The sequence below is a fragment of the Notolabrus celidotus genome, chromosome 22 (genome assembly GCF_009762535.1).
Source record: "Notolabrus celidotus isolate fNotCel1 chromosome 22, fNotCel1.pri, whole genome shotgun sequence".
In the NCBI taxonomy this organism is placed as follows: Eukaryota; Metazoa; Chordata; class Actinopteri; order Labriformes; family Labridae; genus Notolabrus; species Notolabrus celidotus.
In genome coordinates, this window is record NC_048293.1 from 20001033 (window position 1) to 20210134 (window position 209102).

Below are 209102 nucleotides of genomic sequence, written 5' to 3' on the forward strand. Positions count from 1 at the left end.
TGAGTGTGCCGTTTTCTCTTTAGAATAGTTAAACAGTAGAGAGCAACAAAATACCAAATATTGATAGAAAAGCTTTTGGATTTCCACCCAAGTCACCAAATAAAATGTCCCTTTTCAACCCAGATGGCTTTTTTCTCTTTGTTGGACCTTTCTCTTTGTTTTGTTTACTCTCCCAAATATTTTTTAAAGTTGCAGTTGACACTGCCAGCAGGCTGTCCTTCATCCTCAGCTGGGAAATTTCACAAGTCCCCGAGCACTCAGAAGTGTCACAGTAAAAGCCTGATGTAAACAACAAAAGGGGAAGAACAAAAAATGGTAGGGCAGTGGTCAGAACACTTCAAATTCCCTCCGACAACTAGCAGCGGCTGGTTACCAATTACAGCATGGTGTAATGGAGCCCTGTGCACAGACAGCGTGGAGCCCTCAGTGATAAAATATGCATCATCTTCTCACGGCCCATTCTCCCAGACAGCCAGCAGAAGGGTCTGGTAACCTCCATACATCTGTGTGTGACGGAGGCCAGACTCGGTGCCAGAGCCACAACTCTCCAGGGAAATCATTTAGTGGAGAACTTAGGGCCCAGTGGCAGCCTGCTCACCGCTGATAAAGGGGTCATCCCGAGCCTGGGTCCTGTCCTGCACCCTCAACACATCCTTCTTCAAAAACCCATCAGCCGTACGATGATTAACTCAAAGGGGGAAAGATTAAAGGAGAGGAATATTACAAAAGAAGAGAGAAGCAGGAATGTGTGGCGTCTGTAATCACATAAAAATGCCACAGTTTTACTGCCTTTGAAGGCGAAGCAACAGGCCCCTGCTTTGATGTTGGACTTTCCTATTTTATAATATAACTTTTCAGTATTCTCAGTCATGGTTTCACCTATCATCAGCCATTTCTGCCTCTAACAGAGAACATTCATTAATAAGCCTTTCCTGTCAAAGCATGTGATAACATAGGAGAATGTCAATTTTCACTGTTGTTGAAACTAATTAGGCTTTTAACATAATGCCAAAGATAGCCTTCTCCATTCGGTCATTCATTAAGAATGTGTTGCAATTAAGATGATCCATTATGAGCTTAATTATGGCATTAATATTGGCATTCCACGCACTGCAGGGGGATAATACACGGAGCCTCCTCATCATGGGGAACTCACGGTCTAGAGTTTGCCTTGTAACAGCAGGTGTCACACTCCTGTTGAGTCTCATGAAGGTAAAATGTATGGCAAGCTGAATTTATTGAGGAAAGAAACCACAACAGAGTGATTCTGATTCCACGAGCGTATTAAAGAAGACCATAACTGAAAAAAACATATGATGATGATATTATTGATTTATAAATAATTAAATCTAGAGTTTGCAATGCACCCAATTCAAAGGAAAACACTGTTTTCTTCCAATAATTAGTCCACTCAGCTTTTGTTTTTCATGAGTTGCTCTTGATTAGTTTTGTATTTTCTCTGGGTTGTAAACTGTCTTTAATTTCCTGTTTAATTTTGTAGATTTACATTGTGCTTATTTCTTGTTTCTTCCCTTTCTGTACTGAGTTATTCTTATGTCTTTCTTGATTTAATTATTAGTGGTCCATGTCTTGTGTTATAAACCTTGTGTGTATTTCCACTTTTGTTAGTCAAGTTTAATGTGTTTCCTGTTTTATTTTGTAGTTCTTGATCGCTGTGTCTCTGGTTTGACTTCCTTACCTTAGGTGTCTCCCTCCACTTTGAGTACCCTGATTAGCTTCACCTGTGTCCACACCTGTTGCTCGTTACCCAGTGTGTATTTAGTCTCTGTGCTTCCTCCCTTTTCTCTATCTAGTTCCAGTGCTCCTCATGATTTCCCTCTTGTGTTTTCAGTTGGACTTGTTGGATTTAATTTGCTTGGCCTTTAAGTAAGTTTTGTTTTGTTCCATCATTTCGCCTTTTTTGCCTCCCTTGTTAATAATTATTTTTCCTGTGTCCCCCTACTTTGTTCCAACCCAACGTGAGATTGTAATTATCATGAAACTGAATATTTTTTAGTTAGTTATATCCCAACATTTCCAAATGAAACTGATTGATCTTCTCTGCACTGTGACAGAAAAGTCTACTAACACTTCTATTCAAATAAACCATCCTTTGAACACTGCCATGTGTAGCTTTGTGGTTATTTCATGTGTCTTCTTTAGTTTCCTTAATTATCTGTCACACAGTAGCTCTCAGTTCCTCAAATGACCTCTGTTTCTGCTGCATTTTTCTCTTCTTTTCTTTGATGCCGCAGTGAATAAGCTTCAGTTTTAAGAACCTGATTTTTTTTTTTTGTGAATTAATGACTGGACGTGTTCCTCTTGACTCTGAGCACACAGACGTGTTGTGAATATGCACTGTTTTTCTGCTAACAGACTATACATTTCTTTCTCTGACCAATCAGAATTGAGCCATGTAATACTTGACATTTGTATATCAATTTGACCTCAACTCACCTCTATCTGTCTTCTCATTCCCAGACATGAAGCCAAAATACCATCTCAATGTGCAGGCATATTGCACTGGAGGAGCTCAGGCATACGTTAAAGCGATTTGGCTGGTGGAGCTGCAGGAGCTACACCACACCCGTAAAGATCCCTCAGGTGGGTACAGTCTACAGCAGAACAGATTCTTGTGTTGATTTGAAGCAGACACTCATGGCTATGGAAATGTCAGACTCTTGTCTAATCCCTTTTTTCACATGAAACAACTATTTAAAACTAAGCTTCTCTAACAAATGAACACTTCTGTGTTGGTCCTGGGTTCTAATACCTCTTTTCGACCAATGCCAACCGGGTTGTATTTCCGGGCTGGTGCTCGCGCTGGTTTGGAGCTGATTGAACTCGCGAACCAACACGGCACCCGTTTGTTTTTCGTGGCTCGTGGTTCCAGACCAGCAAAGATTTGTAGCTGCTCTGGAACTGGTTTTCCCAGCCGGGAGCCGGTTCACTCACAGTCGAAACACGAGAAACCGGTTCACAATTGAGCGCCGGCTCCGAACCGTCCCTGAAACTGCCTCGGTGGTAGAGGGGTATCTGAAAGCATGTTTGAGGAAACTTCACTTGATGTATATCTTTAGCTTGACCTGTGTTTCATCCTTTATAATGAGGGAGGCAGACTTTCTGACATATACTGCTGTCAGTCACTAGGGAAGCTCTGAAAGTTCTGGCTTCAGTTGTGGTGGTCGGCTCTGTCCGTACAGTTTATGATCTAAGGTATGATTATAAGGAGATTTTCATGATGATCAAGTCAAAAGTCATCACTTGTGACTCAATTAATAACATGCCTTTATCTGCATGGTGAACCCATAAAAGCTGGACACACATAAGGAGCCACTGTTTCTCTTTGATGACCTTGTTTCCAGGTTTATAGATATATGGAAAGTAATTCAGGAGCGTGAAGACATACAATCAATTGAGGCAAAGCAGTTCAACCTTCCTGCAAGGGGAGACGTGAACATTCGAAGGAGAATCAAGATTGCAGAGTGATTAAACAAAGTGCATTTAACTGTATGCAGTCCTATGCTGTCTCCATTCCCCTGCAACCCCCTCAAAAGAATAATGAGCCTTGGTACATTTGTGTATAGCATGCTTTCATTTCAGGAATCACTTCTGTCTACAAGTTTGTTTGGTTTGTTTGCATTGTTCCAGGGAAATAGCCCTGGCAGCAGAAAGAAGGAAAATACATAATTACGAATAAGCAGAGAAATCAGTTTGATAGTTGCTCAGCTCCCCTTTAAAGGAACATTAAAGTTCTCTCAGGAGTGTGTGCAATGAGTGCCCAGCAACTAAACAGCATTTAATGAGAGTGAAATGAGTGTTTTGACTTTCGGAGCAGTTCCGTCTCCAGGGAGGGGACTCTAACAATTTGGACTTGCAAAGGCCCTCAGCTAAAATTCTCAAACTATCAGACACCAGAATTTCCCTCCACTTGAGACACTTGTGGAGTCCACTGTGGTCATTATGTCTGAGAACCATCACATTAACTGTTTGACCCTCATTATAACAGCACACTGTGGTGTTTCTGTTGGGTTGAAAGGTTAAAAAATGACTTGTATTTCCATCCAAAATGAGTCTCTGCAAGTTTTGACCAAAAAAATACAACAATCCATCTCTGAATACTGGGCTACATTTATAAACAACGAAAGTCACTTTAGATGACTTCATGCAGTCAAAGATGTGATGACACAGTTTCATTAAGTCTTGTTTGAAAAGTAGCTTGTGTTAGCTAATGTAAGCAACTTTAATTTTGTTGTGCAACTGGCCTCACTGCCTCAGTTAACAGACTTTGTGAGTCTCATCTCCTGACGCTTTGAGGTTGGATGCTGTGTGATTAGATAGAAACTCGGTACAATCACAAAGAGGAGGTCAGCACACCCGAGTGAAGCTGTTCTTGCATTTATTAAAATGTTTTTATACTTGGGACTAATTATTTGTTCCTTTCATCAGGATTCCAAAGGGTCCCTCTCTATGATGTTGCATCTGTTGAGTTGCTTCATCCTCCACATGCTTTTGAACCAAAAGCTGTGTCTGACAAACAGAGCGCTAGCTGCCTGGTTTAATCACTTTTCTCAGGTCTTGTGGGTGCGGTCTTATAACTGTTGGCTATATTTTTAAGTGTGCCTGTGGGGGCGTAACACATGACTGGGAGGTTACAGGGAGGTTGGGTGTGTTTTATTTTTAAAGCTCTGTGCTCTAAAAACTGTGTCTTGAGTAACGAGTCACTAAGTAACTAACACCACTCTTGTTAGAGGAAGTGTATCTAGTTACTTCTCAAATCCAATAATGGGGTTACAACTACAGCAATCTCAAAGGGCTCTTTACTCATTACTTCATGTCAAATGGCTGACAGCTTTAGATTACTAATTTGAGGTTACCCCTATGTCAGCACTGAAGCATCCTGCAAGAAGGAATATTGTGCACAGTAAACACACACAATGGCAGATAATGATTCAGACGTCAGTTTTCTGTCTCCGAAGCACCTGCATTACTTTTCCCTCCTTGAGATAAAGGCCAAGTATATAATGGTGATTTGTAGTCTATGTGCAGGGGGGAAAACCCTGTTCACTGCCAAGACTAGTAATTGTAATTTCACATAGAACCTAACCAAACAACAGGCTTTTACTAAGCTAGTTTCCCCAGAGACCCAGGTGCAGCTCATGTTAGCTCCACGGACCAAAGAGAGTCACTCCTGTCCATCCAAACATCCTCGGCTTGATTTTAAATCAACACCAGCTCCACAATCTGTGAGCAGGAAGGACTAAACAGACTGATTGTAATGTCAGAACTACCAACACCCCCGATTTGGGTGTGAGTCTCTCTCATTTTAACCCATTCTCCTGCTGTATTTCTGACTTTTAATTTCTACAGATTATCTCTTGATTTCATTTGACATCAATCTAATTGGTCCCTCAACTTCTATGTGGGATTTGTGTCACACCAAATTCAGGAGAACATTTGATGAAAGCACCTCCTTACCTTTCTTTTAGCTGAGGAAACTGACCCATTACATTGTTTAGTGTTGGAGCTGTGAAATGTTATATTAATGTGTGTTCAACACACCATTCAAATGATTTTTTCTGTAATTGAAATAACTGAATACCATGGACTATGTCAGAATGATTAGCTGCTGTGTTTATTGCTTGTTCTGTCATGCTTCCTGAGTTTGTTGCTCAGGTGGAAGAAATCAGTGTGCTCAAAACATCCCTTCCTGATTATTACCTCCAGACAATCTACTCCAGTCAGCTGCTTATATTTACAGAATATACAGCATGCACTGAATGTAGCATTAGTACACTTGAGCATTTCAACCCGTGCTTGTTAAAATAACATCCAATACTGCAATGTGCTCCTGCTTGAGGCAATGGATAATTGAAAATCGGTGGAAGCCAGGTTTTATTCTTCTGTGATTGTTATTTTGCTGGAAGGACATGTTTTAATCCCTTTTTGGTCCAACTGCTGAAGAGGCAAAGTAAAGCTGCATCAAGCTCTGCAGTCATGTATTGAATTTTTTAAACAGAATCAATCGCAATGATGGCGGAAAGAAGAAGAAAAAAGAGCGAGCTCAGGGTGAAAATAAACAGAATTATTTTTCCGGAGTGAAATAAAAACTGCCTGCTGAAAATGGCGTGCAGAATATTTGTGTAGCTCTCGCTTGTCGTTTTCACCACCTTACAGTTTACCAATATTTGACATTCACTTAACTCCATTCTGTGTTATACTGTATATGTTCTTTATATGCCACTGTTGGTATTTATCAGACAACAGGCCAACAACAAAGGTTAACATTTGAGCTTGCATGCAAAAGTTATGGGAACAGTCAATATTTTATAAGCTTTGGATATGCAACAATAATTTAGAAATGGTACATTTTGTGAAAAGGTTTCCTTCTGTTTTTTTCTTTTTTTATGCAGCAAAATAACTTGTTTACTTTCAGACTGTGGACCAGAGAAAAAAAAAATGGAAAAAGTTTCCACTATTGCAGAAGCTAGCAGCCCACAAAGACATGTCTTTTATACAAAAAATAGCTGTGGAATGGATAGAAATATAAATAAAAGCCCCAAGTGGCGATGAACGGGTTGGTGCTCTCATGATGGACCAAATGTAGATCTAGTCACACCAAGATTTGTCAGCACATAAAACAGTGTAATACTGGCATTTACCAGTAGCTGAGGCTATGACTTTCACCAAGATGTCATATGTTAGAATGCTCATGATCATGCATTGATTAAATATTACAAGCTAATTCAAATATGTATATGGAAGTTAATACCCCAGGTTTACTAGGCAGAGCTATCATGACTGAAATGCTCAGTATATGTAGAAGAGTTGTGGATGGGACCTTCATCAAAGCTGGGAAATTTGGAGCAGCTCAGTCATTGCATGTAAAAGTCAGTACAATGTATTCCCCAAAGGGTGGCGCTATGACAACAGTTGAAATATTAGCATATACATATGTTGAGAAGTGGACCTTGATCATGTATTTGAAATTTCAAATAGATTGAACATTGCAAGAAGGAGTTAAAGTAACTTCCTGTTTCATGGCGAGACATTAAAGTTTCAACAACGCTTACAGTCTGAACAATAAAGCTTCATTAAGCTCTGAAGGCTATACCGACAATCTTTAAGTGAATATCTGAAACGGGACGAGATGTAGATCACAGAATTAAACATGTATTTTCCCGTGGCAGCAGGAGGCGCTATGGCAAGAGTCAAGAGAGACTGTTCTCATCACAGTGCGCTTCAGCTAAAATAATTTCAATCCAGACTTGGCCGAGAGAAACGTCTGTAAAGATTTACTCTACGAAATTGAGTATGTTTGATAATCACAAACACATCATGATACAACACAAATGGATAACTTGGATTTGTCTGAACTCACAGGAAGAATAGGGGAATGTTCAAATCTACAAAAGTGTGTTCAGCTTTTGGAATCCCTCATGCTGAGATCTAAAACTGCCAAGCATTAACAATTCAGTTCTGCTGATTTTCTCTGATGTTCCAGGGTACCAGAGTTTGACCAGCACGGATTTGATGCCAACTTAGACAGTGTTTCTACAACATTTTGTTCCAGGGAAAAAGATTGTGTTCTCTACTACTACTTGAAATAAGTAGCAACATAAATATGTAACTTCAATTTAGCACAAACAGAATAATCTACATGAAATATCACGGAAGTTACATACCACAACCATTGTTGACTCCAAAGAATTCATTGGTGACCACTTGTTTTTTCACACTGATACATTCCTGACCTTGATATGTTTGTCTGGCCAGTCAATCAAAACAACACAGTGTGCACAAAAGGCTTTGTTCTGATGGACATTTTCATAATTGAATTGAAGATTTTTGTGTTCCAAGGCCCCTGTTGTTTCACTGACGGAAAGTGTAAACAAGAGAGTGTTTGAATAGAATCTGGCCGTTAGATTTGACTAAGTATTCCAGTCTTTACTCACTGTACCTTTAGGACTTAGAACAGGCGCGGCCAACACATTCTGTTACGCAGTGCAGACTTCAGCTACATGAAAATAATTTTGCTACAGACACCCTTACATAAAGAATCTGCTGTTGTGCATCCTCATAGTGTTCGGCTGTGTTCTCCTCTCATTACTCCTTGTTGTGCATGCATGGAGTAAGGCCTCTTTTGAAACCCAGTGCAGCAGTAGGCTGGAAAATGCAGAGGACAGACCTGACAGGATGTTCCTCTTGGCTGCTTTTTGCCCTGTGTGCCTGGAGCACATATCCTAACCATATTACCCAGGAACTATGTTGATCTCATATCCCAGAGCATAACCAAATCATGGATAGCGAAAATATTGCAAGATTTAGAAGGAATCTGTGTAACCCCAAACATTTCCACATGGCAGCCCAAGCAAGATGCTGAACAAAGCCTCCTTCCATAGGATGCTGGCAGCCCTGTTATGTTGCCATTACCACACACCTTTCCACTTTGTGTGTATAGAGAGTAGTTATACGAGTACGAGGAGTAGAACAAAAGGATGAGGCTGGGAAACACATTACAGCAGATGGCGTGATGAGGCATTTATTTTGGAGTGCACTGGGATAAATAACAGCAGAGAACACGGCTCTTTATTTTCAGCTCCTTGTTCTCGCTCTCATGCATCAACAGCAGCTTCTTTTCCTCCCGGTCCCTCATATTTTCTTTATCACAGAGGCAAGTTATAGCTTTCAAGTCCTCTGACTCATTTTCTAAGATACTCCAGTACTCTTGCAGAACACATCTAAAACTGCTCAAAATTAGGTCCCTCCAGCGCAGCTTGATCCTCACCAAGATCAACCTGTTTTTGACCTGAACAGGGGCTGAACACATAGGGAAAAACAGCTCAAATTTTAAATTTAGCAAAAAAGATATGAGCAGTGCTGTATAACCATATATGACCTTTCCTTGACCTGTGAAACTTTGGAAAATCTTAAACATTCTTAAAGGATAGGTTCATAGATTTTGACTGGGTGACCTTTGCAACAGGATTTAGCTCACTTGAGGCATTCCTCATGTTTATACTGGCCATGGTGAGATCTGCTCTTGCTGGTGGTCCGTGCAAAAATGGCATTTTTCTAATCTGAAGCTTATATAAGGTCAGGAAATCTTCAGAATCCTCCATTTGTTTTACTGTCACAAGTGAGAAGACTTTGACAACTTGGAAATAATAAACTTGGATTATTAAAACGAATGTAAGGAACCTGCAGTTTGTCAATTTTGGATAAACTGGTACCTTTCATTTCTTGTCCTGAACATTTTGAAGTCATGTTATATAGCAGAGAACATGTCATCCTGCTTCCTTTTCACAGTCGAGTGTATCCCTTTTATAGAGATTTTTTTCTGTAGTGAATATGAGCATGTTTCTTCAGTGAGCTGTTTATCACTTTGATTGACACCTACCCTGCAGCAGCAGTTTCAGACAATAAAAATGATCACACAGACATGATCAATCCTGTCAATTAAAGTCTCGTTTACTTTTGGGATCATATTAGCAGTGTCAGTTCGATTTTTCTCAGCCAATCAAAAACTCCTAACAGGAGCCACTTAGACTGCTAAAGACGCATATCATCTAAAGCTAAATTTTGCAATGCTTTTTTGCCCCAAAAGAGGACTACATTTGGTTAGGTCCATTGGAGATGTGATCTCCTGCTAGGAGACTTTATATAACAATACTTTGGGAGTGTGAAATAGGAAATGATTTATTTGTATTTATGATCCCCTCACCTCCCTTGTTTATGTCCCTTTCATTTCAAAAGTCAGTCTAATGTTCTCTGTAGTTTAACACTCCTCTGGAGGGCCACAGCAGAAATCTCTGGGTTCTCATAGTAAACTCATCAGATATTTTGGACCAGACGTTCTCCCGTGTCCACTCTAAATCATAACAGGCCAGTTACAAACTTGAGATGCAAATAGTAGTAGAGCTGGAGAGATGAATAAAAAGATGATAGTAGTGTGAAAGGAATGCTTTCAGCCAATGCATCCCAACCTTTTGCTTTTCACGCAGGTTTTCCTCAAGCGGCAACCAATTTTAAAAATATGAGGCCAATGTGGAAGTGCTAAAAACTGCAGTTCATCAAGGATCTGCTTGAGGCTGGCTCAGGAAGTACTGGAAACCACAACAAAAAATTCAAAAAAGACAATCTTTACAGCAGAAATAACACTCTGACTCGCTTGACAGCGGTTTTGTTGAGTTCAACATTTCCAATATGGTTGCTGCTGTGGACGATAGGCCTCAAAACAGCGCTTCAGAAACAGGTGGGTGACGTCACGATACTACGTCCATTATTTATACAGTATGGTTTTCCTCCATGCAGCCTTAGTCAGCACAAACTCCAGATACCAGAAATCTCATCCCTGCATGGAAATGTTTTCTTATTCATACATTTAAGGAATAGATGTCTGAGATGTCTGTGCACTTCCCTAAAATCGGAGAGACAAATATTCCCCATGCTAGGGCATGAAACAAATTCAAAGTGAGAATGCTGTCAGACACCTGAATAAAGCAGTGGCGCCATCAAGCTGGTGGTGCACTGATTAGAACTAGCATTAGCATAGTTAACGTTTTGGCAGCAGACATTGGGTAGTGTGAAACTGTATGAAAACAGAGATAGAGAAAATACAGATAGAGAGAGGCCTCATGTTAAACGCTCACTGTGATTGTCTAACCTCTTTACTCCAGAGAAGGATTCAGGGTTATGGAAAATGACCATGTAATCAAAGCAAAGCAAACTCAGTGTTACTAATGGATTTTGTCTGTGAAAATCAAGAGCTAAAAGCATGCCAGTGTCTCTTGTTGCAGAGCTGTGCTTACATTACCATTTTTAATCATTGTCTTTATTACATCCAACACCTGACACCCTGTGTCTCTCACCTCTGGAATATTGTGCTGATTTTCTAGGTCCCTGACAGTTTGATATATTCACCCATTGTGTGTTTGAGCTGGAAATGAACGCACTGGTCTATTATTCAATCACTTTTCATGTTTATTATTTCAAGCAGAGAAGTTGCACAATCAATCACACATGAAGGTTGATGAATATATCTTGTGTCCTGACTTTAATGTGGCAGTGCTTGTAGGTCTGGGGGGTGTAACAAATAACTGTCGCAATTCATATCAAAGAGGATTTAATGTAGATGTTGGTTTGATATTGGGTAAAATATATATTCCAATTTAAAACTTTTGCATATTGAGCATAAATGTGACATCAAATAAATGCTAATGCGACTGATGTTGATTTAAGGGCCTGTACTTAATGCTCTTGCAGTTATATGCAAACTGTGCCGGGTATTAAATGATCTTAATAAAACAGAGTGACAGGTGCTGTAAAATAAGATGATAGTTGTTGGAGGATGGAGATGATTCAAACGACGCTGTGTAGGAATGGCTACTGAAACCAAGTTCCTCAGAAACCTGTCCGTGCGTGACTCTACGGGACAGGAAACACAGAGAGTACTGAGAATAATCCACTGAGAGCTGGAGGAAACAGAAAAGCCTCTTCTGAAGCAGCAATTAGTAGCAGCCTGCAGAGTCATATGTCTTCATACAAAGAGTAGCTGACACATGGCTGGAAATATAAATGACGCCCTGTTGCTGAACTTGATGCATAATTCACATTTAACATTACAAGCCTTCCTTTATTTGGCTTTAAAGATTTATGATTTGATTTACAGCTTGAACGACTCGGGAAGTTCCAAGCAGTTTGTTCTTGAACAGGCACGCATGGTATCAACCAGGACTCCCACAAGCAACTTCAGATGACAAATTTGGAAACCTATCACTCTCAAAAATGGACTCATCTGAGCTGCGAATTGAGGATGTTTGTTTGTAAGTAAAGATACAGGTGAACGAATAAAATATTCTGATTCCTCTGAAGATAACCCTGGTAGAACATCCAGGTCTGTAAAAATGATTCAAGTATTTAACATAAATCCTTTCTGCCTGAAACCAAAACCTCAAAACATTCATTATTCAGCTCTGCTGATTTTCCAAGATGTTAGTGTTTTCATGTGAGAACCTCACCTTATGCCTTAAGAAGCCCAATAAAGGTTCCCTTCAAGCTTCAGTCTTGCCAGTTCAGGGTTATGTAGCCAAGTAAGCAATAAATAATATGATAGAAATAATAATATTCAATGTCTGGTTGGACTTAAAAAATAAAGATTGTGAAAATATGGTGGTATGCATCAGAACTTTTCATTCTCGAGCCCTCCATTGACCTCTCAGTGCAGTACCTCCTGTTGTCCCTGGAGGTGGATATGCCAGGAAGAGGTTGAGGGTGATGACCTTGGTGTTCTTGGCATTCAGCCTCAAACCAACCCTGGGACACTCTGTCTCCACTTTAAACAGAAGTTCATGAACTTGTTCCACCTGGTCAGATAGCAAGGTGATGTTGTAGTCCAGGTTTGTTAGAATTACTGCAGGGAATCACCAGATTACCTCTGTATTAGTGAGGCCAAGTTCCAGGTGTAGCCAAGGACTATATGAGGGAGGGTGTCTCTTTGCATCTCTCCTGCCTAGATGTCAAACATCTCACACTTTTGTCTAATTTCTAATAGATGATGTCTTATTAGACTATAAGCAAAATTCACCTGTCCAGAGGGTCCAGAAAATAACTTATTTCATGGTATTGCAAACCAAAAATAAGACCTGAGATGCTTATAATGAGTAAAAAGAATCCTCCAATGCGCTAAGAAAAATGTCCTTGTCAAGTTTCTTGAATTAAGACATATTATTTCAAGAAACTTGACAAGTTATTTTTTCTTACCCCATTGGCAGATCATTTTACTCATTACAAGCATGTGAGGTCTTATTTTTGGCTTGTAATACCTTAAAATAAGATTATCATCTTGACTTGTCAGGCTCATATTAACTATTTTCTCATAGAAAGAAGAGAAAAAACATGCTTATTTTTTAAGTTTATGCAGTGCACAGTTGAGTCACAATCCTTGCACTTGTACCTCTGCTTGCAGAAGGTTTGGAGGAAGACCTTGGTCTTGAGAACTCTCAATGCTACACCCCTGTGTATTGAATGAAATTCCCTTTTTGATATCAATAAAACATGGGACTGTGGTCATGCTGTTCCTTTTCAATTCTTCTATGATCCTCCCCAAGGCCAGGATCTGGGTTACTGTACGAGTGGCCTCCAAAAAGCAATTGGATTTGTATGAGTTATGTTTTGCTCTTTAGCATCCCTTTCAGGATATGTGTGTGATATAACTAGACTAGGAAACATAAATCGTCTTAATAGAAATTAACATTGATTATTGTTTTCATCTGCAGTCAATCCATAAAAATTCAGTCTTGCTTTGATCCATCTGTTGCACCCTTAAGCTGCCTGAAGAATTAATTTACGCTCTCCAAACTGACTTCACTGCACATCAAAACCTTTAGTTACAGAACAGTGCCCACAAGGACTTTACAGGGGTTCCTTAAGTGTCATATTCTGCAGCATTGGGCCACCGACCAAGCTGCCAAAAAGTCCCCGTAAGCCCAGTGTAATGAAACTCATCATTTGGTTTGAGTCATCTAGCTTCATCTGTTTGACAGAATGAGGAGTTCTGGGAAACATTCATGCTTTAAATAAAGAGTCAAAGCACTGTGTTGTAATGGACAATGTGCTCCCAAAGATAATGCATCTTTCAGAAGCTGTGCAAAAGACTTTCTTACTGTCACACTGTCACAGAAGGGCAGTTATTCAGTAACATCTGATCAGGGATTTAACTCAATCCAAAGTCTGCTTCTCCAAACTTTAGACTCCAGCCAACCCAGAGTATAAAGTGTTGGGTACTGCCCTGCACGACATACAGAAATAATTAAATGACATGTAAATGAATACATAAGCAATAACAAAGATTCAATGTGCTGGAATTCCATTAAATGATGCTGTTATGCCGTTGCACACTGAGCTCATTCAGAGGTCAACAAACATCTCGTCCATAGTCGATTAAGAGACGAACATTTGTAGAAACCATCATAGACTCATGAATACTATTAAAGTGGTTTTGTATCATTTGCATAATCAGATCTGCAGTGCTGTGTTGTGTTTTAAATTGTGCAGGTATTCCTTTGACCCGCACAGGATTTGCAAAAATCAAATAAGGCTTCTACAATAGTAATGCAAGCTCTTTTGTCAGGGCAGTATAACCGCATACACACAGCACAGAGGCAAGGACGAGCTACATCAAACCAAAAATTAATAAAACCTGGCTCGCTTCACATGCAGCAGACATAATTAGACATTTTATAGAAATCTTCAGGATTGTGATGCAGCAGTGAAACAAAATAGTCTTAGCAAGGTGAACAGTAAAAGCTCACACAGGAGTGGGTGGCATTATTAAAAGATAGCCAGGCAAAGAATCCCTGAACTCGGCAGTTTCAATGAAAATAACGTTCATTGTGCAATAAGGATGATGGGATTTTAATGTAGCTAGGTATTTGCATATGCCTCCGCTTTCTGCTGACTAATGCACTAATGCTGTATATTTATGAATCTGTGATTGCAGCTATTGGTCCATTATACACAATGCTACACATAATTCTACAGCTCACAACCTCTGCACAACATAGCTTTGAGTTGCTGATGCATCGAAATGAGGTATTTATAATAACTTCTGGACCTGAAGGGTTAACCATCAACTTAAACAAACCTGTCAGGCATTATTCTCAAAGCTCTCCTGACCCATGAGTTCCCTGAAGCTGCTAAACTTTGTCACTTAGCTCCCTCAAAGTGTGATTAATGACACTTGATGAGCAAACATTAGCAGCCTATCAGAGTCCTCGTAGATTCTTTTCCCCTGTAGAGTATGCTGAGAATTAATGAGCACAGGAAAGGAACACAACAAGAGAGAGATGATCGAGATGGAGCCAATTTGCACGTCGATGGTGGCAGGCGCTGCTGTAACGAGGACAAAAACAGACATTGATGAAGAGGTGCAGAGGAACAGGGGGGAGCAGGAAGATGTTGCAATTTCCATGTTTAATTAAAGTGACCCTTGTGTTTGTGATTGGAGGGACAAAAGCCCATACAGCATTTGACAAGCACACACATTGCACATAGTAATTCATGGGTAAGTTGACTAATTGACTGACATATTGATCAGCAAATTAAAGTGTTAAGCAGAAGTAGATGGCTAACACACAGCCCCTGCTGCTCATTATCTCTGCTGCAGGCTGTCTCACTGAGCAAGGGGTCCCATATTCGTTTTGACAGGGGGTTTCAGTGCTCATCTCACATGGTCTGTGCATATCCTGGCAGTGTGTGGCTACCTGCACTCTCATGCTTCAGTAACACAGATAATGGGAGCTTTAGTCTCACCAGATGAGAGGTGGTGTGAGAAAAAAAATGAATTCATGCCCATGCAATCAGGCCTGAATCATCCGTCGGCTGTGTTTATCCAACTTTCACTTCAACAAATCAAGGAAATGTATCCGACGATTTGTAACATGTTTTATCAACAGCATTTATTTCCTGACCCTTCAATTCTCATTTTAAAATCATTAAAGATTGGAAACTTGGAAAGAGTTGCAAATCATCTTTGATGATAATCTCCACCAAAAATCAACGATATCAACACATACCTGTCTTTAAACACAGTCAGTGCAACAGTCCAGATTTCCCATTAATTGGGTCATGCCATCAGACATTATGCAGCAGTGGACAGGGTAGTGGACATTATATCTAAGCCGGGCTGGCCTCTCATCCCGCCTCTCCTCCCTCTCTCCCTGGGGCTATCACACCGTCAGGGGCAGTGCTCGGTCCAGCTGGTGGGGCTGGGTGGTTGTAAGTGCCTTTGGCATTAATCATGCCAAGGTCTGCTGCACATGTTTTTTCCAATCCTGATGAGGGTATTTCTGTCATAGGTAATAAGTGCTCCAGCAGCCAAGGCAAAAGAAATAACAAATTAAAACAAAACTGCTGGGGTGCCTTGGTAGCTTACCCAGTAGAGCATGTACTATGGCACAGCTTTCACCCAGGGAGCCTGGTTTTATTCCAGCTGCCTCTTTTTAGCTTTGTTGTAGAATCCAGTCAAAGATGTTCTACCCTCATGCCAGTGCTTGGATGTGAACAAGCACTGATGGCCATCTCGTGGCACAGCACTGTTTGGCAGTATTTGATCCAGAAAATGTTGACAAAGTTGTATGTAGGTGTCTGGTTAACTTGATACAGCCTACAATGAGCTACCAGCAGAGGCATGTGGACATTAACCTGCAAGGAGGACTGTATGCTGGTGGTGTTAGATATGTTAACATTGAACCACACTGCTAATCAGTTTGACATCGATTACCCACTCACGGCTATACTCTGATATTTAGTCATGATAAACATACATTATGCACAATTCTGACTTTGTTTCTAAGTGTTTTCTTGTCTTTAGACTAGTTGGTTACATGGAATTTCCATTTAAATGACTTGGAAATCAGTCTGCTTGACTGATTCATGGCTGCTCAGATATAGTTGAAGGCCATTTACTCTTGACTTTTCACCCATATACAATCCCCATGTAAGATTGATAAAGCATGCAATCTGCGCCCCCCCTATCTACACCTGGTTAGTTAGTTTTGCTGCGTCATCAAAAACAAGTTTCTTTACATGAGGCTCTACCATTGTGAGAACACAAACACGAGTGACACGGTTGTATGTTCCAGTTGTCAAACATCTTAACATTGTGATCACTTTGATTTCCAATGTTTGTTGCATTGGAAGGGAGATGTGCATTCCTAATGAGATCTACCACAACAATGATCCCCAAATGATCCGATCTGTAGTTTTGAATGATCTCACTGTGGTTCAGTTTTTGGAGAACATTTCTACTATCTCACCATCTTTCAATCATTTTCTCCTCTGCTCCAAAAGACTCTTAAGCCTCTTGAAAGTCCTCCTCACTACTCCTAACAGTATTTTACCTTATCTCTCTGAAGGGCTAAGATGCTTTATGAATAACTTATCTCTACCAGGATCTAGTTTTCACTTTAAGGGGAGATTCTCTGAAAACCTAAGAATTTTCTCAGAATTTAGTCACCAGGAGCGCCTCTTTTTGTAAAAGGATCTTTATGAATACGGCCCCAGGAAGTCTCTCTGCATGATCCTCATTTTGTCTGACATCTGATTTTTTAAAGTCTTATTTTTACTTCTTGGAGAAACAGGGGCATTCTCTGTACACGTTAGCTAACATGCATTAGTTTCTATGGTCACCAAGAAATCATTCATAAGAATAGTACCTTGCAGGTTGTTTAGTCTACACCAGAGTTTTATTTAAAAGAGTTCATATTAGCCTTCATGAATAAAACCTGATGGAGAAACTCTGCAGATTAACACGCATTACCCTATTTTGCCTTCATTGAGAGGATAGGACTGGAGTAGGAGTAGAGTCAGAAACTGGGAGAAAGGGTAGGGAGAACATGCAGCAAAGGGGGGCGGGTTTGAATCGAATCCAGGCAGTCTGCTTCTAGGGTAAACCTCTGTACATGGGGCACATGATTTAACCACGAGGCAAAACTGACGCCCCATGCTTTGCTCTTTTATCACCACATGAAGTAAGTATAACACACATACGAAAGAAGGACCATGTCCCTGAAATCTGAAACCAGCAGCTAATCATCTCTTTCACCTGCAGTGCAACCAGCTGTGCAGGTGTATATAAGCCAACCTAACCCATATTAGTTCTAGACCAAGCGGCAACCTCCGGTCTCAAAATATGAAGCCCATGCGGAAGCGTTATAAACTGCAATTCATCAAGAATCCACTTGAGGCTGGCTGCAGAAACACCGGAAAACCCCATACACATCAATTCAAAAAAGACGATCTTTGCAGCATTAATAAACATGTTTACAGCCTGGTTCAAAAAACAGCTTAGGTCTACGTAATCATTTCTCTATTGGCACACACTGTTTATAACGTGACGGTTCATAAGATATTAAGATTACAAGTTTTTGCCCAAATAAGGACATGACTGACTTGACTGACAGGCTGGAACACATGGCTGTTGGCTGTGAGGCTCAAACACCGTTTGGTTGAGTTCAGCATTTCCAATATGGCTCCCGCCCACGATTGGCTTCAAAACAGCGTTCAGAAACAGATGGGTAACCTCACAGATATCCCGTCCATTATTTATACAGTCTATGTTCTAGAATCCTTTCCTCTCCTCCACCAGAAGCGTGTCAAGATGAGCCCCCACCCTGAGTCTCAAACCCCCAGTTCCTGACAATCCAGACAACCCTCATTCCTCCCTACCTCTTCCTTTGCTTACTTTAAATAACGCTCTCTTAAACCTTACAGTGGTGTGGTCGTGTTGGTGAAATCTAGGTATAAATCTATTGTTTCCCCTCTCTTTATGCCATACCCTGCCTCTAGTGTAGCCTACAGAAAGACCTTGAAACACTTTTGCCTTTTGATAAGTTTTGAGCACATTGCAGAAACAAATTTGTTTAAAGCATAAAGAAAACTCAGCTGGAGCCCTGTGTGTGTTTTTTATGGAGGAAATTAAACTCAAAGGCCGATTGCATAAGCTTGTTCTGCATGAACTCGTGTTTTGTTCAGTCTTTTCCTGCTGTCCGTGAAGCTAAGAAAACCACTCTCCTCTTGCCTTGGTTTCACTGCCTGTTGAACTCTGGAGAGACCTTGTTGTCTGCGTTCATTGTGAAATGTTGAGTCAGTACCATTAATGGAAACAAAGTTATGAGTCAAAGTTTTCAGTGTCTGGCAGACAGTCATTGTCCAGCTGAAGTACACTTCATCTCTTTCTTTTTCCGTCTTCACACATTTTTCAAGTTGTCTACCTTGCCACTAAACTCTGTGGTACATGATGAGCCTGTCAGTGATAACTTCAGTGCTGAGAGTGCTATCAGGAGATGGGAGTATTAAGAATGAAAGACAGCAAAAAAAAAAAAAGGAGAACTGTGGAGAGTGCTGAACTGAGCCAATGTTGTTCAAACTCGTTCAGCTCGGGATCTCACCTCAAATGAGCTCACTGGGGAAAAGGAAAAAAAAAATCTACAACCACCCGTTGGGACTTTTTTTATACTCTTCACTTCACTGGCAGTATCTTTTGGATGCCAAACACACATGACACTTCGATGATGAAGAGAGGGGAGGGGTGAGAGAGAAGCAAAGGGAATCCGGGGAGGACGAGAAATGCTGCTAGAAATCGATCTGAGATGTTTGAAAAAGCAGGGAGATGATTGCATGGAGCAGTGAGGATAAGGAAGGCAAACTAATTGACCTCTGCCCATGCAATCCTGACATGCTGCTTAACCAGAGTTGACAAGCTTGGAAAAGGGGAAGGAGAGTTTGAAGGAGGAAATAGTCGTGAATACCTGAAAATGCACAACTGTTTTGCATAATGCTGCAAGCAGGACCCTATTTTTCTGAAAAACAATGCATAAGTTAGAGGGAATGTGCTTGGCTGTGTCTGTATTTGTGGATTCCAAGCTCAGGTGTGTGGTGGAGTTCTTTTGGTGCCCGGGGGCCTGAGCCACTCTGCAGAAACCAGAAACTCATAAATGAGAGGCTTTGACAAGGCTGGCATTTAATGAAAAACCTTGTGTCTCCACAAACCAGGTTTCTGTTTCCAACACAGGAAACAGTTGCTTTCGTAGTATTGGCTTTGTTGCCTAATCTGTCTGCTTTAGAGTTTTGTTCATTTACAATTTGCAATGACTATACAGTGATGCCAAGGGGTGTCATTTTTCCCTGTAAAAGACAGAACTAGTAGCAAAAGAGAAACACTGCTGCCCGGTCAAAGGACCAAGAAGCACACAGATGGTCATCAGGCCAAATGGTACAATGTGTCTGCCAGGCAGCGAATGTGTCGATGACAAGAAGAGCTGAGTTAAAATGGAGATCAGGGAATCTGCTTTGAATTCCGAACCATCTGGATGCGCTCTGTGGGTTTTCAGCATCCATCAGATGGGAAAGTTTGTGCCTATGATTGATTGGCAAGTATTTCAGATAAGGGCTGCACTGGCATGAAGTGTTGGCTGATGGTGATGAGGCAATCAGGGCTCTCGCCTTGAAGCAGACAGAAAATGCTCTGGCATAATTTAGCTGCTGGACTTACTGAGGGCGAGAAAAAGAGCGTCAGAGGCCAAAAGGTTTGCTCTCTTTAATGACACAAACAGCAGTCCACGAGGAGGGTTTCTGTTGCAATCATACTTCAAGATTACTTTCAGTGACTTTATTTAAAGTCATGCATATGTAGTTCAACACAAACAACAAAAGAAGAGGCTTTTAGATGATCTGGTTTTACCCCAGATACACTGCTGTTCTCATTTAAAAGCTTGATAGTTCTCCAACTGTGGATTAACAGAATCAAAAGACAAATTTGCAAATTTAAAGCACTGCATTTATTACCAGACACTGGCTGGTTTTATAGTTTGAGTGGTTCCCCTGAGGACAATACAAGTTTTTGTAAGCATTGAGACTTACCTTTCTGTGCATGGCATAATTCCTGTCCATTAAATTTCCTTTCCTTTCATGCACACTTCTATATACACACAAATTTTTGTTACACCTCGTGCACATTGCTTCTTACTTATTCACTTCTGTTCTATTTTATGTTTATATGTCTATGTGTGTGTATGTGTTCCTATTGGCGCCTCTTGGTCAGGCCATGTTTGTAAATGATAACTGGTTCTCAAACATTTTACCTGGTAAAATAAAGGTTGAATAAAAGAATATAAAAGAATAAAACATGGAGGATAATTTAATTTTGCTCTCAGTTTATTAAGGGAGCACAAAACTTCACATTGGACATTCATCTGTCTTGGCAGAGAACAAAAGATGAGAGGAAACTAGCAAGGAATGTTAACACACAAAAGGAGCTGAGGGAATGAGACATCGACCAAAGAAAACAGACACAAAGAAACCACAAACTGCAACATGGTATTTGCTTATGTTGTAGGATTGGATGAGGGAAGAAAATGCTAACAGAAAAGTTAAAGAGAAGACCTGCTGTTATTTTCTGTATATGTTAACCCTTTACATGGTTGTCAACCCTTTTGTTTTTCTTTCTCGCATAATGACCCACTCACTATACATTATCCCTCACTTTTACTTTGTCTTCACCCTTTTTGCCTGAAAGTTCTTCCTTTCTCACCCCAGAGGCCACTGACAGACGAGAGACCAGAGGTCTGTGTTGATGTATTATTTAGCTCAGACATGATCATTTCCTGAACCTGGTGAGGTATTTGAGAGGGCTTAATAAGACCAAGATTCTACTCCATGTATTTGGTTCAAAATGTTCAGGGATGTCATGCTTGAGCAGAAGTTCGTGTTCATTTTCCAACTCAGAAAGTCGTTTTTTTCACCTGATTTGTCTGACACATCTAAGACATAATCACCCCTGACCGTCTCCCTCTTTAACTCTCTGCCTTTATCTATAGCAACATATGCATTTGTCAAAGTCTTTCCTGTGGTAGGCATATATATATACGTCTTTATACCATAATCTCATGACTGCTCTAAAGGTTAATGTGTTTAAGATAGAGTCCACTGATTTGTGCAGCACATTAAAGATTTGCAAAACCTATGTATCTATTTTTGCTTTTCTAGTCTTCTCATCAGGCAAACTCTCTTTTTACTTTATTTCTGGTACAGAGTGTGAAAGAGAGATAAATATTCGACTTGACTTTTCTTCTTAAACCTTGACTTAAGGCTTTCAAACTCTAACTGAGGTGTTTCACTTCTCTCAAACTTATAACTGCCAAAACTTTAACCCTTAACATAAATCAGTGTCATCTTAATTGCCTGAACTTAACCATTAATGGCTCAGGGAATTGGATGTATTATTCATGCTATTGTCACACAATTTAATTTGTGGGAGGAACATAAACAACACTGAACCCCATTTGAGTTTGCGCTCATTTAATGGAACTTAATGGGCTGTGTTCAGCCTTTTCACTTGAAAAGATCGTAATTGGGCTCTGCTTTCTGACACGCGGTTTGTGTTTGTGTGAGTGGGTGAAAGAGAAAGGAGAGAGAGAGGGAGAGTTTCTGCAGAATTTAGAAGGTTGTGATGTTTATTTCAGATTCATACACAGCAGGAATACAAAGATCACGCAGAATAAAAAGGTTTTGTGTGTTATTCAAATATTCAAATAGAGGACGTAAAAATAGATTTCTCTACAGATATTTATTCCTCAAAGGGAAGACAACACAACTGAACCAAACAGGATCTGAGGTGTAACTACCCGGTTCTAGGAGAGCTTGAACCTAAATGATAATTTTTCTGGGTTGGAGTCATGCTCTGCATTTAGGTCACTGATGTCTTTGTAGCCAAAACCAGTCCAGTTAATCTGCATGGGCACAGGGGAGAGAAATCCACCAAAAGGAAAAAAGACTGTTACGGCTGTGCACAGGATTTGATTTGGCCTCCCTCTCATGCCGACTGTAGCCCCGATGCCATGCTGCTTTTTATAACTCTGACTTATGTTGAGCCAATGTTCAAATAGCCTTTTTTTGTCAGCGATTCCCGGTGTTTGAGCATTCAGACCTGAGCGGTCACAACACAAGCGTGACTGCTGGGCTGATCTGCAAAGACATCACCTCGTGTCACTGACAGCAACATGTCAGCTTCCACTTTCCCTCCACCTTTTCAAAGTGAGGAACAACAGCGGGGATGGCAGATTTCGTGTGCTTCATGTCCTGTTCTGCCATCATCAGTGTTTCCAGGATGCAGAGCTCGACTGAGAAGAGTAAACGCATGCCTGCCTAACCCATGAAATTTGAAAGTCAAAATGATAGAAACAGAAACAGCTAGATAAGAGCATGTCAGCACAGTAGATGTTCAAATAAACCTCAGAAAGGAGGAAGGAGATGCTGTGGAATTATGTGGGTTGGTATGCATAAAGGGAAGGTTTTGGCAGACAAGGCTGCCTGAATCCTCATTATTAAAAATATACAGTAGGTGCCTTTGGAAACATGATTCTGCAAACTAGGCTGCACCTTGCACAGAATGACAGACAGAACCAAAAGGGGAGAAAAGTGAGGATAAAGAAAGAGAAGAACCAGCAGAGGCAAGCTGGAATTTAATTGGCTGTTTGTTTTTCATCAGTCCCAGAAGAGACAATATTTATGAGTTTGATCTTTGTGCGTTGCTGCAAAGTAACAAGACGGCCAAGTAGAATTTGTCATGCAATGAATGGACTTCTTCTTTACTGCAGTGCCGTGACATTTTGCACACGCTGCAGAGTTTAACTTAAACTCCACATGCTGCTAAGGTTTTGTAAGAGGTGGAAAGAAAGCTTCACTTGTTGCAGCTACAGTGACTGAATCCATCAGAGGAATGCTTGATAATAGCATTTTAGAATCTACGTGGAGAAGTCTGCAAAGTTCTGATCTTAGGGCTGTTCTTTAGAAGAACACAGTATGGTTAGCCACAGTCGTTCTACAAAGATGAACCACTGTCATGCCTAAACTTGCCTCATTTGCATTAGTTTCACTGTATAATGAGCTGAAGGGGCCAGGTGGACACAGAATAAAAAATGTTTTAACAAACCAAATGATGTGAATTAGATTAAGACATCCAAAGATAAGCTTGCATACCGGAATACCCAGACAGATAAACTGTGCTTTGGGATTATTGATACCAGTTTTCAGCGTCTATGTTTGGCTACCTTGACCTTGGGTTAAACACAGTTTGAGAGACGTGGCCGTGAGGAAGAGGTTGCTGCCTCAACCTTTCAATGTAGAGCTGATTATTCATCATCTTGTCCACCTGAAACAGATCAACTGCAGTGTTATTACCATGGATATGTGCTGTTGCTATTTGAATACCAATAAAAAGTCTGAATCATGCTTCTATCTGAGGCGATGGAGAAATGCCATCTGTTTATTCAGGAAACATAATATTTTTTTCATTTGATATGATTAAAATCATAAAGCCTGTGTTTTTGGTGAGAGACATTCACTTGATATTTAAGCCCATTTTCTCATCCATGCAAATGTATTCATGCTCGTCAAGGATCTGAAACAAAGGGTCTGCCTCAAGTCTCCTTATCAGCAGGAGCCTTTGGGCTTTTTTAACTTAAAGTAAGGGTTTACTTTCATTGGTAAGAAACAGAGTATAAAGCAGAGAGAAGAAAGAATTGGCAAATATACTCCCACACATCCTCCCACTTGCACACAAGTACACCTTCAAACGCCCACAAGTGTATATGACGCACGGTTCACTCTCACAGACTTAACTCAATAACACTTGGCCTCGTGAATAGTCCAAACAAAAGTGTTTGAAGATCTCAGCACACAAGACAAAAAGTGAGCATTCTCTTAGTTTGAGAACTGTCGGCATTGGGAGGTGTATTGCCAATAAAACAAATAATGAGAGCAAATGCAAGACATCATCGTTAGAGGCAGACAGGTTGTCTTAAACACCCTACTCCTAGACACAGTAAGCACCACCCAGGAGCATCCAGGTAATCTAGAAAGGTAGTTTTTGATGATGCAACAGCTGTTCTTCACACCTTCCAACAGAAGGGACTCGATGGCAGCCTTGAGGAGGTGCAAAATAGTAATTCTGCACACTCCCACTCAGCCACATCATAAAAGACTTTTCCTCAGGCAACTTTACTGAATTTCCCCCCCTCCTACTTGTCCCTCCAGTGTTGCATAATTCAATGTCCCTATACCTTTTGTACAAACTGGGCATAACTCCAGGCAGGACTCTTGCTTTAAATGCAAGTTCTTTTTTTTTTACATCTGTCTGTCTCACAAAAAGTTTGATTCCTGTTACCTGAGGCGGTGTAAGAGTGAATATGAAGTGCTAAGAAATTAGGCCACACACTGTGAGAGACCAGGCGGAATGAGTCGTACCCTGTGCAGGCTGTAGCCTTCGCTTTGTAGGTTTATATGGAGTCTGCACAGAGAAAGCGTCTTTGTCAGGAGCTTTTACATGAGAATAGTCAATCTGTGAGCCAAAGCTGAGATGAAGCTCTTTTCATCGTCTTTGTTAACTGTTCTTTGGCTAAATCACACCGAACCTCCACAAAGCACCATATCAAATTTTAATCAACACATTTTGACATAAATTGTACAGGATTTTACATTACCTGTTAAAATGTTTTATCGTGCCCCATAAAGATGTGTATACTCTCTGGCTTTGTGCTCATGAGAGATGGTCATCTCCACCTTCCATTATAATAAAAACCAAAAGCATAATGAGCCCCAAGACTGGAGTTTGCATCAGTTTGAATCATAAAAAACGCTGGGGGTAACATACTATCTAGAGAATTCTCTCCTGGACACAACCCCAAAAATAAATCAAAACATGAAAACGTCAAACACTCCATATATTTTCTGAGGAAATGGTTGAAGACCGAAGTAGTTAAAGCAGAATGAGAGATGTCTACGATGGCAGTGGGTCCGTTAAAACATCAATGACTCCCCAGTCTTCAGTGCAGCCTTGAACACTCAGAGACACACAGGCAGCACTGCTGAGTGCAGCCAGAGATCAACACTGAGCTTGTTGCACTCCTGGAGAGCTGGAGGGCAGGTGCGTGCTGTCCTGCTCTCCGTCAGGTGTGATCACACACTTGTATCTTCTACCACAGCCAGCTGGGAGCATGAGAGCACAGCGAGCAGAGGTGAAAAAAACGATAGAGTCTCACAGCGAGGCCTCTCTGTGCTCTGCCTCTCTAAGCCGCTTTGGTCTGCAGCTTTTCACTTTTTCAAAGTGCTGGCTTGCGCCATGGATGCTAAGCTTGCCACTATAGGGCCAGCAGGCAGTCTGTGGAGATATACGTAGTGGGACAGACGGGACTGACTGACAGACAGAGCTGGCAATGAAGAGAATGAGAAAAATAAGATCACAAGTTCCTCTATTAGCCAAGGGGCATCTCTGTGTCTATGAAACACTGAGCACAGCTTACACATACATACAGAATACACATGCTCCTCATCTCCCACAATCCCCTCTGGCAAATCTCCCTAGTGTTCATAATTTGATTTCAGATCCATGCTTCAGTACTCCCCGTGCATTTGGGTGAGGAAAATGAGCAGCAGCTCTTGCCCTTTCTCATGTTCTGTCGGTCCACATCGCTCACATTATCCAAACTTCCCTCCCTGTATCTGTGTTCTCCCCTGATGCTGATGAGACTTAAAAAACAGGCCTATTCTTATTTTGTCTGGGAGCCACTCCGTTCTTCCTCTTTATCTTTCTGTTTGCAGCGTACAAGGCCACGCGCTTACCCTCTTTTCTCAAAGGATTAGACATGCTGAGTGTTGAGGGCCTTTGCATACAAAACGGCTGGGGATAAGGAGGAAGAGCCCTTAATGTGCGCTCCAGGGCACTGATTGGATACCAAGTTTAACAAAAGTCACAGACGAAGAATAGGAGGTCGCTGTTACTGTCAGCTGTGTGGTGACTGAACGAGGTTCAAGGACACTTCAAACCCGAAGGTGTCGAGAACTTTGGTGTTGTTTGTTTTGGCCGCCGTGTGGACAAAGTGTTTATCGTATCTGTTTGTAGATCCTGTAGATGTATGAGTAGTATTCTCTGAGGAAAAGTCACCTGCTGCTTCCTTTAAACTGCTTAACCACTCACTGTGAAACATATCCAATGACAAGATAAATGAAGACTAATTAATCTGCATGGTGTAAACTGCTTTGACCTTTGACTCTGACGGCAGCAGCAGACAAAGAAGTATTCTTGCTGGTTTTCAGGTTTTGTAAATCATACAGCAGCAGCACTATGATATTTCAGACTGACTTCACTATCCTGACTTGAAAATGTTATCACTGATTAGAAAAGGTAATAATGTGTCTGCTTATTGTCTATGATTGGAAGTGCTTCTGCAGTGATGAAAGCACTGTCTCTAAATCAGTCGATGAAGTAAGGGATAATATACAGAGAGCAGGCTGTTACCTGAAGTGGGGGGCCTCGTTGCACTCTCAAGGTGATCCAAACTGCTTAAACAACCAACCCACTTTACACAATCCCACATAAATAATCAGTTTGACAAAAAAAAATGTAACATAAAGATGATTCTCTTGGTTACATTTAGTCATACATCCACAAGAATAGCCCCTCAGTTCCACAGTCGGTAGCGTTTCTGTGGCATCAATCTATTTCTCTCAGTTCATTCGTGGGTCAGATTCATGTTAAACAATTTCGTCCTTCACGTCAGGGTCAGTCCAAACATCAGCGTTTTTCTGTTGGCATTCTGAACTAAGACATAAAATGACCACAGTATCTGATTAAGGTCTTCTGAACTGTTACTTTCAAGCTCAGTTAGAACGTTGTTTTCACTCAAGCGGTCCTTCAACTCTGCCAGAGCTCATACCGTTTTCAGTCTTGTGTGTGCTTCGTGTCTGTCTCCTTCAGTTTGGCTGATATCTCTTTCACTCAGCTCCTCTTGTCTGTTGACATCCCTGTCTTTTCTGCGCTGTTTCCCTCCTCTCCTCTTTTATTTGCTGATAGCTGGTCATCACATCTTAAAGTTTTGTGCTCTGTAAATATAATAAAACTTATATAAAAGATGTTCATGCTGTCACCTACTCAGAATGCTAATGAAAACTGTTCTTGTCAAAGATGATTTGACGGGCTCAGGCTGTCCTTTGCAGCACCTTGCTGTTGATAGTAACACACAGTCGCTGTGAGGCTTTGGCCAATCAGAATCGAATATGTAGCACAGCTGAGTAATCATCTGTCATCGCTCACATTTGAGAGAACATTTCTACTTTTGATGAAGTGATACGCATGAAGTGAATAGGACTACATGAATAACCACAGCACCTGACAGAGTTTGTCTCGACACTGTGAGAGTCTGATGACGTTTTCTCCACTGTTGTCTTTTTTCTACTGTACCTCAGTGAACGTGAAACGTCCCCAACTTCTGTCTGCAAATGATTCGAGGAGAGAGTCATGGCATTGCTGTGATCAGACCAGCATTGCAACAGCCTGTTCTTTAGAGTTGAGGTCTGCCATAGAGCAATACTGAATGCAGAAAATAACCAATCAGAATTAAGTATTGAACATAGCCGTGGTGTAAAATTAGTGAATAAATGTAATGGATTCAGGGACTTGACCGAACCTCAGGATGTAGGCTTCACCTATAAGGCTGCCATTGGTTGCTGATTTCAGATAGTATGGTATCTCCCAGGGTGGTCTCTCATGGGTCATCATGAGCCACTTTGTAGTCCTCAATAATCCATTAATTATTACCAAGTTCTGCTGGAGTTTTTCTCTGTTGTTTCTTAGATACTCAATTTTTGGGAACCACATTGTAATGGATTCAGAGACTAGACTGAACCTCGGGATGTAGGCCTCACCTATTAGCCTGCCATTGGTTGCTGATTTCAGATAATAGTCTCCTCCCCTATTTCTGTGTGTGACCTAGACAGTACAAATGGTAAATGTCATCAAAGATGTAGTCTGTGCAATAGACAACAAACTGGGTCTATAATCTTTATATAGTTCTTCAATATCATTAAACCGATCAGAGTTTTCCTGGTGCTCTGTAAAACATGTGGATGTAGTAGCTGTGTGTAATGTTTTGGTGGAGGGACTAAGTTTTGAATTTGGTTTTGATTGTTGTGTTTCACTCTGCAAGAGATTTTAGAGTGTTGATGAAGTCGTTAACTCTTCTTAGTTGGTGTTTTTGAGATATCAGGCCACAGTTTCTAGTAGACATTTGGGTAAAGAGTGTCTGATATTTTTAAGAGATGTATGAGTAATGGCTTTAAACACATTGAATATTTTATCAAAGCGTTGGGATCTGAAGGTCTGGCAGTGTGAGGCCGTTACAAACAATATGGATTCCTTATTAATCACAGTTCTTGTGAATTGCTCTGGCTGCCATACTCTTTGAGGACCTCAGATGTTTTTAATCAAAATAAAATTGACTGATTGAAGAATTATATTTGATATTTCTAAAAAGATTTTAAAAAGCCCAATTATTCTGATTCAATTTTATTCACCACGTTCACCAAACTGAATTTGTTTTCTATTACAGAGATAACTATTAAGTTGAATGATGTATTGCAAATGCTTTCCTCCAATGAATATTTTTATGAATGCTCAAATCAAACATTCTGACTGTTCAGAAACTTCCGCTGTAATGCTCAAACAGCTGAGTGAGTCCTAAATGCAAACTTTAATCTCATCTATTCTCTTCCATGCCACTGCAACAATGCTGAATCATCCCCAAAAGCCTCCAGCTCTCCTGAGCTCACACAGATCAATCCTGGAGGAGAGGCGGTGGCCTGACAATATCACAGGCAAGATATTGAGATCCTGCACACACTGTTTCATTTCCCCCTACATCTTTACAATGTCACCTGCACAGGATGCCAGAAAATGTGAAAAAGTTATTGCAGTTGCCAGGAGTACTTGCCTCAAGGTGTTGACAGACTACCACCCAGTGGCGTTAACATCCTCAGTAATGAAAGAAAGAGTTTGAGAAAACAATTTAAAAAGCTATTCTCTACAAGAATGAAAACATCCACTCTCCCTGCTGTTTGTAGGGCCAAGAAGAGGGCGGAGGATAGCACTTTAACCCTCTTGAAATTCAACTACAACAAGGCCAGAGACACATGCAAGGCTGCTGTTGAGATTTCCTGCCACCTTTTGACCTCATATGCCGACAGAGATCTGCTCTTTTCCTCCATCTCAGGATGTCAAGATGTCAGTCCACTAGATAGCCGCAGAGCTTTCTTCCTCTCCCTAACGTTCACATATGAATGACTGCCGAGGCAATTACAAGGACAAAAATACTGTAAAGACAGAAGGTGACACTGATGCCTGGTCCCCTGTTGGGAGAATAAGAGCCTCTTGACAAGGACTTTGTTGATTGGTGTGGGGATTGTTTCCTCCAGATTAATACTTCAAAAAGCACTGATGAAGCAAAAGAGTTTAGGAGGAGTTGACCTGTGGCTGCTCACTGCACTCAAAGGCCATCAGTCAGTCCGATATATACCTTGGGGCTGTTATTGACAGTGAATTCACCTTTGAAGGATACACTGAAGTTTAACGGAGCAGGACACAAGACAGTAAATACTCAGTACATTCATTAACATTACACAAAGTGTGCATTTAATGACTTGAATAATGCATCGCATGCATTTTGCATTGACTCATTTTGTGCACGATGTGTGTTTCCAGTCTCCTATATGGAGTAATTAGTCTCAATGCTGACTAAACATTTACTCTATTGTTACCCTGCTCTTTATTTCTGAACGTGTTGGCGCAGGTCGACTTGATGCACTTAGCACTCATTTCGTATTTAAATATTTGAAGTTCCCCGCTGAAGACCCCCTGCTGCTTTCAAACCAGCTGGATTTTTAAGCTACGGGAAGCAACCGCTCCGGTAATGAAAACACGCTTATTCTTCACATGTTTCAGGGTCTAATTTATGTGCATAGAGAGACTGTAAAACTGAGGAATTTAGTACTGCCAGCTTAATCAGTTAATTGAGAGACTCTACAGTGCAGGACATCAATAATGAGAGTTTGAGTTGGATGGATGGAGCGCAGAGACAGCATGAACTGACAGAGACGTTGAACATTTAACATTAAAATCTATTTTTTAGTCCATGTCTGCCCAGTTACATCTGCTCTGACCGGAAATCTGACCAAACTATTAAAAGCTCCAGCACAGATTAAAAACGGTGCTATGTTCAGATTATAAAAGCAGGAAGTAAAAGGAAGAAAACGTCACTAGACTTCACACTCTGATGGACAGTGTTAAAATACCTTAACACGCCATGGTAATGAATCCACGTTTCTCACTAACTGAATAGTGAAAGGAAGAAAAAACTGCCACTACGGCATCAACCCTTCATTTGGTTCCATTCATCCTTGTGTCTGCAGAACGTCATGTAAAACTGAACCAGACTTCAGGCCTGCTGGGATGATTTACTATGACACTACTTTTTTCAAATTCAAAGAGGAAAATCTCTTAGTTTTATTTGAAGGAACATGAACGCAGTATTAATTAGCTATTTAAAAAGCTACACCCAACTTGAATCAACCAATCAGCTTGCTTGGTGCAGGGCTGCAAGTGTTTGTGCTCATAAAAACACATATCTGTTACAAGAGAAGCATTTTAGCAGTGCTTCAGAATTCATCTCTGAATATACAGTACAAACACGCTTAAAAGTGCATATCACAAGACTGCTGGTACAAAGAAAGCACAACTCCTCTCATTCCAAAATGACCCAATAGCTCCATGTAAGCCTGATAATGCTGCTGGGTATGGAATTGACTCACTTGTAAGGTTTCTCCTTGTACATGTGAAGCACTAAAAATACAAGGTCTTATACCTCAATAGAACATAGCATTGAAAACAAGGTTGGCTGTACTTATAAACTGATGTTAGCCTGAACTTATTTTTCCATATTCTTCTATTAATTGATTACATGATAGGATGACATATCAGAAAATAAAACCACTTAGTAAGATTCAATGTGCAAGAACATGTGTCAGTCTGTAGTCCTGGACGCTGGAGTTTTCAAACTAAGACAAGGTCAGCATTGCCGAAAGTCTCAAAAGTTTGGAGTAGCAGTGAATGCCCCTTTTGTTCACCTCCTCGCTGCTCCAAGCCAACCCACGACTTACTTTGTTTGTAGGTTAACTGGCTTACATAAGCTTAAGTGCGAAGTTCAACCAGTGCACATTACATATTTACAAATATGGGGGAGGAAAATTAGACTGTGACATAAGGACAGCCCTACAATGGTGTGTACATTTGCCTCCTCTACAGTACTGCAGTGTGAACACAGAAGGACCTGGAGGATGCAACAATGAATAACAAAGCAAACAAGCTACAGGTGTGAAAGCACTGTCACTGAGGTGTCTTAGTTATGTTGGCTAATGTTTGGATTCTCTTTGTTTCCTGTTGTTTAAACAAAATGGTACTTATTTGGGCGCTGGTGGCCTGGCGGTCTAAATGCCCCTGATACAGAGGCTATAGTCCTTGTTGCAGAGGTCGCCGGTTAGACTTCCGGCCGCGACCATTTGCTGCATGTCTTCCCCCACTCTCTACTCCAACGTTTCCTGTCTCTCTTCAGCTGTAGTATCAATAAAGGCAAAAAGCCCAAAACATAACTTAATTAAAAAAAAGATCCTATAAGAGTTGATGCAACCAATCAGTTTGCTTCACATGCAAAATACACCTTGTTGATTTGCTTGGTGCGTGTTGACTCTTGCATCAGCCACTTGTACCACTTGTGGTTGAAACTTTACAGTACAGTATTAATGAAGTGACGTTTTATGACATACTTGGAGGCGTTGAGAACCCCTCAGTTTCATATATCACTACTTGTGCACATACAGAGTAACTTATGATTAATGAATAAGTAATGAATGAGTCTTCATTGATTGGTGCCTCTTGGAACAACTAATGAAGGCTGCGCTTGTTATTCTGATTGAGAGATACGTACATGGTATCTCCCAGACTAGTCTCTCGTAGCTCATCATGAGCCACTTTGTAGTCCTCAATAATCCATTATTTATTACCAAGTTCAGCTGGATTTTTTTCTCTGCTGTTTCTTAGTTACTCACATTTTTGTGAACCACATTGTCAAGTATTTTGCTGAGTTCCCATAGAGAGTCGGATCTTCAGGGAACCAGGCTTCTTTCTCTTCTATGTTCCTACTACCACAGTGTACCAAGATGTTCTGAGATGTATTTTTGTCTTCTCAGGGACTTCTCCACAAACACTGCTGCCTTTAAAAACATGCAATTTTTGTACATGTCCTCCAAATCAAACCCTCCTGGGTACTGCACCTGTAGTTTTTTTTTTCCTTCCCCTGTATCTTCAGCAGTTGCAGCTGAACACCTGTAACAGCAGTAACTACAGGTTCACATCTGAAGCCAATTGAATTAGCATGAATTAGTAAGCAGCAATTATTGAAGAGATTTTCTGGCAGGGCACCAAATGGTAGCAGCTGGAGTGATATGAGATCTGGAGAGGTAGAGGGATCATGTCCCACGAAGGAGCAGTCTTAAGTTTCACTGTGGCTCATAGATCAGAACACACGTGGTAATGATCAAATCGCTTCTCCTCCCGGCTAATGACATGGAAGTTATGGGCCTAAAAAATGAGATTGCACCATGCTGAATGCTCTTTTTTTGTATGCTATTTCAGATTCTTGACACAATAGTTTCATCATGCCCCACTTTGACCATAAATATGATGTTTATTCAGCCATTCAGAGTGCACCCTGCATATAATTCTCAGGGATATTAAATGGTTCTACAAAAGCTCAAATGAATTACCTCCTTTGTTTGAATGTACAGTGAATTTTTCGCATTCCCATCTGTTTTTTCCTCACAGTTTCTAATTTTCTCTGCTTAATGTGTCATAACAGCTTTCTATTGATTACAGCTTCAACCCCCATGCGTAGTTCACTCCATTTAGCCCAGGTTTAAATAATAGCACTCCTCTATTTATTTCCTCTCTGCTGTTAAAAACGTCAAATTCGAGGGGAGGGGAGGTGCGGGAAAAGCTATTTCTTCTATTTTTACACTCATTGTTGTTCTGTTTGTGTCACATAATCCAATGCTGTGGCCAAATATACTTCCTCTGCACTGTGCCTCATGTACCACTGTTTTGTGTGTGTGTTTGTGTGTTTGTGTGTGTGTTTAAAGATTCTTGGCCCGGTATCTTGTGTGTCAAAAGCTTTAAAGCAGCTGAAGAGATTATAGAGCATGCAGACTTGAGCCTCTCATCTAAACCTCAGGCTGTATTGAGAGAAAGCCTTCAGACAAAGACGCTGCTGTTCTAATGATATATTGACAATGGGACATGTGATACATCCGTAACACACAAAAGCTACACTGAGGCATATGTCCTCCATAATGGACAAATTAACCCCGGCTGAAATGACTTAAATGATTCTTGAGATTAAGCCGCTTTGGGCACTTTTCCCTTGGAGTGAAATCCGGCGCCCTCTGTGGACAAAAAAGGAACCACACTTGCTGCATTGTCAATTTCACAATGCAGCAAGTGTGGTTTACCTTGTGAACACACAGTTTACTTCCAATTCTATATTTATTTTCTAAACACAGCTGTTTATAGGGAAGGTGAGAGTAATATACAGCAACAGTAGTGAGTAGAGATGGGGATTGTTAACTTCTATTATTACGCCACTTTCTTGCTAATCACCTGGTTGTGTTAAATACTTGATTCTGATTGGTCAAACCTATAGACTATAAAAGTCATGGATGTAGTATCTGTGACGTCACCCATCTGTTCCTGAGCGCTGTTTTGAAGCCAATCGTTGGCGGGAGCCATATTTGAAATGCTGAACTCAACCATAGTGTGAGGTAAAGGGGCGGGTTTGAGCCTCCTAGCCAACAGCTATGTGTTCCTGCCTGTCAGTCAAGTCAGTCATGTGGTTTCCGGTGTTTCTGCAGCCAGCCTCAAGCAGATCCTTGATCAATTGCAGTTTATAACAGTAGTGGCATGTGCTTCATATTTTAAGGTTGCCGCTTGGTCAAAACCCCACAATAACAGTGATTAAGTCTGAATAGCAAGAGCAATGGCAGTGACATGAAGATCACATACATCATAACAAATCAATCCGTGAAAAAGGAGTTCTGATCTCTACAACACGAGGGCAGAAAAATCATGCTTTAAAGGGCCAAAGAAAACAAACAAACAAATCGTGGTAAACTAATCGGTCTAATTTGGCCAATTGGATGAAACAGAGGCTCCCATGGCTCTTTGTTTAAGAGCCAATCAGCACTGTCTCTGATAATACATTGGACTCTGGATGAAAGCGTATGTGATAGATCACCTCCCAATGCTTAATCAGACTAATTCCGAAAATGTAACTGTGAGATTCATCATTTCTGTGTGATCAGAGATATCTACGGAGAGTTTCGGTCACTCAGATGAATGAGTGGCCGAATTAACCCACAAAAACTGGTGCAAAGCATCTCCAGCGGTGCCATCACACCACATCCCCAATGACAAATATGAACCACACAGCTGAGTGATGTCACAAATGCTTTCCTTCCCTCCTGCATTGTTCCTCAAAACGAAGGCCACTTATCATTACAAGAAAATGTGTGAGTTACTGAGCCAACAATGAAATTTATGAACATCTCAGAAACAAACATAAATTAACTGAGAATAAAAGCCTTTTCAAAGTGTCACTAAAATGTCCGACTACAGCAGGGGATTTCCACCTTGACCTTTTATTCCGTCTCTTCTCCGGAGCTGCTGCTGACACACAGTCAGCACTCAGACACTGATCCCATTGTTGCATGGCAGAATCTGTGAGCTAGTCTGAGAAGCATTAGACAGCTCCCATTCAAAGTGATATGCATACCAACGATGCATTTTGTAGCTTGTGAAAACTTGTGAGAGCAACTGATTTTTATTGGCCATTCCTGTGGGCACAATTTCCAAGTCATCCAGGCGGTCTCAAACACAGAACTGTAATGAGCTCGTACTGAGCAAATGGAAGGAGGTAATGGCTGTGCAGGCTAGACGGCGTACATTTAAACATCATCCCATTCAATGGGAGATAAATTGTTATATTTATGGAATCTGGAGAGTAATGTTGTTTGTAATTGAGGAACAAAGTGTAAACAAAGGCCCGCACCACTGGCTGGGGTCAGAAGTTTCTAAAACCCGGAAGACATTTCTGATGAATTTCATACGTGTGAAAACAACCGTTAAGTAAAGGAAGCTGGAGGCAACAAAGAACCGTAACTGTGTGATCAAATCTGTGACTCAGTTTTATGAGAGCAGCTCCCTCTTACCCTTGAAGCTACAGCAGTCATTTCAGGAGACACTTTTACCTTCTCTCTGTCTTTAAAAACCCATTGATCTGCTGACCAGCTCCTATAATGCAATTGAAGAAAGAGATTTCCCACACAGCCCAGCTATAATGTTTTTATAATCGTATCTCGTTCTACAGGAGACTTAAATGTGTCTGCGACAGCGTCTCAAGAGATGCAAGACTGAATTATGTCTTTAAACACTGCTGTCACATTAGCTGCAGCCATATTTCTAACACTGATACATCCCCGTCTGTAAGACATGACAATTATGAAGGTAATGTGTTTCTCAGATGGAGAAATATGAGTTCTTATGTCTTGCATGGAAATCACAGATTTTCAGCTTTGCAGGTTTCCTGCGGCAAGCGGCAGATGTTGGAAATTAGCAAATCTGATAGAAATCAGCTCCTGGGTTTTTAGAAAGATTGAAAATTGGAAGTGTAATGGAACCAGATTTAATGGTTACTGTTGCGTATGCTTGGTTATAATGAAAGGCACTTGATTGTAATATACTTGCTGAAAATGTAATTCATTATATATTGCGCCTTGAACCATCACTTGTATAAATCATCCTTTCCCCTTGTCTCACACATCACATCAGGAACGAGAGAGGTTAAACTCGGTTGCTCGTGGGATAAACACAGGTAACTTCTCCTCACAGTGGAGCTCACTCAGCCTCCCTACATGAGGCGCTGCTTGAGTACTCTAAGAAATCTTCAACCCAGTGGCCGTCAAATTAAAGTAGTTCTTCACTGCTCCGAAATGCTATCAGACAGTTGTCAAAATCATCTTTTAGGAGGCATCAAACGACTGGCACTTGGTATCATCTGTGGCTTGGCTGGCAGCAACAATAAAGGGACATTTTATGTTGAAAGAAAACGAGTGCTTTGTCACTCTGTTTGTTTCCATCACTATGTTTTTATTCTCACCTCTCAGCTGCACTGAATGCAAATCACTCAGGACTTCTGAGACGGATTTGTTTACTCTGAATAAGTAAAGGACAACATCTGCGAAGCACGATCATTATAATCTTGGTGCTTCTCCAGTAAACAAGGTTCCTTTCAGATTTATGATCTTTTCAAAGAGCATCACCTGTTTTCTTGTTATCAATGCTAATCAAATATTTAGCATTTGTTTTTACTGCCAATCTTATGTCTAGATCATCTGTAATTTCATTATTTTTAAAATATATGAGCCAGTTTGACTCTGACATTTTATCTAACTGACACTAAAAAGCACTAAAAATACTGCAACTTTCAGTTGTGTTATTTTAATCCATTAGTTTTTATCTTTAAAGAGACGCTGATAGCCTTAATGCACTGTTTATCTTTGCATGTGATGAATCAAAAAATAAACAGGAGCTCTTTAACAGAATTAAAACAGTCAGATAAGTGAACGTGATAACACTGTTGGACACTGATTGGCAGATAGCACCTTACCCTGCTGTACACTGTGAGGGATGAAAGTGTTATTTGTTTGGATGACATTCAGCTTATTGAACCAAAAACTGCCACATAATCAAATCTGACATGTATTTCTGTCATACTGGAGCAGTGGGGTCTAATTCAATCACACTCTTTGTCAACAACACCCATCCCAAACTCAGTGATTGATCCTGGAAACATTTTGAAAACTAACACTTTCCCCTCAAAGACTGCAGCTAAATTAGGACAACTCATATCCAGCGCTTCAACTGGACCTTATGGCTATTTCCTTGAAGAATAAAATTAGGTTTTTACTCTCTTTATGCTGTTTAACTCAGACAAAGCACAGTTACGAGATTATGTATGACTGAGAAAGGCTATAATTGAGGCCCTGATGGCTGAGTGTGAAACCAAGTCAGACTCAGAAATGACTTCCACAGGCTTTTGTGCTCTGGGGAATGTAGCCACAGTGATTGGAAACAAAAGAGGAGCTCCCATTGTCTTTTGCCTGCTGGACAGGAAATTAGGCTGGGCATCAGAATCTGCATGTTGGGATGTTAATTGTGTCTCCTAACAGTCAGTATAAAAACTGATTTTGGGAGGATTAGTGTCCCTGTTACAGATCATATATCCAACCTTTTATTTAATGAGGATTGGCTGCTGTGGCAGGGTTCCCAGGCTGCTCTGAACATGACAGGGTTGCCCAGGCAGCGGGCCAGCAGAGTAATACTGTTTGGTATGGGGACATAGGGAGGGCATGTCTTACCTGGGACATTCCCTTTAATTAAATTGCCACCCTTGGTTCTATCAGAAAACTGCTGTTTATCAGTGTTGTAGAGCTTGTTCTCATACTTAGCGGAGCAGAGAGGTCAAGAGGAAGATGCTGGATGCCAAGACATTCCCCTGAAGTATATGTGCTGCTCTTGCATCACAGCTGGAATATCTTTTCCAGTTGCAATTTGACTCAGAGTTTAAGCTTTTGTTTGATTCTTACTGGACAGTATGCTTACACATACAGTTGCAAGAAAAAGTATGTGAACCCTTTGGAATTACCTGTATTTCTGCATAAATTGGTCATAAAATGTGCTCTGATCTTTATTTAAGGTCCAACAATAGACAAACAGTGTTCTCAACTAGTACTACAAAAAAATTATATGTTTTCATGTTTTTATTGACCACACCGTGTAAACATTCACAATACAAGGTGGAAAAAGTATGAGAACCCCTCGGCTAAGGACTTCTCTAAGAGCTAATTTGAGTCTGAAGTCTGCCCACCTGGTGTCCAGTCAATAAGATGAGATTGGTGGTGTTGGTTAAAGCTGACCTGCGCTATAAAAAACACATACCAGTTTTAAGTTTGCTATTTTCAAGAAGCATTGCCTGATGTGAACCATGCCTCGCGCAAAAGAGCTCTCAGAAGACCTACGCTTAAGAGTTGTTGACTTGCATGAAGCTGGAAAAGGTTACAAAAGTATTTCTAAAAGCCTGGATGTTCATCATCCATGGTAAGACAAATAATCTATAAATGGAGATAGTTCAGCACTGTTGCTACTCTCCCTAGGAGTGGCCGTCCTGTATGGATGACTGTAAGAGCACAGTTCCTGGAAACTTGAGCCAATTTGGAGGTTTTGGGACCCCTTACACAGGACTTCCACCAGATCCGTGTCCGGCCCGTCTCTGATCCGCTGCGGTCCGGCTCCGTGCGGAGCAGGACTGCCAGACAGCTGGAGTCAAGTGACCAAGGTTTTCCAGTGGCAATCACTGAGATTCAAATCAGATTCGGTGCCGTGACAGTGGGAGACGGACCGGTCATGGATCTGGTGGAATTTGGCCTTTAAGCCTCTGAATGAGACACATCAGGCTTCAAACTAACTTAGAGTAGCTGCTCCAGCATGTGGAACAGCAGCTGATGTAATAGGGATAATGCTTTATTCCTCCTTGGGATGGTTTGGAGGAATGATTGGGCAAAACAATCAACTCCTCCACCAATTGGAACTGTGTTTAAGTTGCTAAAGATGTCTTCAAAGATGCATTTAAGTCTCCTTCAAAACAATGATGATAGAGACAAATAACTGGGTTGTGATGGAAACATCTTTGTTGAGTTTCATTACAGGAGATGCTCAAAAATAGTGAGGCTATACTTTAGACCCAGGGTTTCCTGATTGCCAGTCTTGAGATGGAAGCCTGCTGGGCATTTGAATGATTACCCAGCTAAATGTGTTTGGAGCATACACTGTGTGTTAAACTGGAATGTGTTCTTGGATTATATTATCTGGACTTTTGAAGAGAACACATGTTTAACATTATCATTTTATAAAATCAAAGATAACTGACTCGTGCATTGAAGTTTATGATTGCAGAGATTAAAGAAGAGGTCCAAGTCTCATACAAATATGATGGTGTACTTCTATTGGTAATCCTTGGAGTTCATCTCCACACACACATGCAAACACACTCACATTATTTCCCTTGGAGGCCCCACGTGGACTCACTGAAAGTGTGGCCACAGCTGAACTGAGACACCCACCTATCCTGACTGACTGGCCTATTCAATTTAAAGCATTCTGTTTAGTAATGACAGTGGGGAATAAACAAAGGACTGTTTAATCTCAGGCAATAACAGATTTGGATTCCTGAGTTTGTGCACTTGTGCCCCTGGTGTTTTGTGTGTTTGAATCATTTGGAAGCATTTGTTTTCATGCAAGTGTGTGTCCGAGCTTTATAGAGGAAAAATAAACGGCATTCTCTCTAGAGAGCCTCAGAGTGACATCAAAGCCATGCAAATAGAAGTGGTGTGGTGTGTCTGGTATTGATTTGGCCCCACACTGAGGCAGAGGTTTGTGAGCCTCGCTGTGCGTGTGTAGGCGCTGTGTTTTTAAGTTGTGTTTCTGCTTCCCTGTCTTTTTGCAGAGCGGTTAAGGTGAGCGTGTGAATTCATGATGTGCCGCTCAACAGCAGAGCCGAAGCTAACTTAATGATGTTTAAAGGTCAGGCGAGCTGTAGTAAGCATAGTGCAGGGACTTGAGAAACTGCACGCTGCTCGCTGCAGACACAGCATGTTGTTCTGCATGTTGTCCTTCTGACTGTTTCAGTCTTCTCAGGCAAAGAGAACAGCATGCAAATAGTTGTAATCTCTGAAAAGATTTTATATGCTGTAGAGAAATGGGAAATACATGCAAATGAGATGCAACTCATTATGTAGAACCACAAAAAAATGTGTGTGATTCAAACAAAGGTAACATTAAAATGCAATCTGAGTAAATGCTTGGCTGATTTCCAAGGTTGCTGTTCCTCAAACAGACTCAGTCACTGCATATTTGATTAGTGCTCCCAGTGATGTGGTAATATTTATATACAAATCAGTTGTACATTTTTTGATATTGATCGCTGTGGGTGAAAAACATTTTCTTCTTGCCAAAGAATAAAAATGTGGGTGAGACAGAGAGCAAGGTGCTAACTTTGTTGCTGAGCGTCACATTGTTGTTCAGCGGTGTAGAGAGGAAACAATGAGCAGGCGTGATGATTTGATTTTTTGACAGCCTCTTGCTGTGTAGGCGGGAGCGGCTAAGATGAGCAGCCCGTGTGAGTGCGTAGTGGATCTATAAAAGCTTAAGAGACCTCAGGAGCTGGAGTCCAGGGAATCTCATCTATTTTGGACAGTACTTACTCCTGGATTGCTCAAAAAAGGGGGAAAAGGACATCTTTGTTCCTTCTCTGTCTCTGAAGCTTATTTTCTTCTCCGTTTGGGATTCTTAAAATATATCACCCCTTTGTAACACTTGTTCTAAAGATAATTTGACTTTGAAATATCAAACTGAGCAAGTAAATTCAAAACAGGATATCACACTTTGCTGCTATTGTAATGTTAAACCAATATCACTCCCACTGTCAATACCCGCCTGTATGAGGCTTCTCTCATAGCTCAATAGCTCTTTTGGTATTTTGATCAATGTGACCTTTCGAAGAATTCAAACATTTCCACACAGATTAGTAGCAAGGCCGGGTTATTAAATGTGTTATCAGCGCTGGCACAGGTTGAGAACATCCTGTGCATATCCAACGAGGTAGGAAATAATTATTCTTGATAGGATTTATCTTCAATTTCCTCATTTCCTGCTCTGTCTGACTGGAGTGGGGTGAAAAGAACATGGCATGACTTTTGATCTTGCACAACCAGGGAGAATCTCGATGACAAAAAGTGTCATTGGTGAACAAACACTTGACCTTAAATGCACACGCACACCAGAGAGTCACAGGCTGGCATTTAATCTAGAGTGCTCTTATGTGGCACAAGCGGACACATGTGGACAGTGCTTGTAGCTGACAGTGCTGACAGGATGTGACATGGTATTTGCAGCAGATCTGTGCAGGATCCCTGAAGCTAGTGAAATGCAGACACAAAGTCGTATGCATGACTCATACTTGTTCACAGTACCACAGGGGGATGGCTGGTGGAGAGTTAACTGTCCTTAAATGAACATACCACACTGCTGGTCAAGTCACCAGATCAGTTCACTGAACTAACAGGATGAAAAAGAAGCATTGTGATGTGCTGAGAAAGCATGCAATTTTTTTGTTAACGGTGCTAAACTGAAGTCATAACGGTATATTTTAACGAGAGCTGAATTAGCTGCAATTATTTCCAATCCATTCCACTTTATTTATATTGCAGGGTTTAAAAAATAACAATGTTTACCACAGTGAAATAAAAATACATAAAAACACATAAAACACAAAAAAACATCCCACATAAAAGCCTGAATAACACATTAAAAATACAGCAGCTCAAAAAATTCCAATACAAAGAAAGACAGAGACCACACAACTCTTATGCTGAGTTTAAAACCAAGAACAAAAATAACTTTTAAGATGTGATTAAAAAATGGTAAGTTGTTCCACAATTTGGATCCACTGCTGAAAAGGTGCAGTCACTCCTGGTTGTCAACTCAGCCTTATAATGATTACAGTTTAGTTTCTTAACAGTTAACAAAATTGGAAATGGCAATTTTGGAGTCAACATTTGAATAACTGAGAGGGGAACGTCCTATTCGTTATAAAAATCCAAAAAATACATTATCAAAAATCTGAAAATCACCTTTATATTGTAAAGACATGACTTAGATAAGGGTATAAACCATGTGACAATTTCAGCCAATAACATGCCAACTCCTGTATATGAATGATATGACCTTCATGCTCTGTTGAAGGCTGGGAGGGTTTTATGAGCTGAGGTTTTTGAGCATTAGCTTTTATCTTTTAAAAGGATTCCACTGCAGTAATGTGCTTGTCATGCTAAACCAGTTATATAATTCCACTGTTTAACACCTGGAGGTAAAACTTAATATATTATATGTATATAATAATTCCTAACATGATTGTTGTAATTTTTTCTCCAACCTCTTCTATTTGAACAATACTAACAGCAGGGCTGTCGGTGTTTGTGTTTTAATTGCAATGTGAAAAAGGTCTGGCCTTAATTATTCATTGTGGGTTGCTGGTTAGTTTGTCCCTTTTGGCACACCGTAGATAAGCAGCTGCAGTGTATTCCTGCTTCCAGCTGCAGCTGTTATGGAAAATAACAACAGCACTGTGCTTCTGAGTGACACATCTCACTTTAAAGAACTCCCAGATGGCTCAGTTGACAAGTGGAAAGGAATATGCACTTTAAGGAAAACAGAATTCAGATATCACAGAAGTATTTCAAGTTTGAGCTGCAACGAGCTAAGCATACAGGTGTAGCTAATCATAGTAGAACTGCATCAAAAAACTGCACTATTTTATTTTGTGCAAATCACCACAGAGCTGTTGATGCTTTACATGCTTAATATGGACTTTACTGTTTTGGGATGCAAAATAATGGACTTGAAACGTGAATAAAAATACTATTATTGAGGCTGACTGATTTACAATGATCAAAAAATGTATTGTTTGACAGCCCTAATTTACAGTTATACTTTTGTTGACATTGCGGACATTAATGGGACTTTAAGAGGTTAGTTAACATTTAGCTTTCTAAACCAATCACCTGCCAGCTCCTGTATGAGAGTGAAATGGCCTTCACTGACTTCAGATTTGGATATATGAAACCATTTTGAGCATATTTTCATGATCAAGATGAACTCCCAGGTCAAATTTTCATTTATACGTTGCCTCATTTGAATTGCATGCAGCTAGTTTAATGATTGATAGTCACTGCCTGATGCAATTGTGTACAGCAATGTTAAATGTTGTCCTGTTGTGTCTACCTGTGTCTTCTTTAACATTTCCTTATTGTTGTTTCCTGATTGTCGTGCTCTATGCATTTTATGTCCATGGACACTTTCTCAACGACTGTCCTATCATGTCCTTATGTAGCTTTTAGTCAATTTTAATCGTATGGTGCTATTTGTACTTTTCTTTTCTTCTCTTTTTTTGTTTGTTTGTGTTTTGGTTTCTCATCTACCTTCTTATTTTGATTTTGTTTTACTTTTATTTTTTTGTTTTTGCTTAACCTTTTTAACATCTGGCAAGGGACTACAGATGTAAACTAGCATTTTGGCTCACTCTGGCATATTTACAGAAGTGTTAATTAATATGCATGGTTCTTCTGAATAATAAATGAATAAATAAAATAAATAAACTCCCAGGTCAAATTTTGACAGCCTCTGTTTCATGGTACAGAGGCTGAAGTGTAGTCACATAACTGCAATCATTTTTGTTATATTTAAACCAAATCAAGAACAGTTTTCATCACATTGACTTTCGAATCCCTATAGCACATGGTCTCCTCAGCTCTTTACATTCTGTGAATCACAGTGAAACAGTCCAATCATATTTCATGGGAATTTTACCTCCCACACAAGAGCTGCCAGACTTGGCCATACATCATTTTAGATGACTTCCCATTTAGCATTACAGAAGCTGCAAATTTCATTTTCTCAGTTCTGAGATTATGCTGACAGTCACTGAACACAGTGTATCGTGCTGTCTTTTCAAGGTGCACCAGAGCTATCATCCATGCTAGGGCAGCATTTTGTGTGTACTGAGCATTATATTAATCAAGAGTGCCGCTGCATTACACTGCAAGCAGTATCATCAAGTTCCAGCCAGCTCGTTCATTTCTTTTATGTGAGAGATACGAGCCACACTGCGCAAACAGGTAAACAATGAGCAGGCTTAATAAATGATAAAAGTTTAAAGCTGCACTACTCAATATTTTCCATTAGAAATAAATAAAGTGGAAGTGTTAAACAGGGGCAGAGTTTGTTTGCATACACAGGCGTACAAACTTCACAGGGTGATGCCATGCAGTGACTTCAACATATCCATGCTTCTCTTCAGTAAACTGGCTCGACAGACCCTGAAGCTCTATTAGAAGATGATGGGAATCACGTACCTGGTTATGAGTTCACTTTGTTAACTTTCTGTGTTAGGCTGTGAGCACGCTAACGAACGCACGAAGGGGGGCAGAGCAAGACGAGGCCTCATTTAATGCTTCTCCAGCACAAAGAAACAATCCCCGGCTCTCTGCTTCAGTCAGACTGATATAATCGGAGATAATGAAGACTATATTAATGTGGAAAACTCACACTTTAAGGAAATTAAGATAAGAAAGGAATCCTGCAAACAATAATTGTATTAATTCCTAAATTAATATATTGATTTCACCACAGGATTCACTCTCAGTGCCTCCTGTTTTTACACACTACCAAATAAAAACTTAAACCTAAGATGCTGAGCCCTTATCATTCTTCATACAGGTGAACTTAACCTACGTGTTAATTTCCCCTGTACAAAACAGGGAAAATGAGACGAGGGAGACCGGAGGGGGTCACTTGAGGCTCAGATTTTTCTTTCCCCTGTCTCTGTGGTCCCTCTTCTCCCTCTGCATGCTGCAGGAGGAGGCTGGGAGGGTTTTATTAGCACCATTAGCACTCAGGTAGGAGGAGGTGATTAAGAGGGGCAGGCAGTGCAGAGAGACGGTACACACACATTGAGCAGCATGTGGTGAGGAGCGTTGATTTGCTTCCTCCTTATCTGTCTTCCCTCCTTCAAGTGGGTCCTTTTCCCAACATGTTTTAGATTGTTGGGTTTTGGTTCCTTATTCCCTTTTCATTGTGCAGCTGGCCCTGAAACTTTACATATTTTGTTCATTTTAGCTAAGGTCTTCAGTCCCTTTTGCTCCCCTTGTTTTTGAACATTTATTTTTCTGTAAATAAAGCTCATAGCTTTAATCTTTACATCTCATGTGGCGTCTTGTTATACATTACAATACATACATTTCGTCTCCTCTTTTGAGCCTTACTTTCTATTATTATGAGGCCTTAACATTCATGACTAATGGGGTTAAATGAAACTGAATTCAGAGCATGAAGGCTCCTGTGAAGTAGAGCATAGGTTGTAGTAAGTATTTCTGTAACTGCATTGGTTCAACCTGTTATTAAAAATGTGACATTACAGCCCTAAAATCTCTCAAATACATAGCACATCAGCTGACACTGCCTGAGGAGAACATCGACAGGCATTAATTGCAGGAAAGACATCATTTTATAGCTTATTTCAAATCAAAACTCTGAACACCTGACCCAGCTTTCCCTTTTATCTTGCTAACACCCAGATCCTATGCTTTGTTTTGGGACTTATGGCTCAAACTTCACTGTTTTGGTTAAATGCCACCATTTTTATATGTCCAGAAGCAACGAGGAGTTTTTTTCTAGGGAAAAAAAGCTCATTGTTTGCTACTCGCCAAGCACCAAATAGCAAACAGTTAAAATTAGCAACTAGCTGTGAACAGTGAGAAATCGTTTAGCAGCTCAAGAGCGAAATATTTTTCTAATTTGCTGTGAACACAATCACAGATTAAAGTAAATCATTTTACTAACATTGCTGCCTCTCTTGGCCAGGTCACCCTTGTGAAAGAGGTTTGGTCTCAATTGGTCTTTTATCTGGTTAAATAAAGGTTAAAGAAAAAAAGAAAAAAACTTTAAAAAAAAAGAAAACTCTAAGCAGTGAGATCTGTTGTTGCCTCCTTCCTCCTGAACTTTTTATATCAGTGGAAAGCTGCTTGGTTAGACATTATCTTAGTGTTTTTATACAGCTACAGCATTTTGAGACATATGACACATTGCCCTTTATGAAGTCTTTACAAAGAAAAACATATACACATTAAAGAACATTACATTTTTTACCAAGTTTAAGAAATACAGTGCTTGTCATCTGTGTTATCAGCTGCAAAGAAATCTCAGAGCTGTGAAAAACTTCAGAACATTTGATGCCAAATGGCACGGTTTTATTTCATCATGTTAATGATATGATTGTTCCAGCTAGTAAGTTTATTACTCTCCAGACTATAAGGATATCAAATCATTGATAATTTTTATGCAAATCCTTTTTGTCTTAATTCTTAATTTGCATCATAAAAACAGCTACTGGATATGTGTGATGGATTAGAAAACACAATTATTCCCTCTGAAACAGAGAATTAAGCACCGTATTGGATTATAAAATGACCCTGACTGTAAGACAACTCCCCTTTTTCAAGACTAAATCTGTGAAGACCAAATCTTGTTTTTATGAAGAAAATAATTTCAATAAAAAAAATGATTCAACAGACTCATTACAGATAACCAGGTTGTTTCTTGGTCTTAGCACCTTTTAAGTTAATCATGCTTTAAATGAAGAACTTATGGTACTTTTGGTTTGAATACCATAAGAATTACATCACCTACAGTCTATGGGAGGATCGTGGGTCTGTTAATGTTCATACCTCTGAGTCGCTTTTGTGTAACACACTCTCACACACATCTTAAGATGATCTCTTCAGGCTTGCCACCTTCGAAATTACACCTTATTTGTTGGCAGGCTGACAGTCGTTTAATGTCTCTGCTGTATTGACGACAACTTACTTCTTAATTAAGGCATCATAACTCCACCTCAGCTGTTGGATAACTTGTCCTATTTCTGTGCTGCTTCGCGCCTGTCTTCATGTCTCTTCATCTTTCTTCCCCTTGGTGCTGTCATGGTGAGTGATGACTGACCTCAGTCATGAGGGGCACACTCGCTTTGCATATAAGTAAAACCGTCCACTGTTGAAATGCATACTGGCATTTAATTGCTAAACCCCAAATGAAAATAAGATGTTCCCACTTTTTCAGATGAAAATCAAGTACTATTAACTTTGATTACTCGTATGAAGCGGTAATACGTTCACAGTAAGTAACTTGGTTTCCTACTTTCCGTCCTTGTTGATTAGCAGCAGGGAGGATGAGTTTTCATGAGTCAACATTGTTCAAAGCTTTTCCCTGATCTACAAGATGTGTTGCAAAGCCTTTCGGAACAAACCTTTTAAAAAGTGGTTGGATAAATCCTATGTGTCGGCACACTCTAGAGTTAGTTGATGTTTGTTGTTGGATAATTCTACCTAATTAGAGCTTGTCAGACACAGAAACTTCTCTACCTCATTAAGTTGATGTGGTCTTTTAGTGTTGTGAAATGCACAAGAACTAGCACGAGACCACTGCATGGAAGCAGCTCGTATTAAGGCAGAAGTTAGCTGCCTTCAGTTAACTATCTATCCCCAAGTCTACCTTCCGATTGATCCATCAATCCAACTTACAATTCAAATGTCCACAGCTTACATGGAGTCAAATAAGTTCATCCAGCCTGAGGATACTATGATGTAAATACAGGACCTGGATGTGTGGACGAACTGCCTCAGCTGTATTATGAAAATGGAGTTCATACTAAGTCGATCATTGCAGCGGTTCCTGCATGCAGAGTACCCTGACATTACTCTGTTTACATCCAGCCTTCAGATCTCAAGTCCTGCCTCTGGATGGATTGTCAGGAAGCCAGATAGAAATAAGAGAAATACAGCAGGGAGCAATATGACCGCAGTCCTTGACAGACAGAAAGTGATTTATGTTGCTTGTAGCTTGTGGCAAGGAAGAATCACGACAATCTGCTCTATCAGCAATCACTGTGGCAAGATTGCGTGCAAATTGAAATATTAATGGCGGTTTCCGTAATGCATGTAAATGGCTTAATGAAATTATTCTGATAATGATAATCAGTGCATTGTCTCTCTCTGGAGAGGCTAATATACACCCTCTATCTCACACATAAAAAGTGCCTGTTACATTTTTGGGGGCTGTTAGCAGCAGCCATACATCACTAGATTGCACAGCTGTCCTCTGCCGCACCAGTAAATTGATGCTAATGCAATTAGCTCTGTTGCCTTCATCTCAACTCCAGTCCAAATCTACTGGGAACAAGAAGAGGTGTGTGTGTATAAGAGAGTGTGTGTGGGCGGAGAGGAGATCTAGAGGAAAAGAACAGACCTCCGGATCTAATTAGGGAAAAGGCGTTAGCGGGAAATGGGTTCGGAACACAGTCGAACGGCCCATATTTCAGGAGCGTGCTGTAGATTTTCAAAGGCATGAATATTGCAACAGTGAGATCTGTCTTGGCTGTGGTAATCAAAGTAGTCTGCAGTCTTAGAACTGTGTAAATACCATCAGGTGAATATATTGTCACAATCAATGTTACATGCATAGTTTGCATGTTGAGTATTTTTGAGGATGTAGCAGCTCTCCTTCTCTGAAGGATGACACCATTCCTAACCTAAAAATATAAATTATGACAAGCGCATATTTGCATGAAAACTGTTGATTGTCATCACTGTCTTACACATGAAAAGATGTGCATCCTCCATGTTGCTGATACATGACAATGTGTCAGTGGGCTGAGACTGTCGATGCAAACAAAGACTGAAAGCAACAGCTTTGTGTTTGCTGAACACAAAAATATAGAGAATTTGAGAGATGCATTGTCAAAACAGCTGTCAGGGGGTCAGTTTGAATGTAATGAAACATTTGTGTTTCCATTTGAGAGCCAGGGCTAAAGGTTAGCTCTACTATTCTGCCAAAGGCCAGATTTTACGAGCACAAATTTGCCTGCAGTCTGATGCACCATCCGCCATCGAGTGGAAGTGAAATTTTATGATAATGTGATCGACCACTGTGTGATAAAAAAAAAAAGATGAGGAATGTATTTGTGGCTCCCATTTGCTCTGCTGTACATTCCAGTCAATGCTGCAGCGTTTTCCATCCCTGCTGGTGCCACAGAAGTCCAATGATGCTCCATGATATGATCTGAAGTTAGCTTAATTCAATTAAATGCACTATTATGGGCCAGTAATAGTCAACCAGGAAAGCACTCATAAATTAAACAGCCTAATTCATCTCCTCTTTTAGACACACTAAATGTAATTTATTCAAAACATTCATGATAGCAGCAGCCAGCCCCGCCGAACACTAAAGAAATGGCAGATCAGTCATCCAAAATATTAAGCATCCTGGCTGCTTCTGATGGATTTTTTTAACACTTGGTAATTTAATTTCTGACACAAGTTCTCCCCCAAAAACACATCAGTTATGTTTGCAAGCTCACGGTAAGGGTGTCCTTTTTATCAGTATGCCACCTCCTGTTATTTCCCTCCTGTTCAACTGAAAAAAGCAAATCCTTCTCACAAACACATGCACATCCATGAAAAAACTACTCCTCACCCTTATCTCAGAGAACTCTAATTGCCAGCAGAAATCTATTTGAAACATGGGTTACAAAAAATAAATAACACCTGTCATCTTCGCAGACTCCCTCCTCCTCTTCCTCCTCCTTCAGAAAGTGGGGCATCTGTTGAGGTGATGTCTTTATAGTGGAGCTGCGTGTCTGATTAAAATGGATGGCACTCTGTCAGGCACTCCCAGTGTCCTGAGCAAGTTTTTAATTAGTTTACGATAAGAGACCTTTTCCTGCGCTCCCTCTGGTTATTGAGCTAGATCACATCAGCAGCAACAAAAAAGGAGGCAAGTGCATTTGGGAGGATGCCTTCTAGAAGAGTTTCAAAAGGTGTTAGGAGAAAAAAAATAAAAGCCCAGCTGTAGGCCGTGATAAATCTATTATCATGCTGCTGTGAGCCGTGGACAGTCACATTGGGGCTTCGTCTCCCTGTCCTCACCTGCTGTCAAGACTCTAATCCTGACAACAGATGTACTCATTTACTCTCTTTTGTATGTAATATTAGCGGGTCTGCCAAAGTGTTGACACTCTGTTCCATGTTGTCATGTGCGTAATGTGAGGCCACATGAGCTGTGTCATCCCCACGGTGTATCGATCAGTGGACACGCAGGGCTGTGTTTGACCTATCCCACAGCATGATCGCTCCGAGGAGAGCGATATGTGAATGCTTGAATAAATGCAGGTGCGTTTATCCTCTCTGCGTGCGTTTGATAACAGTAATCCACAAAACACAAAGGCCAAAGGAGTAAGCCTGGTTGCTGCCAAATATCAATCCACATAATATTTCAAAGGGACGAGAACTCTGCGTATTTCATGCAAACACTCATCATCATCATCATTAGTGCCAGAATAGATATGGTCAATGTGAGATTGCACTCAATTAAACGATCAACACAACACATTTTAAACTTTTCAAAGCAGCTTCCTTTACTTTACTTTGTAAGATTTGCTCAAAAAATGAAAAGGGCAGCTGCAAGCTCGCCAATTTACCTGCAAGATCAGCCGAAGGAGTCTGGTTGAACCACCTTACATTATTCCCTAAGGTAACACAACTCATCAAAAGCTTCTGTGGACTCTGTGTCCCTAACTAGCTAGCTAATTTTGCACTCTGTTTCATCTGGATACTCAAGTCCTTTTTGAGTTCACAAATCATCAGGCAACCAAGTTATCTTTACCACGACACTGGCAAGACATATTTTTTAGTGACAATTAACCAACCAGTCTTTATCTAAAACTGAATTTGACAAAATAAGCATCTAATTTAGTGCTGAAACTAGAATATTGAACAGTAATTCTCTTAAAGCTAACTAGTTAATGATTTAGGGTTTACAAATGATAGCTATTCTGGTCTGTTGTGGTCAGGTTCTACATAAAACTGTAGAGTCTGAACTTAGGGGTCTAGAATTCAGCATGGGAACTGTTCTCATTTCTGTTTCTAGTATGTATATAGTCAGAGTTGTATTGATCAATCACATTGCAGCAGGCTTTGGTGTATGTTGGAGAAAATAGTCCATGTGGAGAGCAAAAGGAAGTGGAACCCACACCGCTGTCATGACATCCCACCTCCTCTCAGCAGTAAATTGATCGTAGGATTTATTTATCTGAAACGGATGTCTTCAAGCAAGAGCAGCCAACAAAGTGTTTTTAGATTAAAATTTCAACTTGAGCAAACAGTCTGCTTGACACTTTGTGCAGAAGCCCACCAGCGGTTAGATTTCCTGACTTCCTGGGATGTACCAGAAATGATCGGTCCAACTTCCATTCAACAAACAACTATTTTAAAAGCTGTTTTCTTCTCCTCTTGAGAACAGAATAGAAAAGCTTGACTTTTTACTTTTTACAAGCTGGCATCATGATGACGGTAGTTTGGCAAACATAAGATCTAAAATTGTGAGTTAATCACAAGAAAATTGTTCAGTGGGGGGCTCATACCGCTAAAGTAAGCCAGAACAGAGCATCTGTTTAACTGAGACCTCCTGGTACCTGGAACAGATGAACAGGCTCCATTTTGGGGGGCTGAAATGAAATGAGGATTCAAACGCTGTCATTTAAGAAACATGTTATTTCAGCATCTGAACATCTTTGGCATACAGAGAAATTAAAATCTTTGAATGTCCTGCCCTTTCTGTGCCCCCCAAAATCCCAGTTAATAGCCATCACATTAAATATCCTGACATGAAATGAAATCTATCATGGAGTATATTCTGTGTAGCACTTTTTACTTTGCCTGTCCTTCACACACACACCCACACACTGGTAGGAGCGACCTAACATCCAACAGGTCTACCTAATCATTAGGTGCAATTTTGGGCCCAGCGTCTTGCCCAGGGACACTGACGTGTGAACAGGTGCAGCTGGAAATCAAGCCACCAACCCCAAGATTAGTGAACAACCTACTTTCATTACTGAATCTGGATTCAGACATGGATGATATGTCAGCATAACCTATTGAATAGACTTGAGATTAGATTTTCTGGGTTGCAGGATTTCTATGAATACTCTTTACAGGAGCACGATGATATTTATTCCAAAAACTGGAGACAAAGAGGAACTCTTGACCAGTTATTATGGCTCACAGCAGTCAGGGGAGGACTGAACTGATGGAAAGACAAGAGGGGAACTTTCTGGCACTGACATTTCCACACTCAGCAAATCTTGCCTGGGTGAATAAATGTAGAGCCCATAAAGGCAACTCAGCAGGTGCAAGCAAGTCTGCATGATGCTTACAGACTTTCATTGGCTTGCTAGCACTACAGAGGAGCATATAAATGGCTTTAGCTCATCTCTGAGAGGAATATAAACTCTAAGAGTGAGTTTTATACCGCCATAATGAGCGTATGTTCAAGTTTGTCCTTCCATAACTCAAATCTTCTTACACTCTGGGTGTGAGGCCAACTGTGGGAGGAAAAGGAATAACTGATTACTCCGACGTTCAGTGGCCTCTGTTTGATTAACATTCATTAATGTAAAATGTTGAAATATCTATGTGACCTGTGAGTATTTCAGAGAACTGGTCATGCATTGAATGGCGGCACTTAGTCTGCTTTATTTCCCTCTAGCTGAGTGTGAATCATTAGCAAAAGGAAAACACAGTTCATTATGCATGTGATGCCAAAGTGGGGAAGGGTTGTATCATGTTTTGAATTAGTATTTAAGTGTCATGCACATCTGATTATTGATTCCCAAAGGCGTGTGTTCGGTTAATTAGGAAAATATATGTAAATTGGCTTCTGGCAGGCGCACCGTGCTCTGAGGCTTGAAACATTCAGTCTTCTTGTGTCACAGGTGGGGAGATGCATTGGAAGGATTACCAGTCAGACACCCTGGGGGAGAGGTATGGTGTTCGCTGCAGCCCTGCCAATAGCAGTAAATAGTCTCACTCTGCCAGAAAGTCACAGTTGTCTCCTGTTACAGAAACAAATGGCTCCAACAAATGAACGCCTCATGCAACATTTATCTCCCACTTTCATCTCCACATGTCAGCCCCTAAATTCAGCTGCTCAGAAGCTTTAACTCACAGATCACATATTCCCCCACAATTACTGCTCAGGGATTCAGTCCAATTGATACGTAATATTACAACAGGGTAAGGGAACTGTTTTATCCTACAAGTGTTTGACTGAGTGATCTGACATACTAGTAACCCTGTTACTTTTACCTTTTAAGGCATAGCACACACAACTATGTACTCACACCAGTAGGCTTGTATAGACAAATAAAGCAACTTTTATGGGTTGTTTTCATTTGGTACAATTCTCTTATCAGTGACTAATAAAGATACAATTTTGCTTTAATGGCCTGATATACACTACCAGTCAAAAGTTTGGAAACACATTCTCATTCAAGGGTTTGTATTTATTTTAATTATTTGAATACTGTAGATTAATACTGAAGACATAAAAACTATGAAAGAACATATATGGAATTATTTAATTCACAATAAAGTGTCAAACAAAGCAAAATATGTTTTATATTTTAGATTCTGTAAAGTAGCCCCCTTTTTCCTTCATGACAGCTTTGCACACTCTTGGTGTTCTCTCAGTCTGCTTCATGAAGTGGTCTCCTGGAATGGTTTCTAATTAACATGAGCCTTGTCAAGAGTTCATTTGTAGAATGCCTTGCCTTCTTAATGTGTTTGAGACCATCAGTTGTGTTGTTCAGAGGTAGGGTTAGTACAGAATGGATAACCCTATCTGACTACTGTTGTAATCCATATTATGGCAAAACCAGATTATTTCCTAGATGTTGTTTTTTAAGTAATTTTAAGTTATATATATATATATATATTTTGGGGGGGGGGCTGCCTTTATTTGATAGGGTAGCTGGAGAGACAGGAAATGTGGGGAGTAGAGAGTGGGGGAAGACATGCTGCAAATGGTCTAGGCCGGAAGTCAAACAGGCGACCTCTGCAATGGAGACTGTATCTTTTGTATGTGGGGCGCTTAGACCGCTAAAGGCCACCAGCGAACCAATTATTTCATAATTTTTATGTCTTCAGTATTAATCTACAATATTGAAAATAATTCAAATAAATTAAAAAAACATTGAATGAGAAGGTGGGTCCAAATTTTTGACAGGTAGTGTATATCGTTCACTATGTGCACTGCAGCAGTTGTATTTTATTTTGTTTCATTTTATATTGTACTATTTATTTTTTAGGTTCACCAGATTTTTATGTATTTTTCCTATGCATGTATTTTAAATGCACTTCCAACATTTGCCTACACGCCCTTTGAATAGCCTCTTGTGCTGCCTCGCTGCATATTCCAAGCAAAGATAGTGACCTTTACTTCCTGTAGCTACTTGTTGTTGTATAGATTACATATATTTACATTACCAGTTTTGTCTATTAATCATGCACCCATCCTTCATAATTACATATGATCATTCTTCTATAACAGTGGGTGAGTGCTGTGTGAGGAAGCCAGGTTGACATTTACACGTTCAAAGTAATCTATCATGGTTAACTCGATTTCACTGATACATGGTGGCTTTAAATGTGATATGGCTTGTTTACCCTGATCGCAGCCACATGCGTTCAGACCCCATCACCCTGTGAGCCCCTTCTTTATCTTGCTCAAACAGCGATAAAACGACAGAGGAGGAGCTGACTGCCCATTCTCTTTAATGTCTTTAATGCTATTTCCCCGATTTCCTCGTCTTTGTAGCACCATCTTTGAAAGCCCATGATTTTAGTCGATTTCAAACTAAATGCACACTGTCTTTTATTGGCGTCTGGGGTGTGTGGTGATTGCAGCGTTAATGGCTGTTAAACCAGCCATTGTACCACTGCCGTCTGGAGATCTGCAGATAGACAGGTGCTCACAGACTAGCCTGAACATCACCAGCCACTTGCTTATCTGCCTCCTAATTAGGTAAGCAAATGCATTCAGTCTTTTTCTGGAGGCTCTATTCAGTGAAGGGAATTAGTCGTCAGGGCCGCACTTCTGAAGCCAAGGAAGCAATACATATCAATAAACTCCTACTTGGCTTGATTATCAATACAGATGCCATGATATGGTTCCTGTTGGGCTCTCTCTCTCTCGGATGCTCTGTCTTACTTCCAGCCACTGACAGGGAAGTAAAGATTTCTAATGTGTGACACCTCAAGCTGGAAACTGGAGATAAACACTGAAGGTTGGAAAAAAAAAGAGAGAAAAGCCAACTGTTGCTGTAATTGCAGGAGCATCATTTGTCACGCTTAATGATGGAAACTCTCTGGTATCTGGGTCACTGTTTGTTGATTGCACCGTGTGAGAATCCAGCAGATTACTGAAGGAAATGTATTATGTATGTGCAGTATGTATGTCTGTCTGACGATTTATGTGGAATGAGCCCAGAAATACATTTGGAGGTGTAGTTATGTGGGCGGAGTAATGCTTCACAAGAGTTAGCTGAATTCTGCAACACATGCAGTCAGTTTGTTGGATATAATTTGCAATGTGTGTACGATTTTACATGCACCGTCGCACATCTAAGCAGTCTTAGAACCCCACTGGGTATTTACCAGCAATGATTTAGCTCCAGGGAGCAGCAGCAGATATTTCCGTGCTTACAGTGTAACCAGTAGATATCCAGAAAATGGATGATTAATATCCAGAAAAATACACTTTTTGTGTGCCGATCAATCCTTTACAGTCCAGCTAGTATTCTGAGATAAGAAAATGGAGTTGAAGTTAAGAGAAGACATCTTTGTGTATCAAATGGCCAGTGGATTCTGCTATCCACGTGGCTCTTTTTCAGCATTAAACTAAGGCATGGTGAAACGTGTATTCAATGCTACTCAGGACAGAAACAGAAACCGGAACACTTGGGATACCTAATTCTAAACCCATGCACACTGAATTTCTTGGTGAGTATCCTCACAGTATAGATTGTCAGGGTGTGTATTAAAGCTAAAGTCGGTCCACTGTCCTGCTCTGCCCTGCACTCGTCCTCCCCTGAAACTCCTCAAGATGAACCCTTCTGTTTATCTCTACCTCTTTGCTGAGTCACCAGGGAACATGAAGCGATCACGCTGTGCCCCTTGCATATGCATCGCTGTAAGCTTAAGGAACCGATCCCACTGGGGCATGAAATCCCACGACCAAATCCCAGCACAACTCTTCATCCCCCGAAGAAGAACTTGGAGTGTTATTTGGTCAGGGTCATATTAAAACTCAGGGCAAATCACCACTGTTTCTATCTGACAGATGCACCACATTAGTAGAAGAACTCATTTCATGTGACATGGACGGTAGAAGCATCACATGGCATGAGTTTTGATTAAAAATAAAAAAGAATACAGATGTCAGTGTTATTTCACCCAGTTGGTAGTAGCCATGTAAGATTTAAATCTCCAGGTGCCCCCGAGTAAAATCTGAATAATTCTGACAGACATCTGTAATGATGGCAATCATGAAATATCTATTACTAACCCCATGCTCCTAGGTTGGATATTCAATGTTAATGAAGCCCAGTGGGAATATGTCAGAGGGGCAAATGTGCATCGTATGTGCTTTAGCTCTGCAGTAATTGTAATTTCAGCCACGGATTGAATATGGTGCACAGGTACAACCTCTTCAGTGCACTAATTTAAACTGCCAGTGTGGGTCCATGCCTGCATTGCTGTATGAATGATATGCCAGGCTATAATCCCTTTATCAGACCTTTCATCATTCAACGTGCCTCTGTGTCTGTGCCTTCAACAACTCCGCACTGAAGAATTTCATGTGAGAGAACATCCAGACAGAAGGACGGAAATTTGTTCTTGTGCTTATTTCCTGTCCTTCTCTGCATGTTTCCTGCTCTGCCATGACTACTTAGGTATCCACCTTTATTATTGAAAAGAGACATTGTGCCGCCAGAGGACACCATCCAGTACCCTGCAGTCACCCAAGAATTTTCTCACAGAAATGGTCTAATGGAGAGCCAAACCTTCACTGACTGTAATGTGTGGTATGCTCAGGGACACCAGCTGATGAAACCGGTCCATCCAATGGCAACACCATTGGTGTGCATGTACAAAAGCAGCTACAATGATTATTAATGTGAATGTTTGGCCCTCAAAAGTTCTTTGAGACATGAAAGTACCAGCATTTTAAATTTGACATGCTTTCAATGACTATTTGAAATAATCTAGACAAGGTGGAGAGCATTTTACCTAGAAACTATCCGATCTCTTTGCTTGAGACACATTTTTCACAGGATTTAGATTTTTTTTCTCAAATAAGTGGCTGCAATTAGCTGAACTGTAAACAGTGTGTTGCCTACGGAGGATAAAAGTCAAGAAAAAGAAGAATTTCAATAAATAATACAAAAAAATCGTTTTTTTATTTTTGGACTTCAATACCTTAATTTGGAGGACAGAATAGAGAAGGAAACTGAAGAGAGAGAGAGGGGAATGACATGGTGCAAAGGGCCACAGATTGGAATCAAACCCTGGCTTCACAAGCTCTGCATTACAACCTGTAGGCCAAACTAGCATCCCTATGTTAAACAATGTCATAAAGAAAAATAGGTATAAGTAATCTTGCTTGCATTGCATAATTAAATGCACTCAATGAAAAATCTGAGTAATTATTTGACTTTCTGATAGTATTTATAAGTTGAAGAGTTTATAAATTAGCATTTTCCTTTCTTTATTGCATTCCCTGTTCATGTTAGCTTCTATGCTTTGTAATTTAACTTATTTCATTGTGTATTTTGCCTGACGCTTCTTCAGTGACACTCGTTTTCCTTCACTGTGAGACGTTTAGGATGCACACCTTCAGAACATTTCGTCTCCAAACTTCCAAACATTTCTGCTTTTTAAGATTTACTGTTTCAAGGATTAAACAGCCTTGTGGGAGTTGTGCACTCTCTGAGTGCCCTCCAGTTATATTGTCGAGTTTTAGAGCTGTGCTTGATGCACAAACAAGACATCCCGGCTTTTTAAAGGCACACCCCTCCCTCTGATTATCAAGGCTTTAGAACTTAATGGCTCAGTGAGGTTTGCTTGTGCAGTAAAGGCAGCTGTAACCTGAGGACAGTTTGGTTGTGTAAGGGACATCATCTTTATGATCATATTTTCAACCACGGCTGCATGTTATGCTTCGCTTCTTAAATCTTTCCGCCAATATGCTCCTTGTCATAAAGAGGTGTGCCTCCTCACTCCCTTATCATAAAAAACATGGAGACTTTACTGTTATATACTGAAAGCAGATGCTTATTGGATGAAGGGGAGGAAAGATGAAAACACACTGCAGAATCTCCAATCTAACAGACCGTGTTTGTGTAATAACTTTTCAAAATATCTTATTACTTTAATTTAAGCCACATTGACCTGATAAGTCTTGATACATCTTATTTCAAGATATTACCAGCAAGAAAAAACGGTTTAATTGATTATAATGAATAAGAATGAATGATATTGAAGCACACAAGATGTTCTTCCTAAGTTTCTTGAAGCATGATGCCAGGCCATAAAATCTCTCATATTATCTCCCATTACCTGACTCTGTGATATTACGAGCTGTCAAATGATTTGCCTGTTTGTGTCATGAATTCAACAAAATACATCTAACTGTAATCATGTGTAGATATTACTTTGAATTAGCATGTTTGAGATTCTTTTACCTGAGAGAATGACAGATGATGGAAATATGATAGGCAATGTGAGCCCATTTAGTCATTATGAGAATTCCTCTGTATCACTTTTCATGAAGCTTCATCTATGTCAATTTGAAACAACTCAATTATGCATCAAAAGCTGCTGCAAGGAAATACATTACAATATAATATTATGTAAGAAACCTGCACTGAGAGACCATGTTAATAATGAGTAACATATTTGCTGCTGAAGTGTCATGGGAACGACTCTGAATGGGGTAATTGATGTGGTCAAGTGAGTCCAGCCAAATACATTTATTTCTACTGCATATTTAAAGCAACATACGCTTGCAAGAGTATTTTACAGCCAAGAGCAAAGGAAAACAATTGTGGAAGGGGCAGAGCTTCTGAGGTGTTATAGAGTATACATTATGGGATGGAGCAGTTTGAGTACAGACTCTGGCTGCAGCTAAGATAGAGCAAATCCCCCTTGAGCTGCAGCTGTGCCAGAAATGTGTCTGGAGGTGACTGGTTTAATGACCTGGGCATGTCCAGAGGGGTGGCCAGGGGTAGCATGGGTGTCCCCTTGAAATGTGATTGGCTACCCTGGGTGCAACACCAAAATCCCCAACTATTATTGGCTATTTGTCTTCTCAGAGGTGGGACTATTCAGGCTGGGTTGTAGCTGTACTTTTCTTGCCTTGGTACAAATCCATTGTAAAAAAAAAGCTTTGCATACCCATTTCACCAGACAGGTGCATTGGGAAGAAATGAGTCGATCAAACAATTACAGGCAAACTCCTGCACACTGTGTAACTGTCGACAAAACATTCATTGGCAATGTCTCAGTTCCCAAACATTACCCAAAACCTTAACTTTGAGAAAACATTTTCTTTCTGAGTCCTCAAAATCTAAGAAGTTTAGAAGAGTTATATGTTGTCACTCTGTGGTGTTATTGTTTAAAGTTGGTAAATTATACTCAGGACTATAACGTATGTATACTAATGCTATTCATTTAAGTATGTGATTGCATACTTCATGCCACACCTGTATGAGTCACTACCAAGCGGCAACCTCCGGTCTCAAAATGTGAAGCCCACGCGGAAGTGTTACAAACTGCAATTCATCGAGCATCCGCTTGAGACTGGCTGCAGAAACACCGGAAATCACATACACACCAATTCAAAAAAGACGATCTTTTCAGCATTAATAAACATGTTTACAGCTTGGTTAAGAAAAACAGCTTGGGTCTACGTAGCTGGTTGAGTTCAGCATTACCAGTATGGCTCCCGTGGACAATCGGCTTCAAAACAGTGCTCAGGAACAGATGGGTGATGTCACGGATACTACGCCCATTATTTATACAGTCTATGGTCAGTACCCCTATAAAACACGCCCCTGGGTAGGAGAGCCAATCAGGTCATTGTAATTTATCGTCATCTTTATAACTGACAAGATACCAATTAAAAGAGGAAAATGAAGAGGAATAAAAATTGTCCAAGGTTGTGTTTTATTCACCGAGCATTGGAAGATCATAACAAAGCTGTTGAATCTGTCTGTCCACAGTGAGTGTCTGGTGAGGATTATTTTCAGGGTTATATGAGACACCAGGCTAGACAAAAGATCTGGGCAGGGCTACAATCATTATATGAGGATATTAAAAAAGAAATCAACCAGCATCCAACGTGTTTATTCTGTTTCCACAAGGGTGCCTGAGAGACGCAACTCACAGGACGTTTGAGGCTGGAGGCTTGTATTGCTTGAGGCAAACTTTAAACATTGACTACTATTAAACTAAGTATGCAATGAGGGATACACTGTGATACACATCTCAATTCATAACTGAATTTCACAATACATTTCATAAGTACAGAATCTGAACCATAGTTATGTTTCAACACAAGAATAGGAGAGATATGTTCACTTCTACAGGTGTCGTGTAAACATCTCTCAACAGCAAGTGTGGGAGTAGAGACTGACTGACTTGCAGGTGCATGCCATTAGAAGAGCAGTAATAAAATGCATGTCTCTATAATGTACCTAAATGATTAAATAAGCCCCTGTGAGGAACTGTTTCAGGGACTATTCATGCCTTTTTACAACTTCTAAGATGTCATTCGCAATAAATCTCTGGACAGAATTAAAATAGTCTGATTCTGCAGCATATACTCTTAATTACCTTGTCTGACTGTCACCTCCACCCTGACAGAGGTTACAGGTATATCAAATAATGCATAGAAGTAATCAATCTTCTCTTTTGAGGTCTTTTTTTGCTTTTATGGCTAATATATAGGCATCAGCATAAATTCAGTCTGTTTTATTACTGACAAAGAGATCCTCACTGGAGCCTCAACCTCAGGCTTGCAATTGTAAATGCTGCTGCTGCTTGCTAAAGTTTACTTCACTTTTTACACAGGGTTTTGCAAAGGCTAACAGTGGGCTGAGCCTCCCACACAAAACGCTGGCGGATTCTGGAGAGCCAAACAGAACAGAACCACTTTTGTTCTGAGTTCTGGGACCTCCAGTAAATCTTCTGGAAATCATCAAACAGAGGCAGAATAGACTCGGGGCTTACAGCCTCTGTGTGTGATAGAGCAGGGTGTTATCTGTAAAATAATGGAAGGAGGTGTCTGGCTTCTTACATTGGGGATCTCGTGGGAGAACAGAACACACACGCGAAAAGAGCCCTGAGGAACACCACAAGTAGAGGGAACCAATACGGACAGTATTTTTTACACTATTTCTCTTTAGTCATAGTAAGACTTAAAAAAAAAAAAAGGTATCTTCAAACCATTTTAAGAGATACTTCCTTTATTCCTACACTGATTGATCTTGGAGTAGCCTTTAAAGAAACTGAGTCACTTGCTACCAAAGTGAGTCTTTCCTTGATATATAACTTTTTTTAAAGTTATATTTTTGCCTTCATTGGATGGGACAGCTGAAGAGAGACAACATGTCTTGAGTAGAGAGGGAGAGCGGACATGCAGCCAGTGGTCGAGGCCAGGAGTCAAACCAGCAACTCCTGCAACAAAGTCTATAGCCTCTGTATATGGGGCACGTGCTTAAACTGCAATAAGCCAACAGCGCTCAGATTTGTACATTTTAAATGCATCTTCAAATCATTTCTTTTGGATTCTCTTCTGAATGAGCTGAGTTCCACTTGAACATTACTTACGTTTGGGTAGTTTTTTGCTTCATGCATGAGAGCTGATGTTATTTGGAGTCTTACTCTGTTGCTCTACTACATTTGTGTTGCAGAGTGCCCTTTAAAATGTAAGCACTAGAAATTAAAATGCTCAGGTTTAAAAGAGAGTCTCTAAAATGTAGAGCAGTTTGTCTTAGTTGCTACCAGATGAATGGCTTCTCTCCTGCATTCAAGGTTTATTTTACGTATTTATTTACAAATGCCCTGAGCTCGAGAGGGCACACAGATGAATGTGTGTGTGGGAGGATTTTAAAGACCACAGTATGTACTCAACATAATTGGTAAAAGTGTTCCATGAAAGTCCCACAGCGTTTAAAACCACTAAAAATGCTAATGTTATTTTTTTGTTCTGTCAAGCTTCAATCGATTGATTAATTACATATTGTTCCAAACATGCCGTGTCCGACCCTTAACACTCTTTAAGTTATGCGTGTGTATATGTAAATGTGTGATTGTGCATTAAGGCATCCGTGGACACAGTACACTCTGTACTGTGTTCGTCTATCCGCCCAGCTTTAAGAGATGTGTGTATGCGCTGGAGTGTGTGTGTGCCATCATTAGTGTGTGTGTGTCACTGAGCATGTCCTGCCTCTGTCTGAGATCAATTAGACCCGTGTGCCAGCCAGAGGAGGAAACTTTAATTATGCCTGCAGAATACGGCTGAGTGACACAGAGGCTGTCAGCTGTGCCGAGCTGAAGCCTCAGAGGCACGTACTGTATTTAAGGAGACTCTCTGAGCCCATGATACAGCCATTAGGCTCTGCAGCACTCGGGAAGGAGAGGGAGGGAGAGAGGCTGGAGCTGCGGTCGTGATTCAGAGAAGTTTGTGGTCATCAATGGGAACATGTAGTTGATGTCAGATCACTCTTCAGGTTTTAAAAAATCAAACTGAGGAGTGAGGAAAAACAGAATATATTCTAATACATGTAAATCAATACATAAAGCAACAGCTTGCTTCATGGTGACTACACATTAGTATTGACTGCACTCTGATTAGTATAATAGTCCTCATTAAATACTCATTAGCACAGAGTCCCCATTTTCGTTTTGTAAATACCATAGATTGGGAATTTTACAGCAAAGTCATGTACTTTAACTATCCATGCATCAAAACTTCTATTAACCACAAATTAGTGGTTTCACAGTGCTCTATTTTAATTGCTCTGTTTGGAAAGTCTCAATTCAGAGACATTTTTGTGGGATCATTAAAACTGAGAAATAGCTGAAAGTATTTGAAACAAATGTATTCTTCAGGCCATGCTGGTCTTAAGTGTGGAGTAATATGTGTTAAATGATGGTGCAAGTGTGCAGCTGTTGAAAAAAGCCTTTTCTCTTTTGTGTCAGTGTTTACAGATCTGCATCTGCCCCGTTTGGAAGGGAAGGTCTCCCCTGAGAAAGGCAAAATTAGCGAAATAAGGCTTGTCTTATTAACGTGGCTGGATACAAGGTAGACTGAGACGCTGCCAAAAATGCCTGGCAAGCCTTGTTTGTGCAAAGATGTAAAAGCGGACACATAAAGACAAGGCATACATAAATGGCTGGGAAAGTTTTCATTCCACCAGTCTGTTGAGAATTGCAGTGTTTGTGCCTTTTGTTTATGAGGGCCAGGGGGAATAAGGCTAGCTTAGCTTCCCAGATACGCCACCTTGTTTTCTGTCACACACACTCACATAGTGACTGCACACAGCCTGACTCCACAAAAGCAATCTAGGTCATCTTTCATCATCTGGTGCTCCTGCACGGGCTGAGGGATGAGCTCTAAGTTAAGTGGACACAAAGTGTGTGCAGCAGTCAGTGTGGAGAGACTGAAGGAGTGATGTCAAACTAGCAGTTTCTGCTAATGACATAGCATGGCAATGCCACTGCTTGAGATCTTCTGTCCATGTTTAGCATGGAGAAAGAAACACTGCAGGCCGGTTTTCCTTAACACCAGTGTTCTGTTTTTGTGTTGTATTTAATAACCAATCTGCTGGCAGGCTGTGAAAGTTTTGTGAAAAAAGCAGATTCAGTTTGCAAATACTCATGCTGTGCCAGTATTTACCGCTTCCTTGGTCCTGAAATTTTGTGGCAGCAGATTTGTTCAAGTTATTTTGGAAGCTGAAAGTGTTTCTCTTTTATAATCATAACATTATTTTAAACTTTTAATCTTAATTACACTGGAGGAAAATGTTACAGATGGAGCCACTTATCAGGAAGACAAGCAAAAAAAAGAACAAGTATTTCCCAAAATAGAAAAAAGACTTTGAACTTAAGCTGCGTCCGCGACCTCTTAAAGTATTTCCTGTTGTAACCTAAAATTATGAATCTATTAAAAACTGCTCAATCATTCTGGACAGTGTGTTATATTCCTGGCTTTGTACGTGTTTCATCCTCATGTACGGAAATAAGCTAAACACAATCTGTCACCTTGTCACAAAGAAAGCAAAACAATCCGATGATGTGAAAATAAATGAAACATTGACATTCAATTTCACACTGTAAATAAGCTTTTAGGTGTGAGGGAAATCTGCTGGCGTTTACATGCTTTTGATGAAATCGCTGAGACTCACAGTCTCTAACATTTCATTCCAATCGATATGAGAGAATCTGAGAATCTGTGTTAAAATAGCACAACACAATTGTCTTCTTTTTTAATGAGGTCAGTACGAGTAGTGATAAAGGAAAGGAACGGCTTGACTTGTGCAGGTTTGCAACAACATGGCATCTTCAACCTTAAGGTCAAAATATGTATTTTTAGGGCATAACCTAGAAATGCACAATCACACAGGTCAACGGCCTTGGAGACCTTTATTCTGAAAGGTTAATCCAAGTGAGCTTTCTCTGTTGTGTTAAAAATTAGCTTTTCTAAAGGAAACTGGCTAAAGGACTTCGGCACTCACCGCTGCAACACAAGCAGGTTATATTTAAATGCATGCCACAGACCTGTAGCCCCCCTCCCTTCCCTCATGCCCTACATCCTGTATATCCTTTTAATGTTAAACTGTGACCGTCCTCTTTATCTGTGTTATCTGGTATTATTTCTAACATTTTCTGAACTATTCCACTCGACCTATTACATAAATCCACAGTTTTATTTTTGACTGTTGCACCTGCAGTGTGGGCACAGGTGACTGGGCCTCTCTTTGAGGTTTGCTTTAGTCTCCTCGTGTATAAAATCCACTTCAAATGTCGCAAATGTGACAAATTGTTATTTAATGTGATCTGTTCCACAGTTTCAGCTCTTTTTTTAATATCATGGCACACTTTAAAGTCCTTTTTTCCATGAGAGGGTTCCATGATTTGGTCTACAGTGTCTTTGTTATAAGCTACAATTCATGTTGAGCATTACAACATTTTCACAGTTACCACAAGTCTTTCCCACAGACACTTTGAAGCTGCAGCCTGTAAAGTGTCTGTCTGAGAAAGCAGCTTGGCTGTCACACTTGTGCCTTTCAGCTGAATGACAGCTATCGCATGAGCGCTGCTCTCTCCTGAGAGCAAACGGACGAAAGGACAGTGAGTGTGTCTGGGGGGAAATTATTTATTGGGTTTTCTGCGCTATGGTGCCTTATTGATTCAGTATTCACAGGCACATGAAGGCGGGTAGGACTGTACCAAAGCCCGGGCACTTTCTTTCTTGCCTCCCCAGACGCTGTGGCTCCAGCATGTTTTTCTCAAGTTCTGTGCTTCCCTCAGAAAAAGGGAATAACTTTTAAAGGTTAAATGGGGAGACCAAGCAACTGAATACTCTGAGTTGTTATGTCTCATTCCTGATAAAATGTTCTTTCAGCTTTATTGAATTTCAGTTTATTTCTATTTTATAGTTTAAAAGGCTTCTATTACGTCTGCTGTAACATTTACTTGTTTGTTCCTGAACATATTCATATAATTTATTTGAAGTTTTTGGGTCAACGTTAGAGTGTGCATGGGTCAAGGAAGGCTGGCTCTCAACCCTGTTTTGGAATAAAGAGACTCTTTTAATCATTTGTAGGAAAGATGAGTCTGATCTAAAAATTGTGATTGGTGTCTGACAGAGCACACTAACAAATTCTCTTAAGTTATAAAGGCATTGACCTACATAAAGTCTTGTTAAATATATTTCCGCTGGTATTTCTTCATCAACTCCACTGTGGCTGAAATAAACACAGCCATGTAAAAGGCTGCAACTTGGTGGATAACAGGAGCGCGCAGCACCATCAAATTGCTAATTTTATGTTCTAATGAATTCTACAACAATAAACCAAGGCTCCCTGCACCATAACTCACTCCTCTATTTGATCATTTGCCTCAGTCATGGAGTATACAGGCAATGCCTGTCATAGTCATTTAAATCTAATTGTATATGATGAATGCATTTGATTCAGTGCGATGGCTGACCCTGCATGACAACATGAAACAAAGAGGAGGACTCTATCCTATTCATCATGTAAATACTGAACCCTCTCATGAAGGCACCGTGAGGAGTTTCATGTTGTGCTGATTCTGTAACACCTTTTGGATGAAATTTGTGTTTTTCTGGTATGATGACTGCATTTCCCATGAGCACCATCACCCACTGTCATAATGATACAGCTCTTTCCAACACATGAATTTGCTGCAGAAGCAAATACTTTTCTTTGTTCAAGACAAACTTTAGCAGGATGCAGAGTGATGAGGTCATGTATTAATTGGTAAAATCATTAACTGTAATGTAACAAGGACTAAACTTTGTCAACTCTGATATATTATTTATTTGTCAGCTTACAAAAGGTTAGCAGCTGTACCGGTTTAATATTACCTGTCACAGCTGTGGTGTTGTGATGTGTGCTCCGGTCGCCCAATAAAGGCTGATTAGACTTCTGCGTCGAATCGATGGCGTAGCCTACGCCGGGGGTCCGTGTAGTGCCGTACCTATGCAGAGGCCTGCGCACGTAGCTGACGTGCACCTCCTCCAAAATGTAACTACACGTAGGATCGACGCAGACCACAAGCCCTGTGATTGGTCCGCTCGATTGGTCAGCAGCTTGTATTTCCCGCATTTACAGCACTTCCGGGATCCCGGACATCGGCTGCATATCGACCGGGTTTTTCATTTCCTCCTCTCTATTCTTCATGTAATCATGTGTGGATGATAAACAGCAACATGTATCAGCTGTAGATTCAGAGATCGTAGCAGGGCTGGAAGCAGGCAACCAGCTATCAGAGAGTCCGCACTGCCCTCAAGTGTTTCAGCGGAGAACTGCTGCGCGACACGGACACATCGACGCACATGCATGCGTAGGGGAGACGCAGAAGTATAGATCAGCCTTAAGTGCCAATACAACAAAAACATGCACATAATAGAACTCTTTTGTCCTCAAAGAGCAGTGAAGCATTCACACACCCTCATAAACAAAAACTGGTTGAAGAGTTTCTCCGTCTCAAACAATACTTCAACAGAGCACATACGTCTCTTTGCTGATCCTGCTCCGGTATCAGCTATGGGGACAAAACCTTCCGTCAAATAAACTTATCTAAGAAGAAAAAAAAACTCCTGCTTTCTAACTTTCCTCTCACAGCCAAACTTTACCAACAGAGCGCTAAACATAGACACTTTCAGAGTGAGTGCTGAATACCAACTTGGCTTTTCTCACAGAAAATCCAACCGAACACAGGCGCTCACATTCTGTATAAAGAAATAACCAATCTTGTCCCTGATAATCTCATTCACTATGTAGGTCATGAAGAGTGAGAATATTTGAAAAGCCTTTCAAAACTCCTGTCTGCTTTAAAGGGACAGTCTGAGACAAACAGTCTGAGATGAAAAAGGTCAACCAGCCTTCAGCTAATTTTAGCTTAAAAGAAACGGTTTTAGCTAAATGTAGTTAGGCTTATCATCACTGTGTTTATCTAAACAACCAGCTGAGGCTTCTGATCTGTGCAGTCTTTATGCTATGCTAGGCTAATCAGGTGCTTCATTCTCATTGTAAAGATGCAGAAGTGGAACCAATTTCCTCATCTAGAAATCTGAAAAAGAGAAAATGTGACACCTTTTCAAACATTTTGCACAGCTCTGTCAACTAGGTCAACATAAAAGACTTGATTATATAATATTCTATCATTAGACCACATTTTGCAGCGCCAGGGCAGTGTTTCTCCCTAAACCTTTGAACTGACACTTCATCAGAAAGATGCAAGGTACATTTTCCTGCCATGGCAGAGATATGCACTATATATCCGAGGTAAGTTCTTGTTATTCCAAAGTAAATGAACATAAAGAAACTAAGCAGAAAACCAAAAGTAACAGCAGACTGTTGGATCAGTCACTTGGGCTCAGGACTTTCCAACCTCCTTCTTACTGCTATATTTTTCTCTCCTAAACTATTGCAGTTTTTCAAAGAACAAAAAATAATGTACGTGAGAAGCACTGTTTTCCAAGGAGGAGAAGCAAATGTCAGGCAATTAATGGACCTGGAAACTTGTGCTTTTCTCACACACCTACAGTTGTAACTCACTAGTGTATGGGCCTGAGATTGACATACTACCTTTCTCTCAGAAAACACAAAAAAGAGAAAGATGAGAGATGTAGCCTACAATGCTGTTTTTGAAGTTTCACTTTGAAACCGCATGAATAACTCAACATTCAACAAAGCAGCACATTTCTCTTTTTCCACTCTCTTCTTTTCTCAGCCTCAAATCTCAAGCCTCTTACCTTTCATCTCTCTCTTCCTTAGCACCTGTTTATTTGACTATCTGTCTATAGCTCCCTGTTGCGAAGAGACAGTTTTCTTTCCCTGTTCATTGTACGAGACCTCGAGCTGAAGAGAGGGCATGTGAGTTTTGCATTCACATGCATTGTGTATACTTTGAAGCAGCATCAAATGGACCGTTTCATACACCGCTTGAATTATATAGACGGAGGGAAAGAAACGGGGCCAGCTTAGACATGTTTTCACCTGACGTCTGGTTAAATGGAATGACAAACAATTTGTCACATGTGAGAAATGCTGCATCTCAAAGGAGACTTTTAGTTGCCCTGCATATTGTCAGCCTTCATGACATGGTGTGTTGTTTTTTTATTTTAAGAAACAACTTATTTTTGTATTGTGAGTAAAAATCAGAACAAAAGCATTGCTCTGTTTAATGCACTCAGAGGTTTTGTTAATAGACTCTGGTGTGAAAACTGGTGTCGTTTTCTAAAGCTCTGTGTCTTCTGGCTCCAGCTTCTTTGCTGTCAGCATTGAGAGCCTACATAACAAAAAAAAATATTTTTTTAGCTAACCAGTAATTTGTAAGGTTGTGAGGTTGACAACGTTCAATGATCTAGCTGACTAAACAAGCACACCCCTATTCTGAACAAAGCAATTATTAGTATTAAAATTTCAGTATTAAAATAACCATTTGGCACAATTTGGAACCAAGAAAAATCTTGTTTAATATTTAATTTCTTTTTCAAAATTAACAGAGCCTCATTTTAGGTCTATTAGTCATTTTTAACATTTTTAAGCGTAAACCTCGAACCATATGCTCCATAAACTGTGCCCTGTATTCAGTAATCCCCTCTGGTCTAACAGCACAAGTGTCTGCACATAACATGAAGAGTTCTCATAATGTGCATTTTAATAAAAAATCATTTCAATTACTGGAGAAAATGACTCATTTGTACTCAAATTACGACCACTTTTAGGGGCGAAAAGACCCAATGGCAGATGAAACGGTAGCAGTTTAAGCAGTCATTCATCCTGCAGAGATAAGTAACCCTGCCAGATGGAAGACAATGCACGGAGATGTAATTAATCACTGTGTTCCTGTGGGTCAAAGAAGTAAAAAAAAAAAGGGACTGGATTTGCAGTTTTACTACTTAGTGCTAAAAAGGGTCGAGTAAGACGCAGGGTGTGAGGCTGTTACTCATTTAAACGAGGCCGTGAAGTGTTCGAGTCTTCCTGCACATCGATTTCTCATCATTTTGTCCAAGACCTGCGTTGACCAGTTGTGCGCGGTTAAAGATTTTTGCTTTGTGATTCACGATTTTGTACCCATTAGCAGGATTCGGACCCCGGGTTGTTTCCTGTGACGTGGCTTCGTTCCCACTACGCTGATGGAACGAGTGGTGCCGATTTAAACTCTTCCCTGTATTAAACGCCCTGGCACTGCGATGAGATTGGCATTAGAGCGGGAGCCAGAGGACATGCTTAACAGCCCCCTTGAGCCAGTTTATGACCTTTTAGTGATAAGAGGCTTGTCTTGGTGCCCAGCACATTTATGAGTAGAAAGAAAAAGTGCTTTCTAATGTTACCTGGCTTCTGTTTTTTTGCATACTTCATCCCTCCAATAAAGCCTTCATATGCACCAGAGAGGGTCTCTATGTTAATTAAAACATGTCCCGTTTGAACTTTGATCCATTCAACTTAAATGACTATGAAGCCTATGAGATTATTGAAAGTGCTCGATGCCAAGAATAATTGCACAGAAACCACATTAGCGATCTAAAATCAGGCTTACTGGTCTTTAGTTCCCACTGAGGTCAAGTTTAAAAAGGACTTATCCACAGTCCAAGGAATTGCTTTAAATAACTCATCTTAATGTTACAGAACTGTGATGCTGTGAGCCCAATGTCCTTTACCTCTAAATTCACCCTCAGTGTCTTATAGAATGAAACTATCAGTGTGTCATTCAAGGCTAAATATGACATCCCTTTCTCTCCTGTTAGCTCTTGATTAACTCCAATTTCCATCCCTCCAATCATTTTCCCTGCACATGTCCTCTGCCTGATTAGTTATTCACGGCCCTTCATTCTCCTAGAAACGTCCCCTGTAGATCAGGACCCTCAGTCCATTCTTCCTGGAGACATATTGACTCTTTTGATGGTTTTATGCTTCTCTACAAAAATATGCCCCCTTTTTTATTCAAATGAGAGAATCCCGTGGAGACGGCCAGCGTGCGGATCAATGCACAAATCTCAACAATCTCTCCCCGGCTGCACGCGTCAAACACTGCGTCATGGGGAGATTACTCTGTGCTCCAAAGCCTGGTCTTCTTTTTCCTTCAACCTACACAGGCTGTGCGATACATGCTAAAATATCGATCATTACCATTTGGGTTGGTGGCAGGAACCTCGCACCCCGCCTTTGGCTCCTGATCTGCTGGCATCCACAGAGATGAACCAGATGGCAGATACCATAGGGCAGTGAGCTGTGAGACTGAACAGGCATGGCATGCAGTTTACAATGAGCAGTGAAACCTTTCAACGTACCAACTGCTTCACATTAATAAATGCAGAATAAATCATGTCGTATGCCTCCAATTTGCATTTTTAGAATTATAACATAATCATTTTTTATTCTGTGGATGCTGAGGGCATTTAAGTTGAGATTTTCAATTTCTGTGACACCAGATACACAGTCTCATGGCTTAGTCAGTGCAAACATGGTCACCAATAATGGATTTTCAGGAGCATTTGTATTCTGCCATGTGTTTTTTTCCCCTTTGCCTTGAAACTGTTTGTGCAGCTTCCTCTTTTGTACAGAATGAATGAAAGCTCAATACATATTTGAAAGCTGTTCTCTTTTCACTCGGCTTGACCAAACACATCCTTGGTGCGGGGCAAGAGACCAAAACCTCACTGCGCTGACATGTCTTTCTTCAAAATAGAAGCACAGATCTCCACAAAGCCAATACAATCCATCTCTAATGGCTTCCTCCCCTCTGAGGGCCCTGATGTTTAATCAGAGTAAGAGCTAGGTCTCCCTCTCTTCAGCTGGCAGCCGGTATTTTGGCTTCTCTTTTTCATTTGTTTGTTTTTTTCTGCTAACAGCCAGCTGGCATTCATCTGACTGAGTCCTGTTCAATTCCAAAACAACAACTGGGCTGGAGACAAATGAGTCACCGCCACAACTGGTCAATGCCTTCTCTCATTGACCCAAACACAAGGGCAGGGCTAGCTTAATCTCCAATGCCTCATCAAAAGAATCCTCCCGCCCCTCCTACTTTATCATTTTTAAATGAAACATCATCAGGAGTTGGCATGCATGGGTCTATTTGTCTTTATCTCCAGAACAGTCCATCTCGGCTGTCACTGTAGAGCCATCTTGAGCAATGTGCTGTGGGTGATATTTCAGCTCAGCTGCCAAATTTCATCAAAGCACAAACCACATTACAACAATATCCAAAAGTTAAAAGCTAGACGTTCGCTTGGCTCTTTTTACCTCTAAAACAAGGTTTCTATGAATTTTATGGGTGCTCCAAGATTTGTCTTTGTCATGTTTGGCACACTTCTTAAAGGGTTTGCCATAAGTGGTGCCAAGGAGCTCTCCCAAATTCAGTTGTTTACCAGCAGATTCAGCAGCAGATGCAGCATAAATCACTGTGAAAAATCGCTTGTACTTCTATAACAGATCCAGGAGAAAGGAGATCAATCTTATATGAGCAGGCCAGCAAATGTTAGGTGAGTTGACGCAGAAACTACTGAAGCTAGAATTACTGCGTTCTTTAATCCAGTAATGACTAGATACAGTATGATGCAGGGTATGAAAAATGTGCTTTCAGCTTTGTCATTAGAGCACTGCCGGTCTTCAGTCATGAGAGATGAGAGCACTGACAGATGTTAAATAACACACACACTGAAGAAGAAATCGTGGTTGTGTCACTTAGAGATTAGGGGCAACTGGAACTTGAGGTGATTACATGAATTAATATCAGTTGATTCAAAACAGTTGCCGTAATTTTTCAAACATTGACAAAAAAGTGTTTTTTCCCCTGAACTTTTAATGTTATTTCAAGCCACAGGCTCAAGGAATACTTCATTTTTTTGAATGCTTTTTCTACTTCAATTTTGAGAGTTAATGGAAATGATTATAAATTTGGATATGGTATGCACAGAGGAATGAAAAGAGGTACACAAAGGTAACAGAACCCTCCAACAAATTAAAATGCTGCAATTGCTAAGTTAACCTTAAAACATCCACTACTAGTCAAAAGTTTGGAAACACCTTTTCATTCAAGGGTTTGTATTTATTTAAATTATTTGTAGATTAATACCAAAGACATCACAACTATGAAAGAACATATGTGGATTTTTTTAATTAACCAAAAATTGTTAAACAAACTAGAGTATGTTTTATATTTTAGATTCTGTAAAGTAGTCCCCTTTTTCCTTCATGACAGCTTTGCACACTCTTGGTATTCTCTCAGTCTGCTTCATGAAGTGGTCTCCTGGAATGGTTTCTAATTAGCATGAGCCTTGTCAAGAGTTCATTAGTAGAATGACTTGCCTTCTTAATGTGTTTGAGACCATCAGTTGTGTTGTTCAGAGGTAGGGTTAGTACACAATGAATAGCCCTATTTGACTCCTGTTGTAATCCAGATTATGGCAAAACCAGATTATTTCATAGTTTAGATGTCTTCAGTATTAATCTACAATGTTGAAAATAGTTAAAATAAATAAAAACCATTGAATGAGAAGGTGTGTCCAAACTTTTGACTGGTAGTGTATATGTAAAAAATTGATAGTTTATTGGTGGGATAGCCAAACTAGTGGCCAGGATGCTGCTGCATATTTACCCCAAAAAGTTGTCCCTTAAACTGGAGCCAGAAAAGTCTAGCTAACTTTGGATACAGACTGAAAGCAGTTGGTTCTGCTTTGTCTCAAGGTTTCTTCATGTAGTTGTTTTTTTCCCCAACAATAGACGGTGACAGCAACTTTCAATGTTGTTGTAGTCATGATGAGGCTGCCAGAAAAGGAAAATAGGGCTTTCACTGCCCAGCCCTATAAAAGGGGTACAGATAGTGTTGTTTGTAAATAAAATACCGCAAATCCTCAAATATAAACCGTTCTTTGCCTTTACTGCAGGAGGCAATTCAGATTAAGAGGACAACAATCACTCTCAGTCAACTGAAGTTTTCTTACCTAAATGGTTAAATGGCTAAATGGTCTCAGTATTTACTGGGCATAAGAGTATTTTCCAAAATACTAAAACCTTTTTACAACAGAATATCTCTGGTCTGGACAAATATTAATGTTCGCCCTGAATTGATTTTAGAGGGTTTATTTTAAGGACCAATAAATGAACAATTGTACTGTAGTGCTGCAGTAAGTGCATATCTCTAAATATGCTTGAAGTAGCATAAATCATTCAGTAATATGTAAAACTGCATCTCCAGATGAGACTTCCTGACCCTCCATTCCAAATGTGCCTACCATCTTTGAAAGTAAAGCCATGCCCTCTCTCTCAGATCAGAACACATACACATTTCATGGTACCACACAGAAATGTGAGATATTTTCCATCCGCATTTCATCTCCTTTTGGTTGCAAATATGTTTGCTTCTCCAAACTCATTAATGAGCACTCTACAGTAAATATTGCATAGCTGAAAGAGGAAAGGGGAAGACTGCATTCCAAGATCTACATAGAGTCAAGAAGCTCTCCACCTTTATTTGCAGAGGGAAAACACACACACACACGCACTTACTCTCTCTCTAGGTCATTAGCTCGAGCAGGTCTCCCCACCATAGAGGGCCTTTTACTAAATGGGCTGATGCCCTGACCACATGAGCGCTGCTCTGGGACTATGTCGAAGCCGTCACACTACATAGAGCCATGCCATCAGTTCCAAGGCTGAGTCACTGGAGCTAGTCCTTTACGTGACTTGTCATCGCAAAAGGAAGATGGACCCAGTCACTCGTGTCTTTTAACGACGCCCGGTGGTATTTCGACACAGAGAAGACGAAGAGTTGTGAGCAGTATACCGATGCCTCTGTACGAAGCCAAATCTCTCATGTCCCATTTTATTCCTTTGTGATACGTTGGAGCTTGATCCATGTCGCATTATGGTTACAAGATCGGCAATTCAGGATGATAAAGGAGAAACAAAAAAAGACTATGTCCAAGTTCACTTCGTAACCTTTACTTAATCTGTCCTAAAGCCTCTTTTCTTTTCAACACAGCCAGCCTTGAGGCACCTGCATTCACAATCTTTTCTTTGATAGTGCAGTAGCCAAGCATTTTTATAATGAAATGCCTGTAAGGTGACAGATAAGGCCCCTCTCATACTTGTCAGTCAGCGGCTTTGCCCGGTGGAAACTTGAAGCGTGAATCCAGAGTACATGACAGTTGAGTCAGGCTTTTCTTTGGAGCGGCGGGGGAGAATGAAAGATTGAATCATATGTTTCTCAAAGTGCTTGTGTCACCACAGTGAGATTACATATTGGTCCATTCAGTAACCCTGACACCCACTCACCACCAGTATCTGTTATCACTTCATGATGCATTTGGCATTTGCATTCTGACAGTCTTCTGCAGACGAATGCCGAAGAAATAAGTGGAGCTGATTTGAAGTATTTAACCCTTTAATATTATCGTACAACAGGTTAGCTCACTGACTGTAAGTGGCTACTTATCTAAAATAATCTACCCATCTCTGCGTCTGACTAATCACACCTTGTTTGTGTCTAATTTAGGGATGTGCACAAGCAAAAGGCAGAGAACACTAGGAGGATTGTGGACATAATTAGACTGACAAACCACTGCTAGTTCAGCCAATGATTTACTGTGGCACCTTGCTGATGAGCTCTGCTTAAGAGCCTCTGCAGTTGTAAAGCCTCAGCGGTGTCCAGTCTTAGTGGTTTCTTGCATAATGGCATATTCCCTCAAAGTAAGAACACGGTTTTATCTCACAGTCAGTCAAACCTCCACATTCATGATTATCAGAAGTCTGCACTGCAATCGGAAGCAGGACCACCTGGTGTGTGACCCAATCCCCCTCGCTACCTTCATCGCCAGCAGCACTGCTTCACTTTGCACGACCCCATGTTCTTTTTCTACTTAGTGCAACGAGAACAACCACCAAGGTCAGGCTGGAGTAGTAGCACGTAGAGGAAAAGTGTGTGCCTGAGTGTGTAGCAAGAAAATGTATGTGTTAGAAGTAAAGGGTGCTGAGGCCAGAGAAGGGCTTGATTTCATGGACTTGGTGCAAGCATGGCAAGGTCAACATGATGTCGTCCAGCTGGCACTGAGCAAAAAATCAGAGGTGCTGATCTTTTTTTTTTTCCCATGTTGCACTGCTGATGTGGCTGCTAGCTGCTGCATCTCACTGTTCCGGCAGGATCAAACAGGGGGAGGGAGGAGACAGTGTGTTGCCTGGAAGCACCCCAGTGCTCCCTAGTGGACATGCGCACATGAATGAACACGCACACAAACAAACACACGCACGGAAATAAGCGTGTGCACTAAGCTCCTCTGTCACATTCACAGTCAAACACACACACACACACACACACACACACACACACACACACACACACACACACACACACACACCCACACACAAAGTCAAACATTGCCAAGCTTGTGCACATACATACACAACTGAAGTGCTGATGTATGAAGACAACAAGGATGGGAAAAATGCCAGACCTCTCAACTCTGCACAATTCACCCAGAAAGAAGAAAACAGTGCAGCACAGCTTCAATGATCACTTTCTCAGCTCTGATTATAAAATTACAATTTTAATGAGGCTTCTAATCTTGCTTGTGATGGACTGAAATATTCTATTTGCTTACACAGATGCTAGATGCAGGATACTTTATGGTTGAAGGTCAGGGTCACTCGGGTAACAAAAGCCCTCTGACAAGCTCTTGTGTGGACATGGCAAATGGGGAGGAAAAGTGGATTAAAACGACCCTGTAAAAGGTCCTTGAATGTTCTGCAGGAATGAATGAGTCAGAGGCTGCAACACCAAAGGTAGAGAGGCACACATAGAGCAGAAATAAGGAAAAATAACATGTAACAACCCAATGCATTGAGGGATATAAATACCTAGATGTAGCCTAACTATGTTGCTTTGAAATCTTAACGTACTGTTTTCACTTCATTCAAGAAACAAACCTTTTTCTCTGCAAGGTTGTTTCTTTGAAGACCACCACACTACACCAATATATGCAGTAATTGTTTGCTGAAATTGTTTCACCTTGCATGCCGTCACCATGAACAGGTCATCTTGTTACACTGTAAAAAGATGAGGGATGAAATCCAAATTTGTATTCCTGTGTTAAATGCATTTTGGAGAAGTGGCTACATCTACTGTTGAAGTATGAAGCCAATACATGGGTGAAAAAAACTGCTCCTCCTCAAGTGTTTGTATGAAGCTGGCTGCAAGGACTAAGGAATCCCCATTAGGTACAATATTAAAATTCCCTTTTTCAAAGAAGACCACCCAGAACATGTTTAATAGCTAATTTCATTATTTGTAAAAACTGCATGGGGTGTTGTAAGTGTTTACCAGGAGGCTAAAGGCCCACCTCAGCGCCACCTCTTTGCCAGCTTCTAGATTTATCAAAAGTTAGTCAGCGTTGCAGATATGGTGACCACAAACGTTGGGCTCCATAATGCCTCTTTTGAAACAAATGAGTGACATTACTCAGACTATGTCCAGGTTACATACAGAGAATGCTTTACAGAGTTCAAAACAGAACTTAAAATGCAGGTAGAAACATGACAGTAAGCAAAAGAAGATAAGAGACTATACTTATGGGACGGTAGAAGGCAGTAAGACTTGTTTTAAAAAGGACAGTTTTGCAGAGAAGTGTAGGCAGAACTGTCTTGATCTAAGCACCTCAAAGATCATCCCCACATCCTTAGTCAATAACCAGCCTACAGAGAAGGTGGAGTCATACAGATATCTCAGAACAGTAATGAATCACAAACTCACCTTCCAACACAACACTGAAACCATCTTCAGGCAAACAGAAAACTTTGCAGACAACAAGTCCAGCTTCCAGTCCTGATCAACCAATCAAACCAATCATAACCTTCAATTCAACAGCCTGGTTTGGGTCCCTGTCTTACGTTCAGTGCAAACTGCTCAAGAAAATCATAACATTGATCTGTAAAATACTCAGACTGCAGCAGGAAACATTGATGAGCATTTACAACTGCAGGACTGAACTAAAGGACAACAAATAGCCTCAGACAGCAAACACACTTCACAGCCAATACAGCCACCTACCCTGAGGGCAGAGACACAGATCACTCAGGACTAACAGAATCAGGCTAAGCCTTGAGCCCACATCATCCGAGTCACCATCGCTTGATTTATTTATTTAAATAAACCTTTATATTAACACTTTTAACATGATTTATTGCTTATTGATATATTTGTATTGAATGTTTGATAGTATTCCCTACCACTATTGATTTGCTGGATGGGATGTGAACAGAACAGAAACCAGGGATTGCGATAGCCTCAGGTACTCCCTTTGTACTTCAGCCAAAGGTCACATGAAGCTTCAGTGTATTTTTACATGGTAAAAGATGAGGTATCTTTTTATGTTGTTATGTTATGTATTTCTTATGGTCAAGCCATGGTAAAGTGGTTGTCCCGAACAAGTGGGATTGCGAAGAGGTAAGAAAAGTGATTTTGTAGGACAGACTTGAAAAAAATGGAATATGTTCTCCAAGTTCTGAAATCCATCCCCTGAAGTAGAACCAACATGGTTTCAACTGAACAAGAATGTTATAATGGACGCAGGAGAGGCTCAGATGTCCTGCCTTTTTGTACTTTAAGCTCAAAATAAAACCTCTGAATCCTACGGTACGCATTATGCAACTTCAGTCTTTTGTTAGACCTCCCCAATGAAGTGCACACCCACATCTTTCACCCTTTTGTAAAGCAGGCCTTGTGTTAAAAAGTAATCCTTTTGTATTTTTAAACCTGGGCTCTATCTTTACATTATTTTTATGACTTATTTATTTGCATCTGGTCCCAGAGATCACTCTAGACAAAGTCTTTGAAACAGGCTGAAACCTCAGATTTGATCCTCATGATAACTACGGGTACATCCACAAGAATGGGCTTGTTTTTGCCAATGGAGGGTTCAGGGACCTATGCTAAGAAGGGACTTCATTACACTCCAGGAAACTTCTGGTTATCTGGCTTCACTAACCCTGACGAAAGAGATCGTGCTAAGCTGTCCAACAAAGTCTGTTATTGACTTGATAAGATAACCCAGAGTTACCGTGAGTGTTCACATGAACGGGGCAGTGTATGAGCAACATATGAGCAATCACAGAAGTGCAGATCCTCATGTTACAAACTCAGAGCAGATTATGATGTTAGAAAAGTATGAAGGAGTTCAACACATAATCGAGATTAAAATCAAAATGCAGAATAGATAGGAAATGGCAGAAGGGAAAAAAGCTGAGAGCCAACATGCAACTTTTCCATCATAAGGGAGCGAAGATCTGATATGAGGTTTCAATTCAAGTGAATATGTGTGCTTCCACTGGGTCCACTTTGTTATATGTCTGCACCATCTCAACTCCAGCAATCCAGAGCCCTCCCTAGTAGACATGCAAGAACTCTATTTTTGCCGGATGCAGGAGCTCAGTGCATACATTCAGCACAGCGCAGATCAAGCACCGGTTGATTTTCAGAATAAATCACTCCATGTAGATGCTTGATCGTATCCGACGGGCTTGGAGTCAGCAGCTCAAAGGTTTTCAGAGGTCACTGGCGACAACATGTATGAGGAAAAGCTACTAATAGAGGTAGAAAACCATTGATTCTGTAATTACCGTGGGAAATTCAAGGTCTTTTGACTCCAGCTTTCTGGCAGTGCTGCTCCATGCTGCACTCTGAAGTGATTTCTGCAGATATAGACCTTTGTGATACAAGAGCTAGACCCTGAAACAGAAATCCTATTTGAAGAGAACCCCACTCTAACATCTCACAAGAGGTGAGCGTTAGCAGGAAGACGACAGTGAAAGCATGAGTCAGAGCTGGAGAGAAGAATTCGCTGTGCCTGAAAACAGAACGGTGTGTTTAGTGTGTTTGTTGTCAGTGGTAAATAAAAGCACTTTTAATGGACTCTCTAAGCAGGGGAAGTCGCCTGCAGGGATTACATTACAACAATTCCAGTTTGTCTCACATTTGCCGACTAAGGCTGAACAAGTTCACCTTACTTTGCACTGATGAATCATTTAGACCCCAAATTATGTTAAGAGCAGGGCCCAGATTTAAACATTAAGGTTATACTTTTTTAAGACTTTCAAATGTTCATGACAATCCCAAGACCCCTGATGACATTACTACAGTTATTTTCTCTGACAAAGCTCACACAGAGCTGCAGTAATGATCCTTCTTTTAAAAGCTCTTACACGAGGGGGCCTGTTGAGCCCAGTATGTGGAGCATAGCCCCATATGCTGAAGCTATAGTCCTTGCTGCAGTGGCCCCAGGTGTGACTGTGATTCCTCACTCTCTGCATATGTAAAGAAGTCAAAAGGTCAAAGATCATAAAAAAAACTCTTTGATATGTAAAATCAGTGTCATGATCCTTTTATGACTGCTTCTATTAAAGCTTTTAAAGCCATCACTTTGCAAAAACTAGCACCACCATCTTGGTTGTGCCCTGTCTGTATGTTGGAGCTGCTGATGCGGATTGATGGAGCTGCTGATGCTTAACAAAGCTAGCAGAAAACATCTGAAACCAAACAAGTGAAGAGGTGCATAAAACAGTCTCAGTCTCAGAAGTTCAGACTTTATCAAACTTCTCCTCAGTGTGCCTCACTCTGCTCCAGCTGAGAAGATAAGCAGTCTCAGGGCACTGGTAAGTTCAGAACAGCAATGGCCCGATCAGTATTCTGTTCGAGGGATCTCAGCAGCTGAGAAAGTTGCACTTCCATCCCTTGAGCGGGTCAAGACCACTGAGCATGCTGGTGCTCGTGCTCTGATAAGCCACAAACGGCCTCTCGCATGGCACTGCTGCTCTGCCTCTTCATCTCTGTCTGTGCAAGACAACCCTGGCACACACACACACACACACACACACACACACACACACACACACACACACACACACACACACACACACACACACACACACACACACACAGACACCTAGCCATGCCACAGGAATGGCGGGGGTGATAGAATGCAGCCTCCACATGCCAGTGTACTCTGGAAAGGTGAACAGAAAGAGGGGGGGTTTGCAAGGGTAAGGAGGTTCTAGGGATAAGAGGGTTCAGTGAGAAACTGCTCTTCCTCGCTCTTTCATGGTGAATCATATCCTATTAAGTGGGGTTTTGTCCTGTGATGAGGATGCTGCTGGTGCTCCTCAACAATCCCATTACGGATCATAAAGGGAGCTGGGGATGTGGCCTGAGAGCACTCAGGCTGCTCCTCAAAGGCATGCCGGCTTTGTGTGTACGGAGACATGTGCCACATCTGTTAATGTCTTTTTTAACTCCAGGTGAATGTTTGGAGCTCCTCTTCAGACGCTGGGCTGCTGTCTGGCAAGTCCTGCTCAGTGGTTAGCTTCACAGGGACAGGTTTTATTGAGCTGGAATGGGACTTTGGCTTAAGTCTGAAACCCTATTGGTGTGACAACAGAGAACAAAGCTGGAGGAGTGCTTCTCTGGACTGGAAAGACGATGGGTGTTCACTTGAAATTGCTTTCCTCATACTGTCTTTAAACATCCTCCTTTCCTTATTTTCCTTTCTGTTGCCAACACCCCATGAGTCCAGCTTTTAAGAAAACAATGAGCTTTAACAGTTCAATTAAGGACCAACAAAAAACTCCTTTACACAGGACTTCCATCAGATCCTTGTCCAGTCCAGCTGAAGTCATGTGACCAAGGTTTTCCAGCAACAATCACTGAATCAAGGATTATCCTGTTCCTCTCCTCATCCATGTTGTCTTTATGGTCCTCTGAAAACCTCTGACCTGTTGACTCCAGGCCTGTCTCCGCTGAAAATAACATTTTGTTGTCTGAGTTAAGTTAAAAATGATCTGACTATAACACAGAGTGTTTTATTCTGAAAATTAACCAAATATTTTAATTTTGTCTTGGTGCCTGACTTCCTGTCCTGCTCCTTCTGCTCTGTGTATATTGATGCGTCATGCTCCGACGTGCGTATCTGATCCTAGCATTCCCAACTGCCAGACCAGAGATGCAGACGCAGAGTTAACAGATTGACTAGAATAGAAACCTATCAGATCTGGTGCCGTGACGGATCGGAGACAGACCCGACACGGATCTTGCGGAATTTGGCTATTATAGGGGTTCATGTAAATGTGACACTTCCCAAAGCTGATTTAACAATTTATTTTGGACATGTCAGTCAGGAAGTGTAACTATTTTCATTTTTATGAGAAATTTTACTCATTAAGGTTGTAATGAGTAATAATAGCACTTTCCTTTAGTCTTGGCGTCAGCTGTTGGTTAGACTTGTCTACTCTGGTCCTCTTCCAATCTTCACCCTAAAGCACAAGCACTTCACTCTCACAGACTTCTGTGATATCAGGCATGCAGTGCATGAATCCGTAGTGGCTTGAGATGGTATAAAAATGAGGAATGAGATGCATTACAACATCACACGTTGCTTAGAAACAAGATATGCAGTTGGATAATAAGGAAAAAGTCAATTTCTGGTTTGTATGTGTGACTTACATCAAAGGGGTTTTAATGCTGAAGCAAACTATCAAAAAACAATAATGCCAGACATTTTAATGTTTGCAGTCGTCTCATCTCCATCCACTTATTTTGTGTACATGTAAAGGTTCTTTTACTCTATCTTTATGGAATACATCTCTCTCGTTGATGATCATGATCGCTACAGCCTCTCTCGTATTCACCCTGTCCCTTTGCTTTTCAAACACAATGACACACACACACCTGCCTCCTCCTGCTCCTCCTGCTCCACCTGCTCCTCCTGCTCCTCTCCCTGCTCTGCTCTTTCCACCTGTTGCTCATCATAGTTCATACTGCTGTAGCACAGCATGTGGAAGAGAACAGCACTTAACACGTTTCAGTATTTGCAACAAAGAAGCACATTGATCTGAGCTCTTAATGATGGAGTGAAAGTAAGAGTTGTTTAAGGGAAGAGGGAGAAAACATGCTCTGCTGTGAAGGCAGAAAAGGACAGTCATCAATTCACTGTACAGGACAAAGCAAGCCCAACACGGCTAACCCTCTGCAATGAACCATGCATAAAAGCAAGTGTATACTTCTGCATTGAATCTAAACTGTTCCTACATAGAAGCCTTTGCACAAAGCTTGCTTTGCACGTCCTCATAACTGTTACTACTTATTGATGCAACGCAGACTGCAAGCCCTGTGATTGGTCTGCTGGATAGCATCATAACTTCCTGCAGAAGTATTAAACAGGCTTAAGTCCCAAAGGAAAAGTGCAGCAAATATGGACTTGATGAAAGTGTGAGCAGTCACACACTCAGTGATAGTGGGACTGCACTAAACAGGCACATGCATCAAAGGCTGTAGGGTGGGGCATGCATCGTGAGAATTGAGGCCAATTCTGACCCGATGTTTGAGTCGCAGGACTGATTTGAAGTCAGGCCATCTCCCATCATTTGCTGTGCAGTGAACAGAGGGTCACAAGGGCCGATCATGCTCTGATCAGCTGCTCCCGACTGGTTGGATTACATTCTGGCATGTTCTAAATTTTTGGTTGGCTGACTGCACAGTTAAACGGAGTGAAAGCAAGGCGACGAGCCAATTCTGCAACTTAAGGGCTTTTTTACTCATTCCACCAGCGCTAAATGGCACACAACGTCTGAAAGCACCATGGCTACATGCAATGTGATGTGGACAACTGAAATAAAGTTAGATGCTTACTGTGCAGACAAACGGTATGACCATGTGTGCAATCCAATACAACAGCTTAACACAAATTCTACTTCTCCAAAGCTTCTGCATTTTCAGTTTTTGTTGACTCGTCAGAAAGGTGATAACTGTATTTTAGATTTATTGCTGAAATCTTATTCTCTGACTGGGTTGGGGTTTTTTTTCAAAGGAAGCCTTGTGCACAAAGTAAAATTTTTGCTGTCAACAGAAAAACAAAACAACTGAGAAGTCAAAATTCCCTACCCTGGAATCTAAAAAACTACATTTTCAAAAATATCTACATTCTGTTTGTGTGGGCCGGGTGTCAGTCTGTGAATGTGGAGACTGGGGCTCTTTTCGAAACTGCCCACTATACTAGCAGTACTTACTGATTTGGCCAAAATTCAGTATGTAATAAGTGGAAAAAGTGCAAAATCTGCAGTATGCCAAAACTCCCTGGATGTCGTACTGATTCGGGAAAATGTCTCAGTATGCATTGGAGTAGTCTCCCTCACATAGTGTTTCCCACAATGCACAGCGCTAATCTTCGCTTTTCCTTTTTTCTTCTTCTTTGACGGGACAAACTCCATTTTTAGTTGCTGTGAAAATGATTAAATAATAAATAAACCACTTCTTAACTTTTTAAATCATAAGTAATGCTAAAGAAGCAGTTTCTCTATCAGCTTGGTCGTTGTTTACTTCCGCTTTCCAAAACTGGAAAATCCAGTGACGTCTTGCTCATTATACTGTATAACAGATCGAACAGAACAGTCATACTACATACTAAATTCAAACGCAGTATGTAGTAGGCAGTACCTACTGCCTACGACATTCGTAGGTACTATGTAGCAGGCAGTTTTGAAAACAGCCTGGTTTTGGATGTTCATCTCTGAATGTGCTCGTTAAGGCATCGAGCCACACCTGCCTCACCCCTCGAAGGCTAGGCTGCAGTGGGCTTCAAAACGTTATGACTTCCATGCAGTCAGTTTACAGTCATGTACACATGTATGCAACATTACAAAAATACCAGGATGTTCATCTTCATCTGTGTGATTATGCAAGCCAGCAAGCTTTACTTTCTCCATCACCTTTCTAACCATTTGCCCAATGTGCACCGGAAGATTCCTCAAAGTATGAGAAGAGTATGAGAAATAGGATCAGGTTCAAGGCGCAATATTAAGATGAAGTTATGTTTCATAGTTGTATCTATGTGCTCTCTCTACTTAACATCATATGATAGCCTTTAGCTAAAAACCTTATGGCTTCTAGCAGCAGTTACATCGAGTAAGCATTGTTTTTATTGGCACATTACCTTTGTTATTTCCAACGAGGAGACCTTTGTCTTTTCAGACAGGTAAACTGTGTGTCTCTATGGAGAACCAGTATGACGTAAAGAAGATTTTTTTTTAACTATGATTCATACAAAAGTACCCTTTTAGAGCCGCAGCGTATAAACATAGAGCGGGATTGAGCATAATATGTCCTCTTTAAAGTTCAGTGTCTACACTTTTCTGTAACCAGTGAGAACAAGAGATAAATTCAGTGTCTATTTCAATGTTTAAAAATGTTTTAAAATCAGACGCAAACCCTGAATGTGTCAACAGCCTCTCATATCCCTGTTTACTTAGCTCCAACAGTCAGCCGTATGCTATGTTAATTTAAATTCAGATAGAACTCTGGAAGACAAGTTGATTTGAGACCTAAGGCAAATAATTGTTGAGTCTGTTTACTGCTCTCTTTCACTTTCCTTCCTCCCTTTCTGTTTTCCTCTGAGCTGCTGTCAGGAAACAAACACAGATGGTGTGACCTCTTTTAAAGATGACCTTACCCTGTGTGGTGAGATATGCACATCATATATTCATGAGTTCATCTGTTCAAAGGTACAAATATGACTTTATAGATATATAAACAGATCATATAAAGCCAAACAGAATAAACCTTAGTAAAAAAGAATCTCTTTGTGTTTGATATATGATCTATTGTACATATTTCCATCTATATAGAATACACAGCTATACAGGCGTTGAGTGAAATGCTTACCTTTTAATCCACCATTATGATTGATTCTCTTATTTTAAGCAGCTCAAAATGCAGCAGTGAACTTGATCAATACTGAGCTCTGAGCACATGAACAAAAGGGATTTCAAGCAGCAGTTCCTTGTGCAATTATTGTATTCACAAATAATGTATGTGAACTAAACTTTAAAAGATAGGAGCACCATTGAAGAGACGGCCAGTTGGTTTCAATGATTCATATCATGGCGAGGTTGTTTTTTCAGTCTCATACATGAAACCCGGATGAAGATGCTTCTTTTCTTTTATGAAGCAAACAAAATACATCAAAGAACTAAACCTCACTCTATGCAACATCCAGGAAGTGGACTACTTATCAATTATTAACTAAAGCAATACTCTTCACTTCAAAGAATCCAGAGTGTGCAACAGAAGAAGAACAGAAACACCAATACCCCCCCCCCCCCCCAGGAGTGTTACCTTGTGTTGCATGTTGTAGGTTAAGTTCAGGATTGAGTTGCTTCAGCCGCTCAGTCAGAGACTAGGATGTTCCAAATGTTCTTCAATTCATCATTCATCATCATCATTTGATTTTCAGAGAAAAAGAAAAAGCTCACCTAATGAAGAACACAACAAAGACCACTTTCTTATCCCTCCACAATAAAAGCCTGAGTGATAAAAGGATACAAATCACTATAGTATACTTATGTAATACTTTACTCATGCATGATTCTTGGTAATTGAATAGATTAATCAAGTCAGGATGTATCATGAACTCCTGCTGCTTCACACTAACAAATGATCAAGATGTTTGTCTTGTGTGATTAGTTCACATTAAAGGTATTCTACCGTGTCTGTTCTGCTAAATGGCACTAAATTCTACACACTGCTCCTTTAAAGTTCCTGTGAGGTGTTTAACCTGATTAAGAAACAGGAAAAGAATAATACTGATATCCCTATACGACCTATAAAAGCAAATAAGACCATTAGAGACACAGTTTTTCGACTGGAGGAACTTTACCCTGGAACTATGTGCGTTTCGACCGATGGACCCAGGGTCTAAATTTGATTCAGGGGTAGTTAATCTCCCCCATAAAAAGCCCCTGCTTCTGGGGGTAGTACTTTTCAAAGGTCCCAGGACTTTCAAGGGGCAGGGCCTGCAATGCTGAACGTGTCTGAATGGTAGATTAACCGCAGTGTTTTTATTCCGCCCGCCGTCCACAATAACATCACACACATCTGTGATTCACTTGATTTCTCTTTCTTTCATTAGTTTTTATTTGTTCTATCTTTTTTGTATGTGTGTGTACTTTTCAAAAGAAGAAGCTGTGATAAACTTGATTTAGCAGCTTGTAACAGTAGTCTTCTCTTAACCCAACGCAAATGCGTCTCTCCTGGTGTTACGGTTTTAAAAGTGACCCTGTAAACTGGAGACCTTCAGCTGAGCGTAACGGTGTTTGTGGAGTTTACACAGCTGTTGAAACACAGAGAGAGTTCCTGGGAATGCAAACTAGTTTAGTTTTTTGCTTTTACATTCTTTTTTCCTCCATATGTCACTGGCCTGATATGCACAATCTACCCGGGACTTCGGCCTGAGGGCAAAATGCAGACAACAATGGGGGCACAGGAACCTTTTAGTTCCGGGGAAAGTAGTTCTCGGGGCTAAAAGACCCAAGAACTCTTGATCGACATGCACCTACCATCAGTGGCTGTGTTTGAATCTACAGGGCCCTTATAGTTGCATGTTATTCTCGACTCTCTCTTCTTAGTTTCCTTCTAAATCCACCATCCTGTCATTTTCAAATGGCATGAAAAGCCCCGATATTAATCGCTTGACTGTTAAAAGATGACAATAATTCACAGAAACACTATTTATTATGATTGTTAAGTGCTAGAGTATGATATAAGAAGGGCTCTAGACAGCTTCAGTACCTTATATATAAAATAAGTACAACTAAATAACAGAGATCTTGTGATCTACATAAAAGTCCTGCAATAGTGCGCACATGTTTACCAGTGCAGTGAAGTATTTTCACAGCAGAACTTCAGATTAATACAACAGCCTCACTCGTCTATGCTTGGAATATATCTATTTAGACTGTGTCAGGAACTTTTTCGTTCAGCCTTCAAATCTGTAATGAATGGTGTGCAGAGTATTTGGTTTTCTTACCTACATACGACTAAAAAGTACATCTGGTATTTAACTTTCTCACAAGAATACAAGACACAGTTTGCTTACAAAGGTAGAAAGGAGCTAAATTGGGCCTGTGGCATTTCCGTTGGCAAACACATAGTCGTCATCCACGCAGTGTTCTGGGTGTAACTTTCATAAAAGTACGACCACTCGTTCATGCACTTTATTTATTTCTCTCATTATGGAAGTGGATCATCTGAGGGTGTGTGTCCTGCACTTTCAGCTCCTGCACAGAACACATTCCTCTCCCAACATGCTCTGAGCCAAACTCCTGTACACAGGCCTCCTATAAGCATCACCATTAATCAAACAGGCAGCTCGGGGTTTTTTGAGAGAACAAGCAAGTGGCATAAATAACTACAACATCAGGGGAAAGAAGGGGAGAAGCAGAGACAGTGCTGAATAAGAAGAGAGGAGGAAATCACAGCTAAAGTCACCTTGAGTCCAGCTGATTTACAAAACAGTGACACAGGCCTTAACTACAATGAGGGCTATAAATATCCCGTAAGGCATTAGCAGCTGTTTGCTTTGTCAAGGTGTATATCTGTGGCTTACAATTTGGCAAGCTTCACATTTTCATATTTTATTTCAATATGGACAGCCACAAAGAGCTAACAGCTTGTCTTCTGGGGGCAACAGTCCCCTGAACTCTTGTGCTGGAGCTAATGTGAGTGCTGGTGCTCAGGTCATGTGTTTTTGCACCTCAGCCAGACAAACAAATAATTTCCTGTAGGTCAGGAAAATTGGCCCTCTCATTACACTGACAGCAGTCCTGTTGGATTGGAGGATTTTGAGCTGGTTCAGGGGGAAACTCATTAAATAGGCCTTCGTTTTCAACCACCCACACTGGGCATGGTGACACAGAGAACTGCTGTTTTCGTAACCCAGCCATCAGAACAGAGAGTGCTGTGTTGGCAATACTTCATGAAGATGCAGACTTAAAGGCTGATTCATACTTCTGCGCCGACCCAACGCAGCAGGGGCTGACGCAGACATGAGCACCACGTACTTGTGCGTAGATGTGTCCGTGTCATACAGCAATTCTCCGCCAGAACGCTTTAGGGCAGTGTGGTCTCTCTGATAGCCGGTCGCCTGCTTCCAGCCCCGCTACGATCTCTGTTTACTTTTCCACAGAGATTCAGAGCTTGTTATGTTAATCTACAGCTGATACTTGTTGCTGTTTATCATACAGACATGATTACATGAAGAATAGAGAGGAGATTAAATACACAGACAATGTGCGGCCGATGAGCGTGGATCCCGGTTGTGCTGAAAATGCGGGAAATACAATGCCACTGAGCCGACTAATTACGGGGCTTGCTGTCCGCGTTGATTTGACGCATGGTTTCATTTTTGAGGAGGTGTGTGTCAGCTACGTGCGTTGGCTTCTGCGTTGGTACGGGAGCTATGCGTACCTCCGGTGTAGGCTATGCCGTCGATTCAACGCAGAAGTATAAATCAGGCTTAAGATTGCCATTGTGATATAAAAATAAAAAAATACGTTTTTTTGAAAGATTTAAAAAAAATAGGCAAAAGGTAAGATATATAGAGAAATAAAAAAACACCAACACAGTAGATAAAATGTGTATAATACAGAATAAGTGTAAATAAATAGACTTTGAAAATAAATAAACAAATAAAATAACTAAGCTTTGATTTGTTTTCTACTTTTTTAATTATTTTTCAATAAAAATGTATTTGTAGAAAAATAAAAAATATGTGTTCAGCTTTGAGAAACATTTTGTATAATTTCAATCCATAATCATTTTAAACATTTAAACATATTAATACTGAAATTATTTCTGTTTACTAGATAAGAGGGAGAGGGAGGGGTTTAGGCACATCATACCTGTTGTTCCATGATCACTGGATCCAATTCAAATAGCCTTGAAGAAGATATGCTTCCCCTGCAGATATGCTACAGAAACAGTGCAGAGGCTTTCACTTCAACATTCTCAGGGTTGCTAGACTGGAAAACGACTTGAGTAAATATAGGCAAGGAAAAAAAAAATTCTCATTACCTTCAATGCTCAAATGTATCATTAACTATGAATATTTGTTGTGGAAAAGGTGAAAAAGGCTGCTTCATCAGCATGATGTCAGTTATCTGGTTGACATTATACCCTCTCACAGTGGTTAAGGAATTAAAAATTACAATATGGAAATAGTCAATCTTGGTGTTGTTCGGCATTCCTGTTAATTTCAGCGTGTTTCATGACCGGCCAAAAACTCCTCACAGGGGCTTTAAAGATGTATTTTTTGGCATTGGTGTAACTCCCCACCTGAGGGCCCTCATATGAATACTGCATGTGAATGTGTGTGTGTATGTGTGTGTGTATGGAGACTGTACAGAGTGCTAATGATATCAGAGCACTTTTCTTAGTTAGCTCAGTCAAGCAGCACTGACTTCCAAGAAATGCCAAAATGCTTCAAGCTGTTTACATTGCAGAAGCTGTGAATATGTCATAATTCATATTTGTAAAGAGGAATGAATTAACTCTTATCACAGACAAAGACTAGAGAGCTGTGAAATCAAGCCGTGTTAGCAGCTAACACTGGGACACGTGCACTTGATCATGCTCCCTTCAATTCACAGTATCGACCAGATGGACAAGGTCTCGCAGGTCTGCCAGGGAACCACGACACGCCACCGACTCCTCGACTCAATTGATCATAGAAATGCATAAATAATAAAGTGGCATGTCATCCTGACTTGCTATGGATTTTCCCATTAGAGGCTGATTGATACAAGCTTTAAATGTCAAGAGTAGCATTGATTGGCACAAGTTCACGCACTCACTTGTGAGTTCATGGAACTCTTCCTGCGACTCTGCAGATTCCCACCTGGATGGACTAAATGAAAGGTCGCCAGGTGCACTCTCTCATCAAACTGCATTTAGGCTTGAAGTGTCTAACACACTTGGCCACATTAACTCCCGCAGTTAACTGATTCCGCTCCAAATTCACCACACAAATAGCTTAACTCTCTCTTTGTGGAGGTTTCTATGAGCATCTAGAGGACTAAGAACTAAAAAAATCTATCATTCCTTTTTACAGATCCAAAAGTGTTGATTTAAAAAAAAAAAAAATGTGTCTTGTTTTGTGAGTTCGACTCTAAGTTGCTGTTGCTGCAAGTAACTTCAACCATAAGCGGTTGAGCACACACAAGCCCATCATGTTAAAGCTATGGTTGGTAGTCACGGAAAACTAGCATGAATTTGAATGTAGCATTTCCTCTGGACTCCGTCTAACCCCTCCCCCCCTCCCCTCGGAGCTCCTCCAAAACGACACCCCCACTCACATGCACGAGCGCCGCTGATTCGCAACCGTATGATGGTGACGGATTCAAAACCGGTCTTCAGCACACTGTTTGTGTTTTGCACTACGTCAACTCATGTCTCACAACAAACATGAAATGTACGTGCAGGAGGCGGGCAGAACGGCAGAACAGGATTTGATTGGTTTCATAATTTGGCTCCTGACAGCTGGGATTGGTTGGTGTTTTCCCAGGTTTACTCCGGCTAAGAACACATTATGTATTGATTGCCATCGCGACATAAAGATCATTTTAACCAGTATAACAAAAAGTGTATCTAAATCTGACTACCAACCCCAGCTTTAAGCTCAAGTTCATCAGAATACAATACAATTAAATTCAATTATTAATATTGCATCAATTGTCTATAAAGAAAAAAATAAAAGGAAAATATAAAAGCGAGAAGTTAACTTTCTGCTACATATTGGTAACACATACACATGCACACACACACACACACACACACACACAAATTCATTCTCACTCTCAGGGAAACTGCTCTTCTCTTGGGGCTGATAGACAGCAGCTACTTTGTCAGGAGAAAAAGGCGAAGCATTCGGGGACGTGGAAAATTAAAAGAGCATTCATCTCTCTGGTAGAAACCCTTCCGAAAAGGCCACAAGCGATGTGGGGTAAACAAGTGCACAGCATGAAATCTTACTTTATAAATTTACTGTTGACGGTCTTTATGATTCAGAGGGAGTTGCAATATTTGCCTAACAGCTAAAACATCCGCACACAAGGATTCTGCTCTTAAGCCTCTTAAAGAAAATGGCAGACTGCGTATGCTCAATAGAAAATCATGAGAGTGTGTGTTTGCATTTAGGGCAGAGCTGAGGGGCAAACATGGGGAGCGAAGCCCCTAGGCACACAGACGCTGCTCTCTTGCATGATGATGCTGTCTCTTACTTCAATGACATCCAGTTAGGCCCATACATGAAGACTCTGTTTGCTAATGGTGCACTATGACACATTAGCATCTGTAAGAGTTCTGCTGCAGGTATGCCAAGTTAATGAAGCAGGGTCCCTACTTCCTACTGCTTCCAATACTGAGATCATTAAAGGATTCTCTTGCAACCTATTTATGGCACCGCTTGGTGAACATAACAGAGGTTAATAAAGTAGAGGTCAACTGTTTATCGCACCTGCCCAGCACTGTTTTCCCCTTCTCCTACTCTATAATTCATAGTAACATTCCTCATTAATGATCTCCCCCATAGGGCGCGTAAGTATGAATGTACTGTGCAGAGTTTAATGCCTTGATTCCCGTAGGCACGTTTGCCTGATCGTCAAATTATTCCTAGTGCCACGGCTGGTATTTATTTCATGCTAATAGCCTGCATCTTACCCCAGGCTGGAAAAACAAGTGCAGAACACACATTACATAAAAAAAAAGCCAAACACTGGCCAATCAGGGGTGGTGGAAGCTGAGAGCGAGAATGAAGCCTTGAGTTGAGTCATTTAATATGGAGGAGGGAGTGCACAACATTGGCAGAAGGGAGTGTGTGTTATTGGAAGGGATGAGATTGCAGGGACAACAGGTGTGTAATTGTGTGTTAGTGTGGGTGCGAGGTGTTTAGGGTTTGTGTGTGCCTGTGCACAAACAGTGTGTAAACACAGTCTTGCCTTTTAGAAACTCATAATGTAATAACCGCTTATGATAATGACCGCGACTCTGCAAACACACCACACAGTAATCCTGTAGGGAAGAGCGAGCATTCAGTGTGAGTCTTAGAGAGTGAGAGGAGTCCACCTGCAGGGTGTTAGACTGTGTGTGCCTCATGGCGACTGTCACTTTCTTTCTTTTTGAACATTCAGTCAAAGGAAGCAAAAGCTGGGTTTTAGTCCCTGACTTGGAGATAAATAAATAGAAACTGACAACTTGAAGAAACACAGCATGTCACAACTAGAGTCTCCATATTTGTTAAATTTTCACTCTTTTACTCCTTTTTTTTTTTTGTCACTGTGCAATATTGCAAGGCAAACAACCTGCATATGTCTGCCTTTTGTTTAAGTGCTGAATCTCAAGGCGAAGAATAGTTGAATGACGATCACAATAGGATGCACATGAAGCCACAGTAAGTTGATTAATACAGGAGAAAATTAATCAAGCTGTGGCAAGATAGATGAGTCGCTCACTGTGCATGTAATCTAACATTCTTTACAGACCACATCTAGCATGCATTTGCAAAGTAAAGATATATGCAGACAACTGTGAGTCTGTAGTTCCACAACATACAAATACTCCTGTGAGGAACTTTAAGCTTGAGTTGATTTTGGAGCCCCCTGTAGACAAAACCATAACTAGTGTTTTTTTTAACAAAATATCTCTGCCTGCTTTATTTGAAAACTCAAACATAAGACTCAAATGCAATCATTTTCTAGTACTCAGTGACCCACCTTGATTGGCACAGACCCCTGCCAGAAGTTTCAGGCATTAATAAGAACTATATTAAAGTAGTCATCCCTTCTGTAGGTGGTCTCCTTTGCTTTTGGTGGTCATAAATAGCCATTAGTATTAATTCATCATTCACAGCAAGCTTAAAACATCTCACTAGAGCTTTAGTATAAAAAGTGACCTATGATTTTCCAGCCACTACTCCCTGGAGACATAATTCTTAATATCCATTTACTAAATATCTGTTTGCCAACATGGCAAATAAATGCCAAATCACTAAAGAGCAGGCAGCTATCACAGTGCCACACTTTTGACTATTTGACACCTGAGTCATTACCGTGACACCTGAGAAATTGCCTTCCGAGGTTACAGATGTTAAAAGCTCATCATAAGTATGAAGAACATTAATTTTACTGATACCAATAACGTTCAATACTCTCCTGCTGGATAAATAATATGATTAAGTGATTAAATATGTGCTGTCACCAGGCAATCAATCCAATTATACAAGCACCCATTCAGCTGACCTGCTTGTTGATGTGCATTGTGAGTTGGCAGTTGTCAGCCTTCACATAACCAGAAATTAAAAAACAAAACAACAACAGCATAAAGGTTTTTGTGATGGGATTTCATAACCGCTGTAAAGAGAGACTCAATGATGTCTGGTATCATGTTGAAAGTGAGAACACTTTTCTCACAATTTAGAAAAGTCTGTTTCCTAAGATGTGTCTGGCTTTTATCACAACTTTTGACGTGGAAAACAAATCTGACATATAAAGTGGACCGAGATACAGAGAGTGTGCTTTCTCCATAGTTTTTCTCTATTGTTGAAGAAATGATACAGTTATTTGTCCCATCCTTGCTGTAGTCCGATAGAAAGTCACTGTGGTAACTTGGTTTCAATGCTACCCTCCATCATAGATTTCAAAAGAATGGATGCCCTCATTATTTCCCTGCTGAAGCTTCCTCCAGGAAGTCTCTCTGTGCTCCTCTGAGCAGCAGACTTCCTTGATGATTAAAGACATGATCATTTTCTGGGTTATGTGAGGATAATAAATGCAGGGGATATGAAATGACGGAAATGATCATGGGTGTAAGAAACAATGGATGACAGCCTGCTCATTCAAATGAAAGCTGCTCACTTTACACTTGCATGCCCAAAACAAGTGCATATTAGCTCTCATCAAAGGTAGTATGTGAAACGATTTACATGTATTTTTCATCCTTTTGTATTACCGCTGGATGTTGCATAACTTAACAAAGTTTTCCTTGAGATCCTTGTTTGCCATCAACAGACAGTGGACAGAATTTCTTCAGGAACATTATGCGTGGAAAATCCAAGGATGTGACATTTCTTTCTCCTGCTCACTGCACCAACAACAGCACACAATACTACTTAATGTAAACACATGAATTACACACGCTGAAACATGACCTCAAAGAAAGCACGAGAAGTTTTATGTGGCACAAAAAGGAACACCAGTGACTTTCAACATCCCTCCACCTTCATGTGGTTTTACTAGCTTGATTTAGCTTGCTCATTAATCATGAAAAATTGCTTTATTTTGGTCTTAAGTGATGACATTAACTTCCTGATCCATATACTGCCTGGTAAATTGGCTTGCAGTTTTCCAATCACTTTACCAGCTAATGTTACCAAGTAACCAATGACAGCACCATTATCATTGGGCTTTTTAGGTCACCAATGTTATGTTATGAAAATTTGCGTTATGGCTAACTCTGGCATATTTTTATTGATGTAACGCTGAAATGTTAATTAATGTGCACTGTCCCTTTAAATAAATGAATAAAAAACATGGCTACCAAAATAGCCTGATATCTAAGAAAGATGTTAATTAGCTAGCTTGCTTATGTTCTGAATAATGTATTAATAACAAAACTATAATCTTAATCATTATTAAGCCAACATTAAATAATGTAGCTAACAGTTCAAAGCAAAGTTGTAAAACTAACATTTCATTAACTTTTCATGTCTTAGCCAAGTTTGCTCACACCTGTGGAGAGACAACCTTGGGCAACACAATAGTGACAGCAGTCCACTTAACACACACTTGTTTCTTCACATATACATCTACATGGTAGACAATTAAACAAATAAAGCGAAGTAATAACTTAGCAGTTCTGATACATACATTGCAGCCATTATATCTGCAAAATCTGCACTCCATGTTAGAAAGCATCAGCATGATAAGCGCAACAGTTGAGTTTAATTCCCTGCTGAACTCAAGATAGCCTGAAAAGACATTAAGATACTAACATGCCTTCTAAATTAAAACACATCACACGTTTGCTGTGGCTGCTCTCGTGACTGACATAAGGACATATTTTGCGGTCCAGCAACCCTGTCAGAAGGACATCATCATTATGCTGTGCCCTCCAGAGTGTTTATTCTATATCAGTGCAGAACATGAGCGCCTCAGTGATTTCAGTGAGAAAAATTCAGCTTAGGTCTCCTATGGAATATAAACAAACCTCCAAAACTCCAAACCTCCTAAGGAGAATAAACAAACCTCAGCTGTTCTGGGTTAAATGCCTCTCTGAAGAAACAGTGAACACATAAGGTATGCCCATCTATAATAACACATAAAAGAAGACCTCTGTATCAGAGTGAGAGTGCAGGAGTTGTATTCACTGTAGGTAATTTGTTGTGCGTGGTAAACAACAACACTTAAAACGCAACATGAAGCTTGATGGGGTTTTAGAGCTGCATGAGTTTCAGCCTCAACCCAGGCAACGCTGTTAGTTCTGAACCTTTGTTTATCAAGAGCAAGCCTGCCAAGCACAAACAGTGTTAGTCCATTCACACATTTGCACACACTCACAGCATGAAGCTACCCAGTACAACCAGTCTGATCTGCTAGCTCTGATCAGCTACTGGTGTCACTTCATGGTTCAGTAGTTTGCTAGCAGAGCACCTTGTTGGTTGTGATGAGATGAGGGTGCCAGAAACAGTCACTGAATTAACCATTACATCATCCTGTGCTGGCTTCCTACCTGCAAACACTACCAGCTGTGTTGCTGGAGTGCCTGCTGGGAGCTGCCGGGGAGGTCCACTCATCTTCATTCCTTCCACAGTTTCAAGTGTGTAAAACATGTTCGTAACATCCAAAATGCAAACGCATGGAGGCACATAATCTTAACCTACTAGCATTGCATTTGAAATTTTCTCTATAAAAACACTGAAACTAAAACACAGTGAGCAATAGAGAAAGCCAAGGCTTCGGATGTGCTTTCACATTGTTTCTACGTGCACACAGACATGCATGAGGGGCTCTCTCTTACTCTACCAACCTCCTGCCTAGAGGGGCCTCTGCTTTACTTCTGTCTGATAGGTTCCGTTGCATTTTTTCTGGGCCAGCCTCTCTCATCAAAGTGATTAAGCAATTATACTGATTGTGCCGATGCTCAGAAGAACGAGGGAAGGACCCTTGAGTATTGAGTGCTAAAGCTTTCTTGGAGATAACGGCTTAATTTGTGTCTAATCAAAATAAAGCTCGTCCTCTTAAATCTCCAACCCTGTGGCTCGGGAATTAGGAAGGTATCTTTAAGGAGGAACCAATGGAAGAAAAGGCAGCCCTGCTGGGGCCGTTTCCAACTTAAATACTACTGCGTGCAGGCTTCATGCAGCAGAGAGGCATGTTGGGGCCTCATATTCTCTCCGAATTAAATAATAATTACGTTCTTAGAGCTGTTAACGAAAGAAACCTCTGAAGAGGTTGCATACACTCAGCATGGATCCCATACTGGAAATAATCAAAGTGTTTGGGAATTAAATCAACATGCAGTTCGTCTCCCAGCTCTGCTGCGGGCATCAATAATGAAGGAGTCTGGAGAGTGCGCTGGATCACAGCAACAGACTCAAATGCATGGATCCCCAAAGTGGTACACACACACGCGCATACACACGCATACATCAGTCATTATTTCCCCATAAGACTGTTGCAAATACCAGCTTTTCTACTTGTGCTGACATTTCTTTACCCGCTCATTTTACCATGAAAGTCAGTCAGAGAACACGCAGCAGCCCGCTTGTTGAGGCACATTGGATTCTGTATCAAAAATGTATCACAGCAGATCCCAAATCACAACCGTGACGGAGCAACATGAAATAGGCCTGGATGGCGAGTCTGTGCATGTGTGCGTGTGCGCATGTGGGGGTGTGAGGGAACAACATGTGGAGAAGTGAGAGCTATCCACAGGGAGGGAGGAAGAGAGGGAGAAGAACTCACCCCGTGAGGATATCTGGAGGAATAGACGGGGGTCTGCTGCGCGTATAGCAGCGGTGTATCGATCCTCTATCCCGGGTACCTGCGCCTTTTTCTCGGGCATGAGCCGGACCCTGAGGCGGCCCCCCTCTGCGCCTAACCACCACTCCAGAATAGTTGTAAGGTCCATTTCCAGCGTGAGCACCGGGGCCTCCTCGTACACAGACAGCCCCCCACATCCCGTCTTCACTATATCCTCTCCTATTTCCACCACAACTTGGTTTGATTTTCTGCTGGCTTTAGTCAAGCCTAATTTCAGAACTTTGGACAGCGGCCGTTTATGAAAGAAGGGGAGCTGTCCATCTGACATGTTCCTCTGTGCAGAGTCCGAAGCAGACCTTGGGTCCACAAAAGTAGCTATGGTTTTTTGCAAAGGTATGCAGTGCATTTTCAAGTTTGCGCGCACTGTGTAACATCCGCTAAAAGTCTGGCAGTCTCCATTCAGGGGTCTCTTGATGAACTCCGCCAGGTAATAGCGCAACAGAGAAGGGACTGCAAAATCCACAGCTAGGGTTTTCCTCTTGAGTCGGGAGTTTATGGTCTGATTTAAATCTCGTTTGCCCCCCGTTTCCCCGCTGCTGCCGCCGCCGCTGCTGATGTTACTGAAGCCGGCTGTGGGGGGATCCATCCCCGCTGTGGTCCTCGGCGAGGCGCACTGCAGCTCAGCGAAAAATGCCGCAGAACAAACAAGCAAATACAGCATCCTGATGTTCATGATGGAATATTTTGAGCCTTTCGGTTTGGAAGAAGCACCCCCAAATCCCTCTGTTCCCCGCTTCCTCTCTGCTCTTGTCACATACGCAGCGCAAGATCTCAAAGTGCGAATCGATGATCCTGCGGGGTCCTGCGCCTCTTCGCCGGTGCGCACCCGTGGCAAGACGAGGCAAACTGGCGTTTACATTTGTTTGCCACTGACTGTTGCTGCTGGCGGAAAAAGTACCATTCCCCTCTCTCTGTTTCCCACACACGCACACACGTAGACGGACACACACACACACGCGCACAGGCGTTAAAGACAATGCCTTTCAGCGCCGGTGCGAACGCAGCGAGAGGCTCTCCGGGACGCTGATTGATATGCCGGTCGGGTCCGCTCCGGTGGCTTTCAAAGACTCCCTGTCTCTTGGCACAGTTGTGACGGCGGTACAAGTGGTCTCTCTGTCAGCAGCGGGATGCAGCAGCGTCGCTCTCTCCCCCTCACAACTAAATCATGAATTTACAACGAGTTTGGAGCAGCCAGGCATCAATTAAAGTTTAAAATATAATCGTATCTTACAGTCTGGGCTAATTGGAAAGCCCGGCGGCAGTCTCTCAGGTTAATTGTCTACCGAGGATTTCGGTGCTGATTTTGGTCAGATCTGGCAGTTCTGGTCCCTTTTCAGTCATAGCAGCACATGCGGTAAAGTCAGTCACACTACCGTTTGACGTCAATATCAGCCGTTTCCTGCGAACACGACTCCCCTGCGAAAAAACCCTCAGCAGTCAGAGCAGAGCCTCTGCCGTTCCGGACGCGTCTGAAGCGCCCTCAGCGCAGCCGTAATGCTGCTTGTATCTTTATTGAAATGAAAAATGCCAACAGCAACAGCAGCGGCGCAGCTCCACAGTTTGTCATTCGTGTTTTTCTTCTTCAATGAATCACCGAGGATCCGTGCGTCCGGAAATTGGATTGGATTAGTCGCACTCTCCCGGTTATGTGCAAATCAAATAGTTTCAGAGGGAGGCCATTTGAGTTGGAGCCCATTTGGCTTTGTTCTGTCTTATGTGAAGAGGCCAATATGTCCTTAAAACATCAGGGAGCTCTCTCTCTATCCTGTCACTTCATTTGCTGCACAGACTAGCTCCTTAATTGGGAATCAAGGGGTCAGAGTGTTGGGGCAGGAGGGGAAACATGCCAGCACTGCTCTTCCCCATCTAAAAGCTCGCTCTCTCTCTCTCTCTCTCTCTCTCTCTCTCTCTCTCTCTCTCTCTCTCTCTCTCTCTCTCTCTCTCTCTCTCTCTCTCTCCCTCTCTCTGTCCATTAGTTGACCGGATGAGACTCCCGCTAGATGGCGTCAGCTATACTAAAGGTACCTCACTCTCTTCATTTCCAATGACAAATCCATTAATGCTCTAATTGCTTTGGAATTTTTTTACATTGTCTCATTATGGCCTTATCAATAGAGAGGGATAGGGGCATTTTTTCAGTGTTTAAAGGAGAAGTGACATAATCCATAGAAAAGAAAAGTTAGAACATTTGAAAACAGACTAATCAGAATCTCAAATTAAAAATATCCAGGGCAGGAAAGGTAGACATGCTTTCAATATTCTCCTTCTTATTCTCAAAAAGCTCTTAAGATCTTAAAATAAATAAGAACACCAAGTGTTAATGATGGACTACTTGTCATATTTAAGAGATCACTCTGAATCCTTTAACAACAAATCATAGATCCTTGAGGGGTGGGATCTTTTTCATCATTAGTCATATTATTCTTTAGAGTTTCACTGAACTGATTATGTTTTAAACCCTGCAACACAACTTATATATGCTCGTGCACTGATATATCGCTTTAATGGTTTGCAGCTGGTTATGAAAAAGACTCTTAGATATTGTGTGTTTGTGAGCAATAAACATATAAAAGGTCATCAGAGTCAGACGGACATTTCTGTTGTTAATTTAATGCAAAAACAACAACATGGTCAGGGTTAAGTTTTCAGGGAGAGTTATTAAAAGTGTAGAAAAGAGCCTTTTTTTATTTTTACATATCACCATACCAGTTTGATGATCATCATCGTCAACATTTTTATTATCATCATAATAATCAGAATCATCATTGTCACAATCATCACTATCATCACTGTAAAGTTGATTGTATTGTTGTATCATTATCACCACTTTTGTCATCACCATTATCCTTGTTGTCATCAATATTTTCATCATCTTCATCATTGTCATAATTGTCATCATATTCAAAACTCTCATCGTTATCATCATCGTCATTATATTTCTCCTCCTCCTTCTCCTCCCCCTCACTATCATCTTTTTCACCATCTACGTTTCATTATCATCATGATCATCATCATTAACTCTTTCGCCATCATCTTCATTATCATCATCTTACAATTTACTGCTAAGTGAGTTGACTTCTTTACCTTTCATTCTAACATATGCTCACATACGTGTAAATGAAATATGAATATGAGTTTTAAAATATGTTGTTAAATGTTTTGTTGATGAGTGTTGTTCACGCAGAGGTAAAGAAAACACTCTGATTCTCTTTCAATGCAGAGCGTTTCAGTCTTCTTCAGTGTACACACTCTGTGATTGTCACAGCAGTGGCAGGTGTGTGTAATTAGCAGAAATCAAGCACAGTCAGGTAAATAGAAAACAAAGCTAAAGGAATCACTGGATAATCATTGGGGGGAAGGGACGTGTAGTAAATAAATTACAATATGTTACAGCTTGAGCGACGATTTGGATTCCCACCAAACAGGAAGGGATATTTGAGTTTTCTTCTACCACATTAAATGTAAAGAAATGAATCTAGGCAGAGCCAGACTTTTTGACTGCTCTGGCCAAACTGGGGCACTGACTTTGTAGGGGTGGCATTAAGTATGTTAGCACACATGATTAATAGCATTTTTACCCCCTTTTTATACTTTAACTACTAACATGAAAGTATCCAAAAGATGTTTCATTCCTTTGTCTTGTTTTGTTTGCTTTTCCATCATGAAGTAGCACAACAGAGCGGCTACATTTACACCTTATAGCTCAAGCTTTTAATGACTAAATTAAAGGTGCTTGTTCAAAGTTGTAATTTAAAGTACTAACAAAAGGATTATATACTCAATTTAAATGCAAAGAAAGCTGCTTACAGCCTATTAGAACACAGCCCAAAAGTTTATTTGACTCAAGTTTTTACTGACTGGCAAATACCAAATCATTGCTTAAGATTTTGGAGTGGCAATCAGGTGTTAATGCCCCTAAAATCAGTCTGGCATATCCTAATTTTGCAACCAATGAAACACTTTTTTGAAATGTAACATCCTTTTGCCATAAAGTACCAGACCCACCAGCTAGCAAACATTGAATGGTCCTTGTTTTCTTTTTGTTTGATTGCAGTTTAAACTTTGGTTATCCCCAGTTGCCTCTCTAAAGATGGAAAACACCTGTGTGTCTTTACTGCATACTCCGAAGTTGTTCCAAACTAACATCTGAGGCTGTTCTGTGGATGTCAGAACGTGTATCTTATCTCAGTCTTGTTTATATACAGTACTGAATTTGTGAAGTAATCCTATAATCACTGTGATGGCTGTTTTAGTGCTTACAGAGCCAGTGGCTTGCTGATTGGACAACATTAGTCACAGGTGGTTGTGATTAATTATTAACAAGAAGAACTCTGATCAATAGTTGTAGCTCTGCACAACATGACCAGATTCTTCCTCTCTAATAAAGCACCATTAATTGCTGTTTTGTTACAATTGGTGTTTCTTTTTACTGCTTTCTTCCCTCTCAATTGAGAAACAGCTTGTTCTCTTTCTCAGGGGTGAGATGCAATGGTAGGAGGTGAATTATTCGTAAATTTATTATAGATTTTTCAGTGTATTGTGACCACACCACTACTTCTTAATGATAAAACTCTTCTTTAAAGAATCTTTTCATTGTTTCTTTGCTTGTACTTGCTTGGTTCCTTGTTTTGTACCTCAATAAGTAAAAGATGTTTGGGGTTAACTTGGGACAAAGTTGTGTTTCAGTCTGCTCTCACTCTTATGTCTGCAGCTTGGTCAGTAGCTCAACGCTTCAATATGGTGCTTTGGAATTCTTTTAGTGTCTTATCTGAAGAATGATGGCTCGCTGTTTCTAATTGAGGTCAGATGACACATTATGAAGAATGTGAAAGTTCCCTAGACCATGGGACTTTTAAGCATGCTTTCAAATATACTATCATCAGATAGCTTTGCCTACCTTAACTCAAGTTTACCAACTTCCCTGTTGTTGGTAACTTATAAGTGTGATTGATTTTACTTGTTTTATTTGCCTTCTTTTATTCTAGTTAAGTACATACAACTTGTGTTAGGAGAAGTGCTCTTAGGAAAGATTTGATTATTATTATTATTCATCCAGTGAATCCTGATAGATTTTGTGCTAAAGGTTGGTTACATTAGCTTTGAAATATGCATGCATTTAGGTTACTGTAAACAAAACATGTAAACTAGAAAATAATGTCACATATTTTTATTGGAAAAAATATGGATGTTGATCTATTTTTAGGCTTGGCAGAGAAGGTGAGTTTCGAGGCATTATTTGAAGGTGGTGGGAGAAGTGGAATTTTGTACATCCTGGGGGAGAGAGTTCCAGAGGCGGGGGGCCAAGCGGCTGAAGGCTCTCGACCCCATGGTGGTCAAGCGAGCAGGTGGGAGGGTGAGTTGGGTTGAAGAGGAGGACCTGAGACTACAGGTGGGTATTTTGGTATGGGGGAGGTCAATGAGGTCCTGAGGAGCTAGGTTGTTGATGGCCTTGAAAGTGAGAAACAGAATCTTAAAAATGATCTGGTATTTCATGGGAAGCCTTTGGACTTGCTGAAGGACAAGTGTGATGTGGCTGGTGGAGGGGGTTCTGGTGATGAATTTTTGAACCAGTTGAAGTTTATGGATGGAGTTATCTGGTAAACCAAAAAGAAGGGAATTGCGGTAATCTAGGCGGGAGGTGACCAGGGTGTGAACCAAAATGGCAGCACTGTTTGGGGGGAGAGAGACGGACGCAGGCGAGAGATGTTTCGGAGATGGAAGTATGCCGACCGGGTGACATTATTGATGTGGGACTGGAATGACAGGATACTGTCGGGGATGACACCCAGACTCTTAACAGACTCTTTACTTTGCCTGATTCTAAAAAAACTTTCACTGTTTTACTGCATGAAGGCAATATACACTTAGGCAGGGTTGATCTGGAGAATCACAGTACGGATGGCAGTCCAGAGCAGCTGGCGGCTGCCACTTTCTTAATTTTTAAGGTCAACTGTTAAGATAGTTCCACTGGCCTTAGAGGGCGCTTGAACTGCTACACCAATTGACATCATGCAAAGTCATGGTCCCGCAGGTGGAGAATAGAGTGCACTAAATGAGTGTGACCTGTAGCTGGTGTTGCTTTGTCTACCCTGACATGTGGTGGAACACTGGCAGGAACTCAAACCCTGGAGCACACCAATGAAACACTCATTTTCTTTATTCAACACACACTTAACCCATTATCTGAACACCTTATTCAACACTAGTTGTTTATTCATAGTCCGGGAAGGTGAGGAGTCATATACGGTGTGGGAGGGCCAGATCAGGTAGGTCAAAAGTGGGGGAGGAAGTGATGGTGGATCGGTGAAGCATTCAGTACCTCATCTGCAATGCTGTACAGTGTTCCCTTAGCGGCGCCATTCAAATGCATTATATTTCACATCAGTACCCGCTTATGCATTGAGCTAAGGGGAGCCTCGGCGAGCAGAGCTTCGTGTACAGCTAAATGCAGTTTTGATAATTTGGGTGCGAGGGCAAATGAGCTGTGGAAATGCTATAACCACTCACTGAAACAAGACAATACTGGAGTTATTAATAATAGATTTAACACATCGGTAATGTTAGAGAAATTGATTTTTAACTAGCAAAGCCCAAACCAAAGCATTAAAGCTTGAGTTTCATTTTTCACACTAAATTGATCTTGATGAACAGATATTTATGTGATCATTTAAAGCACTGCAGGCTTAAAGAGAGATATGGCTGAGGGGGGTACAGGCTGAGATGAACTGCCTTTAGTTCGCAGTTATAGCTGTATTTGTTAGTAATAGACATGCACTTTAAGAACCGCCAAGGCGAGCTTAATTGCTTTCTGATTGATCACTTTTTTTCTGTCCTCATGGAGTAAAAGGCACAGGTATCCATTATCCGCAATGCCACTAGCTTCAAGCACACTAACCAGCTAAAATGTCCAATTCATATGAACTGTTTGGTAACCAGCTCACAGGTCAGTGTGTGGGAAAAGGTCGGTGTGGGAGTGGTAGTGTGATAAATTACAGACAGATAAGTTCTTACAAAGACCCTTCCCCCTCGAGCACCACTCCTCATTGCGTCCGGTAAACCTCATAAATCAGCAGCTGAGTACCAACAACAGGCGACCCCTTCCAGCCGGCGTCGTCATACCTCTTCTCGGCCTGGACCATCCACTTTCTGCTGGTCTCATCAGCGTCTGGAGGTTGGTCACAGCAGCAGAGATGGATGGTGGAATATGAAAAAAAAAAAAAACCAGCACATTCTTCTTGGGTTGTCAGTCCACCCCTATTCCCCCTCTCACACATGTTCATGGTCATTTTTATCTTTTATGGCTTTCACGCATGCACAACACGTGTTTACAGTGATTGAGGAAGGAGCTGCGGAGTCTCGCGCACCCAGACCATGCATTTTACAATGACACAACGACAGTGCCGCTTCCTTTAGCATTCCCACCTCATGACATTTTTCTCTTAGTTCCATAAATCAAACCCCCAGACCTGCCTAGTTGAAGACAAGAAATAAGGCTTTTGAAGAAAATAGGTTAAAAAACAGAGGCTTTTGCACAGAAAGAGTTCAAGAATGTGTAGAGTTTGCTGCTGACAGCTGTAATAAGAGTTTGGGGCAGTCATCTCTTATTGTGCACACTCACAGGTGCAGGGGGTAAACTTTTGATAAGTGGCAATTCCCTGGGTAGTGGACTTGAAAAATGTCAGCCATTTAGCTCCGGCCCACTGAGCCCTCTGCATGACCAGCACTCACATTAATCATCGCACTGCAGGAGCTTTAGCCAAGTAGTTAGCATGTCACTAGCAATGCTGATGCACAGAAGAGCTTCCCATTTCCCAGAAGCATAACTCTTGGTGTGATCTGGTCGACAAAAACAGATGGAAAAACACAAAGATTTTTTCTTCTTTAACAAAAACCATCACTGACAATTGTTAACTGAACAAATGGCACAAAAGAAAGGACTCTACGTGATTTCCACTCCCAACGTGTGAGTGGTTTAATCTGCCAAATGTAAGATTATACCTTCAAAGATTCCCTAACGGAGAATTAGATGCAGGCAGCTCTGAATAGTGGCTACCGTTTCTTCGACTAATGGCACACATTATTCTCTATAAAGGCTGAGTACATTTTCCAGCTTCTCCTCAGCAAGGTATTGAGAACTGTCATGAGTTTTTAGATTCATGTAAAGTGGATAATCCATAAAAAAAAAAAAAGGTTGCAGGAGTACATGAGGTGTGCGGTGGGCGAAGTTGTATCTTTCATCATGACTCTTGACCTGGCGAGTTCTGCTCTCAGTCTTTTTAGAACAGATTTTGGCTATTTGAAAATGTTCTTTTACTTTAGCAGCGTGTGCTCATGTTTGGCAAGGTACATCTTCTATCCCACACACAAGACAGACAGCTCCTTTGTGAGCTTCTAAACATACGGTGATACATACCTGCAGCTCCCTTGGTTATTTCAAATTACTGTTTAGAACATGTAAAGAGAGTTTTTTCAAGCTTGAATTGCAAACACAGAAATACTGCAAAACAGTACTACTGAGCATGTGCAAACATCCCTCAGACTTCCTTGCTGTTTGAATTTACATACAGAAATTTGAGGAGCAATGAGATAATGTCTTAAACCCTCCAGTCAAAGCCTGCAGGCTGGTGAAGAGGAGGTGGTGGCACTGATGCAGGGCAGTTGCTGCAATGACAGAGTGGAGGCAGAGACCAGAGATCTTGCAGCTCATATAGGCTTGATGAACAGGATGTGTTCGTAAAGTTGAAATTCAGTGCACTTTGAGTTACTGGACTTAATCAACTCCCAGTGTTGCAGGAAGGCATCATTTTTCTTTGGGTTGTCCCTCTTCCTACATCTGGAATCCTCCCTGGTGAACACAGCAATGCATTGAGAGGAGCTCATAACATTTGTCATAAACTTCCCCTTAATCTTATTTTACTGGACAAAGATCAGGGTAACTTTGAAACTAGACCCCATCCCAGTCTTTTGAAATCAATACATCAGTAAAAGCTTGAGAATATTTGACTTCCATCCAGTTTATTTTGTATTTTTCTTCCTTTCTCCTTTTGTCATTTATTCTGTTGTTGTGTTGTCTGGTATACTGCCCCTCTTGTTAAAGTGTTACTGAAACTTCTCCTGTTTGATGCAGGCCTTCTCATTCTGCTTCTTTCTTCTTCTTTTAACCACCAAGCTGTTTTCGCCTCTTTACGTCACAATTACTCGACAGCAGCAATATGGCTCCCGCCGATGATTGGCCTCAAAACAGCGCTTCAGAAACAGATGGGTGACGTCACGGATACTACGTCTATTACTTATACAGTCTATGATATTTAGTAATTGTGTTCGGTTCAACGAGCTGAAAACACTTGACGGATAAAGTTTACTACATTGGATGAATAAAATGTTTCTGATTTTGGAAATGTTCTGGCAGATTTTTGGCAAAAAGTTTAATATTTATACATTCAACATACAAGAAGAAACATTAGCATTCATTTGGAGTTGTGTCTGTGGACTCCAGGTAAATATGAGCTCAATATTCACTCACTTTTATCTCTGTTCTACTCCTGAGTGTGAAGAAAGCTTTGAAATAGTAATTTAAACTTCATCTTGGTGGAAAAATAAGAAACGAATGCCACACGATGTGCAGCAATAAACAACACTGCTCATAAGATGTGGATGCTTTATAATTGTTTTGGGCCAAATTAACTGTGAATGGTGGACGGGGCATCTGGGGAACTCATAGTTATAATACTTGAGTCATTGGAAGGCAGAGTATGAACTTTTGAGAGGTGTTATGATAATTTAGGCTACCTAAAGTTTGAACAGAAGTAGGGACGTAAAGTAAGGATAGAGTTTAAGACACCATTATCAAGCTTCACGAAGCGTATCAGTGTGTCCCTTATCAGATATCTGTGTCTTATATGATTGGATTTCCAAACACTGTTTACAAAATAGATTAACTAAAATTTAAGTGAATACATCTGAGCTTCTGCAGCATCAGTTTTGACCATTTCATCGTAAATCTTTGAGAGTCCCTCAGCTTAATGGAAGTACAGTCCTTAATTGCAGTCGTATAATCCAACTGTTGAATGGCCAGTGACTCATGCTCACAGAAATACATTTAATCAAGTGTTTTACGCTCCCCACGAAGAATAATTTCATTTAAACATCTGAGATTTTTAATCATAAGTTTGCTGCAGTGGCTCTACGTCTGCAGCAACACAATTTCATTAATCTCTCTCATGGCAAATTACTGGATCATTCAATAAATAGATTGCGAATGATATGGCTGAGCTTTTCATCATATCAGCTCCATTCTCCATTTCTTAACACGGACCATCTTCTCCCTTAAGCTCAGGGGAGATGGAGAGGGGGGGACACGAAGCTGGAATACGTTTGTGTTTTCCTTATCACTTTATCCTGTTGGCTGGGCACCTCATAATGAATTCATTGCCTCCCTCCATTCCACTATTTTCAGGGTTTTTATCGAAAACGTTTAAAAATTGACAAGCTGACCACTTCCGAAGAAATCCATCTTTCCCTGAAAATGATTTCTACAACCACAGGCCTCCAAAATAATGAAAAAGATGTAAGTTAAAATGGGAAGCTGCCTAGGTACTCAGACGTTCTCACAAAAACAGTCAACTTCTTCACACACACACACACACACACACACACACACACACACACACATAAACATGCGCAAACAAAACCTTGGGTGCTTATCATCTTGCATGAGATTAGATCTCTACAGTCTTATATACTTAAAGCTTCCAAATGCAGCTTTCATCATGTCATGACTTATCCATCCATCTAGAAAAGCACATTTTCCAAAGGCCTGCTGCAGTACGGTCCTCCCTTTATATCAAGTATGCGTGTAGCCAAGGATCATTCATCAGCTGTCTGGAAACACACACTGCTGATCTGAGGCGCTGCACACGTGAAGCTCACCTGAGTCTCTGAGCTACCAAAGGACAAGTGTTTCCTTTCCTCATTCTTATCCTGCATAAATGAATACCCAAGAAAAAGACTTATCCCAGTGATTCATTACATCAACGTCAGATCCAGTCAATGCATCACTCATCCAGACCAATCAAGGTAGCTGTTGTAGACTCTGCTGGGATTTTGACTGATCATTCAATCGCAGCTATGGATCGGAGGGACAGGCGTAGAAGTCACTGTTAGATATCTCCTCAATTAGTTAACCATCGACCTGCCAGGAGTCTAATGGGCCATTTGCGGTCGACTTCAGCGCCACATCTGATGAATCCCCACTCTGGAAAAGGAGATGGTGCAATCGGGTGGTTGGATGGCGAGTACCGATTCAATCTCCTTCACGGATCAAGCTCCTCAGAGGAAAAGAAAGGGGTGGGAGGAGAGAGGATGCCATCGAGGGCTGTGGGGTTATTTTTCACCTGCGTCTTGTCGATACGACCGGGTGCTGTGCCTCAGGATGTCAGGGTTGGGAATGATGTATTGCTTGAGTGTAGCATGATACAGGGCAGGCCCGGTATTTGACTTGGTGACATACATCACAGGAAAGAGGTTAGAGGTGAATTAATAGTGAATTATATGGTGTCAGGAGAGCAGTGGGTGGGTCAGTGCGGGGGATAAACACAAAAGGCAAGACCAGACAACATTTGCACTTTTGTGTTTCCCTTTGAAAAGCGTAAATCTTGTATCAATGACTCAAGTGTAAAAAAACAACAACCCCAGAACAGGGTGGCATTCGGGGTGAAGCGTGGGGGGAAGCGAGATCCAAAAATAGACTGCAGCATCGCTACTCGCCTGTGTATCTTCAATGCACTGTCTGCTTTGGCTTCTTGGGAGATGCATCAGTATATTTTCCCTCTCTCCCCTTCTTTCGATCTTTCCATCTCACCTTTGTTTTGTGGTAACAGACGTGTATGAGAGATAGGAACATCAATCTGAGCTTCTGTGTAGTATGCATGTACAGTACGAGAGGTTTTATCACTCCCCCTCTGCCAAAAAAACAACTGCAGTAGCACGGCTGCAGGGATATATCACATTTACGGAGCACATTCTAAATGCAGCTACATGCAAAAGAAGGAAAGAGGTGGGCCAGTGTGGGAGTTACTGCATGTGTTGACCATCGTGAGGTGGCAGGAAAGAAATTGCCCTCATTTCAGTATCTTGTTTTCTCCAAATTGCTACTAGTAAAAGCAGATGCGGGCTCCAAATCAACTGGCCTTGAGTCCCAATGCTTCAATTTCTTTCAGGTTTGTTTATTACCATCTTGGCTCCTTCGACTATCTCTGCTTCCCTGCTGTCCTCAATATACCGGCATTTTGTGTGTGTGTGTTTGTGTGTTTGTGTGCTTGCTCTGTACAGTATGTGTTTGGCTAACTGTCCAAACTCTGACCTACATGCGGGAGCTGAGCTGAAAACAGCACAACATATTTGCAATATCACATTTTCTCTAATATATTTTGACTTCTTTTCAGCAAAAATCAAGTAGGAATTTATGACCTGATTTCACAAGTCAACGTAAGAGCCATCAGCCCGTTCATTTCCTGGTATACTTTCACACTTCAACACAGAATTAGTATCCCACATGTACTGTATTTTAAACTGCTTGCTCATATCTCTGTATAAACTTAATGAGCAACAGTGCTGTAACACAAGCCACATATTACCAAAGAGTCAGGAACAGCTGCAGGAATCCTAATTGAAAACCATCTAAATATGTCTCTGCCTGAAGTCTGGAGGAGGGATTGTTCTGACAGGGAGAACCTTTTCCTCCACTTTGCCTGAAGCTGACCACCTGGCTGGCATTTTCCCACCCTTTCGTTTTGTGTGTGTGGGTGTGTGGTCTTGCAAAAAAATATATTTGTATGATATGGCACCACAAATCACAAGTATCTGAATCTGTTCGGACAGTCCAGTCATTATTCACATGATGCACAATCTGTCTACAGCTAAGGTGGATGGAGTCTGATATTGTTATCATGCAGCAGAATCACAGAGAAGGCAGGTTTTTTTATGGATCAATAGAGCATCAAGGAGTGCAAGTGAGGTACAGGTGACAAATTCCACCTATCCGTTTTATATCTATTTTAACAATAACCGTCTCTGAACTGAAGCAAAACCTTCAAATCTTTAGGTCACTTTAGAATCATGTCAAATCACTAGATCTTCCTCACACGATGGGCTGGATGTCTTTGCCATGGAACTGTTGAGTATGTATGGACATCTATTCTTCTGAGCACTTTTAAATAGCTTTAATCGATATTTTGTTAATTAACAGCATGACCAATGCATGTCACCAGTGGTGATGAAGCCATAGAGTATTAACAATACATTTCCAGTTCCTCCCTGCTCTTCACAGCTGTATCGACATCTAGCTGGATTCTCCTTTGTGTCTTCCAGCCAGTACATCCAACATAGGCCTGAGATGGGTCAGGTGGGTTAAAGTTAGGTAAAGGTTCAGTTTAAGCTTTCAGGTTGGTTGACGTAAAGGCCCACATGGAACTTTTTCAAGAATAGAAACTATAAAAACAGTAGGTATAAGTCAAATCAAGTCAACTTTATATATTAAATACATTTAATAACAGCCGAGGTTGAAAGTACAACATGAAATTGACCTGTCCTTAAACCCACCGTTATGGAGAATGTAAGATCTATCTTCAATAAGGTGGATGAGCTTACCCAGCACCAGAGGGAATACTGGCAGAGTAGCATCCTGCTAACAGAGCTAACACCGGACACGAACGCCACATTGGAAGGATTTCACCTGCTGTGGGCGGACAGGATACAGGAGAGCAAGACTGAACTAACTGAAGAGAGATGGGTCTTCATCAATGATTTAAAAAATGATAAAGTGGGGGCAAATTCTCTCTGAAGCAGGAAGCTGTTCCACAGGTTAGGAGGAGCGGTTACGCTGGAAAGGCTTGATCACCACTGGTTTTCAGGAGAGTTTTCAGTGCTCACAGAGTGCTCATATCCAACTGTGCAAGATGTCTAAACACAATGAACTCAGTCGTATTCTCATTTAGGTTGAGGAAGTTAAGATTTAAGCATGATGTAACATAATTTAGACATAATGGCTGAACAGATGCAATGGTTAGCGCTGTCGCCTCACAGCAGGAAGGATCCTGGTTTGATTCCCTGGCCAGGGAATAAGCCCCCTGGTATATATTTGCATATTCTCCTGTGCATGTGTTGGTTCAGTCTTGATTTTTTTGCACCCTCCCATAGTCCACAGACATGCTCATTAGGCTAATTGGTGACTCCAAATTGCCCTAGGAGTGAGTGTATATGAGTGTGGTTGTGTCTCTATAACAGTCCTGTGATACACCGCCAACCTGTCCATGGTGTACCCTACCTCTCACTTAACAGCAGCTGGCACAGGCCCCAGCCCTCATGACCCCTAATGAAATAAATGGCATACAAAATGGACAGAAATTGGCACAACATTCAAACAGCAAATGTGTACTGGATAGGTACCAAAGAGGCTTATTTCTATTCATATGGTCCCTGTATGGCATCCACCAATGGCACTTTACCAGCCCAACCATACCAACCCTCATGGGCCAAAACTGAAAGTGAAATTTGCTGGGCAAAAGTTAGGTATTGTGTTTTGGCTTGACATGGGTAGAAGATGGTAGAAGACTAGGAGATAGTCTATTTTTAAAGGACTAGATTCCACCAGCACCATGTTAGAGGGCAGTGGAAAACAACTTATTAATTAACAAATACAAAACATTGTGGCAAAGGACACATAAATAAAGATAGAAGACAATATTTGTCCCTAGATTACAGAAGTAAGAATGCACAATGACTTTTTTCATACAAAGGGAACCCAAAATGTTTTTTCTGCCCCTTAAGATAACATTTTAACATTTCTGTCTTTGCCCTGATTTGAAACACCACATTGATTTACTTGCAGTTCATTTAATTAAACCACATCCATAATATAGTCCCTAAAGATAACATAGTATCTTCAAGACAACAACCAGCAGGTTTTTGATGTCAGACCTGTCAGATACACTCTTCATGGACTTGAAACGTTATAGATAATGCATTTTGCTGTTGAGGTTGGTGGATTGTCAGAGGATGTTAAGCTCCTGCACTGAAACAACTGGCAGCAGTATTGATAATCGTGCTAGGCTGAGATGTTCCTGTAGAGAACTTGTGTGGTATTGATCCATCCACTGACCCATTTTCACAAAAAAGTTTGCTCTGTATTGGAGGCTGAAGCTTCCTCCAGGTCATTCTGTGGACACTGGCCTTTCACATTATGTAAAGACACACACCTACAGACACACACACATAGACACCTACAGGCTGTGTAGATAGTGCCTACTGCTGCGGCACCTTTTTGCCCACATGGAACTGATCAATTGGATAATACATAATCAATGTACTTGATTTGAGCAAAGAAGGTCAGTGTTGCTTTCGTGGCCCTTCATTTGCTCGTAACTCTCTGAACTATGAATGAATGTTGGGAAACCTGTGCAAATAGCATTTCAGCAGTGGTGGAAAATAATTTCCTGAAGTAAATTCCCTGAGGACATTTTCTTTTGTTATTTTACTTGAGAATTTAAATTTCACGCAACCCCTGTATCTTACCTCACAACCTTTACCAAGATGTAGATTTCAAAGAAAAAAAACATCACGCTGCTCTCGCATGTGTGCCTGCTAACTCTCCAGACCAGCCTGAGAGGGAAACTAACAATTTTTTACCAATTTAGAAAGCTAATGGGAACTAACATTTCTTCCACAGTGCCAACAGGCTGAGGTGAAATGTGCAGGAACATCTCTCTGTGGATCGATTTGATATGATTTGTGCGATCAGGTTGTCTCTGGCGTCACTTTTGTTGTTGAGAAGTAATCCCGGCTGTTCTTTCATTTTGAACAATCAGAATCAAGAATTTAGAACAGCCTGTAATTAGTAAGAGAGCCGGGCGATAACTGCATTTACTTCCTTGTCAAATTTATTGGAAGCCATTTTTTTATGAAGTTTTAAACTCTGTATTTATTTCATCCATATCGACATGCTGACAGTCTTTTAACTACTTTTGTTGGCATTTTGTTTCCTTGCTTAACTTCCAGTTCCGCTACTTATTAGATAAAACTTTGCTGATCATATATTTATGACTACACATAGAAGGTAAATATATATATATAAACGCATTGCATAAGAAAATATACACAAATATTTACTTGAACAGATGATAAGACAGTGAATACAAATGAATACAATGTCAGTATTTCTGCAGAATAAGTAATAAGCAGAGTAACTTCAGAATAAGAAATCATTGGGAGCACGAAATGTACCTTCCCTCTCTGCTGAGTAAAGTCCAAAAGTGTGGTCAGTCCACTTCTGGAATTAGTTTTACTGTTATTTGATCTCTTGACAGTGAGGCAAGAAGTATAAAATCCAACTGAGGTTGAGGCCACAGTCAAGGGCACTGTGTATACTTGGAGTATATATCTACCCTGGACACAATGCTGCCATCCCACCACCACTCCACCCACATCCATACCCACGCACTCACACATCCTGAGTAAAAAATGTCCTCATAAAACTGCCTCGACACGTAGCACAACAAAACTACGGCATAAATACTACTGCAGGAATCTGGACAAGTACAACTGCAGAAACATGTAGCTGCATCTCTGCATCTCTGCTGGATTATTTGTGAGTTTAAGCAAACAAGCTCCATGGCTGGGTTACTAATTGCCCTCCTCTCCTCGTCTGCCCTTCCGATCGTTTTTTTACCCCCTTTTCCTGTCCTCACATCCCCTCCCCTGGCTTTCAGGGAGGAGATAAAGTGTTGAAAATGTCCTGCGCTCCTTGTTAGCCAGTGTGAAATAAACACTGGCTTCAGAGGAGAGTAGATTGGGGGGAAGCTACTCTCTTTAACCCTCCCCCCGCCGTCTCCTCTCCTTTGTGCACTTGGAAGTCGCCTACAGAAGTAAATCACAAAGGGGCCGACATGAGATTTAAACGAGCCTATTAATCCCTGTGCTAATAATCACTCTATTAAGAATGGTTGAGCAATGATTAAAGCTCATGGAGGGCATGGCTCTGTGTTTTTATCATGCTAGAGATAAACCCCCTGCAGGAGCGCACAGTCAATAAAACATACATTGAAGGATAGACTGTGAGACATCTAAGGACCCTGCACCTTAAAAAGGAAGGAAAAACTGCAGAGAATATGATGGCCATATTTTTCCCCGACATAAAAAGAAAGTAAGGAGATTTTGTTCCTTGTTTTTCTTAGTTGTGGGACAAGTTTTTCACCCAGAGGGAGTTGATTCATCTTTGTTTGCAGTGATATACCTCTCAATGATATTCATTTGCCTGAGGGGTTGTTTCATAATCCTGTTTACTTGTGTTCCCCTCTCTCAGCACCCCATCTTTCTCCCGCTAATGTGACTCATCCTTGTATTTGTTCCATGTTTCTCTCCATCTGCCTCTCTGTGTGCGCCTGTCCCACCACTGTCATCCTCACTTTGTCTAGCCCAGCACGGAAAATCAGCTCATTCATACAGTCAGGTTTTTATTTCCTTTAATACTCCTTTAAAACCCAACAGGGAAAGGTCAGAGCTTCTCATAATATAACATTTATTCCTCACTCCTTTTCTGTTAGTGCTGCGGCTCAGATGTGGTCCACTTCTTCTAAAGCTGTCTGACACAACAATGTTCATGTGGAGACGTGGAAAGAGGTTACAGACTCCATTAGAGGCTTTTACATAATTTCGTTATGTCATCATTTAATTATATTTACATGCTACTCTGCAAAGTGACAGAGGAGCATTTGGCTGACATCTCGCCTGTGTCGCTCATGATAAATAGTAAAATTGCCACTCGTTGCACTCGGCCGTACTCTGCAGTGTTGCCGTGTTGTTCCCCTCATAATAAGTCCTAAATGAATCATGCACAGGGAAGTGGAGCAGACTGGGCGGAGGCTTTTGCGTGCTTCCTTCCGTATGTTGCAGATTTATTGGGGCTTTAAATCTTCAATCGTGACTCAGAGCGTGTCCTTGGTAGCACATTAAGTTGCAGTGAATTATTAATGGCTTGCTAATAAATATTTTCACCTCTTCTTTGAAACTGTCTTGTGTATCTGGCCTGAGTAAGGGCAAAGACTGATTCATTACAATGAGAGGTCACAGGGTCAAGTGGACAATGTTTAATGGAAAGGCTTTGGCCCTGTTTGTATTTACAGCGGTTTGAGATTTATTAAGATTCTTCAGTTCCAGTTTGGATAAATGATTCTAATCCAATAAACTTTTGTCAAATTTAATTGGGGCTGACTTACCCTCAGGCCACAGACGCTTGGGATTCTGCCCTATTGTCTGTTATCAGGAAGTTTTTAGAGAAGCACTATGAAAGCGTGTTCATTAATTTGGTGGGCAGAGCTTCTAAAGGAGCACTGATGAGAGGGGTATACTACTTAAGCTGTGCAGTTCAAATGTCAGTACACTTCCTCCAGAATCTAATTCACTACCTTTTAAAGAGGCACTGACGTTAAGATGAGTACACTTGTTTCATGGAGTACTCTCTGAGGGAGCTTTGAGAAGTCTACGGAACTAATGAGGTAATCAGGGTTATCTAAACTTGAACGTGTGTTTTTGTTACAAATTAGTAACTTAAATGTTTGGACATTTACCATACAGGAGGAGGTCAGACCCAAGAATGTAATATATATATATATATATTTTTTTTACATGTTTGACTTCATAACATAGGACAACTAAGGAGGGACAGAAAATGTGGGGCAGGGAAAGATGTGCAGCCAAGGGTCAAGGCTGGGAGTTGAAACCATGAATGCAATAACATGCAATAAGTAATATGTATTATCTGTAGTCTTTAGATGTCCCTGTTATTTATGATTTTAGTTTACTAAAGTCAAATTCCTTGTGTGTTCAAGCATACTTGGCGAATAAAGCTGATTCTGATTCTGATAAATCAAGTATCAGATTGACGGCCAAATTCCACCAGATCCGTGTCCAGTCCGTCTCCGATCTGTCATAGGTTTCTATTCTAGTCAGTGTGTTGACTTCCACTGGATCCGCTCCGTTGCGTTCCAGCTGCGTCTCTGATCCGGCAGGTCAGAACGCAACGGATCAGATACACAAGACTTCTATTTTTGCCGGATGCCGGAGCACGATATGCACAGAGCAGATGGAGCGGCACAGGAAGTCAGGCGCCAAAACAAAATGAAAACATGCGCTTGATTTTCAGAATAAAACACTCCGTGTTGTCGTTAGATAACATGCATTGGGCGAGGAGGAGGAAAATTTCTTGAATCCGTGATTGCTGCTGGAAAATCTCGGTCACATGACTCCTGCTGTCTGGCGGTCCTGATCCGTGCTGTGTTCCGAAAACGCAACCGGTGGGTGTTGACAGACGAGAGAGCACGGAGCCGGACAGCAGCGGAATTGGAAACAGACTGGACACTGATCTGGTGGAAGTCCTGTGTAACACGTGAAGTTTGTGACAAAACAAATGGCTTGAAAATTAATTCCCAATTCAGTGAGTTATGAATATGGCTCGACCTTCTGCTGTTAAAGACTTACACACATTAGGGAGTGCGGTTTTTCATGTGGCGGCCATATTGCTCTTACATGAAAAGCAGCTGCAGAGACGGCATATACAGTAGGTGAATATATCTACTTGCAAGTGTGGATACATTTGCATTCTTAGTTAGCTTTAACGTCAAAGCTGTGTCCATACACAGCTTGGCTTTGTCACTAGCATGATTTTAGACTCCACCACCATGTCCATGCAGGAGATGTAGCATGGGCAGCTGCTCAACAGAACAAAAGCTTTGGAGCTCCATTTGTGTCATTATGAAAGCGGCCCTTTTCACAACGTTATATTATCCCAAATTGACGATTCTGCATTTTAATTACCTTCTCTAACAGTAGTGAGCCTTTCAACATGGCACTGTTTTAATATGGACCTCTTTTAAACTACAATAAAGTACTTCTGGGCACTTTAGTCTCCAACAATGTTCCATTTTTTTTAAAAGCCAATGAATTTTTTTTGTGTTATAATGTAGTTAATGACACCTTACACAGATGAGACATAAACGTAATGGAGCAAAAAGTAAATTTCCATCTGATTAAAAGACTGCATGTATAAAGCAGGGTGAAGGATTTTTCTCTGTTTGCTCAGCTCTTGTAAAAGTTCTTGGTAATGTTCCATCTGAGTGTAAACATCCGAGGCTTTCATTTAATGCCTAGATACAACAAATTCATCCCACAGCTTTCCTGTCATAAGTAATGTTTCTGATCCCAAATGTCAGCCTGTTTTCGTGAGCACAGAGAATGCAGAAATAATGTGGCTACATTTACGTGTTTTCTAGAGTAATTACCAGAGGCCCAGCTAATGTAAATGGGTTTAATATCTAGGGGGAGCAACGTTTTTAACAACTGCCATTACAGAATGCCATTTGTCTGTTTGATTAATTGCTTAAGGAGAGCCAAAGCTGAAGCTCCCAGGCCAATGGAGCTGCACAATCTGAGTGCCTTTATGCTCACAGCACAGGAATTAATGTGATCTACTGTATATTTCCCTCGGCAGAAAGGAGGTGTCATACATTTAGACCATAAAGCTGTCTTTGTGTTGCATCAAACAGGTAGATACCAGATAGGGCTGTAAAGACTTACAAATGTTAAATATTTTCAGCCAAAACACAGTTAAACCTCTGTTTCCGGATAAATCAGACGACACAGCAACAAAGCAATCTAACTGAGGATGTTTAAACTCTTTGGTATTATTACGAAGCAATGGCAACTTTGATTTCCTTCAATAGTTGCTCCAAATATGCTCCAAGTTTGTAAACTATTCTGCATTACCTAATGTCCCTTCCTTTGCTAATGCAGGCCAACTCCTCTTTTATGAAAGCTCCTCACACAGTCTTTGAGATCTCTGCAGAATAACAGATCTGTTAACAGCCATGGGTCCTTTGGGATTTGCAAACAGAATCAGACAGTCTAGTCTCCTGCTCTCTCCATCTTTTCCTGTAAATCTTTCAAGGTGATTGTTATGTTCTTTGGCAGGGAGGCTTCGAAGACATTTGTGGTCATCAGGGAATAAGCAGTAAACAAAAAAACAAAGCAGTGGCAGTAGGTATTACAGCAGAGTATAAAATCAAATGAGAAAGGCTTTCTTTTTATTCGCTAAGCTGAATCAACATTTGTGATTGTGGTAAGTGATGCAAGCAGGAAGTAACAGTTGAAAGTGCGGGTCACGGGTCATACACTATTCAGAATGAGGGTGCGGTTTCTCCTGGATGGACTTGGATGTATAAGCACATGGCATGCCTCACTATTAAAAGATCTGTAACACACTTAGGTCTAAATCACATGACTCAAAGTGAATTTGGGCGTGTTTTTCCTTATTGAGTCCCTTGATTATTTATGGGTATGTTTTGGGCGTAACATGAATTTAACCAATCAGGGCGTCTGCTCTCATTCCTTTTAAGAGCCAGGTGTGCCTGTAGGCAGTCGTATCACTATTTACACAGCAGATTTTAGACTTTTTGCTTCAGTACACCAAGTTCGAGTCGGCATGTTTAATTTTTCTCCTCCTACTGTGCCTCTAAAAACACCGAAATAAGTAAAACAGCCAACAGTAATGGACCAGATCTAAAGATAACTAACGTCTTATGTGTTTTGCATCAAAGAAAGGAAGGCTGTTCATCTTTAATTACATATTTTTGCTGCTGGATCACATGGATGTACTGCGCAATGGATAGTGAAGGAAGGTACAGTCGAGTATTGTAGCAGTGGCAGTAGCCATCTGCAGTCACCTGAGCTATACAGCCTGGTGGTAGGTGGGTGGCTGTGATGTATCTTAGACACAACATATGACCAGCATTTAGAGCCAATACTAAAAGTAATGATAAATGGTTGAAACGACTTGTAATTTGGGTGTTGGTGTTCAATCGTTCAGTCACCTCTACGCTCACATCCCTGGAATTAACCTAATGAGCATCTCTTCTGATGGTGGTAGAAAGTCAGAGTACCCGGAGGGAACCCAGGTATGCACAATAGACTGTATAAATAATGGACATAGTATCCGTGACGTCACCCATATGTTCCTGAGTGCTGTTTTGAAGCCAATCGTCGGCGGGAGCCAAATTGGAAATGCTGAACTCAACCAAAAGAGTGTGACATAAAGAGGCGGGGTTTGAGCCTCCTCGCCAACAGCTATGTGTTCCCACTTTTCAGTGAAGTCAGTCATGTCCTTATTTGGGCAAAAACTTGTAATCTTAATATCTTTTGAATCGTCGCGTTAGAAAAGAAAATTCACCCCCCCGTACAGTGTGTGCCGATAGAGAAATTAGCTACGTAGCCCAAAGCTGTTTTTTTAACCAGGCTACAAACATGTTTATTAATGCTGCATAGATCGTCTTCTTTGAATTGGTGTGTATGTGGTTTCTGGTATTTCTGCAGCCAGCCTCAAGCGGATTCTCGATGAATTGCAGTTTATAACACTTCTGCATGGGCTTCATATTTTGAGGGCCCTCGGTGGGATTAGAACCAGGAACCTTCTTGTTTTGAGGCAATAGCGCAAACCACTGCACCATCGTGCAGCCTTACTTAATTTTACTCTTTTAAAATGAACATATATATTTCAAACTAACTTTCAAAAAACAAGTTCTACGAGGGTGCCCCCATATTGCCCTCTGTTGACTGGAAATAGGTCCATTGTGTGACTACCTCAAGCAATCCAATTTATAATGCAAGAGTGACTGAATACAGACTGTCTAGACTCCATTTGACCTATCGTCCTTCATGACGTCCTCTGACATCCTCTCTGTGGCATCTTTCCAGGGCTAAAGAGGTTTTATAGCAGGACAGAATGGAGATCTTTTTATGGTAACTGACTCCTTTGGAGGTCAACTACAACAATGCCATTAATGCACAATGAAGTCAGATTGGAGGCGGACTGTTTGCACTTGATACAGTAACTCACTTTTCTCTGTAAACCTTTTGTTGTCCCCTCAGGAGACTCCACTTAAGCCTCACCGGGGGTAGCACTACACCGACATGATCCTACAAGCAGACTTTGCAGATCGAGAAAAAAACAGCAGACTTTACAAGGCTCCCGCGCTGACTCTGCACTTCTCCCACGGGATTTAAGGGTTTTAAACTATGCCGCAGTCACATCCAAGCGTGATCCCCCCTTAGCCTCTCTAACAGCTCAGCCAGCTCTTATTTCACATCACGTTCCCCCCACGGGGCGACTGTAAACAAGCCTTGGGCGTCACTCCACCCCGACGCGAGCTTCCTGACAGAGAGGAAGACAGCCGCTAGACAGACGGCGTTCTCCACTGGGGGAAAAGGAAAACAGCCGAGCTCTGAGAAGTACATCACCACCAGCATCCCTTCAGAAGCAGCCTTTTGTACACCACTGATAAGAGGTTTCTCATGCATGGGGTTGACACACGCATGGAATCTACACGGAGGCAATGAAGGCATGCCTCTTGCGGTTTGAAGATGCAACAGAAAAAAGATAGCGTTTGATCCAATTTATTTTAAATCCATGTTTTTAAGACAGTCTCTCACATATTTGTAGTCTGTGTAGAAAGTGTCAGGTCGTCTCATCCCCCCAGAGTAAGAGGAGGGAAATGTTAAAAATAGAATAAAGAAGGCAGTAGCCACACCAGAATTCCTTTAAGATCTGTTTCAAAAACAGGTTCATGCCAAAAGTTTATATTTTGAGCTCACACAAATTTCACTTTCAGCTTTTGAGAGAAGATGATGGAGGAGTTGTTCATAGGGAGTATTCTGTGTAAATCCTTGTAAGCTCTGTCTTTTTCTCACTGACACACAGACTCTACCGTTTCACCTTCGATGCACTGGTCCATTCAGGCCACTCTGCCCGAAGGACATTAACTTTCTCTCCTTCACTTTCTCTAAATCTTATATTTCACACAGTGAGAGACAGTCCAAAAGCTCGACGGTGCTGTCACTCAAGAAGTCCAGAAAGCCTTTAAAGTACATTTTCAGACTCACTCTCTTAGTTTTTTTCTCCTCCATTGGGCCATTTTTTAAATGTACTTTGAGATAACACTGTCACAGTTTCAAAGATGCACTGTTTTATTACCAACAAATCATTTCCTCATAAAAATTGAGTAAAAAGCTTTGCAGGCTGAAAACATTTAGAGGACAGCAAGGACACACTGTACAGCTAGTCATCCAATTTCATATTCAGCCTTCAATTCTCACTTTTCATAAAACATAAGGGGATAATTTCACTTGACTGTCTGTCTCTCTCTTTTTCTTCACTTTGTTTCAGACTGACTGACATGAGTATAAAGGAGACAGAATTTTATTTAACTATGTCCAATGGCTCATCCAGTTTGAGAAAGGTGTTGTTGATATTTATAACTATCCAAGATTACAGACCAGAGACACCAGTTAGATAAGCAAATCTGCAACAGAAGCTACTCAACATGTGTGCAGAACTAACAGAATTATGTCATAATACCAACTTTGATTATTGCAACTCCCTGTTCTTCAGCATCAACACAATGTCTATTCACCATTCACATCTGGTGAGAATTCTGCTGACAGACTCCTGCAGTCATAAAAATCCCTTCCTCATTCATAAGAGTTCCTGATAAGATTCTTTTGTTTATTTGTAAAGCCCTGCACCGTCTCACCGCAACTTAGGTTACAGAACTCCCATCCCCACACGGTTGAACCCCTCAGATCCTCAGATCAAGGCCTGTTAACATCCTCACTCAAAGCAGAAAACATCAAGGACACACAAGATTCTCTTTGGTGTTGCACCAAGACTAACAACACACAAAGAAAGGAAAGTGCTGATGGAAGCAAGGTGAAACCCCAATCAGAATTACCAGTAAAGCACAGCTGCTTCATCCTCATGCTCCAATCATGACTCTTCACCTCTGCCACACCAGCTGTAATGCTCTTCAAAGCCACCGGCTCTGTCAAAGAGCAGAGGCACCAGGGAGGTAGTGTGCTCTGTACATTTGCTGCTCAAAGTAGTGCAATAGGTTTGCTACAGCTGGCTCCATTTAGGACCTCTTCTTTCATGTTTTTCTGTGTCTGACACTCTTTTTTAACAGAGAATACTAATGGTTTACTGTGTTGAGGGTAACCGACCGCAACTTTTTATCAAAGTACAGCTTCTGAAATATTCTGTACGTCCAAAAAGGAGAGAATTTTCTTGAGTCAGTTATAAATTAGCCTGCATTCTTACTGATTTTAGATTTGAATCTTCTGTTCCTTGGAAATTGGCTCTTCATCCTCATCAATATTTTTTCTTGTTTGTGAGTCAGATCAAGACAAAAAATATTAAATGATTCTTTGGTCTGCGCTTCACTCTTTAACAAAGTTGAATAAAAAAGCCAAGTACTGAGGATGATACTAAATCAAATAAATTTGATTTTGGACATCCTCAGGTTGGCATGCATTGCTTTACATTGTTAGTGTGGACTAAAAACTGTTTTAAAATGGAGAATAATAGAATTTTAAATGTAATGAAAAATGCAATTAATCCTGATTATCGAAATTCAGCAAGTAATCATGACTTAATGAAATATCATTTGACAGCCCTGCTTTTATCACAAAAAGAAGTACGATTAGTATATAAATGTTGTGTTTGACAACTTGTAGATTAAACTAACCAACAGGAAAAATATCTTTTAACATTAGATCAACCTTCTCCTGCTGCACCATTTAGATACTGACATTTATTTATTTATTTTTGAACTTTGAATTTGTTATTATTTTTCAATTGACACACAAGAAGCACACATACAGTAGATGTATTACACTTACACTTGTTATTCTGAAATATCTCTAATGAGACGATTTCCTACATCTAAAATCTTTCTCATTACATTCTTGTCCTATTTTACAATATACACACAGGTTATAGTGTAAATTACACATGTGTATTCAGGGTAAAATTGAACTGAAATTAAATGAAATCAAATAAAGAAAGAAAATTCAAGAGGTGGCTAGAGCTCAAGTAACGCCTGAATCACTGGTGCCCATGTTTTGAGAAACTAATTTGTTTTCAGCTGCAACCTTGCTGTGATTTTCTCCATGATAAAGACAGCTTTAACTCTGCCCCTCCATTGTGTAATGCTGTCATGTAGTGGATTTAACCAGAATGTTGTTCATGGTTTTTAGCTATTGAAAGAACAACTCTTAGTAGGGACATTAAATATCTGTCATTAATATTATCCTGACATTCATTTTTGACATGAATGCATCAATTAAAATGTTGATTCTGCCTAATGAGTCCCTCTCTGGTTAAAGCTGCAAATGCTGAAAGATTTCATGATAAATTTGAGTATTTGTCTCCTCCTGGGTTAAATGCTTCATGGTTTCGTCTATAAAATGTTACTGAACTAACCAAATTGGGAACAATGACTAATGCATGACGTGCAAACGTCGCCTGGTTAAGTGACCATCATTTCAGATTATTATGTACTCAGTGTTGGAAAGCTTTCCTTTGCAATTTGCAAATTACCTCTTAGTTTAGGCGAAATGAAGTACAGCAATTTTATCCAGGGAGAAATCTAGTTTGGTAAACTGAAGCTACTGAGAAAAATGTGTTCTCATCTGATAAAGATATTGCAATGCATTAAGTATTCATGACTAGATATGACGCTACCAAGCGACAATCTTTGGCCACGAGAATTGAAGCCAATGCAGAAGTGTTATAAACTGCAGTTCATCGAGGGTCCGCCTGAGGCTGGCTCCGGAAGCACTGGAAACCACATACACACATTCAAAAAAGACGATACTTACAGCAGAAATAAAGTAGTCTGGATAGCTCATTTCTCGATCGGCACACACTGTACGGGGGGGGGGATTTTTTTTCTAATGCAGCAGTTTCAAAGATATTAAGATTACGAGTTTTCCATTATGAGAGGCACAGCTGACTTGATTGCAGGAACACTGCAGCTGTTGGCTAGGAGACTCAAAGCCCACCTCTTTACCTCACACTCCCTTCACAGCAGTTATGTTGAGTTCAGCATTTCCAATATGGCTGCCGCCGGCGACCGGCCCCAAAACAGCGCTTCAGAAACAGATGGGTGAAGTCACGAATACTATGTCCATTATTTATACAGTCTATGGACGCTACGAGCAGATAAAAAATAACATGCAACTGAATTGAGTTTACTGGAATAAAGTGGACACTTATCCACAAGAAACACATAAATCAAGGGGATAAAATATCTGGATATTCACAGGAAAGTGGAAGCACTTTTAAGTTTGGTGTTTACACTGTATCTTTAAGTCAGACTCTACCTTTCCAGAAACGTTGACAGGATCACATAGTTTGACATGTAACTTCTAAATAGCAAGCAAAAGCTTCATAAAACATATGTTAACACATGTTGTTGATTGCGATAAATGCATTACCTGAGCTTGGTAAGAATGGAGGAGAAAAAGGGAGAGAGCTTCTTTTATTTTGTTGTTTTAATTGTGTTGCTGCAGGGCAGCCCTGGAAGAGGGAGCTCAGTAGAGCAGCAATGGTAACATACAAATAAGACATTGTTTATTTCCCTAAATGGCCAAAGATTTTGATGTTAATTAAACAGAAATGTCCAAAAGTTAGTGAACCACAAAAATCCCTGCACAAATATCATTGGTGTTCATCTACCAGAAAACTACTGCAACATGTAGGTGAACTACAATTTGAATGACTTGTTTGTCACAAACACTGGTGCAGCTGAACACTGAAATGCTTCACACACTTTTACAATTAACAGCCTGTGATGCTCGGTGACACATTATAATGCTGAGCAGATTCACTTGACCTCAATTTTTTCCATCAAGAATGCAAGAGAAAGGTCGACTGCATGGTTAAATGAATGGGAAAATTAAGTGAATCATATACTATGGCCTTTAAAGCTTCTATATATCAGCCTCACAAACACTTGTTGGAGATTTCAAGGTCTGATGTGAGCTAAGAGTTTTTCTGCAGTCAATAAGTCAGTGAAAAAGAGTTTATGTAAATGGTATGAGAAGCTTGAGCTCGATACACATGTTTTTGAGGTGGGCATTAATGAGGTACCAAATGCCCCTTGTTGTCATTTTTACATGTTTGATATTCATAGTGAGGTCCAAGTTGCACTCTTAACTTTTAATCACACCTTATATAAAGTTCCTTGTAAGTTCTTGGTGACCCCAGAAAAATAGTTGCTGACAGTCTCCAGGTTTTGATTTGTTTTTATTGGGTCTATGTGGCACTGATGATGCAGGATGACTGTCAACTAAACTGTCCAATAAGCTACCTGTCAGTCAACATGATTCATGTTTACTGCTCTTGGCTTGTACATGAAGATGACGTTCATCTCTGAGGTCAAGTCCCAGACGGAGATATTTGGCTGGATGCTTGGTGGATATTTTGACGTCTCATGTTGAGCAACAACATAGTGATTTGTTTTCTATCTTTGGGCCAATTTATACATTTTTTTCGGGTCAGTGCAATCATATCATTAAACTTATATGAAAGAGGCTGACTTAGCCGTTACATCACCATCATTATTTGTGATCTGCTGTTTTGAAGCCTTAAGTTTGTCATATTGACCATCTCTATTTTTGTGTTCTGGATCCAGAATTGAACATATCATATGAGGGTGTATACGCATTGCTAAGTCTATCCTGATTGACAGGTCACCCTGTAAACAAAATGAGTGCAGTTTGTACTTTATGGTTTGCAGTGCGGAGGAAGAAGAAGATTCAGACTTTAGCTCTGTTAAGAAAACTTTCAGTGAGGTAATAAATCGAATAAAAAGCAGAACCACTTTCTCTTCTTTTCTCATATTCAATCTATGTTCTGTTTACAACCAGATGACTCATCTCTGCTGGACATCCCAATGCAGGTTTAATACACTTCTTCATTGACTTTACCTATAAGACCAAGAGATGATGGATGATTGTTGTTGATAATATACCAAAAATATCGGGAAAAAATGTTTTTTTGAATGACAAAGGAACTTTTTACAAACTTTCTAAAGAGCCATAGGAGTCTTGATATATTTACTGGAAAATACTTCACCTCAAGTGATGATTTTAAAGTTTGGATATTCTTGTGCACTCCTCTGTATGTGTTTCTGGGTATGGTGTGTGTGCAAATGTACTTAGGGATTGCAGATGTGTCAGTTACAGGAAGGATGGTGACCGAGAGTCGACTCATTAACCGATCCCAGTCGATGTATTTCCCTCAGATGGATAAAACAGTATAAAGTAAAAGCTTATTAATCACAGCAGGTACTTTTTATATTCAAACATGGCTGCTGTGGACGGCTGAATATGATGGGTGAGGATGTAAGAAGGAGATTCAACTTTCAACTTTTTAACATGTTATTTTTTCTGTACTTAAGTATTCAGAATTAACTTATGGGGCTATTTCAAAAGCCCACTTGCTCAGCCCCAGCCTACTCAGAGCAGAACTTTGTTTTGATTGGTCAGCATGGCGGCCATGCAGCCAATCACATGTGAGGAAATAGGATATAGGTGATGGAGGGGAGGCTGTGTATCGTGGCTTCTTCTGTTCCTTCTGAGAGGGTTAGGGTTAGGGTTCTTCTCAAAGACCGGGCAAATTTTCACTGAGAGGAGAAATCGGATCAGCCCATCCAAGCTGAGGCATCTGATTTTTCTCAATGCCAACCTGAACTGAGGACATTAATAATGTTTGCTCGAGTTTGGTTCTGGTTCTGTTTGCCTGAGTTTGGTTCTGGTTCTGGTTCTGTTTAGTTAAGTTGGTTCCGGTTCTGGCTCTGTTTACTTGACTTGGTTCCAGTTCTGGTTCTGTTTAATTGAATTTTGGTTCAGGTTCTGGTTGGTTCTGGTTGGTTCTGGTTTGGTTCTGGTTTGGTTCTGGTTCGGTTTTATTAAGTTTGGTTCTGGTTCTGTTTGCTTAAATTTAGTTCTGGTAACTCAAACTTTAATCCCAAACCCAACCCTAACCCTAACCCTAATCCTAACCCTTATCCTAACCCTAATCCTAATCCTAATCCTAAACCTTAACCGTAGACCTAATCCTAAACCTAACCTAACCCTAATCTTAACCCTTACCCTAACATAATCCTAACCCTAACGCTTATCCTAACACTAACCCTAACCCTAATCATAACCCTGACCCTAATCCTAATCCTAATTCTAACCCCAACCCTAACATAATCATAACCCTAACGCTAATCCTAACCCTAACCCTAATCCTAGCCCTAATCCTAACCCTAATCCTAACACTAACTTTAATCCTAACTCTAACCCTAACCCTAATCCTAATCCTAACTCTAACCCGATTCTGGTTCGGTTCTGGTTCGGTTCTGGTTTTGGTTCAGTTCGGTTCGGTTCGATTCTGGATCGGTTCTGGTTCGGTTCTGGTTCGGTTCTGGTTCGGTTCTGGTTCGGTTCTGGTTCAATTCTGCTTCTGGTTCTTTTTGCTGTAATTTGTTTCTGGTTCAGGTTGTGTTTTCTTAAGTTTGGTTCTGGTTCTGGTTTTGTTTGCTTGAGTTTGGTTCTGGTTCTGGTCTGGTTTCTGATTCGGTTTCGGTTCTGGTTCGGTTCTGGTTCGGTTCTGTATGTTTGACTTTGGTTCTGGTATTGCTAGAGTTTGGTTCTGGTTCTGTTGGCTTAAGTTTCATTTGGTTCTAACCTTAAACTTAATCATGATCCTAACCCTAACCCTAATCCTAACCCTAACCTAACCCTAACCTAACCCTAACCCTAACCCTAACCCTAACCCTAATTCTAACCCTAATCCTAATCTTAACCCTAATCCTAACCCTAACCTAACCCTAATCCTAACCCTAACCCTAACCCTAATCCTAACCCAAATCCTAACCCTAACCTAACCCTAATCCTAACCCTAAACCTAACCCTAACCCTAATCCTAATCCTAACCCTAACCCTAATCCTAACCCTAATCCTAATCCTAACCCTAAACCTAACCCTAACCCTAACCCTAATCCTAACCCTAATCCTAACCCTAAACCTAACCCTAACCCTAATCATAACCCTAAACCTAACCCTAACCCTAAGCCTGACCCTAATCATAACCCTAATCCTAACCCTAATCCTAACCCTAACCTAACCCTAATCCTAACCCTAACCCTAACCTAACCCTAACCTAACCCTAAACCTAACCCTAAACCTAACCCTAACCCTAACCCTAACCCTAACCCTAACCCTAACCCTAACCCTAATCCTAACCCTAACCCTAACCCTAACCCTAACCCTAATCCTAACCCTAACCTTAACACTAATCATGACCCTAACCCTAACTCTAATCCTACCTCTAACCCTAACGTAAGAATGGTTTTGTAACAGAATAAATGCACAAAATTGGGCGATTATAAGGCTTCTCATAAAAACACCGTAAGTAAAAGGGTTTTCAACACAAACCATAATTTTTTTGCAAAGTTAAGGTAAAACATACGGCTACAAAAGATCCTAAATTAAGAGCCATTCGGGAGTCCAAAGAGCTGGCTCTTCTTTGGGAGCCGAGTTAAAAGAGCCGGCTCTCTGAAAATAGACGAACTTTCCATCACTAAAGCACATGCTTACTACCATTTGCACTCTTAGTTTCCCTTGGAACTATTTGTATTGTAAAACGTATCAATGTAAATACTTCAGACCTGTACCATAGTGATAAACAGATAACACTTCAATTTGAATCAAGTAAATACCACTTGGATATTTTAAAACAGAGGGTCATTACATTCCTTGTGGACTCAACATGACAGCATTTATACTTTTCAAGTAATTGATCTTAAACGCTTTTAGAAAATTAACAGTAGCAAGCCTCACATATTCCTTCGAGCCACCAAATGGTATCATAACAATGGTGTATGCTGTTTTTAATGACACAGCACAATTTTATAATCTATTAGAAATGTATTCAAATTATTTCACTGACCCCCACGCTATGGTTCGCGGACACCCAGGGTTCCCAGGACCCCACTTTGAGAACAACTGCTGTAAGGAACACTGATCCCTGCTGATGCTGTTAAGTTTTCTCTATAAGCTCATCCTGCTGTCTTTAACAGACAAACTTTGCACTCACAGTTACATTAACTATGCAAGTTGAAGACGTCAACTCAATGGCAGAGATACAACAAAAATGGTGTAGAAAAGATCATTTTCCTGCTGATAGTTTTGTCATATAGAGGCATTAGTGTTCATTTTAGGCTGTTTTAGAGGTGCTAAAATCTTTCCACAGGAGCTCTTAAGTTAACATGTCAGAATGCCAGCTTTCCCCACAAAGTAAAAGTAAAACAACAGAAGCAGAAATGAATGTTTCTGAATACCCAATAGAGGGGAAAAACAGTGGAATGAAAAGTAGGCTCCCTGCAGTGGTCAGTTCAGTGACTGCTGGCGCTGTCCGTGGTGCTGAATCTTGGGCTGGCTCCAATTCACAATGTGCGGCAAACTCTCTTCTAGTCTTCTGAGGACCGCCATTGACATAAAGCAGATCCTGTCTTCTTGCCATCACAACTAGCTTTGTGACTGATCCAACATTTTTCAGATTGTTTGTATTTCAGAATAATGGGCTGTCAGCATAATGAGTAGTCTCCATTGTGGGTCTGTTGTACGGTAATTAACCTGTCTGTTGTACGCTGTTAACAGCTGATTATCCCCACCAGTGTCTCATTGGGAGACAGGAGACATTGTCTGCGGGACGAGGTCTGAGAAGGTGCAGCATCATCAGCATTTCTGTCCCGTGCTAGCTGTGTAAAACAACAGCTGCAGTGTCTGGTTTGACAGGCAGAGCGCTGATTAGCATTTACACCGGCTGTTTGTTGCTAGAGTGGCTAGATGATAGTTATTTAAGTCTGACTACTTCCCCACCTTTGTAGTGCCTACAGCTGCTGGAGTTCAGTGCCTGAAGGAGTATGTGCTTTGATTTTATTTACATATTTTCATTGTCATAGGGGTTTTTGTTGTGGTTGTTGTTTACTGTCCATACTCATACATACATACATCCATACATTGTCACCCCCAACTCGGACCACATAAGTACCATCCGTGCATCAGATTGTCAGGTTCAGGGTGCCATGGTCAAGCAAGCAAAATTAAGAATGCAACCTCAGGTCAACAGGGGTGTGGCCATGTGGTGGCATGGGCCCCCCTTGAAATCTGATGGGCCACCCCAAAAATCCTTATCCATGGTTGGCTGTATGCCATGTCAGAGGTGGGACTAATGTTGAAATCAACCTCTGGGGCTGGTTGCATTTAATTTGAGTTTATTTGATTAGGACAATGCACATTAATCAACATTTCAACATTATGCCTTAATGTAAATATGCCGGAATTAGCACAATAGCTAAATTTAATCCGTAGTCCTATGGTAGGTACTCACATAAAACATAAAACAACAAGATTTAAAATTACAGGATGTCATAAGTTACCAGGACACTACACAAACTGACTTACAAACAAATTTACACACAAAATGGGTAAAAATGTGCCAAAGCCCCCAGGAACAGGCATCAAATGAGGAAACAGATTATTCATATGTACATGACTGGTTTGTTTTTAACCAGTGTTTAAGTGTTTGCATTAGGCCGTCAGTAGATTTCTTGAAACATTAAACATTGCTGCTCTGCTCTGTTAAACAGACTACAGAATTTTATATTATTTGAATGATATTGGTCAACATTTGAACGTCAGTAGTCATGAGATATGTCATTAGTAGTGAAAGAAAATATGAATAATGCTATCCATTCATATGCTTTATGAACATCACAAACTTCATGCCGCACCTGTATAATTCTGTGCCCCAACAGGGTCACTCTAGTCAGTAAAGTCTGGCCACGCCCCTACAGGTTAGACTTTCAAAATAAAGTAGTGGAGTTAGCAAAAACAACCGAAGGACATTTGGTTAGCGTTTCAAAATTAACCCCCCAAGAAGTGGCTTGAAATTTTTGACTTGAACAGGTTTTAAAAAATATGGTGGGTGATTAAATGTTACACATTTTATATGGCAGTTTCATAACTGATGTAACTTGTAAAACTTATGCACCTGTATGATGTAACAGACACGCATATGTGCGCTATGTAACTTTAAAAGGTTTCAAGATCTCAATAGCAGTTTACTTCTTTCTCCAGAAAATGAAACCTCTTTCTCCCCAATCACTGCCTGCAAGCAGACCTCTTTATGCTGTCTTTATACAACACCACGTTAAAACCAAATGCAACATGACAGCATCCAGGAATGATACAAGAGGGAAACCGACAGCTCCATATTTCGACATATTGGGCCAGGGACAAACTTGATCTATCTGAAAAGTTTGGGGTTGAGAATGGGCTTCTCTGATATAAATTAGTGAGCCCACCATTAGCAAGCTTCTACTTAGTCTTTTGTTTTTCTGTAGAATTGAACTCTGTCTGTTGGTTGAAAGACATAAATTGTGACATGATGTGTAAAACTTTGCTGCGATGATTTCGAAAGTCACTGTAGATTGCGTGTTTCATAATAGTTTTAAAATAATGTGGACTTGATCTGCATAAATGAGAGATACAAAGAATTCATTATTGAGTCGCACAACTGGACTGCTTCATTATTTAGTCTCACTGTTGTTTGACATGAGCAGAGCAACATCAGGCCTCAGGAGAATACACTGATGAGAGATGAGAGTTGCGCCTGCATGGTGTTGCATCAGCTCTGAGCTTGAAATGCAACAAGCATGAGAGCACAGAAATGGAGAAGAAATTTTATGGTTGGTTGAGGTTGTTTTTATGTTGATTTGGATTCTGTTATTCTGCAGAGTAATTTTAGAGCCCCTGTTTTCCCAGCAGTAACAAACCAGAATAGCTGCAGCTACTGAGATTTGGAATGGAGTTCATTAGAATATCTTAAAGCTGCTGTATCTGTTGCTTCAATCATTGTATTTTTCTTCAAAGTAAAATGTTGTTGCACTTCAGAAGCACATTGATATCTTTTTGCAGGGATGATGGCATTGGTATTGTCTTGCAAGTAGTTATTTGGCTGTGTTTTGAAGATTAACAGCAATAATTACTTATTTTGTAATGCGCCTAAAAAAACTGAAATTACAAAGTGACAGACAAAGCAACGACAGATAATAAGAAGTCCATAAAAGATTGCAAACCAAGACAGTAAGCCAAACAAAAGACAGACTTAATGAAGGTTCAGTGAAGATAAAATGAAAGATAGAAAACAAATGTGCAAAACCACGGGCGAAGACGAAAGACAAATGGAAGAAAATTTAAAAAATAAGAAATAATAGAAATGTTACTACGAATGTAATTACAAATAAAACGTAAGGTAGGGCTGTGAAATATTCATTTTTTTAATTGCTTTTAGAGCAGAATTTCAACAGTTAATTTCTTTTAATCATATTTTTAATTGCAAATTTAAAACACATTATTCCAATTAACAGTGTAAATGCTTGTATTTATAAGTGTACATGTTGTGTTTGTACATCAAAAAAGTAATGTTATGTAATGATGATGATGATGATGATGATAAATAGAACTTATCTTTGTCATTTATCAACAAGGAAAAAGAGTACAATTTAGGTGAAATATATAATATATATTCAACTTATGAAATACAATTTTTATTTTTTTTGGCAGTTCTGTTCATTGAGCGAAATTCAATGACAATGTAATTTGCGTTCAAGTTTATATTTTTTAATTTTTCATTTAAATGTAGAAATGAAAAAAACACATAATAATGAGACAGGAAAAATGATGATCCTGATTTAGTCGATTGGTGTTCTTTTATTCTCACAGATCGTGCTTCAATGAGGATAACTCACTCGTTTTTCATTCAAATTAATGTTAAAACTCTTTTTTTTTTTTTTTTCATGAAGTGATGTTGATAAATTAACACATCGCCTCTTCTGTCACATGCAGCCCAGATTTTTATGCTGCATTTAGCTGGTTTGGGAGGCATATATTGCCTAAAATAGACATTAAAAAGGGTCAATTTGAACCGCAACATAACATAACCACTGTACGTGTTTATACCGGTCCATTTCACTCAATAAAATTCCTGCAATCAATGACCGTAAAAGGAATAGCCTGAAGCCCAAGGTTCATTTCTACCCATCCAATATCGAAGATATGTTAATGTGAGCTTGAAAACAACTAAGCTCTTAGAAAGGTCAATACCCTCTGTGCATTGATCTTTAAGTGATCAAGAATGTTCATCTCTTACAGTCTTTGGTAGCATGGCGTAGGGTGCTTCTGAAATCTCAGATTTTTTGAAAACACTTGTTGATCACTGGAACATTGGAGCGTAAAGGCAGGACTTTGAATTTGGTTGTGTGCACAGAATCAACAAAACAGGAATCTAATTATAAAAATAACAGCTTCATTTCCTTTGAGCTCATTAACTCTATTTGACTCTTGAATGATGGTGACAGCACACGTTGATATTGGTAATATATGCAGAACTAGTATCCCTAAACAGATACTGCTGCAGTATTTGCTTAATAAGGATTGAGCCATGAAAAAACAATTATAAAAAACAGAAAATTCGGCATTGTTCTAATCTACTTGTATTAGAATACTGTCTTAATTATGATCCTGCTCAGGTGTTTACTGAGCTTCCTCTCTTCCTCTTTCTGTCTTTATAATAAGACTGTCATAAAAGTGACACATGCCTTTCAAGGTTTTTTATCAGACACTTAAACCCTTTTCTATACATCCCACTCTACTTGTCAAAAGGAACGGGTATGGGAACCAGACAGAAAGTCTCGCAGTCAAGGACTTTCAAAATGCATTTTTATCATCCAACGCTGCAAACTGACTGAGTCATGAGTGACGCAAAGTTTGAAAGAAGTTCATGGTAAAGTTTATGTTATGTTATGTTATGTTATGTAACTTACAGCAGTTTTAATCTATGAGGGCCTGTTTACACTGCCGGCGTTTTTTTGTGCTGGCAGGGCCTGTTTTCAAGACAATACCAAGACAGCTCAGTGTTGTCAGAGCTCAGCATCCAAAGTGCGTGAGCACCTTGAGCACACCCACACCTATCCAACAGTGCATATTAACTTTAACTCACAGATTCACACTTTCTGTGTCTATTGGCTGTTCTCTAGGCTTCACTCCTGATTCAAAAGAAAACTTAATGCATTTTATTCCACTACAAAATCAGGACTCCATCCAAATGTAGCCATGCAGAGTGAGAAAACTTTGATTGTGTCCATGAAATTAATTTATTTTCTTACTAATTCTGATGAATGCAGGCTTTGGCATTGTGTTTATTGTGTATGCGCATGTCGTGATAATGGTGATTTACCATTAACTGCACAGCACTAGTTTTAAATGTATTGTTAAGAAGAAAAGTGATACCCTAAAGACCTAAGTGACTAGTATAGAATAACAAAACATAACTTTTGTCTTGCCAACCCTCAGAGTAATAAATATATGTATTGTAATGCATTAAGTAAGCTTGCAAATGTACCTTATCTCTGCATACGCATAGCATCCTATGCACTGGGTTTATTTGAATGTAAGTGTTTCTTATTCTCTTATTAGACAGAGCAGTTAATCCAGAGCCCTCCACCCTTTAATTTCCCCTGGCTGATCCCTGAGATTGCAGGTTTAATCCCAGATCCTTCACTCTACCTCGCACTGAGGTGTTCAGAGTTCAACTCTGTCCAGTCTGCGCTGTGCGCCAAGCTGTAATTGTTAACACTTCCTACCGCCATTTATCGACGCCTCCATCTCCATGGGCTGACATGCCCACCCACATGGGCTCCACTGTCAGGATCTCAACACTCCTCTGTAGCACCTTACACTCGGTATGAAATATTCATCAGGCGCCTCACACGCAGCAAGGTGAGCCTATAGTGTGAGCTGTAGCCGAGAGAGTAGAGCAAAGAGTGGGAGTAAAAGATTCAAGACAATTGGAGATGTGTAGACATAAACATCATAGTCAGCCGTCTCATTACGTGTGTCTGTCCACTCTTGTTGAACTAAAAACGAAGAAAGCGCAGCGATTAGAGACTGGTAATGAATGTCAGAGAGAAAAACTTACAGGACCAAAGGGACTATACTTTCTGTGTTTCACTAACAAGAGAGTGAGCCTTGGGAGTCTGTGTACAGCCATAAATCACTACAAACTGGCCCAATGCACACTTTCTCACCTGGAATGACTCTGAAAACCCATTCTGCCTCTACTATATATTGCAAGTTTATTATCTTTCATTTTTAAAGCTGCAGTTTAATGGGACAACCTGTCAAAAAATTACATAGTGATTTTACAGTAAGCCGACTGCTTCTCAATAATACAATAAATTGTTGTGAGCAGAAATGCATTCTGGGGGCAGTCGCCAGTTTTTTTTTTTGAACATTTGAAACACATCTGCTGTGTGCTTTGTAAATCTCACAAAGCTCTGTGGGACCATAACCTGTGAACTTATCAGCAGCCAGCTAAGACGAGAGCCTCATCAGGAACATTCAGGCTGAAATGTTGATGCACAATCATTCCTTGACAGGATATGTACCCCCACAGGATATACGTAACATTTTCGGACAGTTTTGCTAATGCCATTAGCACTGTTGTTTGTTGTTGTACAAGAAACCACTAGTTCTTTTGAGCTAACTTTACTTTTAAGACGTACCAAAGAACATTTATGTAACATTGCTTGAATAATGTTCTTTAAAGTTACATCATTGCTTTTGAATACACAAAAGTGTCATTTAATTCAAGTCAGACGAACGTATGTGTTTTTAAAACCCTACCAAGTAGTTTTGGTTTTCTTAACCCTTGAACACTAACGTAACATTTAGTAACACCATCACTAACATTGTGTATATTTTACCCGATATAATATACAAGGTAAAAAATACTTCCAAGTATAAAACATCTCATAAAACGCAAAAAAAAAGTATCATGGTGGGACCCTGGACAATGCTCCAAATTTAGTGACAAATTAGGGAATCACTAATGATTTTTTTTTTAAATAATGGAGCTGGAAACTTGTTCTTTGGTCCACCCATTCCTGGAACATGTGAACTTTATCCAGTGAAGGCACAGTCTCCCTGAATCACTGATAACTGTGGGAGAGATAAACAAAGAATTTACTCTCAATCACTAACGTCGGGTGATAATAACACGAACATGTGCCTGCTGAAAAATCCAGGGATAGTAGAAGGGAAACAGACCTAGCTTGGGTGACATCAGAGAGCAGCATGAAGCTAGCCAGGGACCCATACAACTCAGACAGCAGAAACACAATGAAAATCACATAACCACAATCGCATGGGTGAAAATCACCCAACGTTAGTGTTCTAGGGTTAATCTCACCAAACCATGAGTCTGAATGGTACAAAAGAGTGTAGCTATGAGGATGTTTTCTCTGTGATTGCTGGGTGACTCATTTAGAAATGTTTAGAAAAGCTAATTTGGAAGATGTTCATAGCCGCTATTTAACCCCCGATGTATTTGCTTGAATGCCCACAAACTCCTGAAATTAGCATCTTAAAGCTGTTTGCTGAGCGCATAAAATTATGGGCTGATGTTTGTAAAGTTGTGCATACTGAAAAATCCTCTTTCAAATCCTTGAAATCTTTTGTTGGGGGCTAATTCCTGGTGAGCACAGCTCTTGTGGGGAACTAGACTGACATTAATTAAACACATTTTCCTTCTTCTTCTTTTTTCTGTAAAACCAAGCCCCCACTTTATAAGGCTTGAAAACTATCTAGAAAGCAATACCACCTATATTAGCCAACACAAATAATGATGTGTAATATGAAAAATCACAAAAATGGATTAATCAGCTCTGAAATAGTGGGCTAACCTTATAAGAAATATAGCACCCAGTTATTATAGTCATAGGCAGGAAAACCTCTCTGTCTTTTGAGGCTATTTATATATTAGAGATCGCTCTCATTTCCCATCATGCTTAGCAGTGCATAATAATAAAGTCATATCTCTTTTTTCGTTTCAAAATGCAACTGCTGTGTTCTTTGGTGTTTGTGATGTTTGGTGTTGCACGTTGTAGCTTGAGATGTATATGTTCATTTTTTTCTAGTGTTTTAAGTTTTCACCTTTAATGACCTTAAGCTGTTGAATTTCCTCACACAACATACGAGTGACATGTAATTGGATGTATAATGAACTCATGATGACAGAATGTATCCCACCAGTGGCAGAGAATATCTCATTATTCTTCACTGCTCTCATTTAGACATGTGAACTTTTCTCTACCTACACGTTCTCTATTCTTGGAGTGGATTGTTCTCCACCTGCGTATCAGTCTAGTGCTTGGTCTAGATTGCAGTCAAGGAAGAGATTGATGACTTGTAGGGAAGTGGAAAAAAAATAAGAAGATATTTGCACAGGCTCCATAATGAGATCAGAGCATGAATCATCTGGTAGGATCAGGTCTCAGTGTCAAAGTTCTACAGCCCTTCTTCGGCCTCACTTGAAGGACCACTTGTTGCAGCTGGGAGGAAGACATGAAGTGTCTCTGTTCATGTTGGAGAAGGATGATCTGACTTTAAATTTTTGGTTGATATGCTATGAGCAAATCGAGACACTGGACACTTCACTTCTTGAAGAGTGAGTCAGTGCAATGACCAAAACTACAACTCTTAAATGTGTTCTTTGTATAATTAGATAAAGTCAGGTAAGGGAGGTCTTCTTGGGAAAATGGAGGGCACAGATAATATGTGGAGGCAGCTCCTGGAGTGAAAAACTTGAACCTGTCCTTCTAGAATCAAGGTCCAAGATAGCGTAAACAGATGTTCATAACTCGCTCTTAAATACTGACATTTCAAGGCGGGATATTCACGCCCTCGTTTATCCTCGTCGACAATGTGTAACACACAGAAGCGTAATAGTGGGGCAAAGTGGTTCTGCCCCCTCTTTGAGGTAGTAACAGAGGCATGATGGGGAAGACGGGGCAATGTGTAGCGTCCCTGTGTGTGTGTGTGCATGTCTGAGTGTGTGTGTGTTTACAAGTCATGCCTCTCACGCATCTGCAATGCCGTAAAATGATAAAAACCACACTCTAGGACCAATAGCCAAACTTTGTTCTAGCACTGTTGCAGAGTTGTCATGTGTAAGAGGCTAATGGCTATCGAGGTGAAATCTAACATTTCATTCAGTATTTAAATTGTATGAAATTACATTTTTGTAGTGCACTGAAAAACCAACAGAATATGAACAGCATTCTATGAGGCAAAAAAAAAAATCTCCATTATAAGCTGAGGAAAAAAATGTGGCTCGAAGTGTCATTAAAAAATTCAATCCTCATCCTCCTCACTGAGCCATACTTCACCCTCTGAATTTACCTGCCTGGGATATTTTTAGTTGCTGGGAATGAATGACAAAATGTGCGGGCGAGTGGAAACAGACCCCCTCACCTCGATGGCTAGAAAAAGATTCACATCCTTGTTGATGGAATGGAGAAATAAGAAAAGAATCAGAGCAAAGATCCCCCAAAGTCACTCTCATTATTGTCAAACAGCATGCAAAAAGATTCCTCCATTATGGAAAATCCTCAAGAAAGGAATGGCATTTGCATTGCTCCCTGTTGAAACAAATAAGACCCCATGTTGTGCCAGTTAATAGACTCTATCATGCAGGTGACAGACCAGCGGAGCAAAAGACACACCTGAGAGTACACAACACTGAAGACTAACAAACACAGATCTAAGCCTGAACCTTTGCTTTGAAGAATCTGTTCCAATATTTGATTGAAGTGGAACTAACAGAGGTGATGTTTTCAAACCATGGAAATAAGAAAAGTTACCATTTGCAATTAAATTAAAATACATCAGTGACACTCAGAAGCTCCCTCCAACAGGGGCCTTCAAAGCAAACAGCCTTGCCTGATTTGGAACTTTCCTTCACGTTACGATCATGCATTGATGCATTTTTTTTTTTTACAACTCTTGTCGCAGACATGGTAGATTAATACTGAAGACATGAAAACTATGACATAATCTGGTTTTGGATCTGGATTACAACAGTAGTCAAATAGGGCTATCCATTGTGTACTAACCCTGCCTCTGAACAACACAACTGATGGTCTCAAATATATTAAGAAGTCATTCTACAAATTAACTCTTAACAAGGCACATGTTAATTAGAAACCATTCCAGGAGACCACTTCATGAAGCAGACTGAGAGAATACCAAGAGTGTGCAAAGCTATCATGAAGGAAGAAGGGGGCTACTTTAAAGAATCTAAAATATAAAACATATTTTGCTTTGTTTAACACTTTTGTGTTAATAAAATAATTCCATATATGTTCTTTCATAGTTTTGATGTATTTGGTATTAATCTACAGTGTTTCAAATAATTAAAATAAATACAAACCCTTGAATGAGAAGGTGTTTCCAAACTTTTGACTGGTAGTGTATGTCTTCAATAAGTTAATTAACAAGGAGGCAATTGAACAGACTCATTCCATTTTCAGCAGTTGCTGGAACTTCGAGAGCAACAGGTACGTTTGCTAAAAGTCACCAGGGTCACTTGTCAACCTAAAACAATGGTTGCTCACTCTGAGTGCCTGGGCATCAGCTAAGAGATTCTTTATTTAGCTGCTGGACTTACAGTTACCAGACTTTTACCAGAGCATTTTATGACTTGACAAAGAAAAACTCTTTCATCAGTTGAGTACGTAATGTGTGCACGTAAGCACATTGTGTGTGTGTGTGTGTGTGTGTGTGTGTGTGTGTGTGTGTGTGTGTGTGTGTGTGTGTGCGTGCGTGCGTCTGTGCGTGTGTGTGTGTGTGTGTGTGTGTGTGTGTGTGTGTGTGTGTGCTGTGCATCGACAGTCAAAATTGATTGACAACAGCAAATGATTTTTAACACCCCAAGAAAATGTTAATGAAGGCCTCACTGTTATCATTGTGTGATCTTTTTGTTGTTTCGTTTTTCTGATGAGTAGAATATCAAATAGCTGTCAATTACATAATTGAAGAGCGTGATGAACTGTTCAAAATAGCATTTAAATGAAGGCTGCATGTAACATGGTTTTCATCTGTGCACAGCTGTGTCAAGCATATTTTATTTGGACTGTTTTAAAGTAAAGTCAACAAATTTGAATCTGAATTTCAGTTTTATCCACTATGAAAGTAGGATCTGAAAACATCCCTAGATGCAACAGTGGACCTTGATAAATGTCACTTTTTTAAAGCTTTGATTTGCAGTTTTGTTCTAGTTGAGATTGTTTCCAATACTGTGATCCATCTCTGTGGTAGGCTCAGTGGTAGAGTTGCTTGTCTTTCAACTGGAAGGTCTTGAGTTTGATCTCAGGTCCTGCTGTCCACATGGAGAAGGTCTGGACACTTAATCCCAAACTTCTCCCGGTGGCTGTGCCAGCAGAGCGTGAATGGGATTAGTTAATACTGATGGGCCCTGTACATAGCAGCCTCTGCCATCAGGGAATGAATGTTATATAAACTAGCTACAGTCCAGCTACCATTTTTCAGGACTAAAGAGAAGAACAAAATTATAATAAAGAGTTTATGTAAATTAAAATGATGCAAATTGCAATTTATCAAATAATCAACACAAAAATTAATCTCATGCATCTTTGTTTAAAGACATTACATTAACTCTCACACTCCGCTCTCTGTCAGTTTGCCTCTTTATGTTATATACTGTGTGTATACATAAGTGTAGGAAAACATGAAGGCAGGAGAAGTTACAATAAAATGTCATTACATGCATCATAAAGCTAGATGTCATCAGCTCGTTCATTATATGATTTTATTGTACACCTGAAAATCATGTGTGTATATGTGTGTGTGTGTGTGTGTGTGTGTGTGTGTATACGTGTGTGTACGTGTGTGTGTGTGTTTTCCTGCCCCAGCAATGAAAAGAACCACAGAGAGAAGGACAAAGTGACGTCTAAACCAAAGACAGTACACAACCCAGCCTCCTCTGAGCCACCCACTGCTATTTGACCCTCTGTTTAGATTTGGTATTTTAGCCATCACACTTCAGTTCTATTTTTAGAGCCAGGAGCTTCAATATGTGAAAGACAGGGTACAGAAACACCATTACACCTCTATCCTGGCTCAACATCATGTTGTGCTTGTTCGGAATATCTTTTCTGATGAAGGAAATCAACTGAGAAAGAGGTACAGGCACGTATTTCTATCCAAGGGACTCCTTTGGAAACCATGTGGGTCATTTGTATGCATAACAGGTTTTCAGCTCTTTGCATTAGCTTCACTTTTGAAACCAGAGACTTTATCCACTTCTTGTATGCAGCCAACGTTAGCACAAGGTCCACTTGTACTGAGCACACAGGTTGCAGCTTACCTTTGCACGCCAGGTCATACCTGCAAAGTGAAGGAGAACGATGTGTTCTACGAATGCAAAGCTAGTTTTACTTAATGGAATTTAACCGGAACACGTAAAAAGTCCATGTATAAAAATGTATTGATAAAGAATATATGTATGTCAGCTAATATGTATTCAGGGTGAAGAGAGAGGGGGGTAGACATAGGATTCCATTTTAGATTTACCAATTTGTTAATGCATTTATTGAACTGAGGGATCAACTTGCCGCAGCAAAGAAGCAGAGAAGTTGCAGAAGAACAGATATTTACTATTGATATCTGCATGTTTTATCTTAGTGTTGTTTACCTTGTTTCTTCTGACGGTGCATTTTTATTTCTATCTCTTCTTATGTACCTTATCTTGACTTGTTTTCACTGGCTGATTGTATATATCTTTTCAGCTTGTTGTAATCACTTCGTGTTGTATTGTTGGTATATCCTATCTTGTTTTCACTTAGTGTTACTCTCTCAGTCTTGAGCACTGTGAGGTGCTGCCAGGGATTTTGGAGCCCCATGGTAAAATATCACATTTAACCTGACAACTTCATTATGCCTAACGTTCTCAAACTCGTAGGGCCCCTGTCAGTCATGAGCTTTTTAAAACGTGCTAACTTTTCTCCCTACTGCACCTCTGGTCCTCTCTATATATATCATGTTCACCTAGAGTCACTTTAGTGTGAAAAAAGGAGACTGACTCACTACATAGCCCTTTTATACTGCTGGTTCAAGGTGTGATAATTACACCCCTGCAATGTCTTGTATTCAATATGGATGCAACAGAAGCTTAATCGTGGGAGCGAGTTATCCTACCACAGCGTAAGGACAGAGGTGTGACAGGGGCAAGACGGGATTGCTGTGAGCCTCAGAGCAGGCAGGGTGGAACAGCGCTGTGGGTCTGTGTGTGAAGCTCCCGCTGTGTGTTTACCTCTCGTGATCCCACACTGCAACAAGTGCACAATAAGCACCACAATGGGACACTAATAATACACCACTGTGGGATCAATATGCAAGTTCAAAGGCAGGATGATGTCGGAGCTTTGTAACAACGCTGTTGCAGAATCACAATATGAAAATATAAAAAATCTTCCAAGAGGTGCAATTAAGGTAACCAAACCAAATCTCAATTTAAACTCACCTCATAATAAAACATTCAGTTTTGTAAACTCAGAGCAGAAACAGTATGTGTGATGGAGTCTTTCTGCCTGGGCTTCTTTTATTAGTTTAGCTATAATCAATATTTGATGTTTCCCTGCGGGACTCTTTTCATGCATCTGTTTAACACAAAGCTGTGAGACAGTTTGCGCTCTCTTATAAACCACAAGCATCTAGACACTGATTTGAACTTTCTTGTGAGTTGGCTTTCTCAAACATGTCTCCTGGGACTGATACAGATGGAACATGCTGAGTGTTGTTATTGCCTCATTATCCTTTTTTTTTATGTCTTTATGAATGAATCAGCCCTACTCATATAATTTGTTTATCATTTAGTTTGCTGTTATCTATAATAAAAATCCAAATCTCCTTTTGATCACAAGTTATATGCCTTTATTTTAAAAGTCAGTCTCCTGAGTGTAGTGGATAATCACAGAATCAAAACACAGGTCTGGAATTGTAGAAAACTGCATTTTGGACTATCTTGACATGCAGCAGGGGTGTCACAGGGCTTCCCAGTTTTACAAATTGATTGGGTGTTCTGTAAGTGGTGAGTCATCTCATGTGAAGTTAATATGGCAGCAAGTTTTAAGACAAGGCTTTACATGGAATAGATGGCTGAACATTTTGTCAGACTGTGGAAAATGTATAAAGGAAGCTTGAGGGAAGTTCATACAATATAAGATCTTGCACAGGCACTACCACACCCCATCAAGACTTCATAGAATGAAACTGTTAAAGGACAACTTTTGTTGGAAATGCAAAACAGAGGTGGGAACTTTCCACCACTGTATTTGGGAGTGTTTTCTGGTTGCACCTTTCTGGGGTACAGTTGTTCGAGTTCTGAGCAGCTGGTTTGGGTCAACGATCCCTTTGACCCCAGATCTATGTCTTCTGGGTGATAAATCTCAAATACAGAATGTTTTGTAGTGCTTTTTCTGTCATTATGGTTTGTTTAATCACTGCATCCAGAATTATTTTAAGACTTTGGGAAACTGACATAAGCCCAAGTCTGAACGACTGAGTAGATGCAATGATAGAGACGGCATTTAACGAATCCATGCTGCACAGATTAAAAGGTAATACAGAAGGTGGGACCACCTCTTGGGACTGCTTTTGGACTCACATAAAAACTGACCAACAGTATCAGGATCTCCTGTATAACTATAGCTATTACAACAACACTGTACTATTCTAGTCACAACTTACAATGGGCTTTTTCTCTTTGAACGGATGTCCTTTCTGTATATGTATGCTTTATCCTAAGTTTGTGATTGTCTGTCTGGCCTGTGCAATGTATCCCAGTATTTTGTATTTTTGTTCTGTTTTGTTTCTTTTCTTTCTTTTTTCTCATTCTTGTTTTATTTGTAATACATTGAAAAGTTAATAAAAACTTAAGTGACAAAAAACCACAGATCTGGCCCTGAAACTTGTGTGTAGAGAATGAAAAAGTTCAGATGATGATGTTATACCAAAGAGAAAAGATTATGTCTAACCACACTTAGAGCTATATAAAGAGGATATAATAATGTGACCTTTTAAATAGAATTAAGAGCAGAGGGAACTTTAAACAAGGCAGATAACATAGATGTACTGAAACAATGATAAAAACTCAGCCACAAAGACTTTTACAAAGCAGAAAAAAAAAAAAACAGCTTTCACAAATGCAGTTTTGACACAACAAACTGAACACAAGGCTTAGTTTCCTAGTAATCTTGACCTCCTGCTTTGGAGAAGGAGTTACATTTTGGTTGTTGTTTTACTCACCTGTGTGAAGTCCTCCACAACCTGCATCCCTGCAGTTCATTCTTACAACCAATCCATCTTTCTACGAGCATTTCCCTCCATGTGGAGAGTCAATAAAGCTGATTTAAAATCATAAACACACAACCCTGTATTATTATATTGTGTTGTTGTTTTGCTCACATACTGTTTTCCCCAAAACTGTTCTGACTGTATGTATCATAACCTTTCATTAAATCCAACCTTGCGCCCTGTCAGGAAAAGACACATAAAACACAAAATCAACCTAATTTGTATTTCCCCCTCACCTCTGTCTGAGTCTGTCTAGTAAATTATGTGACTTGATGTCAAATGATAACAGCTCAATTAATCTGAGCATTGCTTTGCTTCAGTTTATCAGATGGGGTTGCATTAGAAAGTATTTTGTCACTGCTAATCGGCTTTAAAAAAAAGTGGTGTCTCTCAGGTTGGGCCGACCTTCCATCCATCCATCTTCCTCTGCTTATCCTGATCTGGGTCACGGGGGCAGCAGTCCTAGTAGGGAAGCCCAGACACTCCTCTCCCCGGCCACTTCCACCAACTCTTATGGGAGGATACCGAGGCGTTCCCAGGCCAGCTGAGAGATATAATCTCGCCAGCGTGTCCTGGGTCTTCCCCGTGACCTCCTCCGAGACGGACATGCCCAAAACACCTCCCCAGGGAGACGTCCGGGAGGCATCCTGACCAGATGCCCAAACCACCTCATCTGGCTCCTCGTTATCCGGAGGAGCAGTGGCTCTACTTTGAGCCTCTCCTGGATGTCTGAGCTCCTGACCCTATCCCTAAGGCCGAGCCCAGACACCCTGCGGAGAATGCTCATTTCGGCCGCTTGTAACCGTGATCTTGTTCTTTAGGTCAGTACCCACAGCTCATGACCATAGGTGAGGGTTGAAGCGTAGATTGACCAGTAAATCGAGAGCTTTGCCTTCTAGCTCAGCTGTCTCTTCAACACAACAGACCTGTACAGCGTTGGAATGACCTCCTCTGTGCAAATAACAGGAACTGATTGGCAAATCTGGGCCTGCTGCACCAATCAGAGAGGAGCGTTCCTGTTAAGAAGCCAGCCAGCATCAGCTCTGTAGAGCAGACAGACACATCTTTGCACCATGCTTCGTTAGGGGATTTGATGTTAGAAGTTTGTGGCTGTAGTTATTGTGCTTGTGCTTAGACGGAGTCCTGAGGAAATGCTACATTCAAACTCATGCTAGTTTTCCCTGACTACCAACCCTAGCTTTAAGTATTAAATTATAAAATCTACAGTTCCTTTACTGGCAGTGTATCAAACAAAAACGTACCCCATTCTAAGGTGTGACGTTGCTTGTGACGTGTAACTCATATACTGATCCAAATGCAATCATAACTGATATTATAAAGCATTTTATTTAAGGATCTATGCAGACATGGGAATACTGATGTTTGTATTCTGACAACTATTTCTAAAAAGTAGCCTCTAAATCCATCCTTTGTGCAACACAATACTGAGTAGAATAGATGCAGAGTTAACTGAATTCAGAGCTGATGTAATAATAGAGATGTTATTTACAATGCATTGAAACTTCTCTGTTCTGATTAAACAGGACCATGGAGCCTCCATAGAGGATTTAAAAATGCTGGCTAACAAAAGAGGAGTGCTTTAAACAGGGACAATAAATAAACAGATTACACTGTAACAACAGTGTGGAGCTGGCCCAACCCTCAGAGGAGTGAGTGCGCAGTAAGCCAGAAAGAGTGTGTGTGTTTTAAAATGTCAAAATAAGCAATGGACCTAAAATGTCAATCTTTGTGCCACTACACACTTTCTTATACACACATAGTTTGTCATTGTGTTAAATCTGAATTACATAAAGGAACTGTTTTAGATTAAAAAAATCTTAAAATCACCAATCATGCATGAACAGAGCAGGACACTGTGAGATCATTGTCTCAGTGACCTGCTGTTCCACTTTAACAAGATGAAGCTCATCCATTCATCTTTATAGTAAGATCCTCTGGACAAAACGTCCACATAATGATTCATTCTGGGCTCTTCAAACGTCTGTTTATGTGAATGAATTGTGTATCTGGTTCTTTAATACCCGTGAAGGTCAACCTTCTTTTTTTACTGTCATCTATTATTCACTCCCACTTAAGAGATAAATGAAAAGAACACTGTTAAGCATCTCAGATTCAGGATGTCAAGCTCGGCCCGGGAGCTGCCAAATGTTAAAAGAAAAAGTCTTTATTTCTGAGTCTCACCAGTCCGGTGAAAACCACCTGTAGTTTGGTTGTGATTGTGTTATATGTTTACATTAGCTAACATTAAGATCAAATTTTACTGATGAGCACACATTAATTATTTTATTAAGTATTGATTATTAGATTCCTTGTTTTCTTTAATTACTAATCATTGGCCCAATCCCAATCACAACATTCACAGGCTCTTAGACTTTCAGGCACGCTTCCAGTAAGAGTGTGAGAGTTTAGTGCTGTCCCACTGTCAAATCATTAAGTGTGGGAGGGCTCTGATGATGACTGTGCAATGCTAAATTCTGACAACACATGAGACCACAAATCTGCAGACTGTCCTTTGGGACTTACAAAAATGTCATCATATATACTACCAGTCAAATGTTTGTAAACACTGTCTCATTCAAGGGTTTGTATTTATTTTAATTATTTGAAACACTGTAGATTAATACCAAATACATCAAAACTATGAAAGAACATATATGGAATTATTTAATTAACAAAAAAGTGTTAAACAAACCAGAATTCGTTTTATATTTTAGATTCTGCAAAGTAGCCCCCTTTTTCCTTCATGACAGCTTTGCACACTCTTGGTATTCTCTCAGTCTGCTTCATGAAGTGGTCCCCTGGAATGGTTTCTAATTAACATGAGCCTTGTCAAGAGTTCATTAATCTACAATGTGGAAAATAATTAAAATCAGTTAAAACCATTGAATGAGAAGGTGTGTCCAAACTTTTGAGTGGTAGTGTATGTTGCTAAGTCTACACTACACCTTAAAGATGGGGTTGGTAGTATAAGAAAACTAGCATGAATTTGAATGTAGCATTTCCTCAGGACTCCGTCTAACCTCTCCCCTCCTCCCTGGGAGCTCCTTCAAAACCGGTCCTCACCAAAACACTATCATAGTGAAAGTTAAAAACGAAAACAAACATGGCTGCTGTTAGTACTCACAACTGTCATGCTAGCATTATCCAGTTGTATCGGTGACACAATATCAGGAGAAAAGTTATAACACATGTAATACTGTAACAGCTCTACTGTTTGTTAAACGTGTTCAGTGTAGATGTTCTTAATTCCTACAGTGTTGACAGTTAGTGAAGGCATCAGGAGAGGTGTAGAGTGTGCGAGCGGGAGAGAAGAGAGACAAGAGGAGAAGTTCTTCATTCATTCAAACATTGATTGTCTCTTTGTTGGTTGGCGTGATCATGGCCGACAGTGACCGATTAGTAAAACTCAACGTGTTCACGAATCGGCCCGTCATCCCTACAGCGTACATATATATTTCTGTAGGACTTACTAAATGTCATTAATTCTTCTGCTTGTCAGAACCCCCGTGGTGAGAGCTTTTTAGACTCTGATCCGGACTACAGTCCTGAGCAAAGCATCTCATCGGGTCAGAGGAGGACTTCACACATACTCAGAGCTAGGGGGGAGAATTAGGTTGTAACTTACTGACAAATTCCACCAGATCTATGTCCAATCAGTCTCCGATTCGCCATGACACCGGATCTGATAGGTTTCTGTTCTAGTCAATGTGTTAACTCCCACTGGATCCCCTCTGTTCCGTTCCGGCTGCGTCTGTGATCCGGCAGGTCAAACGCAACGGATCAAATACGCAACACTTCTATTTTTGCCGGATACCGGAGCACAACGCATAAATTAGCACAGAGTAGATGGAGCAGGACAGGAAGTCAAGCACCAAAACAAAAGGAAACATCCTGCTCCGGTGGGTGTTGACGGATGAGAGCCGGACCGCAGCGGATTGCAGACGGACCAGACACGGATCTGGTGGAAGTCCTGTGTTATGCTTATGTTGGGACTGTCTCATCTAGCGCTAACCCTGAAAAGTTAGTAGTGTGTAAACTGTGTCCTTAACTAGATAATAATATCAAACTAAGCTACGTTTGAACTTAGCTGGTGCAACACAGCGTGACTCTGTATGGCTTATCAGCTGGTTCACTTTTTCTTATGTGTTTTTTCCTTGAGTTGTATTGCTCTTTAGCCGCAATGCTTTGCAAAGTCTTTAATTGGCTCTTTACAAACTGTCTATAAATCTGAAAGGCAAAGATTTAATTTAAGAGCCAGCCAAACATTTTAAAAGATCTTCGACCTCACTCCCTGCAGCCATTTGCATAAAAATGTAAATTTAAAATATGAAAGAAAACCTGCCATGTGGATGTGACTGAGCTGGTTTCTCCAGAGTCTGTGATAAGAGCTACATCTGTAGCAGTGAACTATTATTCACAGCAGCAGTAAATATTCCAAAGAAACAAATCATAGACTACCATAATCAACCAATCAGAACTGAGTGTCTGAAATCTATAGAACATTCTATGTGAATGTAATTAGCAGAGGATATTCTTCAGCAGGTAATATGAAACCATTAATCATACTCCGAATCAGATATTGCCTTCGTCGAACTGCAACAGCCAGAGAGGACATCTGAAGTTGCAGCAGCATTATTCAATTAGCCAGTCAACTAAAAAAAACAACTAACTTCAAAAGTATGTTGAGTTCATTGTTCTCAATGAGTGACCACAGTTGGTATGGCAACAAGATACCAGGCTGCAATGGCACAGTGCATCATTTGTTCAATCAGAAGCAAGTGCCAAGAGAAACATTTATTTTGGCTTCGACACTGGGCTCATCCTGATCACTCTGGTTTGTGATAAATGCTTGTGTCATGACGCTAAAATCCAACCCTGCTTCTCCCTGTGTTGTTATACACTGCTCTGATTCATGGTGCAGTTTTATTCTTAAGAGGTGGAGAGTCTGCATCGCAGTGCAACCGTCTGACCTCCTCCATATCTGATCTCTCTCCGTTCAGACCTGTCTCTTTGTGTGACGTTGAACGAGTGGATAACAAGTGCGGGACTGCCACAATAACTGTAAGTGCAGCATATGAATCAGTCCTCTCAAGAGCTTTTTGCTCAGGTGGAACATGAACAATTGGGGTGGATCTCTCGTGTAGCATGTAGCATGGACAACCTATTATGTGGCAGGTCAACCTGACAGATTACCTGTTCACTGAAAACATGAGAGCTCTGGGCACGCAGCTGTGTCAGACACAAAAGGACTTGGATTGTCTGCGGTTCATCCTGGTGACGCAGATCTGAACCAAAGGCTGATAGGAGTGATGATTGGATAGCCTTATGTTGTCTCTGTCATATCCATATCATTTGATTATTATAGTGCACGTATGAAGACTTCTTATATATGTTTGTTATCAAAGCTGCTTGCTGTTTTGGTGATGTATTTTTAGCACAATGCAGAAGGTATGACGCAGTGCGTGTGTCTGTGCTTGTGTTTGTTTGTGTGTGTGTGTGTGTGTGTGTGTGTGTGTGTGTGTGTGTGTGTGTGTGTGTGTGTGTGTGTGTGTGTGTGTGTGTGTGTGTGTGTGTGTGTGTGTGTGTGTGTGTGTGTGTGTGTGTGTGTGTGTGTGTGTGTGATACAGGGTCATTGTCATAGAAACAGGTTGCTGTAGTTTTTGAATCAAATGAATGCTTCGAATAAGAAAGTGGTCTCAACAACAAATACTTTTGATATTAAAGCCGGAAAGTAAAAGCATCAACATTGTATTTTAGTACCATTTTGGCATTTTCTTTTAAATATGCTCAAAATCTGTTCCAGTTGAGTGGAATGACAAGATAGTCTGCTGAATCAGTATAATGTTGAGGGATCTTGTGTTGGCTGAGGGTTTTAATTCTGCCACAATGATACACCAGCTGTACATAATTGTGGGGTGGCTGTGGCTCAGTGGTAGAGTCAGTCGCCTCTCAATTGGAAGGTCAATGGTTTGATCCTGCTGTCCCCATGCCGAAATGTCAAAGGCAAGATACTTAATCCTGAACTGCCCTCAGTGCTGTGCCATCAGTGTGTGAATGGGATTAGTTAAAACTGATGAGCAGGTTCTGCCTTAAACAACAGAACTATTGTAAACATTATTAAAGTATATGTCAATAAAAAACAGGGTAAAATTGTACAACAAATGACAACATTTTATTTTGAGCAATTCAATTTCACGGTAAATTCCTGGCAACCACAGCTGCGGGTATTTCACCATTAAAAATACAGTACAATACAAGAGCAACATTGGCGGAAGCACTATATAAACACAGTCCAGTTACCATTTACATTATACTGCTCATTGTACAGTGTGACAATTTCCCAAATAAGGAGCCAATGTGATAATATTAGTACTGAGATATGCATATCACTGTGATTTGTGTTTGTATTTTGATGTAGATTTAATTTTCTCTGTGCTGTTCTCAGGGACTTTATTTACAGTGGGGACACAGGGGACATATCCCCCTAACGTTTTTGACCCCTTCACTTTTTTACACTCAGTAAACTAACGTTGTACGAATAACAGGAGAAACTAGGATCGCACAGAAGCAGCGCCCACTCAAGCTTCTAGTCCCTCTTCCATCTCCCCCTCCCTTCTCCTCTCCTTGCTCTCATTCAGACCGAATCAAACAGCAACGCAGCAGGTGAGACTGCGGGAGTCTCACACATGCATATGTTTCATGATGACTTTGCAGGTGGGCTCTCCGGTTCTGCAGGTGGCATGGCATTATTAGCAATATTGTCCAAACCCCCCAAGTTACCAAAGACGGATCTAGGAAATGTATTTGAAAAAAAGAGTGAGTGTGAGACATGAATTCCCAGTTCACTCCTGTTCATTGAGCAGTGAAATAAGAACAGCATAATTTTTAATGTGCAGCTTGCTGTCCTCATATTTAGCTCACTACATATATTTAGTATTGATGACTTCTCCCTCTCTTGCTGGCTTTCCTGTAAAGGAGTGGACTGTTTAACAAGTAACCATTCATCAAATATGATAAGTCTTAATTTGGAAAGTGTCTTTCTTTGTACATTCTTGGAATTAATTTGTGTCTGAAACTCATCAGGAACAACAGCCGCCCAAACAGGTGGCAGGCAGGGAGCAGGGACTTGAAGTGGAGAGGTGAAATGAGTGTTCAAGTTTATTTGTCTCATACTGCTCTGAGGTGTTGGGCAGGTAGGGCACTATTAGTTCAAATTTGAATAATAGGCGAAGGAATGGCTGAAAACTAGAGTGGTTTTATTCTGCACTTTTCTGATCAAAAATCAGTGTCAAAATCCCTCCCCTGGCTGTTCTCTTACACCTTTCCCAGTTGAGAATGATGGAGACTGTGATGGCATGTGCACTACCAGTCAAAAGTTTGGAAACACCTTCTCATTCAATGTTTTTTTTTTTTTTTTTTTTTTTGAGGGGGGTGGGGGTTATTGCAGACATGGTAGATTAATACTGAAGACATGAAAACTATGACATAATCTGGTTTTGCCATAATATGGATTACAACAGTAGTCAAATAGGGCTATCCATTGTGTACTAACCCTGCCTCTGAACAACACAACTGATGGTCTCAAATACATTAAGAAGTCATTCTACAAATGAACTCTTGACAAGGCTCATGTTAATTAGAAACCATTCCAGGAGACCACTTCATGAAGCAGACTGAGAGAATACCAAGAGTATGCAAAGCTGAAGGAAAAAGGGGACTACTTTACAGAATCTAAAATATAAAACATATTCTTGTTTGTTTAACACTTTTCTATTAATTAGATAATTCCATATATGTTCTTTCATAGTTGTGATGTCTTTGGTATTAATCTACAGTGTTTCAAATCATTAAAATAAATACAAACCCTTGAAAGAGAAGGTGTTTCCAAACTTTTGGCTGGTAATGTATTTAAAATAAAAAGAAGTGTTACTCTCACTACTTTTTGTGCAAAATAAAGAAACTCTTCAAAGTACACATCATGGAGCTGCATTTGCAGAGGAAAAAAACACAAAGCCTTCATAAGAGAAATACGTCTTAAGATGAGATGATGCCAGAATGCAGCAAAGAACATCAATCCATCTTTCAACTGGCTCATTAGTTGCTGTCTGATAGCAGAATCACAGTAACATAGGAAGCAATTGTTTTGTCTGCATTAAAAAAAAATGTCAGGGATATTTCTGCATCACATGAATTCCCCTGCTCACACTTGACCGTTGTGAATCTGGCGATGGAAAGCTGCTTTACACTTTTATGTGACCGCTCCATCCTGTTCCTCCTTATGCGATGAGATCACCGGCTGCTTTGTTTTGATAAATGCATCCTCCAGAGGTCTCTAATCTCTAAAATAATATTCTAGCTTGTGTTTACTCCAAATCTTTGAATCAGGAAAGAAAACTTTATTTCAGTCATCCATCAAACTCTCTACTCTCTTCATTTTTGCTGCATGAAGTTTGAATCCAGCTTTAATTCAGAAAAATAAAATCAGACATTGATGGAAACTCAATTTGCTGTGACATCACACCAATCTAACGTCTGCTATCCTCGTCTGTGTGAGTGTGTTGGTCCTTATTTACAGTCATCTGTCTGTCTGTCCTACCGCCCGGACTCGGCCGTGTGTGTAGGTGCTGCCTCCTACTTAGCAGGTGCTGTTGACTGTGTTTCTGTGTGTTGAATCCACTCTCCAACGCAGTGCCTCCTCTTGACATTTACATTCAAAGATGCTGGCACTGACCTATGATCCATCTGTGCTATTTGAATTATTTGAAACTGAATAAAGATGTGTCTAACTTTCTTTCTTCTGCCTTTTATACCTTGACTTACTGCTTTTACATTTTTTGTTTCAGTTATTTTTATTGTTTCTTTGATATAAATACTTGTTATATATTTCCTAAGTCATGACCTGGGTGGGTAACTAAAATTCTGGACCTTTTCACATATGCACAATTTTAAGACGGCCTGCCCCAAGATTTTCCAAAGTTATACCCAACTGCCCCTAACAACATAAAGTTTTCCCTGCAAGACAGGAGGGAGTCTTACACAGGACTTCCACAAGATCCGTGTCCGGTCCACCTCCGATCCGCTGCGGTCTGGCTCAGCACTCTCTCGTCCATTAACACCCACCAGTTGCGTTTTTGGAACGCAGCACAGCGTCGGACCGCCGGACAGCTGGAGTCACGTGGCGGGGTTTTCCCGTGGCAATCACTGAATCAAGTATTCAAAATGACATTTTGTTTTCATAGTTAAGTTAAAAATGATCTGACGATAACACAGAGTGCTCCATCTGCTCCGTGCTAATTGATGCGTCGTGCTCCGGCATCCGCCAAAAATAGAAGTCCTGCATCTCTGATCTGGAGGGCTCTGACCTGCCGGACCAGAGACACAGCCGGAACGCAATGGAGCGGATCCAGAGAGAGTTAACCGATTGACTAGAACAGAAACCTATCAGATCCGGTGCCGTGACCTATCGGGGACGGACCGGACACGGATCTGGTGGAATTTGGCCGTCAGGAGGCAGGGCGTGATGTGGAAAGGAGCGCCATGTCGGTTCCCACAGGATTAGTATTACCTTAGTATTTATATCCACATGGCAAAGGCAGCAAAAGCAGGACACCATCCGTATGAACTAATCACATTCACACACATTCACGCTCCACTGACTGCAGGCACCGGGGTCAATTTTGGACGCAGTGTCTTGCTGGGATCGAACCATTAACCTTCCAATTTAAAGACCACCCGCAACGCATAGGCTTTAATTACAATCCATTGCATTTTCAGTTGCTGATTGTGGAGGGAATGTTTCAGGCTTGTCTGAATTTACACAACAGTCTTTGAAAAAGCTATCCTCAGACTGTATTTGAGTTTCACACAAGAGACTACATCTGTAGTATTTGGCAAACGTGTATCCTCAATCATCATGGTTGAGACTCTGTCCTAAAAGTGTCTTCGTTTAAATGAATTCACATGTGTTGTTTGGACTGTGTAGGTCTGAGGGCTTTTGTGCTTACAGATTTTACATGTCTTGATTGGAGGAATCTTGTTAAAAATTGTTCATTTTCTTCCTTCGCTTCATTTCACTCTTTGGTTCTTACTTGTGTTAAAAAAGTTTTTAAAAAAATCAAACAAAAACTTTATGTTTCTGAAAACTTGTCACCTTCCTTACAGAAGTCTGGAAATTTCAAGCTGAACAGGTGGTTAGAAAATAATTCTCACAGCCTCCAACTTAAGCTGGAGGTGGTCCTGGAGAAACTCCAGCTAGCTCGCTCAGAGAGAAAAGAGAAATTAATTACAAGCTACAAGATTGTTTTTCGTAAAGAATGATTAGATGTTAATTTGCTGATACATATCATATCAGCTTACAGGCATGGAGGTAATGGTTGGTTATTTTCAGCATGCATCATGTGAAAACAGCTGGAGTCTGTGTCCATACCTGATCCTTCCTATTGATTGAGGGCTAATAATGACCTCCTGCAACACGCCTGCACACTGATCTCTGGATACCACCATGCTCCTGGCTTGTGTTACAGAGAGTTGCACGGCTACATGTTGGCTGCTTAGTTACACCGTTCATTCTGCATGACCTGATTTAACACTCTGTTCTTTTTAAGTCAGCTGTGACTTGTGTCCTCACAACTGTTATTCTGCTCTAAACTACAAAGATGCAAAGCCATTTGAGGGCCAGAGTCTATCTTGTTCTATCTTACTTAACTTCTGAGAACAGCCCTGAAATAACAGCAGCTGGCTGACAGGTCTATTGTAGCAGCATTATGAGTAATGGGGTAAATTGTTGAACTCATCCCTTATTATCAGGTATGGTTCATTAACTAGCTGAATGGCATGGAAATGTAGCTCTATTTTGAAGTCCACTACATCCTCTTGTTTGGTATCTCAACTACTGCTCATTACGTCGTGTACACACCCAGGATGAATTTTACCCCTGAACTACGTGCGTTTGGACCGGTGGACCCAGGGTCCAAATTTAGTTCAGGGGTGGATAATCTCCCCCTTAAAAGCCCCTGCAAGGGGGGTAGTACTTTTCAAAGGTCCCGGGGCTTTCGGGGGGCGAGGCCTGCAATGCTGAACGTGTCCGATTGGTAGATTAACCGCAGTGTTTTTATTCTGCCCACCATCCACAATAACATCACACACATCTGTGATTCACTTGATTTCTCTTTATTTCATGTGTTTTTATTTGTTCTATCTTTTTTGTATGTGTGTTAACTTTTCAAAAGAAGAAGCTGTGATTCACTTGGTTTAGCAGCTTGTAACAGTAGTCTTCTCTCAGCCCACCATGAACGCGTCTCTCCTGGTGTTACGGTTTTAAAAGTGACCCTGTAAACTGGAGTTGTGGAGTTTACACAGCTGTTGAAACACAGAGGGAGTTCCTGGGAATGCAAACTAGTTTAGTTTTTTTTATTAAGATTTCAAAATATCCTCTTCCTCTAACTTCAAAGTCCAAAACAGAAAATCCTAAAGAAGGCTACACGACACAGGGACAGGTTTGAATACAAACCAACAAGAAAGAAGAAACCAGAGAAACTAAAGGCACACAGTAATCAACATAGGTGTGACAAAAGAAGCAGGTGAAACTAATGAGTGCAATCAAACAGAAGGGAAACACAAAGACAGTAAGTGAAAGTAAAACAGACATTTATTTTAATGACTTTGCACAGACATAAGGGTGTTAAAAGTGGATCAAGAAAAGAAAAAAAAAAGTAGGAATATAAATAGTCACACAAAGAAACATAAACAACACACTTGGGAAATGATTACTGAAAAACAATACATGGAAAATGAACATCAAGACATGAGACAAAAGCCACTAAAAACTAAAACAGGAAGAACCAAAATTCATTAAACCAAGACTGAGAAGAAGCCACACATGACAGACTTGCGTATCTGCAATGGAGGGCTCTTGATTGCTGGAGCAGAAGCACAACATACGGACCAAGTGGAAGCACACACATAGACTAGAGTGAAACTATTAGCTCAGATGCTGTGGTGGAGCAGAGACAGACTGAACACTGATCTAGTGAAAGTCAGCTGTAATTGTTTAATACAAAGTTGTTTTCAACGCTTTTAATATTCCGGCCAGTTTGGATAATTCACCTTTTGGTAAAAACCTGGTGGATAAACAATAAGGCTTCATTTGAACTCAGTATTTCAAGTATGTCAAGTGCAATACCGAAACTGTGAAAACTGTTCATATAATGTGCAATATCCTGAAACGAAACATCTCTTCTCCCGACCTGACTGTGTATATTTGAATTTTGTTTTATATTATTCTATATTTTTTATTGTCTTTTATACATATTTCTACCGGTTTTTATCTTATTTGTATTTATGACATGCACCTTCAGGAGCAGCGCTTCTAATTTCATTGTACAAATAAAGGCTATTCTATTCTAGTATTTAAAGTTTACAGGCTGTCACGGTTTCTCCTGCATTGTTCTGTGTGTGATCACGTATAAAAACAAAAATTTGCATGGATCAAACAAACAGAATGTAAGTCAACACAGATCTTTTTGGCTGATATTTCCAGAGGACAGCTATAGAGTCCACACAGCACTTTCCTACTGTACTATACTGCCAAGTTCAACACCTCATTTTTGCTGTGACCTACAGAACTGCTGCAATATGTGGCATGAGACTGCTCTGCTAAATGTACGAATAAATATTCTTAATGTATCCCTCTGTCATGGAGTTATAAATTGGATTTATATTGTAATGTGCTATTCTTAATACTGTCTGTTTTGTCACTACATAACAATGCAGAGCCACGTATTGCTTCTGAACCCTGGACCTGAATGATAAACTAGTAATGTACTTAGGCATTGTTTCTTATTACGCTAAACGAGGTTATCATCTGTGGAGACACTTTTGTCATAAGATAATGAGTCAGTCCTGATTAATGCTTAAAAACAGTACTCTGTGAACCAGTGCTCTGTTCAAACAGCCTGGCGTCAGTGTGACAATAAGCCAGAACATTGTATAATGAATAAGACAAAAATATATCTCACTCATGATGGAGTTTTAAGTGCTGTAACACAACCAGAGCAGCATATCCACATGTGTTATGATACAATCCTAACCCAGTGTGAACTACTTTATTGTGTTCATACAAGCCCCAAGTGCTGATAAAATATGCAAGCTCTGCCTTTTGTCCTTGTGCTAAAGATTTATTAACTCCAGCTCCTTACGTGGACTACAATAGCTGCATGGGATGAACTGAACCTATGGATGTGCCCTTTTCTTTTCCCTGCATCACTGTGCACCAGTTCTTTGCATTATTAAAACTTACTGCAGATTATAAAAGAATGGCCACATCAAATGGGTTATCACTTCTTAAGCTTGGTTTTGTAAATGGCACATAATTTGGCAGCAGTTTCTCCCTGTAAGCTGCATTAGTGTTTCTGAAAACAATGGGAGCTTGAGACTTACAGGGGGAGGGAAGGCTGCAGTTTAACACAGTCTGAGGGTGAGATTCAATTTTTTATGGTGAGAGACACAAAGTAAAATTTGGTGCTCTGCTAAAATGAGATAGCTGCAGCTCAGAGGATCCAAAGATACCGCTCTGTACTGTGTCCATTTCTTTAAAACAGGCATATGAAGTGCAGAGTGAGCTGTTTATTACAATATGCACATTCTCTCTCGCTAAGTGAATGCTCTCATAACCTCTAGAACTTCTAAAAACCCTTGAGACATATCAACAGGATGTTTCCTCCCTGCAGGGGAAAGTGGTGAAAATGCATTTGGAACAAAGTAGGTTTCATGTTTATGCCAGTGAGTGGATGCTTCACTGCTCTTTGAGGACAAAAGACTGACACCATATGCACATTTACAAGACTAGGACATGCATTGGGACACTGAAGCACATGTATTTAGGGATTTAAGGATATATCACAAGACGGGAAAAAAAATTATACAAATAAGGGCGGATTAAAATCGATTCAACAGCATTTGTATTGTGATATTATTTTTAAACATTAGAAGGCACTATCTGCATTTCACTCCACTTGTTCAACATCATTAAGTCTCTTGCGCTGCTCTCTCGTAACTCACTGAGTTGAGCTTAACAGACATGGCGGCAGCAGGTGAAGACCGAGCCGTTCAGGATGCACCTTTGTGTTTCAAGTCTGAGGTATGGCAGCATTTTGGCTTACCCTGATATTCCTGAAGAAGAATATGTCAATTCCAAGCCAGGAGCATAAACTTCACTTTAGTTTATTTAAAGAGATTTACCTTATTTGTTTGAATATTTAATACTTTCATTTGGGAATTGTTCACTTTACATTTCTATATAATTGCTCTGAAATTTTCCAACCAGGTATTTTTGTACGGTCATTTTAGTTTTTTTGCAAGGTGCCGAAACAAAGTGTGCAGTGGTTTTATTTGAGTTACAACACACCTTAAAAATGAAAATGGATTACTTTGTTTACAAAGAAATATAAGAGAAAAATATATATTGCAGCCGTCCATATCTTAGAATTGAAATAAAATAATAGTTATTTGAATATTGAGTTAAATCCAGTTTTCTTGAAAAACGGGATAGGGGTAGGGATAGGGTAGGGAATCGTATCGTGAACCAAAAATCGGGATTTGTATCAAATCATGGGTTGAGTGTATCCTTACATCCCTACTCGTAATACCTTAAATCAGTAGGTCTGGTCCCTTTCTGTAAACTAACATTAATAAATCAGCTTTAAAAAGTTGAATCTTTGTTGTGTTACAGTTCATAATTTTGTGTGACTACAAATCAATGCATCACTTCCTCACTCTGCATCCTGCAGAAAGTTGTCATGAACAAATAAAAGTAGCGTTAAAAGAAGATCAGCTTTAATTTGCTTTCACAACAACAGCACACAACAGCTCTTGACAAGAGCAGCATCTGTACAACAGTGGGTGATGGTGCTCATGGGAAATGCAGTCCTCATCCTAGAAAAAAACAATACAGATTACCCTGAAGGGATTGCTGTCAACACAACATGAAAACTGGCATGGGAGAACTTTAAATGTATTTTACACACAAACGGTTTGCAAGGAACAAGGATGCACCACTTCTCTTATGTTGTCTATTGCAAAGGACAAACATGATGTTAAAATAACAGAAGCATTTAGCAGATAGCCATGTGGATTGTAGCCCAACAACATGCGAGCAACCCTTTACATTCAAAACATGCCTCTTTCACTTATGAAGCCCTGGTTCAACAGAAAACATGTCTTCTTGCAAGTCCTGCTCCAGGATCAGCCATGAGTACAAAACATTATGTCCAAAGAAAAGTATCCATCAAAAGAACAACAAGAAAAACTCCTCCTGAATCTCACTGCCAAGCTTTACCAGCTCATCTCTAAACATTGACATTTCAGGGTGAGTGCCAAGTAGACTTTTACATCCAGTAAGTTTTGATTACATCATAATCATCTTAGACGGTTGCTGAACTGAAGTATCATTGATTTGCAATGAAAACTAAAAGGTTAATTATGTTTGTTAGCTTTGTGAGAACAACAGAGTCTGCTGTTACGATGGACACTCATGGACTTTAACTGTTACATCACTTTTGGCTTAATCCTTCCAGACTAATGTTCTTTGGTCGTACAGGAGGAAATATTGTGAATGTCAGTAAAATATTTCAAGGTAAAAGAGTGAAAAGCAAAAAATTACACCAATTATGACTGTACTTTTCTACCTCAGCTCTTCCCTTCTTCTCCTGAGTGAGTTCTGAGCCTCACAACAATGTTCTTTTTCAGGCACCTCTCTTCATTCCGCCTGCTTGTTATATATTTAGATGTTATTTGCAAATCTCCAGCGAACCACCATTATGACACCAGCAGACACAGCCCGGAGATGCGTATAAGCGCTGAGCCGCAACTCGTGATGAATGTGGCAGGAGGAGTTACTTTGTGTTTCCCAGGCTGCTCCCAGCTCTCTGGTGAAATAAACGCTTGAAAGATGATGGATACATCTTTGTATTCCATGATTTACGGAGCAGTTACAGCTGGGATTTTTTTTATGACATAGTTTAGACTAAAATAAAAACTCTAAATGGTTATATCATGCCTCTAAAATGGCTGTCGCTCATGCAGAATTGAATTTAGCAGAGAAATATTTCTTCATTTATCACACTGAGCACTTTGCTCTGTGGGCAAATCAATGAAGACCCCGTTCTATGCTGATCATCTTTTATTTTGTTAACGCTCCTCAGGAAGTCCTTACATGACAGAGGGGTGCTATTCCATTGACTGCATGACCCAAATACCTCAATTATTCCAGCAGAGTGAAATCTGGGAAGAGAGAGAGAGATAGAAAGAAGTGTTAAAATAGAAACAATGTTCTGAAATGTGGAGCCGGGCAAATAACATCCATGGCACCAGATCAGAGAATTTTGAGATGAATCATGCATTTGATAGACGATCACATTACGCTGCACAGCCGTGACTTATTTCTAACTATAATCTATATGCAAATATTGCATCTCTTTTTATATTGTGCCCTTTACGGGTCAATATGAATGTAAGCCAAGGACAGCTATGACATTTTCTACAGAGGTGGGTTTGCTGATCTTCATGCCTTTATTACCACTTTTCTTTCAATTATTGAAACTGATGGCCAAGTTTTGTCTAACCACTGCTGCAGTATCTGTTTCTATCAAAAATATATCATTGTGTCCCTGCAAAGTGACTTTCTGTTTTGAGAAGTTGCTCCACACGAAGCATTAATTCTGCAATAACACAGACAACCAAACCAATGTGTCAAATAAAGTTTCCCTGTTGCAGTGTCAGGGAAGACACTATCAGACGCATCAGGACTCTCACTGCTGCTAATCCGATCTCAGAAACGTAAATGTTTGATGAGAGCCACTTCAGGGTTTCAGTTTCACAGCAATTGAACATTGAACATCCAACTGTTTCTCAGGGTGCTCCGAGTCTCTCCCTCCGTGTGGGGCTGTGGGTGTGTGGAGAGCTGCGCAGCCTGTTAGTGAGTGTTCATGCTGGCAAGACTCTCCTCTATTGTGTGGAATTTAGCAGCGTTAATGATTCATGTCCAGAAGTTAGGATCTTCACCAGCACTCCTATCCAGGATGACAATTGTGTTCAATAAATGCAGTTTAAACAGACGAGACAACATGCGTCATACAAACATGCAAGAGGAAGGCGATGTCACTGATGAAAGTGGTTTTCATTGTGTTTGTAAGTGTAGGAAAGGTAAAGTGTGATAGAAGTGTTGTCCTGAGGTGTTACCTGATTGGATGTCTTTGTGTCTGGGCCTGGTCTGCTAACTCTTGTTCTTTACACCTCTGCTCTCTGGCCTTTCCCCCAGGGACAAATAAAGTTTTTGAAGTGAATTGAATTAAATTGTCTGACCTTGTCAGGATTCACATAAGCACATTATCCAACTCATTGCCAGGTATTTAGTACTTCAATGTATGGGGGGTTCGTTGTCTTGATGCCAACTGCTGCATTAATAAGCTTTCAGCTTAAAATAATGTGAGTTGTTTGACTAAAATAAACCTTGTGGAGCGCTGATTTGATTGAAAATACCTTTTGACCCAAGAGAACAAGTGAAACACAGAGATGTGTAGTGCAAGTCTTGGCAAATCACTCCCAAGCAGTGCAGGTCCACCAAGGTTTAACTTTTTGGCCATAATTCCCAAAAATATGTTTGTCATAAAAACAACACTGCACATCACATAATGCACACCATACCCACAGAGAAGCATGGTGGTGGCAACATCATACTTTGGGCCTGTTTTTCTTCAGCTGGAACCAGGGCCTTAGTCAAGGTGGAGGGAAGTATGAACAGTTACAAACACCAGTCAGTTTTGGCCCCAAAACCTCAAGGCCTCCATTAGAAAGATGAAGATGAAGAGGAACTTCACCTTTCAAAATGACAACGAACCAAAGCATACATCCAAATCAACAAAAACATGGCTTCACCAGAAGAAGACTACATTTTTGGAATGGCCCAGCCAGAGTCCAGACCTGAATCCAATTGAACATCTGTGGGGTGATCTGAAAAGGGCTGTGCACAGGAGATGCCCTCACTATCTGATGGATTTGAAGTCTTTTTTGTAAAGAAGAATGGGCAAGTATTGCCAAATCAAGATGTGCCATGCTAATAGACTCCTACATAAAAAACCGAAGTGCTGTAATAAAATCAAAAGGTTCTTCAAACAATTATTAGTCAAAGGGTGTGTACACTTAAGGCTGATTTATACTTCTGCGTCTCCCCTACGCAGCAGGGGCTGACGCAGACATGAGCACCACATACTTGTGCGTCGGTGAGTCCGTGATCGCGCAGCAATTCTCCGCCGAAAAGCCTGAGGGCAGTGCGGTCTCTCTGATAGCCAGCCGCCTGCTTCCGGTCCCGCTACGATCTCTGTTTACTTTTCCACAGAGATTCAGAGCGTGTTATGTTAATCTACAGCTGATACTTGTTGCTGTTTATCATAGAGACATGATTACATGAAGAATAGAGAGGAGGAGATGAAATACACGGCCGATGTGCGGCCGATGTCCGGGATCCCCGAAGTGCTGTAAATGCGGAAAAGACAAAGCCGCCGAGCGGACCAATCACAGAGCTTGCGGTCCGTGTCGGCTCTACGGGGAGTTACATCTTGGAGGAGGTGCACGTCAGCTACGTGCGTAGGCCGTAGGCGTAGGTACGGGAGCTACGCAGACCCCCGGCGTAGGCTACGCCGTTGATTCAACGCAGAAGTATAAATCAGCCTTTATGCAACCATATCATTTTAGTTTTTATTCTTCCCCCTAAAAGCGATTTTTTTTTTTCAATTGAATTGTTCATGTTATATGTTACATTAAAGGTGGAAAAAGCTCTGACATGATTTATATTGGTCTCAGTTTGTTACATCACAAAACCTGGCATTTTAACAAGGGTGTGTAGACTTTTGATATCCACTGTATATATATACTCTGGATTTTAAGCAACTTGTTTTTAAAAAAAAAAAACTGTTCATATTCTTTATCTGCTACAAAACTTCATTTTTTGAGAATTTATTCTACAAATAAAGTTTTTGTATCACATGTTTTTCAGATATGTTGAATGAGAGAGCAAAAGACAAGCAAACAGATAAACAGACTGGTGATGAAAAAGGTCAGTTGATATTTACAAAACCAGAAAGTCAATGGCATTGTGTTGTAACAAGACGGATGCAAAATCTGAGAATCAAACAGTGCACTGCTCACTGTTTCCCATCATTTTACATCTTGCAAAGAGACGCTGAATTTTCAATCAAGATTGGACCGCACATCACAAAATCAATTTGTTTTCCTGATACCACGGCCAATAACAGAAAAGTTTTATTTCAACCCAAGGAAGTTTCCACACAAAAAGGTTTTCTCACTTTTTGCATCTATTCTAGCTTCTCCGTGTACTTTTTATTATTCATTAAGGTTTACCTCTCTCTACATTCTTGTAAGTTACTGAGTGGGTCCAAATTCCAACACGGTCTAGAGCACACAAGTAGTCAAGTGAATCTCACGTCTGATGCCAACATACAGTCCACTAAACCTGATCTTAAAATAGGTTTTTACAATGCTGGTTTTATTTTCAGAGCCAAGTGTATCTCATACCACTTCAGAGTTTATTGAACACCAGCAGTCTACAAGTGAGCCTACAGTACAAGCTGCTTTTGGTTCCAACAGCAATAAACAGACACGAGGAACACAAGCACAAGGCAAGCACGATTCAGTTTGTACAGACACGAAAGATGTACAGCAAATCTCACATTACAACAGAACATTTGACATGTTATTTTATTAAGCTGAATACATTCGAAACATGAAGTTCTTCCTTTATTTTGTGGATGAAATGTAAAGGATACTTGTAGTAAACATGTGCTTTTGCAAGCTAGAATCCTGACAGGGTGAGTTAGGGATTCTAACTTGCATCATCCCACTTAATACATGACTACCAATTAAAGACAGAAACAAGTGGAATGTTAATGATTAACATCCCTTTCTGTTATATGATAATAAGGACATTAAACCTATTCCTCACTGAGATTGTCAGAAGCAATATTTATCATTAGCGAGCAATCATTGTTTTACCTACTTTCACGACTCATCCACATGTGTCCATAGGGAATTACAGTCCGTCAGAAACACTGGCAAAACTTCTGTTGCATCTGTACTTCTGTTGTCGTCCTTTGGTGGCGTTGTTGTGGCTTCTTGTGTTTTTGCTTTTTACTAATTTTGTTGTGTTTTGCAAAGCTTTTTGAATTTGTAAATCATCTGACACCTACAGGCCACCATAGATAGGCAATCAAGAGATGGGCTGTTTTTGAAATGGCCTGCTACATACTGCTTACTACATGCTACGTTTGGATTTAGTATGTAGTATGACTGTTCTGTTGGATCTGTTCTGCAGTACACTGAGAATTTAGAAAGAAAAAAGTGAGTTCTGAGTTTACTTGGTCAAAACCCCTGCAGTGTAGCATCAGTCTGAAGGCAAAGAAGGGCAATAACTGTCTGTCGGGATGCTCGAGGCTCTGTTTCTCATCCTGATGGTTCACAGTTCATCAAAATCATCTTCAGTATTTAGTCGCCGGCAATGCAAACTTTTCCATCCATCTTGAAGATGGCTCAATTCTGAATTAAATTACTGCTAGCAACTTTGTTTGTTATTGACATTGCATTGGAACACGTTAGTGCTATGTGGGTGACTCTTCCTTTGTGTTCCTAATAAAGATATTTAATGAAACCATCACAGTGCCTCTGCTTGATTGAGCCGTGTCTTCTCCTGGAGCTACAAGAGGATCTCATTAATCAAGAGAGCCCCACGAGCACTGATAAACTCACACAGGCTTGCAAACTTCACCTGCACTCGAGCACTTTGAGTTGTGTTTCTCAACTTGGCACTTGACTGCTCACACATTCAACAAGTGTAGTCATTGTATTAAAGTGTTTTCTCTCCTGTGTAAATGGCCTGGGAACAAACAACTATAATATCTCAGATTCTTGAGTGTTTCTATTACTTACAAGATAGGTGTAAAAAAAGTCCAGAAAGTTATTTTACATTATGACTGCTCATCTGGATACTGCTTAAGTGGCTCCAGTGAAATAAAAACCAAGCACACACATAGACAACAGCTCTCTACTACTAGGACAGACTTAGAGAAAGTTTAGCAGAGAAAGAAAGGAAAGTGCCAGTGTAGTGCTGAAGTGAAGTGAGTAAAGGCGGGTACACACTACAGGATAATCGGGCAGATTTTTGTCCCGATCTCCCCCTTACGATCAAAGCCAGCAAAGGTCCGATTGTCTGATCTTTGCAAACGACACCGTGTGTGATTTTTCTATGGTGTGGGGTATGTTTAGAGTGATTCTGTCCGGTCGGAGCTGCTCAAAAGGCTTCAGAAGGAGAGATCATATATAATGAACAGGTTTAATATTTGTGACTAGAAATCCTGTAGTGTGTGGGATGCTCCGAGAGGAGTCGCGAATTAAGATATATATTATAAGATCAGAAGAGAGACCTTGTGCGATCGTACTTTTGTTGTCATCATGTGTGTGGTCTCTAAATGTGTGAAGGTTTGAAGATCCTGTAATGTGTGCCAGCCTACAGAGTTGGCTGTCTGTCACATCTCTTCAAGCCTTAATTTCATCCCAATGAAACCATTATCTCGAGACACACAAGGCAAAGTGAGGCCTCGACTGAAGCAGCCTCAGACTTTTCTGATTAACAATGAATATAAAACTGAGAACAGTTGGAATCTAGCATCCACTGACAAGGTATTTTGTACTGTCTCCAGTTCATGCATCACTTCTGTTGTTTGAGCAAAAGACTATCCACTCCACACAACACCCAAATTTCTGTTACCAGCAAAACATTCCCTTGCCAGAAAGGCAATGCACATTTGATTGAAACCCCTGGAGGAGTGATAATGAGCATGAGTCAGGGCTCATTGGAAAAGGGGAAATGCAGTGTAATTTCTTCCTAAAGACACATCACACCTGTCTAATTATCAACCACACAGTTAGGCTTCAGCTTGCAAAAAAACACACATAATTTCTTCTTCCTTTAGTATCTGTAATTGCTTCCTGTCATTTATTCGTCCCTGCAGCCGCTAGAGGGTTTGACTGGAATCTAAGAGTTAATTGTCATGTAGCCTTCATTAGTTCCTTCATTATTTTCCTATCAGCGCTAGGGTGTAGTTTGTGACGGAGGTGATAATTGTGGCAGGATATTAACACTGAGATGACTTGTATGTGACAAGGACAGGGCCCCTGGGTAGAGGGTGCTGCCAATGTGCAACTGCAAAAAAACTGCAGCTCCTCAAATGCCCGTTTGAGGCTCGCTACAAAAACCCAGGAGTCCCTGTGAGGTCCATATGTTAAGCTGTCAGTATACAGCAGATATAAGAATGTTTACAGTCAGATACAAACTCATTTTGGTCTCAGTAGCTTATTTCTCTATTCATGACAACTGTACAAGGGTAAAACAAAAATGATAACACATCCATTTTAATGATATTCAGGCAAAGAGTTCTGCATAAGTACTCCTAATTTGGAGCATGTCTGATTTGAAGGCAGGAGATTGTACTGTAGCTGTTTGCCCGGTGGCTTAAGGCCTGCCTCAGCTCCACCTCTGCCAGTTTCTACAACTGTAGATTGATTGAAGATAGGTTGAGTCAGCATTCCCAATACTTTGGCTTCATAACGCCTCCTCAGAAACCAATGGATGATGCCGCCATTCGTCTTAGGTACATCCATGCATCCCACACTTGTATCTTTTCCTTGCAGCCTGGTTCCTCCCACCAGAGGTCCATGGAGAGACACAAGGCAATGAAGCAGAGGAGTGGGGAAATGAGGAAACATGTTTAAAGCGACATCAGACATCTTGAGCGTTACGTGAAGTGACGGTGTCAGCTGATCACTGCTGGATCAGCGCTCAGTTGGCTTTAACAGCTGTTTTTGTCTGTACACATGTACTGGGTTAATTCTACTAAATACACATAGTAGAAGTGATTTCCTCTCTGTGTTACCTGTTTAACAAACACATGCACATGAAGAAAAGTGTTTATTCTGTGTCCTGCCTAAGCAGCAACCTCCAGTCTAAAAACGTGATAATTACCAAGAGGATAAATTATATAAGATGTTTAGGATGCAGGGTCAGACTGCATCCATTTTTCTTATATTCTACCCTACCATCACACCGTCTGGATTTATATCATTACAACATGGTGAATTACTTTTCTCCAATATAAAATGAAAGGTAGGAAACATAATAAAGTAACTGAAGGGAGCAGTGGAGAGTGTGAAGGCGCAAAACTCTGCCTAATGGAAATGGCACACTAACCCTGCACACTTGCTAGTGGTGATTTTTTTATTTTTTCAATCAATTTTGCCTCCATTGGTAGGACAGCTGAAGAGAGACGAGAAACACAGGGAGTACAGAATTGGGGAACCCATGCAGAAAAGGGTTGTGGACAAGAGTTGAACCAGTGACCCATGCAAGGAGGACTACAGCCTCTGTACATGAGGCATGCGCTTCAATAAGTGGGACAACTTGCACCCAGTGGTAAATATAATAATAATCTGTTAACTGCTGCATTCACACATCTTTTCATCCGACTTTTACTAGAGGCTGGACAGGGTCGCACAGATTTAGATATTTGGGTCACATGCATCGTGCACAGAGAATGTCAGGAAATTGTCGGTGTGTGCACGTGCATTGTGCTGTGCATGTGTGAAAGACTTTTATCCGAAACCCCTGAGATGTGGAGTTTTGTTCTTTGCCTGGAGATTTGTTTGAAATAAGGACTCCTCTAACACGTAGAAACAAGCTGTCACCCTTAGCCTGATCTGACACTGTGTTGATCCTAACTGCTTCGTTCTTGACTTCAGAGACAAGTCCATCATGCGGTACGTGAGGAGAGCAACATATTCTGCGTTAGTTCTCCGTCCTGTCAGTGCCTCCGTGCTGCGGTTTGTCCTGATTCCTCTCCTTCATCAAGCCTCTGCTTTCAGCTGTCACTCTCTCTTTAAAAGCAGCAACGGAGTGAGCAAAGTTGGACCAATCATGGCAGATAATGCGCTTAAATCAGCCAGTGGGTGTGAAAGCCGACCACTTGGGTTTCAGCTCCTCACTTCAAAGCCTCCAAATTTGCCCGACGCCCCTCATTAGCTCTCAAGTATACACTACAAATATCGCTTTCAGTGGTTAATCAATCGCATAATGAAACACTTAATGCCTTCTCATGCCTTTGGGCAGTCTGGTGTGTTTGTCATCGCTGCAGGAAAAAAAAAGGAGACCAAATACTTCAGTCCTTGCTCAAAATGCACTCATGCTTCTCTATTCATTCTGAAATCTGATAATGGAGCATCTACACTACAGATGTATCCTGGGCACCATCAAAGTGCAGGTCGTCACTACACTGTATTTTTGCCTTTCATACAATAGTGTATGAAAAAAAAAGTATTTCATTCCTCTCAAATTCAAAAAAGGTGTTTTAACAAAGGTTACATTTCTATCTCCGTCTCTCTTCTCTGCTCTTTGTGACTTCAGCAGACACTAAAGCATAACATATGAATCCGTTGAGACTTTGAGGCACAAAAGAGGCTGGTATTTGATGACCTATGAATGAAAACAGTCTTTTCTGCCATGGATGTATGAAGAGCTTCAGGTATGATTGAGGGCAGAGCAGAGAGACCGGCTGGCTGGATGATGCAATGCTCCAGATGTAGTCAAATTGAAATGCTTGAACCTTCTTGGAGGGTTTATGAAAGTGTTGGCTTGTTTATTTCTTCTTTAAGATGTCACATCCATTAAGCTATCAGACGGTAACATTTCATAACTCGGCCTTATGGCTTTCTTATAACCAGCGCCGCTTCCTGTCATTTTATAATCTGTACCTTCCTGTTGCTTGAGTTGCAGCTGAGGGTTGCAAATCTAATATTAGGTCACTTTTTGTAATAATTGTATAACTTAACAGTAGTTTTAACCATTTTTTTATTTAAGTGATATATCTTTCATGAGACCATAACATGACTTGATTTGATTGGAGCATCCTGATCTCCCAACTGTGTGTGAAGTGGGCAGGGCTTACAAAAAGTATGGATATTCCTTTAAGTTTCACTTTCATTTAGTTAAACGTCAGGACTGGTACGCCTTGTCGGTGAGTAGTTGAATAGTCAGTGAATATGTTCCAGACAATAATTAATGTTAACTTATAGTTGTTAATTTCGAGTTGTGTTTGTGCTTTTGTTGCAGGTTTACAACCTATCTAACTAATTAGCTAACTAATTGAGAGTCTTACTTCTTCTAGCCACCGAGTGTCGGTAGGCACGTGTGCGTTATTGTGTGAAATAAACGGAAAAAGAAGGAGACTCGAGTTGTCCGCCGTATCATTTCTGACAACCCTTCCAGAGGGGAGTTTACTAACCTACAGCAGGTAAATTAATAAAATCGGGACAATAATGTTGGCCTTTCTAGTTATATATAAAACAGTACTGAATACTGTAATAGTTGTTTTGAACATGTATGAAAAATTGTGAGATATTTATTGGGATTGCACAATGTTTTTTTTTTGTAGCCCATGCCCATAACCGATAACCTCTAATAGTCTACTCCGATAAGATTACTAATGTTTATTTTTACATTTAGATTTTTCTAAATGTGAAGTTTATTCACATCTTAGAGTAAGAGAGGCTAAGAATTAGGGAGCAAATATGCAATTGAAGATTTTATTTGCAAAAACAGATACAGTAACTCCGTTTTATACATTTTCAGAAAACACAATTATTTTTATATCCATATTTAATAAAGTTACATTTTTAAGATACCTCTTATTAGCAATGTCATTTTGACTTATTCAAAGTCACCCAACTTTGGTTGATTGATTATACCTAAAGCTAGTAATAGAAAAAATATGTTTTTTGAAACAATTTGAATTTTTTTTTTTAAAGTGGGTTATCTGTTTTTGCAAATGAACTTTTCAACTATTTTAATCTCTACACTTTCCAATTCTTACTGAAATCACTATTGTTCCCCAAAAAACAAAAACAAAGAACATTTCTGACTCTTTCATTTTTATTTTCATCCTCTTGGATTACTTGCACGTGTTTGGCACATTGCAAACTATGGAAGCATATATGTAACTAAATTACATATATGACATACAGGCAAACAAGTTACTCTCCTCTGAAACAATGTCATCCACGCGGATGACACCATCTTTACTCTCTGGTCAGTTTATTGTAGCTGCACTTGTTCATTATTCTCTGAGTGTAATGGTGGATAGTATACTGACACCTACTGAGTTGGAATGTGACAACTGTTGTCACAATGGCTGTATTTAGCTTTCCTTATGATACACATTATGTTGTAATCCATTTAAACACTTTTAGAAAAATATATTATTTACCTGTGTTTCTGACTTTCAGACGCATCAACTGAAAAAGAATAAAATTCTGTTGTCATGTTTAACATGCAACAACATTTTGATTTACATTTTTTCAAAGGAACTTAAACATTTTTAAGTGTTTGAAAACAGTTTCTCAGAGTTTTGACCCTTAAGAAAAACTTCATGTGAATCTGCAGCTTGGCTTTATGAAGTCTAAGTCTGTTCTTTAGCTGTCTGGCTGTCTGTCTCTGCTCTCAGACATGCTGCAGCAGACAGCTGTTACCTGAAAAATAATAATGATGAAGCTCTGCAAAATCATCTACCTGCTCAGCACCAAGCAGCAGACGGACAGAGTTATGGATTAAGCTGGCACAAAGTGAACAAAGTAAAGAAATTAGCATCTGAGAGCCGGTTATTTCTTTAGGGATTTGAAGACACGGAATATCTGGAGGTAGCTGTTTTGCTTGTTTGAGCGCTTAAATGAAGATGTTGTCAGTTTTAAGTTGTTATCTCAATTTAGTCAGCAGCTGTTGATTACATGATGAACAAGCCGAGTCCTGTGGCCTCTGTGGCTTTTTACGGACAGAGAGTGAATCATGGACAGCATACATATGGTGTGAACTTTGTGTAGTGGACTATTGCAAATGTATGCTTGTATGTGTTAAAGGCTGGTGAGGCAGATGAAAATCTCTTTATAATAAAAAAAAACATTTATCTCCCCGAGCTGGGTCTCAAAGGTCACCAAGTGGGGAAGCAACTCAGTGCCCGGAGCTGATTTGTGCGTTTTTGGTTGTGTGCTTTTGTGTGCATTCATGCATGTACCAGTAAATGTTGTGCACCTGGGTATATTTTTTCCCCAGCCGGACATTCAAAGAACCACATTAGAGAGGGCACTGAGTACAGAGTGACTTTAGCGTAACCTCAGTACTGACAGGATGTGAATCAGAATATTTGACTTCATCTTTTGAAATGATTATGACTGCAGAGGAATGTATGCCTCACTTTTACAGGCATACTGTGGTTTGAACCACTAAAGCAAATCAGACAACTGTTGTTGGCTGCAGAAAATGGATTCAGTATTTATCCTCTCCCTTCAGGGGCCAACATTCAAAGATATGTAAGGTCCTGGGTGACTATTTTGAAATCTATCTTGGAAATAGTCACACAGGAATTAGAGAGAGGTATGAAATAATTGCTTGCGTCTAAAAATCAGTCACTCAGGAGTATTGCAAAGTTTTATAGCCAGGTTTACAGTCATTTCTTATCCGTCAGGTTGAGAATTGTACTGTCAAAAGTATTGATATATGAAAAAGAAATGAACCAAATACATGTTTTTTTCCTGTTTCTTTCAATCAGGACAGAAAACTAAATTGGGATGGAAAGGGGTGTCCGGGGGCTTGTTTTTCGCCACTTTGTGTTGCGTGACTACATCCCTTTGCATAACTCCAAAAGTGCTGGCAGTGAAATTCCATCCTTTTAATGCCTCACACACTGACTGCTCACTGTGCACACAGGATGAATCATAAAGACAGAGGAGGTTCTCGGGGTACCGTAGCCAAGATTTGCCAATCCAAGGAGATCTGATGCCAAATACCTTCAGTGTGTGGGGTGTTATATAAACGCCAAAAGGTGTCAGGGTTTTGACATGCATCATACGCTGCCAGATGAGAGCAGTATATCACTGACAACCACATGCAGAGCGATTGTTTTTGATGTTATTGCAAATCGACAACATCCCATCTCTGTCTAGATTTTGACCAGCTATGAAAATCTGTAAACCATCCAATGACATCATTTAGTGTCTCCCAGATCTGTTTCCATGAATTGAATTCCAATCCCCATGTCCAGGCTGCAGTGTTGCAGCTGATTGATTGACTGTCAACCATAATCAGATTTTTTGTTGTCACCAGTAGAGACTCGCCCTGCTGGCCAAGAGAGAGAATGCAGGTTTAAGGAACCCCAGCACTGATTTCACCTTTTACCCAGGGACATTATCATCTTTATATACATGGCCTTTGGTTCATAAGTAGTGTTGTAGAGCTCGAGTCCACGGACTTCCTAATTTTTATCTTTAGGCCTGTCAAGTCGCTTCCAAGCAGCAACCTCCAGTCTTGAGAAATGAAGCCAATTTGGAATGTTTAAAAAACTGCAGTTCCTTCAGTGTCCACTTGAGGCTGGCTGTAGAAGCACCTGAAACCAGATACACTGCCCTTCAAAAAAAAGCACAAAACAGCAAAAATAACAGGTTCAAAAATCAGTTTTGATCTGAAGAGCACTTTTCTCTATCCTTTTTTATAAGTTGTTAGTTTCGAAGTTATAGAAATTACAAGTTCTGCAAAATTAGGGGCTGGACTGACTTAGTGAGGAGGCGAAAAGCTCGTCTCAACTCCACCACGTTGCCTCAGGTTTGGACATCTAAAAGGAAGGTTCAGTCAGCACTTTCAATATAGTGACTGCCGACAGTAGGCCTCAAAACTCTGCTTCAGAAACCAATGGGTGATGTCTCCGAGACCCATCCATGTATTTTACGGTCTATGGTCACCACTAATATAGCCCTCCAGTACTGCCCCCCCCCCAAACCCCACCTCAAACTCCATCATCGGAAGTAAACACACCATAGCATATAAAACTGATGTCTATGAGACCTCAGTTTGCAGTTTCAGAGGGAATGACATTTGAATCCAGCTTTACGGTTCAACATATTACATTTCCACACTAGACTCAAACTAGAGTAGCAAAACTCCACAAACATTGCCAGATACATTTTACAAATTACACCTAAACCAATGCTGTAAAATATTTATGCAGATCTATTCTCTATTGTTTCTTAAGTAAATTGTATTGAATCAGAGAGAGAATGCTTTGTTGAGCTGGGTTAATTGTGCCTTCTTTGATGTTGAATTTGTTAACTTTAGTCCACGTGACAGGAGGTGTTCAATGAAAACCACAATAAATTAAAAAAACAAGTTTGCATGTTAGAGATGAATCCTGGAGCTTCAAAAGAACACAGAACACTGTGATACTTCAGTTCTCTAAAATCTGTTCCCTCTCAGACCCAATTTTATGAAAGAGACTACCTTTTTTCCAGTTGATGAAATTTTCATGAATAGCAGCAAAATTGAACTCCTTGCCACTGGAGAGAACATTTTGGCCCAGAATCAAAAGGTGCCATCTGCCTGAGAGCCTTGTGTCAGCAGTTTAGCCATATCACACTATCTACCACATCTCTGTGATCAAGACATGGCTGCAGCTCAAACGCCCGCCCAGAATGACGGCTGGGGACAGAAACAGTGGGTGGAGAGCGATGCAATCTAAGCTTGGCGAGCGCTTTGATGTGAGCCCAGCATTCGCAGATTACAGCAGGCCTGTTCTTTGTGGACGTGGCTTTTTCGTCCCAGTGGGGATATATACTGCAGACACCAGCTGCTGAGGATAAATATGCCTATTTTGTGGGGCAGTTAGGCTTGAAACCTCACTACAGATGTGTTAAATGGGGTATTTGTGGAATGGGAGTCCATTCAATTGCTGACTGTACACCACAGAGTCTATAGCTGTCAGTGACGGTGCGTCCTGGCTCTGGGTTGACGCTGTAGGCTGTTGAACATTTCCAGTGCCAGTATCATTACTTTGAGTGGGCGTAATGAGAAATTTGCATATAAACACAGTCACACGCAGGATTATTATTTATAATAATGAAATTATGGGTTTATTTTTAACTGCGAGTCTCTGGAGGATTTCTGTTCGCCTCACCACAGGACTCCCTGCCGACAGATATGAACTAGATGGCTTCAAAAGGAAACCATGTTACTGGCAGACTTCATGTTTACCACCAGCAGTGACAGCACCGCCCCAGGAAGTATTCGTCCTCGGCCCAAATAGTGTTAGTCGTCTGGAAAAAAAACAACAACAGCAACGCAGAGCATGTTATTACATTTTTGTTCAGAGCCAACACACAATGCTGACAGAGACAGTAGAGTTCTCGCCCCGAGCTAGCAGCAGACTCCACTGAACATAAATAACACTTCTGAATCAGTGAGTTACCGCTGTGTGTTCTGCAGCTTTCACCGCCCCAACCAAGGCAATTACATTGCAATCTTAGGGTGTTTGTAAGCGTGCGTGTGTGTGTGTGTGTGTGTGTGTGTGTGAGAGTGTGTGTGTGTGTGTTGAGGAGTGGTTTTGCACTGAACTCCCTGGGGAAAACCTTAAATTGTTGTGGTTAATCCTGTCAGAGGCATTTAGGATAAGCACATTATATATCATTTCAATACGTGAAAAGAGATGCCACACTGCCTTTGCATCTTCAAATCTACTTCAGCTTGTGTTCAATTCAATTGAATTCCACTCTATTAATCCCTGTGGAGGAAACTGATTTAATGGCAAGAAGAGTGCCGCAGACAACAAGATAAGGGACATAAAAACTGAGTCATGGAGAGAGCAAAGGAGAGATGTAGCAACTATATTTTACTAAACTAACTTTGTGTGAAAACCAGAGTGAAGTCTTCAGTGTGTGGGCTCTGTCTCTATTGGTGTTAAAAAAAAAATCCTTTCCAGGCCAGCTGCTTAAAAATAGAGGGTATCTGTAATGATGACGTCTGCATGGATTGTACACGTGATTCTATCTGCTTGTGTTGACAATATATTGGTGAAATATGGTGAATACAATTATTTTTGAAAAATAACAGGCAAAAACCCAGCTAGTGATCAAAAAATGCTATACTTCCTTGTAAGTCATTACAGACAGACCGTTTGCAAGACAGTAATTTTGTTTTTCCTGCCCTGCAATCATAGCTGTTAAGGAAAGATTGGAGGGGGAAAAAAAGACATTTTGCTTTCTCTCTGCAGCTCTTTTACCATCTCTGAGTAAACCAAACATCAAGAGCACTATTGTGTTACTAAAGTGCACTTTTGCTCAACGTGTGTTTTGAAATAACATAACATTCCATACAAAATACAACGAAGAGCTCAATAAGAAGCAGGAATAGCATTCTTACAGAATCAATACCCCACTTTACCTCTCGTTTTATTCATTCTTTACAATACGGTCAATGTGCTTATTCAAGTATGAACAAGAACAACACATTAGTGCTCGTATATCTGCTCCCATAGTGGGTCAAACACTAGCTGCTATAGCAGTAGCATAACAAATCTGTGATGGGTCCTGGTGCAAATATTTTTGGGGTCCCCTCATTCTTGCTCTAAACAGAAGTACATACAACCAATTCACATAAAAAATAGCTTACAGTGCACATACCTAACAACATTGGACTGTGAAAAATAGGGAGATTTTCTGAAGTATCCTAAAATCAGCCAGAACCCAGCAGTCCCGTCCGTATATGACCCTAAACTGCAGATTACCACATTTGATAAACGGATATGTAAGTCAAATACTTTAAATGTCTCTTAATTTCAAGGTTTGCAGTAAAATATGGCAATGAAAACATACAACATTTTAAAAAATCCATGTCTTATACATGTGACAAAATGTATGAACTATGCTGCGTTATTGCCCGTCACAACTTAAGTTAGCTAGCAAGAACAGGGTTAAACCACGTTAATGAGGGATGGATAAAATCTTTAAACAGTGCAGAAGTTTGTTGAACTCATAACAATTTGTCTAATAAACACTTCAGCTACCGGTGTCACACAGCTACCTGTCGCTCGGTGTCTGTGTTTACCTGCTGTCAGAAACGATCTCATGCAGCGTCAAACCATCTACAGGGAGAGGAGGGGTGGATGTTTTTGAGGTTTGAATATAACCCAAAGGAAAAGAAACGTAGACAGGAGATCTCAAAAGTGTTTCATTTATGTCTCCTAAACAACAATGAGATCTGTTTGAAAGCAAAATGAGACTATAGCTTATGTCTCCTGTTTCTCATTCTTGCCTTCAGAAAAAAAAGTTGCAAAAGTCTCAGCTTAGTCTCCCTTTCAGTTCAAAAGGAGATCTGGTCAAAATCTGAAATGATTCTCAGGTATTTCTCAATTTTTGTGACTCCTTTTGAGCTCAGGTGGAGAAATCAGGGAGCTCTCTCAGTTGTCTCAATCTAACCTCATCCATTTGTTTTTGTCAGACTCAGTTTTTGTGTCTCAAGTTGAGCTCAGATGGAGCAAAGAAAGAGCCTGAGCTCATCTTTTCATGAACATTTATAGTGCCCTGCAAAATTAAGATTTCAATGTAATTGTCCACAAACTTACAATTCTCATTAAAACATTTGAACTACTTCAAGATCAGCTATTTAGATGTCAAAGGATCTCTTCTTTGACTTCACAATATGGTCCTTCCTTTACAAGTCTGTGTGGAACAAAACAACTTCACAAAGTGTCTTTGAGAGAAATTGTAAGAGACTTCATACCAGGTATGACAGACCATTTATTTAAAATATGGGCCGCAAAAGGGCTGACCAGATTTAGCCAGATTATTATAAGTAAAGGGGTGGATTCTTTTGGGCGCTGGTGGCCTAGTAGTCTAACAGAGACAACACATACAGAGGCTACAGTCCTCGTCTCAGGGGTCGCCGGTTCGATTCCCGGCCGGTCGACCATTTCCTGCATGTCTTCCCCCTCTCTCTACTCCCCACATTTCCTGTCTCTCTTCAGCTGTCCTGTCAAATAAAGGCAAAAAGGCCCAAAAATATATTTAAAAAAAGAGAAGAAAATAGCCATTAATGAGATCTCTCATTTAAGTCTCAAATAAGACTCATGTCATGGTCTCAACTATTTCTCCTAGTGAATTTTAGGAGACACTAATGAGAAACCAATGGGAACAATTTGAAACTTGAATGAGAGTGAGAATCTCAATTTTGTCTCCAGAGACTTAGAAGAGAAAGCCTTGAGCAGTTAAATTTTCCTCTGGGAAGGCTCAAGTAGAGGACTTCATGATAATCGGTTAGAGATTAGAGGAACTTGTTAAAAAATATGGTATAAAAATTGAATTAAGGTTTTTAAAAAAATGTTGGTATTAAAATATCTAATGGGGAACGTGCCTTATAAGTTAAGGGACACTCATTTGGTTGACAGCAACGTGAAATAGGGAGATTATAGGGAGAAATAACAGCTCGGGAGTACAGCGGGAGAAGGGGTTAAAAAGCGGTAGACTCCCGCCTTGACATGCACAAAACACACACTATTAGCATTAAAGGTACTGCATCCCAATTTGATCAAACACACTGTAGGTGCACATTTCCAAATATATGCGACTCAACAATGATACTGCTGTACATTAAAACCCCATCCCACCCTGTAATGAAGAGAAACCTGTACTCAGCAGCAAGAAGTTCCTCCTGTGGGCCTTCCTGTCAGCGAACTCAGTGACAATACTGTTAAAGTCAAGATTCTGGCTCTGCTGTTCTCTGTTGACAGTATTAGTATGACAGCCAATCTGCTGAGTCAATCCTGCCCCATGCTGCTTCTAAAATTTGATTTTATCACTTTGAGCTAAACAGTCATCCTGTTGTCTCTTCTTCTTCCCTTTTTGGCAGCACTTCAGCTTGCTTACAATCATGCAGATAACATAACCAGTTGTCTGATTATTTTTAATGATTGAATCCCTCTATGAGCGTGCAGTAGACTCACGTCATCGGATGTAGAAATGAACCCCAGAAGGCCTTCCCTTTGTAACTTTTGAAAATGTTGATTTGAGAAACTTAAATAATCACAAGTAAAACAAAATGACTAAAGACTGATTCAACACTGAAATGTACTAAAGTGTGGTATGAATAAAATCTCACGCGTCAATATTCACCTTCTGCAGATGCTTGTCTAGCTGGCTTGCTTCCACGTGACGTTGGAAGGAAGCAGGGAGAAACAGGGACACTGTTTCATACCCTATCATTTAGTCATTGATTCATCATTAACTTATACCTCTCTGTTTCTCTCCATCACTCTTTCCCTCTCAATCTCCATCTGCTTCTCTCATCACTGTTTACTCTTACTCAGAAACAGCGTCCTCATTTGGAGTAACGTGCTTCAAATTCAGACACAATGCACACCCAGAAGTCTGAGACAATTGAGAGGGGAAAAACACGCTGCAGATACAAAAATGATGCAAATCAAGAAAACACATGCCAAAGAGAGCTGCTGCAAATCCAGACTTGACAGTGAAGGTGCTCCGGGCCTGCAGGGGCACACAGTGAAACAGTTTATTATTAATGTGAGAGTGAGGGAGACAAGAAACTGCTTTTTCCATAGTTCAACTTTATTTTAACTTGATGAGAAACTGAATTTGTTGTTGATAACACTGTTTGAATTTTTTAACGGGTTATACAGTTTTCCTCTTGCTTGCAGTCAGTGAGTAGTCACAGAGACTCTCTGACAGCATCTATCATTATGTGTTCTGTATATGTTACGGGTCCTAGGAATGGTACCACAGCAACAAAAATGAATCCTGCAAAATACAGGTAAAACTCAGGTAACATGAAGACACAGGAAACTCCATTTGTCTGATTATTATCACTGCCTTTAGGCATAGATGTTTTTTTTTCAGTCACTACAAGGAATGCTTTGCACGTAAAAATTACATATAAAGACAAAAGTGGTCACACATTTTGGGTGTACCATATATACAGACTATCTCTTGTTCCACTAATTATCTCCACAGTGTCTTGATTTGCAAGTCTTTCCTATGTTTCTGTGTTTTTGGCTTTTCATTGTTCTTGTATCTGCAGTACGTTTTCTGTTAATGCAGCCGTTTTTCTGCAGCACGTTTCCATCATTGCATTTCTGTCATATGTCTGCATGTGTTTATGAATGTGCATCGTTTCTTAATTTGTAGCATGTTCCACTTAATGAAAATCTTTTGGCCGTCGCAGATCAGTTACCCACCGTAGATTTTGCCACAACCCAATCAATCATCCTGCTACTGCTCTCCTCTCATGCTCTAACGGTTTCTTATTTCAACGTGGATCACTATGACCCTCCTCCACTCTAGTCACCTCCACTCCTCCATCATCATCAGTATCCAGGTTGAGTTCTTCAGATGTCCACTTCTCTTAACATCCTGCATCCTTTCATCATCACCACCTCCAGTGTCTAGACTCTATCAGGGGCTTCTTATCCTGCTGTCAGCCTCACCGGTCCTTTGAAGATATAAAGATGTCATGATGGGTCGTATTGCCAAAGAAATCACTCATTTCACATCCTCTTCTAAATCCTTTAAAGTAAAAGATTGTTGACTCCTAATGAAATCTCTGCAGATTGAACTCTGTTTGGGCCCGTACTTGGGTTTCATACTAAAGCATATGTTGGTTTTACTCAGCAGAGCTACAGGTGTAACTATATTCAGCCTTTTGGCATGTTTAATTAAGGTAACATTTGCATAATCCTTTTAATAATGTTGTGATAGGGTACGGATTTAAGTCCCTATCTGTTAACCAATGCTAAAATAATGTTAGAAAAGACAGTCATAGTTGCTACAGTATTAATGAACTAGTCTGTTACAACATCAATGACTGAGCACCAGAAGTAGCTTATTGTGTCAACTGACGAGAGTGTTGTGATTGCGTTATCATATCTTATTATCATCCTCATTCATTTAATAAATCATCCGTCATCTTGCACTCACTACCTCCCTGCACCCTCCCTCAGTCTGTTTTCCAGCATTCAGGTCATGGCAACCACTTCTCATAGCTCTCCTCCTCCTCATCCTCATTCCTCAGCATCAGCCGTCACACGTCTCCTCCTCTTCCTGCTCGCAGCACAGCAGAGGCTACTGCAACCGCCTCTCCTCCCTCAACCTGTTGCAGCTGTAGACGGTATATGAAGCATTGGCTGCTGCATAGTGTACAGTTTTGAATTCAGTGCAGGTGTTGGAGCCACTGATGCTGCATCAGATATTTTAAAGTGTATGGTATCTACAGGAATAATTTGTGCTGTATTGTTTACTCTGTGAAAGATAAGCTCATGTTGAAATATGAAGTAAAATGGTTTGAAAATGTCCAATCCGAAACTAAGGACATATTTGCATATGTTTCATCCCAGAATGATATGTAAAGTCTCGTTTACAGAGAAGCCAAAGATCTTTGGTTACAAAGTCAAGATTTGGTGTTCTTCCTCTGGCCATTGAGGTCGGCCGATTCAAAAATATCCCAGAAGAAAACAGACTCTGTGAGATGTTTGATAGAAACTATTATGACCTCAGAGAGATATTGTTTCAACAAATTGCCTGTAAAAAGCCTGAAATATTGTTGTGGACAGATATGCAAAATCTAAATTGGTTGCTTAATTGTGACGTGTTTAAACTTGCTAATTTTGTATCAAAAGCCTGGAAAAGAAGACAGGATAGTCTTTTCTAAGTAGTGTGCATTTTTATTTTATTCTGTTATAATTTTCTCCCTCAGTTTCCTTTCAAGGAATGATCGTGCTGTGCGCTCTGACCCTGACCCTGACCCTGTATGGTGTCTTGTAAGCCCATGCAGGCTGCGGATCTGATTGTATGCATGACACAATAATAAAATAAAAACTAAACTAAATTATGATGGCATTCTCGTTGTTCTGTGCGCCCCCTCCATTTCATCCACGGATAAAGAAAGTATGCCTGTACTGTAATCTTCATCTACATTTTTGTGAAGCATATGTGCCTTCTGTTACTGACAGCTTGTGTTAACTTTATGCATCTCATTTGAAACTGAAGGAAAAAAAAAAAACTCGATAATGACCCAGGAAAGCACATTCTACAGAAACTTCATTAAAGACCTTCGTGATAAAAGCAAATGTGAAAAAGACACCTAAAGCTTTTTCTGCTTTACCAGCTGAATGCAGAGTCAGTGCTCTCTGATGATCAGACTGTTCATCTCATACACGCTGTATCTTTGGCCTTTCTTTACTCGTCTTACTCGCTGCTGACTTTAGACCATGATAGTCTGCTGGTTTTTGCATTTTCAATTTGCAGTCTCAGTGTGAGATCTGAAGCTCAGACATGTAAAAATATTGCTTGGTCACAACCAATGTGACTTAATGCACCGCTGCCTGCACTGATTGTGCGATTCCCCTACAAACAACCGTCCACATGCAATCTCCTGCAGTTTATCCCCCCGCCATCATTAATATTTATGAACATGTCAGTGTACTTCACCTTTCGTGCACCCGGAGCCCCCATATGAATATAGTATTATATCTCTGCTCTGAGACAAGCAACCGCATCATGCTTTGATTTTTCAATTTAAATGGATTTGTGAAAAACAGAGGGTGGCAACATTTGCAACAATCAGCCAAAATATTGTCTTTTTTAAGTCTCTGACATTTCATTTTCTGTCTTCCATGATTACGAACGGTTCGAGTAAAAGATACATGACTATACTTCTTCATTTCACTGTTGTGACCACCCTCTAACACAGTTTTAACATCCAAATTAGCTGCTCTGCTATATAGGTCACAGAGCTCCTGGGAGCTTTACTCAACCAGCGCTATGAGCACTGTGACATTTTCTCAGCCACAAGGGAGCACCACTGAACAAAAGAGGCTTCATCTAAACCACAGAGTCAGACTATAAGGTAGCATTACAATTTCAGCCAGGACCATCAAGAGATCAATGATTCATCACACTTTATATCCACTATGCATAACTCATGACCCAGGGGCTTCATTACGCCCTTATAAACTTTTACATCGTGTACATAGATGTTCCACAAATAGTTCCTCAACGCGTTAAGGGACATCTAATGTAAGGAATCTATTTCAGTGCCTACACTTTAAATCACTGTTTGTCAGCAGGAGACATGTGTATTCATTTAGTGGAGGTAAAGAAGCTTTGCTGATGTTTGTGTTCTCTTTATACCACACTAATTTAAATCAAGATGAGACTTTTCACAGATCTGGATGATTTAAAAACGTAATCGTGCACGCCTAATTAAAAATATTCTATAGTGTCTCTTGAGGTCTTATGCCTATTGCTATACCACTGAGGTGTTCTTATTTATTGATGTTTGATTTAATGCAGAACATGTGCAATAGAACTTGTTTGTGTTTCATATGTAAGTCCTTCTAATTTTACATTTAGACTTTTGACTTATTTCTATTTTTATATTAACACTAATGTGAAGGCAGCTAAATATATGTTGTGCTTGGGTCAATGAGAAACTTCCATGAAGGGTTGATAAAGTGTATTGCATCGTATTGTAGTGATCTACATATTGTAGCTTACAGTATCGTATTTTAACACATTGCATGGTATTGTATGTCGACGTATTATCTGTTGTATCATATTCTGACATATTGTATTATTTCATATTTTACTATATATTTTATCATATCATATTGTGTCATATCCTATCATCTCATATTGAAGGGTATAATGACCTATTGTATCATATCATATATCACATCATATCATATCTTTGAATTGAACAAAGCAAACTTATTTTTGGTAATATGTATCCTGTAAAAGTAAGGGATGTCAGGATGCTGCCTATGTCCAATTAGTCAATATTTTTAAACACTGATGACTATGCCATTAAATACATAGACTTTGTGCACAATTCTACTTTTTTTATTTAAATACCTATCGTAACGCTTATTTCCCAGGGACTCTGCATACCTGTATAAATGTACCAGTAAAAGCCTCAAGGCAAGTTCAATACTTAACTAAGATGTGACATGTGTCCGCTACAGTAAGTGCAACATGGAAGCACATCATTCAGTGTGATCCTAAACACAAGACCAAGCGGCAACCTCTGGTCTCAAAATATGAAGCCCATGCAGAAGTGTTATAAACTGCAATTCATCGAGAATCCGCTTGAGGCTGGCTGCTGAAACACAGGAAACCACATACACACCTATTCAAAAAAGACCATCTTTGCTGCAGAAACATGATTACAGCCTGGTTAAAAAAACAGCTTTGGTCTATGTAGATAATTTCTCCATCGGCACACACTGTAAGGGGGGTGAAATTTTTTCTGAAGTGACGGTTCAGAAGATATTAAGATTATGAGTTTTGTCCAAATAAGGACATGGCTGACTTGATTGACAGGTGGGAACACATAGCTGTTTGCTAGGATGCTCAAACCCCGCCTCTTTACCTCACACGCCGACGATTGGCTTCAAAATAGCGCTCAGGAACAGATGGGTGACATCATGGATAATACGTCCATTATTTATACAGTCTATGCTTCTAGCATGAACAATTAGGCTTGTTATATCTATAAAGAAACATTGACCAAAAGACTTAAAACAAGTTTATTATTAATGTGGCTTTACTCCATGAAGTGTAAAGGGAGGAGAAAACCTAGCATTGACTCTGGTGATAACTCAAAGGAATGCAGGGTACAAAAAAATTATGTTACGTTTACATACCATATCATTGTAACAAAGCACATGTAGAAATAACAAAATATACTGACTGTCTGAACTAAACAGCAGTGTCTTAAGTGTATAGAGCTGGCACTCAGCCTGTGTCAGAGGCCTCTGTCTGACGCACCAGTGGCTGTGTGGCATTTAGCCATAGTCCTGTAGAGATCTCTGACCTATCTGCTCCCTCTGGACTACTGCTGTCTCTCCTTTTATGAGACTTCATCAATCCTTGCTGTTAAGACCCAAGCTGTGGCCACAGTGCCACAATGAAAGGTGGGTCTTTGTCTGCCCGCCCGGACCTGAGGGATGATTTGTTGATCTTCATCATGGAGAGCATTTGTTCGCTCAGACGAGTGCTCCTGAATGCTCTCAGCACGAGTGGACCTGTGGCATCATGTCTGGGATTTAATGAGCCAAAGTGACCCTCTGTGGCCTTGTGACTCACTTGTCAGTTCTTTGACGCCATTCTGTCATCAGCTGAAAATGAAAGGCCTCATGCTTAGCAAGAGAAACAAAATTGCTGTCTGATGTTGATTGCAGCTTGGAGACAGTGTTGTGGATATAAAACACACACCATTACCAATCCTGGTGAGGTGTAGTGACTGTAAAAGCTGCTTTCTTTAAGGCTCCTCGGTGGACATATAACCTGTAGCTGTGTCTCATTTCAGGAAGCTCTTCATTAAAGAGAGTTGAGGTTTAAAGTTCAAACTTCTGGACCTCTCTGAAAGTACTGAGCTTTGAGTGAGTCATTACCTAAATAAATGATCTGGATCAGTCTCTGTCTTTAAAATACAGCAGCTTCATTTGTTGTAGTGAATATTCTATTCCTCACAGGGTACAAAACCTCTGCAGGGCTGCAGTAATTGATAGTGACTTGCACTCTCATGCCAAGAGTCATTTTGCAGAGGCAGCTGCTACGGTTCCCAGTGCTGATACCACAAAAAGGAACCCACCTACCTCTTAAAATGGATTTGTGATCATTTCATACCAAATTTCAGAGCCTTAAGGTCAGGGGAAGTTGCACAAAAACCTACTCAGTGTTCAGTTTGTGCACATACAGTACATCATTCTGCTTTTGGGGGAAATAGTGTTGGTGACTGCACCTCTCAACGACTGACAGATGAAAATGAAAGTTCTCCTGTTGTACCGTTTGGGAGGCTTTAACTGCTTCATGCATATTCAGTATCACCTGTTTGCATTGCAGCAGTACACTGTAAAGTGGAAAAAAAACAAACTACAAAAAAAAACCAAGCTACATAAGATGAAGGGAACCAACTTACAATCTGATAAAGTTTTCCTGCTGAAGGCTGCAGCACACATTTCTTAATGCGTTTGTTAAAACACAAAGGTCATGACACTTTTTTTTATGAATTCTTTTTTAGTATTCAGGTAATGTCCTGGCTCAGCCTTGTCACACTAAATCATTGTGCAGCACAAAACTACACCCTTTTATCATCTGTGACAAAGATTTTCATATCTCAGTGTCAACTGTCCCATTTAAACCAGCAAATTCCAAACCATATCACTACATCAAGAGCCCATTGAGAAAAATACACATTTTCAGAAATATTGGACATGAATATCTCAAAAAAGTGAGCAAACGTTCGTATGAAAGAATGAAATGGAAGGTAATGAAAGGCTGGTGTGGTGAGTGTTAGATGGGAATATTATCGCCCACGTAGGTCAGTAGTCTTTTCATGGCAAGGTTTAACTAAAGGACAACCAAAATTACTGTTAAAGAATTCCCTGCCACATCAATGAAAGTGGTGTTTTGAAAATATTAGTGTTTCAGGTAACATGCTATAAAAAGAGCTGAGAGCATCAAAATTTAAAAACAATATAAATGGATTTAAACAGATGTTTGTATCGTTCTGTAGTTTTGGGAAATTAAGATATGGTGTGTGCATACCGGGACGAAGTGGAGCAGCTGTCTGTGTGGTGCACGGACAATAACATGCTCCTGAACCCCGCCAAGACGAAGGAGGAGGAAAGCAGACATTCAGCCTCTGTTTATTGGTTGGGAACGTGGGGAGAGGGTCTCCAACTTCTGGTTCCTGGGCGTGCATATCGGGGGCGACCTGACCTGGAGCGCCAATACTAGAGCCATCATCAATTATTCCTGTATTTATTACTTTTTATACCTTGATTGTTGTTGTTTTTTTGTCTCTTTTAAAATGAGGACTGCACCTTTCATTTCCGTTGTACTTGTTGCAATGACAATAAAGGCATTTTATTCTATTCTATTCTATATTGCCCAGATTAAAAAAGTACAGTACTAAATCTGACCATGTTTGAACGTCTGTAAATGTGTCTGGGTACTCATGAACTCATTCTGACATTTCAATCAGTAGAGACAGGTTAATGAATTAAAGATAAACATTTAATTTACAAAGATATTGAATTATTGTCAGTCTCATGGCACTTGAACTCTACAGGGAGATAGAGTGATCGAAGGTTGTCTGCCCTGAGCAGCAGAATTTATCTCCCTGTGGAGCTCAGTTGGTGGAGGTGTAGGCCGATGTCATGTGAGGCTGATGAGATAATGGGGCTGATCAAAACTGTGAAGACCGGGCAGTGATGGGAAGATAGCTGCTGAGATAGTGGGGAGATAGGCGTCTAGGGCTGATGGAGCTGATGAAGCTGCAAAGTCTGGGCGGTAATGGAGAGATGGAAGGCTGCATATAAGAAATGGATGAGGGAGAAAGAGTCATATTTTAAAAAAGAGAGCAGCAAAATGAAAGGCTAACAGTGAGGGTGTGTTGCAGTGCTGGTGTGCTGACATGACAAGGTGATGAGAAAAATGATATAGCATGCAGAGTATAGATTTGCTGACTGAAATTCCACCAAAGCTTCATTTTGATAATAAACTCTGAAGATGTTATTTAAGACACCTTGATTATGACTTAAACTGAAATAGTTGAAGCTCAGAGACTGTTTCACTTTGGTCATTTCATAAGTTGTGCACAAAAAGCAGGAGCTTGTCCATTTTTTCTTTCACGTGTTTCTCTGAGCTCATGTCTCTGTTGGACCCTACTTTTGGAGTTTCTGTATCAAGTGGGCCCCTCGGACTAGATCACATTAAAAGCAGGCTTAATTTAGCAAATAGGTTTTGAGCTTTTAAGTATGTCAGAGATTATGACCAGCCATCTTTAATGCGACAAGTACTTTCTCATGCTGTTTATCTCCGAGCACTTAAGCACACATTTTCTGTGTAACCGGGCTCCTCTCAAGCTCAAAAGACGACAGTCACTTATCCTACATGTCACGCCTTCACTGCATCAGAGTCAATTTACTGGGTTAGGGAAACATTTATTGATTCAAAGGTGTCTCAATTACTGAAATTAATTGAAGCTCGATGGAGTGTAAATAAGTTTACAGTCACTGTCAGTTCGCGTTTTGTCTCCTGACACCCCTCTCTGCAGCACAGCCTGGAAAATGAGTGAAAAATACTGCAAGACTTAACATGGCATTAGAAATTATGAGCTGCCGTTTGACTTCCATTAGGATTTTCCCCCTTCAAAGTTACATCTTACACCAACCCACAAATGTAGAAGAGTAGATGCAGTTGCCCAATGCTTAACCTCCCTGTGAGCTGATCTCCATATCAGCTCCTTCATGTTGCACTTGCTGTTGTTGTGATCCAGACGGTTTGCGGCAGTAAAGGGGGGGATGAGCAGTGAAAGGCTTATTCCCTGCGCCTGCTGCTCCGTATGGGGGCTTGTCAAAGTTGGTTTACAGGCTCGGTGCTGAGGTCTCGCCTAAAGCTAATAAAGTAGCTACAAAACCTCCATGAATACATAATTTACCTCCTGACTCTCAGTGCCTACACCCATCTACTCATTTGGTAAATGACAACTTCTTTCATTGTTCAGCAGAGTTTTATTTAATAGCCTGACTTATCACGCGCTGCACAGAGAGGCCTGAACCTAAATTAAACATGGCAGAGCCGAGCTGTTCCTTGACAGGCAAATATGACCACATTTTGACCCGAAGGTCGATGCCATTATGTTGAAATGTACCTATTTCCAACATGTTCATGAAAGTTTCCTACCTTTAATATGCAGAGTATCTCCAGTCCTCTTCTGTCCAAACAGAGGGTGACCACACACTCTATCATACATGGATCTTGAATAAATTAGAGTGTATTTAATTATTGGATGGCTCTACTGGTATTGCATTTACTTTGTCTCTTTAAGGGATGCCAGCAGTCTCTTTTATCCGTGGGAGGTATTCACAGACGTCAATATACTGTATGCAACTGGACTAACACAGGCATGAGTGCCACTACCTCCAAAAGTAATGACCCCATGAAGAGTGCCATTGTGCACTACACCTCCACTGGAGTCACCCTGAGAGACAGATATTAGAAGGAGCATAATTTTACATAACGTCCTGAAAACTTGAGGATTTAAACATGTAGGGTAAGAAACGCCTCCAACTTAATTTTTGATCACTTATCAAATGTTTTTGCCATTTTTTGGGAACTCAATAAGAGGAACTGACCGTAGACAGGAACTGACTCTGGCATACGAGATAAATGGCTGCAATTTGTTGAGCAGAAAGATCAGGGATAAACAAAGTAGATCACTGAGTGTTTAGAAAGATGAACAGGTCTGTCAAAGTTTGGGCTCTAAACGTTTACTCTTTTAAAGGATTGTAAAACTGTCCCTGTATTCTTGTACTGCAGGCCTATGGTCACACTCCTCTGCCTGTGTGGTTGGTTAATCTATTCAGAGTGGTCAGTGGGAGGGATACAGCTGAGGTGTGGTGTGTCCTCCAGGCCTGAGTTCATCAGAACAGCTAGTAGTTGCGTTGCTCTCTGTTTTTAACATGAGGCACTTGTTAAAAACTGGACAGAGCAAGTACACACTCCTCGTAGGAAGCTTTCTGTTGGGACACTAGATTTAGGGATTCTTTTCTGATGTTGTTGGGTTTGGTTAGTTAGTCAGTTAGTACATTTTATTATAGTTAATTTTCACCTGTTAGAAAGAGAGTCCTCGGAGCAGGTTAGGGGTTCAGCATGAGCAACCATGGTGATTTACCCTGGTAAGGAGTGAACCACCTTCGTAGTACTGAAAATCCAGAGTTAACCCTGAAGTTTCCTTGATAACCGCAGATCCCGCTTGGTAGTATACCCCTCAGGTCTCTGGAACACATCCACACAAAGACCAACTCACTGGGAGAGAGTAAAGCAGACACCTTGAAATAAAGGATTCAAGTTGCTTCCCTGAAAGCCAAAGCAGGATCATTTTTAACTTAAAGCTATCTCCGTTGAACTTCCAGCACACTTTTGTGTTACAGTTCTTTTATAGACCTGGGTCACTCTGGAACACACGTGAACTAGATACTGGAGTGGTTTTGCATCAAAGTGGGTGAGAGTGTAAAACATGACTCTAGGCCTACAGATCACAAGTCCAGTAACATTTGGTTATAATGGATTCCTTAAAATGTTGAGTCTTTAAATTTGTAGTTGATAAATGTGCTCCTGATTGGTTTGCATTGAAATGTTTTTCATTTTTGTAAAAACAATGTCATTGACTCTGTAATTTGATTGTAGGTTTTTGAATCACAGATGTTCAGATTCCTTTTCAGTTACATTTCGGTTTTCCTTGTTATGCAGATACTGTATGAAAAAAGAGAAAGATACATCAACTATAAAACTGTTTTTTACATTGTTTTCTATTGACAATTTAAAACTATATGACCCTCCTTGTATCAAGTTATGTAAGTTAAAATAAAACAAGATGACTCACAATTATTGTTTTTGCTTTACATGTTTTCATCAATCATATCTGTGCATAATACCTGTTTCTAAACGTTTTATACAGGTATGCCTAACCATGCTAGTTTAAGTTGATAGCTCACTGTATACAGTTTATTTAGTGCACTTATCCAACATATGCATCAACATCATTTTTAATTTGGGAAAGGTTTCTGACCACCTGATGAATTCCTTCAAGTCTAATATTCACTCACTGAATCCAGTTTTTGGTCTCGACCAGCTCTGCAGTGTCATACTTTGTATACAGCTTCTGAATTATTGAGAGAGGATGCAGATTGGAGTGTTGTAGACTGATTTTTATAGATATACAGTTGTGTGACCATAAAAAGGTTTGTCCAAACACACCATGTCATTGCCTGACCAATACCTTACATCTCACTTTGCCCATTTAAACCGTTTTGTATGTTACGGTTGATATATATGTAGAGGTTGACTCTAATGTTTGTTCCCCTAAAGCTAACTGAGCCCACATCTGTGCAAATGAGGCTCAATATAAAAGGCTTTTTTTTTAACCGCAGGAACTTTACCCTGGAACTAGGGACTTTACCCCTGAACCACGTGTGTTTCGACCTGTGTACCCAGGGTCTAAATTTAGTTCAGGGGTAGTTAATCTCCCCCTTGAAAAGCCTCTGCTAGGAGGGTAGTACTTTTCAAAGGTCTTTTGGGGGGCAGGGCCTGCAATGCTTAACATGTCTGATTGGTAGATTAACCGCAGTGTTTTTATTCCGCCTGTCAATGTCAATAAAACATCATTTAATGGTTTTAAAATCAGGAAAACCCTGCGTTTTAACTCAAAACCACAAATAACATGTGAAACGTTGAAAGTGAAAAGATTTATTCTTTAATGAAAAATATATGCACTTTTTAAATTTGATTCAGGGTAAAATTTTCAGTTGAAACAAGTGTCCCCTGCCAAATGGTACCTTTTGTCTTTGGCTGATTTTAAATGTGAAGCAGACTTTCATCTTAATTCAACCTCTATTTAGACTCCGGTAAAGTCAAACAACTTTCCAATTAATTTAACTGTTGCAGGCTAATTTCCATTGTTGGACAAAAATTGACTTTAAATATAAAAAGAAAAAAGGGATGATGTGAACGTAAGTTTTATGTCATGGCAATTAAAAATCGTGATGGCCGTCTCTGTTTGTGTCCTGACATTTAAGAGCCAAAACTATCATCAGAGGAAACCTTCTCTCTACACCATAGACTGTGTAAAGCAGGGGTTCCCAAAGTATGGGTCGGGACCCTCTGAGGGGTTGCGAGACACTAGTTGGGAGTCACGTAATGTTTTTTTTTTTTTTAATGAATCCAAAGGTTACATATTTTTCTCATTCTTGTAAAAGAAATTAACAAAATAGTAGCTACATTTGAAATAAAACCTTGCAAATAAAACATTTAATGAGTTTTCTCCCTTTCTTTGTTTCCAAATGACTCCTAAGGTTCAGTTTAGGGTTAGGGCAGCACAAGAAACAGACACATGTGCATGTAGGCAGGCTAATTTTTAGTCTCGGGCTGAAAAATGTTTTAGAACCCCTGGTATAAAGAATCCACAATGTGCCCTCATTCCCACCCATTAAAGCTTTAAGACCGCCGGACATATTGAGCTGGTGGAGCTGAAGCATGCACAGAAGAGCCCTGGGTGGTCGAGCACACCTCTACCACTTGTTAATTATGTCTCATTATGCAAAGGTCATTGCCCTAATATCTACAAAGGAAATTAAAAAAAAAATCTGTACAGTGTGTGCGAATAGAGAAGCAGGAATTTCAGACCAAAATAAATCTTTGAACTCGGCTGAAAACATGTAGACCCTGTAGAAATTGACATTTTAACATGGGTGTTAATGAGGTCTACTTGGCTTTTTCAGCCAACCTCAAGTGCACACTCCAGGAACAGGTTTTTATGTTTCAAGACCTGAGGTTGAAAGTCAAGAACAATGTTTTTCATGGTGGGGATCACAACCCCTGGGGTTGAGGAAAAAAGCCACGATAACATTATTTTTTACATTAACATTTGGATGTGCATTATGTTTTTTCAGATGTTTTTAATCACTGCATATTTAAATGTAATGTTTTCTTTTTCTATTCCAATGTTTTAAAAAAAAAAACAACTCATACAACACTCTAACCATCTGTGAGGATCAGTGTGGGATGCAAGTGCTGACCACAAGGTGTCTTAAAGTTAATCCAAAAAAGGAATAACCAGAAAAATTGCAGGCAATCAGAGGGAGAGGGGAAAACTGAAATATAGAAGGCGAAAAACCAAGAGACACCAAAACCTAAACAAGGCGTTAATATTATAACAGAGAAACTAAACCACTGCTGCAGAGCAACTGACTGGAACCAAGAAATGAGGGAGACCCAGGAAACTCTTTTTAGAGATGCCTTTTGAAGAAAACCAAAAAGATTGGGGCAAATGAGAACAATCTTATAAGACCAAGAGAGCAGGGGCAACATTCTGGCGAGGCTTGACAACAAACACAACGCAGAGAAAATGCGAGAGATCCACTCACTAACTCAGAGGGAGAGCTAATGAGTCAGCACAGGGCAGTGGAGCCCAGGAGTTTATATATGTTCCCCCACCTGCTCCAGATCAGGGGCAATCAGGCACACACACCTGACCCCACCTGGCTGATTAGTTCATCAAACTCAGAGAGTGCCCCTCACTATCATGAGCAACACTGATGTGTCAGAAATTTTATGGAAAACTAGCTACCTACCACCTAACTTTTAAAAAGAAAGAAAAAAGCAACCAGACTGTTCATAACTCAGATGCCACTACAGAATACCATACGTGCATCTAACACTCGTCTGTATGAGCCAGCAAACAGAAAGTATGGCTTCACTACAGCAAGTAAAATGTGTTCTCAGAGAAATGTTTGAAGATCATTTACAAAAAAACTGTGAATGAAATGAAAATGTAAATTATATAAAGAAGTTGTATGTTAAATGTTTGCTATTTGCTACAATTATGTAGAAAGTATGTCCAGGCAGACTATTCCTTTCAACCTTTCTAAATCTCCTATGAAGAAATACTTATCATGCTGTCTTTTAACAGTCGAACAAGTAACTCCTCTGAATCTGTGCAGTAAAAATGTAAACAAAGGCTGTTTCAGTATCATGCTGTAATCAAGCAGCAACATCCGTCCGCGAGAATTGAAGCCAATGTGGAAGTGTTAAAAACTGCAGTTCATCGAGGATCCGCTTGAGGCTGGCTCTGGAAGTACCGGAAACCACATGCACACAAATTCAAAAAGGCCGATCTTTACAGCAGAAATAAAAATGTTTACATCCTGGTTCAAATGAGAAGTGTAGTGTGAAATCGCTGCGTTGTGAAAAAATTCACACCCTGTACAGAGTGTGCTGATCGAGAAATGAGCTATCCAAAGATATTAAGATTACGAGTTTTCCATTACGAGAGGAACAGCTGACTTGATTGACAGGCGGGAATGCTGTAGCTGTTGGCTAGGAGGCTCAAAGCCCGCCTCTTTACATCACACTCGCTCCACAGCAGTTATGTTGAGTTCAGCATTTCCGATATGGTTGCCGCGCTGACTTGCCTCAAAACAGCTCTTCAGAAACAGATGAGTGACGTCACGAATACTACGTCCATTATTCATAGTCTATGGCTGTAATTGACAAGAACATCTACCTGGGGCAGCAGCTCTATGCATTAAAACCAATGATATGAAGCTATATTTCAAAATCTCTGACCTATCTGTTCCCTCTGGACTTCAATATATTTAAGACATTAACTTGACTCTGATGATCTTATTTGCTTTAATAGGTCACTTAGAGACATCAGTACATATCAGTTTGTGTGCTTTCCAGCTCATAACTTCTCACAGGAGCTTGAAATTATTAAATTTAATGAGCATTCCATGTTTGGCACAGTAAGTTCTATTTAATGTTTTACACATTTAGGAGTGAAATGTACTGTACATTTCAATTGCACTATTTTTCTGGATGCAAAAGGTCATTGCTTCTCTTATGAGAGGCATGCTATTCTTTGTCTTCGGTTAAATCCGATGAAGTGTTCTTCAGGACTGGTAGCTGGGTTTCTAAGAGGGGGAACTTGAGTGTGAACACATCTCAGTGAAAGCAGTCAACTGCAAGAGAGAAAACTACCGCAGGGCACAAAGGATGTCTGCCAATTCCAAGGCTCCAAATAAATAGCTTGTTTCTTCATTTTTCTTGGGGACATTACAATTTGCAGAATCTTATTCAAGGGAAAAGACACACTTCTTGTACAGACGGTTATTTCAGTTATCACCTCGAATTGCATTCACCTGCTAGAGGTCACAGGACACAGAAGGAAAAAAACACACAATTCTATAGTAGTCTTGAGAAAATGTTGAGCTGCATCCGTATCCTGACATCACGTACTATGTTACATTATTAACAAAGACCCAACATCAAGACAGAATAAGATCCAGTCCCATTTTACGGACAGGACTCAATCTGATCTCATCTTAATCCACCATAATCAGAGCAGAGTTACAGTGGCATGGACAAACTTCCTTTAACAGGCAGAAACCTCCAGCAGGACTAGACTCATGTTAGACACACATCTGCTGAGACCGAGTTTGGGTTGATGAAGAGAGAGAAAGATGATAGTTGTGGGACACATAGTAGAAGTTGTACAGCAGTGACTCAGAGGGACCTACGAGACAAGGGAGCATAAAGGTCTATGGTTAGTAACTTTAATGGGACAGAAAGACTTAAAGTATAAGCAGACAGAGCAGAGAGAGGGGAAAGATATGATCCCAGTGTGTCAGTCTAAGCCTATAGCAGCATAACTAAGAGCTGGTCCAAACCTGAGCCAGCCCCAACAATGAGTTTGATCGAAAGATTCCTCAATGTAAGACACTAAATGACCAGCGGAGATGGTCTCTGCTTCACGTATTTATCCAGTGTTTCTTTTCAATTCCTCAGACTGTGTGCTGCTTTTTCACACCATATCATTAGAGGAATTTATATGTGCTCTTTTCCTTCTGAGGTGGGATGAACCTGGGCGCTTTATTTACTTTTCACATCTCCAATAAGTTTCTATCTCAGTCTGATCCTCATCACTCACGTAGCAAGACTGAGTGTTATCTTTTGTTTGCTTTGAATCCATTATAGAAAACATAATTACATCAAACCAGGAGCCCACTGTCTTTGTGCAATTCATTCATTGGACCCCTCCACCCCATCCACACCCTCTAATGGAAGCAGTATGATAGCTGCAAGCAGCTCTTCTCAGAAGTAATTTCGTTTGAACTAATGAGCGGAGAGAGAGGAGTCGGCCCTGCGTTTGCTTTTAAACGCCTTTGATGAATGACTCCTGTCCCACTGGCTTGTGCTGTCATTAGCTTGACACCAGATAGAAGTGAAGTCCTGAAAGAAAATGGAAAATTGATTTACCTCAATTTTCATCCGGAGCAAATAGTTCATCCCCGTAATCCCACGCGACGGTGCACAGGGCGATTAGAAAACTGCCAGCGTGTGCTTCCTGTCGCGCTCATGTGGAAAGACACCATTCTAATCAGCAGTTATGCCATCGTTTCAGCGAGCTGCACCACTATTAATGTGATATGAAAGACAGTCACCAAAGCTGGAAGCTCATTTGGCCGACTTTCCAATGGGATTTATTTGGAAAGCTCGTTCTATGCTAATTGTATTAGATTTGAGCATATGTTCCAGGCTGAAGTGACAGAGAATTTGGGGGATTTATGGAAATGCTGAACAGTTGTTTTCCTAAGCTTGAACAAAGTGAGGATGTGATTCCATGGCTTAATTTATTAATAATTAAAAGTCTTTTTTTTTTTAAAACTTCAAATCAATAAAGAAAGGGTTCAAGAAAAGTTTCTTTTCTTTTTAAGCTTAGTTTCCGGCTCTTTAATGCCTTCATTTAGAGAGGACCACCGAAAGAAAAGAAACTGGGAAAGACAGAAGGGGTGGTATCAGTAAATTTAAAAGTGAAGTGTAAGCCAAATTTCTTTTTGAATAGACTAGAATAATGAACTTTGTTTGTTCACAATGCGGAAAATTGTCTTGGCTTCACTTGAAAATCAACAATGACCTGAATTGAAACAAAACAACATTCAAAAACAAAAAATTAAGAGAGTACTTTGAGTCCTTGGCATCATCAGACACTGAACATAATTCATAAACAAAGAGAACAATATTTAAAAGTTGTAATTATACTTTAAAAAGATGAAAAATAAAAAAGAAACTGCTTGAAATAAAGAGCAACAGAACATGGGGTAATGGGCATCCTCACAGATAAGGATGAAAATCCCTTACAAACACTGGACAGGTGGTGTGTTAAGTGGGAGGGGCTTGTTTTTGATTATTCAATTTTAGGCTTAAATCTTAGAATTTGGTAGTTTAATTGATCTTGAGACAGATGAAACTGGGAGTACAATGGATTGGACATGTCACCTGTGATGTGAAGGGCTTTCTTTTCTGTGTTTTGGTGAGTACATACCTGTCCCCAGTGGCATTGGTGGACTGGTTTCCCAATGATGTTACTGGCTGTGTTGACCATTTTCATCAATTACCCTTCACAGCTGACGTCCAAGTGCTCACACCATTCTAACTTGTTAAAGAGAAAATACTGAACACCTGATTCTTGTTCAACATTTCCAGAATCTTTTGAGTGATCACAAAGTCCGTCAAAATGGGATCAGTGAAATTTCAGAATAATTGTCTATTATAATTGTCCATTTCAGTTTTCAAGTATAAAATATATATATTGTATACAAAATTAAAACACTAAGTGACAGAAATGAAACACATAAATAGAAATTAACATCTTCATCACTGACCCAACTAAACACGATTGGAAGCCTAAATATAATATTAGAGTGAAATTGCCTTTATAGATGCCTATTTTCAAGGTTGGGCTGCACGGTGGTGCAGTGGGTGGCGCTGTTGCCTCACAGGCTAGAAGGTTGCTGGTTCGAATCCCCGGCCGGACAGGTGCCTTCCTGTGTGGAGTTTGCATGTTCTCCCTGTGCTTGCGTGGGTTCTCTCTGGGTACTCCAGCTTCCTCCCACGGTCCAAAAACATGCTCACCAGGTTGATTGATCACACTAAATGGCCCCTAGGTGTGAGTGTGTGTGTGTGAATGGTTGTCTGTCTCTCTGTGTTAGCCCTGTGATTGGTTGGCGACCTGTCCAGGGTGTGCCCTGCCTTCTGCCCAAAGTCAGCTGGGATAAGCTCCAGCCCCTCATGACCCCTAACGGGATAACAGTCAAGATAATGGATGGATGGATGGATGGATTTTCAAGGTTAAACACAGAGGTAATTAAGATACTGGTTGATGGAGGAAAATATGTATAAACATGACAACGTCTATTTATCATACTCAGACTTTCCTCAAAGTTTCAGTCCCTCTATGAAAAGCTTGTAAGGCCTTGTTTTGCCTAACAACTAAACTTTGGAGTGGAAATATATTCCATCTTATTTCATACCCACCCTTATCTTTAATTGCTCTGGGAGGGTCTAAAAGCATCTCTCCATCTATGTCTCAACCACAAATGCTTTTTTGCAGCAGGATGTTTGAAGTTTACTCCCTTTGGAGGAAAATGGGCTCACTAGTTGACAAAAATGTTAACAGGCTGAGGCAAACATCCTCAGGTATAATGAATTAGGCTCAAACTTACCGACAAAAAGTTGCATTTGGATTTGAATGTGTTTGTACAAATGCCTCAGGTATCTCTCAAGTTGGAAAGTACTGGGCTTGAAGCCACTGGAGTGGGTGTGAGTATTGGTGAGCTGGGTTGTATGCGGACGTTAAAGCAATGTCAATAGAAGAAAACTGTGACATGAAAAGAAAAGAGAGATTACGTGATCAGAGCATAATATCCAGCAGAAATATAACAGATTCTTATTGTTATTTTATGACACATTGGCCGTGTTCCCCATCTGTTTCTTCCTTTCAGGTTGGACTTTATGCATGTGTGTTATTTCACCCTGAGGCAGAATGTCATGTAAGTGTAGACAGCTCATCAAAACCACTGACATGTTTTGAGGTGTGAATGTGACCAACAGAGACGAAGTAAGGCGGGACTAAAAATACACTGACGTGTTATGATGTGAACTTGCACTTTTGCTTAAGGAGCAAACCAGCATTTAAATAGCATTTGTTGTTTTGTAACAGTGATGTCTTTGATCTCCTCGTACATCTCCAAATTTCAACAGTTTTTGAATGATTTCTGTCTGCCTACAGCAAGCTGAAAAAAAGTTCTGAAGTCTGCCCTTTGAGCTGAATCTACCACCTTTTTCACAGCCTCAAACTAGCAAGGAAGAAATGTCTGATCCACCGGCAGAGTCCCTGACATTCAGTTTTGCTCCCCACCCCTCTGTTTCACGTCTTTTAAAGTGTGCACCAAGCTGAGACCAGCTGGAATAAACAGAGTTTGTGTTCTGAATGGGGCCTGTATCTTTCTAGTTATAGAAATAGAAAAACTTAGCAAGCGTGATGAATTTTCTAATAAAGCTGAGTTAAGGTTCAGCAAGAGTGTTACTTCATTTACCCTCACACTTTCGTGCCTCAAGCTCTTTTTCTCCTTCTTGTTGTCTTCTTTTATCCATGTTGAGCTGAATTATTCAGCTTAAGGTTTTGTAATTTCCTCTAATTTATGATGGATCCTTTCATTTAGTCAGATCTTCTTTTAGTGTAATACATCTCATCAGCTGGTCCCACATCCTGCCACCTCTTGCATGGTGTTTTTTAAAGTGGGGGTCCCAACCTCCCAAGGAGGTCACAAGGGGGCGCCAGGAGGGTAGTGAGAACTTGAGTCAAGAATCACTTTTCACCGTTGCTGTCATCTCTACACAGATTCTTCCAAAAATGTCACATTTTGACCAATTCTGTTGGCCAATCAGATATCAGCAGGCTTTGGCATGTGCAGAGAAACAGTCAGTATGAAGAGCAAGCAGTAAAAACCATCAGGTCTGTTATATGTTTGTATTCATTTCCCATCCTAAGTGCATGAGAGGTCCAACTATTTAACTCCTCTTTATTCCCTTAAATTAAATTGTTGCATTCAGTGTATTCATGCAGCCTGTGTGATAGTCTTTGATGTAATATTTCAGATGCTGTTCGGAGTGTATCAAACAGAGTAGAGATAAAAAAAAAGAATATAAAAATACAAAGTAATAAGAAAGTGCACTCATTTCTAAGATCCAAGGATCTCATCAAGGGATCTGACCGTTCAGCAGGCAGAGTTCTCTACAAACCTATCTCTAATCCTGAACATGACCTGCTCCAGGGCAGGTTAGCTGTTGAGCTTAAGCTACCATGGTGATCCACCCAGGTATAATAATGAACCACCTTCATAGTACTGAAAACCTGGAGTTAACCCTGAAGTTACCTTGCTAACAGCATATCCTGCTTTGTGGTAAACCCTCCTGGATTCAGAAATAAACAAGCCATTGGCTCAATCTGGTTTCAGACATTATAACTCAAAGTCTGTCTGCAACAACTGATAACCATGTCCACCTTCTGCCAATCCATGTCGGTGCTGGAATGAAAAATGAATCCGAAACCTGCAAAACAAAACAAAACAAAAATGTTATTGAGCAAGCAGAAAATTCCATACGCAAACAAAAAGTCACTTGTATCGTTTTCCTTTCAACCTGATTTCTTTGACACCTGAAATGACAGACTTTATAACTGCTCCTCTGCCCATTGAGGTTTAACTGAACCAATTTCTGACACCTGACAGCTCTCATTCTGAGAAATGTTTGTATAAATAAAAATCCAATTTTCTGTTTTCCTGCATGACAACATCTACTCGTCTTGTCTGTCTGTGAGAGAATTGAAATGACACTTTTAAACGGTATGTCCATAACTCAAGTTCAGCGGGCAAAAATCGCTGTACTCCACCCATCTAAATAATCTACATCTCTCTCTGCTCTCACTATGTAGATATTTATGACATGGATATGCACACTAATGCAATCCAATGAGCCTCTGTGTGATTTATTTACACTCCACCTCCTCCACGTCTCCTCCCTCGTCTGTCTTTTCTCTCCTGTGGGAGGGTGAAGGAAACATCAAGCAGGCCAGACTGAGAAGCCAGATCTCAGAGGGTTATAGAGTTCCTCATCCAGCCCGCCCCGGCCCGGCTCCATCTGCCTCAAAAGTCTTTAATAAATGATCAGGTTAATTTCCTTTTCAAGGCCTACTTTGTACTCATGCATTCAACACAAAGCCACTTATTTAAAGACGTGCCGCTGTCACTGAGAGTTATTCTTCATTGAGATATGAAAATGTGCGTGCTGTAGAGGCACAGTCTATCTATCTATCTATCTATCCATCTATCCATCAATCCATCAATCCATCCATCCATCCATCCATCCATCCATCCATCCATCCATCCATCCATCCATCTTTGATTACCCTGTTTAGTTTCACCTGTGTCCACACCTGTTGCTCGTTACCTAGGGTGTATTAAGTCTCTGGCTGTTTTCGAAACAGCCTGCTACATACTACCTATGTATGTAGTAGGCAGTAGGCAGTAGGCACTGCCTACTACATTCTGTGTTTTGATTTAGTCCGTAGTATGACTGGTCTGTTGGATTTGGTCTTCAGTATGCTGGGCCAGACGTCAATGGATTTCCAGTTTTGGAAAGTGGAAGTAAACAACGGCCAGGCTGATAGGAAAATGCTTCTTTTGCATCACTTATGATTTAGAAAGTGAATAAGTAGTTTATATGGAATTTAATCATTTTAACAGCAATTAAAAACGTTCCCCCCGTCAAAAAAAGAAGAGAAAAGAAAAAGCGGAATGAGCGCTGTGCATTATGGGAAACAGTACGCGAGGCAGACTGGTCTGATGCATACAGTGAAATTTTCCTGAATCAGTAGACATCCGGGGAGTTTTGGCATACTGCAGATTTTGCTCTTTTTCACATACTACATACTGAATTTTGGCCAAATCAGTACGTACTGCTAGTATAGTAGGTGGTTTCAAAAACAGCTTATGTGTTTCCCTTGTGTTGTTCTCGTGTTCACCTCCTTCCAGTGCCCACGTTCTTTACCTTCTGCTCCCTGTTGTTCCCTTGTGTTGTCAGTTGGACATTTTAGATTGTATTATTCTTGGACATTTAGAGTAAGTTTTTGTTTGACCTTTGGCTGTTGCTCTTTTGTCCTCCGTTACTCTGTTTCTACCCAACATGACAGATAAAAGATCTAACCTAAATGGCTCTCCTGAAAAATCATAGGTGCTGTAGTCACCTGTCTATCAAGGTGACATCCCCTCACTATGCAATAAATGCAAAATACTCAACCCGCTTTTAAAGTAACTTTTGGTTTCAACATCATGCTCTGTATGAGATCCTGGTTTGTGTTGTACCATTAAATCAACGTTGACAGTCGGTTTAACACGGGCACACACAGCTGCCTCCTGGGTGAAAGTGCTGTGTTTGACCTGTTGGCCCTCCATGCCAATCACAGCACACCAGGGCTGGACTGAGTGGTGCTCTGTCAGGGGAGAAAAATAACACAACAGAGGCAGACAAAAGCAAGCATGTCCAGCCAGCTGCTGTGGATTAGCCTGTCTGAAAACACTGTGACTGTTTTAGCTAACTTTCCAATTATGTTAATGCAAGCAGCAAAAAAACGTTGCTGCTGGTGCATTTCTATCCAGAGGGGCTATAACTAAATCCAAACCATACATATTCATAAATGAGGTATAATAACAGGTATTACAACAGTGTTTTCAATTAAACTCTAATGCTTTTATCTGTATTTGCTTAGCTGGATGAACATTTAAATGTGTGTTAGTGGTAAGTGGTCAAAGTGCACAGTAGCAGTAAAGATGGCATTGTATGTCTCATGTCTGCCTGGTAGACCAGCAGAGAATGAACAGCATGATCATAAAAGCTTGCTGTTTCTGTCCCTCTTACTGTGCTGCACTTAGCTACTATACCACACAGTCACATGACTGTACAACGTGTAAACCCGTACTGACTAGATTGCATTCAACAAAAGCAAACTGATGATGACTTTCACTTGGTAAAACAACTGCAATAACAGTATATCAAATCTTTATGACCAGAAATAAAAACTAAGTTATCATCAAAGAGGGAAAGTCAGGCTTAAGAACTTACTGTGTTTTAACGCCAACAAATCCAGTCTCAGGATCAGCCACAGGATGTATCTCTCTGTACAACCTGCTGGTGTGTGGTGTGTGTAATGCGTTTGAGGCACCTTTCTCTGCACTCCAAGAAGCTCCCCTCTCTTGCATGAAAGAGGAGTGAATGCACTTCTGCCATTCTCCTCTGTGGGAGTGGTGGGGCAGCACCCCACTGCCCTCTACTGAGCAGCAACCACTGGTTAAAATGCTTACTTTATACTTCCAGGCTGATACATTTCCAAAGGGGTCTGGAAATTACATTAGAACTGTATGCAGGGGCGGAGCTAGACTCTCAGCGCAAAGGGGGCGGTGCATCATCAAGGGGCCCTTCTGATCAAATTCACAACTGTAAAACAGCTGATATTTGTTCTCTAATTTTGGTCCCCTGAAGGTGTTTCATAGGTAATTCATAAACCTAACCCTATTCATAACCTTAAGCCTAACCCTAACAGTAACCCTATTATTAACTCTAACCCTATCCCTTAACCCTGACCCTAACTCTAACTCTAATCATAACCCTAACCCTGATCATAATCCGAACCCTAATCATAACCCTAACCCTAATCCTAACCCTAACCCTAATCGTAACCCTAACCCTAATCTTAACCCTAACCCTAATCTTAACCCTAACCCTAATTGTAACCCTAACCCTAATCTTAACCCTAACCCTAATCCTAACCCTAACCCTAATCTTAACCCTAACCCTAATCATAACCCTAACCCTAATCTTAACCCTAACCCTAATCCTAACCCTAACCCTAATCCTAACCCTAACCCTAATCTTAACCCTAACCCTAATCTTAACCCTAACCCAAATCATAACCCTAACCCTAATCTTAACCCTAACCCTAATCGTAACCCTAACCCTAATCTTAACCCTAACCCTAATCTTAACCCTAACCCTAATTGTAACCCTAACCCTAATCTTAACCCTAACCCTAATCATAACCCTAACCCTAATCGTAACCCTAACCCTAATCGTAACCCTAATCTTAACCCTAACCCTTATCGTAACCCTAACCCTTATCGTAACCCTAACCCGAATCGTAACCCTAACCCTAATCGTAACCCTAATCATCACCCTAATCTTAACCCTAACCCTAATCGTAACCCTAACCCTAATCTTAACCCTAACCCTAATCGTAACCCTAAGCCTAATCTTAACCCTAACCCTAATCATAACCCTAACCCTAAACATAACCCTAACCCTAATCATAACCCTAACCCTAATAAAAACCCTAACCCTAATCGTAACCCTAACCCTAATTGTAACCCTAATCCTAATCATAACCCTAATCCTAATCTTAACCCTAATCATAACCCTAACCCTACTCTTAACCCTAACCCTAATCTTAACCCTAACCCTAATTGTAACCCTAACCCTAATCGTAACCCTAACCCTAATTGTAACCCTAACCCTAATCGTAACCCTAACCCTATTCGTAACCCTAACCCTAATCATAACCCTAACCCTAATCGTAACCCTAATCGTAACCCTAACCCCAATCATAACCCTAACCCTAATCTTAACCCTAACCCTAATCATAACCCTAACCCTAATCGTAACCCTAATCATAACCCTAACCCTAATTGTAACCCTAACCCTAATCTTAACCCTAACCCTAATCTTAACCCTAATCATAACCCTAACCCTAATCGTAACCCTAACCCTAATTGTAACCCTAATCCTAATCGTAACCCTAACCCTAATTGTAACCCTAATCCTAATCATAACCCTAACCCTAATCTTAACCCTAATCATAACCCTAACCCTAATCTTAACCCTAATCATAACCCTAACCCTAATCGTAACCCTAACCCTAAACCTAATCTTAACCCTAATCATAACCCTAACCCTAATTGTAACCCTAATCTTAATCATAACCCTAACCCTAATCTTAACCCTAATCTTAACCCTAATCATAACCCTAACCCTAACCCTAACCCCCTAACCCTAACCCTAATCCTAACCCTAACCCTAATCTTAACCCTAACCCTAATCATAACCCTAACCCTAATTGTAACCCTAACCCTAATTGTAACCCTAACTTCTAATCGTAACCCTAACCCTAATCCTAACCCTAATCTTAACCCTAATTTTAACCCTAACCCTAATCATAACCCTAACCCTAATCGTAACCCTAACCCTAATCGTAACCCTAACCCTAATCTTAACCCTAACCCGAATCGTAACCCTAACCCTAATCTTAACCCTAACCCTAATCTTAACCCTAACCCTAATCTTAACCCTAACCCTAATCCTAACCCTAACCTTAATCCTAACCCTAATCTTAACCCTAACCCTAATCATAACCCTCACCCTAATCATAACCCTAACCCTAATCATAACCCTAACCCTAATCGTAACCCTAACCCTAATTGTAACCCTAACCTTAATCATAACCCAACCCTAATCTTAACCCTAACCTTAATCTTAACCCTAATCATAACCCTAACCCTAATCTTAACCCTAACCCTAATCATAACCCTAATCGTAACCCTAACCCTAATCGTAACCCTAACCTTAATTGTAACCCTAACCCTAATCGTAACCCTAACCCTAATCGTAACCATAACCCTAATCGTAACCCTAACCCTAATCGTAACCCTAACCCTAATCATGACCCTAACCCTAATCGTAACCCTAACCCTAGTCGTAACCCTAACCCTAATCGTAACCCTAACCCTAATCGTAACCCTAACCCTAATCGTAACCCTAACCCTAGTCGTAACCCTAACCCTAATTGTAACCCTAACCCTAATCGTAACCCTAACCCTAATCTTAACCCTAACCCTAACCCTAACCCTAATCGTAACCCTAACCCTAATCTTAAACCTAACCCTAATCATAACCCTAACCCTAATCTTAACCCTAACCCTAATCTTAACCCTAATCATAACCCTAACCCTAATCATAACCCTAACCCTAATCATAACCCTAACCCTTATCGTAACCCTAACCCTTATCGCAACCCTAACCCTAATTGTAACCCTAACCCTAATCATAACCCTAACCCTAATCTTAACCCTAACCCTAATCTTAACCCTAATCATAACCCTAACCCTAATCATAACCCTAACCCTAATCATAACCCTAACCCTAATCTTAACCCTAACCCTAATCTTAACCCTAATCATAACCCTAACCCTAATCATAACCCTAACCCTAATCATAACCCTAACCCTTATCGTAACCCTAACCCTTATCGCAACCCTAACCCTAATCTTAACCCTAACCCTAGTCGTAACCCTAACCCTAATCGTAACCCTTACCCTAATCGTAACCCTAACCCTAATCGTAACCCTAACCCTAATCATAACCCTAACCCTAATCGTAACCCTAACCCTTATCGCAACCCTAACCCTAATCATAACCCTAACCCTAATGGTAACCCTAACCCTAATGGTAACCCTAACCCTAATCGTAACCCTAACCCTAATCCTAACCCTAACCCTAATCCTAACCCTAACCCTAACCCTAATCCTACCCCTAACCCTAATCCTAATCCTAACCCTAACCCTAATCCTAACCCTAATCTTAACCCTAACCCGAATCGTAACCCTAACCCTAATCGTAACCCTAACCCTAATCATAACCCTAACCCTAATCGTAACCCTAATTGTAACCCTAACCCTAATCATAACCCTAACCCTAATCTTAACCCTAACCCTAATCTTAACCCTAACCCTAATCTTAACCCTAACCCTAATCCAAACCCTTACCCTAATCCTAACCCTAATCTTAACCCTAACCCTAATCATAACCCTAACCCTAATCGTAACCCTAACCCTAATCGTAACCCTAACCCTAATCATAACCCTAACCCTAATCATAACCCTAACCCTAATTGTAACCCTAACCCTAATCTTAACCCTAACCCTAATCTTAACCCTAATCATAACCCTAACCCTAATCTTAACCCTCACCCTAATCATAACCCTAACCCTAATCATAACCCTAACCCTAACCCTAATCGTAACCCTAACCCTAATCGTTACCCTAACCCTAATCGTAACCCTAACCCTAATTGTAACCCTAACCCTAATCATAACCCTAACCCTAATCGTAACCCTAACCCTAATTGTAACCCTAACCCTAATCATAACCCTAACCCTAACCCTAATCTTGACCCTAACCCTAATCGTAACCCTAACTTCTAATCCTAACCCTAATCGTAACCCTAACCCTAATCATAACCCTAACCCTAATCGTAACCCTAACCCTAATTGTAACCCTAACCCTAATCATAACCCTAACCCTAACCCTAATCGTAACCCTAACCCTAATCATAACCCTAACCCTAACCCTAGTCAAAACCCTAACCCTAATCGTAACCCTTACCCTAATCGTAACCCTAACCCTAATCGTAACCCTAACCCTAATCATAACCTTAACCCTAATCATAACCCTAACCCTAATCATAACCCTAACCCTAACCCTAATCTTGACCCTAACCCTAATCGTAACCCTAACCCTTATCGCAACCCTAACCCTAATCATAACCCTAACCCTAATGGTAACCCTAACCCTTATGGTAACCCTAACCCTAATCGTAACCCTAACCCTAATCCTAACCCTAACCCTAACCCTAATCCTAACCCTAACCCTAACCCTAATCCTACCCCTAACCCTAATCCTAACCCTAACCCAAATCCTAACCCTAACCCTAATCCTAACCCTAATCTTAACCCTAACCCGAATCGTAACCATAACCCTAATCGTAACCCTAACCCTAATCATAACCCTAACCCTAATCGTAACCCTAATTGTAACCCTAACCCTAATCATAACCCTAACCCTAATCTTAACCCTAACCATAATCTTAACCCTAACCCTAATCCAAACCCTTACCCTAATCCTAACCCTAATCTTAACCCTAACCCTAATCATAACCCTAACCCTAATCGTAACCCTAACCCTAATCTTGATCCTAACCCTAATCATAACCCTAACCCTAATCATAACCCTAACCCTAATTGTGACCCTAACCCTAATCTTAACCCTAACCCTAATCTTAACCCTAATCATAACCCTAACCCTAATCTTAACCCTAACCCTAATCATAACCCTAACCCTAATCATAACCCTAACCCTAACCCTAATCGTAACCCTAACCCTAATCGTTACCCTAACCCTAATCGTAACCCTAACCCTAATTGTAACCCTAACCCTAATCATAACCCTAACCCTAATCGTAACCCTAACCCTAATCATAACCCTAACCCTAACCCTAATCTTGACCCTAACCCTAATCGTAACCCTAACTTCTAATCCTAACCCTAACCCTAATCGTAACCCTAACCCTAATCGTAACCCTAACCCTAATTGTAACCCTAACCCTAATCATAACCCTAACCCTAACCCTAATCGTAACCCTAACCCTAATCATAACCCTAACCCTAACCCTAACCCTAATCTTGACCCTAACCCTAATCGTAAACCTAACCCTAATTGTAACCCTAACCCTAATCGTAACCCTAACCCTAATTGTAACCCTAACCCTAATCATAACCCTAACCCTAACCCTAATCGTAACCCTAACCCTAATCATAACCCTAATCTTGACCCTAACCCTAATCGTAAACCTAACCCTAATTGTAACCCTAACCCTAATCATAACCCTAACCCTAATCGTAACCCTAACCCTAATTGTAACCCTAACCCTAATCATAACCCTAACCCTAATCGTTACCCTTACCCTAATTTTAACCCTAACCCTAATCATAACCCTAACCCTAATCGTAACCCTAACCCTAATAATAACCCTAACCCTAATCGTAACCCTAACCCTAATTGTAACCCTAACCCTAATCATAACCCTAACCCTAACCCTAATCATAACCCTAACCCTAATCGTAACCCTAAGTTCTAATCCTAACCCTAATCTTAACCCTAACCCTAATCTTAACCCTAACCCTAATCATAACCCTAACCCTAATTGTAACCCTAACCCTAATCGTAACCCTAACCCCAATTGTAACCCTAACCCTAATCTTAACCCTAATCATAACCCTAACCCTAATCGTAACCCTAACCCTAATCGTAACCCTAACCCTAATAATAACCCTAACCCTAATCGTAACCCTAACCCTAATCTTAACCCTAACCCTAATCGTAACCCTAACCCTAATCGTAACCCTAACCCTAATCTTAACCCTAACCCTAATCGTAACCCTAACCCTAATCGTAACCCTAACCCTAATCTTAACCCTAACCCTAATCGTAACCCTAACCCTAATCGTAACCCTAACCCTAATAATAACCCTAACCCTAATCGTAACCCTAACCCTAATCTTAACCCTAACCCTAATCGTAACCCTAACCCTAATCGTAACCCTAACCCTAATCATAACCCTAACCCTAATCGTAACCCTAACCCTAATCGTAACCCTAACCCTAATCTTAACCCTAACCCTAATCATAACCCTAACCCTAATCGTAACCCTAACCCTAATCATAACCCTAACCCTAATCTTAACCCTAACCCTAATCGTAACCCTAACCCTAATCGTAACCCTAACCCTAATCGTAACCCTA

At 40.5% G+C, this 209102-nt stretch overlaps 1 long non-coding RNA gene across 4 annotated transcripts; it reads left to right on the top strand.

The window, feature by feature from the left end:
* Window positions 1–1762: 1762 nt before the first annotated feature.
* Window positions 1763–181800, top strand: LOC117806343. Of its 4 annotated transcripts, none has more exons than XR_004629646.1 (4): window positions 1763–1887; window positions 2482–2604; window positions 99761–99805; window positions 181024–181800. It is a non-coding gene; the product is annotated as an uncharacterized LOC117806343 (long non-coding RNA). The 4 variants fall into 4 exon arrangements; XR_004629645.1 differs by lacking the exon at window positions 181024–181800 and adding an exon at window positions 120756–124013; XR_004629647.1 differs by lacking the exons at window positions 99761–99805; window positions 181024–181800 and adding an exon at window positions 120756–124013.
* Window positions 181801–209102: the final 27302 nt, after the last annotated feature.